The 288,358-nt window shown below is 43.0% G+C and overlaps 4 protein-coding genes across 6 annotated transcripts; 2 read left to right on the forward strand and 2 right to left on the reverse strand.

The window, feature by feature from the left end:
* The first annotated feature begins 26,752 nt into the window (after positions 1-26,752).
* On the forward strand, positions 26,753-97,441 carry TIPE3 (TNF alpha induced protein 8 like 3). 2 transcript variants are annotated; one of them, XM_090029115.1, is made up of 3 exons: positions 26,759-26,904; positions 59,708-59,809; positions 95,173-97,441. In XM_090029115.1, the coding sequence occupies exons 1-3, from the start codon at positions 26,853-26,855 to the stop codon at positions 95,733-95,735; spliced, it is 717 nt and encodes a 238-aa protein (XP_089885241.1). In that variant the 5' UTR covers positions 26,759-26,852; the 3' UTR covers positions 95,736-97,441. The 2 variants fall into 2 exon arrangements, with proteins under 2 accessions (XP_089885242.1, XP_089885241.1); XM_090029116.1 differs by lacking the exon at positions 59,708-59,809 and having other exon boundaries at positions 26,753-26,904.
* Positions 97,442-105,953: 8,512 nt separating this feature from the next.
* Positions 105,954-142,338, reverse strand: AP4E1 (adaptor related protein complex 4 subunit epsilon 1). Its single transcript, XM_090028882.1, has 21 exons — positions 142,056-142,338; positions 140,652-140,723; positions 138,550-138,673; positions 131,912-131,985; positions 126,546-126,667; positions 125,640-125,799; positions 124,963-125,129; positions 124,214-124,287; positions 121,435-121,557; positions 121,228-121,337; positions 120,776-120,919; positions 119,066-119,174; positions 118,808-118,926; positions 116,833-117,138; positions 116,189-116,303; positions 115,704-115,839; positions 114,747-115,005; positions 113,396-113,971; positions 111,534-111,718; positions 109,749-109,906; positions 105,954-108,827 (listed from the first exon to the last, which is right to left on the reverse strand). The coding sequence occupies exons 1-21, from the start codon at positions 142,206-142,208 to the stop codon at positions 108,667-108,669; spliced, it is 3,447 nt and encodes a 1,148-aa protein (XP_089885008.1). The 5' UTR covers positions 142,209-142,338; the 3' UTR covers positions 105,954-108,666.
* A 7,271-nt stretch (positions 142,339-149,609) lies between these two features.
* On the forward strand, positions 149,610-203,875 carry SCG3 (secretogranin III). The gene is made up of 12 exons (XM_090029236.1): positions 149,610-149,958; positions 150,646-150,698; positions 151,299-151,344; positions 151,439-151,654; positions 152,768-152,910; positions 153,874-154,035; positions 154,844-155,021; positions 162,905-163,021; positions 182,665-182,748; positions 183,573-183,701; positions 188,604-188,684; positions 203,296-203,875. The coding sequence occupies exons 1-12, from the start codon at positions 149,871-149,873 to the stop codon at positions 203,412-203,414; spliced, it is 1,416 nt and encodes a 471-aa protein (XP_089885362.1). The 5' UTR covers positions 149,610-149,870; the 3' UTR covers positions 203,415-203,875.
* Positions 203,876-213,274: 9,399 nt separating this feature from the next.
* On the reverse strand, positions 213,275-252,825 carry LYSMD2 (LysM domain containing 2). Of its 2 annotated transcripts, none has more exons than XM_090029062.1 (3): positions 252,482-252,816; positions 239,621-239,958; positions 213,275-214,102 (listed from the first exon to the last, which is right to left on the reverse strand). In XM_090029062.1, exons 1-3 carry the CDS (start codon positions 252,689-252,691, stop codon positions 214,054-214,056), a joined length of 597 nt encoding a protein of 198 aa, XP_089885188.1. In that variant the 5' UTR covers positions 252,692-252,816; the 3' UTR covers positions 213,275-214,053. The 2 variants fall into 2 exon arrangements, with proteins under 2 accessions (XP_089885188.1, XP_089885187.1); XM_090029061.1 differs by lacking the exon at positions 213,275-214,102 and adding an exon at positions 232,924-233,935 and having other exon boundaries at positions 252,482-252,825.
* Between the last annotated feature and the right edge of the window lie 35,533 nt (positions 252,826-288,358).

The raw sequence follows: 288,358 nt of genomic DNA on the forward strand, positions 1-288,358 counted from the left end.
TCTGCACTGGTCCAGTCCTGCAGGGAGCAAACCAGGAAAGCCAAGGCTGCAACTGAACTCCAACTAGCTTCAAGCATCAAGGACAACAAAAAGTCCTTTTTCAGATATGTGGGGAGCCAGAGAAAAAGCAAGGGCAACGTTGGACCCCTGCTGAACCAGATGGGGCAACTGACAACTGACGCCCAGGAAAAAGCCAACCTATTAAATAGGTACTTTGCGACAGTCTTTCATCAGTCCCATGGGACGCCCATGCCTGCTATGGGACAGGGAGATCCGGGTGATGGGGATCCCCTACCCTCCATAAATGCTGACCTCGTGAAGGAACATCTTGAGAAGCTGGATACCTTCAAGTCAGCCGGCCCTGACAATCTGCACCCCAGGGTACTCAAGGAGCTGGCGAGCGTCATAGCCCAGCCCCTGGCACGGATCTTTGAAAACTCCTGGCGCTCTGGTGTAGTGCCCGAAGACTGGAAGAAGGCCAATGTGGTGCCGATCTTCAAGAAAGGGAGGAGAGTGGATCCGGCTAACTACAGGCCCATTAGCCTGACTTCTATCCTGGGGAAGATCTTAGAAAAGTTTATTAAGGAGGCCATCCTTGAGGGACTGGCCCAGGCTAACATTCTAAGGGACAGCCAGCACGGGTTTGTTGCGGGTAGGTCTTGTTTGACCAATCTCATTTCCTTCTATGACCGGGTGACCTATCACCTGGATGAGGGAGAAGAGATTGATGTCATATATCTTGACTTCAAAAAAGCTTTTGATCTGGTATCCCATGATCACCTCTTGGCCAAACTGGCCAGTTGCAGCCTTGGCTCCACCACAATCTGATGGCTGGGAAATTGGCTCCGTGGTCGGACGCAGAGGGTTGTAATTGATGGCAGTCACTCATCGTGGTGCCCTGTGACCAGTGGGGTCCCTCAAGGCTCTGTCCTGGGACCCATCCTGTTCAACATCTTCATTAATGATGTGGACATTGGAGTCAGGAGTGGACTGGCCAAGTTCACCGATGACACCAAACTTTGGGGCAAAGCATCCACGATAGAAGATAGGCGGATGATCCAGGCTGACCTGGACAAGCTCAGCAAATGGGCAGACGAGAACCTGATGGTGTTTAATACCAAAAAATGCAAGGTTCTCCACCTTGGGAGGAAAAACCTGCAGCATCCTTATAGGCTCGGCAGTGCTACGTTGGATAGCACTACAGAAGAAAGAGACTTGGGGGTCATCACTGACCACAAGATGAACATGAGCCTGCAATGCGATGTTGTGGCTAATAAAGCGACCAAAATGCTGGCTTGCATCCATAGATGCTTCTCGAGCAAATCCCGGGACGTCATTCTCCCCTTGTACTCGGCCTTGGTGAGGCCGCAGCTGGAGTACTGCGTCCAGTTTTGGGCTCCACAATTCAAAAAGAGAGAGTCCAGAGGAGAGCCTGATCAGAGGTCAGGAAAACAGATCTTATGATGATAGGCTGAGAGACATGGGACTCTTTAGCATGGAAAAGCACAGGCTCAGGGGTGATCTGATGGCCACCTATAAGGTTATCAGGGGTGACCACCAGGATCTGGGGGAACGTTTTTTCACCAGAGTGCCCCAAGGGATGACTAGGTCGAACGGTCACAAACTCCTGCAAGACCGTTTCAGGCTGGACATAAGGAAGAATTTCTTTACTGTCCGAACCCCCAAGGTCTGGAACAGTCTGCCAGCGGAGGTGGTTCAAGCACCTACACTGAAAACCTTCAAGAGTAAATTGGATACTTATCTTGCTGGGATCCTATGACCCCAGCTGACTTCCTGCCCTTTGGGCAGGGGGCTGGACTCGATGATCTCCCGAGGTCCCTTCCAGCCCTGTCTATGAAATCTATGAAATTTGTTAATCCTGCTAATCCCTGCTTAGACCTATATATAAAAGAAGTGCTGAGCAGCTCAGCACTATGAAGACTCAGGTACTTTTGTGCATGCCTGTTTGCAGAAATTTAGACACTTGGGAATCTCAGTGGCAAAAATTTCCTAGGTGCCAGAATACAGATGCCTCCAGACTTAGTGGGTTTTTAGAGAGTTGACTTTCAAACTTGCACAGTTAGGTCCCCCTTGTAAATCTAGATGAAGTAACTGTAAATTAGTGCTGTGTGAAATGGCACTGTTCCATTTTGACTTGAGTTTCGAGGTTTGTATGGAACAGTGTTTTGTTTCGAATTTCATTTTCAGTCAAAACAGCTGTTCTGTTTCACTTCATCAAAATAGTAAGGCTGTTTCAATGTTTTGCCCATTGGCTATAATGGGGATGCTCGAAACAGCCTCTCTCATCAGGCAAATCGGGCCCAACCCTGGGAGGGCTGCCAGGACTGTGCCAGTCCTCCTGGGGCTGAGGGCCCCTGACCTACCTGCCAAATGAGGGAGGGAAGCCAGTGCTGTCGCCTGGGACTGGGGAAGGGTACTGAGCCTGATTGCTCAGTTTCCCTCCCCAGCCCTATGATCGGGCTGAGGAAAGGAAGTCAGCCCAGCTGAACTGAGTTCCCATCTCCAGTGCAATGGTCATGCTGGGGTTGGGAGTTCAGCCCAGCTGGACTGAGTTGCCTTTCCCAGCCTGGTCATAGGGCTGGGGAGGGAAACAGTGATCCAACTTAGTTCCCTTCTCCAGCCTGATTGCAGTGCTGGGGAGGGGAACCAAGCCAGGGCTCAGTTCCCTTTCCCTGCACTGTGATCAGCTTCTCCCATGGTATGTGGGGAGAGCCAGGGCTATGGTCCCCGCCTGGATGAACCTGGAGCTGCTGGGAGTGCAGCCGTGGTTCTCCCGTCTCCCACCACCTGGCTGCTGGCTGCTTCAAAACTTGAAACATTTTGACACTTTCAAAATGTTTCAACTAGCCTCATTTTGTTTCAAGGCCGTTTTTGAAGCCCTTCTTTCATTTCGATTTCACTGTTTCAAGCTCAAAGTGAGTTAAAACAGTGTCATAATGAAACAGGCAGAAAATTTTCGCACAGCCCTACTGTACATATAACTAACCAGAAATACAACTGAAATCCTACAATACTTAAGCTCAGTGAATTTTCTATAATTATAGGATACATTCCTCCATAGTAATCAACATAAGCTACATAAAACAGAACCCCATATGCATCTCTCATCTGGTCTTCAGTTGTGTTTAACCAGTGTGATATAGCTAGACCAAAAAGTGGTGAAGTCATCATTGACACCTTTGGATAACCACAAGAATTTCACCCAAATGAAAAGCATATGTTAGAACTATGTCTGAATGCTAACGTCTTTTCTTATCCAAGCCCTAAGTTTGATATAAATACAATGATTTTCTTATGAGACTGTGTGCATACTTTTCAGTGCTAGCTTTGTACCACACATCTTTCATTAAAAGATGAAAAGCACAAAAATAGACATGTTGAGTTAGACTTTTGCTAGACAAAAGAAACCTTGGTAATCCAAAAATTCATGCCAAACAAGTAAAACTTCCCAACCATTCTGGGTTTTTTCAGACTAGAGCACACAGGTGTACAGCTTGCATCATTTGAAAATTCTCATTAACCACTACAACACCTTTCAGTAAATACACATACTACTGCAGAATCTATGTTTGAATATAAACTAATTATCAAACTTTGAACAGTGAAGTCATTGAAAGGACTGCATCTAGGAGAGGAAAGTCTAACTAGTGCAACTGCTTTAAAGAGAAGATCACTCTTTTGGTAATCTAATCTAATTTTGTAAAAAAATGGAAGAGCTAATGCATAAGGTTTAATTGAAGAAGTAGCTATCCCATCCCTTACTTCTGGATAAGGAAAAACAATTATCATTTGACTTTCACAAATGGAATGCTTATCTTTTTTAATCTGAACCATTAGATTCCTATAAATGTTACTGCAGAACCAATAGAAATGCCGATCTCTCTTCTTCTTAGTATGGCAGTTTATTTCCTCATTTATAGACTCACCAAGCATTAGAAATTTACTGGGAGGCTTTCTATTTGTTAATAAAATCTTAAAGAACTGCCATCAGAACAAACCAGTCCTTCCATGTCCCACCAGACTTAAAGAGTAAAAGTTCCTGAGATATATACTGGTACAAGCAACCCCCACTTAACACTGTTTTGGTTAGCGCACTTTCGCTATAGCGCTTATTTAAAATTCATACCCAGTTCCACTGAGCGCCCAGCCAGTTTCGCTATAGTGCTCAGTGGAATCAGCGACTTTTGGCAGGCAAGCAGGGAGAAGTGAGGAGAGGTGATGGTGGCAAGAACCAATTATCTCTATTTACATTCATTCCTATGGGGAAATAGGTTTCGCTTAGAGTCATTCTGTTTAACTCTCAGTTTTTCTGGAACCAATTAAGCGCGCTAAGCGGGGTTACCTGTATACCATTCAATCAATTCTGATTAACAGTAGTAGCCATACAACTCTTGGTATTCTCCAAGTAGTAGAAAAGTCAGTCCATCTAGAGAAATTTGGCGGTGTAGATATTCTATTTCTGAAATAGCCCACAACATGATTTCCCACTTTCCATTCTTCCGCTCTATTTTTGAACATATATATCAGTTAACGGACTTACTTCTTTGGTGAGACCTATTGTAATACTAATTGTAAGGGTAAGGATGCCAATGAGAAGAACCTAGATGAGGTCTTGTGCTAAAAACGTGCCCAGGATCAAAGCAGTTCAAGGAAACAGGATCTAGTTTTTCCACAAGTGATTAAGAATTCTTCAACTTTGTGAATGCCAAATGTGAGGTATCCATGCGGTTCTAAAATAGAAAAGTGCTGATTCCCTTCCCAGAATTAATTCAAGGTACAAGATGTGCCTGCAAACACTGAGCCTGCTCTTCAAAACCAGGTCCTTCTTCAACAAACATTTGATATTTTAAAATGTTGTTCTGAACATCAGTGCATAAGTTAAAATGGTTGCCTACCTTTAAAAGGCATCCTCCCCTTTCAGTGGTCATCAGAGTCATAGTTTCTCTTCACTAACACAAAACACTAAGGAGAAAGTTATGGCAAATTGTAAAAATCTTACCCTACAAGAAAGAAGCCTCGGTGTGGTATCTTATGGGATCCTCAACAACTATGACCTTTTTCCTCCTTTTATAATCCTGGGGTAATGACTTTGATGGAGTTATTAGTACTTCCAAATTGCATGACTAAGTCGGAAAATATATACATGTATTTAACTTTGAATTACATGTGGATGGAAGTATACCCCATAAGCTTAGAGAGCTGTGAGTTGCAATGTGCGCCCAGCTTCTGGAATATCAGATAAACAGGACCTAATTCCAATTAATCAGGGGAAAGTAGGCATTTAAGAACCAGCCCTGCATTTGAAACAGTGTTTCTGTGCATTAAAAAGCTGGACAAGTGTTAATTTTTTCCAATTTTATTTAAAACTTTGCCATGGAACATCTGTGCTTGTGTGCATGATGCTGCATTAGATTATTAACACTTTCTGTGCACTTTGTATAGGAACATGGTCAATTATTTGCAATACTGTTCCCCCATTTGAACTAATGTATTCTCAAATGTACTTTTTAAAAATTAAAATGCCAGCACAGCCCTCTCCTTTCATTATGGTAACAGCTGGATTTCTATTTCTGAAATTAGGAGCAACAAGATTTAGCACAATAAGGATCAGAGTGACAAACCAGATGCTAGAATGGAGTCATATCTTCAGCCACTTGCCTCTGCAAAATAGCTTGGGATGTTCTTCAGAATAAATGGAAGCTAAACCCAATTCAGTTCTAGTTTTGGTTTGCAAAACTGAAACCAAATTGCACTATTCCAAGCAAAATTTTCCATAAACTAAACTCTATAGTGGAGAAAGAGCAGAAATGCTCTGATAAATGATTGTGCTAGGTCTTGGGAATATATTCTGTAAAGGTACACTGGTCAGGGAGATAATCTAGGGTTCATTCTGAAAAGCAGTTTAGCATCTCAGCCTTGTATACACAAAGGAGCTGTTGACCTTCACTGCTGTGAGTCTAGGCTGGTCAGTAACTTTGGTGAAGACGTGGGCAAGGTAAGCAGCTTCCTAAATCTAATACAGGACTTCAGGGTTTGGACCATGTAATACCCAGAAGGACCTCCCCAGCTATATCTTGCAGCACATCAGCAATAGTTTTCTAATGATACAGACCTGACAAACACTGTGATTTTTAGAACCTGTTCTAATCCAAGGATGCTTTATAACTACTGAAATTCAATTACACTTTGAAGGAGCACTTTGTTCTACTCCGCTTAAGAAATTGAGCTTTATTTTACTGGAGGGTACTATAACAAAGGTGCCTAATACTTAGAGACAGACTTTGATTTGATTACTGGGGTCTTCTGCTCTAGGAATAAGAGACTAAACAAAGGGCCCATTTGTGACCTTGCAAGACTTTTGGAAGAATACAAGAAACTGTCACACAAAAAATACTGTCACACCTGACTTAACTTTATGCTCCCTGTCACAGGAAATAGGCACAGTGCAAGTGCAAAGAGTTAATGTTTCCCTTGAGATGCCTTCATTTGGACCACAAACTAATCAGCCACATTTTCAAACTTGCTAGCCTGCCAGCAAACCAGCTGTGTTACCACGACAGATACAATGGACCACAAGTGACATCTCCATCACAATAAACAGCTAAAATAGAGACAATTTCATTACAAACCAAAATGAACACTTTGTCAGCTGCTAATATAATACACAACTGCTGGAAATAGGGTCCCACAAATAATGATAAATATTCATTGGGCCATCATTATGAGGCTATGAAAAACAAGGCTCAAACTGAGCCAGCATTGCTAGCATGGCCTTATAATAATCAATTATCAGTTCCCTATAGAGGCCATATCTTGCCTGATACTGAGCACTCCCCTCTCAAGAGCATCAGGGGGAATCATCAATGCCAAGCACCTCTGAGGACATCCTTAGCTCCTCACAGGATTGGAAACTTGAAGAATTCCTAAGGAAAGAGGAGAGAGAGGCCTGCAAGCTGAAGCAGCAGGCAGCCAGGAAGAAGCCATGCTGTGTTGGCTGGCGGAAAAGAGGAACCCTTGCCAGGGATGAGGCAGCCAGGAGAGTGGAAAAAAGAAAAGGAAACCTTGGGGGCAGGAGGGTAGAACTGGTTTCTATTGCTGCTACCACTAGACCCAGAAATACCAGGGGTGAACAGTAGAGGAAGGAAAAGTTGGCAGCTCTACAATGCCTGCAGTATTTGGCAATAAACTAGTCTTCTCTGCTGCTGCTGCCATTGATTTCACTTCGCCAGTAAAAGGTTTTGATTGTTTTTGATACTCAGGGAGTAACTAAGTGTAGAGCTAAAATGAGGTTGCACAGAGGATACTAGTACCCAAGTCTCTACACTGGCTATGTCTCATCAGGGATATGGTTAGTGAACCTAAAAGGAAGTGTGTTTAATGAGAGAGAGAGACTGAGAAAGAGAGAGAGAATCCCTGCTGTGAATACGGATAGAAATGTTCTTGGGAAATTCCTTCTGTTCACAGACATGGCTGCAGTCACCTGGCTTAAGTTAACCCATCACTTCAGGAGGACTGTCCCCTTTCTTTGGCACTATACCGTAAAATATTGATATAATGCTATTCACCTTGCAAACCCCACAAACTCCACTACGTATTCCTGAGTAATAACTATTTCCACATATGCAGTTCTACAATGTATTTGGGACATTAGATCTGATACTCTCTTGGAACTGCTAAACACGTAAATAAATAAATTACACTGTTCTCAACTTTAGGAAACCTCATTCAACCTGGCAAGATAAATGAACCAGTGACCCACCCCCACTTCCCCCACTCGCCAATAAAAAGCAAAAACAAAGCCTTTAAGCTTATCTTTGCACTAGCAAGATCCTTTTAGCAGAGAGAACATTATGTAGTCATTTATAAAGTAGGCTTTGCTCCAGATTTTTCAAAGCTACATATAATTTGTGCATGTAATTAAAGTGACAGCATGCACAAAGGGTTAATTATATGTGGACTGTAAGTGGTTGTTTGCACAATTACTGCAATTATTCTTACAATCGTGGTAACTGAGTGCACAAAATTATGTATGCATATTGACATGCAGCGCACACTGCTCTTAAAATACAGACCCAGGAGTTCTCCTGAGTTAAAAAAAAAACTGCATGTGCAGATGTGTGTGCATGCACGTACACGCACACACACCTCTTCAAGGATGTGCAAATACTTGAACTTCTTTACAACTAAAGTATGATTTTTAAACAGCAAGCCCCTGCTATCCATAGAGTTGGAAAGCACAGGACTGAAATAATTCTTAATAATATAAAAAGTAAGTCGTGGTAAAGAAAATATGTTTTAAATTATTTATAAAAGAGTTTCCTTCTTAAATGCCTACATTCTTAGTCTGTATATCTCTGAAAGAGCCAGAATAAAGATTCTTTGAGCCAGTAGGTTGTGTACCCAACAAACAGTGACCAAGAACAAGTATGAATTTAAGCACCTAGCAGTCCACCATCCGGTGATTGAACTTAGTGTTTGTGGCCTGCATATTACTAACCCCAAATTCAGAATAGGAAGTGTTATATTCCAATTACGGACCCCATTACAAGAGGACTCACACTTTTCACCCCCTGCTCTCAGAGACTTCTCAAAGGAAAGGAAAAATGTCCTTTGACAAAAGAAAAATGTTTAGAAAACAGATGGATATTGCTACCAGTATGGAAAAAAGTCAAGAGAGAGACAGACAGATGGATAATCACTCTGATATTAAAAGTCAGGGCCTATGGCATAGTGAAAAAGAGCTTGCTCCTAGTTTCAGTATTGTATACATGAAAATTGAGTGGTTTATGGAGGGGGTCTTTGGCTTTTAGTGTAGCCTGAAAATGGGAACTGTATGTGAAACAGGTAAAATGTACTGTATCTGCATTAGGATTTTATAACTTCATGTAAAATCTGATTGAAAACAGGGGAAGCAGTGCTTCCCCTAAAAAAAAAAAAAATACTGTTGATTAAAGGTTATTGTCAACAATGGAATGAGAAAATAAAATCTGAACAAACACTTCTAAATCATCCATGAAAGGATGCTGAATTTGTATCACCTACCAAACAGTTAAGACATAAGTAGTAATGAAAGGAATTAAGGAGAATACATATATTACATTCTTCAGTGGAACTGCACCAATATCTGAATGCAAAGGAAAGGAAAGAATGTCTTCATAAATCAAAATATAGAAAGGCCAGTGAATAAAGACTGCTTCATCACAGCCTAAGACTTCAGTTGCCACCTACACCTTTTGCACATACACAATGGAAGCAGAGCTTAGTCAGGTGGATAGTGCTGAATAAGAAACTTAGTAAATATTTGATTTGGGGTATCATGAGAAAAAAAATTATAAAACTGATGTAAAATTAACATCAGACATGTGACTTGTGCCCTCTGACTTTGAACTCATTCCGTATTGGTTTTAGAATCTCATTAGTCTCACCAATCTATGATCTCTCGCTTTCAGTGCTCCTTCAGCTAATGGCTGTTCCTGATCAGAGAGTTCAATGTATGTTGTGGGACTCTGACATTGTTAACACAGCTCTCCAGCTACAACTTCTTAAATATATGTAATGGTCCAGCAGTTTTCCAAAGGTCCATATCTATTCTGTGGCCTGGTCCACTCCAAAACTATAGACCTCCGATTCTTGGCTTGCTTTGCAACTATGATAAAGTTCGTCATATAAAAGCAAAGGAATAGCATACATATTCAGCTTCCTAGAGAAGATTAAGTAAAAAAAAACAGCCTAACCCAGGACAACAGAAACAATGTCCAAAACAGTCGATAGACAATGCCATTATGGAGGTATCAATATACGTTAGAAGAGACGTGTATACTTCCATGATGGTATTGTCCATAGATTTTGGATCTGGTTTCTGCAGCACATAGCACCGCTAGTCCACTGTACCCATATGGCTATTTGGGGTCCACAGTGGCCTCCTGTTGCATGTCAACTCACAGAGTGGGGTATGTCTGCTCATCACCTTTTTTTTCATTATAAACACCAGGTGCAGTGTTTGCATCTGCACAGTGGATCTCTGAAGTGACTCAGTCTGCTGTTCACTGTGGCTGTTAATATAAACTTATAAAGTAGTGGCATTATGTAACTAGCTGATAGATAACTGCCTGTAGTCTGCTGTTTTGTTCTGTTCTCAGTAAAAAGCTGTGATGCTTCATAATCAAAGAGAGATGACGGAGACCGGATTCTCACATGCTGAAACACTGTACAGTCTCTTGATGCGTCCTTCAAGTTTTGCTCCACAAAGCTCCTTATCAATACCAATCCCACTCGAGTATCCATCACATCAGCAGTCTGCCTTCCCTTTTAAAGTCCAATCCCCCCAAAGGTGCCAAGTGCTTTCTGTGTAATACTGAATCAGCTTCTGCTTCTACATTTGCTTCCCTCAGCACCTCAAAAAAAATCACTCATTGGTCTCCAGAAACTGGGCCCATTCTTAGCACACATCTCAGATTCCTCAGATACCATGATTGTAATCTGACATCATGCATGGTAGAAATGGTTGTTATAGTAATGGCTGGTTTATCATCTTTGGATGGGATGTTAGTGCTATTCTTTGATTCGCAATAAGTCTTGCAGGCAGTGGGCCAAATTCTACCCTGCTAACACCTTGCATCTGCAAAATGCTACTGTCCTATATTCCCCTTAGACAGGTGCACAAAGGGGAAGCCGCAGGAGAACTTGTGATTGGCAAGAAAATCATTGTTTTTGATGTCTTTAGCATGGTACCTTCCTTATCACTGCCAGCTCAGACTGCTGGGCAATCCATAAACATTATGCCAGATAAATGCAGTATTACATTGACAACCCATATAATCTGCTTGTAGTTCCTGTTCTCTTTCATTGTAGGTCATTTGTAATTTAAACAGTGAAATTTATACCCTGGGTGCAAGGTAGACCTAATATACTCCAGGGCACAACACAACATCAGGTTCCCTCAAGTCCTACCTCTCTTCTGGAGTTAGGCCTCTTGCTTGGAGTGGTGACAGCTAAGGAGGCGCCACATCCACTAAGGAAAGGTGTCACAAGCAGGTTCTGTGATATGGGTTGTGGCCAGGCCCTCAGTACCAATTACAGTAGTGGTGCCTGCCACCTTGTGCTCCATCAAAATTAGTGCCAAGGTCTGGTGCCCAGGTCACCCATGTCTAGTTATGCTGCTAGGTTGAAATTCCCTCTGCTTTCCTTGGGAGAAGTATTAGGGTTCCCCTGACCTTAGAAATAGCAAGGATAGTTGCAGAGTCCCCTCTTGCTTCTCCCCACTCGGACTGAGTACTGGTAACAATAGGGTCCTTCTCCATTCCCTCCAAAAAAGGAGACTCATTACTTAACCCAATTGTCAGAGTTCATTTAAATTGGTGAATGGGACTAAACCCTCTGCACCTTCTTCTCCCACTACAGGGTGTCTAACAGGGCCCAACACAGCACTGAGCTTTGGCCTTAATTTGACACAGAAAATTGCTAGAACAGGTCCTCTTCTCCCCATCATCCACAGACCTGCTGCAGATGCAGACAGAAGCCACTGCATTAGTTGCACTCGCATTGTATTTTCAAGCTTTCTTCACAAATCTCAGAACATGAAAGTTATGTTTTTAAAGTGACATTTAAGAGTCTAGCCAAAACATGCAACTCCAGTGGTTAGAGTGCTTGTGATGGGTCTGTGGCTCATATGCCCCATTTTGGCTGGATCAAGGCTCAGATCCCAAGATGCTGGGGGTAGAATTTTTCCCTGGCACAGCTTAGATGAGCAGATCTCTGTCCCTAGGGGCTAAGTCCACCAGCTTGGATTTCAACAATGCATTGAACTGTGGCCAGGTCCCATCCACATGCTCTGTTGCACTTTTTTTATTTCTGTAATCCAAACCCCAAATAACCCATGAAGTACGGCTATGTGAGGGGGAGAAAGGGAGAGAGATAAAAGTTATGCCAATCCTATGCTTGCCTAGAGGAACTTTAAATCCCCTTCACACCTCTGGGATGAAAGCCTAGCCTTACTGAAATCTCCCAGTGGTAAAGCTCCCATCGACTTCACTGGAGCCAGGATTTCACCCCTGAAATGGTGTCAAGTGTCCTTGGAAAGGATTCAAGGTTCTGGCCCTTTTAAAATCAGTACAATTTTTCTTCTTATTTAATCCAATGTTGTGGAGCAGCTGCTTGATCTGTCATTGGAAATCTTTATATTTTCAGAATTCAGTGATTTGAAAATAAGACACAGACCTGGCAGGAATGCTCCCAGTAAATTCACAAGCACTGTTTTTTCTAAACTATATAATACTTATTTAGATTAAAAACAGAAGCAACGTGTCCTCCTCAGGCAGAGGGGAAAAAACACATGGGATTTAAAATCTTGTGTGGTAAAACTAGGAACTTGTTCCCCTAATTACTAAGCCTCTACCTTCTGACAACAATATTTCTCATTCTCTACCATATTCATAAAGACTTATGATTACACATCCTCATGCTATCCTTTTATTCTGACTCACCACACCACCTACACGGGAAACATACCAGCTGATTTTGGGCGCTCTGACAGAGGACTCTTTCTAGTCTGAATTTGCACCGTGAGGAGTCGTAAGTCAGTAATTTCCCTGCTATCACATTATTGTACCTTTCCTTAAGCCTCAAGATATTTAATTCTACATTTTAGTTCTGCTTGATCATCTTTCATTTTACCTCTCTTACCATCAAAGTATATTCCAATTATCTCTCATTAAAAATTCTTATGGCTGCTGATGTCTTTTGATATGTTTTTAGCAACCAACTGCTCCATGCTCAAGACAAAAAGATTGGGTCACACTAAGCTATAAACTGATTTTCTGTATCAATAGAGCCATGATTTCATCATCTAAAGGAAACAGGGTACTATGGGGCATTCCTGAGAATAGTATCCCAGAGTGTCTCTGATGGTCTTATAATCTATATTTTAGCACTAGAAATACAAAGATTTTTTCCAAGACTCCTTGGCTACTGACACATCTGCCTGAGAAAAGCATGTGCCTTACCACAATGTACTAACCCACACTACACCTTTGACTAAAAGCACTTTTATACTTGTGGAGACAATTCTAGCTGTGATAACATAAAAATGTCATTAAGCACATGTTCTCTTACCCATAGCTTATACGGAAGTGGAGATATGGAAAGAGTGAAAGAAATATTGCACACAGGTCCTAAACCCACATAAAAGCCAATTAGTCTTAAGTTGGGTTTTATGGTCAGCTGGTATTCCACAATACCTGGGAATTTAGAGCTGGATAAAATCATTACTAGCTATCAGGAGGAGAATAGATTTAATTAAAATAGCCCTACTTGAACCTCTGCTGTTGGAATTGCTCCACTTTGTATAAATACAGACAGCATTTATTGTACCAGGTAGACTGATTTGGGTAGGGCATTTGCTTAGGATATAGAACCACCCCCTCCCCCCAGCAAGCACACTATGGCCTTGGACCTCAACTCCCTGCATCCCGGAGAAAGGGCTGACCACCGGAATGTGTCTGTGGTGACGGCTTGCTGCCAATCCTGGACCTGGAGAAATCTTATTGAAATTATGGCATTTCCATTCTCCACATCCCCAGTCAGAAAGCTCGCATTCAAAATTGTTTGACCTGCTCCAAGGATCAGCACTGCTATATTTCAGGTGCAGAGGTCTGCCCTGTAGTGAAGAAAGACTGGCAACATTCATCTCAAAGTTTTACTTCATGGTCTTCTGCCAGTGGGAAAAGAAAATGATCCCATAAGGAAACAAACACCCTGAGCCCACAAATTTTGGAAAATATAGAGATAATGAAAGGTCTGCCTGGAAAGAGGCTGCAATCATATATATGCCCCAATCTACAGTCTTAATTTCAGTGCTCCCTCAGCTAGGGGCTGCTCCTGGTCGGAGAGTTCGACAGTATATTGTGGGGCTGTGACACTGTTAAAACAGCTCTCCAGCTACATCCACATAATATATTTAATGACCCAGCAGTTTGCAAGGGTTCATGTCCAGAGTGTGGCTCTGCCCACTCCAAAGCTATAGGATACACAAAAGCAGAATTCAGTGAAGTCAAGGCATTCTTGTCCATGGATCTGAGGGCAGTGGGACCGCCATGCATGGAGCTATGGAAACAATTCAACTGCCAGTTGTCTGGACACCAAGTTTCAAGGTCAATGTCTTCTCTGTACTGGGAATGTTGTAGGAGTCCATGTAATCTAACCGTCTATGTTGCATGTTCTTAGGCCTACATGTAAAATGGAACGATACGTCTGGGAGGTTATTTAGTTATAGAACAAGTCGACTTGGGGAGTGTAGTTTGAATGGTCAGAATTATAGTTTAACAGCAACAAATAATATTAGTCTCTATTTAAAAATGTTTCTTTCACTCAGGAGATCCCACCCATTGTGAAAGCGTCTTTCTCCTTCACATTCATACCACTCTGTATACCATCTTGGATGTCCTCAATTCCCAGGAAAGCAATGTGTATTGCAGAATATGTACCTCAACTTTGCTGTTTGACCAATAGCAGAAACCATGTTAGCTCATCTGTGGTGTTCTGTAGGCAGGGTAGTCCCTGGGGGAGGGGAGGGGGGCGCACATCAGAGCAAATACCCCGGGCCCCGCACTTCGGGGGGCCCTACAGAGCCATGCAGAGTGGCCAAAGCCCCTCCTGCAGGGCCCACCTAGTGCTTGTGACTCTGCGCCACCACCACCAGCTTCTTCGCATCCAGGCCCTGCACAGGTTGATTTGCCCTGGGCCCCGCATCCTGCTAGGATCATCTCTGTCTCTAAGGCAGGTTCTGTGTGGTTTTAATTATGCATGTGTGTGGTGCTCAGCTTAAGGGCCTTGTTACATCTTACACTGTGAGTCATGCAAATGTTGATTCATATTAGTACTAGCTCATGTTTGGAGCACCCCACACACCTGTACCCCCAACCGCCCCCCCGGCTGCTAATCATCTTGGCTAGAACAGACATTCAAAAATCCTGAACCTGAATTGATTCAATCTTTGCAGGTTAGTCTAACCTAGCTAGGCTAAATCAGTTTTGTAACCAGACAGACATCCCAGACATGCAAACACATGCCTGCAGTGGTTCAGGCTAGAAGCCAGGGGGCACTAGAGCAGCCCTCTCTTCCCTTCTACAGGGCTGAGCTGAGGGGGGTGCAGCCAAGCCCGGCAGGACATTCTGATTAGGGAGGGTTCCCCCTCTCCTGAACAGCTCAGCAGGGAATGTTTATCAACCCTAACTCAGTTCTTATCACCCCATTAAGAAAATAGAGGGACATTATCAGCTATCTGTTGATTCTGCCTTTGTCCCATGTGCCACAGCTCAGCGGTAGCCAGCATGTCATCTACTAGCTAATGCTGAGGTGTCTGTTAGAGACGGGGAATCCCTGCTTAGCTGAGATGGGGGTGGGGCATGACAGAAGTCAGGCAGATGCCTGCAGAGACTGTGGGAGCTGCAGCCAGGGAGCAGAGGCCAGCCCTGCTGCAGAGAGCCCCGTCCAGCCCAGAAAGCATGCTGGGATGCTGAAGGATTCTGATTTAATTTAAGTCATCAAGAGGTCTGGGGCAGACATTGCATAAACTGGTTTGAGCCAAATCAGTTAAGTCTGATACTACATTCAACCAGGTTTGGCTGAAACCAGTTTGAGATATTGTCAAACTGGTTTATGTCCACTGAACATCTGTTCTGTTACAGGTGAGCCCGTTCCAAAGAGAACAGCAGCAGTGGCAGCAGCTGGGCAAGCAGGTTAACGTGTTCCTGCCTGCTCCCCTAGGACAGACTGCATGGGCAGCCACAAGTAAGGGAGCGGGGAGGAAAGAGAGAGAGGATCTAGGGTGCTGGGACCTGGGGGGGTGGTCAGTGGGCCCAGCTGAACCAACAGGTGGGGGGTAGTATTTACACTTAGAGTGGCTATACCTTAGCAAAAATACAAACTGGCATGAATGCCATATGCTCCCAGAGGCTGGGGGGGGCACAACAAGCTCCTTCAGGTGGTGGCAACTCTGTTAGCAGTGGCAAGCAGTGAGCTCCCACAGGCATGGGGGGACTACTGCCACTGCTGGCCCGCTGAGCAACCCTTGCAAAGCCAGCAGGCCAAGGCACTTAAGGGAGCCCACCCCACCCCAGCCCCAGCCCTGAAACAAATGTAGGCAAGGCAAGGGCCCCCACGGGGACACTTGTATGCCTATACACGAATGCCAGACTTAACTGATTTGGGTCAAACCAGTTTATGCAATGTCTTCCCCAGACTCCTTGCTGGTTTAAGATTAATCTGACTTCCCCAGCATCCTGGCATGCTCTCTGGCTGAGTAAGGCTGTCTGCTCCACAGCAGGCCTGGCCCCTTCCCTCTGCTGCCTTGCTGGAGCTCGGCAGTCTGTGCCTGGAAATAAGCACCTACACTCTCTGTACAAAGCTGGAATTTACAATAGCCAGCATGGGCTTGTGTGGCAAGCTGCCTAAGTTAGTCAACTGAGACCACTGAAAAAGGGATACAACTTAAACCCTGAAATTTCCAGGACCTATATGTGCCCAGAGAATGTAGCACTCATATTTAGTTATGGGGGGAGTGACATGGGCATGTATTGATTTGCTAGTCTGACTTGAATAGTATATAAAGAGTTGTACAATACTTTTTTGAAGGAAAGAATAATTAAAGGACATGGAGGCAAATGGAAAATGGGAGAAAATTAAATAGTTTTACCAAAAGTCAATGATATCAGCCTAAGCCAATATCTTTCTTAGATAAAATAACTGATTTCTAGACAAATAACATGTCACTGAGATTATTTCGGTACATTTATGCAATGCATTTGTTATGGAGTCATATGGGAAATAAGCTGTGAAGTTGAAAAAGATAGCATTAACGAAAGAAACAGCTAAGGGGAAGACAGCAATGGGAAGAAGTGAAAAAGGAAACCTCAGGTTAGAGGGAGACTACTTGTTGAGGTCTTCAAAGATCACTCTTGGGACTCAACTTCTATACATTTTTCCATTGACAGCCTTGATCTCAAAAAAGTTAGACTATAATGGCAATATTTGTTTATGAACAAAAAACTAGAAGGCATTGCTAATGCAGAGAAACAGCAAGATATCACACAGAAAGAACGGGATGACTTTGGCAACTGGACAAATAGAAATTAAATGGAATGCAATAATATAAAATACAAAGGCATGCTCTTGGGGAACAACAAGAATGCCTGTTTCTCTGGGAGCTCATCAGATGGAAGTGACTGAGCAGGAGAAAGATCTTCCTCATCCATCACAAGGTGATTATGAGCCACCAACATAATATATTTGTAAAAAAGATAAATGTGATCGAAGGGTTGAGGTATTTCTAGTAAGATAGCCAAGTACTAAAGCTATTGTATCACAGCCCTGCAAAACCTGACCTGGAATACTGTATACAATTCTGGTCACGCATACTCAAGAAAGATTAATTCAAACTGGAACAGGTACCAAAGTAGGGGGGCTATAATGACAGCTTGACTTGCTTAACCAAGCAAAACAAACTGAGTGGGATATGGCTGCTGTCTTCCCTGACATCAGGGAAGTAAACATGAGGGAGAAGAGTAATTTAAGCTAATGGACAATGTTGGTACAGAGACAAATAGGCCATGAATACATTTTGTAGGAAATAAAAGAATGTTTCTACCCATTAAAAGAGACTGAGGAACAGCCTGCCAATCAGAACAGTGGGGACACAAAACCTAACTGCTTTTATGATGGTACTCGATAATTTTATGAAAGGGGTTATATATCACATGGTGTCTGCATGAGGCACTCACTCGGAAGAGGGGAAATCTGGGTTCTGAGCCCAGCTCCAGTGCCTGCATTTCACATTAAACAGACTTTTGATAAAATACATAAACAGTCCTTGCAGCAAGGATCCAAAGGGATCTCTTCTCCCAGGCAAGTGTCCTAATTGCTGAACTCGAGTCATCCTCCCTCTTGCTGCTTATCTCCAGCTCAGCTCCTCTTCACTGCAGCAATTTAAGTGGGAGGAGCACAAAATAGTTGGCCCCAGTAGCCAAGCAGCTAGACCACTCTCTCCTGCATGGTGTGGCTGAGTCCGATCTCTCACCACATGCCCTAACCACTGAGCTACTATACCAAAGGGCTGACAGGCATAGGGCTGGGCATGAGACAAGTGTTGAGCTGCTTAACTTCGTCAATGTGGAATCAGTCCTGAGCTCATATACAAGCAGAACTTTACTCAGGTCTGCCCAGGGAACTTAACTGCTGAAAACTTAATGGGTTCACAGACTTCAGGTGCTTAGCCAATGGGGTTGGGAGTTTAATAATTGGACTCAGATTTAGTAGGTGGCATGTGGGTCTCAGCCATTGTCCCTTCAGAGCAAGAACTGTCTTTTAGTATGTGTGTGGTAATACCCAAAGGGCCCCCATTTCTTTGGGAACTTCAAGACAGTATGTAATATAAATTAATAAAATTGCATTAACAATCATAAATACAGCAGAATCCAAAACTGGCCTGCCATTGACAAATAAAATGAACATCATGTAAAGCTAATATTTAAATCCACAGCACATTTAATCTTGTGACAAGTACATAGTTACAGAACTCAGGGATGTTTTGCATGAAGAATAGCATTATGCCAATTGAAAAAAAAAAAAAATCACTGATAGCAACTAAAGAACTGCTCTGTAGACAAAGTAAGATACAGGACCTCCATAGTTTCCTAGCAACCAAACATCCTCTGCTTTCTTAGGGTAAGATGCAGTTGTGGAATCCACTTCCTACACACAATTTGAAAATCAAGGATAAAAAAACAAGGATGACCGATAACCAGACTATGTGCGGCAAAATGCATGATGAAACACAACCCAACAACAAGCAGCATCTGTTGCTGGTTCAACTGTATTTTACTTGCATTTTTGCCATGGTTATACTGTTAACTCCTTGAATGACTGCAAAATGTAACTGTGGAGAAAAACCAGAGGAATGAAGTGCCAGGATTCAGCAAAGGCACTGGGAGAAAAGAATGCAACATTCTAGTGTCATTTTAATAGATCTACTATGAGAATTAAAGCCAGGAATCCCTCCAGCACTGCCCGTTTTTAACTGGCAGCTTAACATTAACAGCTCTCTGCTTACTTTCTGCATCTGGCAGCCAAACAGGGAGTAGATTAAGGCACTCAAGGAATTTTCATTGTAGTTCCCTCTGTATTCCAGTGCTCATGACATTACAAAATTTAAATTTTTAGATGTGGGAAGGTTTGTTTTTGTATTTGGAGGAGGGGTAGGATTCTTCCTCAGTTGCCTGCACTTGTGGAAATGAGAAACTGGTAAGAAAAAATCCATTTTGTGCTAATTACTCTCACAGCTTTTGTAATGTTATCAGCCACCTGTGGTGAAATGACAAGTTGCAGGTGAAATCACAAGTTTCTAAATTGCTCATGGCTTTAAAAATAATTATAATAAACCCCCTGATTATAAAGCTGGAGAGATGATCATGGCTCAGGTTAATACAAATTTAGGTGAAAGCCAGCAGCACATATATGTTTTCAATATGGAGAAAAAGCCTTCCTAAGGCAAGTTTCTGTTCACTCAACAGACAAAAAATGAACCTAAAACCCCAGAAGAAAACAAAAATGTTACTAAGAGGCACATTTTAAAAGTAAGGTTAAGAAAGAGTAGCATGGTAGCTAAAATATATGTATTCAATTATTTTTCCAGTGTCCCAAGGTGTACTCTTTGCATCAAAACTAGATTCCAAAACCATTTGTCCTGACTGTTCACAGAACCATTTTTTACCCCCACGATAACCTCCCATTCACTTATGCAAACAATTTTAGACACTGAGACAACCTAGACCCTGACCTCAAAGTTGGTCAATGTGAACCCAGGAGTCTACCTACAAGGAGCAGCTTGCAAGATCAAGGCCCTATTCAGTAGCTTTGTCTATCTACCCACAAATGATTCAACCAACAGCATAAGGTCCCAACAGTACAATACATCTACTTGGAAGAAACAGATAAGAAAGACAAATTGAGCCATATTCTGTGCCACACACAGTGTACAGCTTAAGCTACATTTAATAAAGGCTTCTTCTAGAAAAAACCTGACCATCTGACTCATAAAATGATGTCTGCATATTGAGATCTGTAAAGTGATGCTTCACGTCAACTGGTTTGTTTCCACCACTGAGGAGGAGACAGGGTAGCATAACTGCCTAGTCAGTACATAGTAGTGGGCATGTGAAAGGTGAACTCGGGGAAAACTAGCTGGATTTCACTGAAAAATTTAAGTAGAAATTCAAAATGTCTCAGGGTCTCTTCTCTATTAGAGATGCATAAAATATTTTCCTCCCAAAGAATTTCCATCACTTAACTAAAACAAACAAGCCACCTTAACAGAAAAGAGGTACTTTGATTTGGTTACTAATTTGTAATATTGGTATCAGGGCTGTGTGAAGCTTCGGTTTCCGATTCAATTCAGCCTGATTTGGTAACTGAACCTCCAAATCCAAATTGAATCAGAGGATCCTTTAATCTCTCCAAATTGAATTGAACCCTCCAAATCAATTTGGAGAGATTTGGAGACTCAGACAAAGACACACCTTTATTCTACTTGTTTTTTTTACATGCCTCTAAGTAGCAGGCGGCTCATGAATGCCGAGATGCTGGGGTGCATGGAGCGTCTCATAGAAGCGTGGGGGGCTCCCAAGCACGCTCAGCAGCAGATCCAGAAGTGCTTCCAGTCCACTTCTGGGGCCTCCAGGGAGTGAGCTGCCCCCACCCCCCGTGTCCCCAGCACAGCGACTGGTGCCTCCTGGGTCTGGGAGGAGCACCCAGGGTCCCCCAAAGGCTGATCACTGAGCTAGGGGCTTGGGGGGGCTCCCTGGCATACTCCCTAGCAGACCCAGAAGTGGACCAGAAATACCTCCAGTCCACTTCTGGGTTCGCTGCCAAGCACATGGCAGATGCTCTCCCCAGCCCATGCACCCCAGCATCACAGTGATCACGAGCTTTGTCTGTGGCTGAATCGATTCTCTGAATCAGCATTGAATCTTCAGATTTGGCCAAATCGAATCAGGGATAGTGATCTGAATCAACACATCAAATCATTGCACCTGATTCAGGCCAAATCCAATCAAATAGGGCCAAGTTCGCATACCCCTAGTATCTATACTAACGTTTCTCAGAACTATGAGTACCCTGGCTGAGTCTGGTGGGCCAAATCCCAAGCATCTTACAGAAAGCCTGACATTTCAGTGCCTCCAGGCCAGATCTTAATGCTAGCCCTAACCCTGGCTCACTGCAAACTTCACACCAGTTTTAGAACTAATACAGACCCAAAGCTATTCCTGGCTCCTCAGCCCTCTTGTAAGTAAAACTAATAGAAAGGAAATAAAAGGCAGAACACAACTCAGTAGTTAGACTGCTCATTTGAAATTAGGATTTCTGACCAGATACTATATATAGACATTTCATAGATTTCATAGACATTAGGGCTGGAAGGGACCTCGGAAGATCATTGAGTCCAGCCCCCCGCCCAAAGGGCAGGAAGTCAGCTGGGAATATATATATATGCGCCCCATACTAGCTAAGGAAATGACAATTCTGCATATTTATTTACACAATGTGGGTCATATACATTGCCTAAACTAGAAACAAAACAGGAAAAACACAGATTTTGGAAGAATTATTGATATATATGTAGGACTTAAACAAAACAGGTACTTCACAGAGAATTCTAATACAAGTGGGAAATTCATTCTCTTTTTCTACCATTAAGGTGCAAGTACAATAGCATAAGTACATTTTATTAATGACTTTATAAAGGCACCAGGCTTCAGGGCATCAGTAAAAAGTTCTGACAATTAATAGTGACAAAGTTGTTGACACAGCAGCTAAAGCTTGATGTCAGCCATTCAGTCTGCCAATGTGAATATATATCCTTCCCAAACTATCTGTGTACAGGCAACCTTCTCTTAACATTGTTTTGCTTAGTGCTATTTCATTATAACGCTCGTTTTACATTGATACCCAATGCCACATAGTGCTCAGGGAGTTTCATTAAAATGCTCACGGGCATCATACACCTGGCAGCAAGTTTCACTTAATGCTATTCTGCTTAACGCTCATTTTTGGGGGGAACCAATTAAGAGTGCTTAGTAGGGGTTGTCTGTACACTGACATCAAAAACAGACTGAACAGCATTATAGCAAAGATGCTAAGGAAATTTAGAAGCCGTTAAAGCTGTGATTCTCAACCTTTTTACACTCAAGGCAGTCCTTATTAGATCGGAGGCACCCCTCAGAAAACATGAGCTCTTAATTTTCACTCATTTTTTTACTACAGAAAAATAGTAGAGCAAAGAATGAAGAAAGACCACAAAGGGTCAGACTTTTTTAACACTATGGATTCTTATATGAAATCTCTTTAATCCTGTGAATCGTGTTTGTACATCTAACAGTGCTAACATAATGTGGCACCCTGGCACCCTTGACAGGATCTCAAGGCACCTCAGGGTGCTGTGGCACCCTGGTTGAGAAGTACTGAGTTAAAGGAGGCTGATATACTCAGGAGAGATCCTCTAAGGGTGTTACATACCACCTATGTAGGGACATAACAATGGGACTTGGATGCAAAAGAGAGAATTTCAGAAAATGGAGGCAAAATATAAAGAATATCAAAAACAGCTGATTGTGGAGCAGTGTATGAAATGGGTTTTGTATTTTTATTACAAGTAATGTGAATGGAACCTTACATTTACACAGCCAGTAGAGACAGAAGGCTTCATTCCTGCCTAAAGACTTACAGTCTAAATCAAGCAACTCAACAACAATGCAGTACACCTCAGGAAAAAGAGTCTGGGCAGCAAGAATGAAAGAAAGAGAGGGGATATTGAGTCAAGCGATTAGTTTTGAGGAGAAAATTTAAAGAGGGGAAAAAAGCACTTAGTCACTAAAGACTGCACCCATTAAGGTAGGAAGACAGAATGTCTGACAATGAGAGAGAGGTAAAAGACAACAAAAAGCGCCAGGTGGAGGCCTGGGGAAGAGTCTATGAAGCAAAAATAGGTATAAGGAGAAATGACAGCGGGGGTGTTGGTGAGGTCCATAAAATGCCCAGCCTTATATATGAGAACAAAGACCATGATCTAACATGTTAAAAGGTAAATCAATAGAGAAAAAATGACAGGACTTGGTAAGAGACAAAAGATAAAAAGAAAGGAGTCCAAGACTACACAGAAAATATGGATGTAGGCAGCAGAAAGGACAAAGCGCTGTCAGACAAGATTGATTTAGTTGTTTCATGGCTTTTTCAGAATGGTTGTCTGCTTTCACTGCATGTCTGCTAATTTGCGTTTAGTCTTTGGCTCATCCATTCCACCAAGCCTAACCTGATCAAAGTCACCGAAGTCTCAAGTTTGCTTCCCTGTCAATTCCCTCCTTCCTTCTTGCAGATTGTCCCAACACATCATTCCTGCGTCCAGAGCATCTAATGACTCTTTCCTCTGGTTCTGGTTCAGTTAGATCTTTTCCCACATTCCTCCAACATCTCTTGCTGTAATCTACCACTCTACTAGTTATTTGGATGCTCTTCTCTATATCCACTCTGGTGAGCCCGTCATACAGCTTCATCAACCACCCTTAACTAACAACTCACAGAGCTCTCCCACCACCTCCAGCTTCTCCTATTGGCATTTCCATCTCCAAATACGTTGGGGTCCCACTGAACAGCCAGAGAAGAGAAACGTTGCAGAGGGACAGCCTAGCATTCAAGAGGTTCTGGTTCATTCCCGTGCTCTAACAAAGGCTTCCTGTGGGACTTCTGACAAGTCACAGACTCTGTGCTTCAATTCTGCATTTGTAAAATAGGGATAACGGTACTTTTCCCTTCCTCACAACTGTGCCATGAGGATAAAAGCTTTAAAGGTTATAAAGTACCCAAATTCCAAGACAATGGAAACCATGTAAATACTCAAGATAAAACATTGTTAGTGTGTGTATATGCAGCTATATTGACTGAACACTGATTGAGTGAAGATGGGTCTTCCCCTGGAAAATCTCCAATACCCAGATAATAATGCAAAGGCAGTAACGATTTCAAATAATATCCACATGCAGTGAGAGAGACTAATACAATCATATGGGTGTTTGGGCTTTTAAAAGCAACATGCTAGTTTCTAAACAGACAAGTCACTGCCATGCCTCCTCCAGAACCATCAACGAGTCTCATGTCTGGCTTCTAATAAAAGGAAACATGAAACACGGTGCTGGGATCAAAACAGTGTAATATGAAGCTACACAGAGCATTTGATGCTGAATATAATAAGCAAAAATAAAAATCAGGCAGCAGCTACTTTCGTTTTGTGGTCTGTTACTTCAGTTGCATCTATATGGAACATATTTCCATTAATAATGATTTTTGGGTTTTCTCTGCACTCTGTGTAATAGGTGGAAACGATGATGTTCTGAGCTCCACGCATATGGAATTTTCCAGGTCACATGTTAAGCCAAGTGCTGGACTCTGCTGGGCAAGAAACATTTAGAGGGGAAAAATGAATTCTAACCATATGTTTTGAAATGAAACAAGATGCTTATTCTGTTTCAACTGAAAACTTTGGTGGTGACCGGTTTACAGTTAACAGGAAAGTGAGTTTGAAAGAATTTAGTATGGAATAGGAAGCAACTACAGCACAGTAATGAAAATAACCAATACATCTCAAGTTGAATGAAGTATGATATTGATTAAATCATTAATTACCACCATATTTATTAGCAAGTTATATAAGGGTAAAAAACCTGACAAAGAATTAAACACACACAAAGTTCAGTTTAACTACAGTATTCCTAAAACAAGGTTCCCCCCCACACACACATGCCTTTTAGTGGCCTGTGAAAAACAAATCTGATCCATTAGCAGTTGAACAATGATCAGTCAGTGATAAAGACTTCTGTTTGCAGTGGTTCTCTATGATTATAGCGCAGGTTGTGCCCTCAAAAAATGCCACCCTTGAAAATTAGAGAATTAATTTTATTAAGGCCAGATTGTGTGGCAATGTTGACCTGGCTGCCTCTTAGGTAAAGACATACAACACTTTCAACTGGACTTCACACTAAGGTGAACTTTGGTTCTGTTCCAGAAATGTAATCCTGCTACTTCTGATGAAGCACCTTGGGGTTTTCTTTTTGGCCAATGACAATAATCAGAGGGCAAAAAATGTGTCTAATAAGAGGCAGGGCATGAAGGAACAGTAACACTTGAGATGCTCCTAACTGGGGCCAAATAGCTGGTTCACAAGCTGGATCAGGCTCACTCGATGAATTTATACAGCTGCAATGCTTATGTGGTTTCTCTAGAAGCTTAACACCTTTAAAAGCTCTTGGTTAAAAAAGCATCTTCCCAAGCATGACCTTATAATATGCAGTGTTGTCTTCCTGCATCTGCTGTCTGAAAAAATGACTGGAGAGGAGATGGCAAAGAAATTCACTCCTCCCTACATTACAGTCATTTCTTGGGAATGTTGGCTCCGGGCGGTGCCCAGTTATGACACTTCCATTAGGTTTACACTGCATGATGCAGTCCTGTGTAGTGATACCCCAGCTAGCTCTGGACAAGGCTGCCTCTGGTGCCTACCAGCACGCGGCACAGACATGCCCAGCACGCTAAAGGACCACCATTATTCTATTGCTTAGTCTGAGCACACCAAACAGGGGCTGCCAACCTGCACCACGAGCGCACCAAGTGTGCAGCATGCAACAGAGCGAGAAGGGGACAGGCAGCCCAGAGGCAGACAGGGCAGGGAGCAGAAGGCAGGGAAGGAGATCAGTGCAGGGAGCAGAGGAACAGATGGGGCAGAGCAAAGGGATTGGAGCAGCACTCCAGGGAGGGTGCAGGGCTGCCCAAAAGCTTGGCTCCAGGGACAGGAAACATGGGAGAGGTCATCACCAGGGATCCTGGTTTTCACTGATTTAAAAAAAATCCCAATTTTCAGTTACAAAAAAAGAAGCCTCAATCCGTATGTTTCATTTTAATCACAGAAACATGTGGATTGGGGCTTCTTTTTTTGTAACTGAAAATTGGGGATTTTTTTTAAATCACTGAAAACCAGGATCCCCCGTGATGACCTCCCCCATGTTTCCGCTTCCTGGAGCCAAGCTTTTGGGCAGGCCTGCACGCTCCCCAAAGTGCCGCTCCAACCCCTTGGCTCTGCACCATCTGCTGCTCTGCTCCCTGCCCGAGCTTCCTGCTCCTGCACTGATCTCCTTCTCTGCCATCTGCTCCCTGCCCTGTCTGCCTCTGGACTGCCTGTCCCCTTCCCTCTCCCGTGCATGCCGCACACGTGGTGCGCCCAAGGTGCAGGTCGGCCGCCCCTGTTCAGGGTGGCATAGATATTAGCGGTAATTCATTTTAATCACGGAAACATGCGGATTGGGGGGGTCTTTTTTTTTTTTTACTGAAAATTGGGGGGGGGGGGTTAAGCGGAGAAAGCCAGGATGCCATGGTGATCCCTGAGCTGAAGGGCGGGCCAAAAAGGCAGGAGGTGCAGAAGCACGGAGGGGAGAGCTGCGAGGCGATGCCAGCAGAAGGGAGCCCGCAGCAGGCTGCGGGCCCGAGTGCGGGACGGAGGCAGGCGGGGGCTCTGCAAGACCGGGCAAAGGCTGCGGGGCGCCGCGCAGGTGCCGCCCGGCGAGCGAGGAGCGCGGGCGCCGCGCAACAGGCTGCGGGAAGAGCAGCGAGGAGGCCCCGCCCCGTCCCCCGCAGCCAATGGGAGGGCGCGGGCGGAGCCGTGCGGCGCAGGGAGCAGCCGGCTCGGGCGCGTCTCCCGCTCCGGGCCCCGCTCCCGCCTGAGCTGCCGCCCGCGCCGCGCCATGGACTCGGACTCCGGGGAGCTGAGCGAGGGGGAGCTGCTCTCCGCGGCGGGTAAGGCAGGCGGGCGGGGGGGCACGCTCTGCAGGGGTGCGGGGTCCCCTCCTCCCCCCGGGCAGGGAGCCCACCTGCCTGGCTTGAAACCCGCCGGGCGGTTCCGCGAATCGGGCTCGTTTGGCAGCCGGGGTTCAAACGCAGCCATGAGGCGGGAGCCCCTGACAGGAGCAGGGATGAAGCCCCCGTGCTTTGGATGCGGAGACTGCAGAAAGTTTTGGCGCTTTCTTTCTGTCAGGACTTGAGCTAGTGGCTGGAAAGGAAGTCTGTCCCCTCTCCCTCCCCCCACGCCAGACGTGCGGCAGGCTCAGGCTTTTGGTGGTAACTTCTACCTGTCACCGAGACACAGAGCAGCTGTTTTCCAGCGGCTGGGGCTTGGGTGGTTTTCAGCTAAGACTGAAAAACAACTGATGGAAAAAACACGGCTGCTCGCCGTCCCCAGATCACGCGCAGAGGACATGAGTAACAGATGACATGTCCAGTAATTAAAGGGTGGCCAGCGAAGGAAGTGAATAAAGACTTCCCTCTAATGCTGGATTTTACACAGCTTTGAAGTAGAGTCTGCCAGCACTGCATGCAGTCCAGTTTCAGTCTAAAGGGAACAGCGTACCATTGAAAGGCTTCACATACCTCAGGTTTTAACTTTTCCTGTAGGGGCCAGGGAGCATAATCCTGGCACCAGTGAAGCCGCCTGTAGCAGCATCACAGAAAAGACCTGGAAATACAACAGTGAGGGATGGATGCATGCTCTGACACCTGTAAGCCAAAGATGGTGGATGCCAGGGAGGGCAGGACAGGCATGGATCGCTCTAGACATGCCCCATTCCTGTACCGTCCTTCTAAAGCATCTACTACTTGCCACTGCTGCAGACTGGTTTGGCCCAGTATGCCACTTCTTAAATCACAGCAGCTATGGGATGCAAAGAAAGGGCCTAACTGATCTCTGACTTAAACTAGCATGTCAGGAATAGCTTTTCAAGAGTCAGCAGAGTTGCCTCAACATAAGACACACAAGCAAGATCAGACTCATGCTCACACTGCATATAGTAAATACAACATTAGGATCACAGGAGACAAAGATGGAAGATTATTAGGATGTATTACAAATGTGTTCCTCCTTATGAGCACCTTTATACCACAAGTGATGCTCACAATTCAGACATCCATTCTGAATCCACCGTCTGCCAAAAGCAGCAACAACAAAAGTGACAAGTGCCAGGTACTTTCTGAAACCCACTAGAGCTTCACCATTTAATTTTACGCAGAAGACTCGCACATGCTCTACTGAGCACCTTAGCTAGGCATTCTCGATTTAGTCTTCAGCTTTGTTGAGTCCAGTTTTGATAAGGAGATAGATTTGCAGACAATGCCCTGTTGTACACTCCGTTATTTAATAATTAAGTTAAAATAGACAAGCATCAGATTGTACGGCTCTTCAGGCCTCCTACGTAAGTTGTACTTTAAGTTCAGACCAAGAGGCCAGTACAAGAGAGAGAGAAAGCTACATGGTATTAGGCAGCACCTTGCAGAGGTACTGGAGTTATCTCTGTGCATGCTAGCTCCTTCGTCAGGTGGAAGCAGCCTTGCTGCGTTTGCATGGCACTGTGCCAGGACTAATTAGCTCAGGTATCTCTGCTGAGTGCCAGGCAGCACAGTGTAGACATACCTATTGTTTCTTCTAAATACTTATAGCTTACCCATTATTTGAATTTCAGAGAAAAGGCAGAAGTAAAGAAATTGCTAATGCAGCCTCTAAAACCTGCTTATTGAGATGATTTTTTTTTAAATGGATAATTAAAGTTTAGAGAGTCGCCCCTTGTCATAACTTCCTAATTTCCAATGGCTGATGCTTAGCCTGGCAAATTCCTTTCATCAGCACTCTCTCTTCTTTGTACAGCATAAGGGGAAAAAACTGGCATCAGTAGGCATGTTTGGCAAATATTCTAGAAACGTATAGTGCTTTTCTCTAATCACTTACAATGATCCCCCAACCCTCACACACATATGCATGCTAAAAAATATATATATTACTGGCTATTTTTTATTTCTTTAGATCCACTTATGTTCCTCTGAGAAAGGTGGGTTTTCTTTGGTCTCCTTTGCCTGCTGTTGTATATATACAGTGCAGCAGATGTATGTATATGTGGGTGTGATTGTCATACCATCACTCACTGCTGCAGCACAGCAATCTAAGGCTTCTACTTCAGTTCACAATCAGATCCTTTCCAGGAGAGAGAGACAAATGCTGATATAGAAACTCCAGTTGGCACTGATTAGAGGCACTGTACCTGAAAAGGGCAGACAAAAAACCCTTCAGGTTGGCCAGGAACAGTCCCCTCACAGCAAAATCTTGGGATTTCTGTTATCATTTCACTCTCAACACTTATAGCACAGCACACTCATCAATACCAATCTTAGTTTGACATATAGAGAAAAAGGGCACTGGCCACTCGCAGACAAATTGGGCCAGAGCCATCTTTTCCTTCTGTTTGTACATTGCCAAGCACAATGGGATCCTGGTGCGTGACTCTGCCTCTTGGGCAGTACTGAAACAAGCAGCAGCAGCAATGTTGTTGAGGACTGGAATTCCTCCAGCCATACGAGCCTGGCCCCCCACGTTACACTTAGGAGTTCGAACTCCAGCACTCCCCTGCACAGATGCAAACAGGACAGAAGTGTTCTTTGTCCTTCACCGCCCTCTTGTACCACAAATGCACACACCTAGAAAGCCAGCCAGAGTCTAATCCCAGCAGTGTTGTTTTCTTCAATGAGCCAATTCAGACGGTCTACAAGGGGGTTGAAACACTTTTTCCAGGTTTGTTTTGAATATGGTGTCATGTTGGCAACTTCATGTTTCTGTTGTATAAATAAGCAGCTCACTGTTTTTAATTGTATTGCACATAAAAAAAATAAAAAAAAATTACTTGGGGAGGGTGGAATTCAGCTGTAGACCAGAACAGCCAACCATCCCAGACCTGTATTCCATCACAGTCCCTCACCCTCCTCTACCACACTCCTAGAAGTCAAGCTGAGGGTTTGTGGGGGTTGAGGGTGGGAGGGTTGTTGTGTTTGTTTAACTATAAATGATTGAAGAAACTTATTCCCATTTAAAAGTACCAGGCATGTCTTCAGGTCTTTTGAAACACACACATTTGGACTGCAGCTCTCTTTAAAAGGGACAGAAAAACACTGTACAACCTGATTGTGTCCCATGTTCTAATAATGTTTCTCAACTCTTTTTTCTTACTCATTAGTTACAGTAGTACTAACTCCATCAAATATGATCCTCTTATAGAAACTTTCTTGGTACCCAAGTAAGTAATGTTGAGAGTATAATATGGCCATAAAAACAGAGAGATATCTGTGGGTTTTTAAAGGTCATATTTTCAGAAGAATGGATTTTTTTTTAAACCTCATAACAACAAGTAGCTGAAGAAATGAAGACTAATTACTAGTGTAGCTCCGAGTCTTCATAGATTTTTAAAGCCGTTGTGACAGCTTCACTTGTCCTCCTGCAGGCACAGGACATAGAATTTCAAGTCATCTTACAAAGTTGTGATAAATGCAATCCATAAGAAGAAAGTCAGAGCCTCAGCTGATGTGACATAACTCTATCCTAGAGAATATTTTCTAGTACCGTGTCAGTTTTAGCCTTAATATATGCTTAACTCAAAATAAAAATTTCTGGGTTTTTAGCATAGAAATAGTATCCCTTAGTTATCATAAAAGATGACAAGAGCTGTACTTTGGGCTGCAGGTACAATTCTCAACTGGTGATAGACTTCTATAAAAGCATTAGCTCTTTGAGGTGCAGGATTTTGTATGTTGCCATGAATTTCATGCCACATTGAAGTTTGTGCGATTGTTGCTATTGAAGTCAATAGCATCAGGATTTTTTCCTGTCACTCTGAGCACAGAAATTAATGTATAAGTTATTAAATAAATTTTCTAGACTCTGCCATGGGAAAAATATGTACTTGGAAAACAAAGTGTCAGATTTAAACATTATTTATTGCTGTAAATAGGTCTCTAAGGACAGTCATAATTTATCTGGAGCTGTCCAGTTATGTTATTTGATTTGCAGTGCTTAGCAAATCATTTTTTCTGCAAACCATTTATCATGCCGTAGGATCTGAATACATATTTTTTGTGTGATCAGAATTAGTCCATTTTAATGTGGTCTGTCTTCTGCTTAAACAAAGCTAAATGTCATTCTGGCATCAAAATAATTTTGAAAATATAGAAATATTTAGAAACAGGAAAAAAGTTACAATGTCCTGAGAGAATTCAAGTTTCAAAAAAGTTAGGTTACACAGCATGAAAAGCATAAATGCACTCTTTGTAAATTAATTTTCTTAATGGTGTGGCGATAATTATTATAGTTTATGCAGACGTAACATAGGGTGCACTTTGCCAGGAGAAATAACTGTCTTTATGCATACCTTACTTTGCTTTTTTGCATAACCAAGGTCTGAATAAACTGGCAGTGGCAATGGGTTTGGCAAGGAAGAGTCTGGCATAACATTTATATAAAACAGATAAAAGTATGAAAACTAGGGAAAGTAACTGAAGTAAACGTTACATAAGGTAGAGAGGGCTGTACTACCTAACCACAGACCCAGCTACGAGGACTCCCGTTTGCCCTGTTTCTGGAAGTCATGCAGAGGAAATGGGGAAAAGCAAAGCAAATGGAGCACACCTGCCTTTCCATGCTCTTGTTGCCTAAGTTTTTAGAGGGTTTTATGCCAAGAGAGTCTAGTGGTTACCTCAAGGTGCATTTCCTTGAGACCCTGGGACAAAATTGACTAAGACTTGAGGGGCATAGTAGAGCAGAGGCATGGCGGGCTGGTAGCCAGCTGTCTCCTGGCTTTTGAGGAAGCCATGTTGGTACAGAAAAGATGACCCTCTTGGGATGTGGCCTAGGGTCTGCTTACCCCAGTGATCTCAACCAGGGTGTCCCCAGATCCTCTGAAGTGTACTGCAAAGTGTGAAGAGATAAGCAAATAAGCAAAGTAGATAAATGTTGGCTTAGGCTGGTCTGCCCAAACGATCTCACCCCCACTGCCTAGCCCCTCTGGCAGGAGGTAAACACTATGGTATATAAGATAGTTTTTGAAATTGAGTGCCTCACAGGAGTTAAGGAGGAGTGCCTCGAGTCCAGTGGAGGGTGCCTTGCGTCCAAAAAGGTTGAGAACCACTTGACATGTCTGGGTTTATGGGTAACTTCCTTATCCCCTTCTAGGATGTCATTAATCTTCAACCAATGGAAACTCTAGCTTGACTCCACACGAGCAGGGGCATGCCCTCAAATAGATGCGGCACAAATTTGTGCTGCTACTTTGTGCTGCAGTGCATGCCCCTGCCTGTGTGCTTTGTAGTGGGACACATTGCTGTAGAGGGGGTGGCTAGGGCACAGGGTGGCTCAGCAGGAACTAGCCAACTCCTGAGGCACCCTGCATCCCAGCCAGCTCCTTCCCGCCTGGCTGGGGCACAGTGTGCCGAGACAGGGGAGTAAACAGCTTTGGGCTGCTCCCCTGTTTCTGTGTGCCTCAACCTGGGGCTTTCACTGAGGAACCCCCATGCCGAGGCACGTGGAGCCTCCTTGTGTCAGGGAAATGGACAGCCAGTCGGAGAAATGGCTGGCTGGGGCACAGTGTGCTGAGCCCCCATGCTGAGGCTTGTGGAGACCGGGAAGCAGCCAGCCCATGGCTGCCCACTCCCCTGTCATGAGGCATCCTGCGTCCCAGGCAGCCCAGAAGCAGCTGGCTGGGGCGCTGTGTGCCATAGCACAGGGGCTTTGCAGTGCAGAGACAGGGGAGCAGGCTGCCTGCTCCCCCGTCTCTGCATTTGTCCTGGTGCTCACCACTTTTTTTTTTCCCCCCAGGGATTTTTTTTTTTTTTGGCTACTGAGAAATCCTGGTAGCAAATGTTGCCCCAGCGCTGCAAATTATCAGTGCCATACGCTGATTAATGTGCAACTCGTGTGGTTTGTGGCACTGCAAAGAGGTTTGCAGCATCACAAGCCACATGGCTGGATCCAGCCTCTCTGTTCTAAAGCAGAGCTGTCAGCCCAGAAGCTGTTGATCTGTGGTACTTGGGCTCCCACCTGGCTGCCATTTCCCCATTGTTCCAGCTGCAGCAACAGCCACGAGCTCCAGGCTTCCCCTCTGGCTTCCACTTTGTGTCTACCTAACAGGGTGGTGCAGTACACCCTGAAGTGCCAAGGAGGCCTGCGGCATAGAGCGACAGGAGACACTGGGCCAGTACGCTGGGGGAGAGTGTGGCTGCCTGCCTGCACACATTATGGGATTGTGGCTTGCACCACATACCACAAGGGGCTACCGCAGGGTGTGCTGGTGCAGCCTATGCAGGTTGTAGCCCCCAGCCACCCAAAAATTGGACAGCCCTGCTCTGTTAGGGGTCTATTGGTTGGTTTTCATACAAGAGAACTGGTCAGAATCAGCAATGGTATTACCCCATCATAGCAGTTGCTGTATCACATGCCCCTTTGTTACTATCCTAGAGAAAATCATTCCCCTAATTTCACCCCCAAGCTGATGTTTTGCTTCTTCCTCAGGTCCTAAGATGCAGCTTTGTTTTCTGTTGGGGATGTGTGAAACTGCCTTAGTCACTTATCTCATAGCAGTTGCTGAAAATTAGAAGTGCATCTTTCTACCTCTCTGCCTCCTATTATATTAAGGGGTTTCTTCCACATACTCCATCCTCATTCTGACTTTTGGTCATTCACACTGAACAATGCAAATTATGTATTTACCAGTAATATTACTCCTTAGTTGCGAGAGGCAAGTTCTTCCACACTGCGTAGTCCCTGCCCTAGTCTTTCCTCCTTTGCATCAAAAGCAAGGATTGTCTTGCTCCTTAAATTATTTCCCTCCTGCTGCTGTACTTAAAGATTCAGTTACCTTTCCTATAGCAAACACAATATATCCTGTGGTTCCAAGTGGACACAGTATTCTTCTGTACCCCCTTGCCATATTAAAATGGATGTAAGCTCTTTGAACAGACTGTTGTATTCTGCCTCAGAGGTGAACTCTTCATACCCAAGGTTTGGATGATTTTGTTGTCTGTAAAAGCTATGCTCTTCTCAGGGAAGTACTATAGTAAGTGTAATTTACCATTATAATCTGCTTGAGTAAAATTCCCATATCTAAAAACTTTTAAAGATTTGGGAGTTCAAAATTTTGATCTGGATTTCAAGTTTGCCAGATTCTGATGGGGGAAGTTCCTTCAGTTTAGTGGGGCTAGTTTAGTAGGACTGGCATGCTTTTGAAACTTAAGAGTATGAAAACTGGAAATCTCAGCCTTCATACCCACCATAGAATTTTCTTCATAAAAAAAACCCAACATATAATAATTCAATACTTATTTAAATAATTTGTTTTGATTAACCTTACCACAAGCCATTATAATCTGATATTCTTCCCTTTGTCTGCTATTCCTAATCCTTTGTTTTAATTAGCCTCCCCGCAAGCCATTCCTCCCCCAGTACTTCGGGCTTTTAAAAACAAAAAACAAAACAACACAATAAAATATTTTTCCATTACTTTTCCAAACAGTTTTGAGCTTAAAGCAAACTGTTGACATTATTTGATCTGCATCTGCCAGTGATTTGGCAAACATATGAAAGTCTTTCATGTTTTATTTTAATTAAGCATTTTTTTGGATAACCTCTTTCCTTTCAAATGATCATGCCAGTAAAAACTTGACCTTTGCCAGACATTTCAGGAAAGGATGCAAAGTTTTAACCCTGAATGTTCATATTATTTCCATAAAATAAGTATTGGGCATGAAAGTCTGGAAGTACCAAAAACTTCATGGTAAAACAGGTAGTTTTTTTTTTGTTTTTTTTTTTTAACTCTAATGTTGATATAAAGTCAAAGAGATGCTATTCATCTCATAATGTCCCTAAAAAGCCTACATTTTTATGATTCAAAATTATTGTATTGCTTAAAATTGACAGAGCTGAGGGTCATGAGACAACCATAGCCATTTTTTGCCATGGATTATAGATTTAGGGCCAGATTTTAAAGTTACATAGACACCTAAAGATGTATAGAGAAAGAAACTGGGATTTTGAAAGGTGCATGGGTTCTAAGCTACTATCAATTTAATTGAACTAACAGGTGTTTCTTAGGTTTCTCAAGCTGGGTGTGTGACCAAGAAACAGTACCATATTTACTAGGGGTGTGCGAAGCGAGCCATATTTAGTTCAGATTTGGCCCAGTTTGGGGGACAGCAATTTGATTTGTTGATTTGGATCACTGTCCCGATTAGATTTGGCTGCATCCGAATCTGAAGATTCAGTTCCAATTTGCAGAATCAGCAGTTCAACCACAGCCACAGCTTTAAATGCGTTTTTTCTACATACCTCGGGGTACCAGGTGGGGCTTGTGAACGCTGCAATGCTGGGGCAGATGGAGCATACCACAGGAGTGCACGGGTCCCCTGCATGCTCAGGAGCAGATCCCCCTCTGGCTTGGTGATTTGCTGCACGTGGCACCAATTGCCAAGCTGTGGGGTCAGAAGGGGTCCCCCGCACGCTCCATGGCAGACCCAGAAGTGCTTCCGATTCACTTCCAGGTCCACTGCTGAGTGCACTGGGGACTTGCCCACGCTCCTGTGGGACGCTCAATTTGCTGCAGCATCAGTGTTCGCGAGCCGCCTGGTACCTTGAGGTATGTAGAAAAAACATACAAAGCTGTGCCTATGTCCAAATCATCAAATCTCTCCGAATCAATTCGGAGGCTTCCAAGTCAATTTGGAGAGGTTAATGGGTCTCCTGATTAGCTCCAGATTTGGAGATTCGGCCATCAAAAAAAAATTGGGCCAAATCTCCACCAAATTGAATCAGCAACCGAAGCTTTGCACAGCTCTTGTATTTACCCAAATATAAGACTATTAAATATAGCAAATTTTTTTTTTTGGGGGGGGGGGGGAGTGTTGGCTCTGGCCTTGCTGGTGCCAGACAGTTTAATGATAGACAGTGTTTAATGAGGTTTCCTTGTATGTGAATATAAAATGAAGGGCCTTCCCCCACTGCTGATTGGGAGGATAGGGGACAACTCAACATATTTACTTGAATACAAGATATTTCATTGATTATTAAAATATTTTTATGCCAAAAATGGCTGTGAACCTTTTTGAATCTAACCTGCAGGGGCCTAAGTCTTGTCCAGCATGTCTCTTCATACCTGCACCTGTTTTTAATAGGTACCTGTACTTGCATATCTGTCATTACACCTTAGTCATCGCCTTAGACATCCTTACTAAAAAGGACACAGATAGTATTTGCATCATCAGAAGAGAGATGAGAGATTTCTCATCTAAACCCCTAAAATGATATTATGTATGCAAATATGACAGCCACTTACATTCCTCAGAGCATGGATCTCTCAGAGATCATACTGAACAGATGGAAAGCTAGAAACAAGGCAGTTTCCTAGCATAGATGAATACTAATAACCACCACAATCCCACGATACAGACTTTAAAAATGTATTAAATCAGATGTCTGAGGGTTGAGAGAAACCTCAGGAGTTAGTGTTCATCTGTCGGCGTTCACTTTTCCTCCAAACAAGGATGCCTTCTGTGATTTTGATGGCTTATCTAGAAAACATGCATTACATTTCATCTCAACTAAATAGAACCATGCACTTCAAAGAGGCTTAAGAGAAGAAGTCACACTGATGTATGCCCAGTGAGGCCCTACCAGCACTGAACATAGTGGAAGAATCTCTGCTATGACCTGGATATGATGGTCTTCCGTGTATGCTATTGTTGCAAGAAGCTAATATTACAGTGCAATGCACTATAAATTCCCTGATTCTTTTCTGTCACCAGTCTAGTTGCTCCCAATTTTGTCTTTGCACATAGACCGTTCCTTCTTAGAACTTTGCCTATTTCCTTATCCAACATCATCTTTATTTCAGACCCTTTTTCCAATTTATGAAGGCAGTTTTGAAACCTAATCCCCTATATCATCCCTCATGCAAACGTATTGAGCTTACACTGAATTCCATCCTTCAAGTAATTAAGGAAGATTTCGAAGTGTACCCGACCCAGGACAGACCCTTACTTGATACGTTCTTCCAGTTTGACATTGAACCATTGATGATTGGGTATAAATTTTCCAACCAGTTATGAACACTCCTTATTTTCGTTCCATTTAGACCATATTTACTTAGGTAATTTATTCTGCAACATACTTTAAAAATGCGTAACACATGCTCCCTTACTTGTGTAGAAGGGAGGAGGAGACCAGGAACATAACTCTGCCCCACCTATCAGGTACCAAGTGCCCAGCGAAGGTGCATAATTCTTGCATGCAAAAGGTGTAAACTCCAAGATTTTGGTTATACCTTCTTACTTCTAACCCAGTGGTTTTCAACTTTTTTTTTCAGAAATTTAACATGATCAGATTTGAGGCAACCCTCCGTAACTTGTTAGTTGAGTAGTATACCATCTTGAAAGCTAATGTTTATTACAGTACTTACCTCATTGCAGAAGGAGCAGGCAGTGGGGCTAGGAGAGCAGCTAGGCAGGGAGAGCCTGAGCTTCTCTCCTCACACTTCTTGCAGCACCCTTCAAAAAGATCTCACAGCACCCCAAGGTACCCCAACACCCTGGTTTAGAATCACTGCTGTAACCTCTTCACAGTTACTCCTGCACAGCTGAGCAGTGGAAGATCCCATTTTGGCTTCATTTCTTAAAGCATCTCCAAACCTCACCCTTTCTTACCTGTCCCTGCTGGTAACAGTAGCATCATCTTTCCTCTTATTTTAACTTTTTTCTCACTGCTTCATCTGCTGTTTCTAAAGCTGTTTTCATTACTTCTTGCTTTAGGCCAGGGGCGGGCAGTTATTTTTGGCAGAGGGCCGCTTACCCAGTTTTGGTAGGCTGTCGAGGGCCATACGGATAGCCCTGCCCCTCGACAAGTGCCCCACCCTCTAGTCACCATCTTGGGACCAGTGTCCCAGGGCCATCACCGGTGGGACCCAAAGCAGGGCACAGGCTGGCAGTGGTCTGTGGAGCTGGGCTGGGCTGCACTAGCAGGAAGAGGGGGGAGCTGGCCCGGCTCCATAGAGCCCCTGCCGGCTGAGACCCTGCGCTGGGCCCCACTGGCACTGACCCTGGGGCACTGGTGTGGGCCCTGTGCTCCTGCTGGTTCCCCACCCACTCGCACCCAGTGCCGCCCAGCCCCGCAGTACAGGCGGGGGGAAGTGCACAGCCCCAAACCTCTGCTTGCTGGCAGGGAAGAAGCTGGTGCTGAGCGCAGAGAAAAGCAGCCCCTTGCTCACCCCATGGCCAGCACTCGCAGCCCACTGGGGCTGTCTGGAGCAGGTACAGGCAGTCCCAGGTGGGCTGCAAGCAGCTGCAACGCATGGCGAGCAAGGGGCCGCTCTTCCCTACACTTGGCACCAGCTTGTAACCCACCCCCACTGCCAGCCTGGCAGTGGGGCCAGGTTACAAGGCGGTGCTGAGCGCGGGGGGGGGGGAGGGGAAAAGCAGCCCCTCTCCTGCCCCATGCCTCACACTGCAGCTGCTTGCACCCTACCTGGGGCTGCCTGTGCCTGCTCCAGGACAGCCCCGCACAGGCTGCGAGCACCTGAAGCAGGAGTGCCAGCCACGGGGTGGGGGAGGGGCCACTTTTCTCCATGCAGGGAAGGAGCCCAGGGAAAAGCGGCCCCTCCCCCACCCCATGGCCGATGCTCCCTGCTGCAGCCACTTGCAGCCTGCAGGGCTGTCCAGAGCAGGCACAAGCAGCCACACACGGGCTGCGAGCAGCTGCAGCATGGGGCACTGGCCATGGGGTGAGGCAGGGGCTGCTTCCCCGCACTCCTTCCCTGCCCAGGGTCCCTCCCCCCCTTACCTGCTGGGGGGGCCCTGCTGTTGTGGGAACCCACTGGACTTCCCCTGAGTCCTACTGCCCTTGGTTTGTGTCATTTTTGACAGGAACCAAGGGCAGAGAAATATTAAATTTTCTACTTTTTTTTAGGGGCCCCGCGAGCTGGATAGAATGGCCTTGTGGGCTGGATGCAGCCCACAAGCTGTATTTTGCCCACCCCTGCTCTAGGCCAAGCACCCTCACCCTCCAGCCTGTGGGCCAAAAGCAGCCCATGGAGGCCTGGAATCTGACCCATGGGGCTCCATGTGGGTCAGGAAATTTGGCAGCAGGAGTAGTGGCAATACTGCTACACCATCCCACTGCCAAAATTTTGGGGTGGGTTGGAGCCAGGCCACAACTCCCCTCCACATGATCAGATGAGGGGGGTGGTGCCTTTTCCCCCAGTCCCCACAGGGCTGGATTGTGGCCGAGTTGTACACCTGCCCCCCTGCAGAGCCAGATGGGGCTCTGCTGCAGGCACTGGATTGGGTCCGTGAGCCGAATATGGCCAGCAAAGAGATTGGGCACTGCCCATCTGCCCTGCCAGATAAAAAGGTTGAATAATCACTGCTCTAAGCACATCACTCCCTTTCATTTTGAAATCCCCCAGTGACAAGCCATGTTTTACCAAATAAAATTGAAGTTCTTCATCTTGTTCCTTAGGCCTTGAATAATCCTCCTCCCATTACAGTCATGTGGCATTTCCTCATACAAAAGTTAATTCTTCTTATATTTTTCCCCACACCTCTTTCCTGATTCTTATATCTGTCCACCCATTCTTGGCATTATGCTTTCTGCACTGCAGCATGCAGGCTGGATCTGTTTGTTTATATTTCGTGTCATGCCTTTATAAACAGAGATAAAAACCATATTGTTTCCTCCTGTGAGGTAAATCTCACTCATATATCAATGAGCAAGATATTTGCAAATCAAATGGTTACCTGAATCATCAGTGATGATAGAAAGAGGAGACTAAACGTAACTTCCAAATGCTAGACTTGGAGGCAGGCAGGTATGGAAATCTGCCAGAGAATGAGAGAATAATCATTTTCATAATCAGTAAAAATTTGTTTCTTCTGAATAAAAGGCACATTTGGGAAAAAGATATAAACTTAACCGTAATACAGGCTCATATGACTGGAACTTGATCAACACATCAGGTGAGGGAGAGATGCAGTTTTGTGTGGATACAGCTGAATGAAGCTGTCACTCAGCCAAGTTGAGAAATGAAACTGCTTTAGGGAATGCAAGTATGGTAAGGGTTGCCAGCCTCTCTAGCCTTTAGCAGAGGGCTCACAGTTAAGTTTCCACTAGACAGGTTATTTTTTATTTACCAACATTATTTTTACTAAATCTTTGTTTTAAGAAAGTTACTATCATATGGGTAGTTTGGCTTTTTTTGGTTTTTTACATGAACCGCCCCCAAAGACAACCTCTCAGAAGAAATGATTAAAGCAAAAGATGTGCCTAGAGCCTAACACTTGATTCAGTTTTGGCAAAAAAGATGATATGCAGAGGCATATTACAATAAACAGGCACACCTGAAGGGAGGAGACAGACTAGGGGACACATGGGCAACAGTCACGCTACCATCTATGCCCTGTTCTCATCTACCTCTAGCACCCAGATGGTATCAATTTGGAGCAAGGAAACTAGTTTTCCATGTGCGGTGGATTTTGCGAGGTTCCATGCCCATTTACAACAAAGTTAGACACTAAATACATAGTTGTTGCCTTTTTACCTGGAGCAGAGTTTATGCACTTCTCACAATTCACCTATGCGCAACTTGGCTTAGTCCAGCCATAAAGGGAAGAAAAGTAACATGCAACAGGTGGTCTTTTCTATTAATACCATCATTCCACATACTTATTTTAGCAGAAGCAGATGGAGTTAGATTTTATTTAAATTACCATAGTCAGCTGCGTGGAGGTGGGAACATACAACAACACCACCTCTGTCCGTAGGCTGAAGTACAGAACATGACTAGACATACCAAATAACCCAAAGAAGTAATCCCAACTGCAAAATATTTGATTGAGACCCAAAATGTTTTTGTCCCTGAGGCGGCATTTTTATAAATACGGGTTAAAATTTTCCCATCACCCCATTTAAAGGAAATTCATGTAAAGTATGTGCCATTATGATAAACCAATAATTGTGGTATAGCTTATTTTCAGAAGTCTGAAGAAGTGAGGGAAGAGATAGTTATGCTTCTTCCTGGCAAATTAGAGGACAGCTTATGGTTGTGTTTATTGACTGCATCCAAAGCAATAATACAAATTCTTTTTTGTTGTAAACCACATGGTTATTAATAGATTAAGAAATAGCTTCACAACAAAATCCTTTAACAAGCATGTTAGGAGTTAGCTTCTATGCATCTTCATTAGTGGCACACAGAAGTACCACTAGAAGAAAAGACTTGTCCACGGTTTCATCAATCTCCTGACCTGATTGCCTTCTGTGATGAATTAACTGGCTCTGTGGATTTCAGGAAAAACAGTGGTTTAAAAGACTTTAGCAAGACTTTTGTTATCATCTCCCACAGCATCCTTGCAAGCAAGCTGAGGAAATATGGGTTGGATAAATGGACTGTGAGGTGGATTGTTGGGTTCAATGGGTAATAATCAATGGCTCAATGTCTAGTTGGCAGCTGGTATCAAGTGGAGTGCCCCAGGTTGCCAGCAGATCAAGGGAAGTGATTATTCTGCTCTATTCTGTGCTGGTGATGCCACAACTGGAGCACTATGTGTAGCTTCGCCCCCCCCCCCCCCGCCCCCCACTATAGAAAGGATGTGGACAAGTTGGAAAAAGTTCAGTGGATGGCAGCAAAAATGGTTCAGGGGTTGGGATACATGACTTAAGGACTGGTTGAGGAAACTGGGATTATTTAGTCTGCAGAAGAGAAGACAGAAGGGATTTGATAGCTACCTTTAACTACCTGAAGGGTCATTTCAAGGAGGATGGAGCTGGACTGTTCTCACTGCTGGCAGATGACAGAACAAGGAGCAACGGTCTCAAGTTGCAGCAAGAGAAGTTTAGGTTGGATATTAGGAAAAAGTCTCTCATGGAGGGTGGTGAAGCACCAGAACAGGTTACCTAGAGGGGTAGTGGAATCTCCATCCTTGGAGGTTTTCAAGGCCCATTTCAACAAAGCTTTGGCTGGGATGATCTAGTTGGGGATGGTCCTGCTTTGAGCAGGGGTTCGGACTAGACGACCTCCTGAAGTCCCTTCCAACCCAGTAATTTTCTAAGATTCTATAACCGTCCCACCAACTCCCCTTTTTAAACAGGTTTATAATTCAGTGTTTGAATCCAGATTTGCCTTAAGTTTAGCATTTTAGATTTTGCAAAGTATATGATTAATTGAAACCGGACCAAGCCATTCTGTTTAATCATATTTTGTTAAATAAGTGCTTTAAATAATATTTTAGAAGCTTTGCTTGTGAAACTGATTGTTGGAGGCTTCTGGTTTCTAAGGAGGAGAAAGCCTTTTGGTATCAAAGCTGTAAGCTCAGAGGAAAACATCGCCAAAAGCTGTGTGCTTGATAAAAAGACTGCATACAACCATACAACTATTCACACAATGAGACAATAGTTTCACAGGTTAGGAATCATCATATTGCTTGGTTCCTTTGTTTAACTCCATCAACATTCACTTCTCATTACCTTTAATGGGAAGTATATGCAAAACAAAGGGAGTTCAGACATTTTACACATATTTTAACCAAGTCTGAAAGTCTAAAACTAAGAATAGCAGAGGCAGATTCTGTCCCGTCTCTCCTGAGGAACAGAACAGAAAGCGCAGCCGAGAAGAAAGGTAGTAAGTCATTTTTGCATCATCCATCTGGATTCTGGACTGCTGTCCAAGCAAAACCAGCCCCAAGATCAGTGTGGGAAGGTTCCTCCCCACCCGGTAATTGAAATCACAGCCAAGAAAATTTGTGGCATGGAGTTGGCAACCAGGGGGCAGCATTAGGTAACATACATCAGCCACATACTGCTCCTTGACTCAAGGAATTCCCTCTTTCCTAACCCACCCTGACTCCCTTGCAGTCCTGAAACACTATATGTGCAAACCAGACTAGGCCGTGTTGATTTTATTAAAGCTTTTTCAAAAACTATGAAGGATAGTTTATGTGAAATTCACTTAAAAACGTGTGCACAGATCTGTTGGGAGGGTGTGGAGGAAAGTGGGAAACAAAGCTTTTTCTAATACAGTTTTAAAATATAAAATCCAGAGAATGAGATTTAAAACACAAAACCAAAAGAAAACCCAGCTTTTTTTTTTTTTTTTTTACTCAGAAGCTGAGAACACACTGAAGAGTCAGTAGTTCTGGAGCCAAGACTGAAAGCTATTTCCTCTGCCTCCTTCAGTCTATCAGATAGAGATTCCTTTTTATGCATTGTATGGGGGATGATCCTGAAAGACGCAAAACGGAATAGGCTACCCAGTGGACATTTAAACATCTCCCCTTAAATTTTAATATAATGATGCATGAGAATTTCTTCTTAGGGGAATATCTTTTATTGGACCAACTACACAGTTGGTACAGAGTTAGAACAGCAGTCACCAACCAGTGGATCTCGATCCACCGGTAGATCTCAGAGCCTCTTGGAGTCAATCCGAGACTGGGGTGTGGGGCTGAGTGCCCATGTGTATGCATGTGCTCACCCCAGCCCAGCAGGTTAGTCCATGGTGGAGGGAAGGGGAGGGGGGTCTAGATGGAGGCCCCCACAGTGACAGACAGTGCTGCAGAGGCAGGAGTAGGGGTAAATTGAGTGGGGCCCTGGCTGGGTGGGACTTGCTTGCTGGGGAGGCACACCCCCAAATTTTCTCTCCCTCTGCCTCAATCTGCCCCCCTCTTCCCTCCCCACAGACTTATCTGCTGGGTGTTGGGGGTGGCAGTGGTGGCGGACAGTAGATCTTGGGTTGCTTTTAAAATGCCAAAAGTGATCTACTTAGAAAAGTTGGAGACCACCGAGTTAGAATTTCTTGAAAGCTTGTCTTCAAGTCAGACTACCCCCAACCCCATGGTCAGATTGGTACAGACTGTGGGGTATTTTACCTTCTTCCTCAGTGGGAAGTGCTACCCAAAGCCTCTTGAGCATGTGACAACAACATTTTATAGAAGCAGGACATTAACTGCCATGGTCCCCCCACTTTACCTGTGACAGATTAGGGTGTTAGGTCCGTGTTGCGTCAGGGTTGACGGTAGTTTTATATGGAGTTTGGATTATGATTTGTATAAGATTGTTTGGATAGGGATGATCCTGCCTCAGCTAGGGGGTTGGACTAGATGACCTCCAGAGGTCCTTTTCATCCCTACTTCTCTATGATTTTGTGACCCTGTGGGTATAAATAGACATCACCAAATGAAGCCAATGTGAGGACACGGTCAGGAAGGCTAACCACACCTTGTCATGCATCCACAGATGCATCACGAACTGGTCCAAGGAGGTGATCCTCCCCCTCTATGCAACATTGGTCAGGCCACAGCTGGAGTACTGTGTCCAGTTCTGGGCACCACACTTCAGGAGGGACATGGACAGCATGGAGAGGGTCCAGAGGAGAGCCACCCACATGATCGGGGGCAGCAGGGCAAGCCCTATGAGGAGAGGCTTCGGGACCTGAACCTGGTCAGCTTCCACAAGAGAAGGCTGAGGGGGGGGGAAATCTGGTGGCCAGCTACAAAATTGACCAAGGGGGACCAGCAGGCAATGGGAAAGTCCCTGTTCCCCAAGCACTACTGGGAATAACAAGGAATAATGGCCATAAGTTGACAGAGAGCATGGTCAGGTTAGATATCAGGAGGCACTACTTCACAGTCAGGGCAGCTAGGATCTGAAATCGACTTCCAAGCGAAGTGGTGCTGGCTCCTACCCTGGGGGTCTTCAAAAGGAGGCTAGATAATCACCCAGCCGGGGTCATTTGACCGCTGCATTCTTTCTGCTCATGGCAGGGGTCAGACTTGATGATCTGCTCAGCTCCCTTCCAACCCTACCAGCTATGAAACAGTTGGCAGTACGGGGATGTGTCTGATCTGCTTCATTAGGCAAAAATACACATCACGTGTTGTCCCACCCGTTGATCATGTGGGACAACAAGCAATGTGATCCCTGCTTACAAAGAAATACCCCCTGGAATCTTTAGGAGCAAGTCTCTAAGCAGGAAAAGCCAGGGCTCCCCAGTTACAGAGATGCACCCCCAGAAATCTCTCAGGGTGCATCTCTGTAAAATGGGAAAGTCAGGGAGGCAATCCTGGGGCTCAAAGGACCCTGTCCTGCATGGGAGTTCCCAAGGCAAGTAAAATCAGTCCCCTTAAGCCCTGGGAGTGCCTACCCAGGGCAGTTGGAGAGCATAGGCAGGTCCAGGCTGCCCATGCTCTCCCACCATAATGCAAACAGACATCTTCTGTGAAGAAGTGGCACAAATTACTACTTTGTGTTGCAGCTGCAAACAAAGACATTTGTGACGTGACAAACAGCATCTATTTGCTTTGGGCCACCATAAAAAATGTGGCAGCATAAAGGTGAAATCTGTTTCCAGCCTGTGAGGTTAAAATTGATAGCACTTGGAATTTAGAAGTGACAGAGAGAATAAATATTCCTGGTCTAGAGCATGGGCACCGATTTAATTTAAGAAATAGTTCAGGAGGCAGCATGATCTACTGGACAAAGCACCAGACAGAGTTGGGACAGCAGGATTCTAATTACAGCCTAAAGCAACTATTTTGGCACATTGCTTCCCCTCCCACCTTTTGTCTGCTTAGTCTATTTTAGAGGCTAAGCTCTTTGGGACAGAAGCAATTTCTCATTCCGTCTCTGTGTACTGCACAGCAGTCAGGCCCCCAACCTTCGTTATTTTACACACAAATAAATAGCTAATAGTGTAATGCAGTGACCGTCATTCCAATTCATTTAATTGACACAGATATTATAGGTCAACTCTGACAACATTACAGGAGTTAACAACTTGGGACTGTAAGAGAAGCAGTACATCCACATTTGCTCTTAAATACCAGGGAACTTTGTGCTGGGCAAGGTACCTACTGTACTAGAAACTTCTCAGAGAAGATTGCTGTATGAAAACCAGTTTCTCAACCACACTTGACAACATAAACGACTAGATAATTCTTTGACAAGCATTGCCACTACAAATTATACAACAGTATGGGAACACTGCATAGGAAAGGAAATTCCTGTTCTCCCTTTTAAACAACGGATTTCAAGAAAAATCAGTAACATATTTCTTTTCTTTCATTTGCTTCCGATTCAGCCCGTCTAGGCTCTTTGGCAGTGAATGCATGTTTGAAATAAAAATAGAATCCACAAACTGAAACTATAGGGTTTTTTTTAATACATTGTTCTTTTACTGAACTGAAGAAAGATTCCCTTTCACTGAAAGGGAAGTCAAAGGAAAAAAAGTTTGCCCGAGTTAGTATGCTTATGACAGTTAATAGGTCTTTAACAAACTGGCGTATCTTTCAGGACTTATCCAAATTAGGAACGGGCTGAGACTGTAAAGATCAGATCTGAATTAAAAACTGTAAAGGTCAGCAGTAACTGGATACATCATTTAGGTTTGGGTCATTTCTGCTGGCAATATGATGCACATGTCCCTGCTTGAAAACTCAGAATTTCTAAACACACAGCGAGTTGTCAACAGCATTAACAGTCACTCCCCACAGCACAGGATTTTAGTTTCTCTCTTTTGGAGCCTTATTTTTAGTTCTTCCAAACAAAACAGTGTCATGTATATTATACATGAAACCTCATCCTGATCCATGATCGCCTGTAGGAGCTAACCACTTCCTGCAGAACTTGCTCCCTAGGCCCTCAGCTAGGCAGCCATGGAGATCTTCCCCTATGAGCTAGGTCCTAACAAACTGCAAGCATCATAAGTGTTGGTGACAAGAAGTCGGCAGTTTGTCATAGACACCAAAGTTTATTTTTGAAGTCTTTAAAAACTTTCCTGCATTTAATTAAAAAGGTGGTTTCTGCCAAGCCCTTAGGGCATAGCTTGATGCTTTGCGACCCTTGCAAAGCCAGCAGACCAAGGCACTTAAGGGAGTCCTCCCCTAGCACAATCTGTAGGCAAGGCAAGAGCCCCTAAGGGCACACTTGCCTGCCTGTACACTAATACCAGGAGCCTGGGCAACAAGCAGGAGGAGCTTGTCCTCCTGCTCAGTGCAAAGAATTATGACATCATTGGGATAACGGAGACCTGGTGGGACTGGACCATGGGTATAGAGGGTTATACCCTGTACAGGAGACATCGTGTTGACAAAAGGAGCAGGGGTGTAGCTCTCTATGTGAAGGAAAGCTACATGTCCCTGCAAGCTGATGTTGGCGACCGGCATAGACAGCTAGAGACCCTCTGGGTAAAAATTCATGGGAAAAACGGCACAGGGGACACAACGGTGGGAGTCTACTACAGACCTCCCACTCAAAGTCCTCAGCTTGACCAGGAGTTCACCCGGGAACTGACTGAGGCCGCTTGCTCCAGGACCTTGGTTGTCATGGGGGACTTCAATTACCCAGACATCTCCTGGGAAGATCACTCAGCAAAATCCGAGCGGTCGCAAAGCTCTCTCTCATGCATGGATGACCTCTACCTGACTCAAGAAGTCTATGGGCCAACAAGAGGCAAAGCGCTGCTCGACCTGGTACTGGCTACGGGGGACAACCTAATCGGCAACCTAGTGATGGATGGGAAGCTGGGTGACAGCGACCACGAGCCGATCACCTTCACCATCCACCGTAAAGCTGGCAAGTCAGTCAGCAACACAGAAGTCCTTGACTTCAGAAAAGCCGACTTTGACAAGCTCAAGAGGCTTGTCGGTCAGGCCCTCAGGGACCATGACCCCAGGGACATGGGAGTTCAAGAAGAGTGGTTGCTTCTCAAGGAAGCGATCCTCAGTGCACAAGCTAAATCTATTCCAACACGGAGGAAAGGCAGCAAGAAGGCACAGCAGCCCCCCTGGCTCTCTAGGGACCTAGCGGACCTCCTGCAGCTAAAAAGGAAAGCCTACAAAGGATGGAAGATGGGATTCACCTCCAAGGAGGATTATTCTGCACTGGTCCAGTCCTGCAAGGAGCAAATGAGGAAAGCCAAGGCTGCAACTGAACTCCAACTAGCTTCAAGCATCAAGGACAACAAAAAGTCCTTTTTCAGATATGTGGGGAGCCGGAGAAAAAGCAAGGGCAACGTTGGACCCCTGCTGAACCAGATGGGGCAACTGACAACTGACGCCCAGGAAGAAGCCAACCTATTAAATAGATACTTTGCGTCAGTCTTTCATCAGTCCCATGGGGCGCCCATACCTGCTATAGGACAGGGAGATCCGGGTGATGGGGATCCCCTACCCTCCATAAATGCTGACCTCGTGAAGGAACACCTTGAGAAGCTGGATACCTTCAAGTCAGCCGGCCCTGACAGTCTGCACCCCAGGGTACTCAAGGAGCTGGCGAGCGTCATAGCCCAGCCCCTGGCATGGATCTTTGAAAACTCCTGGCGCTCTGGTGTAGTGCCCGAAGACTGGAAGACGGCCAATGTGGTGCCGATCTTCAAGAAAGGGAGGAGAGTGGATCCGGCTAACTACAGGCCCATTAGCCTGACTTCTATCCTGGGGAAGATCTTAGAAAAGTTTATTAAGGAGGCCATCCTTGAGGGACTGGCCCAGGCTAACATTCTAAGGGACAGCCAGCACGGGTTTGTTGCGGGTAGGTCTTGTTTGACCAATCTCATTTCCTTCTATGACCAGGTGACCTATCACCTGGACAAGGGAGAAGAGATAGAAGTCATATATCTTGACTTCAAAAAAGCCTTTGATCTGGTATCCCATGATCACCTCTTGGCCAAACTGCCCAGTTGTGGCCTTGGCTCCACCACGATCCGCTGGCTGGGAAATTGGCTCCGTGGTTGGACCCAGAGGGTTGTAATTGATGGCAGTCACTCATTGTGGTGCCCTGTGACCAGTGGGGTCCCTCAAGGCTCTGTCCTGGGACCCATCCTGTTCAACATCTTCATTAATGATGTGGACATTGGAGTCAGGAGTGGACTGGCCAAGTTCGCCAATGACACCAAACTTTGGGGCAAAGCATCCACAATAGAAGATAGGCGGGTGATCCAGGCTGACCTGGACAAGCTCAGCAAATGGGCAGACGAGAACCTGATGGTGTTTAACACCGAAAAATGCAAGGTTCTCCACCTTGGGAGGAAAAACCTGCAGCTTCCTTATAGGCTCGGCAGTGCTACGTTGGATAGCACTACAGAAGAAAGAGACTTGGGGGTCATCACTACCACAAGATGAACATGAGCCTCCAATGCGATGCTGCGGCTAGTAAAGTGACCAAAACACTGGCTTGCATCCATAGATGCTTCTCGAGCAAGTCCCAGGACGTCATTCTCCCCTTGTACTCGGCCTTGGTGAGGCCGCAGCTGGAGTACTGCATCCAGTTTTGGGCTCCACAATTCAAAAAGGATGTGGAGAAGCTTGAGAGAGTCCAGAGGAGAGCCATGCGCATGATCAGAAGTCAGGAAAACAGATCTTACGATGACAGGATGAGAGCCATGGGACTCTTTAGCCTGGAAAAGCGTAGGCTCAGGGGTGATCTGATGGCCACCTATAAGTTTATCAGGGGTGACCACCAGGATCTGGGGGAACGTTTGTTCACCAGAGCGCCCCAAGGGATGACGAGGTCGAACGGTCACAAACTCCTGCAAGACCGTTTCAGGCTGGACATAAGGAAGAATTTCTTTACTGTCCAACCCCCCAAGGTCTGGAACAGTCTGCCAGCAGAGGTGGTTCAAATACCTACATTGAACACCTTCAAGAGTAAATTGGATGCTTATCTTGCTGGGATCCTATGACCCCAGCTGACTTCCTGCCCTTTGGGCAGGGAGCTGGACTCAATCTCCTGAGGTCCCTTCCAGCCCTAATGTCTATGAAATCTATTAGGTTTACGGGCAGTATCTGAAATATCTGAAACTAGCCAGCATCTCCATCCCAATATGAAATTATTTCAAAGAATAGTACAGTATATCAATCAGGTTGTGTCATGTTTTGGGCAGCTTAAGATTTCAGTGTCAGAAACAATTAGGGACCATTGCACACAGCAAGGACTCTCAAATTCTCCATCTTATTTTCATTGTCTAAGCAAAAACAGCTAAGACTGGACCTTCTGGTCATACTCCGCTCTCTTGGATGGCCCCTTTAGCATTTTGGTGAAATCTCTGGGTCACGGACTATGTTTTTACAGTATGAAGCATTATTAGCTCAGCTCATTCTTAATACTCCTAGGCATTACCAGAAAAATAAATAATCCATAGTTCTCTTTTCAGGCATAAACCCATGGCATTGTATAATTCCTCTCCCCTCTCCCTCCCCGCAGAAGGTTTTTAGATGTTGGTGAACACTTACACAAGATTGTTGTTTAAACATAGGTGATCCACATTTATTCTTTTAGTTCTTGCTTTAATTTTCATCCTAAATTTGGGTTGAAATTCCAGAAGGCTTTAAAGCTAGTAAGTGTCTTCTGTTCTGGTCCTCTGTACAGGAGATGAACTGGGGTAGCTAACAACAAATAGAGTCAAAATGCCCCTGCAGGAGTGCCTGTTACATCACAAGGATTAAATGCTTTAATGGTGGAAAAGGTCAGTCTTCAATAAAACCTTTAATCATCTCAAATATACATTAACACCAATGTTCTCCTATAAGGGCAAATTTTGTAAGAAAAGCCTCCTTTTTGCACCCTCTCCTTGCAGAACTGTAACTGTTCTTGCCTCTGTAATTGAACTATGAATGCAAGTTCTGTTATTTGTCCCAGAGACGTTTTGAGAGTGTAAATTACATCCCGACAGAAGGAACAGTGGATCTCAGCCTTATTAAAAAATACCCAGAGAGATAAATCTAAGATGGATTACAGAGTACTTTCTAGCTGCTAGTGGGAACAAGTGAATTAAAGGAATAAGCAAGAAGATTTACTGGGTAATAGATACACTACTCGGCAAACCTGAAAATGTCATTTTATACTTTAAACATGTTTTGTTGATTTTCATCTTGCTGTAACAATGCCTTATATGGCAGGAGTAAATCTTATAAGAGTAGAAATGTTCCTAACATGACCTAAGATAGACTAAACAGATAGTCTGTCCTGGGAGTCTGCACTTGCTCCCCCACCCCCCGTATCTAAGAATGTTAGAACCTATGAACATTATTCTCTCCACATAGGATTAGGACTTTACCCTGAAATTGTCTGAGAAGGTAGAAATTTTTGAGACTAGGAAAGGGAAGACACTTCCAGTGGGACTAGTGAATAGAAGAGACCCTCAAGGATCATCAGGACAGACTGCTGTACATCTCCGACAGCCCCAGAGAGGGAAATTCTTGAACACATCCTGTTCCTCCTCTCCACCCCAGCCAAACCCATAGAAGCTCCATGGTAAGGCCACTTCAGAGATTCCCCCTGGGATTGGTCTTGCCATCTCCCTTCAAGATGGGCATCCTCCGTACGACTTTGCTGCAGCATTTCCAAGTTTGGCTCAGGTGAGCAGGAACAGGTGGGTGAGGCATACCTGAAATCATGGTTCCTTGATGTGAAGACATGCAATTAATTACATAAAGAAAGGAAGCCTAGAGCTGGTAACTACAAATACCAGGGGGCAAGTGTTTAACACCAGGGCCCACTGAATACTCAAATCTAACAAGTGGGATTTATCCCATTCGAGTCACATGGGGCAAAAAGGATGGAATTGTCATATGAAATTTATAAGCACCTCAAGAGAATAAACTGCCATTTGTGCCTTGCAGAAAGGCTAGTATGGAGTGACAGGGTGATAGGTTATTTAACATTTGCCCAAGTGGCTACTTGGGGAGCAGCTAATCTTTACTTCCTGTCCTCAGGGTGAGAAAAAGGAGATGGGATGGGGCTGCTATGATTGAAATATTGGCTAAAACCAAAGGATAAAATGTTTCAGGTGCACCTTCCGTGTACCTGCAAATCAGTCTCTCTGGGAGAAGAGGTTGATAATTTCACACACAAAGGTTTGCTTAATGAGGGTTTCTCTAAATGTATTTTATTAGTCATGTAACTTTGTCCCATTGAAGTCCTTAACCAGCCAAAGCTTCCACTGAAACTAGGTCAAGCCCACAGTTTGGAGCAAACTATTAGAAAAAGTGAGAGATTCATGAAGAAATAAACTGGTACATAAAGTGACTGGATCTGGTGTCTACAAATCAGTTTGCCAGGAATTGTCTGTGCCCCGATGATATTTACTTCCAGTTGTTAGAATATTCATAAGACCTCTTAAGGAAAAAGAGAAAACACAGACACACTGAAAAAAAAATAAACAAACCCTGGACATCTCATCAGAAAGCATCCACAACTTGAAGTACATTTCAAGGAAATACTCAGGTTTACACTACAAAAGATATTTATTTCAACTAACTTCATTTTAGCCTGGAGCATTTCTTTGTACTGGTTAGTCTGACTCATTTCCTCTAGGTTCCTTCATGGTACTGGACAGCGTTCTTTGGTAAAAGCAAGGTTACATCATGACTCCAGCATTAAAGTTAATGGGGAATTTGGCAGCAAAAGAAATAGAATGAAGTAATGCGTTTTAAAGCCTCTAACCAAAATATCCCCTGAGCCCCTCAATCAAATGTGGAGGACAAGAGCTATAACCATAAAGACTTCTGTATTTGTACTTTGTAAATGCTGATTTCTCATCACATCTTAGAGAAGCAAGTGTGAATGCTTAGCGAGACTATTCAGGAGAACTTCTGGGAACAATATCAGAAAGTGGTAGGAGCCCATATGCACGGAAGAAACAGCCAGCCTTCCATTCCCCCCAAACACTAGGGTCTCTGCAGCTTCCACACTTGTGAGTGGAAAAACAAGCTGAACAAACTAGCCAAGCTAGTTTAGTTTATTTTTAACTGCAAGTGTGCAGAAGAAGGAACTATCCCACATCCTGTCCTTTTGGGACCACTTTGACAGGATTCAAAAATAAAAGATTCCTTGGGTTTTTAAGGTTCCTGTTTGTCCAAGACTTAAATAAAAAGAAATATAGTTCAATTATGCAATAGCATAATCTCCCAGCTGTAAAGAGGCTGGAGAAGACGACCAGTCACTTTAATATTTCACTCATATTTTAAAATCAGAGTTTACACATCTGATATATTTAAGGACTTCCTTGCCTCTCTCATTAAGAGCTGTTTAGGCAGTGTGGAGTCCTGTAAAGCATAGCTGAGCTTTCATTTGAATCTGAAGAAATAGATATAAGAACTTTCAGCCTTTAAGCTAATGCTGAAAAGAAAGAAGTGGGAGCCCTCAGAAAGACATAAGTGCACACGGGAAAGACTGAGTGGTCAGGCTGCCAAATTCAACTTCAAGAAAGATCGAGGGGAGGAAAAGAGAAGTAGTTATCTTTGCTCCCAAACCTTTCACTTTCCTCTCCCTATTCCATCACCCTACATATCTCCACTTTCCCCTCCAAGCCCATGGCCTTTCTACCTTCCTTGTCTAGTCTCCAGGGCTAGGGACAGACATTCAAAAGGCCTGAGCCTGAATTGATTCAGTCTTTGTAGGTTAGTCTAACCCAGCTAGGTTGAATTGGTTTCCAACTGAACAGACATTCATTCTCTCTAGGCTGAGGAAATGCAGGCACATGCCTACAGTGGCTCAGGCTAGAGTTGGGGGGGGGCATTAGAGCAGCCCTCCCTCCCCTTGTTTGGTGCTGAGCTCAGGGGGGCATGGCCAGACCCCAGCAGGATGCTTTGATTAGAGAGGGGTCATGCCCCCCCAAGCAGCCCAGCAGGGAATTGATCACAGTATTTATCACCCCTAACTCATTGTTTATCACCCCATTACGAAAACAAAGGGTCATTACCAACTACCTGTTGATTCTGCCTTTGTCCTGCCACAGCAGGGACCAGAGCCAGCATGTGGTCTGCTGTGGTGTTAATGCTGAGGTGTCAGTAAGGCAGAGGGGACGTGGGGGAGCAGGCAAATGCCTGCAGTCTCCATCAGAGCTCTGGCCAGGAAGCAGAGAGGAGGGGCCAGCTCTGCCGTAGAACAGAGAGCCCTGTCCAGCCCAGAGAGCATGCTGGGATGCTGGGGGTGTCTGATTCATTTTAAACCAGCAAGGGGTCTGGGACAGACATTGCATAAACCAATTTGACCCAAATCAGTTATGTCTAATACTACATTCAACCAGATTTCTCTCAAACTGGTTTCAGCCATTTTTAAACTGGTTTATGTGCAATGAACTTCTGTTCTGTTACAGGTTTAAACCAGTTTCTGATCACTTAAACCGGTTTGTGTGTAATGTCTGTGAAGACAGCTGCTGAGCCCTGTCAATTTAATACACCTGACGTCTGCATTCTCACTTAAAAATTTGGACTGGCTCTCCTGCCATCTAGTTTTCAGGTCCCAAAAAGTAAGGATTCTCCCATTCTTTTCCAACCAAAGAATTAGAAAGAGAAACTGTTTTTCACTCTGTCTAATAGAAAATAAAATGTAGACTCCGTGGCAGAGTAATAGGCCACATATGAATGGTGGTTGTATAGCAAAGTGATTTTGAAGTTTCAGCAGTAACTAAATTACCTTAACAGGGAAAAAACCCAAAACACTGTTTTGGAGAGCCAGCAACATGGGTATTACCACTTCTCTAGTATATTAACTAAAATACTTTAATATGAAGTAAATATCCTCAAATTATGATATATTTTAAGTGCTTAGAAGTAAAATAAAGCTATTTAGCCTTATAGAAAAAGAAATGGTAGTCTATTTAATAAGCCACTGGAACTTTTAAAGGCCATAACATTTGAAAGAAGTTTTTTTCTGTTGTCCCATAAACTATTTCAGTAGTTAGCTACAAGTTACACTAAAACAAATAAGCCTAACCTTGCATCCTTATTCAGGCAAACCTCACATCAAACAAGAGGCCTCAAGGAGTAGGTGTTATATGCACCAGTCTTCGTGCCAGCATGGCAGTATTTTTCCCCACTAAGTTTGACAAGGATATTTTTTAAAGGCGCTAATAGCAGTTAATTTTTACCGAATTGGTTAGGCACTACAGCCCTAGCTGTGGCTGTGAAAAATCTTACCCTTGTACCTTAATTGTTTAAGCTGTAGCTTTGAAGCAGCAAGCAGAAAGAAATAACTAGCTGGCAAGCAAGCCACAAGTGAGATGCTTCTCAGTGTCTGGAAATCATGTTATTTGGGTCCCTCTTTCACAGATTCCAACTGACCTCTCCTGGTTGCTAAGATACCACTGTATTGCAGTACAGTAATCATTTCTAGTCTCTTCTAAAATAGTTAATTAGTTCATGTCAAGTTCACTTTGCAATAAATAAGAGAACATATAGAAGTAATTCAGAATTAATGGTCTTGTTTTGAATATTTTAAATAGAATGATTTGTGCCAAATCTGCATAGACTGAGAGAATAGAGGGTTTTTTGAAGGCTTGTTCTTGGTTTTCACATACTATACGATTCCAGGATTAGATCTGCAACAGAGTAAGGGAATGCCAACTAGCTCTGCCCCAAACAATGATACCGAATCTTTTGCAAACAGTAATAACAATTCTCACATGCAGTTTATATTGCTGAGAAAGGTCTGGGTGTATGTATTAGGGGAAAAAAAGGCCTGCTTTCTGACACCCTTCCCCTGTGTCCTTTAGCACATTAGTTTATCAGTCCACTGAAAGAATGGCCTGTCCAAGTAGACAGACCACAATCTAGGATCATGTCTGTAGGAAGGGAAGGGGGCCAAAAAACCAAAAAAACTCACAAAACAACTCCTTCCCCCACACCCCAAAAAAACCAACCCAAACAAACCAAACAACCCCACCACACAGAGCAGGGAAGAGGGTTACAATAAAGGAGAGAACAGAAGGAAAAAGAAGAGCAGTAAAGGCTGCTACTGTGACTTCTTTAGAGAAAAAAGATATTTTTTTTCCTCCAAAGAAAAAAGAGACCAAAAAAATCCACTAAGTGGTATGTGAATACAAAGGCTTAGGGTATATCCACATATATCAGTTGCTTGTTACCCTTTTACTCATCCTTTATTTACCTTAACAAGTTTAAACATTATGCCCTTTTACAGAAATAACCCCAGTCTTGTCATTTGCTGGGCAGATCTCTAATTAGCGTCTCTGCGGTACATAGCTTAGAGCAAAAGGCTCCATGTAATTTGATTTCCAAACATGCATGAAAAAAAATAATATTGCATTAAAGAACAAATGAACCAGTCCTTACTGCTTGCTATTTGACGCTCATAACTGGTCTGTCAATACCTCCCTAACAAGTTCTTGGGAGGAATAATACTGCTAAATATTAATGACACTTAATATCTTAGAAGCCAATTCAGTTAAAGCCTTTGAAAATACAACATATTCACTATGGGAGGGGAGTACATAAATGAACTTATCAATATAAACAGGTAGCTACTATTAAATGTAGGTGACTATTTATTTCAAGTAAAATTGACAGTCAAAACCGTCACACATTTAGAATACACTCAAGTTAAGCTGTGTGTGCTCATTGACCAAGGCCTCAGATTCAGTCCTCCTCTTGCTATAATAGTCCAAAAGCTTTCTATACTACGTGGGCTGAATCCTGCAAAGTGAAAAATAACTGCTGTTCTCGTTACAGGAGCAGCTGGAAGCTCCACCTGAGAGCAGAGTCCTATTACACTAGATGCTGGACAAATATAGCAAGAGTCTTTATCCCAAAAAGCTTACTGTCCAGCCAAACAAGATATTTTTATTTTATTCTTTTTTTTTCAACAGATGGCAAAATGAGGCACCAAGACATTAATCTAACATTACACTCAAGATCTTTGGCAGAAGCAGGAACTAAATCTGAATCTCCCTTTAAGTGCTCTACTTTGTATCTTATCTAATTTGCTTCCATGTTGGGCATCAGTTGACATGGCACCAGGTTCTTCTTGGCCAAAATTCCAGTAAGAAAATTATGCTGTCCATAAATTATGAAGCAAAAATCAGCTCCATGAAAGCAAAGAGCTGACTGAAGCTTCATGGTTGAAAAACAAGGTGGATGCACTGTTGAGGCAGACAGACCACACCTGGTGTCTGAGCAGGAGCACAGGACGCCAAAGCTCTTCTAAGGTCTTTGTGGTTCCTTCCCCATGCTGGTGCTGCTGGTCCTGCCTCCCATCTTCCTATAACACTACTGTGTAGCACATAGCCAGAAGTCCTTTGAAGGTCCATTCTGGGTTGGGGGAGGGGATGCTGGTGGAAGTAAAGCTGGGGAATTGAATTAGGGAACAGCATGTTGTGTGGTGCTGTTGGGAATACCAAAGTGTGGAGGTGAGTAGGGACCCCTGGGGTGGAGGCAGCATGGTGTAAAACCATTGCTGCAGTCAAGTTATATTACTTATCCAAGAAAGTGGTTTTATTGACAATTTCCAAACATTTTTAGTATGGTTTCAACTTGGCCATTGTCCAGGATCTAACAGAAGGGTTTTATTTAGGGGTGCACCAATAAAGATTTTCTTTACCAACACTGACAGCTGATTATTCACAGGCGTATTGGCCAAAACCAATCTGATAACCAATTTACAGGAGCACAGCCAGGCAGTGTGGAGAGCAGTTCCCTGCAGGTAAGTCTGTGGAGGGGAAGGGAAGGGAAGGGATGGGGGGGCAGCTCTAGGCTCCCCAACAGTGAAGGAGGGAGTAGGGCTACGGGGGCTGCACAGCTGAGGCAGCAAATGGCACCCCAGGGCCAGGACAGAGTGGGATAGGGCTGCAGGTGGCTCATCCAATGGATTAGCGTTCCAGTGCTTAAAAATGGCAGCAGGAGTTAAAAAATGGTGGCTCAAATGAGCTTTAGTTCAAGTACTACCGCCATTTTTAAGCGCAGGGACACTTTTAGGGCAAGGGTGGAGGCAGGCTGCCTGCTGTGGGCTTGGGGCTATCCACCCTGCTGCCTTTGCCCCAAGAGCAGTGTGCTGGCTGCATATCCCCTGCCTGGCTGACAGCGGGAGGCACAACTAGCATTCAGCTCCTGAGGCAAAAGCAGCAGGGCAGAGAGCCCTGAGCCCACAGTGGGCAGCCACCTCCCCCCCATGCACAAATCTGGGGGACATGCTCCCCCCATGCCTCCCCCAGGGATGGCACAGTGGCAGGGAGCCACCTCCCATCCTCAGTCCCTCCTGGATGAGCTGCCTGTGGCTCTGTCCCACTCCCTGCCCCAGCCCCATGATCCCATTCACCACCCCAGCTAGGCAGCAACCCCAGCCCTAGCTCTACTCCCTCAATGTGGGAACCTCGATCTACCTGTCCCCTACCCCATTGCCCCTTCCCCTCCACAGACTTACCAACAGGGTGCTACCCTCCACGCTGCCTGACTGCATTCCTGGCCATGTGCATGCTGCAGCTGTGCACATGGCATCTGGGAACCCTGGCCAGAAGTCATATTGTATGCATCAGTGACATTATCAACTACACCAGCCCAAAAAAAGCCGATAATGTTAATTTTCCTTTTACTGGTGCTGATCCCATATGGCACTGAAATCTTAGTGCACCACTAGTTATGTTTTACATAATGAAAATGTATGTCAGTAAAAAAAGTTTGGCTGTCACTTAAACACTTTTAGTAGTCAGTAAAAGCTTTGCAGGTTATCATTAAAAAACCCCACAAAACACTTGTCTTGTGTTGGTAACTGACCCTATTCCTATGATTTCTCTTTTTTTCTTTGAGAAACTAAAATATTTGTTTGATTCTGCCTGCCCATTCCCAATCTCTGTCTTCATAAAAAAATCTGTAGTCTTAAACACACCAGTGTTCTTGTACAGCATTGTTTTCCAGATCTCTGTACATACTGTTCATTCATCTATCCATCCATCCAGGGTGATTAGACACAACAGGTGATATGGTCAAAAGAGGGCTTTGAATGCATCTTATTGGAAAGTCTTAACAACTCCTGACTTTTCCCTATGGGTTTTCCATTTTAGCCATCACTGCTCAGATCCCAAGGGGACCAAAACATACAGTGGAAGACTGGCAAGTGAAAGGAATATTGTCACCGTCTACCATTCACAGGAATTTGTCTCAGCTGGGAGAGGACATGGGGTGCCACTGAAAAAGGAATAAGCATTTTTTGTGAAAGAAGCAGTTTGAAAATGAACAGATACAATATTCTTTTAAGGATGCCTGCTCTACCAAGAACTTTTCTGGCTACAACTACCCCAGAGAGATAATACAACATATAATATGGTATATGTTGATATGGATATCTGCATGGGGTTGAGGCAGAGAAGCATGTGTTCCCTTCCCAAATCAGATTTGGCTTGCTTTTAGGGTTTGGTTTTGTAGGTTTTTTAAAGACAGGAATCAGTTCCTGGAGAGTACTATTTTAAAGACATCAATATCTAATGTATTTTTAAAGGCAAAAAAACTGGACAGCGATGACAGGCAGTTCTTATTCCACATACTTAAATCAACTAAGAAACTCGATCCTGCAGTACATTTAAAAGTTGGGAGGATTTTCATAACATCTTCTTGGAGGGGGAAGGAAATCTGTATGTATACTGAATATCCATTTTGTTTTCATTTACCAGATAAGAATACTGTAGAAGAATATGCACTTACACTGAGAAATTCACTAGATCAGTAGTGTTTCCTGAATAGAGATAGTCAGAGACTATCTTCAGGAAAAGCTGGAAATTCTGCATTAACACTGGTGCCTTGATTCTGTATTTAGTAAGTCTGCCTTTCTCCTGTGAGTTATTAGTAATTTACATATCAATGTACAGACTGACTGTGGTTGATCAAACTGGATATTTTGCACTTATACAAGTATGTTTGTATACTGCAAACTTTTATAATATGCCATCTTAAATTCTTAAAAATATTTATATATCCACAGGGGCAGATCCAGAGGAGGTGCAATGGCATGGATCCACCCCGCTTTCAGTCAGTGACACCGCGGGACCAGCAGCCAGGGACTTTTTTAAAGTCCCTAAATCGGGTAAGAATTCCCACCCCCCTTCCACTTCATGCTCAGCAGCATCTCCCCCCCATCCCCTTCCCACTCCACCACTTTCCTTGCCCACAGCTGCCACTGTCTCCAGCTGCCCCAGGGGCAAGGGCTGGGGAGGCAATAGAGCCACTCATGCCCACTCCAGCCATGCTCCATGGGGAGCTGGGCTCAGCCGGAGACAGCGGCAGCAGCGGGCAGGTTCCTCTTTCCTGCCAGCCAGGACTAGGCACAGGGAAAGGGAACCTGTCCGCTGCTGTCTCTGGCCAAGCATGGCTCCACATACAGCCTGGCTGGAACAGGGCAGGAGCAGCTCTGGAGCTTCACCCCTACCCCTAGTCCCCAGGTCAGCTGGGGACAGCAGCAGGCAGGGGAGGGAGATGAAGGTGGGGGGACAGCGAGGGGATGTGCCGCTGAGCACAGAGGGGAGGGAAGGGAAGATTCTTACCTGATTGGAGGACTTAAAAAAAAAAAAAAAAAAAAAAAAGACCCTGACTGCTGTTCCCACAGCATAATCTGTCTACCCTAGTGTGGGGTGAGGAGAAGCTGGGAACGGGGTACAGCCACCCCTACAGCACCAGTCAGTGATCCTCCATCTCCCTTTACAAAATCCTGGATCCACTCAAGTATATCCATTACATAAACACAGTTTCATAATCAGTGACCACTTCATTTCATTTTACTACTGCTTGCTTGGAATAGATCTTTAAGCTTTCTGATATCACAATTTGAGCTGGGGCAGACGGCTCCAGAAAAGTTTTTGCAGTTCCTCTTCTGAAAATCGCAGCCATGGGTCCAACCAAAGGGATCACGAAAGGCTCTTTTCACGACTTTAGGTCCACTTAGCTGTCAACAATTCACATTGGGCTTAAGCAATAAAAGGCTTTGTATGGATCATCTGTACAGGTTTCAGAGCAAATAATTTTTGTTAAATCATGAAAGTCTTAAGCTTAGGCCTATAGTTACTTCACATGTCATCTCTGTTAATATTCAGTGTCATACAGAAGTTTTCTGGCCTCTTAGAAAGCAGAGGAACCATAGCACTGGGTCAATTTGTGTAGTTAGAAAAATCCATTAAGGACTTGCTCTTCCTAAATAGCTTTTTAGTGGGTGTAATGTGTTGTTGACTTTTGACCAGCATCATGTGAGTGTGTAAAGGCAGGTGGTTCTTGTTGTGAACCTGCAAACATGATGCATTGCTTCACCATGGGAGTTTAATTTTCTGTGATACAACACAAGTTTCTGATTTTGAGGAATGTTCTCTGAGATATCAATTAGGCCAACCCAAGCCAGACAGCGTGATACTTGTATCTTCTTTAAATTAACTTGTATTTTGTTTAATACAGAGATAAGTTGTAGTAGTGAAACATTTGCCCCACTTCTTTCTAGGAATAAATTACTAAACACCTCTTCTCTTACTGGTTGCTAGGCTCAATTACTAAAAACATCCAATTTGCAGTCCCTGAATTCAGTTGGAGTAGTCACAGCTTCTACCCAGCTGTATACAATACAGAGGAATTATAGAAGTGTTCCATATTCTGCCACTCATTACACATAATAGCACTGTGATACCCCGTTCAGAGTCCTCAGTTTTATACATGCACAGCAACGCCTACCTCTCCAGTATCCCCTCCATGAACACACAAAGGAGTAGCGTGCACAGAAAGCTACTTCAGTCTGTATAGTAAGGGGATTGGACCAGACATGGAGCAAACACATTTGACCCTGCAGGCTGAATAAATGACCGGGTCAGTGGGCTGGATTGCTCCTGCAAAGTGGCCAGAATGGGCACCACATGCAGCACCCAGGGCCAATCCAGCACACAGCATGCGGATCCACCCAGAGATGAATGGGCAGGCTGGTTGATAGGGCTCCATATCCCAGCCTGTAGGCCATATCTTTGACACCTCTGGACTAGATGACACCTGAGGTCTCTTCCGACCCTATAATTCTATAGAAAGCTTCAGTGAAAGCAGGAAGGTATTTTGCTGTGGAGGTATCAGATCTTGAACATGTGACTGTACATGAAAAACCAGTGGAATGGTCCAGGGATGAGGGAAGGGGCAGTGCATGAAAACCTATGGAGGATGGCCATCAGCTTGGAGCAGCATGCAGATTTAGAGCAAAGGAAACAAACAATGGCCACTACCGCAGCACATACAGGCTGTAACGGGAATCAGGAAAGGCTTGCAGCGGATAGTGAGAATGAGGAAAAGCTTAGCCGAACTTTCCTGCAGAACTCTAAGCCTTCTGTGGTGTTGTTTTTTTAGCTCTGGAACTTGAGGGAAATTCCTGTGGAATATGTACCCCAACAAAATGGAAACAGACGCTCAAACCCAACAACATTTCACTTCTGATCTTGCAAAAAACTACTAACAAAAAAGTCAGCAACAGACAGAACACAAAACAAGCTCCTATTTCAGTCAGTGACTGAAATAAGCTTCTGCTGTGCTATTTCTGTCTTCCTTGGGCCAAAATCATTTCCATCCTTGTAAATCATTTTTCCATGTAACAATCTGGTTTCATTTTGCTGGCCTTGATATAAGAGAAATCTCTATTTAAACCTTGTAAATGTCCCTTGGAAACCAGATTAATACCAGTGAAGTAGCCAATAAATAAAATAAGCTTAGTAAATGGGAACTACCAAGTATTCCCTCCAGCATGCTGGAAAGTAGCAATAGCACTGGTTGGTTCCCCCTTAGTGTTCCCTTAGATTTCCCAACACTGGAAAGAGAGAAAGACTTTGTGCCAAATGAAGGAAAGCACCTCAGTTTGTAGCTGCAACTGTTCTATTCCTTTCATGTAGAACAATGAAATGTCCTCACTTTTACTGCAGTCCTATGAGGAAAAGCTGATCCTTTAGATGACGTGCATCTGTCAGTAATCTAGTCTCTTATTCCACCTACCCCACAACAGCTAGTTTCAGGGCTAGGTTCTACTTGTACACCAACACATATCCAAGGATTCATGTCAATGATCCTCTCCAGATGTAAACCATTCCATGATCATACACATTAAGCTTAGATCAGTAACATTTTCTGTAATGTTATGCCAAAGGTAACAGAACTGAGAGCAATTAGAAAAGGGTGAAAGTCATCCCTGTGCAGAGGTCCAATACAAGGCCCTCTCTTCAAGCAACACTACAGAAGTCTTGTAGTACTACCCTCTGTACAGGTCTGAATCTTAGGGGTAGAATGAAGATTGGTTAAGGTCCTGGAATTGCATGCCTAGTTTAAATACTCTAGGAATTACTGAAGACAAGGAGGAATTTGGTTGGTTTAAATAAGTTTTCATTATCAGAGAAACAAAAAGGACATATTAACTAAAGTACTGATTTAGTTTACCAAGATGATATTATCTAATCCTGTATCAGAACTCATCTTTACTTTAAAATTTAGCTTTAAAAAAAAAAAAAAACACCTACACAAAATGTATGAATAAAACAGGGAGGAAAAAAATCCTCAGAGGCCAAATACCAATTTGAAAATTCTTACCCATCAAACAATATGATAAGATACAGAAGAGGAGAAGTGCAAGGCCCTTGTTGGGAGAAAGTTGATGCATTTTTCACTTCAATCTTAAAAACTATATAGGCTGAGAGAACACAGGATACAAAGACAACATAAAGATAATGCCAGTCTGAACTACATGAAAATCATTCTTGTTTGGCTTCTTTAGGCATAATTTGAAGTCATCCCACACTTGAGCCATAAATAGTTTCTTTCAAAGCAGCATATTCTATCAGTGTGTAAACTAATCCTGCAGAGTTGGTAGCACATATTAGGGCAATAATAATATCGTAATTTAGAATTATTTTGTATCCTGCTTAAGTAATAACAGACTTTAGAGTATATATAAGCCCAAGAAAAGGATTATGATGGACCTTCTCATGCTGCACAATTGAAATTAGTAGGGAGAGCTACATAAAAATGGTAGCAAGATTAGAGCTGTTTAAAAGTCAGAGTTTTTGTTCTGCAGGAAAATCCAAAGTGCTATCTTATTCCATCTTAGAATGAAGAAATAGAACTAAGTTTCCCATGGAAAGGAAAACCCTCCTTCACCAAAATTATTTTGAAATAATCAAACTGGTTTTGTTCATAGGCGATGCATAGCAGGGGCACATCTACCCCACCCCGAGAGGTCTGGTGCACCCCCTGTCAGCAAGCGCTCCGGCTGGTAGGGGAGCACGGAGAGCGCTTGTGCCCTCCCTGAATTTGGCTCAGCTGGTAGCACATTGATGGCAGAAGCGACCAGCAGGGGGCCAGGGGGCAGCGATGGGTTGCTGAGTATGCCAGCAGGACAGCTGGCACTTCTACATGCGGCACAGTGGCGGTGGAAGTGCCAGCACGCTCAGCAACCGACTGCTGGGGACCCCCCTGGTCGTGCCCCACTGGTGCCCCCCCCAGACTCCAGAGGCACCAGTTGACCATGGTTTTACTCCACCCAAAAAATGTCAGAAGGAAAACTGTGCCTGGGACCCCATGCTCAGAGGCTTCCATCGGACCCCATGCTCAGAGGCTTCCATCTTAGGCTAGTGGACTAAGACCAGTGACCTTGCAACTGGGGAAAGCTTCCTGCCCTATGACAAGAGCCCTGGAAAACCTAGGGTCTCCAAGCCTCACGGTTTTATAGCCTGCCATGTGAATTACTTTATCCATATGGCAGGCCTATACAAGCCACAGACCCAGGAAGCCAAGCTTGCCACACAAGTTGTCAGGAAGTTTACTGAAATGCATGGAGATTTCCATAATACTTTTTAATTTCAATGAAGGAAAAATTGTTTAGTAAGAAAATTCTCAACCAACTTTAGGCAAATAGTAATGCCAAATGATGAATTTGTGTCTCCTAAGATTGAATTTGTAGATATGACCAAAATATATATTCTTAGTACCGTAAGAAAATCCCTGTATGTCTGTAGTGGCAATTTGCTCTTCTTTACTTCATTTTAAAATAAAGTAAAGGACTGGTCCCTCAATTGGTGCATATCAGTACAGCCTAACTCACTCTAGTTCTGCTAGATCAGTTTGCATCAACTGCTGATCTTGCTGCATTGTTCCCAAAAGATTAAAAGCTAGGTCTTAGCTAAGATTACATGGCAAGGGAGGTGGGGAATGCCTGAAATTTCTCTGGAATGTTCTCATTACATTTATGGGGTGCCTGGAAGAGTGATACCCAGACTCCTCTTTGAGATCATTGGGTGCTGCTGTGGTAGACATACTATTTAACAATTTTGTAATAAAATGGTTACCATAACGCAGACAAATTTTGGAAGAAATTAATAAAAAATTCTGGTATTTTTTTTCTATATAGTCGCACAAAATTCAGATTATTTGATTCACTCAAGTAGCATTATGCAAGGCAAGAGGGCTTTTCATATGTGTAAGCTGAGCAAGATTCGACTCTGGTGCCTGTAGTTATTAAAGAAGAGTGGTTTGATTAGTTTCAACTTGCTTTCAGTTTTAGTTTTAAAAAGGAACAAATACTGCTGGGGGGTGGGGGAATCAACGAGGTGCCAGAGCTGGCAACTGCAGGTCCCCTGAGTTGCCAGCTATTCTAGTCAGGGTACCACTGAAAAGCCTGGTTGAGAGCTGTTTTCTGGCAGTTGTGAAGCAAATGGCTGCTCCTTCATTTTCTCCCCCAACAGTGGGCTTGCACAGGAGTATCAGAGCAGAACAGGTTCTTTATTCTAAAAGGCAAGAAAATATGTATTTAAAAAAAAAAATGCAGATGTCCCCGCCTCTCTTCTTAACCATTAGCTCTTTGCTAACAGTCAGAACACTTCATAAACAATAATCTGTAATTGCTCGTCTCGCCACTTCCCGTTTGGTTCACACATGCCAATTAAAAACAGGGAAAACAGCCTAGTCCATTTCATTTTGTGGATCTTGTGCATTAGCACAATGCTAGAGTGTTGCAGGTTTCACCAGGGAATCGAAGCATGTTTTTACATTGACTTCTTAGGTTTCTGTGCACACATTTCTCTTACCATGACTTTTTTTCACTAAGCACCTCTGCCTTCCCCATCCAAATGTAAACATTAAGCCTGAAACATATAGCCTAACAGTGGCTAGACTACAACTCAGGAAAGAAGAAAATACAGTAAAATGTAACAGGGATAGATGCTTTGGAAATTATTGTAATTAAAAAAAACCCTGCTTTTTTGAAACGCCCCATGCTGTGTTGCCAATATGCTGCATGCAAGAGAAAACAATCATGAAGGGAGAGGCCACAGTTCTGAATTTCTCCCTTGCTTCCTTGTCATTCAAGGGTGAATGCTGCAACTGTATATCAGGGGCCCTTCGTTGCTCACTGTGATGCTGTAATGTTGATCTCCCCTTCCATGTGGTAGCTTTGAGAAGTTAACTGCAGCTTTCATCAGCATATCGCACCCCAGAGTTTCTAGTCCTAATCCCAGCTCTGCTGGGGCAGGAAACTGCGAAAGAACTCAAAGAAAAGCCAGCCAAACAACAAAGGAGCCTGAACAGCAACCAGTACCAACCATGCTGCTTGGTCAGGACAAAGCTACAAAAGCAACATGTGCCAGGCCCAGATATGCAGTAAATGTAAAGCAGGGCTCAGCAACACAGCTAGGCCAAGATAATAGTAAAACAGTAAAAGGGGTGATTTGGGCCTGTCCTACATCAGGGCCTGAACATACAACAAAAGAGTGCCAGGCGTATTTGGCCGCAGCCTGGACATTTGATCTCAGCTACACTGTTAATGCTGAGACCTAACAGCTACAAAACTACAAAAAAAGGGGGCCAGGCCTATCTTGGCTTGGACCTGAACTACAACTAGCACCCAATCACACTGCTTGGTTGGGACATAAACTGTAAAAGGGACAAAAGGAGGCCCAGGCCCATTTCATTGGGACTGGACTGGGTGGCAAAAGGCCAGCTAGACCTATGCTGCACTGAGGCCTGGATACACAACAAGAAGTGCCAGGGCTCTGCTCAAATCTGCCAGCCAAACTTATGGCTGGTGTTCAGCCTCATGAGTGGACTGAAATGCAAGAGCTGTGAAATAGCAAAGAAGACCTAGGCTTATGGCTGCAGCCTGGATATCCAGTCTCAGCTATACCACCACGCTTAGACACTGCAATCCCCAATATGAGGAGGGCAATAACTGCTGGGGCCTTGTTCCTGGTCAGTCTGTACATTCATGACATCATCCCACTCAAGGCTTACATGGCCAAAACTGCCAGCAAGACATACAGCTAAGGTTCAGCAACACAGCTATGCTGAACCCAAAAGTTACAATAACTAAAACATGCCAGGCTCTCAGTCCTGGCCTAGAGCATGCCAGCATGAGTGCCAGGCTCCAACCTTGGCTAGTTTGCTCTTGGGATTGATTCCCGCCCCCCTCCCCCCCTTGCTTCATCCCACTCAAAATCCAGAAAACACAAAAGGGGAAAGAAGGAGAGAACAGGGGTCTCAAGCCCCGAGGCAGACTTTCTCTCCCTGTGCTTGAGGCTTTCCCGTCGCATAGCTTTTGCTTGCCTCTCCAGTAAAGAGGGGAGACCACCCCCCCACACTGAGAGCAGGTTTGCTGGTTCCCAATTCAGCAGTGCAGCTCTCAGCAGCCCCAGAAGAAAAGAGCCCCCAGCCCAGGTGGTCTGAACTTTAAATAACTTTTCTGATGTCATTACGGGGTCTCAATCAAGAAACAGCATCATTTGAACACTGCTAATGCAGACCAAACAATTCAAAAGTGGTCAGTGCTCCTGGTTTTGCAGGTTCCTTTAAGAAATCTTAAGACAATGGTCTGGACACAATGAGGGGAGAGGGGAGTGGTCCTCTTCCAGTCCCAAAACCCCTCATAATATACAACAAGCAAAAGCACACGCTTTGCCCCACACAACCCCAAGTGTGTGCGAGTGTTACAGATTTCTTACAGTAGGCTAAATAACAGAGACACTAGTTTATGCACTTCCCGTATTTTGTCTGAAACAAGCCAAGCTGGCAACAGATTAGGAACCAATTCCTTCTCTTGAGCACTGAATTTATGATAGTGGTTTTGCTGACAAATCTGATGTTGCTCTGGTTTAACAGGTATAATCCAAATAGTGGCAAAGTACATTTCTCCACTGGTTCTCCTCACCAAATAACCATGTTCTCAACCTCTAGGAGTGAGAAAATAGCTCTTTCTACCCTTTGCCACAAAGAGTTCCAGTTGCAAAGGTGCATATTGTCCATTGGAAATGAGACAAAAGCTTGGTAACTGCACGACTACTAGTGCACTGAGGGGATTTCTAAGGGCCATCCACAACAGGAGATGAGAAATGAATTGTCAGAGTTATTTTGGCAGGGGCACAGGCTGAGTGTTCCACTTTAAGTGCCCTTACCTACATGTATACATGAAAGTAAACTGAAGTATTCAGAGAGAGGAATGTACAAACAGGAAATGCCTCTTCAATTAGCAACATCAAGTGCCTATAGAACAGCAAGTCACTTGACCACATCAGTCTCTGACTACTAGTTCTTATTGCCCAACTTTCCCCACTCAAGAAAATACAGCCCAAATAGGATTCTTCTGTGGGTTTTCCAGTTGTCATGAGGAGTAACTATCTGGTTAGAGTTCTACAAACAACCAGGAGAATAAATGCAAGCAACATTTCACTATCAGTGAGATAATCAGAGTTACAGCTTAAACATTCTTACTATTCTAATTGGATAAGGAAACATTTTCTGCATTAGTTTTCTTAATAAGAGGTGTTGCATTTGTTTTCCTGAAGAGCTATGTAGAAATATATAATATAAAATACTGTTAGCTGATCACAATTAACCACCATGCACCTGATCTGCATGATGAAAAATAAACAAGCAATGACTTGAAACGAGAGAACAATGACATAGAAAAAGAGATTCTAGGATTTATAAACCATAAGAGGAGAGCTCAACAGGTGCTGACAGATGTGCAGGCCCCTGCTGTAACTCATAGCACATTACATAGAGTGCCAGGAGTTAGTGTCTCCCAACCCAGAAGAGGTTTGCCTGTTGGGTCAGGGCGGGGAGCTCCATTTTGGAGCTGATGGAGCCAGAGGATCCTGCCTGCAGCCTCTTTCCCCAACTCTACCCAACTCTAGTTCTGTCTGCAGGAAGAAAGGGGTTAGAATGGAGGGGAAGGGAATGCAGGCGGACCTGAGCTTGAGGGTGGGCAAGTAGATTGGAGCCCCCTCCCGCTTCATGCCACCCCCTCCAACTCAGGCCAGGCAAACTCCAGCATGCAGCTTCCTCCCCCTCCCTTCCTGTAGGCAGTATCAGGGGCAGGGTTGGGCTGATTCAAGTTCCCCAAGGAGCTCCAAGGTGGAGTGCCTTCATCTGACCTCTCATTTGATAAGGATGAATTTGTCACATGATTGGCTACACGTTTGATGCACGTCACAGCACAGCTGTAGAGCAATTTCAGGGGTCAAGACGACAACAAATATCACGTCTGCGTGTGCCCAATAAAATGATCTAATTGTTATTGCAGTTTATCATCATGAAATGTATAGGTACTTCCTTATCTCCATCTACTCAACCGTGTCTTTTGCTTTTCCTAAAGCCAGTTTTCTGCCTGCTCCTTTAGTGGCCTAGACCTTCTGCCACTTCATTTTTTAAGCTGACCTAGGATTTTGATTTAAAAAGGTCATTCATAATACAAAGAGTCTAACATTAGTGATTTACATTCCATTGTCCCAAACAAGTCATAGCATCATCTTATAATGGAAATAAAGAGTAGGAAAGGGACACAAGCAGACACAATAAAACATCAGAGAACTCTGCTGGAGAATTCATTGTAATGAAACATAAGCTGAAGAAAAGAGCAATTAGGCAAATGAGTCCCTCTTTACACTAGCTAATCCAGTCACTAGCCTTGAAGATTACAACTTGAATACCACAGGGATATCCTTTCTGAATTCATTTTAGGCTGTGTCCCCTGTGCTGTGCAGGCTTATCCTCTGATAGCTTATGAGAAATTGGAAAAATAATGCCAGACATCATACTCAGAGACAACAGTCTGAGAAACATGTCACGTTATGCAATATGAATCTCTTACAACGTATATTAGATTGGGACAGTCTCCTTAAATAGAAAGCTCCCTCTAAAAGGGAAAGGAAGGAGCATCTGGTAAATATTAATTACCCTTGATTGAGAAACTGTTGAGAAGAGACCTAAAAGCAGTTTGGAAAGATAGGAAGGAGAAGCATCTTCTTTATCATACATAACATCAGCATCTTCTGGAGTCAGATTCTGTCACCTTTGTGAACACTGAAACACCTTCCTCTATGAAACACTACAGTTAATTAAGACTTGCATTACATTACACTGGGGTTGGCTCATGACCCAAATCCCTTTACTCTGTATATACGTTTTAGAATCTATAGATAGGAGTGGTTATGAAGGGAATACTAGTTCTAGGTGATGCAATGAACTTTGCAAAGAAAATAAGAGGCAAAATGTTTCTCCCTAAGCATTTTACTCCTAGTATCTGCTCAAAGAAACTAACGTGTTTGCAGTAAGAAAGGTTTATTATATAATTAGTGCAAGGAGTTGTTTTAGTACAGCTGAGAGTGCAAATAATTAAAAAACCCACAAGTCTAAATTCACCATTTCGTTAATTATTAGCGAAGAAATAAATATTAAGCATCACAATTATGACTAAGTTATGGCTACAGGTGTATCTAATGGTTTCCAAATTCAAACCAATTTTTTATTTGGTAAAAATAGGTGAATAAATGCAAGGAGAATTTGCCTGAGCCTTGTCCATTCCACCACTAATAAGGCTTCTTAGTTCATCTGGCACTGGCATACAAAAAGCATAATTCTTATAGCTACCTGGATTAAAAAGAAAAAAGAAGGGGCGGGGGGGAAGCGCTGTTCTGAATCACCGTTTACAGAATTGTGTTTCTAGCATCAGTGTTGCCAGTTACTGAAAAAGCTGGCAGATGATCATAATAGATTAACTTAAAAGTGATTTATGTTCTGTGCATAAGTTTCTGAAGTCCAGATAAGCAAAAACTGCTCTTCTGCATTTTCTCCTAAGCTGCTCTGTGTTTGGATGTTGGACCAAAACTTAGCAAGCAATAGCTTGCTTATTATCCATTTGACCTCAGTCTCCCTTCAGCAACTTTGGAGAAGGATGAGACATGCCATCTGATTTTCAAGCATTCTCTGACGTGCAAAAGAAAGAGTGGTTTTTGGCCTCCTTTAGTCCCATGTCTTTGTGGGATGGGTCCTCTTCACAAGTCATTTCTTTGTGCATTACAGTCAAATAAGTGTCATCTGTTCTAATGTTATCTGTTAGCTCGGTGGGATAGGCTGCTGTTAATGAGTGCACATAATAGTGAGAAGCCAGTCTCAGAAGCTCATTGCTGCAAGAAGCATAGCTATTGATATGCTGGATGGATTAAGGAGGCTTGGAAAGTTCTCACATTTGTTCCTGCAGCAAGTGCAATACTATTTAAAAATGTAGGGAAAAGACCATTGAAAAACAGTTAATTGTAAATCGTCTTCATGCTCAAAGCCTGAAGAAAATACAGACAAGCAGCTGGCCGATGGGAAGACTCTGGCAGAGTCACTTCTAAAACAAACTTTGGAAAAAGACAGACAAATAACCAAGGAAGGCCCAATGCTGCAAGATACTGCGGGGTCACGGGGAACCCTGAGTTCAGTCCATTGGCAACAGCCAGTCTACAGTATCCAGCACCATCAAATGATGCCCTCAGCAACCGGCAGTTTCAGGCCTAGAGGAGAGGAAACAGATCTCTTCAAAAGAATCTCTCTGAATAGCTTGGGGGAAAAAGATGAAGCAGGCCAGCACTTGAATTTGGCAACAAGTATAGCTCCATTAATGTCAGGTCAGCTCAGTTTAAGTTCTTCCCAATGCTGTGCCAAATGAAACATCAAAAGCAGTACAGAATAGAGCTCAATGGCAGAAAATTAGCAACTCAAATAAGTGAAAATAAAACTAGACAAAAAGGATAAACAAAAACCTCCTTTTCCAGGCATGAATATGGTCCATTAAATATTTAACAAGAAAGGTTAAAGTTGCACTGTGTCATTACAGGCAAACTGCAGATCTTCTCTCATATTGCCTAAACAGTGTCAGGATGTTTCATTAAAGGAATAAATGATTCTTAGCAAAAGTCAAATCAGTTAACAGTGTTTAAGAACATCAGTCAGCTGGCTTATTAGCTGGCAGAGTCAAACTGAATGTTTATACCTTATATAGCAACAATGCATGCACCACACATAGGTTAAATTTCAGCTCTTCTTTTTCCAAGCCTTGTGGAAAATCTTAGGATGTCCTAGAACATTAATTAGTATTAGCTAGGATGAATGAGTATATTCCTTTCAAAAGCATCAAGAGGGATCCTGTCATCACACTTCAAATTACTTTAATTGTAAGCTTTTTGGGACAGGGCCCATCTTCTTCCTGTGCGCTTTGTGTTGCCTAGAACAGTGGGGTCCTAAAAGTGTTTGTCAGTGTGCTTATAATGAATAAAAGTATAGTCTGTTTTATGAAACTCTCTCTACCACCCAGGATAATAACTACCTCATTTCATTATATAAGTATTTCAGAGAAGAATGGAATCTTGTACTTGAAAGAATCAAATAGATCGTCAGAATTGGGACTTGAATAAAATGGTCCACAATTCTCAAAAAGACATCTTTAATGGGCCCACTGGAGACCCGCAGAACAGGATTTAGCAATTTCTGACCATCTCTTCCTTGACTGGGAATTGGGAGGTAGAGGTTTGTAACAACAACCCTCTCTAACTTCTACTGGAAAAGAGAGATCTGAATAGAAAGCAAATCCAACCACCATTACTCAGACCAAATTCACATTAAATTCAGGGTGAGCTGTGTACAAGCAAGAACAGCAGGATTAGTCCCTCAGGATGGAAGTTCTTATTGCAGAGCCCTTCCCAGAGCAACTGCTAGAATTTCTGAAGCAGCTCCAGTAAGGGTTCATTTTATGAATACTGCATTAAATGGATGGAAGTATGGCAACATGAAGAGATTGGTTGTTTCCAGCGTCTTCAGAAATATTCCCGCTTCCTTTGAGGATATGTTCATTTCTACATCTGTACTGGAAGGAGAACAGTGTCTAGTCAGTGTCCATCAGGCTCTCAATAATCTATGCTCAAGACTGCAGTCACAGGAGATACTGCTGAGTTACTTTCTGTACAAGTGATAGTCCTGGTGAGCTGTCACATTATTTTAGCAGGTAAAAATATACAGTGTACCCTCTAACCCATCACTCACGTTCAGTGAAATACAGGGACTTTGTGGTTGTACCTGAAGCAGCAGGGGCATGACTACATTGACTGTACTAGTTGTTTCCCCTCTCAATTTTATTTCTAATAGATTTCATAGACATTAGGGCTGGAAGGGACCTCGGGAGATCGAGTCCAGCCCCCTGCCCAAAGGGCAGGAAGTCAGCTGGGGTCATAGGATCCCAGCAAGATAAGCATCCAATTTACTCTTGAAGGTGTTCAGTGTAGGTGCTTGAACCACCTCCACTGGCAGACTGTTCCAGACCTTGGGGGCTCGGACAGTAAAGAAATTCTTCCTTATGTCCAGCCTGAAACGGTCTTGCAGGAGTTTGTGACCGTTCGACCTTGTCATCCCTTGGGGCGCTCTGGTGAACAAACATTCCCCCAGATCCTGGTGGTCACCCCTGATAAACTTATAGGTGGCCATCAGATCACCCCTGAGCCTACGCTTTTCCAGGCTAAAGAGTCCCATGGCCCTCATCCTGTCATCGTAAGATCTGTTTTCCTGACCTCTGATCATGTGCGTGGCTCTCCTCTGGACTCTCTCAAGCTTCTCCACATCCTTTTTGAATTGTGGAGCCCAAAACTGACCTCACCAAGACCAAGTGCAGGGGGAGAATGACGTCCCGGGATTTGCTCGAGAAGCATCTATGGATGCAAGCCAGTGTTTTGGTCGCTTTACTAGCCGCAGAATCGCATTGGAGGCTCATGTTCATCTTATGGTCAATGATGACCCCCAAGTCTCTTTCTTCTGTAGTGCTATCCAACGTAGCACTGCCGAGCCTATAAGGAAGCTGCAGGTTTTTCCTCCCAAGGTGGAGAACCTTGCATTTTTCGGTGTTAAACACCATCAGGTTCTTGTCTGCCCATTTGCTGAGCTTGTCCAGGTCAGCCTGGATCACCCGCCTATCTTCTATTGTGGATGCTTTGCCCCAAAGTTTGGTGTCATTGGCGAACTTGGCCAGTCCACTCCCGACTCCAATGTCCACATCATTAATGAAGATGTTGAACAGGATGGGCCCCAGGACAGAGCCTTGAGGGACCCCACTGGTCGCAGGGCACCACAATGAGTGACTGCCATCAATTACAACCCTCTGGGTCCGACCACGGAGCCAATTTCCCAGCCAGCGGATCGTGGTGGAGCCAAGGCCACAACTGGGCAGTTTGGCCAAGAGGTGATCGTGGGATACCAGATCAAAAGCTTTTTTGAAGTCAAGATATATGACATCAATCTCTTCTCCCTGGTCCAGGTGATAGGTCACCTGGTCATAGAAGGAAATGAGATTGGTCAAACAAGACCTACCCGCAACAAACCTGTGCTAGCTATCCCTTAGAATGTTAGCCTGGGCCAGTCCCACAAGGATGGCCTCCTTAATAAACTTTTCTAAAATCTTCCCCAGGATAGAAGTCAGGCTAATGGGTCTGTAGTTAGCCGGATCCACTCTCCTCCCTTTCTTGAAGATCGGCACTAGGGAGCTAAATTCCACTCCTAATAAAGTCAACCTGTATATAAAGCCTGAGTAGTCCAGGACATGTGTTCTCAAGCACCTTGCTGAATTGAGGCCCAATGTAAACAACTGCTTTATAAATCTAAGGACAGTGGTCAGCAAACATTTACCATGAAGACATGTTATCTGCTACAGAACTCAGTAAAGGGGATTTTCTTCTGCTCATACACAACCAATGGCTTATGGATTTTTTTCCCCTTCTGTCAATGAAAAATTTGATCCTGAGTCAATGGGCTTATGTGACTACATAGCAGGGATGCATAAAAAAGGAAGGTACATCCATATAAGTGAAAAACTGAGGGCCAACAAAACAATTCACCGTTGCAACAAATAACGGCCGCAGTGATGAAGTAGACCTCAAAAACAAGCTGTTCAGTATTTTTCCAAGATCATTTTCATTTCACCTTTCCTGCAGTAAAAGGCTGCATTTGGAGTGAATTTCCACAGTGCAGGCATTTGCAGCCAGTGCTGTTTAACTTAATAGGGACTCCTTGATGAGAGAGAAAATGTTTCCATTATCAGGATGTTCCTTGTGATAAGTCATGTTTTGTAATACTCTCAGTGAACAAGTATAAAAACCAGATTATCCTCATTAGCATGCATTTTTTAAAGGAATATTGCCTGTATCTTATTTATGCCACTTTGGGGTAGATGCATCATTATCCAAGCATTTACACTGTGCTTATCACTTTAATCCGAACCCCTAACAAAACAAAAGTGACATTTATGATCTAGTTTCCTCTCCCCTTCTCCTAATGCAGCACACAGATCTTTCTTTCATTAGTGTTAAGCAAATAATGGCTTATAACGCCACATAGAGAATATGCTGTAACATTTAGACATTCATCTTGGTTTAGAAGCTAAGGAGGGAAAGAATACAGATGTACTTTTGTCAGAAAGGCAGACTCACAATTCCAGTAGGAATAATTCTACTTCAGTCACTTTGCTGTGGGACGTGACTTACAGCTTCGTTAGCATTTATTAAGTTTTCAACTTATAAAAAAAACAAACAAACAAAAAAACCAAACCTATCCCTCTTTTTTATTAAAAATAACTCAATATGAATATTAAGACTTTATGGAAGAGTTTCAGAGACCTAGTACAGAGAATGTATCTAGACCATACATTGTTTTAAGTCCTCCTATGCAGATATGGAAGCCCTCAGGCGTCTTATCCTAAATTTTGGATCATACTTAAAGGACACCTTAGTATACAACAGACATGCTGCAGGTGAATGAAATAGATGACCATGACAAGACCCATATATTGGGCTGTAGATCTCAGATGGTAGCTCAAAGGAACTTGCGGGTTGCATGCCACACAACTGTAACAGGTGAAGAAGGCTTTTCTTCTACCAGTAAGTCCCCAGTCAGACAAGCTAGCTGTTCCGAGACAACAACTGAAGGTAGCTCGGATTCTTCCTACATATGAAATTGAAGCAATTTTTCCTCCTTGTCAATTTTCTACTTCAAAGAACAAGAGAGGGAAGATTTAGACTGGGCTGGCCAGATCTCTGCTAGTTAATCCTTCTCAGAAGGAAAAGGAAACATGTATGTACAGTTGCATACCCTGTAATTGAGGGGTTTTGTTACCTAAATGTAAGCAGCCTCTGAAACACCCTAGCAAAAAGCACGCACTCCTGGTTTGTTTAATATCTTTCTAAAAACATAGTGCAGTGGTTTGGGGCTCTTGTGGGAATGTCCAAAAGCAACATAAAATATGCTTGTAAGCCTATGCAGCTTCTTTCTGTTCTCCTTGCACATGCAGGCCTGCTGTCTCTAACTGTGGCTGATGAATACCTTTCTAGTACTCCTAATCTGAAAATAAGGGGTTGATTGAAGCTTGATTTGCCAGCACGTTGGACAATGCTGATAAATTTAGTTTAGATTTCACATTGAACAACACAGAGACATGGAAACTTTGGCATGGTCATATTATGTAACAATTTCAGTTAGATGCTTGTTTATTTTCCTGGTCAAGTTATACTAAAAATACACTGAAATAACTGTGCACACATTACGGGTTGTAAATGCATATTTATCCTAATATAGTTTATTCCCTTTCCTATATAGAAATAATCTACACCGGGGTGTCAATCATATAGCTCATGGGCTGGATCTGGCCTGCAGAACCACACCATCTGGCCCCCTGGTAGTCTGGGGGGCTACTAGAAGTTGAGGGGCAAGGCCTGCCATGAAGTCTGGGGTTCTTGGGCCCCTACACACATGGCCATTGGTGATAGCCCTCCAGTTCCACGTTGCCACGTGCCTCTGGTTCCATGCTCTTGCCTGGCCAGCGCTTCACACTGTCACTGGCTCTGAACGCAGCCCTATGTCACTGCCTCCCCCCAGACCTGTGCTGCTGCCCAAAACACAGCCCCACTGCAGTTGCTGCTGGCCTGATAGATTGATCCAGCCCAGGAGGAGCCCTTGTGATCAGGATCTGGCTTGCAGGTCAGGGCAAGTTTGACACCCCTAAGCTACACCAATATAAGCACATGTAGAACATGTCACCCAATTAACACAATCCACGCTGTGCGCTTAGACATTGCCATATTAGATCCTTTATGCACATAATTCTAAAGGGATCTCAAAATGTATAGTGAAATAATGCTTTGTCTTGAGATTGTTGGCAAGTCCTTTTCTCAAATGGCATAGCAAATATTTTATGTGGAGACCAGTTTTAGATCAGTGCTTCTAGGTTTGTGTCTTCAACAGTTGACTCAATGCAAACAGACAGGTACCTGCAGGTTCTCTCCCACCCTCATATGCAAGTCAGGGAATTGGATGCAGTTTTCCATGTTGTCACGGTCACAAAATGAGCTCTTTTTACACCCCTCAAGTGCTCACTTCAAGGACACCCTTTGGGTGTCTTAATGCAGTCCCATTACTCAGAGAATGTTTCTGACCTGCAGTCCCCCTGAGCCTCATCCATGACCAGTGCCTGAGTAAAGGGATTCACTAACAACTTCTTAAGAAGAAAAGCATTGCTTTATTCATTCCCACCAAAATACATAACAAGCGGTGGAAAGGAAAACAACAATGAAAGGCTTGTACAACCGTCTCACCTAAGCCACCTCCTTCCCTTGCAAGTTCTGATTCTGTTCTGTTCAGCAGGCCCTGGGCCTCGGAGTCGGACAGCTGCCCACCCCAACCACATTCTCGCACTGACTGCCAAGAATACAGCGTTATCTTTAACCACTGCCCCCTATTTGTCCTCCCTTTTCTCAGCTGTTCTTTGTAGCCACTTAGGATTATCTGATTCTAGGCTTAAGCTTTGGAAAAAGAAACCTTGATGATTTGCTAGACAGAAAACAGCATAATGGCACCTTATAAACTAATGCCAAGAGGCATATGCTTTCATAAGCAACAGTTTGCACACCTGATTACTTACTTGTAAAAGCTCATGCCTCTCTAAATTAGTCCAGGGACTGGCAACCTTCCAACTCATAGGCCCCGTCTCCCATAGAGCCAGGCCTTTGACAGCTGAGGGCTCTCCTTGTGCTTGCACTGTGGTCAGCCACCAGGGGCTCTGGCCGGGAAGAGCTCCGCTACAGCCTGGCAGCATAGGTTCTGGCTGAGAGGGGCTTTCACCGTGCCATGCTGCTGCTGAGCACTGGTGGTAGCAATGGCATCCTAAATGTCTGCCCACTGCTGACTCGCTGCCAACCCCCAAGTTAGTCTCTAAGGACATTTATAGATGTGCTCCGGGAGGTGGGGAATGCTTTAATTAGTGTGGCTCCAAGAGCTAATTAAAACCACCCTGAGCATCATGTGCTTCAGCATCCCCACGCTGAAAAATAACCGTGGGGCACTTTGAAATAGAGCTCAAATAAGTTTTAAAAAGCACCCCACTGCGCTTTTTCAGCACAGGGACACATGATGCTAGAGCACAGTAATTATCATGCTCCAGCAGACTTGATTAATTGAGTAATTACAGCACAGAGCAGCCTCCCTGCACGTGTATAGGAGCTTTAAGGTGCCACTCTGCCCTGCCTTCTGACTGACTTCAGAATAATGTGCCTAACTACCTATTTTGGTCATGGATGGTCTAGCTGAAGTCAAACAAGAGGACAGATCCCCAGTAGCACCTCCCCCATTATTGTATTAAAGACGTATGCCATTTTGGCTAGTGTTTTAGTTCCTATTTGTTTCCTACAAGCTGGCCACCTGTAATTTTAATACCCTGCCATCAAACACGCTAGGCTCAAGGAGATAAAATGAAGTGCATAAAATATCTGCATGTTCATGAATATTTCCCTCATTAGCCACATAAATGAAAACAGAAGCCATTTCAGTTCTAGTCAGGAGCAGCTTTTTTTAAGTTTATGCTTCTGCACAAATCATTAGTGATACCCCTTACATATGTACAGGTCTTCCCCACTCCCCCTCCCCCACAAAAGAAAAAAAAATCAAACAGGATTATGCAATACTTTGAGTCATAACTGGATTTGTTTTAATTTTAAGGATTCCAGATTTTATACTTGTTTTAGCATTAGCTTCAGCCATTTATCAAGTTATATTACTCTGAGATCTAATCACCTTGACCATGTATAGCAGACAAACCATGGACTACTCACTTTCCCCTTTACTTCTAAGCATCACGTTAAGTAACAAAGCAATATTTTTCTACACATCACAGTATCTCCTAAACTCTTCATTCTGTGCCGTAGATATTCCCAGTCCTTGGTCTCATTTGCTTCTCATGGAATTTTATGCATCTCTATATAATTTAAAAGCAAAGAGATTTTATGCGCTTTTCCTAGCATCTCAAATGTAAAAATATATTCTTGGTACTCTATATAGCAGGTAATGGGCAGCAGGAAGAGACACAGTTTGACAAACCTCAAAGAACAAGAACTGTATTCTTAAAACAACACACACAAACATAGCAAAGAAATAAATATCCAGAAGGGAACCTTCCTCTCCAAGCAGCGTAGGCTCCCCATCCAAGGGCCTGTTCCTATCCTTATCAGGTAGCAGTTCATTTTCAGCAACCAGATTACACATGAGGCTTTGTTTAATATCAATACCAAGCATTCCAGACAGCCTTATTTTATCAAAGACATGCTGTTTCATTTTCACTGCAAACCATTGGCTTCCTGCATAGTAGTGTGACCAAGAGACTTCTCACCCCACAGGGAGAGAAGTGGTGGGTTCTGCTCACCTGTGTGCACTTACACAATTAACCAACACAACCCTGTGAGTGTCCTGGCTTCCAGACCATTGCAGAGCCCCAGGTGGGCCCAGGCTCAAATTCCCACTTCAAATTAAATAGATTAAGGATTTGAACCTGGTCTTCTAAACACACAGCAAGTTCTCTGGTTAGTGAGCTATTGGAGAAAAGGGTGTGGGTGGAAAGCAGCAAAACCAGTATCTTCTGAATGGAAGTAGGGTGGGAGGGTGATAAATACATTTTCAAGGACTAACCTGGTTAAAGCTACTAACCTCCAGAGAAGTTTTATGGCATTAAATCACAAATTTTGGGATGCAAATCTCTCCAGCCTATAAACTGGCATCTAGAGTGTATGCAAAGGGCAAAACTCTTATCTCACTCTTTTGTGGCTCCTCCTCTTAAATGCCTAGCCCTAATCAGTTTAGTTAACTAGGCTGCAAATTCCACTAAGCGGGAGAGTTAAGCTCTGCCTCAGAATCTGACCCCTCTTGGTGAATCTTACCTTAAATGTCTAAGTCCCTAAGAATTCCCTTTCCTTCACCCTGTTTTACATCTTTATGGAAGGGAAGTTTGCCTTGTCACTTCATGACTCATACTAACTAGGACTTAGAGTTAACTAACTGGAAAAAGTACTTTTATTGCATTTCTTGTGCAAGAAACAACAGTATATGCTAATGGAAACTGGGAAGAAAAAATGTTTTAATAACAAATGTCAGAGTGGCTTCCAGTCATATCATTCTAGTACTTTGTTCTTATGAGTTCCTGGAAATGTAGCTCAACAGTGAGGCAATAAAAACTATGTTTGCAAGAGCTCAGGACCTGAAGTTTTGTTCAGATGATCTAAAGAGCTGGGTCTTCATTCCGTCCAGCACTTTGGAAAAATATGCATATAAATATTCCTGAACAACACTTAATAACAAACTTTTATTATTTATGCAAATGATTGTCTAGAAAGAACAATGCTTTATTTGAAAAGCAATATAGTTACATAATTTTGAAAGGTTTATCACCATTTATCATATTCTCGGTAGCAAATACCAGTTTGACATGAAGATAAGTTCTCCCCCAGATAATTTCTGCTTGTTGGGGAAGAATGTCTGGAATAAGATTAAATGGCTTTTCTTTTGGAGAAATTAATGAGATGTTTCTGCTGTCAAAACTGCTGGCCTCCTTAAATCCTTGAGGTTTAATACATCCTAGAAGAATAAATATTTGTCATGACCATCAAGAATGTATTGTTATCTGGTCACATAATTTTCACAGGAAGACATGACAGCAACAAGTGTAATTTTCCTGTAATGAAGATAACAATTATCCTTATAATTAAGTATCCTTGTTACACAGTTAGCACAATAACCTCTTTTTGAATGTTTATAAGATCAGAAGATAAATGTTTCTTAGAAGAAAGCAAATGTCTAAAAAAAGTCATGATTGTGAAGTGGGGGAGGGAGGAGGAAAAGAAATTAGCCCAATATTTTAATAAGAGAGAATTAAAGTCTTTACCAGTTAATGCCCAGAATGTAGTTGCATAGTATAATACATGCTGCAATTTTTTTGTCAATTATTTAGCATCTAGAAACCTGATTCAGGGTGCAGACTAATGTTTTATATGTTCTGTCTGTGAGCCAGATGTATTAATCCAAAATGTGATGTAGCATTTCACTGATTTCACACTAAAAAGTCCCAGTTTACCCTAAGTTCTCATTCACTGCTGAAATATAAATTACTCTTTATCTCAAAGTATAGAAAATGCTGGACTATCAAAAATAGCAGGAAATTGCCACATCATCTACTCTGCCAGCAGTGCCAGAAATGCATAGACGCATCTGGATTTGCCATGCCCGTATCTACACATCCTACACATGCAGGCCTGCTAGTGTGCAAAGCAAGAGTAGATCCTCTTACAGCTGCTTTTCCAGGAGCCATTGCAAGCAAGCTATGTCACTGGCTTCCCTGAATTAGAGTGCAAAGCACCCAATTTACAACTTCTTGTACATGCATTTGGACACAAATATCTTCTGCTCTCAGCAGTGCCTTTCTCCTGGAGGAGCCCTAATCTGTCCTTACTATCCCACAAGAGAGGCTCCAGGAGAGTGTTATATTTTTAGTTGGGTGTCACTCCTACTTATCCCGGTGCAGAAGCGAAGCACTAGAACAGATTTCACAGAGGTGGTTAAGCGCAGGTCAGATAAACATTTGTCTGCAGCGGTTGAGACAGGTATGATCCTGCCTTGAATGTAGGGTTGGACTAAATGACCTCCTGAGGGCCCTTCCAGCCCTACTTTTCTGTGACTACTTGGGGTTGTGAAATTTTTAGGAACCACAAGGTTGGAGGGTGAGGTTGCCCAAGTACTACAGAAAAGCTAGCCTCTGGCAAGAGTATGTTGTTTTGTCTATTACTGTTTAGCCCTAATGAAGACGCTTTCCTGTTTTTATTCTTGCCCTTGGGAAGCAGGTCCCTGTTCTTAGCATGTATTTACTCTCCTTAAAATGATTGCGCATTCTTCATTGGGGGCATTTATTGTGATGACATTTGTTTGTACTTGGTATCAACATAATGTTGCAATAGCACTGGAAGTATTTAAATATTTGTGTAGAGTGCAGTATTCAGCACATTGCGTGGTGTTTTCTTAAAATGTATAGTAAATAAGATATGCACCATTGTAATTTATTATCACACTAAACAGGCATGCACATTGGTTCTTAAAGTAACTCAACATTTCTACTTAAGGGACTAGAATGGCTCACTTTATTCTGTTTTTCTGGATGTATTATATGAATTTAAATAATCACTGCCAAAACAACCAATATATGCAAAGGTACAAAATTGTAAGAGGGAACATCTACAAGTCAGACTTCAAAGAGAGAATTTCCTCTTTTTCAAGGCTTCAGCCGATATCACTGTTGACTGTGTGAAATTAATTGGTAGTCCCAGTTTAATTCCAACCCATGTGTTCTCATCTCATAAAACAACTGGTACAGCTAGCCCTTTTATTGGCATTTGTAACAAAACAGGCAAGGACAATAATATGGATTTGCTTTCAGTGTTGAGATTCATAGGAAGTAAAGGCAGCAGCCACTACCAGTGTTGTACCTGTAGTTTATAAATGCAGTTTCTCTGCCTCCAGAGCTCTCTGACCTGGCAAAAGATGCATTGTTATATATGAGCCAAGCTCACTCTTACTAATAAAATAACTTATATAGAACAAATCAAGTCACCATGGTAAGTCTACCCTTACTAGGGTAACAGCCAGTGTCCCAGAAAGTACTTATTTATAGAGTGACTCTTGCTATTAGAAAAGATTGAAGGGAAAGAGATTTATTTTTGCGTTTAGGCATTTTACCCACAAATAATACTGTTCCTAAGTTTAGAATGCCCAAATTGGTGTATTCATGTGCTTAGATGGCATTAGCATTTCTGTGTTTGGACACTGTGAAGTTCTCCCATGGTTGTACAGCATAATTGTGCTTGTTGGCCCTCACTCTCAACCCTGCCCCTTTTCAGTTATTACAGCAAATAACCTTTTTATACATGGGCGCGTGTTCATAGCAGCAGTCTGGGAACTTGAGAAGTTTGAGTACAGGATCCTGTCTGCTTGTGTGTATTTAAATTAGCCTTCTTTAAAAATTGCTGAGATATTCCATCTGCTCTGCTGATTTAAAGTTGCCAGATGCTGAATATTTCTTCTGTCTTGTAATAAAATACACACTTACAGTGAAGACCCTGGCAGTACCATGCATTCAAGTGTGTTCCCAAAAATACAGTAAAGATGGCAGTGGATTGCTTTTGAGAGGAAGTACATAACCAAGAGACAGATAAAGCTGCTTGGTAAGTTTGCTAATTGTAGGAGACATTTATTATAATCAAAGTCATTTATGACACAGATGACGTGCTAAGAACATGATGGAACACTGGAAAACTCATGTTCATCGTGTCCTTTAGCTGCTCTTAGGTCCAGTTACTTGTATATTGCAGTAGGTTTTTAATTATTAAAAAAAAACCACTTAGATTCACAAGTAAAAAAGATCCATTTCAATAGGAAAGGATTTTTACTGGTCTGTAACAGCTCAAAAACACAAGATGTGGTTTGTCCACTGAAGGACATCTTTGTTGTAACAAGGTCTCTCACTGTGGTTACCTACACAGTATAGATGGGAGCGGATTCACACAACTGCTACTGTGAGTGGGAGATATATTAATCAACGTTCTTTAACTGCATAGGCGTTATCTAAGCTGAAAGCCATAAGCAGTCATAGCAGTCCTTGCACTGCACACCTCCCACTCTCAGACATGCAAAGGATTCAGCTATACCTCCTCAGTTATAGGACAAAGCAAAGAAATTACCATATGTCATAGCCATTCTCTAGTAAGAGTCTGCTACTGCAATTAAAGCAAATGCAAACAAATGACTCCACAGCACGTCTGCACTATAATAAATGGGTAATTGTTACATAGAACGGTTTTCCTGTCTATGAAGAGGGATTTTCATTTGTGTACTAAACAATCCTTATTACCATCTCCTTAAACATACTCTTCAGCATTTCCTTAGGGGGAAAGAATTTCATTCACACTCATCAGCGAAGCTTTGTTAGAGTTATGCTTAATATCTGCCTAATTGATAACATGGTTTCAGATGTCACATGGGCAGAGTGCAACTCTGTTTGAATGTGCAACTCTTTGCTGCTTAAATAATCAGCCAGGAAGTGCCAGGAAAATAGATATAATAAAGGGTCTTCATAGCTTTGGCCTAGAATTACCAAACTTTTGCAGCAGCATACTATGTACTTCTAAAATTGTGTGGCCTCAAGCCTGAATTCAGCTTAGTGGCAGTATGCAGGCCATTTTTATCACCAAGTGCCAACAGGTGTGTACTCATCAGTACTACACCTAGTGAGGATTCCTCAACTTCAAATTCTGCTTGGAGCTTTCCAAAAGACCTCCCCAGCTTCATGTCTTTGGCCACACTCCTCCCTTTTCTACCCTGATCGCTTGTTGTTAACGTGATTAGTTCCCACCAGCCTCTGCCTGTCCTCAGGAAGCTCATCTTGACTGAACAAGTCCAAAGCAATCTTCCTGTTTATTTCCCCTATAGATATAACATAGTCATTTATGGTTACATGAGAAACAATTAGGGGAGTTAATGATCTACTGGACATCTGTACAGCCAGTGGACAACCACTTGTCTTCTCCTGTTGTTAATTCAAAATATATGTACAAAGCCAGACAAGAAAATAGCTGTTACATATTTGTATATGCCATTTCCATGTCCCCTTATAAACAGGGTTGTGAGACAATACAGTGAAAAAAATTATCCACATATAAGCCAATTTCTCTGCTTCTCCAGATCCACACAGCTCCATTGATTTCAATGAAGTGTTGCCATTTATGCAAAGTTTAGCCAATGAATAAAAATATGTATAAACATTACTGTAATTCACTAATTGGCTGGTAAACCAAAAAATCTTCCAAGGCCCTCCATGGCTCAGTTTTACTTTGAAGAATGAATTTAAATGAAAAATATGTGGTATCTTAGGTAGCTCTCCAGTGACTCCTCTAAGGATGCTCTTAGTTATGCCTCAGTAACTTGGCTTCCAATATCAATTTGAGACAACACTAACACCACCTTAAATTCTGCCCCCTCAATTTATGCCAGACTTTTCCTGCTGCTGCTATTCAGATATCACAGCCAAGGGCCACACTTCTGGAAGACGGCAGATTCCTGTGAGACCAGTGTCCAGCATTTCTGATGCGTACGTCATTTGAGGTTTTATAGCTCTGCGCTGCAGATCTGAAGACAGAATTGATCTCTATTGCAGTAATTGCCAAAATGAGAATATTTTTAAATGAAATTGAAATATTTTTAGACAAAGAAGTACCAGCTGTTTTCCATATGCCCATAATAACGTAACAGTTATTAATGTTCCGGATGGTTAACAACATTTATAGAATTGTTTCTACTCTGATGTATTACATGGAAAATAAATAGGAAATAGAGCGTATCTATGTAGAAGGGGAGAAGCTCGTATTTTTGGAGGAAAAAACACACTACATCAGGCAGCAACTGCAAGAGAGAACTCTGAGACAGACATCTCTACTGCCTACATCTAATCAGACTGTCTGCTGTCTTTGAAAGGCACCCATCACTTTGGTGTCTAAGAATCAAGTAATACACAGGAGGAAGCTGAAGCAAATACCTCTTTCTTTCTAGCCAGGTACAAACATTACACAACCCAGTACAAGCAGTCAAAAACCAGTCTAAACCTAAAACAGAACAAAAGTTCAGGGCACACAGACTGGTTTAATAATGGGGGAACCCAGTCTAAGATAGACCTGGATGGTTGTAGTATTAGACTTAATTGGTTTAAATTAGACTGATTTATCAAACTTATATGCCAAATATCCTACCAATCCACGTTAGGTTGCTGTGCGCCTGTATCCCAGGGGCCTTGTGGGCCCCCTCCCCACATGGAGGCAGGGAACTCGGCTGGGCTCCCCAGTCCTGTGTCCTCGCTGTGCCTGCCAGCAGCAGTGGGAGCAAGGGGGTGGGGGAGCAGAGCCCCCACGGGCCCTCCCCCCCTTATGTTTGCTCAGGTCTGGGATGGCTGTAGCCAGGCTGCAGGGTGGGGGCCTGTGCTCGCCCCCATGCACGGCTCTAAGCCCCAGCTTCTGCCTGTCCCGTGGCAGCTGAGCCTAGCAGCGCCAGGTGAGGGTGGAGGGAAAGTGAAGGGTCCTCCCAGCTGCATGTGCTCAGGTCTGGGGGGCCAGGACTAGGCTGCAGGCTTGTGCTCCCCCAGCACTGCCCAGTTCAACTGACTGCCTCGTGTGGCTCTCATCACCAGCTCCTGGCTATCCCTGTCAGTCGCGCCGCACAGGGGATGGGGGAATGGAGGATCCTGCTGCACAGCCCCAGCCCCAGCCCCCCCAGGCATGAGCAAGCACAGTGGAGGGACTTCTGCTCTCTCACTCACACCCCACCCCTGCGTGGCTCCACTGACACCGGCAAGCAGGAGCTGGGGCAGAGCCATGCAGGGCTCTCAGCCAAGCCAGGCAGCGCTGGGTGTGGCATGGGGGGAGCTCAGGTTCCCTGCAGCCTGGCTGCAGCCCTAGCTCCCCCCAGACCCAAGCAAGCACAGCTGGGCAGTCCCCCCTGCCCTCTCACCGACAGCTGCTGTTGGCAGAGGTGCAGAGCTGGGGAGAAAGGCCACGCTGGGAAGACTGCAGGAGCCACCCCCAGCTTTTGGCCTCAGCCAGTCCAGGAATTTGCATGCTCTCCCCCTACCCCTCAAAGCTGCTCAGGCTTTTACATTTAAGAGTCCTGGGTTTATTCCCTGCAGACTGTCTGCCTAGGTGTGGTTCTCTGTATTCAAATACTTGGCCTGATCTTTCAGAGCTCTGCAGGTGGGGTCCTGGGGCTGAAACTGCCGTTTGATTAAACTAAACTAGGTTCTCCCTAGCTGCATTGTTCCTATGAAAAGAACCCATCTTATGAGTTTATAGAGAGCCCTCTCTGAGGGTGTTTATATATGTGCTCTGGGAGTTTGTGGGGGTCGGAGGAGCGCTTTAATTAGAGTGGCTCCAAGAGCTGCTCTAAATAAAGTGCCCAGAACATCACATGCATCACGTTGAAAAATAGTGGTGGGGGCACTTTAACTAAAGCTTATTGAATGAGCTTTAATTAAAGCAAGCCCTGCCACCTTTTTTCAGCGTGGGGATGCTGATACACTTGACACTAGAGTCTTCTGGAGCATGGTAATTAGCACGCTCCAGCAAACTCAATTAATCAAATGTGCTCCAACACACTGTAATTACAGTGCATCAGAGCAGCCTCGCTGCACGTGTACAGGCGCCCTTAGTGTCTAGGCATCAGGCTTCAGAGTGTCATGAAGGGAGAGAAAGGCTATTTCTGAAGTACCCTGCTTACAGTCTGTTCGCAGGTTTGTAGATTAGGGCCAGGTCTTTGAATTCTGTTTAGAATCAAGCACACGGGTGATGGATTTAAAAAAGGGAGCTGGGTTGTCATTGATGAAGCTAGACTATGGTGCATCAAATTTAGCCTGCTGTGTGTCAGTTGTTGCATGTAGCCCTAAATAAAGTGTTTCAGGTGCATCTAAGCCAGAGAAGTTAAAAGTGGTGCAAGTCCTCATCTCAGATGAAACTATCAATTGGCTAAAAAGACCTCTCATTCAATGAAATACACAATGCTGAGACAAACCCAAGGGTGCCTGAAGTCCCCACAGCCTTTATTATCAATGCCGGTCTCAATGCAAGATATAAATCTTATTAAATTGCCATCTTGTTGACATAAAGTGTTATTTCTAAAGTAGTGGATAGGATATTTCTTACTTTATAGACTCCTGAAATTATCAAATCAGCATCCAACGAAACTGTCCCCACACAGGAGAGAGAGAAAAGGAAACTATTTTCTTTTAAGAAAGATGTTTAATTAACTTCAAACCATTACACTGATATGCAATAAAACTGGAATTTTACTACTTCAGTCTGCTATTAGGACACAATATTGTCAGCCAAATATCCAACCAGCTTTGATCTAACCTGTAATATCACATGTTTTTCTGTGCACATCTGAAGTTACAAAGTAATATGCAAATGCCAAGCTTGGAGGTGGCTGCCCAGCACAAGCTGCATATACACGCTGAAGCTTGCATGCATAGAATAAGGTACGCAGTTTTGTCAGTCATCTTTATGGAAGTTGGATTAAGTCTTAAATGAAAACCAGGTACAAGAATATGCGTGTATAAAATTTAGATGTGGTGGAAAAAACTCAGGAAAATTAATCCACAATAATGATTTTGTCCACATAACTGAGGTGCACCATTTTGTCAAATGGAAACCATTTGTTTCTATGATTTCTTTCATTAAATCTTTCCCTGCTCATTTTAGATCTTTTAAAAGATAGTATAAAATGTAGGGTTTTAGGAACAGTTATGAAACGATCCTTTTAAAAACCCTCTTAATTCAGCATTTATACAGTATTAATAAGGTACTCTATATTACATTTAACTCCAAATTTATATTCTAAAAGAAAAACAACAACCACCAAAGCATTCAAAAGCATCTTTTTTACAATTACATTACATGTTTTTACAATAAGACAGGCAGGAGAGTTGTTCTGGAAGCACTCAGTGTCTATAGATCCAGAGTAGGATCCATTTTACTGCATGGAGCAGAACTCTGGGGTGCTCACCCTACAGTCCAACCAAAAACCAAAACAATATCTGATTACTTTTTAAGGTGGCTTTTTTCTCTACCTAATTCTATGATAGGGAGGCTCATGCTTTCTGAAACTGGGCTGATAAATGTGAGCATTTTAGCTCAGTTAAGAACCCCAAACTACTGGATGAAAAAGGATCTTTTACATCTACCAGATACCTTAAGAAATGCATTGTAGAAGTCTTTCCTTTGCCAAATAAAATCTGGTTTGGATGGTTGAATAACATTTATATTGTACAAACTGTCTGGGAAGTGTACTAAGTGACCCAGTATTTCCTCTATTTAAAATAAGATAAATTTAAGTATTAAAGATGCCAGCCTAGAGACAGATTTTCTAGCAGTGAGACAGACTCGAACTTCCTCTTTTTTAAGATTAATAAAACATTCCTTTGGCCCAGAAACTTATCAGTCTATGGTGCAAAACTACAAAAAAAATGAGGCTATTACTAGATTGAGATTTGCTCTAATGAGATCTGCAGCTGTCATGGACAGGTGGTGTCGGACTCTATATTGGTACAGAATATGCGCTTGTGGGAAGATGAGATAGACGACTTAAATCCTTATTTGTAGTCTTTCTTGTTTATTTGTTGAATAAATAAGAGGGAAATGAGTCTCTCCATTATTGGAAAGTATTAAATACTGGGATAATGAACTGGCTTCTTTCTAATACTTTGGAGCCTATCTTATACCCCTAAAGTATATTTGTACTATTTGCACAAAGAATAAGTGCCAGCATCAAATACAATTCTCCTGTTTTGTTTTATCATTCACTGCTTCATTTTACCTTTTCTTTTATATCATCATACATTATGATGATATAATGTATATGTTTTGTTTTATTTTTGTGTGAATCATATTACACATCATATTACTGTATGCTTTTTCTAACAATTATATTTTATATAAATGCTGTTATTTTATTTAATATATTTGTTATTGCTTGTTTTATTGTACTGTTTTGTTGAAAGGTATAAATAAACTAAAACTAATTACAAATCTGTGTAACAGAACCAGAAAGTTCAAAATGTCAGCACATGCAATTTTTTAACCAGCAAGAAGTAAAAAAGACAACTGAATGGCAAAGTTTAGGATAACCAATGGTGCACCTATACTGTGGGCTTTGTGTCAGGATTAGTTGAAAAGAAATTCTTCTAGAAAGTAACTTCTAATTCAGTTCAATACTAGGAACAGGTTCTGAGACTCCATCAGTGCAATGCAAGTCATGACTGGGACAGCTCTTGTAGGAGGATCTTCCCAATGGAAAGGCAGAACTGCGAGGGATATAGGGTTGATGAATATATTTCTTTACCACCATCCCTCCCTTTTGACTGTCCTAGGGAGCATGGCCAGGGTTACTCTTGAAACCACTCCAGCTAATATCATTTAGAATTATCTTCAGTCCCATTGTTGAACAAATGCTAAAGTGATTTCAAGCCAACTACGTACATCCTAAACTGAGCTGTGTAATCTTTGGCCAGACCTCAGGATCATGGTCAAATAATACTCTTCAGTATTATTCAATGAATACTCTTTGTGGGGTAATATTGCATAAAATCTTCAGTTCATTGTGTTCTGAACCTTGACAATCAGTATTCAAAATAAGTCAAATGCAAACGAACCCTCAACTATAAATAGCGCTCTTTGCGGAAATGTCTTACTGTATCCAGAACTCCTTATCAGAACTATTTTGGCCTTTGCTCTTTAGTAATTTGTGAAATATAGTAGATTATATTAACTGTAGAATAAAGTATGATGGGATTATTAAACCCAGATGCTACCACTAGCTTTGGGAAAATGAAGTGTAGTGGCATTGTGGGAAACCACTGTGGTTTCCTATAATTAATTGTAGTGGCTGATACCATAGTACATCATTTAGCCAACATCACAGGTTTAACTATGATTATCTTCCTGGAAGCTAAATTATATTTCCTCTAAAAGCCCCATGATAAAACAAGACATAAAAAAAAAAATATCTAATGCTGTTCTAGGCCTTCCTCCCAAATCCTTCTCTTTTTGTGTACATTAAACACCTCCTAACACAAAAAGAAATAACTATGAAATCAGAGGAGAAGAATGCGGTTCCCATTCAAAGGTCTGAATTTGGACCAGTCATAACATTTAAGGTAGAAAAGAAAAAAATTTTAAAAGGTAATGTGACATTACCTCATTGAGTTCATCAGAGAAGATTTCAACAGCACCATCTGTTCATGACAACAGCTTGTCACAAAAATTTTGACACAGTAGGTTTTCTTGGCTAGGGGCATTGGAATGTTGCATCGGGGGTGTACTTGAGTACTGAGGATTAACACCTTAGATCATGGCTTTGCACATTTATCACAAAATGTTCATAGTCTTCTCCTCCCCGTAGAAACATTGGGCTTGAGGTTCTATAACAACACTAATGGCAGCTCTGCACCTCTGACAGTTCAGGTTCTTTAGAGCATCCCAGGCTTATTTTGCTGCTATTTGGGTTCTTAGGGAATTGCCCAGTAGGGTGACTGCCTTCCTCTATACTGGAGTATGTTTTCAGAAGGGAACCCAGACAACAACCTCTGAGAAATTGTACCGTTCCAACTGGTGATGTCCCGAGACGTTCTTGCTATCAGATTATTTGACTGTGTTGCAAGACTGCATTTGCATCTAAGTGGCAAAACTCACTCATGTTGTGACTGCAGAATAAAAAAAAAAGTGTGACCTCCTGGGTAGGCAAAAGGTCTTCTGCAATTTTACTATGTCTGTACTGCAGGCCACATAACATGGTAGAGATGCCTGAATGCTCCAAAAAAGCTAGCTTGAATACCAGAAGCAAAAAGCTCCATACTGGATATTGTACCCTAGTAAGAACCACAACTCAGTATATAATTAGTATTTATCAAACATCATTGCATTTTATTAACAACCTAAAAATATAGGGCATAACAATAAATTATTTAAAATCAGCAAGCACTCCTTGGCTTGATGTACATAGATTAGATAAGAAAACAGAGGAAGGATGGTCTTGAGGTTAAGCCACTGAACTGGATTCAGGAGACCAGACATCTAATTCCTGACTGTGCTACGGACGTGAGCTAGTCACTTAAGACATTCCACATAGCATAATGCAGTAGTAACTAGCATAATGCAGTATAGCCCTCTAAAAACTTGGGATCCTTAGTCTTGTTTCTAGTCTTTACTTTTACATCTCACAACTACTGCTTCCCATGCTAGCTAAATTAAAACTAGCATGGGCACACAAACCTGGAATACAAAACATACCTTCATTTATTGTGTAGACACGCTCTTAGAATACAGCTTTCAAGGCTGCCATGGCAACGTAGAGCCTAGGTACTACTGAAAATCTGAAGTTACTAAATCAAGTTTGCACTTACTTTAATCGCTCAATGCCTCTCTTCGTCCTCTATAAAACAAAGACAGGACATAGCCAATCAAGGATTATGTTGTCTACATAGATTATGCATTCTATTTCTATGTGGTCTGTTTCTTAGTTGGCATCGGTATGATACTAGTAAAATGAGATCCCAGTTTTTACTAAACTAACTAGCCACTACTGTACTATGAACAAACTCAGTAAGAAAGTAAGCAGCTGAGAAGGAGAGAAAACACTGTTACTAGATCAGGCCACTTTACTGGCTACCTTGATTTTAAATTCATTTCACATATTGATTTATTGCTACTTTCCTACAAAGACCAAATTCCTTGCATCTCATATGCAAACAAACAAAAATGCTGCTTGACGTTACCAAGCTGTGCTCAGCTACTTGATTATGACATACAAAACTATTTAATTGCATCTTTATTTTTTTTCTAAATCAAGCCAGCTAAAAATGTTTTAGTAAAAGCAGGAGGTATGTAAAACACTGCAGCAATCGCAAGCTCTCAGTCAACAGGATACTTCAGTGGCAATATTCCCTCTAACGTGTAGCGATCCATAAGTGCACCTCTTCAGTCCATGAGCCCACCACTTTGGTCCCGCCTCCCCCTTTCGCTAAGCCAGGATCCAGACTATACTAAGCCTAATAAACTAAGAGCCCTCATGTAATGGATCTTCCTGCAATGGATTTTACAATAACCCTCCAAACACAAGACTGGGGGCTGGGGAGCAGAGCAGTTCCCCAGAGCCAGTAATGGGGACTCCCCATTCATGATGCAGAAATCCTTTGTCATGGTTAGACAAAGTGCTTTGGGTAAATGTGATATAATTTAGTCTAAGCACATAGGCAGACATGGTGCTTTGAGTAATGCAGCTGTAACCAGCACCGCCAAACTACATCGTGGTTAGGAATGATTTCTTGTGCCTGCTCCTTTTCCTTGAAGCAGACCCAGGTTCTGGCACCATCCTGAATCAGTGGGACTCCTCACATTCTTAAAGTTAAGAATAAGATTAAGTAACCTGTTGAATAAGCAAGCACTATAAATTAATCTAACTTCTAAATTATTAAATCCAACCTACACAGATGTGTATTGCTGGAGAATCTAACTGATTTGATATTTTCTTTCTGCAGGAAAAATAGCAACAAAAACCCTAATACAAACTCATCTATAAAAATATGATTCTACAATTAGGCACATGGGCAACTAAGCCAAAGGGTATTATTATTAGAGATTAAAGCAATGTAAGCCTACATTTATGGATCTATGCTGTCAGCTTGTGTAACAGTGCTGCTTAGTACAGCCGTGGAGCAACAGCGACTCCCAGTGACTAGAACAGGAATTCTACACAAGCTTTTTATTTCTCTACAGTGTTCAATCTTCAAAAGGGAGCCTTTGACAGCTGATTTCCTTTTCCACGTATAACATCTCAATGAAAGCCTTCTGCTGGGAAAATGTTCATTTTAAGCCCCTTTTCTATATTTTAAAATTAAGATAAAAGCACAGAAAAAGAACATACTTGGAATTTTAGTGTTTTCAAAGAGCAAATCATATTTGTATCTTGAATATTCAGATGTTAGCATCTCAACAATGTATTTTAGCATCAAAGGCTTTGAGGACAAATGGAAAAGAACACTATTGGAAAACATGACCTACCTATGGATCTATAAAGTTGCTGGAATCTGGACTAAATGAGGCGTCATTAGCTGTGTTCATCTGAAGTCACGTGAAAGACAAGGTAGATTTGCACCATATAGACTGTTAAACAAAGTAAAAATACATAGCACAAGCTTTCATGGGCTGAATGAAGCTCATTTCACCTAGTGCTGATGAAGTGTGCTTCAGCCCATGAAAGCTAATCTATACTAAGTAGGGCTGTGCGAAGCTTCAGTCCCCGATTCAATTCGGCAGAGATTCGGCCCGATTCAGTGGCCAAATCTCCAAATCCGAATCAAATCAGGAGACCCTTTAATCTCTCCAAATCGAATCAGAACCCTGTAAATCAATTTGGAAAGATTCGTCAATTCGAACCTAGACACAGCTTTAAATGTTTTTTTCTACATACCTCAAGGTAGCAGGAGGCTCGTGAATGCTGAGATGCTGGGGCAAATGGAGTGTCCCACAAAGTGCAGGGGGCTCCCCAGTGTGCTTGGCAGCAGACCCAAAAGTGGACCAGAAGCACATACAGTCCACTTCTGGGCCTGCCCGAGGGCACGTGGGGTGCCCCCTGCGCCCCCTCCTGGCTCAGTGACTGGTGCCCGGACTCCCCTGCAGACTCCCCTGCAGCAGATGGCTGAGCCGGGGTGGGGGACATGCAAGGGGTGCCCCTTGCACGCTCCCCGGCGAACCCAGAAGTACTTGCAGCCTACTTCCGGGTTCACCATTGAGCACACGGAGGGGCCCCCTGCACTCTTGTGGGACACTATCTACCCCAGCATTGTGGCATTCATGAGCCATGCCTTGTACCTTGAGGTATGTAGAAAAACTATTTAAAGCTGTGTCTATGGCCGAATCGCCGATTCTCCAAATCAGCATTGAATCTTCAGACTCGGATTAGGCCAAATCAAAATCGGGGACAGTGATCTGAATCAATGAATAAATCATTGTCCCCGATTCGGACCAAATCCAAATCAAATATGGCCCATTTGGCACACCCCTAATACCAAGCATCAACCATAGGGATCTAACAGGAATGTGGCTAGCAAGCTACCTATGCTGCGTACTTTTCAAGTAATGGTGAATTTAAATTAATATTTAATATAAATTAACATTAATATTGCTTTACTATTTTCCTCTCCTGAAACAGGTCCTGATCATTTCAGCTCCAAGAACCTTGCACTGCAAGCACAGAAAAAGATCCTGAGTAAAATGGCTACCAAAACAATGGCTAACCTGCTTATTGATGATACCAGCAGTGAAATCTTTGATGAGTTATATAAAGTAACAAAAGAACATACAAGAAACAAGAAGGAAGCTCACAAAATAATGAAGGACTTGATTAAAGTAGCAATAAAAATTGGAATCCTTTATCGAAACAATCAGTTCAACCAAGAGGAGCTGGAAATTGTAGATAAATTCAGAAAGAAGTTGAATCAAACAGCCATGACAATTGTCAGTTTCTACGAGGTGGAATACACCTTTGATAGGAATGTTCTTGCAGAACTTCTCAATGAGTGTAAAGACCTGGTGCATGAACTAGTAGATCGACACCTGACACCCAGGTCCCATGGGCGTATCAACCATGTCTTCAATCATTTTGCGGATGTGGAATTCCTCACTGCCCTGTACAGCCTTGATGGGGATTGCAGGCCATACCTCAAAAAGATTTGTGATGGGATCAACAAATTACTGGATGAGAAGGTCCTTTGAAATTTTGCCTTTGAAAAAACAACAACAAAACACTCAGACCTAGACCTGCAGCAAACTGGCCACCCTTAATAAGTGATGGCAGAGGTTATGAGCTTCCTTCCTACCACCTTCCAAGTACACACAGTCTTAAAGGGAACCAGAACGTGCCCACTTTGCTCATGGTGAAGAGAAACACTTTAATTAGAGAGCTCTAAATTATAACTTTTTTCACAGAGAATTCAGCCTTTTTCAAGGAGGAGAGTCAATAATGCATTATTCAAACAAGCTGACAGTATGTCATGACCTCATTGGTGTTATGTTGGAAGTTTGATTTGTAAAATGCGTCTAAACCCAGGCACAGAGCTAATGTCAAAGATAAAAGGTAGAAAGAGCAATGCATCTAACTGCCTCCTGAACTGCCAGCATTGTATGTTTTCATTATTTCAGAAAGGATTACAGAAACTAAAATGGCAAGTGGCGTTCTGATGGGAATAAGTTCTCTCCTTTCAAAAGTGTCAGCAACTGATCTGAGAATGCACCTCTCCAATTTTGCATGTTTTCTAGGACCATTAATCAATAGCCAACATAAATAAGCTGGGGACAAATGGGAAGAGAGTAGAAGAAGTTTCTTTAAGAAGCATGTTCTCAATGGAGATTTTTGTTTTTGTATACGAGAAGAAACATCCTTGTAAATTTGTTTCTGGAAAACAAATCTCTGACTCTGAACTCAAATATAATGAAAATGAACATAAGGAAGTACAGTGCTGAGTCCCACATATACTGGCTGTGCCACGCTACTTTCTTTGCTCAACTTTTTCAGTGCCAGAGCAAAAGATCTCCTGAAAGACACCAGATTATCACAGCTGAAACGCCTAAGAGAAGGAAAAATATTAGGGAGGAAAGTCATCATCTTCCACTTCTTTCTCCACTGAAGGACAGCTTACCTCTACAAATAATCAGAAGCCTTCAAAAGGCAGTATATAACTTATGGCACAACTTTTCATTCCTAACTTAGTATGAGTCTATAATTATTTCTGTGGATAGTAAAATAATGAACTTATATGTGACAAATAGGGAACTCAAGCTGTTGTTTTTACATTGCTATGTAAGTGTCATGTATCCAGAGCTATGTAAAAATGACTTGTTCATGTAAGAGAACAGCAGTGAAATTAGTAATATCAAGGACCTATTTGTTTCTTATTTGGATATATATTAAAATAAAGAGAGAGAAAAATTAACTATTGAATTTAGAGGCACTGAAGAAATTGCACACAGAATTACAATGATTGCAGCAAGATAACAGTCCTGGAGTAAATCCAGATTTTATAATCTGTAATTTACAGAGCATCACAAAAAGAGACAAGGTGACCTAGTGCTTAGAGCACCAGTCTCAACTCTCCTGCTGATCTGTAGTAAATCACTTGAATACTTAGTCATTTAGTGAGTGCATTGATCTGTAAATTCTCCCCTTCGAAAATACTCCGAAATTACTGGATAAGAAGTCAGTGGGTAATAGAGTGCATCTTTGCTGTTGGGGAACTAAGACTGAGAATATACCAGTAAGAGATCATGTTGGTAGAAAACGAATTTGCTCAGCCTTGAATTGTGGAGGTGTTTTTTTTTTATTTTATAGGAAGGGGAATATGCTATTGATTCATCTGAAGGCAGACTTATGAAAAAAATATCTAAAAGTCAATTTTTATCATGTTTCCCACATACAGCATACATATCAATCTGCAACAGAAAAAAGAATTATAAAGAATCATAGGATAGGATCCATAATGATGGGACACCTTCACACACACAGCTGCTGGTATCAAAATATCCACTGAAATATGTTAAATTGTCAGATTGGGAAAACTCATTCTCCACTAAAAACAAGTTGAAGTCAGTGACAGAACAGGGACAGTTTTAAACTGCAGCTGCCTGGAACATTTTCAGCGAAGACATACTGGTTTCTATGAAGCTTTCTGTTAGGAATGAGGGGGGAAAAGAGAACAAGACAGATCATTTAGGCTGCTGCTCTCAACGTTGGCCTGAGAAATGAGACACCCTGGTCCAACTCACTGCTTCGAATCAGTCAGGTTTACAGAAACAACCTCTATTTTGAATCAGGCTAAATAGTTACTTAAATCTAGGTCTGTGACATTCCTGACAAATGCCATAACCTTCAGGCTAGCCATCCCCTTCCCAAACCAAGAAGTGCTGGCTTTAGTCCAAAAATAGTTACTGCAAAATGGAATGGTCCTTCAGTCCACCCTATTGAAATCCAGCTAGAACTATTTATCCACAACTTGGCAGAGCTGAAAAGTATATGGAAAAATATTACAAGTCCTAGACAGAGATTTAAATGATAAACCAAATTCTGTTTTCCACCTTACTTACCTATAATCATAACTTTATTACAGTACATTTGTGAAGGCTGCTGACATTCATTTAAAGGTGTGATGGCTCTGATCCCCAATACCAAGAATTGTGTGTTGTGCAATTTTGGCATTAGGGATCAGATCCCATTTGGTATTAGGGATCGGGTGTCCTACTTGCCAATGCAGGGGTGGGGCTGGAAGCATAATCCTGGACTTCCTGTGCACCAGCAAATTGAAAGCTGGGTGCCTGAGAGCCAGTTGTTGTCTGGCTCTGGAACGGCATCAGGAGTCCAACCAGCTCCCCATGTAGTCCCCAAAGCTGCTAACAATTCAGCCGCTAACACCAGAGCTAGTTGGAGCCCAGTATGGTCCTGCTCTGGCTGATTGTCAGCTGGTAGGGATCCCAGTGTGGTCCTAACCTGGCTACACATTCAGAATACCCCAAAAATATTACACTTTGTGTGTGTAATATTTGTGTAGGTGATTTCTTTTTTTGTGGCACCATTTGTTTTTTTTAACATGTGGCCAAGTTATTTAAGATAAATTAACAGGTCTTAAGTGTAACGTGTTCCAGGGGCCCAAGAAAACAACTTAGCACTGCAGTTCCTTAACCAATGGATATGGACAACCATCAAATGTCTTTAATATAGCAGAAAGATCTTCTGAAAACATGAACATACAATTAAGCAAAATATCACTTAACTTACTCGGGGCTAGGTCATACTGTTACCAAGGAGTGAATCAGTCAGAATGCGATAGGTTGTTCCTTGGTGCTTGAAGGAAGAGAAGGGGGCATCTCTACCAGCTGAAGTTGGCATAATTTATTTTTTTGTCCATGTGGGCTGACAGGCTCAGATGCAGGCAGAGTCAAGAAGCTGCTGTTCTTCCTATGCAAGAGTAGCTTGTGCAGTGGAGTAACCTGGCCCCTTACACATCCTTATGTCTCTGTACAAATACAGGTCAAAACTTGAAACTTTGAGAAGGTGCAAAAAGGAAGGCATCCACAAGCAAGAAACTCCGTAGCAGTATCAAGTATGTGTACATCTTTCTGCCTTATATATCTATACATCCTCTGCTTGCAGATGTAGTTAGAGTACATTTAAAACTCTTCCCTCTGTTAGCCTCTCTAGAACTTACTTTTACTCCTGATTCTAATGACACTTCTGTTGATATAACACCTCCTTTTAGCTGGTGCACAACCAGTAGTTAACCTTACCAGCAAGCAAGATGTCAAACACCATTATCATGTAGTATGCTACAATAAGAAGATATAACTAATTAGTAGATGCAGCTAACCCTTCAGTATTACAGGAAGTTTCACACACTTAAACATTTCTCACTCAACATGGAATACTTTTATGTATACTTTTGACATTCCTTCTCATAAAACTAATGTTTAGTAACTGTTGAAAGAACGATCACATTTTTTTTAACTATCGTCATTGCCCCTATACAGCTGTGTGCCCTAAAGCCCAATTTTCATGCTACATAGGGACAAATCAGTTGCATATGCAAAATTAGAGGTGATCTATTTCATCTTGCCAGAGTGCATTACAGAAACAGGGAGACAAGATGGCATCAGATTTATTATCCCAGGCTGCCCAAATTGATTTTCCCACCTATTTCTATTGAATTTCTGAAAAGTCTGGTCAGATGGGCAGAAAGTCTAGCCTGATTTGCCTTACATGATTAAAATATAAGCATTCAATCCTATTTATGTGCACCTATGGCCAAGTTTTGCTCCAGACAGTGGATTTCTCAGTATTAGATTTTTTTAATAGTAAAATGCATCCAAGAGACATGTTCCTGTGCACCAGACATGTCAGATTTCATAATGTATTTTCTTCTATTTGGAAAAAAAATATGTAAAAGTATATACATGTGCCAGAATAAAACCACCATACAAAGAGCAAGACAGTTGAAAGAAAAAGGATACTGTGTGTATGTGAGGTTGTGTGTATGTGTGTGCGTGTTGCATATCAGTATTCAGATTCTGGTTTTTTAGGAAAAAAACAGCCACATGGCTGTCATTTTATTTATAAATCTGAGTAGCCTTAAAGTGCAGAAAAATGTTTTCAAGTATTTCTCATACTTGTATATCCTGTATATTCATTGTTTACTTTTATACTGGTGGCTCAGTATGTGATAACATTTCCAAACTATTGGTAATGTTCAGGTCACCCATAAAGTATATGATGTATTATCATAATATTGTGAATTAAATGATTTGTGATTACTACAATATTTTGTTTCCAATTTATTTTTTTTAATTTTACTAATGTTTTAAATTTTTACCAAAATTAGATATCCAAGTATAAAACTTCTAAAGCAGTTTTGTGCATGTTTCAATATGTAGGGTGTGTGTTGAAATACCTTTGTTCATTTGTTGCATCTTAGAAGGTATTTAAAGTTGAGAACCTCACCCAATTTAAAAATAGCCCACTGTTTGGCCTAGAACAATTGTCACCAATATTAATTGGTGACAAAAGCTCTCATTATCAAGCTGTTAACTTTCAAAAAATATTAAAGTTCTGAAGTTATTCAAAAATTAGCAACTGTCCTAATGAAAGTTTCCAGTATAATCTGAATCCAGTCCTCCTTGTTCATATGCATGTTGATGCAGTCCTTAATTCCATGATTACATACTTGTTTTTCCATGAGGTTTCAGTCAGTGCATAGGGTGGACAATATTGACTCAACATACAGCCATTCAATATTTTGCTGTCTCCTGTTATTTATCCCCAGGCCTTATTTGCTGCATATAACACAAGCCCTACTATGAAAACAGAACTGTTCGTTTCCTTGTGGTTTTTTCAATGCTACTCCTTATGATATCACATGAGCATTTCAGAAACATGCGTGAATTTATTTTCACAAGCCTGTGAAATGGAAGTGACATCTATTTTACAGAGAACTGACACAGAGATGAAGGTCAAATTATCCTTTAATTTCAGCTTCCCAATACCAGAGGCATAGGATCTGATTTTGCAGACTGTTTAGCATTATACAGTTCTCTAAGTTCAAAGCACAACTTTGATTGTCTTCAGTTACAACTAAGTGCTCAGCACTTCTGCAAATCAGATTTCAGGGGTTCAAGTCAGTACTCTGAAGATGAGAAACATCAGCAATCATTTGTCAGATCAGTTCAAGTGACTGGCCTGGCATCAGACAGCAAATCGGGTTCTCAAGGGCAGCATTTGACTACCGTACCCACCTGGCCTTGTGTAGGTGCTCCCTTGCTGCCTTCGAGCTTGTGCCCAGGGTCAGCCACAGAGGTTGTTCCTGTGGCCTAGACATTAGGTCACGCTCACCCCGAGGGAAACCCCAATACTCGCCTGCCACGACTTCCTTTCAGTGGTGGGGCTCCCTCCTGTGTCTTCATGTGTTGGGCACTATTCCTAACAGGTATTCTTAGGGCTCCTCTTTCCCTCCACCCCAACCATGCTCCAGCCTTTACAACAGCCAATTGATAGTTGGTCAGTTCACCCTCCTGGGCCCTCCCCATCTGCTTGGCTCCAGGTTGTTTCACCCTGCCCAAGATAACTTTGGGACGTCAGACTGTTCCTGACACTATGCTATGCCGAGTCTCCCTTGCTGCACCGCTGCCCGCAGCCCTGCTCCGGCTCCTTCTGTTCTACAAGTATCTTCCGTGGTCCTAATCCCTGCCTCAGGGCTCCAGATAAATAAGAACAAATTAACACAGAAGAGGAATGGGATCTCAGCCCACCCCACTCACGACTCTGGCGTCTATGGCTCCGCAGTCTCTCGACACCGATGTTCTCAGCCTGGCTTCCCCACCATCCAATATCATGGCTCCTTAGTCGCCTCCGGACCCTTCTGATGGGTCCTCCCCTCAGGTCCTCTTGTTGCTGCCGGTGCAACCTTCCTCGGCTCAGGGGACAATTCTGCAGCTTGTTCCCTGCAGCATGCCCCCCCCCAGCTGTTTCCCTGCCACCAACTTTTATTTCTGCTGGATGGTGCTCTTCTATGATGTCATCTGCTTGCGCCGTCCTCAGCCGCAGATAAAAGCAGCTGACAAATCACGTAGGAGTTCTGCCCCGGTGTGGCTGATCCAGTCCATCTCCTCCTGAAAAAAGTAAGCTCACCCTGTCTTCACAGCTTTTCTCTTTCTTGTGTTGGCAGGTTGTCTCTGACCTGGGTTCTGCCATGGAAGGGGTCTCCCATCCCTTTACCTTCAGTCCCCCTGGAACAACTACCTTAACAATAGTACCATCCTTTCCCCTCCAGCAATTCCATCTCATTCTCTCCACACCTGCCAACTTTTAAAATGTGAGGGAGGGAGCCTGCAGACAACTGTCTCCCTCACCAGATTCCCAGAGTACTGATCATCCTATACACAAAGTAGCAGGGGGCTTGTAGGGAAAAAGAGAGTGTGAACTTGTAATGCAAGAATTTTTATCACACTGCATACTAGCAGGGGAGGCAAACTAAAGTTTTCAACTAAAGCTATTAAGTATGTAAGTAGGGCTCAGTTTGACCATGCACTCTCCTGCACTCAGATTTCCTCCGGTGGAAGATGATGACACAAATCTGTGCAGCAGGCAGCTGAAGCCCAAATCCAAGCGGGGGGGGGGGGGGGGGGGGGGGGGGTCCTAAGAAGTGACTCCAGAACCTGTAATGCTTCCTTTGTCCAGAAATTGCCTTTGTCCCCAGTACAGCTATATCTGCTGTACCTCTCAATGAATGAGGATTAATTCAGAGCACAGGTGGATCCCAGACATCCTTTTAAAATATGATTTTCCTCATTCCACCAGCTGCAAATTCAGTTTTGGTGCCTACAGCAGGGGGAAGGAAGGGAGAATCAACAGGTAGAAAGGAGATTTGTTCCCAGATAATTTCCCCTTTCAGCTTCATTTATCCATTAGCAGTTCTCACAATGAGGTGCCCTTTTCTTCTGCACATGTGATAGCAGTATCCAAGTTGGTCACCAGTTTTTTAGACCCCAAAGTTTTTTAATTCTAACCCAGAGCTCCCAAAGATAAATGTTAAAAAGTTTTAGTAAGTATAGGATGTACTGCTAAAACATAGGCAGCTGGTATTTAAAATGAAGAGCTTTCTAAGTAGTGGTTATTGAGATTTGTCCGTGCATTCCCAGTTATGAAATACAGCATCTCCAACAGCAACATGCCAAACTGTATTGAAAAGAAATTGTATCTGCTAGGGTAGTCGGATGGTTGGGAAAGGAGCATTCGCACGCTAGGGTGATGTTATCAGCTCTATCCACATAAGGGAATATAGTCCTGACCCCTCTGCAGTTTCTTCTAACTCACTTGCAGTGAAGTCAGAGACAGAGAAAAACAGGTAGGTAGTGTAAATGGAGTGAGACAACTGTCAAAGAACAGGTCACCAGTTAATAACCCATTGCTCTTCTATGGATAAACAACATTTACATGTGTCCATGCTGGCCTCTGGTGCAGAGATTCTACGTCTCCATCTGCACTAGGAAGCAGAATTCTTGTCGCAGCCTCTTGGCGCACGTTCTTTGTTTCAAGTCTAGTTATGACCCTAGGAATGTTCTGCCTCCCTGGGCTGGTAGCTGTTAAAAGTTAATGTGCGGTCGTCGGCCTGCATCTCTAAGTTAACCCCCCATTCAATGTCTTCATAATTCACTCTCACCAACTCAGAGATGCCTATGTGACTAAACACATACCACCTTCCATTTCCCACCCTCGAAAAAAACTTAACACCTTTCAGTCCTAACAGGTCATGGTGCAAAAGTGAATGGGCAGAAATCAGTTTATGTATATTGCTCATAAAAAATAAAAATGGAGTGTCCTTGCTATATAACAACAGATTTCAGGCTTGTTAGACCAGAAGAATGCCTTGCACTTGGAAGCTTGTCTAACTTTATCCCAACCATGCAGCTGGTCCAATAAAAGATATCACCCACAATCCTTGCCTTTCAAAAAAAACAAAAACAAAAACACCTCCAAAAAAAAAAAAAACTACAACTCCCCCCCGCCCCAGCAAACAAACAAAAAAGCCCATAAAATTTCTTGTGTCTGCACAATGGCTCAAATGGCCTATAGGACTGCTTTTCTAAACAGAGCACTGGAGTATAACGTAAAGTTCAATAAGTGATACTTAATGAAATATTAGGACATCACATTACTGATTTACAGTGCACACTTGTCACAGACAAGCTACAGAGGCTGCTGTGGTCTTAGTAATGCATCTTTAAGCCAGTTACAGGCCTTTTGTCTCATAAGAAACACTACTCAAAACACTTAATTATTCTGTGCGAGTCTGTTGATTAAAAAGTTCAATTTTACAACCTCTCCTCATAGGCAACCAAATCCATGTAATAATTCTGAAAGTGTCATTCCTCTCTATGTTTTTGGATAGGGCTCTCTGAATATTAAGTGATGGGTGAACATTCCTCAGTGAATGCAGGTTTACAGAAGAAAAACAGGAAGAGAAATCTACTGTGACAGGCAAAATTAGAGACCTTAACTATAAAGCCTGGGTGAGGCCTTGTAACTTACTTTATGTAATACTGCACAGAAGAGACTGTCAAGGTTCCACGTTCAGTATTCTCTTGACAGAGGTAAGGATTATCAAATGTGGCATCTTCATACAGAAGTGAATTGTTAAGTTCAGACAAAAAAGTCCCAGGCTAAGAGAGATCCTCTCACAGGATCTTGTATAAACTAACTTCAAGGGCTTATCTACAAAGAGGAGTTATTGCAAAAGTAAGTTAGAGTGTGAATTTATAGTGCACTAGCTACTACTAATTCCCCATGTGGACAATTCTAGTGTACACTCAGCTCAAAGTAGCACAAGCTATTTCACAGTGTTCACTAAACAACTGGGGAAAACTTGCTTCAAATTTCAGGTAAGAGAGAGCAAATGACAATATAAAATATGAACAACAAAAGAAAAATGTACTGGACTGGAACTGCATGATATTTAAAACTTACATAGGTAGCTTTTTGGTGTTCTACAAAAGCAAAATAATATATGAGCACAAAATGATTATTTATTCTACAAGTCACCTGTTTGCTGAAAGCTCAATAACTGCAACACCTATTAAAGAACTTTCAGTATGAAGTTAGAGTAAAAATAATACACATCAAATTACCTAAATCACCTATAATCATTTTACAGGAAATTGTGTTAGCAAAGTGTGCGTGACTTGGCAAAACCACAGGGATTCAGAATTTATTACACTCCTAGAATTCCTAGTTCCTGCCCAGAACACGAGCACCAGTGTCACCCGAACAGCATGATCAAAGCAGAGCAACTCAAACCAAGATTGCACTGTACCAATCATTTCTAAAACTGATGAGAGCAGGAACTTAATAAATCTAAAGACTTCCTCTGGTGGCTAGAACAAGTCTAGCAATATTCCAGGAAGGACAATAGACAGCAGGCGCTAGGATAAAGTGCTGCCCAACAAATCTATCAGTGTGCCATGTATATATCTGATATTCTTCGATTAAACATTTGGGTAGAACAAGCAAACCTGGGGCTGTGTAAAATGTGACAGTTGGTTACTATTTTGTTGCAACAAGGAGAAGTAAAAGTAATCAAATTAGGGTTAGGACTCCACTAATTTGCTAAGAAGTTATGTACTTTTTTAGGTTTGTATGCTTGCTAACGTATCTAATTTAAAGTCATCTGCAATGGTTAATGCCAGTAAAAAAAGAACTGGGTTTTGGGTTTTTTTTGGTACTTTATGCAACTTCTTCTCAGTGTTAATCCAGCCATGCAGTTATTAAATATAAAATACCTAGCCTGGGGTAAAACTATTTTTAAATTTTTATACAATGCCAGAGTTGTTAATAGAGCCAATATTAAAAGTTACACCTGGCATGAACAAATGTCCAATGAGAACAGCTGTAAAACTGAATTGGAGATTTTATTAAACTATTTTATTAAATCACATGACAACAGAAGCACCATAGAAGTTTAAGACACAATAGTTTTGACGGACAGTCTAAAAATACTGTACCACAGGTGAAAGAAAGCCACCACCTTCATGTTACAGTAGCTAAAGGCCTTCAATTGTTCTCTCAAACTCCACATATTAACCATACAACATATATTAACAATATGGTGAACACAAATAATAGAAAGGGAGGGAAGGAGCATCACGTGACTAAATGTACAAAAGGCATTATTTGTTTCATATCATAAGACACTCAACAACCCATTGCTAAAATGGTGAAAAATGCATAGGCCAGCAGACAGATGCTACTGTAACTTTTTTCAGTTCTTAAAAAAGACTGAAGTTAATTATAGCACCCAACTCTGATTTATATACTGTGCTAACAGGGATTTAAGTTTCCAGGAAACTATAAAAGTTTTAATTCATATAAATCTCAAGCTATTAAGTACATGCTACATTTGTGCAGAATATTTAAACATATTTATAGATTCAGTGCATTTTTTGCCCTCCACCTAGGGTACAGAAACAGCAGCATCAAAAGGAGTTTTAATTCTGCAACAATACCTGTGGATATTAAGACAAGACAATTGGCTTATCCTCTAAAGGAAGTTTAAAAAACATTGTTTTAATCATCAGCGTACTGAAATTACATTCATAAGTGTGAACACTTAACAAAACAAGGCAAAATAATAGCAAAAACAGAATATTTGCTTCCTGATATTTGCTAAGTGAGAGAGATGGCAACTGAAACACCTTGTAAAAGGTTTTTGCTCTCAATATAAAAAAAAAACAGAATAAGTGCACAGTTCCATTTGCTTTTCATGCCATGCCCATAGAGCTGTTTGTGCAAAATGTGGGTAGCTGTAAATAACTAAAATAAAGAAAGGACTTGTACTTTATTACTGTCTAAATAAACGAAGGGTTTAGAAGTCTCAAGGCCAGGATGCAGTCTGCGCACTGGTCATGACAAATGACTATGAGAGAAACAATCCAGACAGACACATCATCAGCATACATGCTGGGCTCATTGGATCCATTAAGATTTAGAAAGATATACAGCAACACAAGTCATGTCCAAAGCCTGCGCAAGCCAACAGTTCACACAGTTCAGTAAACAGATAAAACAGATTATAAAGAGAAAAATCAAAATACTCAAAATTCTTCCCTAAAATTCTTTCAGGGACAGATATATAAACCAAAATCAAATACATAATCCAGAACCACAGGGCTAAGAATACATCCAGGACTATCGTGACTATTATAAATTCAGCTTTAACTGTTTTCTCTACTGTCCATTTGCAAAGTAATTCAGCTACTATTACAGGCCTCTTGCAAAGGAGGATAAGAGGGCTAAACAAAACAGAGCTGCAGACATCCTACAGGTGACCTGGATGAGCTCAACTGTACAACAGTTTTACCTACCTCTACCCTTGCCCTATTTCCCTCCCTCTCCCCCCTCCAAAATAATTGGATGTCATTACTTAACACTTACTTGGCAAATGACTGAAAGAACAAAAGCAGTGCTTTTGACTACCAAAACCATACGTCAACACACACGTATATCCTGTACAGAAAGATAATGCACCATGAGCAACAGCAAGAAAGGGTCTTGTTTCAAATAGTGTTAAAAACAGCTTTAAAAGAGGCTCTTCAATGAAGTATTGGGTAATGATAAAGACAAACATTGGTATTTTTGCACAGTATAAAGCTGACTTTATAGTGGCAATAAGTTTTCCTCCCATATACTTAACTACTAAGTAGCTGCTATTATAAACAAACTGTTGCTGCATATAAAATGTACATAGAAAATAAATACTTTCAGACATTTGCAATAAACTAAGACAGACACATTTAACTGAACAGTTAGCAATACTTTACAGAACACTTTTCAGTGATTGTACAATCCTGAGCATGTTTCTGCAGGCATACTTTAGATCTTCCTACCAATCCACATAGCAGATGCCTGTCAAAAAAAAAAAACCAAACCAACTTCAAGCTGCTTTTGAGGAGCAGTACAGGCAGTCCTCGGACTTACGACACAACTGGTTCCTGAAAACCGTGTCTTAAGTCAAAACGTTGTAACTTGGAACCAATTTTCTCAGAAGAAACAATGTTATAAATGGGGGATTGGTTCCTGTACCAAGGCCCAATACACTATTTTCACTAAAAATACCCCAGAATTTTGTCCTCAAGCAATTATAGATGAGTAATATAGCTACATTAATGTATTTATAGTGTAAATAGCAATCATATTGATTTGGAAGGACTTCTTTGAGGTGATTCTGCTGGACTTTTTGAAGGGCTCTTGGCTAGAGTCATCTCAGGAGTCTTCGCTGCAGGTTTTTCTGGACGCTTGTCTGCTTTCTTAAAGAAAGTATCCAAGGAACTTTGGACAGATGTTCTCCAGGGAGATGAGCGACACAGTCAATTTGTTCACTGGCATAGCGTTGCATTGGATCGAGTGTTGTAAGTTGAAACTGATGTCATAAAGTTGACACACGGTGTCAATTTATAAACGTTCTAAGTGCAAAACGCTGTAAGTTGAGGACTGCCTGTATCCTAATTTCACTTTGGTAATTATTTGCATAACCATGTAAACCTTTTACATTTGCTTTCTATGTACAAAAATTCGTTGTGTTTACTTTCTCCGTTACAAAAGCAGGCACTGTGGCAGTTAGGATTCCTCTATCACCTTTTGACACTGATAGAGCAAACTATCTGGAAGAGCAGAACAAGGTGATCTGAGCCACAAGGCCAACATCCCTGCATGAGTACGACAATGCAGCAGGCAGGGCACAGATGGAAGCAGCTGGCAGGCCACTAGTCCCTCATTACCTTCAAATGACAACACAGACAACAACAACAGAGTTACAAGTGAGATAAATCACTGCAGTTCATGTTAAATATGCTTCATAATATACAGCTCTTTCAAATACAACATTTTGCTTCCTTCCTGCACAAACATCTTTCCTAACTAGACCTTTCACCTCTCATTCACTCTTAATTTCATCCCTCACTTCACAAACTCCTTTAAAGCTTGTCTCCCAATTCCTTTTCACTTCTCAAAACATGCATCTGTTGGATGACTCAGTAAAGGTGCAATGAGAACATCCGACACTGTATAATTTGCTTCATTATACTGTACCCACTCACACATGTACAAATCAACCTCAACTTCATCGCTCAATATACCCATTAGGTGCGTCCCCATGAGCAGGAAGGTGCATATTTTCCTGAGGAAAAACAGCAGTGGCACAATATGTGCTGCTGCTACTTGCCCCCAGGGTATGCCTGTGCATGCATGCGCTGGCGCATTGCCCCAGGTGTGGTAGAGGGGGCTGGGGCCAGCAATTAAACTGGCCCCAGCAGCCTCACCTGGCGGTCTGGGGGCCTCCCACAGCAGAGAACCTGGCCGGAAGCCAGAGTGTGGCTCCAGCTGGCCAGGCTCCAGTTTCGGGCAGCACATGGTGGTGCTACATGTACTGCCCTGCCCCCCCCCTTCTTTTTAACACCAGGATCTCCCGGTGTCAAACACCCACCCCCACCCTGCAAATTAGCAGCACAGCGAACACGTGATGCCACATACCGCATATGCGCATTCATCTGGAGATGTCCATTAATGTCACTGCATTAAATGAATTTGTATGAAGTTACCTGCACTCACACGCGTTCCAGAATTGAGATTATAAACATTTTGGGAGCAGACACTATTTGCCTGGCACATCTTACATGTCATACAAAACTATGGACACTCACCTACAATATCAACAACATGGAGCTTTAGTTTCTGCTGCAGGGTATTCAGAGTTATTGACAGTGATCCCTGAGAAGGTGACATTTTTACATTTTGTTTCACATCATTAGAAAAGGACAGCCATAATTTCCCAAAGTCCTCAGTGGTAATTTTCATTGGCCTGAAACCAATTTTAATACAAAACTGAGTAAAATAACAAACAAACTTCAATATTATTGTGCATGCTTTTGATTGTCCAGAAGCCACTATATCCAAAGGGCATTAAAACAATAAAGCAAACAATATCAGAATACAGCTCTGTCTTAATACAACCCTCCCAGCCACAATATAGAGAACATGAATTGCTTTTTTACAGCTCTATAAATAAATAAAAGAAGTTAATGCTGACCATCTCAAAAAGCTGAAACTGTCAGGTTATAAGCCTCCAGAAAGTCATTTTACAATGAAAACTCCAGCATTTGCCATTACAAAAGTAGAACCTAAAGTGATTGCTTTAAAGAAAAAAAAAAAGGGGAGAGGGATTTCTGTTACTGCTAACTTAAAAGCTTTGTCAGTTGACAAGTATGTAGAATGAGCTCTTTTACTGTAAAAGTTGTTAGCTCTTTCACACCATTTGGATTGCTGTATTTAAAATAAGCTCGCTCAGTTTTAAGCATGTATAATTTATCTTATACTGAAGCAGCATGCCTTTATCACCCTTTGTCTCTACAGTTCCATTAACTACACTGAAAATGCATGCTGCATTTGTCAAGAGAACATTCCAAAATGGAAAGGCATTCAGTGATCTTAGGGGATTTGTACTTAACTCTACTTCACAATTTACTTGCAACTAAATATTTGGAATAATCCAGTAGTTAAACTCTTTTAAAAAGACAAACATTAGGGCACATCCTTAAAATATGCAAATAATCTTCTGCTTTCAAAAATACTAATATTCCTTTACTATCCAAAATGCTTGAGGCTACATCTCTAGCCTTATTTAGCCCTAGAATTCCATACTTTCCATGATGCATAGAAGAAAGACTAAATGCAAGTGTCAGTATAGAATAAAACAGGGTCAATCTTTTACAGTAAGACTTTTAAGACAAATATCTTTCTCTCTGTTTAGTATAAAAAGCTGGAGTTCAAGGAGATGATGAAAAAAGGGTAATAGGAAAAGTAAGATTTATGCCTAAATAACTAATCTTTGCCACCCTTGTAAAAGAATAGCAGGAATTTAAAATTCTACTCACTTTGCTAACGATAGGAAAGAAAACCTTCTCACTGTGTCAAGGACACATTTAAAAAGCAAAAGGGATAACAATATAGAAACCTAGGGAAACATTTGTGTGTATAATTTTTAACACACTAAAAAGTTTTAGTGCTCACTGAAGCTATCTAATTGTTCTGAAGACTGAAGTCCTAAAGTCCCAGAAAGAATACACTGTTGTACAAACTTTTTTACACTGTCCCGGTGGTAAAGGCCAACATCTTAATTTCAACAGATAACTGCTAGAGATGATTGACAGCTTAGTCCTAGTCAATCCTTGTACTTTCCACTGAGACTCCCAATAAAAGAACCACTTGTGGTGGTGGGGCCAAGCTGTCAGGAGACAGTGGCATTCTTGATCACTGGGATCCACACATTAGGATGCTGACCAGTGACAAGTTAGTGTTCATTAGCTATCTGAATTAAATGAAAAAAAAGCAACCACCTGAAGGTAGAAGCCAGTATTTAAGAGTCCATCACTGAGCCAACCATTACTTGAAAACAACACAACGACATTCCAAAAATGCAGCTTATTTACCTGATAAAATCTATCAGTGACAAAGTCACTGAAAATTCAAGGCCAGTCTCCATCTCTAAATGGTAATTAAGAGAGCCCACGAGAATCTCCTGCATACAATTTTTTTCCATTTGCACAGACTTCTGGCAGCTTTCCAGACTTCGAGCTTTTATTACAGGAAAATGGTAGCTAAGGCCTTCAACAATCTACAAATAAAAACAAAATTCAGAGTTATGGAAAATATTAATCTTGCTAAATATCCATTTACTAGAAAAGGGAAACAATACCTGAAACCGATTATCTTCCATCTAGATGACCACATCAACTTTCATGGCACTGAGGATCCTGACATCAGGCATTAGCTTAGGAGCACAAAAGACAATTCCACCCAAATACACTCCCAAAATTCCTTTAAATTCTGCAGAAATATATTTTGCTAACAAAACAATATTTCCATGTAACCATAAGACAACACCACAAAATACTTGTTTTCTCTATGAGCATTTTATTATAAAATATCTAGTTCCCTTAACAGAGAGTAAAGGCACAGGTGATCATATAAACAAAGCCTATCTTGTAAAGTGCTTTCTCAATGATATCCTTCATTGCCTGGTACTGTTGCACATTGGTGCACCACATATTTTTCATACTATTGGTTAAGATTTAGCTGTAAATTATAAACAAATATTTACTCTTCTTGGATTTGGCTAGTGACAGAGCACCCTACTCTGTTTTAAGCTTTCTTATTAAGCTTTAGTAAAGCCTTGTCAGAGTTAAAATAGAAATGCAACTGGCTCCTTTAACCAACAGCATTTTTAAGTTAATTTAATTTTTGAGAAGGTATTGACCCGACTGCCTGAGACACTGTAGTCTTTAAGTTATCTTCAGCATACTCACTGCAGATTGTAACAGTGCAAGATTTCCCCCACTGCCCTGATGCATGCTAAATCAGGGAACGGAAACCTCCACACGTAATAAGGATACTGTTGTTTCCGTGACTATTCAGCCCTCGGTTACTCTGATGGAACTGCCTATACTAGTGGCCTGCACCCTTTTAAGGCTAAGGACCAGACCAACCCGGTTCCAGTCAGAGGTGGGTGGGTAGGCAGGTGCTACGACCTAGCCGCCACTGGCACTTGTTCCTATGGTGGCAGGGGAATATGCCCCGATGACAAATGCTTCTGAAGCCCCATGTCTGCAAGCCAGATCAAACAGCTCCACAGGCCAGATCCAGTCCAGTCACAGGCTGCCACCCCCAGCCTATCAGTGCCAATCAGTGAAATACTGACTCATCTTAACTTCAGAACAAGTCCAGACAAATCAGATGTGTTACGTTACTGGCCGAGTGCTGGGCTTGATATAAACCAAAAACCAGCAGGAGGAAGATTCCAGAACAATTAAGTTCCATGATGAAGCTTCTTCTAACATCAGCCCTGATTTTGAAGAGGAGATAATTTATGTAAATAAGTCAGCACAGAGTATCCAGGACTTGATACGGCCATGCGCTGCTCTTAGGTCATCTATCCACAGTTCACACATAAGTGAAGTAATCAAATGTTTGAAATACTGATAGAAAGGCCAATCACTGATGTGTACCCACAACCAAAAGATACCCTTTAAAAACATGCAACATGTGGGAAGGTTCAATTAAGTTTTTCAGTCACCTCTTATACCAACCAATAAATAACCCCATACATAGTTGACGTTGCAGAAAAAAAATACCTCTGATACATTCTGACTATACATGCTTTGTAGTTAATCCTTGAAGTAAAACTTGTTTTGTCCAAGTTATCTGACAGGAAGAACTCAGTATATGTCGGTATAAGTGAAAAGCAGAGTAAAAGCATGCATCTCTTCTACTACACTAGTTACAATTTTCTTACCTTAAAATGTTCTGAATTTTCAAATACTAGATTCACATTCTTAAGTGCTGAGGAACTTCTGTTGGCAACAAACAAGACAAGCAGTAAACAATCATCTGTCCAAACTTTACACAAGTTCACAGCAAGGATGTCACTGCTACAAAGCTCTACTGCTTCTGAATGAGGGTTGCTGGCTAATTCTTCTGATAAGGAGGGAATCAAGGAGGCTTTACTGGCAGCTACAGATGGAATGACTTGGGTAGGCTGAAAAACTTCCATGTTATTATCAGCAAACAACGATGATGGTGACAGTCTACAATCTGGAAGTTTTACATCCAGTCCAGCTTCCGTTAGGGACTGAGGTCTCTTAAATGAGATGCTAGCTTCCAAAACTTCTGAAGAACTCAGTGAGGTTTTCCTTAATCTTACATGTTCAGTACTCTGAATGTTTTCATTGTTGTTTGATTGTGCTTCAGGCAAAGGACTGGAAGATAAGGTAGCATCATGTTGGATACTTGGGACTTCTTCACTATTCTGGGTTTCACTTATTTTTGATTTTCTTTTGAATTTTTGAGTGGTGGTGTCTGCTTTACCCATCTGCAAAAGAAACAAAAGATGTTTTGATCTATTTTCCTCTTAGTGATTGGCCAGGTAGCTTAGTCAACAGAACAGACTATGTTCTTGAGAATCAAGAATACAAATCAAATACCCCAAGAGAGGTAATCTTTAAATACAAAAATGTATATAAAATGTTTTTATTGGACAGTACATAAGCTACTTTTAAGTTACTTATAAGATATCAGAGATGGTTCATAGGGGAGAATTCAGTCTGATATCAATAAAACCCAAATTAGAAGATCTTCATGGCCATTGTGCAACAAATGCATAGCCAAAGGTTTTACAAAACAGCAGAGATAAAATACAAGGATTAAACAAGAAGTGCTGACTTGGGGTCAGTATTAAAAAATAAATCAGCCATTTTACCACTTACCTGCAAAAGGACATGTCAGTCTTAACCCTTACTGCCGGGAATGTGAAGTTTGCAATTTCTAGTAGATAGGGCAAAGACAGCTAACACCCGGTAAAGCCTGGCAGAACAGAACTAAGGGCAAAGCACAGAGCAGCGGCAGTATTCGTAGGACCCATAGAGGTTGGTTAAACTATCTGTTTTAGGGATTTCTTCTTTCCTTTTCAGTAGCCTAAATAACTAGTTCTTACCAGACAATGTGAATGTCTTCTCCTCCAATGCAAGTTGCGCCTTAAATGTTATTACCATATTGATTCAAATATCATTACAAATAAATATCCTTACCTTAATTACAGCTATTTTATAAATATTATAAAACTCATAGCTTATGGAAAAATCACATACCAGACTGACAGCATTGTTTGATGCTAGCCCAACAAACAATGTTGATGCTAGCTGCTGCTTCTCTTTTTCCTCCTCTGAGGGGCTGACAACTTCTTGATCAGCTTCTGACAAAGGATGATCAACCATGTTTCCCCCTAATGTGCTGCCTGGAGGTACAGCCTCCAGTTTATCTTCTTTTCCTGTTTTGCTATCTTTTTTGGGAAGGTAGCCATCTTTCCCCCATAATTTCTTCACACCATCAAGTTTCAGACTACTCATCCTAAAAACATACATAATGAAAGCAAGAACAAACCTGTGAAAGTGCTATTGAGAAAAGCAATAGCATTCTTAAGAGTAAGAACTCTGACCACCTGGGCTACACTTTGCTTTGTAACATGCGTAACAGCAACACGAAAACACCTAGGCTGTTTCTCATTTCCTGCATAGAAATTACTTGTGAATAGCTACCTGGGGGAAGCACAGCGCTCAGCAAATGCACTCTGAGCCAATGTTATGAAACCAGAACAGGAGATTCTAGTGAGTAGTACGTCCTATTTGCTCTCCCTCGATCTGGGTTTTTTAACTGGCACATCATTAGTGAACATAACAACTTTACTCCTTTCCCCCATTCTGCATAAAGTCCTGGGTGTTTAAATATTTTTTGGTGCTTGTGGGTTTTTCGTTTGTTTGCTTTTTAAAGAATAAGTCATTTAAGCAGCACCACCAAGAGAAAGATATATCCAGAGAAATGCTAGGATTCCAGTCTCCTTTGTAATTAAATAAATATGGAGCCAGTTATTGAGAGAGCTCCAACTCTTGCATACACAGCCAACTGAGGGTAACAGTCAACTGTTTTCATGCTCAAGTATTTAAGATTATTCCCCCATTATTATGTAGTAAAAAGTTATAACAATGACAAGAACATAGGACTTAAACCACATTTTTCTTCATTTGATTTTTTAAGATAAAGTAACTCACTCTTTTTGTCCCATCTCAGTGCTATTACCAGATATGTCAGAACCAAAAGAGAGACCAGTGGGAGACTGCCTGCCAGTGAAGCCAGAAGTTGACATGCTTGAAGAAAGTGACAGTCCATAAGGTTCAAAATTCAAAGCTACAAGAAAGCCAGAATTGTATTCATCAAAATGAATCAGAAAATATACAGCAAAATCGAAGTTATATGAGAAAAGGGAAGTTACACTACCTAAAAACTGTCATTTCTCACTTTTAACATTCAGGATCCCATCATTATTAAAACCAGTTGTTGAACTATGTATTTTAGACATACAAGTGTCCCCTCCCTCCCCCAACTACAAACATGCAAACCTATGTTTCTAGCCTAATTTTTTTTTTAGCAAGCCAAGTTTCTCAGGACACCAGATTATACAAATTAATCAAGTTCTTGCTATTTTTTAATTAAGGTATTCTATCAGACATTTAAGAAATACAGTGAAATTAGCTACCTTTTTCCTGGGAAAGCTTCTCCTCCTGTCTCTGATGATGAGGTTTATATGGTGCTGCACCACGACTCAGTCCCTCAGCCACAAAGCCATCTAGGAAAGATAAGGAAGCATCTACCTACATTGAATCCAAAAAGGACAATGACATTAGAATCTTTTCACAATGGCAGGTTATTAATTCCACTATAAGAATGTTCCAGTCAGTTTACAGCTCTCACACTTGAATCAGCTACCTTTAGTATATTCTAGGCTTAAGCCATTACCCATAGAAGCATTCTGCACATAGAAGACAATATTTCTGTGTAGTAACATCTATTTAAACAATAAATCTTAAATAATGGATAACTATGGAAACTCATTCAATATCACTGATTTGTCTGGAAAAGAAAACTTGACCAAAAAAAATCCTGCATCCCAATATGATCTATTCTATTCTATGTTCAGAGCTATACACTAACTCAATTGTAAAGCCAATCACATTAGCTCCCCTTCTGAATAATGGAATCCCAGTGCAACCAATCATAAAAACATCGTAGTAAGTAAACTGATAGATCTGGATCTTCCAACTCCTAACTTCCAAGATGCACATTATTCATGGGACCACAAAAATGTCAGCCTTGTCAGAACACAGGCTGAAGTTACCTTACCACCATATCATCACAGCTAGCATCAAGTGGAAGCAAGTTTTTCATCAAATCTTTGTCTTCACAGAGATGTTTTAATTCAAAGGCATATTGCCTCATGCAAGTATCCAGAGAGGTGCTGAATTCCTGGATTAGTTTATCAACTGTTTTAGAGCCAGGGTTAAGGGATGCTATTTTGGTGATGGCAGCCATAATCCAGGCTTTAGTTTCAGAAGTAACAAAGGTCTTCTTCAGTAATTTGTGCAGTCTGGTCATAATGACTTCTGGATCACCCTCATCATTTATAAGATAGGAATACTCCCCCAAAACCTATAAGTAACAGATATAGTGAACACTTGGTTACACAAGCATGATTTACCTATCTGAAAATTAATATGCAATACCAACATAGTTAAATATATCTTACATTCAAAAAAAAAATTATAGGCATGTAACTATTTATAAATTTGGAACTTTTCAAGGTATTTTCACATTATATATCCACCTAAAAGAACCCAAAATATATGCAGTGAAAAGGGACATGATGTCTGCTGGTTTTTAAGTACTTACATTAAGCATATGGGCAGATGAATGAACTGTATCAGGGTAAATGAAGATAAGGGAAAATGAATGAACACACAAGTGAAGCTGCCTTGGTTTATTTCCTACTTAGAATCATAGGATCAAAGGACCGGAAGGGACCTGCAAGATCAAGTCCAATCCTCTGCCATGGACAGGAAGTTATTGGGCTCAAACAAGCTCAGCAAAGTGCTTATCCAACCTCATCTTGAACACCTCCAAGGACGGCAACTGCACCACTTCTGGCTGGGAGCATGTTCCAGATCCTGGTAACCCTAACAGAAAAAAGTTTTTTTCTTATGTTCAGCCTAAATTTTCCCTCTATTAGCTTGTGTCCATTGGTCCCCATCCTCCCGTGAGATGCCTTCCTGAAGAGTTGCTCCCCTAGATCTTGATGTTCATCCCTTGTAGGCAGCTATCATGTCACCTCTCAGTTTTCTCTTACTCAGACTGAACAGGCCCAATTCCTGGAGTCTCTCCTTGTAGGGCCCATCCTCCAGGCCCCTAATCATATGCATGGCCCTTCTTTGTACCCTTCTCAAGCTTATCCTTCCTGAAGTGTGGTGCCTAGAACTAGACACAGTACTCCAGCTGTAGCCTCACCAATGCCAAATAGAGTGGGCACCTCCCTGGTATTGGCAACGTATCAGCTGATGCACACCAGAGTTTTAATTTGCCCTGCTGGCAACTTCAGCAAACTTAGCAGAGGGTAGAAGCAAAAGCACAATGCAGATACTGTGGAACTGCTGATATGTGGGAAGTTTGCCTCCACACACCCTAAAATGATCAACTTCAGTATGTGCTAAAAAACTAACTCATTGCCCTGGAGATCTTCAAGAGGAGACTGGATGGTCACCTTGCTGGGGTCACCTGACCCCAGTTGTCTTTCCTGCCTGGTGCAGGGAGCTGGACCCGATGATCTTCCAAGGACCCTTCTGGCCTTACAATCTATGAATAAGAGAAGTCAACAAAGTCAGAAACAATTCCCTCAAGCCAATGGAAAGTCTGCTAGCTGAGAAGAAAAAACACTTTCAGTCCTTCCAAAAAAAGTAAAATCAGCGCTTTTGTAAGTAAGTGGCTGATTGAAAACAGTTACCCAATAACTATGCAAGCACAATTAATCAGGTGCTTGTTTTCCATTTCAAGTAGAGCCTGGTTGTTTTCTTCTTTGTGAGAGAGAATACTAGGGCAGCAGCTTGGCAGGTCACCATAAGACTGAACATGCATTTTCACAACTACTTATGGTCTTACTATGGAGAAATTAGAAAGTGACAGGCACCAAAGCAGACAGCTGGCTGAACAGGTTTCAGTGTAATACATGCCTTTTGGAAGATAGAGACTAAAATGTTCAAAACGTTAAAACGGACTTCCACACATAGTAATTTTATATATATAGAAAAAACAATCATAGGTAGCTTACCCAACTCATAACCTGAAGAAATTTCTGAGGATAAATGGCATCTTCCTCCTCCAATAAACCAAGATACGATTGAACAGCATAAAGCCGTAGCTGCTTATCTTCCTTTTCTTCATCAAACCCTGAAAACAAAATGACAACCATTATTTGAAATGTATACTGCATGTACAATGGAATTCAAAATCAACTTAGAAAAATCAAACTAAATAATTAACTAGGAACATAGAGTTGTTTCTTTACAGGGCCCAGGAAGTTCCTCACCTTCAGCCAGAAGCCTCAGAAAGTTATTTGGAATATCAGGGTGCATCACATCTCCTCCTATCGAAAACACAGCATTCATAGTCTGGATGAACCACTCATTGGCAGGTGCATATGTGCCCAGAATGTTAAGGGAAGAAATGCTAAAGCATACTGGTTTTATTAATTTTTGTATTTAATTTACTTTTACTTACAATCTTAACAGATACAATTTTGAGAATATGGCATTTGTGCAAACAAAGGCTTACCATGTAAAGGATTGCCAAGCTAAGGAAAGGTTTGGCACACTTCTCCGAAAGGGTTTCAATATGGAGCTATGAAGAAACTTTGTGGCACGTGTTCTACAACTCTTGAGTATCTCTCACAGCTGTCCTTCCATATCCTAATGTAATCTGCAAATTCCTTGGAATACTGTGGGGTTTCTTTTAAAACAAGTATCCAATGGTCCAAAGCTGTCTATTTTACTGGGAAAGCTAAGATGCTGTTACAGGATATAGTACTGGACTGCCAGAGGGAAGTGAATTAATCTCTCACGAGGTCCCTTTCAGCCCTAAACTTCTGTGAATTTGTGTAAACTTAAACCACAATGGCACAGTTAATGCAGAAGTATCAACAGAGGGCGATAGTGTGGAATGCTTTAAATTCACAATAAAGATTATTCCACATTTAATTTCCGAGGGGAGTTAGAATACCAGTACGTTTTACGTACAACACTGAGCGTGTGGGGTTTTGCCTACATGTATCTGCTCTTCTTTTAAAACTGAAAAAGAAGAAGTCTAAGTGACTTATTACCTATAAACAAGTACTACTCTACTATTCAGAATCAGAAGTATAGGAAAAGCTGTGTTAACCAGCATTTAAGTAACCGACACTCTACTAACCAGAATTTCCAGCCAGCCGGCCAGACACAGGGATGGGGAAAGCTCGCATGTGGGGGCAGCTGCTGCCAGCCACCACCTTGTGCTGCCACTACTCCACATGGCCACCACTACCCCTCCCATGTGTGTAACCACTACCACCCCTGCCCCAGTCCAGCCAAAAACCCCTGCCTAGGTAACCAGCATTTTTATATTACTGGCACCCTCCACCCCTCACTCATGCCAGGTAACAGAGCTTTTACCGTAAATAGCTTTTCGTAGTGTTCAAGTTGCTAACTTCTGGACATTTACTGAGGAATAACAGTCTCCCACACCTAACAGAAGCCTCAGCAATACCAAATAAAGCGTTAGCCAGAATTTATTTGTACTGCAAGTAGATTTATTGTTGCACTGCAACAAACCAGGAACTTTATTTCAGAGAGAGACAGAAAGAGAGAGACAGGGAGGTTACTGTAGGTTGGAATTTTTGCAATATCTTACCCGGTGCCTTTCCCACGTACGCCGTTAGGAAAATCATTTCTTAAAAGCAAGAGTGCTGGAGCCTGCACTTAGAGTACTGGAGTCTCCCTTTCCCATACTAAAGAGGACTTTTTCTTTGGAGTTTTAAGCTCAGGTTTTAATATTAACTTAAAAGATTAACTGCAAAGAAAAAACATTCTTAACTTTTCATTTACGGTTCAAATAATGTCAAGACCATTTCTGCAAGTGTTCACTTCTGCTTACCTTTTTCCCCTCATTTTAGTATGGCCTTGATGCCCTGTCTTGAAAGGCCACAAAATGTTCTTGGTTATTAATGTGAGTCAGCTACATGAGTCAGCTTCAGCAAAACAAAAGGATATTTCTCAGCTAATTCAGCGATTTTACTCACTAAGTTGATGATGGTATATTCTTCTTTGCTTTGTTTTAAATAGTCAAGCATCTTCTGAACTATGACAGTTACATTCTGCCCATTGGTAATTCTATAAAGAAGTTCCAGTGTCTAAAGAAAAAAAAAACCCCTAATCACACATCAAGAGAGAGTCATAGATGAAAAGTAAATAAAGTGCCAAACTGGATAAAAAGTAAATACTGGCATATCCTAAATATACGTTTTAACAAGGAAATAAGGATGAAAAATGAGAAGAGTTAAAAACGGAAGTTACACAGGTAACTGCATGCTCTGTGTACTTTTACCTTTAGCATTTGTAACATCAATATGACTTTTATGCCACCGTGTTATAACACTAAGAATTCCTAACTATAGCACAGACATTAGGCCTATTTTGTGGAATTCAAAAATTAACTTACTTCCCTTTTAATAATGGGATCAGGATGGTCTAGACATTCAATTATTGTCATTTGGTGCTGAAGTGCCAGATTTGGATCCTGCTGGATAACATAGGTAAGAGCCTTTAATCCTAGAAAGTAAGTTATTACAAAGGGATATGAAAAAAAAGCGCAGACACAATTAGATTCAATTCAAAACGTCTTGTTCAGGTGACCAAGTATCCTTACCTAAATATTTCAAGTTAATTTTTGGTGACAAAACAAACTTCCCAATGCATTTGGCAGCCTTCTCAAGCAGATCAGGTTTGGGGTAAATGGTATAAATTGTTTGGACACATTCAAACAAGATGGCTGGGGAAACAACAAAAAGCAAGTAAATGGCAGTAATTTATAAATGCGTAACAAGCATTTTTACAAAACAAGCAGCATACAAGTAACAACGTTTCAAGGTTGAAAGCTTTCCCTAACAGGGGTGCATTCAATGTGTTAAAGCAATCATATATGCAATCTCTATGTAGATTTCTGAGATCTTTAAATCACACTGAAGTTTTTTGAACAGGTGTTACTCTTTGTACATAAATAAATTTCCTTCCTGCAGGCAAGGAATATCTATACTGCTTCTGCCATGAAGGCAACTGCACCAAAATAAATAGGTGAAAATTATGACTGAATGCAGGCTAGGCAGGGATATGCAGCCACAACTACAGAGTGGAGTTTCAGTTAGGGCTTGAAATATGTTCTGTGCTTTGCCACCCAAAAAAGGGAAAATGACATCAGAACAAGATGAATTTTTGTTGCGTCTAAAAAAGAACTGCTGAAAATTTAGCAGATAGTTCCTGTCAATAATACTTAGACGAACAGAGGGCGTCTGACAGGGAGCCAAGTACAGTTTATACAGTTGCGTGGATAGATTAGTACAGAATGGCATAGGCAGCAGAGACTCGATTTCTTACTTAGGAACAGGCAGTTCTGTCAACAAACTAGCAAGTCTTTGAAGTCTATCAATGGATTATTAAGCCTTTAGACAGAGCAATGAAGTAAAAACTGATCTGGCCATCTATTTTTAGTGCATGTAAACGTGTAAATGGTCTGTGTTGAATAAAGGTCTCCCCGTCCAGCATTGTAGCAAACTTACAAGTACAGTGCATTCACTCTAACAAGGACTTGGAGCCTAATTATCTTCCTCCCACTGAAGTTAATAGTTCAGTTCCCATGGACTTGAATGAAACCAGGACTGAAATCCTGGCTACCTTCTTTTAGAAATATTTTTATTATAAATTCTCAGTTTTTACACAACTTTCCAACCTCGAAGTCTGCTGTAAAACTAACCAACCAAGAGACTGGCCAAGACTAGACTGTGGCCAAGACTAGACTGTGGAGGTCTATAACAAAAGCAAAAGGGTAATTTACTCATTTTCAGGAAGACTCAAAATCATCATATAGGCATCAATAGCAGTTAAGAAGTCATGATGAATTACTGAGGTTAGCCACTATTACAGTATGGACAAAGGGAGAAAAGATCAGACACATAATTCAGGGATTTCAAACCATCTCAACAATTTGCATGTTTCTGCAAAATCTCATTTAGTCTAAAATTTATTGGATGGGTGATAGATAGACCTGAATCTATTGATTTTTAGCCACTGAAAAGCTACGCCTGAGAAAGGTATGTGTGCTAACTTGTCTGCAACAAGCCAAGAATGTCCAAAAAGTATGGATTTTAGCATTTAATAGAACTGGCTATTTTCCAAAAACATAACTGAACAAATTTACATTTTTGCATAGGGAGCATCATCAATTCTTCAGCACTTTACAAAACAAATTGACAAACATGAATGGAAGAATGCACGTAAAACTGTTTCTCTGCATACATTTCATTGAGTACTAATAGAACCTTTTCAGATACGGTCATCCACTTTGATCCCCACAGTATTTAACACTCAACATTGGGAATCCAACTTCCTCTCACTGTACAAAGGATTTATGCACATTTATAGTCTTGGGAACTCCATTTAGAAATTCTACATATATTTTAAGACAGCAAACCTATTTAGCCATTTTCATAATCAACTCTTCAATTTACCTATTTAACTAATGTGTGTATGCTAGTACTTTTAATAGTTTAGTTTCAAAACCATGAAACACTATATCATTTACAATGAGAGATGCCATTCCATTTTTAATTCAGTGTTCTAAAACCTTAGATATTTATACTTAAAAAAATAGTGAAAAACCCCAAAGACGCACGTTTTAAAATAATACTTTCAGTCTTGTTAAAGTATCTCTTTGTTCTGCTCTATTGTCAGATGTCTTCTGCCCTCCCCCACACACTGGAAAAGACATTATCATGGCTGTTTGAAAGAGTTATAAAGTCAACAGCAGTGCCATATGGCAACACATCTTTCCACACGTGTTAATACCAATGAACTCTGGAAATACATTAACTGGTGCTACAGGGTAAGTCAAAGAATCACAAATGAATCTGGAAAAGAAGCAGATGTCTCGCATCCTCCCTTTTTTTGCTATATGTCTCAACAACAAATTATGCAGACAACTTAAAAAAAAAAAGAAACTGAAGAAGTCCAGTATTGTTCTTCTTTCTGACAAAGGAAAGCATCACCATTTCTATTTTTAAATTAGGCACTATAATCACTGTACAGTAGGTTATCACACCAAGCATACAACCTTGCATATTTGAAGGCAAGATGAAGCCTACTATAACTTGGAGGACTTCCATGTTACACTCATCTATTTGAAAATTAGCCAAGTTTGAGCCCAATTTCAGATGTTCCCTATTAACATAAATGTTTACTTCAATAGATTTCTGTATACATTTTGAAATGCTGTACTTTGCATGCTTTGCAGGTCACCAGTCACAACAGTCAAATTCAGTCGTTTATCAGATTATTTAACCACAGAACACTGCATTTGTTTGTGTCAACAGTACTGTGTATATATCTTCTTATAATTTTAATTTCGCTCTTAAGTATAAGATATTCTCACTCACCATATGTAATGTTATGATTTATTTCTGCTCTTCTCAAAGATTCATCCAGAACATCATGCATCAATTCACTTGTCCTGTTACAAAATATTTTTTTTCCATTAAAAATATGTAATTTGATTTGAAGCACAGTACACTAATTGTATAAATATACCTGCGGGGCCTGGTCTGGGAAGCAAAACCAAACACCACACATGCAAGTGCTCCATAGGACTCCAACAAAAATATTTACATGAAGAAATTCTCATAAGACCAAGGGCTCAATAACCTGGACTGAAATGGCTTCTCAACACATATTTTCTCTTCCAATTTGAAAGTATCTACTATATTAAGATGGTAAAAACACTGCCTTGACTGCTCAGAACAGAAGTTTATTTTACTTACCAAGTGGAAAAGAAAGCACACACAAACTAAACTGTCACTATCTTTACTCTGGATTTTCCCTTTGGTCTTTTGCTAACCTAATAAACAGAAGTTCTGACTAAATGTCTTTCAGTGCACCCCTTCACAAATCAGTTGCCTAGCTCACAGAGAAATAGGGAAATAAACTAAGCACAGCCAGTTTTCAGTAAATCTGAAACCTGAGCTCAGCATTTGTTACAAGAGAAAAAATGTTAAGCCTGTCATACTTCACCGTTTCTTTCACTTTTCTTCATGAAAAAAAGTAAAATTTGTCATGAGTCATCACATAATGATTCACAATGTATTCTTACCACTTTCAAAGACTTAGTTACATACAAAAACCTGGTTACCTTGGATCATCTTTTCCTAGCAGCCCCAGTATTCTTAAGAGCTGAATCTGTAACCATGGTGCCGGTACACTGTGGTAATTGAAGTCTATGGGAAGCTTTCCTCCCACCACCTGCTTTAGAATGGTTACAAAGCTCTCTGTTAAGTCCTTATATCCAGATGAGTTTTCCTAGACAAGGAAAAAAAACATGCAACTATTCTAAATATAGCACCTCAAACACAATATAAACACAGCCTAAGCGAATACAAATTTCCTAGCCAAATTACTCAACTTGGTCTATTACCCAACTCATCTCTTCTTCCTCTCATATTCTAATGTGAAGTTTTGTAAAGCCATGGCTGAAGGCGCTGCTCTTGTGGGGGAAAATATGCATGAAAGACATACCTCAGTGTAAACTGTTAATATATTAAAAATATAAACATTTAACTTAAGAGCAAAAGCCAGGAATAGAAAGATACTGAGGACCAGTGTTAGGCAGTGCACCTAGCAGGACTGTCAGAAAAATTTAAAACAGAGCCAGTTTTTGGAATTTACATAAATGATAAATGTTTCATCAACTCTGCTCTTATTTTTCTGGAAGATTTTAAGTAAGATTTTTCTACTGATCAGTTTTACAGCTGACAACACATTTTTTAAAACAGCTTACAAGTTAAGTTGGACTTCTATTTTTTAGTTTACCTTAATCATTTGAAGGTAAATGTGCAAAGAGGCAGCCATAACTCCAACATCTCTGTCACACAAGGCTTTCCGGAACTTGTCATGGATGTGCTGGACTTGGTTGGGAGCAATGAGATAGAACTTATACAGAGCTTGCACAGCTTTCCTTCGGATAATTTCCCTATGAAGAAAAACACATGTTATTTTATGATCAACCAACTCAAACTTTTATTTAACCTTTAATTTTGTCTCTATATTTAAGTATTTTAGGTACTTGACTCCTATGAAAAACACCAATATTGTACCGTTTTCCATTTCTGCAGCTAATAAAATAAAATTGCTCTCATAACATATTTCAGGTAGACAAGTTTTACAGCTAAGGAACAGAAAGAGAGATTAAGTGACTTGGCAAAGCCCACCTGGTCAATCTGTGGCAGAGCGAGTTTAGCGGTTAGACAGTCTGATAGTTCAGCATATCCACTATGCTGGCATTCTGTTTTCACATATATGGAATGTTATAAACTAGCTGGTTTGATAATCAAAGTGGCTGCATTAGCTGCTCAGCATCTTCGAATGGGACATGTGCATTCTCAGCTTATCTAAAATCAGGCACTGATGCAATGAATACCCAGGGTCCAATTTGTTACTCCATTTTACAGCAAGCACTTTTCAGTCCCATACATTTCCTAGCAGTATCTCCACACATACAAATTACATGATATTTAATCATCAACAATAGTTATGCAAAATTGTAGACTTATCATCATGCACTCAACAGTGTGTAAACTAAAGAGAGAAAAGACGTACAACAGCAAAATTAGGAAAGGCGCAGAAACTTGTGATTAGCTGCTGGAGAAGCAGTCACTCGCAAGAGAAAGCCTTGCTGAGATCACAGCACAGTCTGAAATCCTATAAGCAACCACCTACTTGGAATGCTGAAGCTTATCTTCTATGAGGGGAAGGACAGCTGGAATCATTTCCCGTGGAAAGATCTGGCTGACAACAGTTAGCGCCATGCACACCTCAACCAAGTTAGTGCTCTGCAAGTCCTGTCACAGAAAGCAAAACAACAAAACGCTGATTTCTAAAGTTAAATAATGGGAAATTTACACTTCACTCTAAGATTAAAGGAGAAAAAGTTTCCATAGTTATGCTAAACTCTGCAGCAACCATCCCTGAGGTCTTGTCAGGGGTTTTTTCATTTTTCCTATCAATCTTCATTTATTTAGGAATAATTATGTAAAACAACTAGTGTCAGGGAGTTCAAGCAGCTCCAGAACAATGGTGGCAATGGGCATGTATAGGTCTTTCACTTTTAATCTGACTGGCCACAGGCACTGAAAATTAGTTACTGGTTCTCTTCACTGGACTACTACCTCACTGACCAAACAGGCCAAGTAAGACTTGGGTCAGTGAAGCAAAGAAATATTTTAATAAGCTAGGAGTTTTGAAAATACATCTTAGAATCAAAACACTTAAATATAAACCTGCGCCAGTTCTTTAAGAGAAAATCAGAATATTCTGTTCTGGGTTTTTGGTTGTAGCCATGTTGGTCTAAGGACATTGGCAGGCAAGGTTCTGTGAGTAGATGTGGTATCTTTTATTAGACCAACTGAGTAGCTGGAAAAAAGTTCTTAGCAAGCTTTTGGGCACAGTCACCCTTCTCCAGGCATAGGAAGTCTCTGCTGTTCTGAGACTCCAAGGAATGAGAGGCGCTAAAGAGTGACAGAACGTAAATAGGTAGAAATTAGGAAAACAAAAGGTAAAGCAGGGAAGGGTGGGCTGAGGGGAGGCAAGGGAAAAAAAGCCAAAGGTGAGTAAGGGAGGCTCTATAGTACTGGTAATTCAAGGCAGAAAAGAGGCTGCCTGTGAAAAAGGAAATGGCTGGAATTAGGAAGACAAAGGGCAGAAAAGGAGGGTGGGAGGCAGGGAAAGAAAAGTGTAGGAGGTCAGGTCTGGCAGATATCTGGTGAATCAGATGGAAGGCAGGTTGTGATGTGTCATAAATCCAATGTCTATACTGGATCCATGATTTTTGTGTCCAGTAAATTTATGAAGTGAAGTTCATAGGCTCATCTACTAAAGGTGTTTTGTAAGTTCCCTTTGAGGATCAGAACTGAGAGAAGGGAGAGGGCGTGATTGTCTTGTGAGAAATCTGCCCCCACAGGTAACTGGGTATTCTTGTCTTTGACAGATTTTTGGTGTGTGTTCGTTCTCGTGCACAATTGTTGTTTGGTTTTTCCTACATATTTTCCATCGAGGCACTTGATGCACTGGATGAGTTGTAGAACATTTCTGGAGGTGCAGGTGTAAGATGCAGGAATGGTGATGGATCCGTTGTGGGGTATAGTTGTTGTGGGGTGTTGATGTGTTGGCAGGTTTTGCATGTCTTGTCCTGGCAGTCTGGATCCACTGGGTGTGGTTTGGGTCATAGGGAGTTTGCTTCTGGTGATGAGGTTAGCGAGGTTCAGTGCTTGTTTAAAGTCTAAGGTGGGTGGTTCTGGAAAGATCTCTCTAAGAATTGGGTCGTCTTCTAGTATGGGCTGCAATTGTTTAAGGATTTTCCGTGTAGGCTCCAGGGAAGGGTGATATGTTATAACTAGTGGTGCAAGATTTGTGGGGATTTTCTTTTTGTACTGCTGCAAATTTTCACATGGTATACGGGTGGCTCTTTCAAAAGTGCAATCTCTCTCTCTGAAGGAATGTCCTTGTTGGCTGAAGGCCCTTTTGAGATTTGTGAGGTGGCAATCACAGGTATTCTCCGTGGTGCAAATTCAGTGGTATCGGAGAGCTTGCCTGTAGCATTTTTGGTGTGCTTAGGGTGGTTGCTGGTTCTGTGCAGATATGAATGTTGGCCCATGGGTTTCTTATATATGGTGGTTTGAATTTAACCCTCTTGGATATTGATCATGGTGTCCAAAAAGGAAATGCTGTTAGAGTATTCAAGCAATGGTCAGATGGAAGGGCGATGATTGTTGAATTTTTGGTGGAAATCAGAGACTGCAGGGTTTTGGTCCAAACGATGAAGACGTCATTGGTGTATCTCAGGTATACTAAAGGTTTGAAGGCGTAGTTCTTGAGGAATTATTCTTGATGGGCCATAAAAAGACTGACATATTGTGGGGCCATTTTGGTGCCCACAGCTGTGCCCGTGGTCTGGAGGAAGCGTTGGTTGTTGAAATTGAAGTTGTTGTGTGTATGGATAAAGTATGTGCGTTTAGTGATAGCCTGAGATCTGGACTCAGAGTTATAATCTTGTTCTTGTAGGTATGTGAGGTAGGCTTGGATGCCATCCTGGTGTGGGATGTTGGTGTATAAGCTAGTGACAGCCATGGTGGCTAGGAGGGTATTGCTGGGAAAGTAGTCTATGTTTTTGAGTTTTCGCAGGTAGTCTATTGAGTCTTGGATGAAACTTGGTCTCTGGGTGATGAGCAGTTTTAAGATGGATTCAACAAAACTTGATACTTCTTTAATTAGCTTTATATGTTTTGAAATGGTAGCTCTGTCAGGGTTTCCTTCTTTGTGGATTTTAGGGAGTAAGTGAAAAGACCCTGGATTAGGTAGTGGAGAGATTAGGGTGTGAAGCTTTTTGTGTAGTTCCGACAGAAATGATGTGATGGTTTTGAGCAAAAGAGGGGAGGTGGATTTTCCTCTAGTTTTTTATAGTACGTAGTGTCAGAGAGTTGTCTGTTGGCTTCTTTTATGTAGTCTTCACGGTTAAGAATAACTATAGCTCCTCCTTTATCTGCTGGTTTTATTATTGTTGGTGGTTGGATCTTAGACATTCTATGGCCCCTATTTCTGAGAGGGAGAGGTTCCTATAGTGGTGTTCCTTGCTAAGTATTTTGTTGTTCATTCTTTCTCTAAAGCAGTCAATGTAGCGATTGAGGTTTAAATTCTGTCCACTGTTAGGTGTCCTATCTGAGGAGTTTGGGGATTTTTTGGCATAGATTTTTTTAATCAATGTTGTCACCAGATGAATTAGTGTTGAAAGTGGATTCCTTTTGGTTGTGGCAATATTCCTTTAGATGGACACGTTGAAAAAAAATCTTCTAGCTCTCCACATTGCAGTATCTTCTTCGGTTGTTTTTCTGGACAGAAATTAAGACCTTTGGAGAGGACAGATTTTTCAGCTTTGGTAAGTGTGTGCGTATCCTCTCCAAAGGCCTTAATTTAAGGAGAAACCAAACAACAATTGTGCACAATGAACACACACCAAAAATCTGTCAAATACCCAGTTACCTGTGGGGGCAGATTTCTCACAAGACAATCACGCCCTCTCCCTTCTCTCAGTTCTGATCCTCAAAGGGAACTTACAAAACACCTTTAGTAGATGAGCCTATGAACTTCACTTCATAAATTTACTGGACACAAAAATCATGGATCCAGTATAGACATTGGATTTATGACACATCACAACCTGCCTTCCATCTGATTCACCAGATATCTGCCAGACCTGACCTCCTACACTTTTCTTTCCCTGCCTCCCACCCTCCTTTTCTGCCCTTTGTCTTCCTAATTCCAGCCATTTCCTTTTTCACAGGCAGCCTCTTTTCTGCCTTGAATTACCAGTACTATAGAGCCTCCCTTACTCACCTTTGGCTTTTTTTCCCCTGCCTCCCCTCAGCCCACCCTTCCCTAATTTACCTTATGTTTTCCTAATTTCTACCTATTTACATTCTCACTGAGGTCCTGTCACTCTTTAGCGCCTCTCATTCCTTGGAGTCTCAGAACAGCAGAGACTTCCTATGCCTGGAGAAGGGTGACTGTGCCCAAAAGCTTACTAAGAACTTTTTTCCAACTAGTCAGTTGGTCTAATAAAAGATACCACATCTACTCAAAGAACCTTGCCTGCCAATATTCTGTTCTGGCATTTTGCTCATGCTTTCCACGCTGCATTAGTGACAAAAATAGGTCTCCTGACAGCCCTCTCCTAGAATGGTACTGACATTTTAAAGGCTGCATCCAGATGTTCAATTCTATCAGGAAAATATTGTTCCGGTAGAAAAAAGAGCCTGCAAGCTGGACTTTACACAGGCTGTCCAGCAAGGGAGCACCAGACTGCTGCTCCCTTGGCTACTCCTACCCTCCTGGGAGCCCATTAATTAACAGTCTGTCCTCTCCCCTGCCTGGGAAGCAGGTAGGCTGCCAAGTAGTAGCTGGCAGCTGCTAAAAAGAAGCAGTTGCCACAGCCAGCCACAGAGGGCTCCATGTCCTGGTTTACCCAGAGGAGAACAGCCCCACCCCTTGCACTCCTTTGACCCAAAGGAGTGCATGGAGGAGGGGCCTTGCTGCAGGGGCACAGAGCCTGTCTCACCCTGTGCTGCCCCAGAGCAGTGCGGGCAGCAAGTTAAAAGCCAGAGGGGCAAGATATAACCATGCAGAGACTTTCCCCAGCAAGCTGTTGACTACCCCTTGCTGCCCTATCAAACAGGCAGGGCAGCAATTTAAAAGCCCGAGCCCGACCCAGCTGCTGCTCGCTTTTATATCACTGCCCCACCACTCAGCTGGGCAAGGAGGCAGCAAAGGGAAGCCAATGGGAGCAGGAAAAGCCGCCTGTCTCATACTGAAACTGGGGACTTCCCAGGTTGGGAAAAGGTGAATAGTGGCTGCTGCTCCCCACACCTCTTCATCTACAGCAGAGAGAAGAGGGCAGAGCAGCTACCCCCATACCTTCTCAAGACCAAGGTGGCCCCAGCAGCTGCATTTGCTTCAGGAAAAAAGCCTGAACATCTGTACATTTCTGATGTCTACCAGTAAAAAAAAAAAACAATTCTCCCCAACTGAAACTGAACATCTGTACCTAGCCAAAGTAACCAAAAGGTGTAACTGCATAGTGACCATAACCTAATTTTTGTGATGAAAAAAGGTTGACTAATGCAAAATATTTTGAGTCCTCAACAACAGAGTTAAGAACCTGATGCATCTCCCACTGGAGTCAAAGTTCTTGTATTGCCTTCAACAGGAACTGGATAGCACCCAAAATGAGGAATTGAAAATCTTTTCAGCACGAAAACAATGAATTAAAGAAACAATTACCCACTGCAAGGCACGATAACTATGCAGTTCTTACAGAAGAATGAAAGAATACAAGAGCAAGTAAACTCAAATACAGAACAGTCAACAGTGTATATAAAAATACCTGTTTCAGCAAAATAAAAATTTGACATATTTTGCCATCTCCATTTTTTAACTTTTTTATAGTCATTTTCCTTATTCCATTGCTAAATGACAAAGGAACACATGAGACTCACCAGCTTTAATATTTACCTCCAACCACTTCAGAAACCTACCTTCACAACTGTGTTAACAAGCAGAAGCAACAATTCATGATTTTCATGGAGAAACAAAGAAACAGCCAAGTAACCTACAACAGAAAACAGTCATCAACACTCCCATGTAATAAATAACTAAAAAAAGACTTTTACTAGAAAACACCACAGGAATCAACTCAAATCATGGGCAAAAATATAGTTGCATTAACTTCCCCTTAATCCCAATGGTAAAAATAGCTGTTTTTGCAACCTGGTTGCTTCGAGATATTCAGGTTGTTATTCTATGTTCAATAAAAGACAGAAGTGAAACCAACTAGCTATATGTCCACAGTTAAGAGGAATCTATAAACTTAAACTTAAAACTCATGGCAACTTGGGCAGCAGCGACCAGATGATTGAATTTAGGATCCCAAGGAAAGGAAGGAGATCAGCTGAGTAAGGGCTTCAGAAAAGCACACTTCGACTCACTCAGGGAACTGATGGACATGAGCCCATGGGAGGTCAGTCTGAGTCCAGAGACCTGGTTGTATTTTAAAGAAACCTTCCTGAGGGTGCAGGAATTAATCATCCCAATGCACATGGAAACTAGCAACCATAGCAGAAAACCAACTTGGCTTAGCAGGGAACTCTTCAGTCAGCTACAACACACAATGGAAGCTTACAACAGTGGAAACTTGGACAAACAACTAGGAAGAAGCACAAGAGTACTGCTCAGGCATCCAGGGATAAATCAGGAAGGCCGAAGTGCAGTTGGAGTTGCTGCTAGCAAGGGATGTGAAGGGCAACGAGAAGGATTTCTACAAGAGTATCAGCAATAAGAGGAAGATCAGGGAAAATGTGGGCTCCTCACTGAATGTGAGAGGCAACCTAGGGACAGATGAGAAAGAAAAGACTAAAGTACTCAATGCCTTGTTTACCTCAATCTTCTCAGGCAAAGTCAGCTCCCAGACAACTGCACCAGGCAGAACAGTTCGGGGAGAAGGTGAGCAACCAAAAGTGGAGAAAGAACAGGTTAAGGACTACTTAGAAAAGCTGGACATGTACAAGACCATGGGGCTAGACAGGGTGCATCCAAGGGTGCTGAGGGAGTTGGCTGATGTGATTGCAGAGCTGCTGGCCATCATCTTTGAAAACTTATAATGATCAGGGGAGGTCCCAGAGGGCAAATATAGTGCCCATCTTTAACAAAAGGGAGGATCCAGGGAACTACAGACCAGTCAACCTCACCTCAGTCCCTAGAAAAATCATGGAGCAGGTCCTCAAGGAGTCCATTTCTAATCAACTGGAGGAGAAGATTGTTAGGAACAGGCAGCATGAATTCAAGTTATGTCTGGCCAACCTGACTGCCTTCTATGATGCAGTAACTGGCTCTGTGGATGCAGGGACAGCAGTGGATGTGATATACAAGTGCAAGGCTTTTAATATGGTCTCCTACAATACTCTTGCAAGAAGGTGAGGTACAGGTTGGATGAGAAGACTACAAGGTGGATAGAAAACTGGCTAGATCATCAGCCTCAAAGGGTAGTAATCAATGCGTTGATATCTAATCGGTAACCAGTATCAAGCAGATACCCCATGGGTCAGTCCTGGGCAGAGAAGCGGGGCAGAAAATTTTTCAATGCTTTATTTTTCCGTGGGAAATATTCCGTTTTTTTAAATTTGTTTCAGAAAATTCATTAGTAACAATTAATGGATGCCAATACAATATTAGGCAAGCTTGGCAGTTTCAAAGTCATAATTAATGTTTTTCAGCCGATTATCCCAAGGAAGTATGAGAGTGTTTTACTGATTTGTAAATAAGAGGGTAAATCCAATGACATTCTAATCCAGACCAAAAATCAAGGTATTAATTTATCTAATTGGCTGTGCGGGTCAAATCAAAACCAAAGCACAGCATATCATGCACAGTTCTTTGGGTGTGCTAAAATTAGTGTGTCAACAGTTTTCAGTGCCTTCATTTTTTTCCTTAAATTTAAACAAACAATATAAGGGAAGTACACACTATTGTGTACTGTCTTTACATTTTTACAAGTATTCCAATAAAAATAATTTATTTCCACATAAAGCTTTGAATTTGTTTGAATATAACATTTAAACTACATTAAGCGTGCTGTATTAATTTTTTTTTCCTAAACAAATATTTCAGTTCAAATACTTGTGGCTATTGGGACATAAAATTAACATGGGGTACTTTTTTAGTTTTGTTTACTAAATGTAAGTCAAGTAAACACGCTAAATCAGATCGCGCTCTATTTAGGGCATTGGAAAATTTTCCCATTGAAAATTATCCAGAAAACCCACATCTCTGGTCCTGGGGCTGATTTTGTTCAAGATCTTCATCACCAACCTGGAAAATGGGATGAAGAGCACCCTCAGCAAGTCTGCAGACAACACCAAGCTGGGGGGAGTAGTAGATACACTGGAGGGCAGGGCCAGGATTCAGAGTGACCTAGACAAATTGGAGGACTGAACAATAGAAATTGCATGAGGTTCAGTAAGTTCAAGTATAAAGTCCTGCACTTAGGATGGAACAATCCCACATTCCAGGCTGGGAACCAACTGGCTAAGCAGCAGCTCTGCAGAAAAGGACCTGAGGGTTACAGTGGGCCGTAAGCTGAATATAAGCCAACAGCATGCCCTTGTTGTGAAGAAGCCTAACAGTATATTGGGCTGCATTAGTAGGAGTGTTGCCAGAAGACCAAGCGAAGTGATTCTTCCCCTCTATTTTACACTGGCGTAGTGTGTGTAAATCTGGACACAGTCCACATCTGTGTCGACATCTGGAGTACAGTTTTCATCCTCTCACTACAGAAAGGATGTAGTCATATTGAAGAGTCCAGAGGGCAATGGAAGTGGTTAGGAGGCTGGGGCACATGTCTTCTGAGGAGAGGCTGAGGGAGCCGGGCTTATTTAGTCTGGAGAAGAGAAGACAGAGGGGATTTAATAACAGCCTTCAACTACCTGAAGGGTGGTTCCAAAGATAATGGAGATAAACTGTCCTTAGCAGTGGCAGATAACAGAACAAGGAGCAACAAGTTGCAGCAAGGGAAATTTAAGTTAGGTATTAGGAAAAACCTTTCTTACTAGAAGACTAGTAAAGCACTAGACCAGGCTACCCAGAGAGGTTGTAGAATCTACATCCTTGGAGGTTTTTAAACAAAGCCTTGGCTGGGATGATCTAGTTAGCAATGGTCCTGGTTTGGGCAGGGAGTTGGACTAGATGACCTCCTGAGGTCCATACCAGCCCTAATTTTCTATGATTCCAGATCTAAGTACTTTGATGGCTTCAGATAAGAGACCATTTCCTGGAAAGTGAATGCTTCTCTAAGTACTAATGAAAATGTACTCTTCCTAGGCCAGACAACTGACTGTAAAAAGGCAGAATTCCATCATCTAAGGAAAGAGACAAACATAGCAAAAGTGAATTACTGTGTTCTAACTTATTTACCAAATTATATCATTCAACAATTTTAGTGTTGCTCAGATATTTATATTTATTTTAGATGGCAATTACAAATCGTATAGATTTATAGTTGTTCTAGCTAACACAACAACTCAATAAAATGAATAAATCCAAAAGGGTAGTCAAATCAGATTAGCCCAGTCCTATAACATACAATTAAAAAGGGCAAATAAATCCTCTGTAACACCTCAAACTTCCATTTCTCTCTCTGCCATGACCCTTCTCAAATACAGTAAAATCTGTACTATCCGGCATTTAACTAACTGGAAATTCCATTCACCAGAATTTCTGGCTGGCTGGCCATACACAGAGTGGGGGGGCGACGGAAAGCACGCATGTGGCAACGGTAGCTGCTGCCACCACCCACCACCCTCTGCTGCCGCCACCCTCTCCCCCCACCCATGTGCAGCTGCAGCCCCCGCGCCCCCGCATTATCTGCTGTGGTATGTCAGATAACCAGAATTTTTACATAACCAGCAATCCCCTTACCCCGGGGATGTCAGATAAGAGATTTTACTGTACCTAGAAGCCATCTGCTCTGCTAGAAGCTATCTTGAAGGTCAGTATTCAACCCATTTGGAAATAAAGAGGACATCAGATTCCACAATCCAAGATCCTGGCAGAAGAGAACCTGCCAGCAGCCCCTTTCCTTCTACAGGAAAACACTTCTGTAAAGATTACAATGGTGGTACTATCACACTGGGAAGGAGCTGGATCCCACAGAGGTAAGGTTCATGCCAGTTTAGGACTCAGAGATCAAACCCAGCAATCTGGATTCTGTCTGGGCATCAAAAGGCAGGTACTGAATGCTTCAGACCACTGGACTCAGCACTGAACAAGCATTCTGAATTACCTTCAATGTCTAAATAAATTTTACGTGTAGTCCATGAGTACACTGCAGCAGGCTGATCAGAAAAAAAAAAACTATAAACACATATTGGTAGAGTGCACAGATTTCTGGCCAGCTGCACATTTTTAAAAAGTATGCATCTGATAATAAAGTAGCACTTATTATCATAAGAGCAGCTGTTTTAACTAGACTCCCAAAGGCAAACTTACGAAGTGAAATGAAATTGCCTCCTAGTCATGGAAGCTGATATTATTACCTACCATTCTAGAGGTTCCTTATCCTATCACTGTTGCCTTTGTCTCATCTAGATTTAGTCTCAATCAACTTGCTGTCATTTGTGCCCTAACTGCCTAACACTGGGTAAAACACTAAGCTGCATTGGCAGGATCAACAGAGAGAAGATGAAAGTGGGATCACCAACATTTTGAAGGCATCAGAGCCCACGCCTCCAAGCTATTCCTCCTAAAAGCTCCAGATACATAAAGACAAGATTGAAGGAATATACAGAGCTTTCCTGAAACAAATGAACAATTCCCTAAAATAACACTTTTAGCATTCAAACCCAGGAAATAATGGAGATACAAGAACACAGCAACTGTCCACTAGGTACACATGCAGGGCAAGCAGCAAAGACAATTGATCATCCTAATAACATCAACACAGACATTCCTGATTACTGTAAGACCCTCAACAAGAGCAATAAGTACTATTTTTGTGTCAAAGATCTGAAGCACTGACACTCCACCTCACAACTGTCTCACCACACCCTCAACAGCATCACTTAAAGGGGAAAGCCTGGTTGATAGCCAAATTTTCTTGACACCCATAAGCCACACTTTCTTGACACCCATAAAATCTTGATCAAAGATTAAAAGAGATAGCAGCCTGCTTTCCACAAGAGAGGTGTTACAAATTCTTTCCAGTACCAAACTTAGCACCTCTGTGCTGGACTTTACCCTTCAAGGACACCTCTTGAGGCTCAGCCAGAGTACAAAGAGACCTCCAAGTCCTGCTCCCAGCCACCACCCTATGGCTCAGCTGGGCAGCAAAAGGAAGCCAGCAGGAGCTGGCAGTTGGGTTGGGGAGACTTTCCCAGAGCCCCATTCCTGGCCAATGTCTTTTAAATTGCTATCCTGCAGCTCAGATGTTCAGCAGAGACACCAAGGGGAAGTCAGCAAGGGGAAGTTGAAAAGGTGCCAGTGACACTCCCTACCTCTTCCCAAAACTGCCCAACTTGGGAAACAAGGAAACATAGCTGCTGCTTCCCTCATCTCCCCATCTATGGGACAGGGAGAAGCAACTGCTCCACACATCTTTTCAACACAGGGGTGACCTTTTGTCCCTGGAAGGCAGGGACCCTCTTCCCCAGCACCACTGCTCTTGGTCCCTACAAGGAGTTAAGCCAGGGGAAAGCGTATAGACATGTTGTCTCCCAGGAGAAATTCTTGTAGGAGTGATTTATCCCTAGCTGTCCTCAGGTTATTTTGCTCCCAGAGCAGCCATTTTCACTCCAGAAGAAAAAGCCTAAACGTTTGTACATTTGCTTTCTACCAAAAGAACATCTGCATCTGGCCCATATTTACATATCTGAATTAGCCACGAAATGGAAATACTTCAGACTAGTGAGACAATTAACTCCTGGAAACAAACCAGCTGATAAAAAGATTTCACAGATGCAAGAGGGGAAGTCTTTATGAGATTATCAGGTTCCTTCACACACTTCTGCACTTGTGCTCTAGTCTTTGCTGTCTCATCATCACTTTTGTTACAAGCCAGCCTTAATAGAGGAGACCTGCGAGTAGAAAGGCAGGAGAGAAGATGGCCACTTTATAAAGATCTGTTCAGCTTTTGGTACAATCCTATGAAACTATTAATACGGTTAAATATTAGAAGAACAACATTCAGCTTTTGGAAGTCCTCTGGCTGAATAATGAATAATAATGAATGAATAATTTTACATTTGATCTTCCAGTTACACTGGGTTATTTATGGAAACTGGAATCAATGTTTCCAGACTGAAATTAATTTTCAAGCTGATGCCTCTAAAATCTCTTCTAAATGAAAATACTTGTGTATACCTAGTGTTTACTAAAGAAAAAAATTAAAAAGCAGAAAAATATTCATTACATTTCCCCCCACCCCTGCAATTAGCATAAAGTTCAAATAAATTTGTCTTTTCAGTTTTTAAATCTGGGTTTGTCTTTCAATAAGGGAAAATTTTAAAAATTGGGAGAAAACGTTTAGTCAGCTCCAGTATTTATCATGATTTTCACTCTACTCATAGGGATATTTGTAATGATTTGAGAAAAGTATTAAGACATAACAGATACGGTATATACATACCAACTCTTTTTTCTAGCAGGTTTCCTTGCTGCGCTAACTTAATAGCATGAATATAGCCAAAGGAGGACTCATATCCCAGCATTTCACAATAAATGAGTCTCACCATACATTCTTTCATCAGTCTCTGAAATACCAAAAATGAAATGTTAAGAATATTAGACTAGCTGTGAGTGTTGTTTTCCATTTCACTCCTCTAATGAACTCAAGTAACAGGTTTTGACATGACAGATAAAAAACAGTATCTATCCTATAATAAAAATTTAACCTTTCTGAACTCTCTTCTTTCAAAATAAGGTGAACTAATACTGCTAATGTTTCACAATAACTGAAAATCAAATTACAGAACTCCATCAAATTGCATACAAAAAGATCACATTATCTGATTACAACTAGCATCTGTTCAATCAATAACAAATTAATTATGACCATAATGGATATTAAAAAACATACCGGGGAACTGTCCAAAGATGGGGCAACCACACCCACAAAACCACAAAATATTTTAAAATCACTTATTTCATTATCAGTGAGAGGGAAGGGGTCAGTGCAACCACAAGTGGTAGAGGCCCATTATTATTATTTTATTACTATTATTTAGGATTTAGATACCTCCCTTTCATCTAAAGGGCTAAGTGGCTTATAGTAAGAGAAAACAAACCACAGACAGGAAACAAAATTAGACTCCCCAAATAAAATCATGCCTCCATCATAAGCTTTACAAAATAGTGGTTAACACTATGTAAAAGGCAGTAAGAAATGACAAATTAAATTTTGTAACATGAAACAGTACTAAAATGCCTCATGCTAAAACATACATACAGTGGCAGTGCATGCTACTGTAAAGAGAGAACTGTTTTAAGTGCAGCAGCTTCACAGACTTGCATTTGAGAGCAATTGATTTACTACGCTACTATACTAATCTATAGCCAATGGCAGACAACCTGACAGATGAGACCCCCAATACTTTGAGGTGACATAAATAAGCATGAACAAGGCAAGATGACAATATGCATCTTTACTGATCTGCAATACAAAGCCCAATTTTCCTGTCTATGCTAAGGGTATGAACAAAAGTACATCTGAAGCTGTTTCAAAAGGGCAGCAGCTATTATGTTCTAATTGTTATGTGGGGACAAGCTGGGAATAATACAAATGTAGCAAAGCCACCTCAGCTTCAACACTACTTTTCCTCCAACTGCTGCCGCCTTGTTGAAACATTCCTGTTTTGAAACAGCTTCAGATGTGTGAATCCATATTCTAAAAGTGCAATACAGGCAATCCCCACTTAGCGTGCCTAACTGGTTCCCAACAACCCTTAAGCAGAACAGTGTTAAGTGAAACCCACTTTCCCACAGGAATTAATGTAAATAAATATAATTTACCAGGGTGCCCAGCAGCAGTGACTTGACCACCTGGTCGCACAGGACCAGCTTGGCTGGCACTGTGCCACTGCCACCTGCTGGGGCCACAGAGTCAGTGTTGTTGGTCCCCCTCCATACCAGGAAGTGGGGTAGGGGCAGGGGGACAGTAACAGCCACAACCACGACCACTCCAGCTGGCAGGAGCAGGGCGCAGGGTCCAGGGCTCCCCCCAGAGCGAGTCACAGCACGAGTCATAGCCCTGCTGCACCTGGCCTGGGTGCGGGCAGGCTAAATTGCACAAAGAGGTTGCATGCCACCAATGTGCTGTGGTGCCAGTGTATGCTCCCTGCCTGCAAGTGTTATAAAGAAACTCGCCAAGTGGAATCAGGTATGAATTTAAAATGAGTGTTATGGCAAAACAGTGCTAAGCAGGGATTGCCTATGTAGAATGATCACATTCAGGGGACAATGGTAGTAAAACTGCCAAACAAGAACAATTCTAGACGAGCACAACCACACCAACGGTGCTCTCACTGGTTCAACACCAGAACAAAAACTTGCATGTGGACACAGAGCTGCATAACAAGTACAGAAGGTTCTTTCAGTGGTGCTCATAATACAAAATCTTTCTGGCATAGACCATGCTCAGAAGTGCACACTGCCTGGCAAACTGTGCACGCTGCCATTCTCATATTCAGTTTACAGTTAAGAAAACCTCTTACGACCTCTTATGAAACTTACAAGTGTTGTAGTGGGAGCAGAAACTGTTGCTTTCAAGTTGGTTAGCTCCTGCTGGATTAATTTTTCTTCTTCCTATAAAAGATTAAACATTTTTAAAGTTTACATAATTACTATGGTGAGAGAAAGGATAAACAAAACTCAGCAATGCAAAGGAAAACCTGTTCAAATTCTCTCAAAATGTTTTACATCAATGGTTCCCAAACTCCGGCAGATTGTATACCACCAAATTAAAATGATACAACCTTTATTACTGCCAGTAATAAATTCTGCTAAATTCTTGTCATATAAAAGTAATTATAATAAATCTGCTAATGCATAGCATGGGTGGTACCCATACCACAGACTGGGAACCTCTGGTTTACACTACAGAACTTTCCAGTCTCCTTGTTCCCTGTATTAATATTCCTGCCATAAAGCTCTGACATTTCCAGACAACTTTGCTGGCCATGACAGAGGCTTGGGCCTCACTACATTGATTGGAAACGATTAACAGCTAACACTCCCTGACAACTTATCAGCAGCAAAAGTAGCTCATCCTGGTATGGTCAGTTCCACTTGATGTAATGAAACAGAGCCACACCAGGCTTTGACGGGGATTGGGAACCTCTTGCTTCAAGAATGAAATAAACAAAGTAACCAGCTACCTGGAAGGATCAGGAGTTGCCCAACGGCACAAAAGGAACAGAACGCAAGGTTCTGTGCTTGGGGCAGAACAAGATAATATCCCTGCAGAATCAACATTTGACTAGATAACCCTAAAAATGTTTTACGCCTGGCTTTATGGATCATGTTAGAGGTGATAAAAAAGGACAAGATGCAGAAAAGCTGGTGATTTAAAGAACTTTGGAATTAAGATACAGCTATTAATCCCTACTGCTACATGGCTGATCCGCTGCCTGACCTTACCCACGTTTCTCTAGCTTTCCACGTAACGTTTGCTGAGCTGTGCACAGAGCTTCTATTTTCAACCATCCCTACACAACTCCACTGCCCCTGGAAAGCGCCGCGCCTTTTCCTCGACATCCGGGGACGTGTGTTGGGGCACCGCCAGCCAGCCAGCCCATGGAAATGGGCCATGCCGAGCTGGGCGAGCGCAGCACCAGGCAGGGCTTGGCCGAGCCACCTCAGCAATTTGCCAAGAAACGTCTCCCCTGCACCGCCCGCCCATCCACAACTGTTCGGACCAGAGGCAAAGCCCGAGGAAGAGTGTGGGCCCATGAAACCTTCCCAAGAGCCCCATGCCCCGTCCTGAGCTGGCCTCCCCCGCCCCCAGGACACCCCGTGGGCCGCCCCTCCTGCCAAGCCGGGTGCCAGGCGCTGGGCCCGCTCGCAGGCCGGGGAAGGCCTCCGCGGGCCCCGAGGCGGGAACAGGGCAGGGCGGACAGCGGCGAGGGAGGCCCGTACGTGCTTGGAGGACAGCGCCGTGATGCTCCGGATGAGGCCGCCCAGGCGGGAGGTGGCCGAGGCCCTGCCCGGGCCGCCGGGCCCGGCCCCCGGCTCGTGCTGCCCCAGCAGGCCGGGCAGCGCGCTCAGCGTCCGCTCCACCACGTCGCTCATGCCCGGCCCCGGCGCTCAGGCCCGCGAGAGCCGGCAGGGCCGGGCCGGCCGCCCAACTCCAGCCAGGCCCCGGCGCCGCCTTCCCGTGCCCGCGCCGCCGGGCGGCAGGTGGAGCCCGCGCCCCGCGCTCCAGCCCGAGCGGCCCCGCCCCTGCGGCGCGGCGCCGGTCACGTGTCGCGGGGCGGGCGGAAGGTCCGGGTGCGGGGAGGAGTCTCTCGGTTGCAGCCGAGCCCCAGGTGAGGCTGTGTGCAGGCGTGTGCCTTGGCGTACTGCGGCGCAGCTAATCGCGCTCCGCCCAAGACGTTTGCCGCCTTCTCCAGTGAATTATATTCTAGAAACGTGACCAAAAGGCTGAACCTTGATTAACTCAGTGGTTCTCAACCTTTTCAGACTCAAGGCACCCCCTTGGAAAATGCTGTTACTTCACAGAAAGATGACAGCAATTCAGCTGTTGAAAGAACGCGGGACGACCGCAGCAGGCCTGGACGCTTTTCACACTGTGGAGTCCTGTTTGAAATCTCTGGGCACCCATACATGTGCTCCAGGGTGCAGGGGTGGAGAGCACCTCTGGAAAGCCGCTCTAATTAAAACACCCCCAGCGTCTCGGGTATTCGGTGTCCCGTGTTTCCAGATGGCAGAAGAGCTTTAACTAAAGGTCGTTTTGTGAGTTTTAAAGCGCCCCTGCTGCCGTTGAGAAGCGCCAGGATGCTGAATGCACGGGGCGCTGCAGTGCGCTGGGGCGTTTGAGAAGAGCACTCCCGCAGACTCGCCTGCGTCTCATCAGAACGTGTCGGAGCACGTGTAGAAGCGCCCTCTGGGTTTATCTTGTGAATCGTGTTTGTACACCTAACAGTACTAACCTTGCATGGCTCCCTGTGGCACTCTTGAAAGGATCTCACAGCACCCCAGAGTGCCATGACACCCAGGTTGAGAATCACCGGATTAACCAAAGGAGAGCTTCTTTCTTTAAACTCATCTCCCATCTTTTTTTTTAAACTAATTGATGCTTTTTGTCAGTACAAGTACATACAGAATAAGCAAGGAGTAGAACACTTTATACTACTGGATCCTTGCTGTCACTGTTGTCAAGCAGTCAACTTTAACTTTTAACCCTCCAATAATCACTTCCCTGTAAGAAGGAACCTCCACTATCATGAAACTGGAGACTTGTGTGCCACCTGCCTCCAGCTGACCTAAGGAGAATAAAGGGATTGACTAGCACAAGGCTGGCTAACATGTGGCACGTGTGCCGTAAGTGGCACGGGCGATCTCTCTTGTGGTATGGACAGGTTGGAGAGAAGGCAGGGAACAGAAAACAACAGCAGATTAGACAGGGGAAGAGGATCAGTGACACTCAAGTAAGGTGCAGGGTTTATTTTGTGTCCAGCAGTGCCAGTCCCTCAATGGGAGGATGACACTCTTCCAGTAAATAGGAAAATCATCAATGAGCCCATAGATGACTGAGGAAACTGATCCAAAATCTATGCGTTTGACTGCAGATGTGAATTTGTGGCACACCTTTTAGTGAAGTTAAGGCTTCTCCCTGTTCTCTCCTATGCAAGGGGATTGACCCTTCTTGCCGGTGAAGCGCCCCAGGTTCCAGAGAGTTCAAAGGTTATGCCAACAATGCACTGTGCCATCCTCCTAATGTATGCAGGATCTGACTCAACATCCACAAGAGTGATAGCTGCCATGCTTTCTATTTAACTAGTGTCTGGCTTTGAACCTGCAAACATTTATTAAAATGATTATTTGTGCTGTTGTAGTACTTTGGGATCCTTGTAATGGACCAAGAGCTGATTGTGCTGGGCTGTGTCATGGGAGTCCCGGGCTGTGCCACAAGAGTCCTCACCTTTAATGCCTTACAGTGTAAGTATAAGAAAAGAAATAGATGATTAGACATGAACAGATGTGGAGAAAATGAGAAAACCATGAGACCAATATTGGTCTGTTAGAAAGAGGTGAAGAGTTTGGTACTATAACAGCATAACCAGTTTCAGATGGTTTGTGGGCATCGTGAAAAAAGAGAGTTCTAAGGGGGATTTTGAAGGAAGGCAATAGGATAGATTTGTTGAAGTTAATGGAGAATTCTTTCCAAGCATGGGAGGCACCATGGGACAGAGGGGAAAGGTGCTTGTTTGTAAGTTCAACAAGTAGGCAATGAGGCTGGCATCACCTGATGGCTGGAGAGAGTCAAAATCTCTGTAATCAAGAAGAGATAATAGGTGCATTAATGGTCTCAACAAGTTGCTTATGATATGAAAACTGCCAAGAAAAGGGTGACATGGTCCCAAGTTTGGAAAAATTATCTCTGCAGCAGCATTCTGGGTGGATAAGAATGAGGCAGGATTGTAATTTTTAGCCAAAATCTGGAAGAAAGAGAAAGATCTAAGCCACAAGTGATGTCCAGGAGTTCTTACTATTCCAAGGAACTATTTATGTTCCTTGAAATAGTCCTAGTCATACAAGAAATTATTACTCATATGAATAAAAAAAGTATGATATACCTTTTGCATTGCTGCCAGTTGTTATTCCTCTCTTTAATTGAACCTAGGATTTCTCAACCATGAAAAGTAACATTTGTGACAATAAAGAGAAACCCCCAAAACTCCTAAGTCTGGCTGTCTTCAGATACCATTTTTCCACGCAGCACAGTATTGATTTTTTCCCCCAAAATTGAATCTATTTATATGATTACACTAAGGGACAATTTAACAGGAGTTAAATGACAATAGGTGCTAGGTAAGCAGAAACTTCATTGTCATCAGTACCCTCACACTTACAGGATTTCATCCTGATTTCTGTTGCCAAAACTCTCTCTTCCTTTCTCTGTGAGGCTTTGGCTGTGCCCCAGATCTGCCTTGAAATACAACTGTAATGACTTCCTGTGCCTATATATGGACAAAGGCTGCCACGGAAGCCGCTAAGGGTGGAACTGAGCATGCACCAAGACAGCAATGACATTCAGACATGCAGGAAGTAATCACAATGCTTGACTGGCAACCTCAGTATAAATTTCATCCCTTTAAGGAAAAGGGACTTTTTGTTTAGTCACCCCTATCTTATCTTAGAGACCAGGCCTTTCTAGGTCTTGCATAAAAAGCCCTGATAGAAGTGACATTTGTTACACAAAAGCACTCTACAGTCATGCCCATGACACATATGCATGGCTGCAAAGTGCTTTAAAAGTGGCCGATTGCATGACAAATTAACCCTCATCTAATGAGGGTTCAGATGAAGGTGCTCCAATGTGGAGTGCCTTAAGGAACTTCTGGTCCTTAAGGCCAGTTGTCAGTGTGATTGGAGCTGAGCCCTGCCCCCAGTACTGTCTGCAAGAAGGAAGAGGGGAGAAGGGAGAAGGAAGAAGCTATAAGCTGGGGTTTGCCCAACCTGAGCTGGAAGGGGGAGGTGTATTGGAGCCCCCCACCATCTTGTGCCTCCCCAGACCCCTTCCCCTCTAGCTCAGATCAGGAAAACCCCAGCCTGCAGCTCCCTCCCCCTCTCTCCATGCAGACAGCACCACAGCTGGGGGTGGCGAGTTAGGGGAGAGAGGCTGCAGGCAGACTCTTCTGCTGGATTGGCTCCAAAAGGGAGCTCGATTTCTCCTCCCCGCACCTCAACAGACTAGGGAGGGTCTCTTTACTCATGGCACTTTATGTGAAGTGCCATGAGTTAGAGCAGGGACTTGCATATCTGTCAGCACCTAAAAAGACAGTTGTGACAAGAGATGTTCACATTTTCCTTGATACATTTTTGCACACAAATTTGAAAGCTCTTTCTCTTGATGAACTGCAAAGAAGGGAAAAGTATGGCCCTATTGAAATCCATGAGAGTTAATCATTTTGCTTAAGATAGCAGGTGTGGGCAGGGCTACATTTGTCAAGGTTTAAATTTTGAGCATGTACCCACACATACCCTTTTAAATAAATTATTTTCTCAAATGCCTCTTGGACTGAAGTTGCAAATGCTCTCTCTCAGCCCAAAAGGTTTTTTTTCTCCTAGAAAATGTGAGCAAAACTTGCGGTGGTAAATCTAAAAGTTTAAAACTGGTTAGTTGTATTACTGCCAAAGAATGATTAATTTTACTACTGTGAGCTGGTTCACGGAAGTCAGTTGGAGCACTCAGAGAACACAAAGTTAAACATAGGCATAAGTATTGGCAGGATCAGTAACTTACTTGTGATGTCCAAGCTTCCTGAAAGATGAGCTGGTTATAAATCTTCTATTAACAATGCCTCAGATAAAGATGGCTAGTAACACTTTCCAACAATGCATTTCTTTCCCTTTAAGTGACAAGAATGTGCAGTGCACAAATATAGTGTTAGTAAAGCCTTAACACACACAGGTCAAAAATTTTCAAAATCTAAAACAGCTGATGTTGCCTGCAAGGTATGTTCTCCCATTAATGCTTTTCTTGTTAAATGTAAAAGCTGGAAGTATGATTATATCAGAACAAGCTGCTCCAAAAATACAAGCAAACCATTCCATGAATTTGTATCAACAATACTGATTTTACATGTAAAATGTTTGAATTGTTAAATTACTGTTTCTTTAAATTTGTTCCAACATCTGACAGTCAAGTTGTATTCTTTCTGGCTTATGCATTGTTTTTAGAAATAAATAGGTCTGCAATAAGAACTTTGATAATGCACAAACCAAAACAGAATCCAGTTCGTGCCCCTGGGTGTATCAGCTCCACAGTGTGAGGAGGAGGAGGGAGAAGTAATTAAAAAAAAAGAACTTATTTTTATCTGCAAAACAAACAGCTGAGACCAAGTAAAGTCAAAGATGTATTGAAAAATAAGGTGGTAATTTCATGTAGTGCACTCCTCACTCTGATGCTTAAATATGTTTTTTATAGTTATTTAGTGGACCATTGTAGGTATGTTGTCAGGTGTGTTTATTATTCTCATGTTAGCATAGAACATTGGGCCAAATGTTCAGAAGCAGTCTCCAGTACTGCAGGCAGTTAACAACTGGTTCAATTATTTGTGCCCACACAGCATACATTTTCAAGCCTCACTGCCTGATTGAGTTTATGCATTATTTGCACCTGAAGTTTTATGCCAGGCTTTAATTGGGAGCTGTTCATGCACGCACACACGTATCAGGAGTAAAACTTCAGGAATAGTAATAACTACTGCAGCCTCAAGGGCTCCAAGAGGAGCTGTATAACAAACTCACTGTCACTCCACAGTTGCTGGGTGAGGGTTTCTTTCACATCCAGCTACTCGGCCTTGGCACAGAGGGAGATAGTTTAGCCCTGCAGAAATAACAACATCCGTCATCTGTGAGACTTGTTTTTAAAAGGCTATTTCATTACAGCTGCATTGTATTTCATTGTAGGATAATTGCCATTTACAGTCTCTTTTCTGACCTCACTATTTCAGGAATTTTGTAGTAAGTTTTGTAGTACACATTGAAAGCAAATGAGTCCCCTTTACAGCATCTGGTGGTTTTTCCATTTGAATGACTAATTCAGTTTGACGCATGTCTTGTCCAGGGTATTGTTGCATAGCGTGGATATGAAATTGGGGGAAGGCAAAAAGGTGGAGAAGTTAAAAGGGGAAAGGGAAATACTGCCTTTTCAGACAGCTGCATTTTTAGAACTGTTAGAAAAAGTGGGTACAGAAGGGAAAGAATTGATGCATAATCACTAGCTCAATCCTTAGAGAGAAACTGAAGATGCATTGACTTTGGAATTGATCTCAATTCTCAATCTCACTAACACTAGGCATTTAGCTCAGGCATAATTCAGTGATTCCTAGTGATATATATGCTAAAGATGGCAGTGGAAAGTACTAGAGAGAATATCTACTACTGAAGTGCCATTTAGGTGCAATTTAATTAAATGGTGAGAGGCTTTTTTAATGTAAAAGCTTCTCTGCAGGCTGCATGGCATTGGTGTATGTTTCTATGGTCTAACTTAAGGTATTTGGGGAAAAATTACCTATCATTCCTAACACTGGAGCAGTTCCTAAAATGGTATTAACAGTGGGAGCTGTAGTACAGGGGAGATCTCTTGCAGAACAAGTGTATTTAACAGTGTTCAGTCCTTTTCACTTGTTCTGAGCAGGGAATTTTATGTACCTCAAGGTTTCTGCCATGATTACCACTGTTCTGTTAAAACTGAATGAAAACATTGTTTATTATAAAGGGCCATTCCAATAGAGAAGGAACAGTTACATTACAGATTGGATTATTACTATTTTTATACTTTTGCATATTCCCTAGGTATTTCTATATTAATGACTAGTACAAACTGACTGGAGATTGAACAATTCAACTGCCTTCTCTGTTCTCACATTTCAGAACTGAAGGCACATATTCGTTAGTAGATCTACCTACGCTGTGTTTCTAAAATAAGGTTCTTTAGCCAGAAATTCTGTCTGCTATCACCCTGTGAACTATTGAAATTCAATCAGGTAGTTATTGTTGAAATTCTTTCAAGTATACCTGCAATTTTGCATCCACAGTTAATTGCAGGTACAAAATGTGAGGCCTTTTATTAAAATGGCATCATAATTAATCTTCCATTTTTCAGGCAGACCCAATGGTGTCATTTAAGATTCTCATTAGTACTGAAATAGAGCTGCTGTACACACACCTCACACTGACCTTTTGTTCCAACTTAAAAATGAAGAGAGAAAATCAGAGGGGACTCAGAGTCGTTCTGTATGTGTCATGGCTTAGTTTAATTTTACATTTATAATAATGCGTCTGACGATTCATAATTATTCTTTAGATTTGTTTTCTTTTCATTAGCATTCCTAGCTTGTTATGATAACTATTATTGCTATTGTTGTTGTTCTAAACACCAAGGGCAAGACATGCTGTCCTTAAACTTTTGGCGATGCCCTGCCCACTAACAGGAGTCACTGATCTCTATACCTTCATTGCTGTTCAGATGGTTTCAGCGGGATTTAAGGGGGCTATAAGCTACTACACGGCAGTGACTGTCTCCTTTAAAGAGTAAAAATCCTATCTAACATCCCGCTTCTGTGCTGACCCCGAACCAAGCAGTCAGGGGTGGAGGTGGAATAGCATGCCCTGATTGCCCCTCGGGCCCTCTCCTACAGATCGCCCTACAATCAGACCGTGATATTTAACCTCTCTCCATGCTTCCTGGAAAGAAAGCAGTCCCACGTTGCCCCTGAATCACATGCCTTGTGCATCGGATCGACCTTCTCCCACAGGGCTCGAGCAATGGCAGCGGCGCCTCTGCAGGAGCTGGGGGGGGGAGGGGGCGATGCTCTTGTTTCCGACAGGACGGGAGGGGAAGCCGGGAGCCTGCAGCGCCTTCCCCGGCCCCAGCCCAGGCAGAGCGCCGGCTCCGGCGGGGCTGTGGGGCTGGGTGGTGTACGCATGCTCCTCCAGCCGCAATCTCCCGCCCCGGCTCCTCCCCTCCCGTTCCCGTCCGAAGATATCAACAGGGGCAGGCTCATCCCTCCCTGCTCGGGAAGGAGACCAGGGGCTGAGCAGCCGCGCAGCCCGCGGCGCCGCTCCTGGGACTTCAGCACCACCGGGGCGGACAGCTCCGGCGGCGCGCGGGGCGGCTCGGGCAGCGCTCGCCGGCCCGGCCCGGCCCAGCCCGCTGCTGCGGGAGCCGCAGAGCCCGAGCGCCCGGCCGGGCCCCGCCCCGGCCTGCTGCACGGCGCCAGGATGGTCCTCAAACTGGCCGTTGTGATCCAGGTGCTGGCACTGACCGTGGGCCGCGTTCACGGCTTCCCTAAGCCCGAGGGGGCCAGAGGTAGGTGGCTTCTCAGCCCATTGGCACTGGGATGGGACAACTTTTACGTGGAAACAGGAAGGAAAAGCAAAAACTTCTCTGTCTCCCTCTCAGTTCTTTTCTTTCTCCCTTTCTCTCTCTCTCTCAATTGGAGCTCAAGGGGTATTTCTCCACCCCTTGAGGAATGATCTGATCTTTTACTTTGAGCTAGGAGGTGAAAGAAGAGGGAGAGGCTCTTTATTTCACAGTTGCTTCTCTTCTGACCGCCCGGGTATCTGTTCTACAGCAATTTTCAAGTCTCTCTGACTATGGTCCTATTGTGGATGTAACAGATCTTTTAATCTCCTGGTTACAACAATCTGATTACCCTCTGGCTATTTTAGTCAAGCTCTTACACACGTTTTTAAAATGCATGTGTGGGTTTTCAGATCAGAGAGCACAGGGGAAGTCCAGCATGTGGTACCTTTCTGGCACATTTCTTCCCTGGGGGAAAAAAGGACAAACTATTTTTGTCCTCCTAATTTAAAGGGTTAGCCTTGTTTTTTTCCCCATGCCAGAGGTATTGGATTTGTTTTGTATGGATGTATAACGGACATCACTTTAAATGCAAGTGTTTAGGAAGAAGATGGTGATTTGTTTTAAATATTCTGCCCCTGTGTATGTGTGTATGTCTCCACAACTGAATGTATATATATCTATTTATTCTAGATAAAGCTATTCACAACAGACAATTAAGTGTAGAGAGACCTTTGGAGGAACAGGTAGGTAAAATGAAAATGATCAAAATATTCACTGAATTTATAAGTTAGTAAATGTTATTTTCTAAGCTTTCACTTCTCACACTGATGAGAATGTTAGTAGTTTAACAACCAGATTAACAAAGGGTATGTAAGGAAAATAAACATTGATGGGCTTTGGGCATGAAATGTCTTAGAGCTTCAATAATATCTAAGAAACAACATGTAGTTTTACCAACCTAAAAATATAGGTTGTTCTGTTGCCTCCAAAACAACACAAAGAAGCTTTTCCCACAGAATGTAATTGAAATCAGTGGAAGTTTGGGTTGAAGAAGGGAAGAAAAATCAACCTCCTACAATAAGTAGTGCTACAATAAATTGTAATTTTGCCAAGCCTGTCTGTGACTCCAGGATGGAATACCACCAAACCAAACAAAAAAGCCCAAGAGCTTGATCCTGCACATCTTAATAAGGCAAATATCACCCAACTCCTAAATAAAGAGTGCGGTAAAACTTTTCCTAAAATAGTATGAAGAAAATACATTCTATTGTGTGAAGGTGAATAAAGAACATGTGATAAAATGCACTCATTCTTCCCGTTTTGGATTTGTTCTCATATACCAGATTGCTGAAGCTGAGACAGACAAGATCAGAAAAACAGTCTCAACAGGTAAACCATTTTCCCGCTAATTCTTCAAGTCTATACAGTAGCATACTGAGAGGTCTGAGACTACATGTCATGTGTGTGTTAATACATTTTCCAGAAAATAAGCCAGAATTCAGAAATTATTCCTTTGCTGATGATTTGAACCTGCTACAGTCAGCAGCAGAAAAAGAAAGAAATGAAAAGGAGAGGGCATCAATTAGAAGCTCCCTATATGAGCAGCAACTGGCCCTTGATGATGCAGACTCCACCAAGAACCGCAGGCTCGTGGATGACTATGATTCCACTAAAAGTGGGCTGGATTATAAATTTCAAGGTATTTCAACTTTTCAGTAACATTTAGGTTGGATTTTTCATGCAAGGTATTGCAGTCATGAATCGTTCAATCACCTACCTAAAAATGGACCATTCTCATCACTGGACTGTAATTTTAATAACTGGTTTTTAGTTTAGAAACCTATTACCTAACATCTACTGCAACTTGGCACACAAGTATAGAGAAGCTTATGGTCAATGACACTTTTCACAGTCCACTTCCATGGATCCACTCTGAATGTGTAATCTGTATATGTTTAGTAGAGCTGTCAGATTCAGGGGCAGGATGATACCATATCTTGTAAGCTACATTTTCAAATAAAAATACGTACATTTCAGTTACTGAAAAGAAAGTACACTCTAAATATTATTTTTATAGAATTAGCTAATATACAGGGATTTTCCCATATATTGTCTTACTAGCACATTTGTTATTTATCACATAGTGCAAAATGAAAAATATTCAGATCCAAATTATGCTGGCTTTAATCACAGGCAAAATTCATTGCCTTCAGTGGGTATAGTGAGTCCCTGGAGTAAGGTGAGCTGGATTTGCCTTAAGGTATTATTTAATTATACCAAAGTATGCTGATCATGGTCATAATCAAAGTCTGCTTATCTTATTTACCTTCAGATTGATATAACTTGAGTGGACAAAGATTGCAAGATTAAATATTTAATTTGCTGAAATCCAAAGAGGAAAAAAAAACAATATTTCCTATGTTCTCACCTGTTTTGTTCTAAGTCGTATGGTTAATATAAGCATCAGTAAGATGCATGTAAGCAGATTGAGGAGCAATGTAGCAGTATGACATTTAAATAATCTTTTATAAACAGCAAATGATTGTGCTTTGTCATTTTTGTTGTGTTTACAAGGAGAGACTTTTTTCAGAACAACCAGATGTATATTTAGCACGTTGCACTGTTATTGGTATGATGTTTTACAAACATACAATATCAATGCACCCAATATTTGGGGGAAAATGTACCCAAATGTTTGGGGGGAAAATGAGTGGCTGAGCTGAAAGAAGATACATACAGGTTTTTCTTAAAAGATATCTAAATCCAATGAAATAGAGATGGTCCTTATCCAGTTAAACTGTAATTCTTTTAGATGATCCAGATGGTCTCCATCAACTAGATGGCACTCCCTTAACTGCTGAAGATATTGTCCAGAAGATTGCCACAAGAATTTATGAAGAAAATGATAGAGGAGTATTTGATAAAATTGTCTCAAAGCTGCTAAATTTGGGTCTAGTAAGTTTCCTATTATCATTTAATTTAACTGTTCTGTTGTTTTGTTTTTTCTCCTTTATTCACTGGGATAAATGCAATACACCTAAAATTGACAAGTGAATGATACTGACTTGAAGCACAAAGAGTGAGAGTCAGGCTCTAGGTAACTTTCTCAACTCATTTGGGCCATTGCACATTGATCTTAACCTGCAATAACCTTGCTATTTGCATCCTGGGTTTTGCAACCAGAGATGGCAAGTAATAGTATTTTCTGATGTGGCAAAAGTCCACTGAGGATGAGAATGAAAGTGTCACACTCATATTTTTTTTTATTTCCCTTTTTGTTTTCAATTACTTCCTTTGTTTTATCAACTATCTTGTCACTGTCATGACAACACTCTGGGCCACGACCCTCTAATGTGTAAGTCAACATAGCACCTTTGATTTCACTGGAAGCACAATGGCATACACCAGCAGAACCTAGCCTAAGTGTTTCTTAATGTTACCCATCAAAAAACTCAGTTTGATTCCAAATCTCCAGATATCACAGACTAGCGTATACACTGCAATACCTACTTTTTTTTCCCCTCTTTTTTGCTTTTTCTTAAATATGATCTTGCATGATGAACTCTTACAGATTTCAAAGGGAGATCTGTGTACAGCACCAACAAAATTGAGCCTACATTCAAGTAACAGAATTAACATAAGAATGAAAATGCATTGTCGTGAAGTTGTAAAAATTTAACTGTATTTTCAGTTTATATATGACTATATTCCACCACATGTAACCTATATAGGCCACAACCAGAGCCCATGGTTTTAGGAACTACACAGAAAAAGAAATCAAATCTAATTTGGCTGTATTCAACCATGAAGCAATTAAACAGGTTAGATAGCTGACTAACTAACTAATGGAAGACTGGTTTAAAAAATTCAGTATGTTTACAATTCAGAGTACATAGAGAAAATAATGTATATCAACAGATTACAGAGAGCCAGGCCTATACTCTGGAAGATGAAGTGGCTGAAGTTCTACAACAGTTAATTGCTAACGAAGCAAATGATGGTGAGAAGGAGTCAGAAGCTCTTGATTACCCTCCAAGCAGAACAGACAGTGATACAGAAGAAAAACAGGAGGAAAACATGGTAATTGTTCTTAGCTAATCATTTTGACTCACTAAATAGTATGAATAGCCCAATGCACTGTTCTGTGCTTCAGGGAATAATTAGTTCAGTCTGGAAACTGTAAGAATGTTTTTAAAGAAATGCCATCAAATAGAAATATGAGCAATATCGTACATAAAAGTTTATGCCAAGATTGCATATTGAAATAATGCTGTGAGAGACACTGATCTCCTTCCAATTTAGAGAAGTATTGGCTCAAGCCAGTACACAGCATAAGGTTATGATAATGTTTGCTGCTCTTCTAATCATGTCACCTGAAACAGAGGTATCAAACTCATCTTCTGCCCTGGGCTGGGTATGTACTGTGGGGCTTCTTGGAGGCCGGATCCATCTCAGGGCATGGAGTGGTGGTGGTGGCAGCAGCTTCAGTTCCAACCCAATACATGAGATAGCAGTGGCATCAGCTCCAGCACCCACCACTGTTGGCACTGACGTATGTTTCATGCCAGGGCAGCAGCAACGGCTCTGGCATAGAGCATATGGCAGCAACAGCTGTGGCTCTGGGTCAAGCACAGGTCCTGGGGTAGTGGCAGCAGTGGGACCAATGGTCAAGGATCTAGGTCCCCAACAGTGGCAATGGGCAAAGCAGCTAGAGGCTGACCAGGGCTTTGTCAGTCCTTACTCCCCACCCTCCCCACTTTTCCACACCCACAAACTTCCGGTTGCCTGGTGAACCAGATACATTAGCTACATGGGCTGGAGCCAGCCCTTGGGCCATATGTTTGACCCCTGATGTAAAGCAATGTTTTTCTAATCTCTTTCTATGAAGACCCCCAGCAATGCTGATCAAGATGGTTTTATTAATGGAGAATCTGATGATACTTTGGATAACGCATGGTCTTCCTCTAATGCCTTGGAAAGAAGAAATGAACTCCCTTCAGACAATAATTTTGAAGACCTTCAATATTTCCCAAACTTTTATGCACTGCTGAAAAGTCTTAATTCAGGTGAGCTCTATGTTTTCTCAGTAATGTGTTTTAGAGCAGTATTTAGCAAGGAAAGTAGAATCTAGTTGTGTGTTGAGGTTTTTCCATTTTTCTTTCTCAGCCTGAAATCTCTCCCACCTACTTCAAGGCCCCAAGTCTCAGGGACTTTTCCCTTAAGATAAGAAAGACTGGATGGAGCTCCTTTTGGATCCCATCCAGATCACCCCTAGTTCAGCTACAGTGCCTGCTGCAGAATGATGTCACAAACTCCACTCCCCAGGGACAAGGTGTATTACCTCTACAGACTTAACAGTTTGGGGCTATTAACCCAGGAGTCTCGAAATCTCTTTCTCTTTATCATTTCTCTAAGACGTAGAAAGAAAAATATGGCAAATTGTTTTCCCCAGAGATGTTGCCAGTAAGAGCCTTTTCTCCTGAGTTAAGGGAAATATGAAAGTGAATCAGGTCATATTGTCATCATCTGCACAGTGATGGTGCCAGTAAATTATACTTAGCATTCCTATCCTTTTCTCAAACCACAGACTCCTTTCTATATTGTGATGAAGGCCCTGAATCACATCTTCCTTCTCTGGTGTTATGCATTATTCTGTCCCAGTGAATTATCACCTAGATTGTGGCACCTACCCACAGCTGCTCTGTCAGTGCACATTGTCTCACGCCCACTCTCACACTCCTCAGCCAGCAACCATTCTTTCACTGTCACCAAAAAAGCCAACAACTTGGCAGATTCTTTCTTCTGAAGAAGTCTGGGTCCTTCCACCACCCATCCCCACAGGCAATGAGTAGGGACAGGAGCAGGAGTCAGAACCAAAGGTGATTTTTTTTTTTCCCCTTGTCCTTTCCAGAAGGCTTGCATTCTCCTATTTTGTCCTCCCCTTCCTCTTAGAAGCTTGGGCTGGGGGTTCTTCCTTCTCCCCTCTCTGTATTCACAAAGCAGAGAGTTCAACAGGTAAGCAAGCAAGTAGAACTGCGAATCAGTCTTTAGACATGTCTTAGTCTTGTCTCCTATTTCAGGCTCCTTCCCTGCCAACTAAGGATGAGAAGATTCAAGTGACCCCTACCAATATGTGTGTAGATTTTCTGAGAGGCAGCTCCTCAGTTGTGCTGGCCTTTGAGCTAAGGCCAGAATAGTGTTGTCACCTTTCCTTGCCTACCAGTATGCCAATAATTAAATTTCTCATGTATCTCAGTGGTGGTGGATGAATTCTGTGCTCATGATGCAGAAAGACAGACAAGTTTATTGCAAAAACATGAGTGAATGAAGCAAAGAACAATGAGGAGAAGGTGGTGAGAAAAGTCAGGGCAGGAGAAGGGGATTTTTCGTGCCATACTGAATTTAACTCAAGGCAAGTACTTTTTTACCATGAAAATTGCAAGCATGATCTGAGAGAATGAGGAACCATTCCAGTACTGAAAGTGTAGACACCTCTCCAGTAGCTGAATCATATTTCTGTGGAAATCAATAAGCTTCATGACAAATTTTAAATGTCTTTATAAGAACCCATGGAGCTTATATGAGTTCCCATATACAAAGTGGCATTGCCATGTTGAATCTCTTTCTATAAAGTCTGCTTTTGAAAGCATATTCTTTTTCCTTATTATTCTGCCATGGCCAGTCCTGAAGCAGTCAGCACTCTGTCCCTCTACTTTTTCAAGTATTGACAAAAAAATTAGATACCTGGAGGCCAGACCTGTTTTCAGAAGTCAAGTAACAATTCCAGTGTATTAAATGTGTTAATACTGTGGCCACAACTTGTTGATTTTTAGCTTCCAGAACAGCTATTATTCTAAATATTTTAGTTAAGGCGTAATGAATGTCCTCCAAAATCTCTTTCTATTATGAGGTGTTCTGGCCACCAGATCTGCTATCCAGTTGTAGATAAAAGGTAGATAAAAGGTCCTCAGTGCAATTGCTACATGATTGCTTTTTAAGACCAGTAACAGATAGAAGTCTTCTGGACAGTTCAGACATAAGTATAATAAATTCTGCGTGCAACTTCAGCTGATTGTTCCTAGGCCAGAGTCCTGCAGCCAGGGCCCACCAGCAGTGCACATTGCAGACATTCAAAAGCTTCCACTGCTACTCTCCATCTTGAAGAAAGATTCCCCTTATTCCATCTTCACCCTCCACTTGGAGTAGGATTTTCCATTAGAAAGGACTGCATGGCCATATTAGCCTTGGGCCACTGCCACATGGCTGGATTGAGCCATGGCCAGACCTGCCCTGCACAGCTGGATCAAAGCCAGGTGATTGCTGTGCAGCTGGATTAAGTCCCAGATGCGCTCACCTCTCATAGCCAGGTCAGGGCCATGCTGTTGCCATGTGGCTGGCTCAGGTCCCTGCTGGGTTGACCCTGCATGCCAGATCAGATCAACAAGCTGGATCCAGTCCACAGATAGACCTGGCACTACCCATCTGACCTGCAGGGTGAAAAGGTTGTGGTCTATAGTACTGCTTCTGTGAATGTGCTTGTTTGTGAACATGCAAGAATGACCGTTGGAATAAGAAGCCTATTGCTCACGTTGCTTTTTTTATTTTCATAGTTTCATAGCTGTTAGGGGCTGGAAGGGACCTTACAGATCATCAGATCCAGCCCCCTTGCATATAGGCAGGAAAAACTGCTAGGATCAAATGATCCCAGCAAGATGGGAATCAAAACATTTTTTTAAAGCTGGCCAGGGTGGATGATTGTACCAGTTCTTGGGGAAGCTTGTTCCAAATCCTCAACACTCGGCTTGTAAAGAAGTTTTTCCTTATGTCTAGCCTGAAGCGATCTTCAACCAACTTGTGCCCAATATTTCTTGTCTTTCCCTGGGAGGGCCTTGGTGAATAGATGCTCCCCCGATGTACACCTCAGATATACTTATAGGCTGCAACCAAGTCCCCTGTGAGTCTTCTCTTCTCCAGGCTGAACAATCCCAAGTCCCTCAGCTTCTCCTGATACATCTTGGTCTCCAGGCCTCTAATCATGCAGTGGCCCTCCTTGGACTCTCCTGAGCTTCTCTACATCCTTCCTGAAATGTGCTGCCTAGAACTGGATTCAGAACTCCAGCTGTGGCCTCACTAGGGCTGAGTAGAGAGGAAGAATGATATCCTTAGCCTTGCTCAAGATGCGTCAGTAGATGCATGCCAATGTTTGATTAGCTCTGCCAGCTTCAGCATTGCATTGGTGGTTCATGTTCATTTTAGTGTCTGTCATGATACCCAAGTCTTGTTCAGATGTGGTGCTGGCAAACGTAGCACTGCCAAGCCTGTAAGCATGTTGTGGATTATTTCTCCCCAGATGGAGCACTTTGCATTTCTCTTTATTAATGACATCTGGTTGAGGTCTGCCCATCTTGCAAGCCTGTCCAGGTCAGCCTGTATTGCCAGCCTGTCTTTAAGTGTGACCACACTCCCCCATAGTTTGTTGTTGTCAGTGAACTTTGCTAGGTCACTTTTAATACCTGGATCCAAATTGTTGATGGACGTGTCGAAAAGCACTGGTCTGAATACTAAAACTTGAGGGATACCACTGGTTACCCTCCACCATGATGACTCAGTTCCATCAATCAATACTCTCTGGGTCCTACCACAGAGCCAGTTGCTTAGCTACCAAACCATAAAGTAGTCAAGGCCACATTTTCTCAATTTTTTCACGAGGGCTTTGTGGGAGACCAGGTCAAAGGCCTTTTTGAAGTCCAGGTATATGACATCAACCTCATTTCCCCCATCCAGGTGGCAAGTAACCTGATCATAGAAGGAAATCTGGGGCTGATCTGGTATGACCTGCCCATAACAAAGCCATGTTGGCTATCCTTCAGAATACTGCCTTCTGCTAGCCTGTCTGTAATAGATTCTTTGATTATTTTCTCCAGGATTTTACCAGGGATTGAGGTCAAACTGATTGGCCTGTAAGTTCCCAGATCTTCCTTTTACTCCCCCATAGCTTGTTGTCATCAGCGAACTTTGCTACTTCGCTTTTAATACCTGGATTCAAATGCTAATGAACATATTGAAAAGCACTGATCTGAGTACTGACCCTTGGGGGATGCCACTGGTTACCCTCTGCCATGATGACTCAGTTCTGTCAATCAGTATCCTTTGGGTCCTACCACGGAGCCAGTTACCTAGCCACCAGAGCGTGAAGTAGTCGAGGCCACGTTTTCCCAATTTGTCCATGAGGACATCATGGGAGACCAGGTCAAAGGCCTTTTTTCATCCTCTCTGGAATATAATTGTGGTTAAAAAGTTAAATATGGTGGATATGAGATCAGTAAACAAACTGAAATATATGCATTATTGACACTGAAGGTCTTAAAGGTAAGATGTTATGGTAAAAAATGTTCAGTCCTTGGTTATCAGAATCCTCCATTTTTTAAAAGGTGTTACAGTAGCGTAGAGATGAGGGGGGTGGAGGAGAGCCGGCCTATGGGGGGCACCAGCCAGGCTCTCCAGGGATATTCAGTCCCCCACAGCACTTCCAGTTTCACTGCCAGCACTTCTGGTTTTGCCAACAACGTTTGCTACACCACTGTGGTGTTATTAAGTTGAGATACTTTATGGGCAGAACTAGAGCATTTGCTTCCCCATTAAAATTGAGTATTTTGAATGATGCAAGTTGTTGAAGATCTGTGTGTCCATACTAGATCAGTGACATCTCCCTCTAAACTGCCTGGCTGGTATGTAGAGTTCTAGTCAGTTGTTCACTACCAAATCTCAACGGAAGTCATTCAGGTAACAGACTGCCGAGTGACTGTTTGAGTGGTAAGAGTGATATGGATTGAGCTACAAGTACTTAGTGGGATTAAATTATAGAGTTTTAATGATAGGTTTTCATTTCAGTTAAAGTATCTAGACGCTATTGCATGTAGTGCCATAAACTCTGTGCAACACCTCCTAGATTTTGGACTTCCTTTTGATCTGTTTGGTTTAAAGAATAATAATAAAAAAATTGTAGAGTAGATGTAAAGACCAGTGGCTCAAGTTCTTAGTAATATCTGGGTGTAACAGGAGTGCCACTTTCGAAGCCTCTCCGGATGCACGGCTCCGTCCTCCTGCAATGGGCCAATCGCCCGCCCACTCTCGCCTGCCATGACTTGATCTTACTTATAATTAATGATTACTTGGAATTAGCAGGAGGCTGCCCATTTTTGTGCACCTCGATGGCAGGGGGCACTGCCTGTGGCTCCTTTTCCTCCCCTGCACCGCAGCCCAAGCCTCGCAGATGGTGTCTGTATGATCTAACTTGGGCCATGTTATTATGTCTCCGCCCTTCGTTTGTCCTTGGGGCTCCTCACCATCCCGTCTCACTCTCGGGGCCCTCGCCGCCCCGTCTCACTCTCGGGGCTCGTCGCTGCCCCCCAGCTCCGGGGCTCGTCGCTGCCCCCCAGCTCCGGGGCTGGGCCAATGCACCCTGCCCCTTCCTGGGGCTTCTCTCCATGCAGCCGCCCCACAGGGCTGGGGTCAATACCCCTCAACACCGCGCCACACCGGCACAAACAGCTATGCCTACCCGGCACCACTCACTGTGCCCCACAGGGCACCAGGAACCCCCAGATTACTGGGGTGTTCCCGTGAGGCCTCCTCTCACCCCTACAGCCTCACCCAGTCCTCCGGTACCATACAAACAAACACAAACCATAAGCCAACCGGCTATAACACAAAACACAAAACCCCGAGCCACAACATAGCAGCTTGACCGTTCTGGTCAGGGTATACATCTCACCCTAGCAGAAAGCCCAGGGCTATTCCGGCCATCAGAGTTCTCCCCTTTGTTCTGGCTGAGTTCCTCCTCCCTCGGCAGCAGCCGGAGGGGAACTGCCCTCCTAGCCTTCTGCTTGGGCTTAAGAAGAGCTAAGCTCCGCCCCTTCCTGTTCCTAGATTTCCCCGGTTGCTAGGGCAACCAGCACCTGCGCAGTCCTGATGACTGGCAGCTGCGCTTCCCTCTCCCCAACACTAGGGGTCTCTCCCGAGCCGCTTCTGCTCCCAGTCACAGAGCGCCTGAGTGGCCTGCGACACCGGGCAATTGATTTTAGTCTCTGCTTGAGAAAAACATAGAGTAGATATATCAATAAATGATAATATATGTATATCTAAACTGACATCAGTTCTCAGAGCTACTCACCGATGTTGAAATTCATCCATGCATAGGTGACTATTCCTATTTCAAGGGCCTAAGTGTTGCATAGTTCTTGTGTTAAACTGTTCCCTCAGGATACAAGTATGATTATCCCTGAAGATCCATCTTGAAGGAGTGGATCAATACCAGTAAATGTAACTAAACTAATAGACTATGAAGTGTTAAAATCATTTAACTCACTCTTTCCCAGGCTGACTATTTAGGGTCTTAACATGCAAGGTCAAGGAGAGCAGAGAATTGATGCCTAGCCAGGTGTCTGAGCTATCTTGCCAGTGCAGGCAGAGTGTCATATCCGTAATGCAACAGATGCTTTAATGACAAATAAGAAGACAGAGGTCAGAGGAGAGGGAAGTACGGTAATCTGGAAGTCAGGAATCCTGGTCTCTATTCCCAGCTCTGCCACTGGTCTGCTGTTGGACCATTGGGAAGTCACTTCATTACTGTGTCTAAGTCATGATCCTAATGCTCCTAGGGGACTTTGTTCTGAAGAACATCCCACTTGCTGCCCCTGCCACTGATACATGCTAAACCTGGAAATGAGGCTGTGGGACTGCCACTGGGGGCTTTCCCTGCCACCACTCATAAGCACTCCAGAGACCAAGATCTTACAAGAAGCAGCAGGGAAAGCTTCCCCTGAGCAGCTTCACTGCCTCATTTGGCACAAGTGAATGAGCAGGGACACGCTACAGAGCACTGGGCACAGGGTATAAAACCCTCATGCATAAATGGAGGAAATTATTCTTGCTCTACTTTGTAAAGTGTTTTGAGATCCTGATAAAAAGTTTTAGATAACAGTTTAGGCTCACATTTTTAAGGTGTTTGGGTATCAAAATCCTGATAAAATCAATGGAAATTAGGTACCTAAATATCTTAATTAAAAGAAGGCTGTTCTAAATGTCAAATATTATTACCATGTCAGTCCAAACCAAGAGTTTAATCCATGCTGCAGAGTCCACTGTGTCTCCTGGCAAGAGTACCTCATCCTTCCAAGTTGAATGTTGGGGAGGTGTGTTTGTTGAGCCCTCAGTTAAAAGCAAGGGTGTTTTGGTGATATCAGGTACTTTGTGCCTGAAACATTGTCTAACATCTCTCCCAGCTATACAGTACAGTTGGTCCAATAAAAGATACCATAAAAAAAACATTGCTTCTCATATATCCTGGACCACCGTTGCTACAAAAACACTCCAGCCTTACCTAAATTAAAACACAGATTGGGGCTTTAAAAGGTAATAAGGATAAGATATAGAGATAATGACATCTTTTAAGTGTGAGTATCTCTTCAGAAAAACCTCTAAGCTATGTGGCTCAAAGGTTTGTAAAGCCAGCAGCAGATAGGCCTGAATAGATTTCCTGAATATTTATGTCCACAATATCTATTTATTATTATTTGATTTATATGGTACTTTTCCCAACAAAGACTTGGGTCAGCTTACAATAATAAAAACAGAATAACTTAAAAACAAGAGAGTGACACAAGGTCCCAAATGGTTTAAAGGGGAAGTAGAATATCAAGAGAGAGAAACCGCTAAACAACATCTCATCCTGGTTTTGTTTGGTGAATGCGTACCCAAATAGGAAGCTTCTTAAAATGAAGGAGCACAGCAGCTTTGAAAGTGCCATTCTCAGGGGAACAAACAACAGCTTCCTTCTCCACTAAGCCACCAACAACCTGTGACTTTATACATGAATTTAACACAAAGGGTTTTGTGGGACACAATCTCTTGGAGTTCTGAGTGTAATTTGTTTTGTACCTTGATGCAGAGACAGAGGCAAAAGAAAAAGAAACCCTGATAACTATCATGAAGACACTGATTGATTTTGTGAAGATGATGGTTAAGTACGGAACAATCACACCAGAAGAAGGTGTTTCCTACCTTGGTGAGAGCACACACTTTATATGATAATATTATTCATCCTATGTTCTTCATCTACTAACAGTGATAATTATAATGTCATCTTGCTTGATTTTTTTTCAATCCTGTTTTAGGTTTGATCAATCAAAATGACAAAGCAGCATTCCATGATTGGTCTTTTTAATAATGTGGAATTCCCTAATGTTTCATTATTTATGTCTTTTGAAATGAAGAGTTCCCTATCAGATGTATGTTTAGAGGATAATTCACCACTCTTTTAGTCCATTTTATAGTTCTGTTATTTCAATGGCCTTAAAACAGAATAAAACGAGTGATTTACTCCAGTAATAAACTGACAGATCAGCCCCATGCATTTTCCCACATACCAGCATGATTAGTCTGCCATTTACAAACACCTATAACAGAGATGGCCTAATATCTATCAAGTAAGACTACCAGCAGCTGTAGAGATTGTTGCATGGTGACATTAGGTCTTGCCTCAGAGGCTGTTAGCTCTTAGAGTCCCTTTCTGCTTGTCATGCAAACTTAATCATTGTTGTTATTTTCTTAAGTGAAAGCTTTAAATAAGCTAAACTTCCCTGCATACACTTCCCTTCTTTCACAATAAATAATCAAATTTACTGTAGCTGAGCAGCCGTGGCTAAAGGGGGGTCACTCCTCTGCATAAGCTCTCTGCAACTCTGTCATTTACTCAGCTATTCCTGACATGGTTTTATATATCAGGATGACCATTTGGTTTTAAAAAGCTGCTTGTTATTGTTGGCTGGAAGGTATTGTTGGCTGGGCAGGACCCACCCTGCCCAGGACCCACCCTCAGACCAACCACAACCTTTCCATTCGATAATAGGCAAATGTATTGATACACAGTGATAACAGAAAAGAAACAATGCATACAATCAAGCAATTCTATATATCTACCAAATCCTAGGGCTGTCATTAAAGTACGTCTGGCCAGGACACCATCTCTACTCTGAGGCTCTTTCTTAAGTGTCAGATGTTCCAGGGCTGTCAGCAATCTGGAGGTTGTGGGATGTAGGAGACGGTCATGTGCCCTCCATGGTGGCTTCAGGGACCCTTCCCAAGGAACAGGGAGGAAGAAAGGGACAAGACAAAGAGAGGGACCAATGAGGAGGGACAGGACAAAGGGAGGGACCCTTTGTTACTCTCAAGTCTCTGCTTTTGGTTTCTCCTTTCTTCCTGATGACTCCTGATAACTCTTCATCTTGTGGTCACATGTCCATGTAGCCTTCCAGGCCTTCTCCTAATTTGGTCTGTTTCCCCAAAAGTGGGACTTGGGGATGGGCCACTCTCGGGCTTTGTTCCTGCTGTCACTTTATCTCGTGTTATGGAACACTATGGTACCTATCTTCCTCTTTCCCAGGGTGTGTGTTCATTCATTGGCCTTGTTGTGTTAGACAATCTGTCTGCTTCCAGAGCCAGAGAAATTGTATGACTGAGAGACCTAAGCTCTTTAGAAATTAATTAACCCCTGCTGCCCATCTTGAACCCTTATAATGTGTATATATATACCTATAAGCCAATTCGCAGAATGCAAACCTTTAAATACCCTTTCTAAGCCAACAGTTATGGTGCCAGAACTGGTAATGACCTTTCATGGAGTCCGCAGCTGTAGAGGCCTGATAAATTGATCCTACCGTGAATGCACAATTTCATTATTCATACCCTGGCTACAGAAGGTTCCATAACTCATGATGTAAATACAAAACAGTTACTTTTCCACTCTAATTAATTTATATCCTTGGAAAAGCCTGGCCCTCCATTCTGTTGGTTTTTATGAGAGTCACGTTTTTGGACAACTTGGTTTGTTACTGTGTCTGTTAGTACACTGTCTCTGTGCATGTGTGAAAAGTGCTACATATAGTGATTGATTGTAAGCCTCAGGTTTCACTATTGTTCTCCCAAGTAGATATATTATGGGTAGAGCAGGCATTGCTTTTCTAAACAGTGTCATGACAAAATATGATGGGCTAAATATATCTCCTGATGGAACAACCATGAAGTCAGTGAAATTACGCTAGGGATGCATTTAGCCTATTAATATTTTGGACGTTTGTTCAAATTGGCTTTACTTTGTGTAAATAAATACTTCAGTCCTGGAAACAAATTGCCATGATGACACAGTGCAGAGAGAACAGGAATTAAGTGAAGAATTTTTGCTTTTGATTTTGGCTTTTGATTTGGCTAGGATTTAAAATACATCTTGCAACTGATGATGTAGCCAGATTATGCTTTGCAAACCTGTGATTTATAGGAGAGAAATTTTTAGACTTGATTTTTGTAATCCATCAAAGCAACTTACTGTAGTGGAAAAGGCTCTTTCATAGGTCTCAAGTTGCTTCTGTGGTAATCTTTTTTTAGATATACTGTTGAGAAATGACTTTAAATCTGACCTCCATATATTGAGCTAATAGTCTCAAGAGTTCAAGGATAGAAAACATATGAGTATATCAGCTCAATATAGTATCAGTAAACAAGGTAGCTTATTCATTGTTATTCTAAATGTTACAAATGCTTTTATTTTGATATATAAATGGATATCTGTATATCTGTGTGTGTGTAGGTGTATGTATATATACAAAGCCAGAAAAAAGAAAAATTGCCTTTATTTTTTTAAAAGAGCCAACATTAGCAAACAGCATGGAATTCCCTTGTTGCTTGGCGCAAGAGGAAAATACTTAGAGTATCTGGGCACACAGAACTAGGTTTGCCCTGTGTTACCAGAGCGTTAAGCTGCATACATTCTTTTTGTCTGCTTTCTGATCGAAGCCATGTGGAAGCTGTATCCTTGAATTATATATTCAAAATAATAAATCATTTATTAAATCAGTCACAAGCTTTTGTGCCTCTCACATGGACATAGAGGCAGTACATTTGACTGCATATACTAGTAACAGCTGGTTTGGGATTTGAAACCACAGCATTATGTCATCATCACTGTATCCTACTTCAAGGGAAAATGTCTTGCTGCTGCAGTGAATGATGTTATTAGGTTTAGCCCTACGTGCACAGGGTCTGTCTAAAACACAGTGCAGGGAAAACGCATATGTGTAAAATGAAAAGCAAAACTGATTGTTAAAAACATAAAACTATTAGTATATATTAAAAGACTCATAATGTGACAAATATAATCCATAGCATAGAAGCCAAGTAGCTAGAAACTGTATACGTATAAAAGCAGGAATGCACGCTGCACGTATAGAACATGTTTCAAAAAGCACAATTTTGGAAGCATTAAAGAGAGCCTGGAACAAACTGAGGTTAAATGTGCATTCATCCAAAACACATCCTACTAGGCAACTGCTGTTGGCAGAATACCAACTATCTCCCATCATTCTCTGCTCTTTAACTATTGATGCCCTCTTTTGACATGTTGGGGGGAAATTCTTGAGCAGAATGGAAGAGCTGTAATATGTTTCCAGAGAGACTCCTAGGAAACATTAGCATTTCCTTTTGGTGATTCCCCCTGACCTGTGAATATTGGAAGTTGTTTTAACAGAAATTTCTACAACCAAAAATGGGTATAAATGGCATCAGGAGAAAAGGGTCAATTTGGTTCTATGTACGGCTTTGATGCCTAGGCTTAGTAAAATTCCTGGAAGCGTGCATATGTTTCTAATAGTAATCTCTGGCCCTTACAGGAGATCCACTTTCATTGGTTGGGGGAGAGAGTTTCTAAGTAGACAGATCTAGAATTTGGGATGAAAGGGGTGCATGGTTGCAAGGGAGCAAACAGCTATTCTGCACACTTGATATCCCTCAGCAGCTAATGAGCAAAAAAAATAGGGAGATAACTGCCCATCCCTGTACAAATACACCTTGTGAGAATTTAAGAGTAGTCTTTAGCTTTTGGACCTATGGTTTTCTATGAAAATGAACGGCAGATAAGTATCTAAACTCTGTTTTGAAAATTGCAGTCATAGAATCCATCCAGTTCTGAACAGCACAAAAGTAGCAAGAGCCCTTCAAATTGGGGAAGCTGAGATATTTTGCACTGAATCAGACACATTGTTGATGATGTTCCTGCTTTGAACTTAAGTTTTCTAGTTAACACCTAGCAAATTGTGGATGTTCTGTGGAGATTAAAAGCCCAAATCCTGCAAGATGTGGAATGTGTCTGTGGGGGTGGGTGTATGCTTATCTTTTCAAGTCAGGGATAAAATTGGCACAAACTTAAGCAGAGGATCAGGAAAACACTGGAGTGTGTACATATTAACTGTGTAGTCATTTTGCTAGAGGTGTTTGAACAGCATCATTTACATTTCCTTTCTCCTTCTTGTCCATTGAATAGACCTATGATGGAGTTTCTCTTTCTCTTTGGCAGCCTGTTGTCTCACGTGTGACGCATCTCTATATAATGACAGGCTAAATATATAGGAACATTTGGGCTGAACTATAGAAGCAAGGAGTTTAGTTGTCTGCTGAGCCAGTCTCCTCTCCAGTGTGCAGAACATGGGGTTTTCCCCTGATTATCACTCCAGCTAACTGTAAGGAGAAAGGGTATTTTCATATAGGAGACCTGTTGTGTTTTAAAGGGTTGCATTGATCTTTGGGTCCAAAGCTGATACAGATTTATTGGAGTTGGCTGTGAGGCTGGGATTTCCTTTCTTTTTGGTTGCCTGAGTGAGGATTTCTTTAGCATCCCACTGTCTCCCTAATTAAATTCTATTTGTATTTAGTGTACAAAAATCAGTGTTTTAATAAATACCGAGTGAAGAATCCACTTTGGAGCCTGAAATAGAGTGGTTCTCAAACATCTAGTTGTTTATGAATTATAATGATTTACCACACTGCAAATAAAATGCCTCAAATAATTAGAACCTTTATATTATACTGGAAAATATTTGAATTAATATTGCATCTTGGTGATATGTAGCACAGACAGTGTTTTAGGAGCAAATGGACAAGTTCTTAAAAGGTACCAGGACATATAGGATTTCCTGGTGGTGCTAAATGCTTAACTTGCACTCTTTGCAATATGAGTTGCATTTTACCTGCTGACATAGCTTTAGTTGGGATAGGACAATAGCAAGAATATCCTCTCTGTCCTACTCTGGAGGGTAAATTACCCTGTGTGCCCAAAAGTGTAGGTTGAGTGTTGTGCTGTTTTCATGTATCATATTCCCTTCTAGTGGCTACTGTACAGCAAATAAGAGCATACTACTGCAACCAATAATGGAGTTACTCCTTTAGCTCAAGAGATAGTGGTCCACAATTTGATGCTGGAGGTTTTGTGTTTCATTGCCGGTGATGATCTGGGTGGATCATTGCTTCTTCATGTACAAATTAAAACCCTCGTTATCTCTTTTTATGTACAATATGGCGGGGAGGATGGCACCAAAATGATGGATGATGGGAACAGAGAGCTACATGAAACATTTCCTTCCACCCCATAGTCACCTGTTGCCCACCTGCACCAACAGTTTGTTGTGCATTGGACATGACCAAAGGAGTTGAATTGGCTGATGGAAAAAAAGTCAAGGACCCTATTACTCTAGGCCACAAAATCCTGAATTGGTCAAATTATGCTCCGTGGTCCTGGTCCAGAGAATGGGAAATGTCAGGGTGTGTAAGGTAGAGACTGATAAAAGACAAAGGAAAAATTAGAAGGAGAGAGAGACTGAGAATGGGGATCCAAGAGGAGAATAGGAAAACAAGGTCTTATGTTTGGGCAGGTTGCCTCTTCTGTAATTCCATATATTTGGCTAGGGCCTGGGTGGCCAACTGGCTTTGACCAAACGCTTTGTCATCAGCGTGCTGCACAGTTACTCAAGCTTCAAAGAGGGAAAATAGAAATGTGACAAGGAAAAGAGATGAAAGCCATGCAGTGAGAAGGAAAATCTATTTGAATCTTTTCTGGATTAGCAGTCTCTGGTGAATTCACCTCCGAAACTGCTCTGACTTATGCAAGTAGCATACCATGGCGATTTAGGAGTGATCATATTGAACTGTAACGTGCTCGGCCAGTTTGCATTCAAAGATTTCTTCAGTAGTTGGCCAGAGAGAGATAATAAATAATAAAGACAAACCCATGTCTTCACTGTGCAGAGCACTTGAGTCAGAGCCACCTCCTTCCTTTGACTGTAAGCCAGAGCCACCTCTCACACCTCCTTCTTTTGAGTCTGAATCACTATCCAATTCTCTAGCTCTTCCACAGCTGAGTAGGAGATTGGTTGGAACTGGACATGAACAGATGTCTCCATGCATCTCTTCTTCCCCTTGTCACATGGGCACTTCAGAGACGGGTTCTAAACAAAGTGAGATGCCAGCAGTGGGTAGGTGGCTTGTAGGGAGGCATGTACCTTTCCTACAAGCCACTATCTGGAGGAATGCACCAAAAAGTTTTTTAATTAGTTTGGCCTTCCCTGCAACTATTACTTGTACCACAGTTTCACTGTAATGCCACCTTTGAGCCCAACTGCATTCCCTGCAGAAAATCTCATGGATAAAGGGAAGTTTCATTGAGTTTCACCTTCAAACAGGTGAAGGGTTGTGGAGCTGTCAAGCCCACAGCCCCTGGGGGAAGTGCCCAGTGATCCCACAGACTTTCTCTGTGCTGGTCTCAGCAACTTCCCAAATTCTTAGTCGTTGTGGTAGGTGTTTGTATCTGGATCTCCTGCTGGGAGCATAATATCCCCCCTAGCTCACTTTTGGTGGAGAACAGCTCCACATTGCCCAAATTCAGGCCAGAGCCCAGAAGATATGGCTGAGCAATGCATAGCCCATACAGAGCTCATAAGACAGCCATGTTAAGCACTGGGCACAAATTTTTTCCCATTGAATCAATAGCAATAGTTCCATCAACTGCAATGGAAGAAGGATTGGCCCAAATGCAGAAACCAGGCTATTGTACAGACAAAGCAGCATCATGCTCTTTGCCATTAACTATGGCCTCTCACTTGCCAAGTGAATCTCCCCGATACAAGCTTCTTGATCTAGGAAGAGCAAGTGAAAGCATCATTCAGCCCATGCTGGTGGCTCCAGGAGATGACAGTGCCATGTGGAGCTTTTCCTTGCTCTTGGATACCCTTTTAGGGACTGACAGGTGCTAAAAAGGATGAGTGCAGAAGGCCATTAATGTACTGTGCTTCTATCTGGCACATGACTTTTTTTCTAGGAACTTTTTCCTGCTGCTACAGACTTGATTCATATACATTAAAATCTTTAATCATTTTTCCTGTTTACATTTCCTTTTGATGATTTCACTCGTTACACAATATTTTACCTGTCAACTGATGCACACTGCTACTAGTGGTAGTTATTTAATTTCAGATGGCTTTATACACCTTTACCGCTCACCTTTTTACATGAACCAGTGTGGCATTGATACCCTGCACTTTCTGAGGAGGATCTGGTTTGTAAGGCTCTCACAATACCAGTGCCTCAGGCCAGTGGAAATCAGGAGCACTGCAGACGTGATGGACCACATATAGAGGAGATATATGGGGTAGAGTAAGATGCATTTTGGTAGGTGAGTGCAAGTTCTGTGCAGACAGGAGGGATGTGGCAGCAAGGCATAAGAAGGTATGAAATAAGGCAGGCGACCTTGAGAAAACCATTCTCTTGCACCTTGTTACACCCTCCTGCCAGTTATTTCTTTTCCTACAACTTTCACACTTCTGCCCTCATAAGTGTTTATGTTACATGAGCTCTTCCCATCACATTCACTAGTCTTTAACTCATGCCGCCAATTCAGAGTTGATTAGATCTGATTCAAAAGAAAGGCAGTGGCAGTCACAGAAAAATAAGGAAGGCCCTTTGCAGCCAGCCAAATAATAGTGGTTACATTTAAAAAAGAGATTTGCCATTTATTATAGTGGATATAATGGGGTGCTCTAGGGTGATAGCGTAGAGAGGCCCAGGAAGGATGCAAGTCCCCCGACCGTTAGTTCAGACCTAGTTAAGGATTAGCTGGAGGGCTTAGATGTACCCAAGTCAGCGGGCCCGGATGACCTTCATCCGCGGGTGCTGAGGGAATTGGCTGGTGTCATTGCAGAGCCATTAGCACGGCTGTTCAAGGACTCCTGGTGCTCAGGCCAAGTCCCTGAGGACTGGAAAAGGGCCAATGTGGTCCCTATTTTCAAGAAGGAGAGGAAGGAAGAGCCTGGCAACTACAGGCCAGTCAGCCTCACTTCTATCCTGGGGAAGGTCTTTGAAAAAATTATCAAGGGCCACATTTGTGAGAGCCCTGCAGGGGAAGTGATGTTGAGGGGTAACCAACACGAGTTTGTGCCAGGCTGATCCTGCCTGACTAACCTGGTCTCTTTCTATGACCAGCTAACAAAGAGCTTAGATGGGAAGGAGGAAGTCGATGTCATCTTCTTGGACTTCCAGAAGGCCTTCGACATAGTGTCCCACCCAATTCTGGTGGGAAAGCTGAGGGACTGCAGCACTGACGAATGCACAGTCACATGGGTGGCAAAGTGGCTCCAGGGGTGCACCCAGAGGGTGGTGGTGGACGGGTCAATGTCGACCTGGGAGGGTATGGGCAGCGGAGTCCCCCGGGGCTTGGTCCTTGGGCTGGTGCTGTTCAACATCTTCATTAGCGACCTGGACAAGGGTGTGGAGAGCACCCTGTTCAAGTTTGCTGATGACACCAAGCTGTGGGGTAAAGGGAATACACCGGCAGGCAGGGACCGCATCCAGGCAGACCTGGATAGGTTGGAGAAGTGGGCGGATCTGAACAGGATGCGGTTCAACAAGGACAAGTGCAGGGTGCTGCACCTGGGGAGAGGGAACCAGCATTATGGTTATAGGTTAGGGGCTGACCCTCTCAGCAGCACAGAGGCAGAGAGGGATCTTGGAGTCAGGATTGACTCCAGGATGAATGAGAGTCGCCAATGTAATGAAGCAATAGGCAGAGCCAACCGCACCCTGTCCTGCATCAACAGGGGCATCACTAACAGGTCCAGAGGGGTCTTGCTCCCCCTCTATGTGGCACTGGTCAGGCCGCAGCTGGAGTACTGAGTCCAGTTTTGGGCACCGCACTTCAAGAGGGATGTGGAGAGCCTGGAGAGGGTCCAGAGGAGGCCACTCGTATGGTTGGGGGCCTCTGTGGCCAGCCCTATGAGGAGAGGCTGAGGGACCTGAATCTCTTCAGTCTCTGCAAGAGGAGACTGAGGGGGGATCTTATCAGTGGCCAGCAGCAGGGACTCGGGGAAAGTCTGTTCACCAGGGCCCCCAGATCAACGGCCACAAGCTGAGGGAGGATAGGTTTAGGTTAGATATTAGGAAGAACCACTTCATTGTCAGGGTGGCCAGAGCCTGGAATAGGCTTCCCAGAGAGGTGGTGCTCTCGCCTTCCCTGGAAGTCTTCAAGAGGAGACTAGACGGGCACCTGGCTGGGGTCTTATGACCCCTCCACCCCCAGTGCTCCTTCCTGCCCATGCCAGGGGGTTGGACTCAATGATCTGTCTAGGTCCCTTCCCACTCATTGATTCTGTGATTCTATGGATGTATATGGGCATTTGGGGTAGAAAATGAGATCTGAGTAGCATGCAAGGGTCCAGGCTGTGAGAGATCATGGCATATTCATAAGAGCTGGAATACATCAGCTAAATTACTGGGAAAAGATGTATAGTTGCAATGTCATCTCTCCGACCACTCCCTCCTCTCCCAACTCCTGCATCTCTCCAAATCTCAGATGAAGTCTAAACTAAAAGGAGCATACTACATTCCTTTGTCTTAGAGAGGCCTCCTATTGAATTTGTAGTTTCCCTAGTTCCTTTCATTTTCCATTGTTGTCTCCTTTCTGCTCTCCCTACTGGATCTGTTTTTAGACATTTCAGACCTCCTCATTCATTTTCTTCCAACACAAAAATTTGTTTTTCCAATTCCTGAAAGCCCAGGCTTTGCAGCCTGTCCTCTGTGGCATCCTATCATCTGGCTTTTCTTTGCTTATAGGGAAGGCAATCTTAGCCATTCGGTTTTATTTAATAGCTAAGTATAAAAGCTTTCCTTATGAGTCTACTTATTCATAGTTGAATGTTGAGGCTGTAATTGTTGGTTCAGGACTAGGGTGGCCACTTACCTAAAGTTTGAAAATGAAGTTTGTTCACTGCCCTGAGCTGGGAGAGTTTGGATGGCTGCTGCCATGTTCAGTGTACTTTACAAGATACATGTTATCAAAATGTTAATTAATATGGTGCACAAGTATCCTGAATAGTACCTGGGAAGGAGCTGGGTAGGGAAAGGAGGAAAAATCACATCGCACTGCCCTGGCAAGGTTTTCCATCTGGCAAACCCCAGTGATGGTTTTAAAATACTCTGGGAGGAGCAGCATCTAGCTACTTAGGAGGGGTTAGCCTGATTTGGAACAAAAGGAGAAACAGAAACCTGGCCACATCCTCTCCCTCCACAGATCAAAGCTTTAACTGTGCTGTTCCTCTGAAAGCATCCTCTCCTTCCAATTCCTAAAGCAGCAAGGTGTGAGGCTGCAGCTGAGGCCTGCCAGATCCGCTTGCCTCCCTCCTCCACTGATGCCACCAAACCTTGGGGAGTGATAAAACAACATCCATTGTGGCTGGAAGCACTCAGCTGTAACACCACTCAGTCCACAAGGAAGCTCCTATAGGAGAACACTGCACCTGCACACACACAATACCCTGCTGGGGAATAGGTAGGGAAGAATACACAGCTCACAGAGTTTAAGCACTAAGTAGACTTTTTTTTTCTTTTTCTTTTTTTTTTTTTACTTTGCTTGAGATTCTCAATACTTCTTTAGTGATGTGTCTTCATATTTTATTTATGGGCTTTAGCCAGTAACTAACATGACTTATGTGCATATTTTGACGGATTAGTTCAATACAGTTTAAAACCAGAGACATTGAAATGGACATGGGAACTATAGGAAGATAGGACTCCTCAGTCATCAAGTGTGGCCCTCTGGAGCAGTCACCACCACATATAATCCCTGTCAGAAACCAATTATTTTAGAAGCAGCTAGACTTTTGTCCTCACTACACTAATTAGAAGGCTATTTACAGAACCTCACCGTTTTGCTTAATGGAAACCTACCTGTAAATTCCACCTGAAATTCACAGCCAATTTGTACCCACTTCTTTTTTTACCATCAATACCCATTAGCTTAAATAGCTCATCTCTTACTCAGGCATCTATTCTCTTGATGTATTTTTAGAGAGAAGTCTTCTCAGCCTTCACTTTGCTAGGCTAAGCAAGCCAAGGTCTTGCAGTCTTGCACAGATCACCCTAACAAGCCTTTTGTGCACCTGTTCCAGTTTGAATTGATCGTTCTTGAACACGGATTACCAGGATGATATAGTATTTCAGATGAAGTCGCACCATTGTTTCAGACAATGGCAATGTACTTCCCAAGCACTGCCTTGACTGACATATTAGGACCACATTTTTCTTGGTGGCTTCTTTTGATAAACTAGTAAACCTTCATCCTTCTTCAGTCATTTCTAACTGGAAATGAGTTTCAGCTAAGAGCAGAAGCTTTTGATACTAGTTCCTAAATGCATATACTCTGTGTTACTGAATCTTATCATGTCTGTTATCTGAGTCCTCAAACTCATGCAGTAACTCTTGTATGATTTCATGAACTTCCCTATAGTGACAATGCTTCTCAAAGTCCTCAGAAACGATCATCATTAGCACACTTTGTGCCAGTTTTTACAGCAAACACAAAATTAAATCAGTCCCAAATTCAATCCTTAAGAAACTGCGCTTATAACTTCCTTGCAGCCCAATACTTTCACTTTCAACATGGTTACTAGGGGTGTACAAAGTGGGCCGTATTCAGTTCGGATTCAGCCCAATTCGGGGGACAGTGATTCAATTTGCTGATTCATTTCACTGTCCCAGTTCGATTCAGCCAAATCCAAATCTGAAGATTCAATTCTGATCCAAAGAATCAGCGATTTGGTACCTTAAGGTACCAAGTGTGGCTCTGAATTCTGCGATGCTGAGGTGGATGGAGCATCCCACAGGAGCGCAGGGGGTGGGTGCCCCCCACATGCTCAGCAGTGGATCTCCCCACACCCTCCCCCCGGCTCAGCAATCAGCTGTGGGAGGACACTGGGTGCCCCCCACAGACCAAGGAGGAGCCAGTCACCGAGCCAGGGGGCAGGGGAAGAGGGTCCCACGCATGCTCCATGGCAGACCTGGAAGTGGATCTGAAGTACTTCTGGTCCATTTCCGGCTCCACCAGCAAGCATACTGGGGACCCCCCACCCCTCCCAGCACTCCTCTGGGATGCTCCATCCGCCCACCAACTCAGCATTCGCAAGCCACCTGGTACCTTGAGGTATGTAGACAAAAACTTAAACCTGTGCCTATCCAAATCCAAATTTTGCCTGTCCAAATCGTCGAATCAGAGGCTTCCAGTTTGATTTGGAGAGATTAATGGGTGTCCTGATTCAATTCAAATTTGGAGATTCAGATGCTGAATTGGGCAAAATCTCCGAATTGAATCAGCAACCAAAGCTTTGCATAGCCTTAATGGTTACCCATTGCCATCTTCCTTTTAACTAGCTCATTACTCATCCTGTGTTTTTTCTCTTAATCTCCATCTTAATCAATATATATTGTATATAATTAACTTGTGAAACTTGCTGCAATAGAAAATCATTGAAGCCAAAAAGTTAGTGGGATTCAGAAAAGGATATAATATTTGTAAGATAAATGGGGACTTTATATAGCTAAGTAAAAAAATTCTAAGGAATATAAAATTTCAGACTCCAGGCTATAAGCCAACTATACTAATTGCTTAGGGACAGCAGTTCCTAGGTTCCTGTATTTCTGACACATCTTTAGCAGTAAGAAGGATTAAGACTTACCCATTCACCAGCCTGTGGGTTGAATTTTGCTGGCCATGTAATTTACGGATTTTAGGTATTGGCATATGTTTTTTTAGGAAGTCCTGTCTCCTGCTCTTACAAGCATCTGTCTTGAGATTGACAGCTCCATAGCTCTTGTAGAATGGACCTGCCAGAGGAGGTTATCATCTTGAAAAGACAGGCATTCTCCTTGCTACTTGTGGCCAATTCTACGAGTGTCTATATGCACATACCCTGGAAGTCACAAAGACATGACACTCCTTTGTTATATCTTCACACAAAAATGTCGGTCTTCTGGCCAGTGAGATAAAAGCAACACCAAAATAGGCTCTTTTCCCCGCTTCTCCTAAATAGCTGTAACAATTTGAAGGTCAGGCAGCACTGGGGAGTCTAGAAGACTCTTAGTACTGTGGATTTAGTCAGTGACCAGGGAGAGCACCAGCCAAGCTACATCAAGGTGCTGATCATGATGAACAGGGTAGTTGGCAAATGTGCTGTGTAGTAGAAATGAAGAAGATGTAGGCTGCTGCCTGTGTTGGCAGCAGGAGATAATAGTGCCTCCACTGACTGGGTGACAGGGACAGAATTGGCACCCAACAGGTGAGTGCTGCAGAGCACAGGAGACGTTACCTCTCACAGCTGTGTGAGAGTATCCTGAACAAAGATGCGAGCCATTCTGGTGCTGCTACCTTGGGTAGGAGAGCAGAGTGCCATGGTCAGTAGGATCAAATGACACGAACGGGCCCAGGAGCATCAGTGTTGATATCTTTCTTCTGGCTGTGAGCTAGAATGAATCATCTCTCAGCAAAGCTAGTGTGCTCCATTCTACGACTGAGCCTTATTTCCATGTTGAAAGGCTTTTACTGTTCTTAGCAGTACATGATGTTCAGCTAACCTCTTTTAATCCATATAGGCTTAGAAATATCTGAAGGCTGACTAAGATCCAAACTCTGCTTTCAGCTCCATTGGTGAAAATCTATTGCTGTCAACACTTTCTTGAGCTTGTAACAGAGAGCAGAATTTGGCCCAAAGAATTAGGCAGGTCTAAAATTCCATGCTGGAAAGAACAATGAATCATATATACACAAGGCAATACACAAGCAAATGCTGAACAGAATCACACTCTTATGACAGATGAAAAGACTATGAAAGATCTCTGGGATCACTTGCAGGAAGTAGAAAGCCCTGGCTGAGCTATGCTTTTTAGGGTGCCTTTGACATATACATCAATGTACAGGGAACCAGCAGAACAAAGCTCTTAGTTTGATGCATGCAGTAGGATGCAAAACCAGTGTTGGTAGCTGTAGCTATGATTGATTTCAAGCATCATAATCAGCACTGTTTTGGTTTTAATAAACTCAGCCTGTATAGGAAACAAAAGATTGAACAAGTCTTTTGCAGAAGTGTTATTTAGTGCCACAAATTAGTGGCTTCAGTCAACTTGACAAGTGAACAAGGAGAGAATGCAAAAGTGCTTCTTAGGCACTCATTGATTATGCAGAGAAAACACATCTTTCCAGGAAGTGATACAGGAATCCAGAAACCAGCATGTAGAAGGATTACGGGTTTGCACTTCCTTATATGGTTAGCTAAATATTAGTATGGGCAGATCACTCACTGCCCTTCTAATAAGCCTGCAGCCATTTAATTACTAGTAATTTATTCTCATGCTACACTGTCTACCCAAGTATTTAAAGGACTTCACAAAACTTGATTAGTATTATTAGCACTTATGCAGCTGAGAAACTGGGAAGAGGTAAAGCTAGTATTTTTAAAGCTGCTTCTGATCTTATGTGCCTCAGTTTTAGATGTCCAACACAAGAAATTTTGGTCCTGATTTTCTGAAATGCTGAATCTTCACATCTTTGAAGAACTGACTTCTTGAATCACAGTCAAATGGGTCACCAACTGGGTGGAAGGTCGCACCAGAGAGTGGTAGTGGATGGGTCATTTTCGACCTGGAGAGATGTGGGCAGTGGGGTCCTGCAGGGCTCAGTCCTCTGGCCCGCCCTGAACATCTTCATCAGTGACTTGGACGAGGAGGTAAAAAGTACCCTGTTCCAATTTGCTGATGACACTAAGATGTGGGAGGGATGTGGGCACTCTAGAAGGGAGGAATTGGTTGCAATTGGACCTAGACAGGTTACAGAGGTGGGCGGATGAGAATAGGATGGGATTCAACACTGAGAAGTGCAAGGTGATACACCTGATGGGAAGAGCCAGCACCAGATTTAGGCTAGATATCAGGAAGTGCTACTTCACGGTCAGGGCGGCTAGGATCTGGAACCAGCTTCCAAGAAAAGTGGTGCTGGCTTCTGCCCTGGGGGTCTTTAAGAGGAGGCTAGATGAACACCTTGCTGGGGTCATTTGACCCCAGTACTCTTTCCTGCCATGGCAGGGGGTTGGACTAGATGATCTGCTCAGGTCCCTTCCAACCCTACAAACTATGAACTATACCCCAAATCAGAGGCAAATCTGAAAAGCAAAGGGCTGACGCACCCAAGCTCAAGAAGCAAGTTACTAGGGAAAGATGAAACAGTCAAAGTGTCTCAGATGTGGATCTAACCATAAGACAACACCACCACTGGGACAGGTAAAAGTCTTCTGAAAGTCTTCAGCCAGTGGGATGGCCTGTTTACCACCATGGGTCACTTCCATCAGCTCTTATTTTCTTATTCTGATTAATACCCTTACAAATAAGTGGCCAGGCTGATAAAAGATCCTAACCTTTATGAATTCTTCCCATGACAAAGTTAGGTTGCTAAGGAAACCAGACCAGATAATCAGATCTTGTTAACCCACCAAATAGGACATTCAGTTGCTTAGCTACTGGCCATGCGCATCTCAACTCCAGAGATGACTCACTCCATTAGTATAACTCAAAGCAAACATTGTTCAACCATGGCCCAGCCACATCTAGTGGAAGCACTAGTACAAACATGCTTTAAAATTGTGTCAGCTGTTAGGGGGTTTTAATCTGACAATTAGTAGGTTCTAAATCAGATTTAAAAAAACAATCTGGACTCTCAGCATAACTTTATTGCTGCTGTGTGCAAAGGGGTGCCAACGCAATCTCCACTAACATTAATGGGTTTGCATAGCTAGAGTGCAATAGCTTGCTAAATCTTTATATTACTGTGCATACAGTTAACTATGCTTTTTATGTTTGTTCCTATAACAAGCATTCCCTGTTGAAAGGGTTTGCGTATACCATTGTCAACATTTACTTCTGAGATCTCACAGATTACACATCAGTTTTTATCCATCATCATATCCTGTTGTTTGGCTTCAGTGAGGAACCCTGATTTGTTACTGCGAAACACTGCTATTTTATGCATAATGTATAAATAAATATGGGTATTGTACATATACCACTAATAAGCTAGACAACTGCTGTCTATTAGGGACGTGCAAAATTTTGCCAACAGTTTCATTTTGACACTGTTTCGACTCACTTTGAGCTCAAAACAGCAAAATCAAAATGAAACAGAGAGCTTTGAAAGAGCCTCAAAATGAAACGAGGCAAGTCGAAAAGTTTTGAAAAGTTTCGAATTTCAAAGCTCAAGCTGGGGTTGCCTGCAGGGAAACTGAAGTGAGGAGAGGCGGGGGAGAAGGGAGGGGAAGGAGTGCTCTCATTATTGACTGTGTAGCTGGCCAGTGACTGTCACCCTTTCCTGAGGTCCCTTCCAGTCCCAGTGCTCTGGGGGAGGGATGGAAAAACTGCATAAAAAGCAGCATTGTTTTGCCTGTCAGCAGGTAGAGGTGCAGGGCCCCAGAACCCAGACTTCCCCTGCACCTACCTCCTTGACAGCTGGCAGGCTTTGTGGCCACAGCACGAGCTAGCAGGCCTGCAGCTTTCACCCTGCTGCGCCTTAACACGCAGTGTCACCCATGTCATGAGTTTTGCTTGTCTGCAGCTTGAGGTGCAGTTTTCCCAGAACCCCTACACCTATCTCCTTGAAACTTGGCAGGCTTTGTGGCTTTAGCAGGGGCTAACAAGCCCGCAGTTTTGACCCCACTGTGGCTTAACACATACATGTGACATGAGTTTTGCTTTCAAGACTTTGAGGTGCAGTTTGTCCAAAAGCCCTGCACCTATCTCCTTGACACTTGGCAGACGTGATGCCCTCAGAATGGGCTACCATTTCTGCAGGTTTCATCCAAATCAAGCTAGTTTATAGGCTGTTCTGAGCTTCCCCATTATAGCCTATGGGTGAAAGATCAAAACAGTGTTGAAACAGTGAAACAAAATGGAACAGCAGTTTTGAATCAAAATGAAATTTAAAACGAAACGCTGTTCCATCAAAACGTCAAAACACAAGTCAGAATGGAATGGCGCCCTTTCGCACAGCCCTACTCTCCATGTCCAGCATGTTTAACAAGACTGTGTCCTAATCATAAGATATATATGAATTAAAGTTATATTGCATTAGCACACAAAAACATTACGTTTTAATGTGGGGTTTTCAGGAGCACCTCAGTGACTTAGGAGTACTTTCAGCAGGGCCTGCGCTCCTAAATCACTTAGGTGATTTGAAAATTAAAAGTTCTATACTCTGTCAGTGTTTCAAGAAGAATTTGTACTTTTAATTTTTCTTTGTTGCGTTTCCAAGCCATTCAGATTTGGAAACAATCATTTTTAACATGATTTATACAAAGGTTGAAAACCAGCCTCTTAATGGAGCCTAGTTTTAACTTTAACCAAGGAAGATTCTTGGTCTTTCCATAGTACAAGGAATAGAATTTCATCTGCCTCTGAAATGCAGCCACTTCAGAGAGCGAGTACAGAAGGCACTGGAGGCCTTAATCAATCAATACACTTAAGCACATGCCTGATTTTAAATATTTGAATAATTCTTTTTATTTCAGTAGAACTTGTGCTTAAAATTAAGCATGCTCTTTTTAATACTTAAACCAACAAAGCTCTTAAGAGATCAGAATGCTTCACAACATCGTAATTCAGGAAATAAGGGAGAATACATTATCCCATTTACTGCCAGGGAATTTAAAAATATTATATTTACGTGGTTAGATTTTATGAAAAGAAACAAGGTAAATATACTTTTCTTTTCTTTTTTAAATGTCTAGGCTGTTTTTAAGGAATACAAGCTAAAGACCTCACATTTGTATCTTATCTAAAAGATCCTAATGTCTATAGCACAGCAGTCCCTGCACCCAAACTGAAGTCCTGGTGCAGTGCAGACTCAAGAGCGGAAAACAGCACTTGACTCATAGCCTATTGACGTAAAAAGAGTCTCTGCACTGACCTCAGTGAGCTCTGGGTCAGGTGATTACTGAGGCATCAATCAATACCACTTCGAACAACACCAGGTTGTTTCTTTTTTTCCCCTCTGTGTGTTTCTGATCCAGCAACTCACTAAACCCAACCCTGCTTAGTGTAGGGCAGGTGGCAAGATAACAGTATCATATTAGAGAAAGGTATAAATGAAAATGTATTTACAAAGGAAATTAGAAATTGTATTAATTATAATTTCATGTAATAGGTTTACAATGGGATAAACCTTTTTTTTAATCAGCAAACATCCAAAATCCACCATAGAAAAGCTGCTTTCATTTTTAATTTTATGTCAGTGAATATATAAATGGCTCTGTCCATCATACAGGATTATGTTATTTTTCATCAGATGAAGGGCAGAAGTGCGGTTGGTAATTTGCTGTGAAATATGATTGTTTAAATTCTAACCTTTTAGTTGCAGTTCTAGAGATCTATCCCTTGGAAAAAGATGCTTTTAGCTGATGGGTAAAATGATCAGCTTTGTTTTTCTCACTACCTCATAAGTAAAACATGATGGAAAATATTTAAGGCTCTTACTGGTCCAATAAAACTCCTTTCAGCCCACAGCCACCATTCCTGATACTGAATGGTTTGTCTGTTTCCGCGCAGGAAAGATGAACATCTCCGAATCAAACTAGATGCAGAATTTCGGATTTATGTTTAATTATATTTTTAAAAGCACAGCAAAAGAACAGGCAAAGTCTGCACAAATTCCACAATATAGATGAGAATATAGGTGGTTACATTATCATCTATGTTTGTAGCTGTGCCAGTGAGTGCAGTGTCAGAAAAAGGGCTGTTTTTCTTCACTAGTGTGTCCTGCTTACATAGAAACTGTGCATGCTGATGAAATTCTGCTTTGACTTTTCTGTGAGGCAGGAGTTCAGCCCAACAGATTTTCAGGTACTAGAAAGAATTGTTATTCAGTTCCCAAGAGGTGCCACCATTATCTACTTAATTTGTTTTCTGTCAACCTTTTCTTTAAAAAAAAATCTATTCTACTTTAAATGCTGCGTAAAACCTTTTTAACTGGACTTAATTAGCCAATAACTCTATAAAAGCATTTGCTACAGAATATTCTCCTTCCAGGAAAAAGCAGCATTTGAATCAGATATATCTTTAATTACATACATCCATTGTTTTCAGCAGAAGAAGCTGCCTGATGCAGTGTGACTTCATTCATTGAATCAAAAATGAGAAAGATTTGTGTTTTAAATTAAGCTCAGTTTTGAATAAATCTTCCTCCACTCCCTGTCTTTTATGTATATTGGCCTCATTTGGTATCATGTAGTATCATACTTTCTTTTTACTTGAAGATATTCAAGATTTTCTATTTAAAGTTAATCATGTATCCATTCTATAGCTTGGTAATCATTTGCCTTTACATTTGTTTTTTTCAGAAACAAGAATTTTTAACTCCTTCCTTAACAATTTTCTTCTCAACAGGCAATTGAGCCTTGTCTTGCCTGACTGTATAATGTGGGTACTCTCATTTTCTTTTGGAGAATAACTGGAAATTGTTTTGTTTTCCAGAAAACTTGGATGAAATGATTGCTCTGCAGACAAAGAATAAGCTTGAGAAACCTTCTACTGATACCAAAAACAAGCTGCTAGCAGGTACTTAGCCTATTACTCTCTCCCCCTGTATTCCCTAGGGCTAAGTACAGACAGTCAAAAATCCCAAGGCTGAATTGATTAAAACGTCACAAGTTAGTCTAAACTGTGTCGATTAAACTGATAAACAAGTGAACAGACATTCACTTCTGATTTAAAAAATGCAGCCACGTGCCTGCAGTGGCTCAGACCAAAACCTGGGGGGCGCTAGAGCACACCTCCCTGCTCAGCTGAAGCAGACAGCTTGGGCCAAAGCTAGCCCACCCATTCTGTGAGGGGAGGGGTTGTGAGAAATGTGCAAAGCATCCTGGGATGCTGGGAGACTGAGTTGACTTGAATCTGGAAGGGATCTGGAACAGACTGTATAATGTGCAGATAGCTCATGCCATGTGTAAAGACAATTGAAGCACTTTATAGTACCTGGCTCTCTGCTATTATGAGGTTGATTTCTTTGTGCTTAGTACAGAATAAGACCAAAATAGATAGTCATTGGTTTGTGAATTTTAGGACCTGATCCAATGCTCGTTGAAAGCAATGGCCAAACACCTATCATTTTCCTTCAGCCATTGAAACCAGACCTGAAAGGATGTGTATATTAAATTTTAATTGACTGACTTGGATTATCTTTTGTAAGAGAAGATGCAGGCATTTTCAGCGATCCAGGCCGGAGATGACATTTAGAAACACATCCTACTCAACCTATTAATTTCTTCCTATATCATCACTCAAAATCATTACCCTACCCAAAGAATATCCTAATGTGATTTACAAATATTGGCAATTACAGTGCAAAAATAAGGGATGGCTATGTTTGCAATGCCTTTTAGACAAGAGTAATGAAGAGACTGACAGCACAAAGGAAGAAGCAGCTAAAATGGAAAAAGAATATGAGACTTTGAAGGATTCCACAAAAATTGAAGAGCAGAATACAGCAGGAAACAGTAACCAGCCAAAAGGTACATGATTGTTATGGGTTTCGCTGTAAATCTGTGATCTAAATGATTTGCTGTTTTTCCCCCCTTTTGGTAGCATAGTGACCTGTTTCTATAGCAGTGTCACAGATGCAATATGGCAACTGGACTCATTTTGTAAAGGAACAAGCCCATTGGTTGTATAGTTAGGATGGCTCTGATTTGTCTAGCTTAAACTCATACCTAGTGACCTGCCAGAGCTTTTTGATATTGGGAGAAGGGTGATTAATAATAAGAATCTTCTATGGCTAGTGATATCCTTCAGGAAAAATGTTATTTAATCAAAAACTAATCAAATAATTTTGATGGAAAATTTTCAACCAGCAGTTGAAAATACCGCTTAGTTCATACATACATGACCTGCTGGTCCCAAAAACACCTACCATTTCTGGGAGGCATATCTTCACACGTCTCAAATTCAAATTAATGTATTCACTTTTATTTAATTCAGCAGCAGATTCAAATGCTCTCCTCTGCACCATTAAGCTCTTGCTTTATGTATATTCTTTGTCCCCTGAATTCTTTGGGACAATTCATGCATTTCAGGTCAGCTGATGCTGAGTAATAAGAATTCTAATGTAGAGTTTTGACTGAAATCCAGCTGTCTGAATTCCCTGCCACCAGTCCTATAAACAGAATTGTATTTTCCCTGGAAGGCTGATTAGTGTTCTTAAATTACTCCAGTGTTTGGGAAAGAACTTTACCAGCCCTTTGGTACATGCATCCTGCTCTGCATAATCTAAATGAGGCACACATTCATATTCAGGGCAGAACAGACCTCCTTAACTTGTGTGCAGTATATACACGGTTGTCACATTATTTGTTAAGCACATGTTTAGTTCCACATGAAGCAAAGGAAGTCACAGTCCTTCCCTTGGAAAATATCTCTGTGAAAACTTATGCATGAAAGATTTATTTTAAAGAGGATGAATAGTGCAGCTGTGGGCAGGATGTCATTTATCTATGCAATATTAATATTCAAAGACCTAATATTGCTCTCAGTGATGTCATTGAGAGTTATGTATTTAAGTCCAGTGGGAGTTGGATTGAACTGAAGATCTGTTTTGAATCCAAAGGTGCTGAGAACAAAAACCATATATTTTTTAATTGAAATGAACCAAAATATGTTTTTATCATCATTTTTGCCACACCAAGACTTTTAGCAATAGCACCCCAGGCTGTGTCCACACGAGCAGGAGCATACATTTGCAGCAGCACAAATAGTAGCATCACAAATTTGTGCCACTACTTTGTGCTGCCCTACTTGTGTGGTTTGCAGTGAAACACATTGTCCTGCTGCTCCATGTGCTGCAGGGGGTGGAGGCTGGGACACAGGGGGTGCCTCAGCGTGAAGCTAGCCACAGACGGTCGCTACACTGAGGCACTCTGTGCCCCAGCCAGCTGGGTACTGGCACGTGGAGATGGGGAAGCAGACAGCCCAGGGTCTTCGCCTTTGTTCTGGCACATGGAGCTATGATGTGTTCTGTGCCACTTTCTTTTCACAGGATTTTTTGCTACCAGGAAATCCCAGTAGCTAATTTTACCCCAGTGCTGCAACACGTGCGGTTTGTGGTGCTGCAAAGAGGTTTTCAGTGCCACAGACCACATATGCCTGCACATCTCGATCCGGCCTCAGAATTTATCAGAACAAATAAAAGCAGCTCCTTTTGGACTTACCAACAGTCACTCCTCGACACATGCTTCCTTCCTCACATCTGTATCATTAAAGCCTCAATAATTTAGTCCCTTATCTGTAAAGGAAAGTTAGAACTTGCAAAGCAGTTTATAAATTAATTATTAATCAAGTAATTGATTATTATTTTTTTTAATATGTTGTAGTTCTGAATATATTGTAGTTCCTTCAAATGATTCTCTAGTAAAGACTGTTATTTATGACAGCTACAAATGACTTCTCTCTATACATGTAACAAACTATTATATAGTGAGCATGAACCTACCACACAGGATGCCTGTAGCAGCACTCTCACTGGTACCAGGGTTTGTACTGTTTTCCTACTTTATCAGCTTACACATATTTTATTTTGTTTCTTCCCATCCCTATACCTCTGCACACAAGCCTTGATTCAGAAAGGGGCTTAAGCATAGGCTTAATTTTATACAAAGGGATCTACCTGCCTTGCTGAATTGTGTCATAATATTACAGTATTTATATACTATTTTAGGAACCAAATCAAATGCTTGTTAATACAGTAGTGTGGTGAGATATTGCCTTTCTGCATCTGTGGATTTTGAGCAAAATAGGATCATCAGCACGTTCAATATTCTGGGTTGAGCATATCGATTTCTCCAGTCTGTGTTAGGAGATGCTGATATTGAGAGGCTGAGTCATCTGTTCTATAGAATGAAACAATTTGCAGGTCCCACTGCTAGACAGCCAAGGTGCTTTTAACAACTATTGTCCACATGAGCAATTAACATGTTCTACATAACTGGAAACCTCTGACAGCAAGTTAGCAGCTCAAGGAGGAAACAGAGCAGTGATACCTATTATCTTACTAGCTGCCTCAAAGCAGCATTTGATGTTGCATGCCATATCAAGTTAGCCTGTTGTAACTCTAAGCCACTCTTTTTCACATAATGCTACAGCAAGAGGAAAAGCCAAGTTGGCTGCATGCTACGAAGCAAATGCACAGGAAATAACATAATCCATCACTACCTATTTCAAAGCCTGAGTGGCCCAAAATGCAAAGACAATCACAGATGTACTTGAGCTATTTTCTGTGTCCAGCATCATAGGTGTTTCAGCACCTGTCAAGAATTTAAAAAGAAAGAATAGTACAAGTTGCAGTTGCTCTCTCTCCATTTCTTCCTTCCTGGCTTTGATTTCTTCATATATTCTATCAAATACCTTTGATTTCTTCATAGAATTTCTTTAACAGTAATTGGTTGTATGTGCATGAAAGAGTTATGAAGAGAAAAAGCAAGGTTAAAAAATAAGATTTCTGGTTGTTTATGAGGGGCACGTTCCATAGTTATTCGTATCATTGATGAGGGAGAGTTTCATAAGCTAGGTACATCTGCCTTGTAAGTCTGATCTCCTGCACTCACAGGACTCTTCCTTGGTCAGTAATTCTGTTATTCTGGCTGCTGTGGGGTGTCATGTTTGCAAAAAAAGTGTGAGGAAATCAATTCCACGGAGGATTTGAATTCAATGTAGACTCCATGAAGTTAATTCTGTGTGCATTGAGGAAGTAGGGCAGACAGTGGTAGGCTGGGATAAAATGTTTATGATAGCTGTGGGTTGCTAAGCTGGTAGGTGCTAGTAGGTGCTTTCTGTCACTTGGAACTTCTTGGAGTGTGTGCATCTTCAGCCCTAGATAAAATAAACTGCAGTTGAAATCAGGCCTAGAGTTCATAGTTCACTGGTAACTGTGCCTCGTATGGACCCAAGAGGATGGAGTGTAATCTGCTACCCAGTCATTTTTTGTGGCTGTAGCTATTGGAGAATCCCATAACGACAATGGGTGTCTATATACCCTTCTGTAGGGTAGTGGGGAGGAACATTTTAATTAGAGTGGCTAGCAGGAGCCACTTTAATTAAAATGCCCATAGTATTTCATGTATTCAGCATCCCATTTTTAAAAATGGCAGTGGGGGCACTTTAGCTAAAGCTCATATGACAAGCTTTAGTTAAAGCACCCCCACTGCCATTTTGAAATGTGGGATACTGAATACACAAGACGCTGCAGCACGCTGGGGATTCAAGCACTTCAGCAGACTCGATTGATCAAGTCTGCTCCGGCGTGTTCTGATCACAAGGCATTGGAGCGCGTGTAAGAGTCCAAAAGAGCCCAAGCCTACAGACTGATTTAACAATCTGCTCACTGTTAAATTCTACAGGAAGCACTTCCATTTTCTGTTTGTGATGTTCCCAGTTTGGGCTAATGTCTGTCTTATACCTTCCTACAACTGGCTTACAGGGGTATGAATTCAAGCAGAATTTCAGCTTGTTCCTCTTCATACAAGATGCTCTGCTGGTTTATTGACCGACTCCCTACCATGCTACTTGTGCATTCTCAGCTCAAAAGTTCCAGTCTATTTAGTATTGCATTCATATACTGATGGGACTAAACTTGCAGAATTGGCAATGGAAGCTTTCTGCAAGGTAATTGCACAATTGTTTTCTTGACGAATATAAACACATTACGTCAATAAACCTCTAGCCACGTTAAGAATTCAGAATCCATTAGCTGTAATATTCCCTTAGGGACCTTATTAGGTATCCTTGAACTAATTCTGTCCTACCTGCTTTTGAGGCCAAAAATAGTCGCCATTTTAAAATTCATAGTCTAAAGGACAAGGTGTAACAGGAAATGATAAACAAAATGCTAATGCTTTCCTTTCCTTAGCAAATACAGCTGTCTGCAGTTCAGGTCATGGCTTTTTTCTGATGTCTTTTCAAAACATCACAACCTTACTTTTGATGTATGCTGGTTTATCAGCAAATGGAAGAGGTTTCTGATGTTTTTCAGATGTGAGCTGATGCTGAAAGCTTTCAGTGTCATTAAAATTGTACCCTGCTGTCTTAACAGCTTCATCTTTGCTTAACAATGATTGTGATCTAAAAGCCACCAACTGCCCTCAGTCCAAATGCACAGTGTCTGTGCATATCAGCAGGAATTATGCACATGAATCAAAGGAAAAGATATTGCCCTAAATGTGTGTCACATCTGGCTAACCTTTTACAGACAGGACCTGTTAGCCATTGATGGGAACTGTCTGAGCAAGGAGGACAGGTTGGACTCTTCAGCAGAAACTATGAATAATTTTAACCTGTCTTTAATTGTAATCAAGATCTTGCAGTTAAACAAGCTGCATCAATCATTGATGGTTAGCATTTGATTTCTCTCTCATCTGTATCTCCAGGGAAAGCTGAAGCATATTTGGAGGCAATCAGGAAGAACATTGAATGGCTAAAGAAGCACAGCAAGCAGGGACCTAAAGAAGGTATGAAGTAACAAACTTGTAGCTTGGAGTGGATGCTCTTCTAATTAGGAAGCACCTTGAAAACACATGATTAATATTAGCCTGATAAAATGCATTGAACAACTAAAACATAGAATGTGAAGTGCACTTCTGGGTTACTGCATAATAAATAGTGACACTTAGGGTCATTGTTAAGTAGTCTAGGACCAAACATAAGGTTATCTTTAAAAATTATATGGGCATATATTATAGAGATGTTTAAAATCACTGCATAATGATTAACTTAATATAGCAACACACTGCAGATTACAACATACTAGCATAATAATTATCCTGCCCAGGCTGGTCTTCAAACCCAAAACATGCTAGTAAGTGAGCTGGAAACAACCCTGCCACCTTCCAGATCTTCCCATCCCTTCACAAACACCAGGGAATAATAACGAAGTTTTGCTGTGTGTAAAGGCACTTTACACTTGTTGCATGTAAAGCCATGTGTAAAGCTGAACCAACTCCACCAGCCTGTTTGGCCTGTTGCTCCAAAACATTATCACTGAAGGGAAGTGGAGCGGCCAAGAGTGTAGAAAAGCTGAGGGGGAAAGGATGCAAGATGCAATGGAAAGAATTGCAGAATCTACAGGAGTCGTTTTCTGCAGATCCTGGCTTGTTCAAGTCATCTCCACACTCAAGGTGTTGCACTGAACCAGGATCCTAGCTTGTCTCTGCCCTGTCCTGGAACTGTTAGTTAGAGAGCTGTAATAGGGGTTAGGACAATCCACAGGTTTTGGGAGGGAGGATGAGGCAGGAGGAGTGGCTAAAGCCCCTTGAAAAGGAAAGAAAGCTCTCTTTGCACAGCCAAGAAGGGGAGGGGAGACTGTGTTCCCTCCACATTATCTAGCTGGCTCTTGTGTGTGATAAAGTCTAAGGTGGGCATATTTCCCCAGTAAGGATGTGTCTGCTGCTTCACAAGTTTTTCTTCAGAGAAACTCAGTGACGGGAGATTGAACTGAACACCATGCCCTTCCATTCCCAGCTTTCCTACGCTCTATAGCTCCTCCTTTCATCCTCACGTCCTATCCCCCCCAACTCATAACAACAGCTGCAGTTGATGACAGGCTTACATATTGCTACAGTCTTTTCCTGCCAATTCTAATAAATATTTCTATTTATCAGTGTGTTCATTATAGTAATTAGTGCTCAGTCACATATGATTATTCCCTCTGTTTCCCATATTCTCTACAAGCCCCCTCTCCTCTTCAAAGTAACCTTTTCCTCAGCATTACCAAAGACTGAAAATGACTGTAACTACAAATACAATAGCATTTCATCTGTTTTTGCTGTGAAAGCAATGAGACGTGATGTTAATTCCCTAAGTAAATGGATTCCCTGTGGAGTCTTGAACATCATGATACTTGATACTACAAGGGCCTGATTCTCTTTAATATTAATGTCTCTCTCCTTGCCTCTAGCACAGTGAGGTGGCCTTCAAGTGGGTGTAAATTATAAGTAAATGAGAATAAAAGTTTAACCCCTTTATGCTTTTATAACCTTTGTCCTTCCCCTGCTATACATTTTATTCTTGCAAGCATTTATTTGGCAGCCTGGCAGTATTGTGAAAAGTGGTACAACCGTATTACGTTTACTCTATCCTTCACTTCAGGATTATGCTCTACTTCATGTGTTTGGCAATCACTTTCCTACTGGAAGCTGGTGGAAAAATAAGAAAAGTGATTCCCATACATGTGGCTGTTTCTCTCCAAACTGTATTACTCATTGGCTGTATTTGAGTGAGCTCTGGTTTCTTTAGGAAATCTCTTTGCAAATCCTGAATGTATAACTTTTAACAGAAATAGTGCTTCATCCAAAACTCTGCACTGGGAGAGCTTATTTGCCATTGTTATCTCCTTTTTAAAAAAATCTGCTGTCCTGTCAGACAGCAGAAACAATCTTACATGAACCAGGTGGCCATTAGACCCCAAAATATAAATTATTTAAAAATCTGCATTTCAGCCTGATTCTCTTCTGTGCCCAAAGTTTAGTCAGCATAAGAAAATGGCAAGAATATCTCCTCTCCTCTGTGGGGCCATTCATGCTGTACCAAATCCTGGCATGAGTTCACAAATCAATGGAGTTACACCAGCTTGGAACACAAGTAATGTACTGATGAATCAAGCCTTTATTTGAATGACCCATCCTTTTTTGAAATCAATACTCTGAAAAAACAGCTTATCTGCTGATATAAATTGGCATACTTCCCAGCCCTTAGGGATGTGTTGCCATGTTTCATATTCTGTATTTTCAGTCTCTAGAGAACAAAATTGTGAGGTACCTAATTAACACTTGTAAAACCACAAATTTGGAATTGCTCTCAAAAATACTTAGGTAGTGATATACCCATCAAGTTTCATAGCACCCACACTCACCATTCGTGACTGAAAAGAAATTTTAGGATTACTTTTACTTTTTTCAGGTTTTACTGGCAACTGGGTTGATTTGAATATGCAAATATGCCTCATTTTAAATATAATACAGCTATTTTGTAGTTCAGTGTAATGTGTCATATGACGTAGGTGAATATAAATGAAAGCAGATTTTTTTATTTACTTATTTTGGCCAACTTGCCCTAAACAAGGGTGACAGGGTAGCTGGCAGTGACCTAGCCCAGGGGTTTTGAAAGGGCAAAAGATGGTTGGAGGACTTGGGAATCCCTTTCCTCACCAATCTAGTAATGATTTGGCCCAGGGGTTTTGAAGGGCTAAAAGATGATTGGAGGACTTGAGATTCCCCTTCTGCACCAATCAGGCACCAGAGACTCCCCCTCCCCCCCCGTGTCTCTATTGCCCCTTGGGTCACCTGCAGGGGGATAAAAGGGTCAGCGTGGGCTGACTCAGGAGAGAACAAGGAAGGACAACAAGGAAGGAGCTTCACAGAGCTGGCAAGAGCTGAGCCAGCAGGTCAGGAGCAGTGCCCCAGAAGAGCCTGAAAGAGCAGGGCCTGCAGGCAGCAGTGGGACCCCCAGCAGCGCGGTGTGCAGCTGGCAGGAGAGGCTCCCCACTGGGCTCCAGGATCCCCTACGAGAGGCTGCAGCCAGCAGGAGAGGCTCCCCCGCTCCAGGAAGGATCTGAGCAGCGACCTGAGAGGTTCCCAGCTCTGCTTCCAGCTCCTCCAGTCAGAGGCTGGGCAGCTCGACATGAGGCCCGGGCTCCAGGAAGGTCAAGACCCCCAGCAGGTTGGAGCAGAGCCACCAGTGGTGGCTGTGTGGCAGTGTTCCTGCCTACCATGTGGGAGGTCTGGGTTCAAGTTCCTGCTGAGGTGAATTGGGGTGAGTGAGATAACAAGAAACAAATCTTTTTTGCAGTGGAAAGGGGCCATTGTGTTTTCTCCCCCTCCAGGTACCAAGTCCCTATATTTCCTTGTCATTTAACACTTTGCATTTTGTGCCTTTTTATATTTCACCAACCCAGATTGTTTGTTCTGCTGTTTGTGTTTTATGTTTTGTTAACCCTGTTTTTTGTTAATGCTTTTAAGTGTCTAACCTTTGTTGAATCCTCCCTCCTTGGGGCACTGTAGTGTCCCCTATACCCTCTGATTTATGCCTGTTATGTTCCCAGTATTAAAAGGTATATGGTTAAGTTCCCATTGGTGGTCTGGCTCTGCTCTATAGGGGGAGGAGAGTCCCTACACCTCCCACAGCGCTTGTGCACCTGTTTTGATCCCTTTAATTGGAGAGGGGGCACCTCTTGGAATACCGCCTGGGTTACATTTTGTGGGGTTGTCCGGGATTCCCACGTAGCAGGTGCTAGAATATTATTCAAGCGCTGTGTACCCTGTAGAGAGAGAGAGAGAGAGCCACCATGAGACATGTCCAATGCCGACCAGTCTGCCGTACCTTCCGGGAGTGATGGGACTGTGCAGGGGGCAGGGGGGCAAACTGCTGGTACTGAAGGTACCCCGGAGTGGGTGGGGGTTTTCCAGCAGATTCTGCGGGAGATGGCCCATTCCTCCGGTGACCAGGCAGCCTATAAGAGACTCTGGAGTTCCTCTGGAACCCTGCCAGTCTCTGCAGGGGAGGAAGGATTTGACTCTTGGCTCTCCCATATTCAAGAGACTTTACTGACTTGGTAAATACCTGATGAGGATAAGCAACACCGTCTGCTGGAGGTCCTGAGGGAGCCTGCCTTCGTAGTTGTGAGGACTGCCAAACACCGGAACCCTGCTATCACCACCCAGCAATTCGTGCAGGTCCTTCAGGATGCTTTTGACCAACCCACAGGGAGTGGGGGGGCGTACTACGAATTGCTGGAAACTTTCCAGTGCAAGGGCAAGACTCTTTCAGCATATATCCTTCACTTACAGCCCATGCTACAACACCTGGTGACCCAAGGAGCACTTAGTGTCACTGATGCCAATCAGATATGGCTCCGGCAAATTCGTATTGGGGCACAGTATAGCTCAGACTTACTCCGGAACCTCAACTTAGCGGGGAGCAGGAGCAGCCCACCTGACTTCAGTCACCTCCTCCGGGAGATTCGTGAAGAGGAAGAGATATCCAGACTCCAACAGACTATGTGGGTCCCAGAGGATGTTTCCCCCCCAGAGAGGACCCATGGGTCGGGTACTAATGGTGGCTCTCCATGAGGACACCTTGTTGGGAGTGGAGGAGGAGCCTGTGGCTCCAGCAGTAGCAGCTGCCGTGTCCAGAACCCCCCCAGGGGTCAGCCCTTGCCCCGTCCTCATGCCTCGGGAGGACCTCGACCCCATAACCACTCTAGGGCTCCAGGGTTCTGCTATAGATGTGGGGAGCCAGGGCACATGGCTCAGGAGTGCACCCAGCCTGAGAACCCTGAATTGGTATTTGAAAGGTTAAAAGGGCGCTGGGCAGTAGGAAACGGGGAAGGGGCAGAGCAATGGAGTCAGCTCTGCTCCGGACCCAGACAGACTCCCACACATTACCCTCAGTAAATTCACTGCCAAAGGGGCTAGTGGGACCCTGTGCAGAGCTCCTCGTGGTAGTGAATGGTCACCTGTGCCGGGCCATTCTAGACAGCAGGTCCCAGGTTACCAGCCTATTTGAATCCTTCTATGAGGAACATCTGAGACACCTGCCTTTGCTTCCCCTTATGGGGTTGTAACTTTGTGACTTCAGCCAGGAACAGTATCCTTACAGGGGTTATGTGAACGTGAGGCTACAATTCCCTGCTGAAATAGCTGGGGTAGAGGAAGAAGTGTCAACCATCACTCTAGTGTGCCCTGATCTGGGGTGGATGAAAGGGGCCACTCTCATTGTAGGGACCAACTCCAGCCTTTTCCAGGTTCTTGCTTGCTACTGTAAACAACAGGCTGGCCCAGATTACTAACAACAGTTAACATTGCATGCCTTGTGCTCAGAGGCATATGACTTACGGGAGCATAGAGAGATGGGTCACCTTGAGGTTTTGGGGACCCTGCACTTCTCTGGAGCAAAGCCCCAGCGAGTCCCTGCATAGGGCCAATGGGCTTTGTCTACTGTATGCAATTGGTTTGAGAGGGATGAAAAAAATAAGCTGCTGGTGGTGGTGGAGACCCCCATCGGGAGAGAGAAACTGGGTACGCTGAGGGTCCCTAATGGCATGATCGAGACAAAAGGGCTCAACCAAGACCTGGTTACAGTGATAGTGATTAACCCAACCTTGAAAGATATTGTGGTCCACCCGGGACAGAAGGTGGCCTTAATAAAGGAAGCTGAAGTGGTGAACCCTGAGCAAGAGGAAAACCCCCCTCCAATTGACCCTTCGAGGTTCTTTTTCGGGAACTCTCCAGTGCCTGAAGCCTGTAAAGCTCATCTCAGGGACAAACTCGGGGCTCGAGCCCATGTGTTCTCCCTGCATGACTGGAGTGTGGGGGAGGCTAAGGGGGTGGAGCATCACATTCATCTGAGCAACCCACGACCCTTTTGCAAAAGGTCTCAGTGCATTCCCCTCGCTAAGATGGGGGAAGTAAGACGTCATCTGCAGGAGCTCATGGACCACCGCATCATCACAGAATCTAAGAGCCCTTACGCCTCTCCCATTATGAGTGTGCAGAAGAAGAACGGCCAACTCCATATATGTATTGATTACCGGACTTTGAATGCCCGGACCATCACTGATCAATACACTGTCCCATGGGTGCAGGAGGCTTTGGACTGTTTAGTAGGGAGCAAATGGTTTTCAGTACTAGACCTCCACAGTGGCTACTACCAGATACCTCTGTGGGAAGAGGACAAAGAGAAGACTGCTTTTATTTGCCCCTTGGGATTCTATCAGTTTGAATGAATGCCTCGAGGGATACCTGGGGCTCCTGCCACCTTCCAGCAGCTAATGGAGAAGGTGGTTGGGGATATGCATATGACCCAAATACTGGTTTATTTAGATTATATTGTTGTTTTCGGAAAGACCCTGGAGGAACACAAAGAATGGCTACTCTGGGTACTCGATTGGCTGGAAACCGCTGGACTTAAGTTGGCCATTGATAAATGTAAGTTCTGCCAGGCTTCTGTGAAGTACGTAGGACACATTGTATCACAGGAAGGGGTCAGCACTGATCCAGAGAAAGTAAGTGCTATGACCACCTGGTCTCGACCCAGGAACTTTAGGTTCCTGGGCTTTGCTGGTTTCTATCGGCGATTCGTTAAAGACTATGCTACAATAACCGGACCTTTAAATGCCCTAACTCACGGACACCAGGTAGGAAGGTCGCTCCACAAGAAGGGGCAAAACAATGGCTTAAATGGTCTTCCTGCGACACGAAGCCCCACAGAGCCTTTTGGTCCACGGTAAGACTTATGGTGTGAAGATGCCTTACAGGAGGTGATCCGGCGGTTGACTTGGGCACCTGTGCTGGCATATGCTGATCCCAACTGCCCTTTTATTTTGCACACAGATGCTAGCCTGTCAGTACTGGGGGCTGTACTGTACCAGGAACATGAAGGACACTGGCAACCAGTGGCTTTTGCCAGCAGGGGATTGTCACCCAGTGAGACGCACTACCCGGTACATAAGCTTGAATTCCTGGCCCTCAAGTGGGCTGTCACTGAGAAATTCTGGGACTATCTGTAGGGGACTACCTTCCAGGTGTAGACAGACAATAATCCCCTTACCTATGTACTCACCAGCGCCAAGTTGGATGCGACCAGCCAAAGCTGGATTGCAGCACTAGCCAACTACACCTTCAGCCTGCGCTATTGAGCGGGACGAAAGAACATGGATGCTGATGCCCTGTCTCGACAACTCCCCAGCAACCCCGGAAGTGTTTGGAGCTCTGAGACAGTGAAGACCATTTGTGACCTGCAGATACAAGACACTGTGGGGATGAGGAAAAGTACTGTTTGCATGGTTGAGGTGTGGGGGTTGCCCCCTGAGGGGATCCCATAGGCCTGGGTTCAATACACCACGCTGACTCCCTCTTCATTGCCCCAAGTCACAGCCACAGAATGGTGGATGGTGCAAGAACAGGACCCAGATGTGCGAGAGGTGCTGTGTGCCTGGAGATCAAGGAATACCTGCCCCGTGACCCTTAATAATGCTACCTGAGCAGCCCACCTCCTGTTGAGGGAGTGGGAAAGGCTTCGCTTGTTTGATGGAGTGATACATCAGGAGGTGCAGGACCCAGAAGGATGGAAATATTGGCATCTGGTCCTCTCTCGGAAGTATAAAGCCCTTGCGTTATGGGCCTTACATGATAACTTCGGGCACATGGGGGTGGAGCGCACTCTGGTTCTAGCCCATGAGCGGTTCTTTTGGCCCAAAATGGCTGAAGACGTAAGGACTAAATGCTCAAACTGTGATTGGTGTGTATAGAGAAAGACCCTGCCCACTCGAACTGCCTATCTACACACCATCCAGAGCTCAAAACCCATGGATCTCATATGCATGGATTTCCTAACCATAGAAGGGGAGGGGCACCAAAAGGGGAATGTGCTGGTTGTGACAGACCACTTCACACGATATGCCCAGGCCTTCCCTACATGAGATCAAACAGCAAGAACAGTTGCCAAAGTACTGTGGGAAAAGTACTTCATGTTTGGGCTGCCCGCAAGAATCCACTCCAGTCAAGGGCAAAATTTTGAGAGCTGGTTGTTGCGTGAAGTACTGACAGTGGCTGTCATACAGAAATCAAAGTTTACACCCTACCACCCCCAAGGGGATCCCCAACCTGAGCGCTTCAATCGCACTGTCTTGAATATGCTGGGTACCCTCAAACAGGAACAGAAGGCCGCATGGAGCCAGCACATCGCATACCTGGTGCATGCCTACAACTCCACTAGGAATGATGCAACAGGGGTCAGTCCATATTTACTCATGTTCAGAAGGGAGCCCTGGTTACCCATAGATTTGTGCTTTGAGGTAGAACGAGTCTACCAACAACATTTGACTCGTGGTCAATATGCACAACAGCTTCAGAACCGTCTCTGTCATGTGCACCGACTGGCAGCCGAAACTGCTGGAAGAAACCAGCAACGCCATAAGCAGCTTTATGATGCTCGCATGTGTGAGCAGGGGTTACAAGAAGGAAAACAGGTGCTGCTGCGAAACCTGGGGCTAACTGGGAGACACAAAATCGCTGATCAGTGGCTGGCTAAACCCTATACAGTGATGCGACAACTGGGAGACCTCCCAGTATATGAAATCTCCCCTGAGTCCAGACTGGGTCGAAGTCGCATGGTCCACTGGAACTTCCTGCTGCCTATTGGCGAATTGGTGGGGCCCCCTCCACCCGAGAGAGAGCCACGAGAAGAGAGACCTAGGTCTCCCCATAGAAGGAGGCCTCATACCACCCAGATGGCAGTTGTACCTGCAACTCCCCCGGAGGACTTGGACTCTGGTGGTACCCTGCTGACTTTTACCCAAGCTTAGGACCTGCCATTCCTCAGGGCAAAGGGGAGACAGGGACTGCTGCTGGTGGGGCCCTGCCTGGCAAGACCAAAGGAGAAAGCATCCCCACGCCTTTACATGCCAGTGGGGCAGACTCCTCCAGTGAGAGGGAACCTGAGCCACTGGAGCCCTCATGGAGTCCTGCCCCAGACCGCACCCCACGACCAAGGCAGGAGCTTCGACCAGTCTGTCGCTTCACCTGCAATGCCCCAGACGTGCCGGGGGGTGGTCCACATAGCTGCGCCTTGGGTCCATAGTCCCCCAGGCTGAGGCCTGTGCTTCACCAGGGATGGTGAAGGGTTCCGCCGGGGAGGATGTGACGGGCTAGCTGGCAGTAACCTAGCCCAGGGGTTTTGAAAGGGCAAAAGATGATTGGAGGACTTGGGATTCCCTTTCCGCACCAATCACCCCCCCCCGTGTCCCCTGATTGGCCCCTTGGGTCACCTGGAGGGAGATAAAAGGGGCAGCATGGGCTGACTCAGGAGAGACCAGCGAGGGACAACAAGGAAGGAGCTTCACAGAGCTGGCAAGAGCTGAGCCAGTGGGGCAGAAGCAGTGCCCCAGAAGAGCCTGAAAGAGCAGGACCTGCAGGCAGCAGTGGGACCCCCAGCAGCGCGGCATGCAGTCAGCAGGAGAGGCTCCCCACTGGGCTCCAAGATCCCCTACGAGAGGCTGCAGCCAGCAGGAGAGGCCTTCCCTGCTCCAGGAAGGCTCTGAGCAGTGACCTGAGAGGTTCCCAGCTCTGTTTCCAACAAGACCCCTAGCAAGCTAGCATAATGCTACCAGTGGTGGCTGTGTGGTGGTGTTCCTGCTTATCACATGGGAGATCTGGGTTCAAGTCCTAGCTGAAGTGATTTGGGGTGAGTGAGATAACAAGAAACAAATCTTTTTTGCAGTGGAAAGGGGCCATTGTGTTTTTCTCCCCCTCCAGGTATCAAGGCCCTATATTTCCTTGTCATTTGACATTTTGCATTTTGCGCCTTTTTATATTTCACCAACCCAGATTGTTTGTTCTGCTGTTTGTGTTTTATATTTTGTTAACCCTGTTTTTTGTCAGTGATTGTAAGTGTCTAACCTTTGTTGAATCCTCCCCCCTTGGGGCATTGTAGTGTCCACTGTACCATCTGATTTATGCCTGTTATGTTCCCAGTATTGAAAGGTATATGGTTAAGTCCCCATTGGTGGTCTGGCTCTGCTCTACAGGGGGAGGAGAGTCCCTACACCTCCCACAGCATTTGTGCACCTGCTTTGATCCCTTCAATTGGAGAAGGGGTACCTCTTGGAGTACCGCCTGGGTTACACAAGTAATAGAATATTACTGTAATTAGACATATCACATAACAGACTTTTTTCTTAGAGAAAAATGCAACAATATGCAAATTAGTCAAAGTAGGATAACATCTTAAAGTAGTAATTTCAATTAGCATTTATTCCCTAGTAATTGAAAACACAGTCTATGCAAGTGATCCTGCAGTTGCAAATACTAATGTAAAAGTGAGTGCAGATTTTGGAGACATATATTGTTCTAATCAAATTAGTGCCTGGTGCCTTTAGTCAAGCAAACTTCCCACTCAAATCAGTCAGTGGCTCATAAAGCTGAAGTGTGTGGCCCCTTAAGGATATGTTCATAGTTTCATAGTTGGTAGGGTCAGAAGGCACCTGAGCAGATCATCAAGTCCAACCCCCTGCCATGGGCAGGAAAGAGTGCTGGGGTCCAACAACCTCACCTAGGTGATTGTCTAGCTTCCTCTTGAAGACCTCCAGGGTAGGAGCGAGCACCACTTTCCTTGGAAGTTGGTTCCAGATCCTAGCTGCCCTGACTGTGAAGTAGTGCTTCCTGATATCTAGCCTGAATCTAGTCTCCATCAACTTATGGCCATTATTCCTTGTTTCTCCCAGTAGTGCTCAGGGGAACATTGCCTGCTGTTCCCCCTTGGCCAGTTTATAGATGGCCACCAGATCCCCTCTCAGCCTTCTCTTGTGGAGGCTAACCAGGTTCAGGTTCCGTAGCCTCCCCTCATAGGGTCTGCCTTGCTGCATCAGTACTCCAACTGCGCCCTGACCAATGTCACATAGAGGGGGAGGATCACATTCTTGGACCTACTCGGGATGCTTCTGTGGATGCATGACAAGGTGCGGTTAGCCTTGCTGACCGCATCCTCACACTGGCAGCCTATATTTATCTTGGAATCAATAATGACTCCAAGATCCTTTTCTGTCTCTGCACTGATGAGAAGAGAGCTCCCCAGCTTGTAGGTATGCTGCTGGTTCTTCCTCCACAGGTGCATCACCTTGCACTTGTCAGTATTGAAACCCATCCTGTTCTCATCCGCCCACCCCTGTAACCTGTCCAGATCTAGTTGCAGCCTGTCCCTCTCCTCTAACATGCCCACTTCTCCCCACATCTTAGTGTCATCTGTGAATTTGGACACAGTGAATTTGAAAAGCACCTGTGAATTTGGACACTGTGAATTTGAAAAGCACCTGCACCTGCTTTTCACCCCCTTGTCCAAGTCACTGATGAAGATGTTGAACAGTGCAGGCCTGAGGACTGAGCCCTGCAGAACCCCACTGCCCACATCCCTCCAGATCAAAAATTACCCATCCACCACCACTCTCTGGGTGCAGCCTTCCAGCCAATTTGCCACCCATCTGACCGTGTAGGCATCAACACCACAGTTGCCTATTTTTTTAATGAGAATGGGGTGAGAAACAGTGTTGAAGGCCTTCCTAAGGTCCAGAAAGACCATGTCTACCGCAACACCTGCATCCAAGTATTTTGTGACCTGATTGTAGAATGCAACCAGGTTAGTCTGTTCAGCTCTCTCGTACTGGGAACTAAATAGTTCCTGCAAGGCCCCATGAGCAGGAGAACCTGGAGACTGGTTTCAAACCACCTTTTCTGGTGGTTTGAAACCCCTTCCACTCACCACTCCCTGATAAGCAGGGATTTCCCAGTCCCCTCTGCCTTACACAGACACACAGCATTAGGTAGCAGACCACATGCTGGCTACAGTCAATGCAGAATCAATAGATAGCTCGTAATGTCCTTCTATTGTTTTCTTACTTGGATGATAAATACTGAGTTTGGGGAAAGATACTGTGTTATCAATTCCCTGCTGGGCTGGTCAGAAGTGGGGGAACCCTCCCTAATGAGAGCATCCTGCCCCAGCCAGGCCACGCCCCCCACCCAGCTTAGCCCTGTGCAAGGGAAGGAAGGGTTGCTCTAGCGCCCCCTGGCTTCTAGCTTGAGCCACTGCAGGCATGTGCCTGCATTTCTAGGATGTCTATGTGGTTACAAAGCTGATTTAGCCTAGCCAGGTTAGACTAACCTGCAAAGATTGAAACAATTCGAGCTCAGGCTTTTTGAATGTCTGTCCCTAGCCTTGGAGAATATAGTACTCAAATGCCTAATTCCACTGCCTTTTACATGCACAGTGATTCTACTGACCTCGCTGGAGATTATGCGAAAGTAATGACTGATTTCATAGATCATATCTTTAATTTTATGCTATATTTTCCAAAAATATGACACACATTTTTTCTTAAATTCAGGCTTTTTCCTCTGGTACATTTCAATTTGTAGCTATAAATATATGCAAAGTAGTCCACTCTTCTTTGACCTCGTTAAATGTTTTATGGTAATCAAGTGCTGTTTCTGAGAAGATGGATGTGGAATTTAGCATTGAAACCCAATACAGATGTGAAATTCATGCTACCTGGGCACCAGTTCCTTTTATATTTATTCAGTTACTACCAGTAACTGTTCCACATAAAAGGAGAATATGTCCTACCTCTGGCCTCCCATGTTAACTGATATCTGTTGGTCTCATTCAGCTCTGGTGAAACTTCATCACAGTCATGCTACTTTTAAATGAAGGCTGCCTTTGGCCCTTTGATCTAAGCATTGGGGCTTCACCAGACATCTTCAAATTCACTTCTTTTGATACTTTACTTTTATTTCTCCAGAAAATTCTCTGTAACTGTGTCCTTTCTGTATTCTCACTTTACTGCAAGCCAAGGTTATGAAGTATTCATCCATCTGATTTAGTTAAGTGCCAGGGTGGTCACAGGTAGAGTGCAACTCAGAGGCACACTAATAAGTTCATGATGAAAAAGGAAAGGCTTGTAGCAAGCTGGTTATTCATAAATTATAATATATATATAACATGCTTATAATTTGCACTGTCTTGATACTTTTATCTGAGAATCTAAAAACATTTTCCAAACTTTAATAAAACCTCACAGTACTTCTTTTAACTAGGTAAATATTACCATCCTGTTATTTAGATGGGTTCATTGAGGGGGCAGATAAATTAGTTTATTGACCTACCGAAAAGTCACTAACAGACCAGGAGTGAAACCTTGACTACATTAAAGTGAATGGCAAAACTCCTATCGACTTCCATGGGGCCAGAATATCAGTCTAGGAGTCCAAAAGGCTAGTCCCTTCTTTTTGGCAGCCAACAGGAGGCTAGTCCCTTCTTTTTGGCCCTGTTCACTTGTAATTCCCATGGCTTCTATTATTTTTACAAAATCTATTGAATAAATCAGTCTGCTTTATAATGCCTCTCTGCACATTGTCCATCCTTGTGCATTCAGCCATACCAAGATAGAAAAAGCTATTATGGTCTATTGTGTAAATAGCGTACAGTTTGAGGAAGAAATCTTTAATTCATATTTATATGATAATACATATTTAAACAAATCACAATTTTTTCTTGTGGTCCTGTCTATGGAATAAATCATTCACAAAGTAAAATCCAAACACGAACGCGTTTATATGAAAAAATTAAGATTACCCTAAACATTTTAAACTTTGGGATTCTCAAGGCTGCTCCTCCATGCTGGGTAGGGAGGATTGTTCCAAATCTAGCATTGAAGTTTATGCAGAAATTACATAAATGAAAGCTTGTATGCATGTATGCATTAGTATATTAAAGCTATTGTCAGAGTTAAATTTGTCCATTGGTTCTCCAGGGCAAGCTTTTTACCTTCCTTTGTAGGATTAGTGCCTTTTCATGGAAAACAATGACATTATTCCCCATAGGAAAGTTTTGTTCAGTTGAGTTCAGGCTATATTATGTTTTACAATTGCATATTCACTGGTTTTATGCACCTGCATTTATCATTTAACAGTGCAGCATAACATTAAAAGGATCATTCAATGCTTGTACTAGCGATTGACATGTAAGGACAACTCATTGCAATATTTTTTAAATCAGGAAAATATTCTGCTCTAGCCTGTCAAAGATGAATAATTATACCTTCCAGACAATTGCAGTGAGCTCATTTCTTGAATTTCTTGTCAGTTCTCAGTAAGGGATGTTGGTAGGAAATGAAAAAGTGGCAGAGAGTTGAACTTCACAAATTCTGTGAGGTTTTTTTTTTTTTTTTTACAAATAGGAGATGGTCAATTTAGCTTTTTCTGTGAAAACCATAAAACTATGAAAATAATAGGGTGTTAAGGGCTTCTGGATACAGTCTTCCAGCACACTAAATCTCTGCCCTTGGGGGGAAAAAACAATTACTAAGCATGAAAGGCAGATGAATAATACTAGCTGCACTCTCAGGGCTTTGGGCAGAGGCAGCTTTTATTGTTGTGACAAGTCTTACTTGTAGTGAATCCCATTTTTTTCTTGGACTGGATAGGTAATATTTACAGAGTAAATATTTATAGTCTTTCATAGCTGAATTTTTTTTGTGGCAAAGGCTCATTGTGTTAATGAATTTGTGTTTTCCAGATTATGATCTTTCCAAACTGCGAGACTTCATCGATGAGCAAGCAGATGCTTATGTGGACAAAGGCATCCTGGACAAAGAAGAGGCAGATGTGATCAAGCGCATTTATAGCAGCCTGTAAAAACACAGGAAGAATGGTGTCTGCTGAACACTTAGGAAACTATAGGATAGCTTCACCCACTCCTAGCTCAGTGACCTAAAATCTGTTATTTTGAAGGTATCATTAGAAAGTGCTCTGTTTGCATCATACTGAATCTTTTCTACACACAAATGTACACTGACTGCACACTGTACTTTCCTACATAAAAAACATCCCCATGGCCAAATTCTGATATCCAATTTATATTTAACAGGGTAAATATTCACATAATGTTCCCTTAACTTACAGTTTGCATTGATTTGCCCCAGTAGATAAACTAGTAGATTTTGTAGGAAAACTGTTTTAATGCGACTGTTTGTTCCCAGTACATTAGTTTTCCATAGATGCTACTATAAGTACTTGTAAAGGGCATTATTAGACAATGAATTCCAGTTATTAGTTCTCCAAATAAATATTTGAAATAATTTACATATTAAACTTTTCATTAGTCTTAATATTTCATGCCTAGAATGTTTTGGTCTTAAGTCACTGGTCTAGCATTACTTTTGATGTCTGTTTGTATTTGTGCATTCAGTATTGCCCCTCCTTTCATATATGGTTATTAACTAGCTAATGCTCCTCTGACACTGCAATTCCCTCTGACATAGGTGATAAAGGGAAAGTTGTTTTCTCAGTGTTTCCACAGTTAACTACAGCAGAGGCACTGACACCATTCGTAGGTCTTTTGTGCACCCTTTTGACACTATTTGTTTTTTGTGCATGTATAAACAGCTGAATTCATGACTAACTAGCCTGTAAATAGCTGTTAATTTCTAAGAAAAAAAATATAAAGCAAATCAAATGATGATGGGAGGAACTTGCAGTTAGAGGTGTGATGTGCTGAGGAGCATGCGGCCTAATTTTCAAATGGACTTGAGTGGGAGTTGTAGGACTACTTGCTGACCTCTGACCTGCACTGGGCAGTATCCTATACTTCGGCACTATGGGGGAGTATGTCTCTGGCCACCAACAGCATAATGTTTTAGAGGCTCTCAAGGATTCCAATATAGAAAATACAAGAAAGCAGAGTTTCTATTCCTCTTCTCAGCTTATAGGATTTATAAGGATTAGGTTTTAAGGACATTTTGTGTTTCAGTACGAGTGGGTGAGTTGTGCGCGTGAAGAATTTGTGGAGGGAAAGCTGAGGCAAAGAAGTTAGATTTGCCTTGGGTCTGGAAGTTGGGAGTGGTGGTGAATCTTACCTTGAGCAGGACTGAGTTCTGGCTCCTGAAGAAGTCCAGTTCCCTGCCCTCCTCTTTACTGCTTGAGCTTATCACCCATTTGACATTACTGCTGAAATCCAGGGTGTGCTGTGATTGCTTAGGTCAGATAACCTGACTACAGGTAAATCCTAGCCTTGTTGTGGACAGAACATACTTCGGCCCAGCCCAAAATTGTGATCCTGTCACAAAAGAGACTACTTATCTCCTTATTTTCCTACCTCTCTTGTGAATAAGGACAAAAGGTTTTCATCCCACAAAACATTACCACCTACAAACATCAATTGGACATGACAGCAATAAGCTTTAACAGTGTTTACGATCAAAGGCTAAGTAGTATGTGGGTGGGCAAGTGCCTTCAGGGATATAAGCAGCACAGCGGAGCCTGCTTCCACACACCTGGACATGAGTAATTAGGAAGTAATAGGGGTCACTAGTGGAAACAGAGTAAAACCACTTAAAAAAAATGTTGGGAAACATAGGCGATGTAACCTTTGGCCACAGAATACATTTTCTTGTAGAAGCATATGATCTTTGTCTTCTTCTCATCCTTTCTCTAAGTTTCCCTAGACAATTTAGCCCCTTCTCCCTCTGTATGGGCTTCAAAAGCCATTACCGTCTCATCAGTAGTTTGGGGGTCAATTCATTGTCTTATTTGAAAAATAAACTGGAAATATTACATTCCATTTGGTTTTCTGAGACATCAGGGCTGTCAGTTTTGATCTGGGAGGTGTAAGCATTTTATCTTCTAATGTCAGAGCCTCTGTCTTCTTTTCCCCAACTGCTACTTATTTTTCCTTTTTCCTTCCTTCTTTTTAAATTTTGCTACCTCCATTAATATATTGAGTTATAGATTCTTTTTAATGCTTTTTTTTTTCAAGGGTTGAGGTCCTGTCAGGAGTCTGTACAGGGGTCTGATTGGTCTGATATTATAAAAAAGGCTAAATCACTCAGCCAACATGAGATTGGTGTCTTCAGTAGAGCTGCTCTAAAATGGTTACACGTCACAGTTCCAAAAAAATCAGTGAACTTTTGCAAAATTTCAATTAAAAACAGTGACTTTTTTTCAGGAATTTTTTCCAAAAATGTAAGTCTTGCCTTCAACCAGCTCCAGTGCAGATTATTTTGCATTTGAGCCAATTCTGCAGCTGTTACTTCTGCTCAGTATTGGTCACTCACAGATGTAGTCCTATTTAAGTCACCACAAGTAAAACCCGAAGAACAGGGTAAGCACTTTGGTGAGTATAAAAGCATTTTAAGGCAGTGGTTTTTCAAGCTGAATTTGTTTCTCACTCTGACTGAAGTCAGCCAAGCTTATTATTTGAATGTTTTGAGTGCTGGTTTGATTGGTGGAACATAAAGTCAAGTTCTATCAGTTATATCACCTCTCATAAAATGACATGACAAGAAAGACAGGGCCAACTTGATGCACCTTCCTGCACTGCAGAAACACTGTGGCTTGTATTAAATGAAGGTCAACGTGAGTAATCAGAGCTACATGTAGCACTGTGGCTTCGTATCTATTTGGGAAAGGCAACACAGTAAATTGCCAATTGGAAGTTGGCTACTAATGCTTGGTGGTGATCAGCAGGCCATACTCTGACAGCATTTTATCTACCAACAAATAGGGAAAATCTTTTCCATCCCTAAACGTCACTAGTTTTCCTATCACAGACAATTCTTTTCTATGTTGTTGTTTGTATTTCTGCTAGATACAGCAAATGTCTTTCACATTCTGAAGGATCACAGATAGGTGTAACAAGTACAAAATATACAGAATTCACATTACAAGTTTTTCTATTAGAATATTGTTTCTGATACTGTACTTTATTAAACACTTTGCTACAAGCCACAGTAGTTCAAGGTTGTCTTTTTGCTTTTGAAATGAACTAAATCCTTTAGTCCCATTCACTGACATTTGAAGGATCCACTCCTGCACCAGTGACATCAACAGTTATCAAGTTGGAGTAAGGCAAGCCTCACTGAAGCAAAATGGTAGAGGGAACTATGGGGCTCAGTGTAATGTCTGTGTTAAGACATCCATGGTCTCATCTCATGTTGGTTTAATATCCTCCTTCCATTCATTCACACTGCAGATGAGACCCCAGACCAAAAGCTTTATATTATACCCATTCAGCTCATTGCTGAACAGAGGGGAACCCAGTCTTAACTGAAGAAGGTTTACAAAGCAGAATTTAAAAATACCTTGATTCCCACAAGTGGCATGTTTATCTGTACTTCCTCTCACCCCATTCATCACCACCACAGCTTAACTTTGGTCCTTTAGACCCTGAACCAGCCTCTGTTTTCCAAATAGGACAAGGTTTTGTAAAACAAAAATGGAGCTTCCTTCCCCAAGCTCTGATCCAAACAAGTTTTCACTTGTTCCTCCTTGACACTCCATTTGGTCGATGTCATTGGAACTCTCTTGCATGCAAACCATACATGAAAACCATTTTTCGCCCTGTATAATTGAGATAAATACAGGAACAAAACAGGGTCCCCTCAAGAGAATCAAGTCGTCTGTGCAGTAATGACAGGCAGAGTGAAAAGCAACAAGGATTAAACAAGAGGGAACTGTCCCCTTAAGACTGTTAAAGAGGATATTTTATCACTCATTGCATTGACTGACAAAATGACAGGGAGAGTTAAAATCCTGATGCATAAAATATTTCAGGACCTCAAGAAACCCTTACTTACTACCTGCAGAAGTTTCCATTACTGCACCATTAAGGAGATGGTACTTAGGAGCAGTAGTTTCTTTGTTTTCAGTCTCCTGGGCTTCAACACAGTTAAGAGATATTTTTAATGTGTGTCTATAAGAGTGTGCTCTAAAATAGTTGCTTTCTGTGCAAGTTGCTGAAGGTTCAATACTACAAAGAAACCACATAGAAATATGCAATAGCTGCTGAACATTTCCACTGGAGGCCTTTATTTCAAAAGCACAGGAAATGAGTTGACAGTACTTCCAAAGGGCAAGCTTAAATTGAATTCATTTTGTGGGAGCCTTCAATCTCCCTGGTAGAAGCCTTTGTTTCACATGAATAAAAGGACATGTAAAAATTACTGAGGAATGCAGTCAGGCCATTTTCAATGTTTTATTTTAAAAACCTCCTCTCCCAATCTCTTGCATTTGCCTTTTAAATTTGAATCAGAAAAATAACAGCTGAGAACCAGAAATGGACTCAAAATGGTGACTTCTTCATTGCTGAACACCCTTAATATTAGCAAAGGTTGGCTGACAAAGTGACAGTTAAATACTATAATTGTGAGCAAGCTAATTGTATTATGCAAAAAAGGACCCAAGCCTGAGTTAGCATTATTTCAATAGACATAGCTCTGGTAAAGTTAATAGGGTCACACACATTCACACCTGCTCAGAATATGTTCCCTAAAGGTCACACCTGTGGTAATTTTACAGTGCCTGCTGCCCCTTAAGGGGGCAAGTGGCTAAGCCTGTCTTGGCCTTGGCTCATTAGAGAACAAGGGGATTCTGGGAGGATTAATTCTCAGAAGGAAGAGTTCCTGAGAGGGTTTCAATGGTTGAGTAGTCTTCATTCAAAGCAAGGGAGCAAGCAAGTCTGTAGCATACTGTGCACTGGGAGAGCTGAGGGACAGCCCGGGAAGGGTAATGGAAAAGAGTTGGCAAAGGGGTGTAGAGGTAGATAAGGAAAGGAACAGGGCCCAGGACCAGGACCAGGACCAGGACCTTAGAAGTGAGAGAAAGTCATACAACAACACAGTAGGGGCCTGAGCCTGAGCCTGAGCCTTGAGTAGGCTCAAGGCAGAACTGTCTAGAAGCAGGAGTATTCTTCCCTGCATCCCCCTAGTATAGAGAGGAGGGTATGGGTTTGTTTGGGACACCTGCTCCTTTCACCCAAAAAACTACGGATTTCATAGACATCAGGGCTGGAAGGGACCACAGAAAATCAAGTCCAGCCCCCCGCCCAAAGGGCAGGAAGTCAGCTGGGGTCATAGGATCCCAGCAAGATAAGCATCCGATTTGCTCTTGAAGGTGTTCAAGTAGGTGCTTGAACCACCTCCGCTGGCAGACTGTTCCAGACCTTGGGGGCTCGGACAGTAAAGAAATTCTTCCTTATGTCCAGCCTGAAACGGTCTTGTAGGAGTTTATAACCATTCAACCTCATCATCCCCTGGGGTGCTCTGGTGAACAAACGTTCCCCCAGATACTGGTGGTCACCCCTGATAAACTTATAGGTGGCCATCGGATCATCCCTGAGCCTGCGCTTTTCCAGGCTAAAGAGCCCCATGGCTCTCAGCCTGTCGTCATAAGATCTGTTTTCCTGACCTCTGATCCTGTGTGTGGCTCTCCTCTGGACTCTCTCAAGCTTCTCCACATCCTTTTTGAATTGTGTGGCCTGAAAGTGGACTCAGTACTCCAGCTGCGGCCTCACCAAGGCCGAGTACAAGGGGAGAATGACGTCCCGGGATTTGCTTGAGAAGCATCTATGGATGCAAGCCAGCATTTTGGTCACTTTACTAGCCACAGCATCGCATTGCAGGCTCTGGCCAGAAAACCAGGAAAACCCTGCAACTGGAGACACCACTCAAGAGGGAGAATGGAGGCAGGACTATACCAGATGCCAAAGAGGTAGGAGCCTGCTCCAGGCAGACTTTACTTTGAGTAGTTCTGGGTGCTAAAAATACTGGCAGAAAAGCTTTGGTCTGTACCCTGGGTGGTTGAAATACTTCTTCTGTGCTATGCTGTTTTTTGAACGCTTATGTCAGGCTCTGTGGTCCGTATAGGGATGAAAAATTCAGGACATGCCTATACATGCACTTTAATACTCAGTAGACTATTTTACTGCACATCATAGTGTCACGTAAAAAAAATGACGCTGCACTAATGCACAGTAAGTCTATTGCACACTGTCACTAAAAAGTGTGCAAACGTGCTATTGTGCATCAGCACATCCTAATGTGCATTAATTTAGTACCTCTCATGGGAGGTACTAAATCTAATGTGCATTAAAAAAGGTGCATTAATGCATGTGTAGATGTGCTGTCTATCCTTGTCAGCAACATTCCTGTCCAAGGGCTGTAAAATCAGACCCTACATGGGGTAACCATAGCTGTATTCGCACCATCATGCTGGTAGCTGTGATTTGATCCTGTTGGTCACAATGGTGGAAGATGCAACATATTTGGGACTGAAGGACACTGAATAGAAATGCCTGAACTCTATCTGCAGTATGGATTTTAGAAATGTCTTGGGCTGTGGTCAGAGTTCTAGGTACCAACGATATACTTGGCAAATAGGGGCCTAGTTCCTTGATACTTTGCCTATGGCATCGAGCAGTAGAAAATTCAAATTAAATGAGCTTGTGGGGACAGATGGCAAGAGTGCAGCTGGAGTTCTAGGATCACTTGCTTCTCTCTAAGTAACTGTAAGAGCTGTAGATGTTCTATTAATTGAAACAGAGCTGCTGTGGATTTAGGCTGGCTTAGCTAAAAATGAAGTTGGGATGTAGGTGTTGTGAGTGGTTTTCCATAGCAAAATGTTCAGCCTCTTAATAACTGTTTACTGTGTTTAAGAGAGGAAAAATAAGTAACTGAATAAATATAACTCCAATTTTTGTTTGGTCAAATAAAATACAGCCTTACCTGAGTGATGCGAAGAACAGAGCATCTCAGGAAATGTACTTGTCTGTTTGCTGTGAAGCCCTTCGTGGATCTGACACAGGGTTGGTGTGTCAGAAACAGTATTTCAAAGATGTACTTCTTTATCTCTTTGAACTGAAACAGTCCATTTGGCAAGTTAAAATTCCTGTATTCGTATCTGTATTCTCACTGGGGACAAGAGCACTCCCAATGATTGAAAACCACTGACTTTTTTCTGCAAGCTGGATTTTGTTTGTATCTATGTTGTTCCTATTTCTTTTTTTTCCCTGACTTGCAAATTCTTATTCCCACAAACTTTTTACTTTCTGAGTTGGAGCTCCTGCAGCTTCTGAAAGTCATTTTGAGAAATGAGGAATGTAAGGGACTTTGCTTGGTGTGTTTTTTGTTCTTTGGGTGGGTGGGAAATCCATGCCAGTGATTTCTGCCTCCCCTCAACACTGAGAAAACAATTACCTATGCACTTCAATAGCAGCACTATGTATTTATTGCACTGATACAGATGAGAATTTTAGAGTTAAATTCTCATTTCTCATCTTGAAAATGCAATGCCTGAAGTTGTGCTGGTATCTGAAACTACTACATATTAGGAGCAGTAGAACAAAGTTCAGAGAGGTTTTTGTTTTTTACAAGTCCTTGTTAAAATACTAAGAACAAACAAAAAAGAACTTGGATGTCTCTTGTTGTCTTTTATTTTTATTTTATTCTTTTATTTTAAATAGGTTTTCGCTGAATGTTTGGGATTGGTTACATTGGATTTTGTAGTCTTGGCCTTGGCCCTGCTGCCTGCCCACTGTAGGCTTGGGTAGTTCAGGCCTGCTCCCTGCCACAGTTTGCACTTCTGGGGGACAAACAGGGGACACCCATGCCCCCCAGATCTGCGCACGGGGCAGGGATTGCGAGCTGCCTGCTTCAAGCTTGGGCTCCTGCCCTGCTGCCCTCCCCCAGGGCCTCCGCAGCCCAGCATGTGCAACCCGGCACTCCAAAGAACATGGCCTGTAGAGAGCTCTTTGCAAAAGTGCAAAATCCACAGATTTCTCTGGTAAAACGAGAAATCCACATTTGCCTCTGCTAAAAGATGAAACCCACGGTTTACTCCGTTTTTCCGTGGGGAATGGAAAACCCAGATCCCTGCTAATCATCAGTCACAAAAGAAAACATCCTTCAAGCTGTGAACTGTATTACTGCTTAGACTAGACTTGGAGCTGTGGGCAGCGTTAAAAGCTGGATCAATTCTAGCACTGTCTTTAGGGAGTTATGTGCTCAGACATCTGAAACCCTTTTACTGTGGGGAAAACAATGCAATCATCACCTTTCCTGGAACCTGACAGTTTGGTTGCTGTTTCTATTCTTGCTGTTCATTTATCCACCTAATTTTCTTTTAACCACATGTTGAGTAGTGACTGCATCCTTGCTCCTGATGATCCTATTATCAAGTAAGTCTGTCTTACGCAGAGATCTTTTTAAAAAGAAAACTCAAGCTTGCTCTCTGCCTGGTACTAACATAAATATGCCCATAATTTACATACTGACTCGCACAAGTCCAGCTAGTTTTCCTAGCTTGCGTGTTTGCCTATTTGGAATACAGCTTTGCCAAGCTGAAAAGCAAAGTGCTTAGAGGGAGTAGTGAAGGCATGTTTGGTCTTATTGCAGGCTCCATTTCTGCATGCAACACTGATATTATTAACCGCCTCCTCCCAGCAGTTGCCTGGTACTTTGATTTTGAATTGTGTGGTAAACCAATATTGACAACACGTCCTCTCTTTCCAGCACTATTTGAAACTTCTTTAAAACTGAAAGTTACCCAGCATCTACTTAAATGATTTAGATCAGGGGTGGGCACGATGCGGCCCGGGGGCCAGATCCAGCCCATCAGGCCATTCTACCAGCCTGCAGGGCCCCTAAAAAATTTAGAGAATTATATTAATCTGCCCTGGGCTGCCTATCATGCAGCCCTTGATGGCTTGCCAAAACTCAGTAAGCGGCCCTCTGCCCAAAATAATTGCCTGCCCCTGATTTAGATATTCAAGTCATTCTCTAGCATAGCTCCTGGTCCTCATTCACATCAACTCCTAACCTTTGATTTCTACAGTCTTCTGAAAGTGTCCAAAATGTCCCTATTGCCCATATCTTTGGTGTTTCACACTTCTCAAGTCTCAGCCCTTTTTTCCTACTTGTTTAACTCTATTGCCTAATGGCTCTTTCCCCATCCCCAGTGAGCAAAAGTGACTCCTATATGTGGTGTCATAACAGTTCTGTACTGGACAAGGTGAGCAGGCAAAGGGGAGGTAGAAGACCCCCAACTCTTGCTCATTATAGATCAGTGCTTTGTGGTAGCAAAAGGGGTATTTAAAGACAGGAAAAAATGGCAGGAGGAAGCCTCTTGCATATGGCAGGAGGTTGAGTAGGCAGCACTTGAAGGTATTCTGGGAGGCTGTGTTCTTGGTATAGGGAAAGAACTGTCTCTGTACAGTTCTGTGAACAAACATAAAGTTTAAGGAAATGGACTTTGGGCAAACGTCCAGAACTTGCCCTGTGAGATTAAAAATGTTGGTATGGTGACTAGCTTGCTTAGAATGTGGATTTCCTAGCTAACCCATCCAGAGTGGGGAAAGAACAGGGACAATCTAGTTCTCAGTACAAAAAAAGTCCTAAAATAGATCAATTAAAATGAAGTAGTTTACAGGCTTTCACTCTCTTCTGTTTTGTTCACAGGTCTCCAAAGAATACAAAAGTCCCCAGGAAATTGAGATGTAGGAGTCTGCTTATCTTCACTTCCTGTGCAAAATGAAAATAATTCAGGGGAAAACCTGTGTGGTTTTTCTGGCAGATGATTTTATACTTTATAGTGCAATAACAGGCACTTGTTCTTTGCTTTGTACTAACATTCAAAGTTGATGTGCATCTGCAAATGGCTTTGCTCAGCACGATCTCTAGTAGAAATCAGACAGGTTGCAATATGAATAACAGGCAATATTTATATGAGCTTTTTGTATTTATTAAACTAAAATTACACAATTTATAATTGCACACAACACACATTCATATGCCAAATCACTATCGCACAAAGAAAAATACTTTTTTTTTTAATATAACTGTTTCCCTTTTATTTCCAAAAAGTCAAGATTGCAAACTTAAATAGTTTATTTGCTGATAAAGGCTTTCTCACCCATTCAACATGGGTCAAACTCATCATTTCTGAAACGGATGGATGCTGTTTATATACACACATGCATCCATACAGACACAATTCAAGGACAGCTTTGGGAGCCCCTGGCATGGCAAGGGGCAAGACCTTCCATAGCAAACATCTGCACTAAGACTGCTGAATCGAGACTGTGACATCTCAGTCACTTTTACATGGTTTCCACCAACGAGCAGAACTTACAATTAATTCAATATCCCACACTTTATCTGAGGAAGTATTTACAAAATATGTACTAAAGATTGATATGTCCTGTGTAAAGGTGACCTTAAGGATATATTGTTGCTACCATGCTACAATTTGCACAGAAGGGATACAAAGGCAATTGCTAGTTTTGAAAGGCTTAAAATCCTTTTTTGATATAGTATAAGGACATTTACCTATGGAAGGCAGAGGTCAAATTTTCAGTGCAATTACAGTCAGTGAAATGACCCAATTGAGACTTGTAAAAAGCACATGGCAATGCTCAGTCTAAACAACTTGCTTCAGAGTAATCAGCTGCTTAGTTTAAGAACTGTCTTCATTCCAGGTTTCTAGGTCATCATGTGTCTGTCTTCTACTGCTGATAGGAAGAAGTTGCATAGGGGCTTTCCTCATCTTCCTCTCTGAGAAGGGAAAAATAGTATGGTCAGATAAGGAGGGAGGATAACTGAAAGACAAGAGAATTGGTCTCAAAACCAATAAAACATATCCATATTTGTTCAAGATGAAAGGCACTGATCTCAACTGCTCTCTACAGCTACAATATTACATCAGCAGAATCATTAGGCTAATTGATGATTTCAAGAACATGAAGCTGAAAGTAGGAAAAGCAGTACTAACTGAATACCATGAGGCCCTGCGGTTAGGAACCAGAGCCTGAATTCTATGCTTACTACAATCCCTGTCCTGAAGGCAGCCCGAGGGACCAGCAAGTGCAGTGTTTCAGTCTGTCACGTCCCACTCCTGCTGCCTTGGAAGAGGAATTTGTGCATCATGATTCCATGGGGCCTTGTGTGTTAGGTGATGTACAGACTCTCCCTGTGTGAAAGGGTTCACATAGATATCCTAAACTGGAAAAAAACACCCTGGCTGAGTAGCGTGAGTGAAGAGGACAAGGTGTTTGTCCTCTTCAATCTGCCCAAATGAAAAATTTGGAAGGCAGGGCAGGGAATAAGAGAAAACTAAATTTGCTTAACTGTTCTGGGTTACAAACTTGTCCTCTTCTTCTCTGGTTAACTCATTCCTTTACATTCCTAGCAACAAGGGAGATAGATGATGAAGCCATACCTATGTTTCTGGCTCAACCCCACATATAGACTCAGGAAAAATCTCGGCAAGTGATCAGAACAGGTGCAAAACATCTACCACAGGGGCAGGCAATTACTTTGGCTAGAGGGCTGCTTAATGAGTTCTGGTGAGCTGTCCAGGGCCACAAGGGTAGCCATGCCCCCTGTTGGGTGCCCCACTTCCTGATTGCCACCGTGGGACCAGAAGTCCCATCTCTAACCCCTAACCTTTGTCACGAGAAGTCCCTCCCCTTGCCCTGGAAGTACTCCTTTTGAGAGGGAGGGTGCTGCCATCTTGCCACAGGAAATAAAAAAAGCAAATCGTATACTAAAAAAAATCAAACATTTACTAGAACTTATTTTAATTTTATTTAAAATTATTTTTGTACTGATCTATGTTTTTGCATAGTTTATCTGAAGGCAATTGCATAAGAGCTCAAAATACGGTCTTACTCTTGTATATTGTGTGTGGGTATGTGGCTGAGATGGGAATGTGTGTACGCGGGGTCCCCAGTCCCTGGAATGTCCTAGCCCCTGGAGCTGCACATGGTGGCAGTGTGCAGGTCCAGCCCCACCAAGACCTGCACAATGAAGCTGGCAATGCAGGTCATGGGGCTCAGCCAAGGTGGCAGGGAGAGGGGTGGGGCCAGTCCAGCCCCATAACGCAGAGCTCCCCGCCATCTCCCATGGCCTGCACATAGCAGCAAGCAGGGCCAGGCCACCAGCTCTATCGCGCAGAGATCTCCCTAGAGGTGCATAGCTTGGGTGGACTGCATGTGAAATTCACACTATGGAGCCAGGTTGACCCTGGGCCCGGGCTCCATGGTCCTGCTGCCCCACTCTGGTTCCCTGCTGGCCCAGCTCCAGGGCACTGGCATGGGGCCTGTGCTCCTGTCCAGCTGCCGCTTTGCTCCCACCCACCGCTACCACTTCACCACTGCTGCCACCCTTCCTCTGCTGTTTCCCTACTTTCCATCCTGTGCACCTACCTATGCTGCAGCCACCTCCCCCCACCCTGCAGGCTGCCAGTCCTACTGCCACTGCTGCCAGTTCCCCCCTCCCCCACCACTTCTCTACCTGCAGGGCTGGAGTCAAGGCCATCCCACAAGCAAAAATGGGAGCACAACACATGCTGCCCCTGCCCCATGTAAGCACAGCAGGGGCAGCCTGGGGCCAAGCCAGATGGAGTGAATTAGTAGACACCCATCCACAGGTTGGGTGAAACCATTTGGCTGGCCAGATGCAGCCAGTGTGCCATATTTTTGCCCATCCCTGCTCTACCATGGTCCACACTAAGCATCCTTGGCTTGGCCAGCTCCTCCTGCAACCATTATCTGAAGAAGCTTATAAAAATCAAATTTCATTCTGAAGATTATAATAAAGAGAATGGCAACTGTAACAATGAGTTCTAAATCCTAACACCTATTATGAATCTGACTCAAAGAGGAAGGAGGAAATCATTAAAATTCTGACCCACTTGATTTTGTTGAGAAACCAACAAATACTATTGTTTGCAAATTTTGAAGTGCTGCAGTGAACTGAATGACAAGGAGTCAGGAGAAGAGCAAAATCCTTTTTTTCTTTAACTGTTCTGTGCTGCTTAAAAGAAAGAATCTTTCTTTCTTACTAGTGGGACACTAGTATCTTTTTTTAGTCAATCTGTATCATAACTGTCACCTGTGGATCACATGAAACTGCCTGCATGTCCAAAGGAAGCATTTCACATTAGGCAAGATGTCCCTACAATGATAACTTCATCACCCACTGAAAAAGCCTTAGACCATATTAAAGAATGAAGGAAATTGGGAAGGACAAGTGTAAAAGCAAACTGCAACCTTGCAAGGCCAAGGAATCAGCATGGTTGTCATCACTTGTACTTCTGTGGTGATCTGAGGGTATAAAAAGCATTTGTATGGAAATCTGACGAACAAAAAGGCAATGAAAAAGAGGGTGGGGGGGACCTGGCAGAGAGTCCAGAATCCATTTTATTCAAGAATGCATTGCTAATAAACTTGTTCTTGCAGGAAGTCCAATCATATACTCATTAAAAGACTATTACAATCTTTAAAAAGCTAGTAATCATTAGGGTATGCTTATCCAACATCAGTTTAGCAAAAGCAGGAGGAGACATGGCATGTAATATGCCCATTACATATATGGGTGTGTGTTTGTGAAATCCTAATGAAACTTAATTTCTTGCTTCTAAAGCAGATATGAAGAACATACAAGAAGCATGCCTGCATCCCACAGTGACAATGTGTACCCTGGAAGCATGTGTTTATGTGGTATATGCATGCATGTGTAATCTAGCCCTGCCTAGTAACAAAGAAAGTCCTTGGTCTAAAGTTTTATTATTTTGAAATTGAAGTATCCAGAAAAAAGCATTTGAACCAAATGGTTAAATATTTTAATTTCTTTGGAACTATTATTTATAGAGCAGGACTGTCCAACTTCTAAGTGGCGGGGGCTGCATGCCATGCCATGCCTCCCCGCCTCCCCCCGTGGGTCATGCACGCAGGTGCCCCCAACATGCTACACTGTGCTGCATGCAGCACCCCCAACCCCATCCTCTGAGCATTGTACACAGTCACCTACCTACCCCTGACAGCTTCCTGGGCTGAGAGAGAGCAGCCTGGAGACCCTAACTGTGGCTGCAGCTGTGGCTGCAGGCAGCATGTTGGACAGCCCTATTGTAAAGCATCATACATGAAGCAAAGTAACACTGTTAGCAGGTTGGACACAGGGATAACTGGTCAGAATTAATGAACTATGATATAAAGGACACCCGAAGATTAACTGGCCCCTTCTAACCAGACATGCTATGGACATTTAGAGAGATCTCTGGACTGCACAGCACTTGACACAGTAGGGGCCTGGTCTATGGCAAGGACTCCTAGGCACTACTGCAGTACAACCAATGTATAGTAAGATGGGGTCTCTACCTCAAGGTGCATACAAGGCAGTTCTAGCAGCAGTGGAAACGCATGTAAGTTGTGTATGCCTTCAGGTATGTTGCATGAGGTGATACAAACATAGTCCACTCTTGAGACCTCCGTGCCTGTCCCTGCAGGCTCTTCTCCTTAGTAGGCTGGGGATTGGGGAGCCTGCCTTTGAGTGTGAATTGCTCAGTGCTCTGACTAAGAACAGTGGCACACAGCCCTCTCTCTTTAGATGGCAGTGATTATACTTGGTTCATGTGCAGACAGTCAACTCTGCAACCATAAGTGTTGTACTTTTAAATCAAAGCTTGAATTCTATAATTGCTGGTAATACTTGCTACAAGCCTCAACATCACTGTAACAGGACCCCTGTTACTAAAACAGGAAAGCCCAGAGAGAGACGCTGTACCTTCAAGGGCACGCCACAGGGGACATAAGCCTTCAGACTACGGAGAGGCCACTGCCAGGCCCAGAGCTGTGGGAGAAGTGGCAGTCAAGTCTCCAGTAAGTTGAGAGGCACTACCCAAGCCCTGCAAGAGGATGGCATCAAGCAGCAGAATTGAGGGAGCTGCAGTAACCAAAGGGTTAAATTGACAAGCTGCAGGAGCCAAGCCCTGAGCAGTTCACTACAGGAAGAATAGCAGCTGGCCTGTTAATTAGGCTAATAGGGAGCCACTGACTGCTGTTTAAGGAACCTTGGGTCAGATGGCCAGGAAGGGATGGAACAGAGACTCCTATAAGCCAGGCCTGGGGGTTGGAGCCTCAGGTTTTGGGCTGGCTTTAACAGAAGCAGGACTTGATATATCCTGAGGAGCAAGCACTTCAGAGTGTTGAGTTTGTGGACTTGGGATGCCAGGCAGTACATCAGCCCTGGCTGAAAGGACCTACTATGAGGGACTGCCTAAAGATAAGTGGGGAAAGTTTATTTTGTTTGTTGTGGACTGGTTGCAAGGCCAGGAGGCATGGGAGTGGCTGAAGGGGAGAAAAGTAGGCCACTGAAGACTCCCCACAGTGGGGCTTAGATCCCACTACTGGGCAGGCTGTTGGAAGCCTGTGAGCTAGTGCAGATGGTGCAGGCCCTGAGTGCCGTACAAAGGACAAAAAGAGCTTGTGGGCTAAGACGAGGAGAGGGGGGAGCCCAGTGTATAGCGCAGAGTGGAGCTGGACACTTTAAGCCACACTCCAATTATTGGAAGGTATCTTCCCAAACACACCTAGTAACAGAAAAGTTGTGGCAGGCAAGAGTGAGGGAGGTGACTGGTGGGGTGTTTAAGGTGCTTAAACAAGTCTCAGCAGGCTACTAGAGGGCTCCAATTGACTTGAGGAAACTGAGACCACACTAAGTGAGTAATAAAACTCATATTAAACATGCCTTCAATTGTACCTCAACTAAAACACTATTAAAAGGAATCTGGATAATGCTAAATTTGCATGCATCTGTCCAAATTTGGAAAAATGTGCTTATCAAATACATAGTAGTATGTATGTGGCTAGCATAATAACTTATGCATGCTCATTACAGAAAATATTCCAAATAAGTGGAAATGCATTTTAGATAAAAAATGCAAGCCTAAAAAATGCCAACCAATGACCAAATCATGCCATTTAGCTTCTGCAAGCTGACAGGAATCAAACTTGCCCTGAGAAATTCTGTTTCTTTAGATTCTGCTAAATATGCCAGTATGAGCTAAAGATTTACTATAAATGGAAATCCCTAGGATGTGAATACCACAGTAGAGTCCTGATCTGTCTGGGACTCCAAAGACTTACTGGTCTGGCTTGGAGAAAGACTTGCTTTATATAGCAAAAGGAACTACCCTTTCCTGTAGGCCCTGCTATCCATGTGGCTCTTAATGGAAGCACTAAAAATGTGTTCTACACCTTAAATGCTGTATGAACATATCTGGTTCAAAGCCCTTGAGAAGGCTGAAGTGGATGTTAAGTATCCTCACTGCAAGTAGCAGCAATAGTAGTATTGTTTTTTAAAAAAAAAAAAAGACTTTCAAGTAACTTCCTTCATAATTAAAATCTGTGGCCCCAGAACCGTGAAGGTATTTATGAGCCTAAATGGGGCCCTATCTGAAAATGCTTACCGTGTGCTGTAGTGCACTGGGATCCCTGTACCAAAAAGAGAGCTTCACTCAATGTTCTGTGGTGTCCAGGTGTGAGCAGTTACTCTGATAATGGTGTAACTCCTGCTTGTGTGGCTGAGACTTTGGGATCCTATCCTATTGTTCTTGATGCAATACGTTAAACACTTCAGATTTCTGTCTGTGTTTTATGGGATAACATGTCTGTCTTCCCGGGCACAGGAGGTCAGGGAAATAATATGACACTGCAAGTGTCAATGCTCAGGTGGCTTTGCCTGCATCTCCTCACTACAGAGCATGGACTACCAATCCGAATGGAACCGAAGCCCTGAGTTTGTCCTATGCCTTGGGACAGACCAGCAAGCACCTCTAAACTCCAGTGAGAGAATGGGTTGGAAACAGGACAGGATTGGAGATGGCATCCAAGTAAACTTTTCAGTGAATACCTACGCTTGGTTATTTGCAGGACAGAGAATGTAGTCTGAATTACTGGTGCAGACTGTTCTTTTGAGATCTGGCCAGGGCTGATAGTGTAGTTCTAGGGAGGCAGCTGCTTAAGTCCTCTGCACTGTTTGGATGGTCTGATGTCAAATGCAAACTGTAGGAACCATATGGTTTCCTGAAGGATCTGTTATGTGGCTGGAGAAGAACTGATGGAGGTATGTGTTACATGCACCCTAATTCAAGGAAGTGGAGGCACCCTTTGTGAAGGATTCTTCCCCCTCTAGCTTGTTAATGCCTCAGTCCATGTGACTTCATCTTGTTTAGAGAAAGTATTTGGATCTGTGTGCAAGTAGTAATTCTACTAACCTTGATGTTAATATAGAAACCCGTGGTGCTTTACTCCAGAGTCTTTGGGATTTTCTTTGTTTACCCATAATTAAATAAAGATTAGGAATTTGCTTAAGTAATTGTTTATCCAGAATTCATACTTGTATATGGACTCCATCAATAGCAGCTAGCACAAAACTTTATAATTAATTTCTTATGCAGACAGAATTTAGATCCAGTAAATGGAAAATGATTTTTAAATTGTGTTCTGGTCCCTATGCTTCATCTCCTTGAATGACATTGCCAATTATGTAAAATATACTCCCTCAGTAAAAATGCCACTGAACTATTGCTGATGGGAATAAATGTGTTCACCCCCATCACCTTTTAACACTTTTTTTTCCTCAGTAGACCTAAAATTTCACTTGAAGGATTTAAAGTTTATGGGTATGAAACAGAATACTTCCTGTCGAGTCATCCCATTGCTTAGTAGCTAATGAAAAGTAAATAACATGATTTTCCAGGTTATAAACAGAATTTTACAAGGTAGTGATAACAGCCAGCTTCTCAACACCTTCATCTTTGCCTTTTGGGTTGCAATAAATTATTTTGTCTCTTCATTTATAATCATGTGCATGACTTATTACATTCCCATGCTTTGACTACATTTAGCAATAGCATGACTTTCAAGAATTCTGACAACTATATGTGCTGCCTTAACTATACCAACATGGACTCCTAAAGCTGTTTTGTTGCACTTGGTCTCTGTTATGTTCCAGCCAGCACAATGGTAAGGGATGACATTACAAAAACATCAAATATGACTTCTCTGATTATTCTTTTAGAAGCATTTTAGACACGGTGGCTATTTCTGAAGAAAGGTGCTTCTCAAATGAATAAAGGCAAACAAATTTTGGCCTCTGCTTATCAAAAAGTAATAAATGCGTATTACAGTTGCACGGTGAACCCTTAACAAATGCAACATTAAGTAATAAATCAGGCACTGTGTATGTGGGCATTGTCAAACTAATCATACTTCTACTCTTTTCCATTGGTAATAGATACAAAGCATCTTCTTATGCTAGTCAAGTGGGGAAGCCTGCCATGAAAGAATATTTATATAATCGCATATTACCTGACCATGTGGCCAGCTGTGCCCATTGCTAACAGGGCTCCCAGCCAGGGGGAACACCATGAGCCCCTGAGCCTGGGAGCCAGCAGCTGACCTGGGCTTTCTTACTGTAGGGATGTATGGTGTGCCCAGCAACTATCAGTCCATCTGCTGAGGTTCCCAGGTGTAGGAACTTGCTATTTGCCAAAGCAATAAAACACAATGGGATCTGTGCTCAGTTCCCACAATCACACCACCTACCATGCATATGTGATCTGTACAGTCACTCTTCCTGCCATGCCACATCAGATCCCACTGCATCTTTACCTGCATGTCTGGCAGGGGCCTTATTCAGTCATCCATTGTGATTAGCAGCTCCCTGATTAGCAATAGTAAAATGATAGCTGAGTTCTTTTAGACATTGCTAAAAATAGTCGTGCTTTGTTACTAACAACCACATCACTTACGTGAGCTGAATATTTATTAATGGAGGAGGGAAATCTTAACAAGAGGATCATCTTTTCCCGAGAGAATGCATTTTAAAATATCTAGGGCAACGTCTGTGCTTTGAACCTTTCCTAAGAAGGGCTGTTCTGCCTTAAACCTAGCTCTCGTGTAGGCTCATGGATTCATAGATGCTAGGGTTGGAAGGGACCTCAACAGATCAGAGTCCAACCTCCTGTCCTGGGCGGGAAAGAGCGATGAGCCAAGCCAGGTGCTTATCCAGCTTTTTCTTTAAAACCCCTAAGGTAGAGGAGAGTACCACCTGCCTTAAGCCCATTTTCTCCTGTCAATAAGCTTGTTTGCTTCACTAATACTAATTCTCACAGCTGCTCTAGTACGGAAGTAAACTAGTTTGCAGAAGATTCAATTACATATCCAAGGTCCCACTCTTCTTTGGAAAAACTGAATCTTGACTCTCCTGTTCTATGTACTAGACAAACTACTGACTTCCTAGAATGCCAAAATATTCATCCAAATGCAAGTTTGCACCATGGCCTAACTAAATGTTGTAGTAGATGCTCCCTATTCCAATAATTATGTCATTCAGGCAAAAGCACTGGATCCTAATTGTAATCTAAGTGTTAGATTTTATCTCTACAGAAGATGCCTAAGTAGGAAGGAATTTAAAAAAAAAAAAAAAATCTTAACTACACCTCAAATGACTGCATATGGGCTATCCAGACAAGACCCACAGCTCCCAGCCACCCGCAATGGCCTACAGGATTTTGCAAGACATGAAAAGTTGCAAACTACTGATGCAAGGTGGGGAAAAGATGCTCTGTATGTCCTGGTGGTTTCTCTGAGATGGTATATTTTTAAAACAAATTGCACCTAGCTTGAGAATTGGAGCGCTGCTGCCATGAGTGGCACAGGCAGCCTGTGTATGCCATGCAACAGACTGGGGAAGGGATAGGCCAGGGAGCACAAAACACGAGATTGGTCAGGAAGCAGAAGCAGATCAGGTAGGGAGCAGAAGGCGGAGTAGCTAATTGGACAGGGAAAGGAGACTGGAGTGGCACTCAAAGGTGGCGCTAATTTGTGCCTACCATGAAAGCTGGCCCCCACTAGTGTAGACAGTGGAACAATAGGCAAATGCCAAGCTCCAAGGCTTAGCCACACTACTTAACCAGGGATTAATGTGCACAGATCAGAATCACAGTGGGGCTCTGCAAATGAGGGACAATCTGTAAAGGCAAATGGCAGTACTAAATTGGAATGAAAAAATATAAAGCCAATTTACAAGAAGTTTTTAATTTTACTATAACTTAAGAGGGGAAAAATATATACTTTTTCCATGTTGTTGTTAATAGAAAGGCTGTTAAACTAAGACTATCCAGCATCTTGAAATGGGGTTTAGGCTGGTTACTGACTTGAAAACAGTTGCCAGAGCCTTTTCAAACTGCTTGTACATGGTTTGCCTTATGAGGCACAACTGAGTAACAGAAGAGCAGGACTGCTGTTAGCGCAGTTTGTTCAGCCCACAATAATCACTGGACACGGTGAAGATATTTCTAAAAACTATTTGAAGAGGCATATGCTAAGAATTTCTTTTTTTCCCAAAGAATGGATGCAAACACAACTCGCACATACTAAATCTGATTTAGTAGATGCTTTTTCAGAAAAATGATGAAGTCCTTGTGGTGACTACCATATTTATTTGAATCTAAAGAGAGTGTGCGTGTGTGTGTGCACACGCCTCCATTAATATGGAGGGGAGAAGTGCCTCCCTCATCTTGAAAGAGAGTATGAGGTGGTAGGGGCAGGCAACTGCTACCTGTCCCCCCCCCACACACACCTGTTTATCCCTTCTACTGCCCCTTGCTCCAGTCTTGGGCATGGAACACAGCCCACTAGTGGCAGTGGTGTGGCAACGCCAGCTGGGTTAGGGCTGGGGCCAGAGCTGCCATGTCACCACTGCTGCTACTGGGCCAGGCTGGAGCAGGGATGAAGCCTGCCAGAGCAAGAAGAGGGGGTGGGTGGGGCAGAGACTACAGAGAGGGAGTGGGGGAGACAAAGGAACAAGAAGGCAAAGGATATGGGGGAGGGAGGGGACCATCAGCAGCTGCTTGATACCCCCCACCACTTTCCCTGCAGCAGTAGTGAGGGGGATGAATTTAAGAGGGTCCACCAATTATTTGATTCTTTACATGGAAAACTCTAAGAAACGTATCGATTCCACCCCCCTCCCCCACAATGTACAGAACGTAATTACTGGGGGTGTGGAGGGGTTCCTCTTAAATTCACAGTTGTCTTTGGATTTGGGTAAATATGGTATGGCAATTTCAAAGAGCCATTTCCAGCTTTTATACAGATAGCTGCCCTGAATCTGGATGAATGTAACATGAAGGCATATTCTCTGCACAAAAGAGATCTTTCCAAAACACTGCTCTCTCCCAAGTAATAAAGCTCTTATGCACCATCTGTTTTTAAAGTAGGGAGAAAATATGCAAATCAAAGATGCATCGACCAGATTTTTAAGCTGACTGCTGTTTGTTCAGGTTCTGTAATAAACAGCACTTCTGGTTACAAATGTTTCTTTGTAAGAAGCATAAATGCCTGCAACATCACTTTCTTGAGAATATGCTGTAGGCTAAATAGCATCCCTTGAAATGAGTGTCTGATGCAATCTACCATCCAAGGGGAATAAGGATCTAATTTAAAGCCCATTAAAGCTGGGGGAGAAGGGGGAAACCTATTTAATCTCTTGGGGTCTGGATCAGGTTCTAACTCCTGGCTCATCTTTCTCTTACATGTAGGCCTGCTGACATTTAAACTTTACTTAGATGAGTCAGGCAGGCAGAATTTGGCCCCAAAAGTCGATCGCTCTTTTCTTTTTTTCCCACAAGTAAAACAGTGTGCAGTTCTATAAGAACTTTGGCAGCTTCATTGTTTTCTTGGACCAAAAAGCCCTGATGCTGCTTATCTGTGGTAAATGAAAAAGCAAACAAGTGAGGCACTAACAAAGTTATACTGCATGTCTGCTGTCCAAAACACAACACCACACAATAAAAACAGCTTGAGGCATGTTTTTTCCTGAGGGGAAAAAAAAAATCCTTCTTTGCAACTTAAACTAGGAAATTTTTAGCCATGCTAAGGCTATGTGACAAAGCCAGGTACACCTGCTTACTCTACCATGCTTGAACATATAAGAGAGGCTGAAATGCTCTAAGGCATGCTGGAGGTCCAAGATGCATAGCAAAGCTCCTTTTATGGAAAAATTGGTCGAACTCACCTGGCCCTGTGGAAGCATGGCATGGGACTAGTCCATGAGTAAGATGAATGGCACTGGGCCAGCCCTGCATGTTGGACTGGACCCTCAAACCTCCCCTGTCCGTCTGCCTATGTGCCCCCCTCCTCCCCCCAAATGCCAGATCCATAGCACCTACTCTGGCCAGTCTGCAGCTCGGGTCCTGAACTGGCCAGAGCGAACACTGCATGCAGTGCAGATACCAGAGCAGGCGCTGCATTTCAGCCCTGTCCTGGACTTGCTAGGGCAGGTACCATTTATGGCTCAGGTGTTGGGCCAATCTGGCACACACTGCTTAAGTCAACTCAAGAGACAGCGGCAGCACTGGGGTTCAGATCCAGCCTGTAGGCCATGCCTTTTTACACCCCTGTGAAGAGGGAAGGCAGGGGGGGTTGAGCCAGTGAGAGGGGTTATTTTTTTGCAGCAGACTTTTTAAAGCATTAGAAAAAGTTTCTGTCTACCACTTGTTGAGAAAGTAAAGTTAGGCTTTCTGCAGTTCTTCAATGTCTGTCCATTCTCTCTGCCCCTGCTACGTGCAGACCCACATCTCACATAGTCCACAGTGGCTCCTTTTAGAGAGAGTGAAGATCACAGAATGCCTGTCAGTGTTTCTTAACAGGAATGCAGGTTCTAGGAGTAATCTTGTTTGTTCTTGAGCACGAGGACAGCTTCATTATGTATCATAAGGCTTGGAACCTAACTAGAGCTTTTTGGCTGTACTGCAGTATTTCTCAATTTTCAGACCATGGGAATCTTATTTTTTCACCATTTTAAAACTATTCCATAATCAATCCTTAATCTGGAACAGACGGTGACCATAATGTTTGTGATGTATACCACATACACAGGAGAAGAAATCCACTGCTATTACTATATCACAACTCCTTCACAACTACAAATCCCATAAAAAAGAAGAAACTGTACAGTATCTAGATTCTTCTACCACACTTACCTAGCTCATGATGTTATTTTCTGTATACCTGCCAGCAATGCATTAAGGGGGGGTGTTCTGTTTCATTTTAATTGGAGGGAAGTTCCTGTTAGCATTAGTGATCACTTAATTTCCTTTGGCAACATTAAAAGATTAAGCCAGATCCAACAGCTTGATAGTGGTTTAATTTAAAAAAAAAATACTGACCCTTTCACATTGTACAGGGGAATACTGGAGTACAAAACTAACGCTCACCAATCTGTAAAGAAATTTCCATGCTAACTTTAAGGAACACACTAAACAACTTCAAGGGAAGACCCAAAAAGCTCTGGGTAAATTACAACCTTGAAGGGAATGAAAAAGCCATGGGAAATATGACCTAGGATCATGCCCTAGGAGGGGATATTGAGAATAAAGTTTTGAATAATGTAAATTGTGATGGCAAGACTGCTTTGGTATCTGCAGAATAAAAAACTGTTTCCAAATTCATATTGCTACATACTTCATATGCCTTTTTCCCCTGCATTAAGTCCAGAATCTGGCACTACGTAAAGCAAGTTGGCCAGGCTTCTATACAGATCTGTGGAAAGTATCACAAAACAGTAGTTTTTTAGGAAAAAACCTGGCACTTAGCAGGTTTGAACAAGTACACCTTATATACTCCCCTCCAGGATTGTATATAATTTATTTCAAATAGCTTGTCCTGTTTATAGATTAAAGAAAATGATGCAAATAGAGAGAAGGTCAGAGGGGATCAATGAAAATAATTATCTTGGCCCTTCTCTACTTGAATGCATTTGACCAGTTTCCCAAACCAGCCCATATACATATCTTATAAACACGCAGATACTGAACACAAAACATATGCATTGAAAATGGAAGCATTAGAGTTCAAATGCAAAATCTTTCTGTAGCACTAGTGAGCAGTTATTTATACGAGTTGTTTCTTTGCTTTCAATGGGAAACTTATGAGCAGTTTTTCACAAATATAAAGATTTGGCTTTTCCACTTGATCGCTCCACTGCCACCCTTCCCAAGTGCCTTTCTATATCCACTCTCTCTTACATACCAGCATAATGTGGGAACATCTGTATTGTAAAAATTCTAGAAGAACAGTTAAAAATAGGATACTGAATTGAGCATTCTCCTTACACAAACAACCAAACACATGATTACATCCTGAAAGAGTCACTTGCTTTCTATAATGGAAATGCTCACACATGTCCATGGAGTACCTCCATCCCTCATAAACTATCCAGGCTGTGGTGGCCCATCCATCCTTTCTAAGACCCTCCCCCACCCCGGCCTCTTTATGCAGCTTCTACAGCAGAGCTAGGATGGAGACGGTGGGAAAGAGGGTGAGGAAATATGTTGCCATCCTCCCCGCAACATACAAAGACCCGGCTTCAGGTGGCAGGGCAAGGTGGAGGGAAGGTCAGTTACAAGGTGGGTTTGTTTTTAAGGCTGGTATGAGGTATGATGTTTAATACTTTGACAACATACAGAGGATCAGACAGCTCCGATTATTGCTGTCTATCCTGGAAATGCAGAACAGTCCTATACCAGAGCACTTTTTCTTTATGACATCTTAACTGGACCCAAGTTATGGGATTTTAAGGCAGTATGCGAATAGCTACTGCACTACGCCAAAACCACCTGAAATGATCTTTAGTAAACAGACCAATCATGTGTTATAACTTTTTTACCACAGTAAAACTGCACCACAGAAAATGTTATCCACAACTTTATGAACCATATATCACCAACGCAATGCCTAACAGCTGAAAGAGTTGCATAAATATTAAAATATCTGAAGAAAATCAGTCCACCTACTGTGTCTGCTTGATGAGAATGAGTCACGAAAACATATGTAGGGAGTATAACAGAATGACATAACAAAAGAGCAGTCATGTAAATAGACTGTAGCACAGCAACACAGCACTAGTTCAGAGCCAGATACTCCAAAGACTATTGGTTCTTTTCAAAATTTCTAATTTTAGAATTTACACATCATGATGATCCGAGATAATATCCTTTTAAAAGTAAAAATGCTAAAATGAGCAACAGCTGCATTGTAGTAAGTGCTGGAAGGTTTAACCATGCTAAAAATGTTATTTTAGTGTGAGATTTAAATGATACAGTCAAATGCATTTATACAATGGCACAATCATTCCAATATGCTAATAAAAGCAAGTAATAAGCGATCATTTTAAATAGAGACAGCTGCATGTGTTTCAGTGAACAGTCTGAGCTACATAAACATGTCAGGAGAGCTCTCAACTTCATGTTACAAAATTAACAGAAAACATGGCTTTTTCCTAATTGGTATTTAAACTTTATGTACATTCCTCACTAAAGAGAACCATTTTGAGGAACCATTTCAAAGAATCTACTGCAGCTGTGTCCCACTTTTACCTGAAAGAAGAGAGTTAGCATTTCCATATAAGATTCTGAAAGGGATATATATACTTTGTCTTGAAGAACAATGTAACATATCCTTAAAATATCAAAGCTTCTATTTAGGTTATCTATGACTTATTACATTTGGTTGAAGCATTTTTTTTCCCTGAAATCTGTGAATCTACAAAAAGCAGAAAATAGGGATGGATACTAAAAATCTTTGGGAGAGGGGCTATTGTTTTACATCTTTATGGCATGCAGCGCTATAGGGGGCACAACTGAAGCATAAATATTATGGGAACTATACAAGACATTAATCTGTTTTCCTTGACAGTAGATACAGGTCTCTGAGTATCTCAGATATTCCCGTATCTTATCATTGCTGTAATGAATACCTCTGATATTCAAGTCTTGTATCAACTGCTAAATGTAGGTATGTAAAGCAATGGAAAAGTTCCTCAAAGTCACCATTGTAAATGAGGGCAGAAAGACATGTCAAACTGGGGATGAAGCCTTAATATTCTAAAACCAACACTGTATGTTCTAAGGTAGCCTTTTTTCTTTTTTTAAAAGGCCTTTTTATGTTACCCAGTTTTCAGGCAGCACACCTGCTCCACTCTCTACTCATTCTATATACTAAGGTAGCGTTAGGCTGATAGGAGAAGTATCAGACTTATTATAAGAGATATTTACTTACCCTTCCAGGAAGCTACAACTAAAAAATCCTTCTTGGGAACAAGGGATGCAACACTGAGTGTCTGTCACTATTTTTCAGTGTATGCAATTATATAAGAATTCACTATAAATAAAATTATTAGTTTACTTACCAAGATCTCTCTATTTTACTGAATAACAGAGCCATACCATATACTGAAGAAGTCCTTTTGCTTTTTAAACACCACAGTATTAATAATGTAAGCTTCATGCTGTATTACTTGGTTTTAATACTGGGTGGAATGCATTTACAAACACCAGAGCAGACTGTTATCAACAGGAATCCTTTTTTAGTGACTGGTGAGATCTAATATAACTCTTATGCTCAATTTCTGTTCAAGCAATGAGAGCTTTTGGGTGTTGTTGTTTTTAACTTCAGTAAGAGGTTCTCTACTCTACGTCAAACAGAACCTAACACAGTTATATATTGTGTGTCAACTTTCCTTCAAGCGAGCCTACCCTGCCTTCATTACTATTCTCAATGATTTTGCACTATATGCATCTGGGAATACACTGCAGGGTTTTGTGCTAAGACACCAGGGTTAATTCTTCTATAGCTGTAGAACTGGTTTGTCATGGGAGGGACTTGGAGAATTGTGAGCATATGTATGATCTGCCCGTATCCTCCCTATAAATTTAGGCTGATTTTAGCCCAAGCTAAAATCTATACTAGCAGCCGTAAAGCAAGCATGCACATGCTTCAGAATTTTCTGTGTAGATACCAGATAGTAGTTAGCTGGGACAAAACTAGTGGTAGGTGCCAATACTAAAATGTAGACAAATTCCACTAAGGCTGCCACATGAAACATGAAACAGCCTTTACATCTCCAGAACTATTCTAGGAAGGAAATTGGAACAATCAGGTGCCTCCATGAACTACGGGAGCTGGGTGTAGCCATAATTCTTGCACTTTTGAAAAGACAGACCCAAACTGTGATCTGGCCTTGCTTAAAGGCCAAACAGCCAAGCAAACAGAGCTGGGCCTTGGGAGAGAGGATGCAAACAGACATGAGGTAGCACACTCCTTGCCCTTGCTGTTATTGGATAGTAGCTTGCATATGCAACAGTATGGGGTATTGAGCTAATCAGACTCCCATTTTCACAATTAACTTGTGGCAGAAAAGTGCCACAGGGTGAACCAGACACTGTAACTGAAGGGCACTAGGAATGAATTCTGTCTGTTGCCCATTACGATATGGCACGGTACTGCATACTAGGGCTGTGCAAAATTTCAGCAGCTGTTTCGTTTCGGTGGTGTTTCAGGCTATTTCGGTGCCCTAAACACGGAATCCAAATCAAAACGGAAGGCTCAGAGATCTGTGCTGGGGGTCTTCTTGTCAGCACTGCCCCGGGGCTGCGCGGGGAGGGCAGCAGTGGTGAGGAAACCCTGGCGCAGGTCTCTGCTCCCTGCAGAGCCAGGTCACACGGCAGGGCAGTGCTGGTCCCTGCTGCACGACCTGGCTCCACAGGGAGCAGAAATCTGGGGCTGCATGGGGAGGGCAGTGGTGGCGTGGAGACCCCAGCGTAGATCTCTGCTCCCTGTGGAGCCAGGTTATGCAGCAGGGCAGTGCTGGTCCCTGCCGCACGACTTGGCTCTGTAGGAAGCAGAGATCCATGCCAGGGTCTCTTTGCCACTGCTGCCTGCCCCATGCAGTCCCACGTCACTTTGCACTGCCTGACGTGACAGGGATCAGAGATCTGTGTGGGAGTCTCCTCATTTGCACAGAGGGGGGCAGCCCTCCCCTGGACGAGCCACCCCTGGTCTCATCCTGCTCCCCAACTGGGGCCCCGAGCCCCACCCAGTTGGGTAGGGCTCTGTGAAGCTTCCCTTGCAGGCCAAAACTAAACAGGACAGTGATCCAAAACACCGAAACTAATCACTGTCCTCTAAAACAGCTAAATCCGAAACGGAATTGAAACACAGCTGTTTCACACAGCCCTATTGCATACTTCATTCTTTCAGGATGCCTCCATGCAAAATTTTGTCTGAGTTGCAATGAGGCTAATATTTTAAACCTAACACCCCAGAAAACATCCCATCTAGGTTTTAGTAATAGGTACTTTTTGCTGTGTATTTGCAGTAACATTAATTGCTCTGCTGTCAAAAGCTAAAAGCTTCTGGATGTATTGTGTGGATGGGCTTACAGAATGGAGTGTCATATCTCCATTACAAGAAATGATATTCATAATAGCTGAATATCATAGAGGATCTTCAGGGAGGCTGCTGGAACCAAACTGATCTAGTAATTCTCGTGGTGGTTTTTGTTTTGAATGTCTGACCTATCATCATCTGAGCTAACTTCTCATCAAAACTGTCCTTAAGTTCTGATCTAAGTTAAGCAGCCCTGAACTGACCACAATATAAGGAGATGTAACAGATGCCAGCATATCTTCAAATAGTTCTCTAGGCTCTGCTGTGTTCCAGCTGGAGTGAAAGTAGTTTCTTAATTCAGTGTCTACTCTGTATGTTGGGTCTTCCTCTCTCTCAAAAGCCTATAAGCCAGGAGTGCTTAACCTTCAGCCTGCAGGGCTCCCCATGGTTTCAGAAATTTGGTGGTAGGGGATTTAGTGCTATCATTAATTGCCTCAACTTCCAGAGCCAATACCACCACACCACAATGCTTAACTTCTGGGCAGCAAGTTAGATGACAAAGCACCATGCACAAAGTTGTTGCGCCCCTTAACCAGGTCTGGTGTGTGGGGCCACGCTGGACCATATCTGTGAACAGGAGCTGGAAGTTTGAGCACCATGGCTATTGTTTTTCTACCTAACTGATCCTTCTTTAAGTGTGTGTGTGTGTATTTATGTATATGTGTATACACACACACTCTCAATGATTTTGCACTATATGCATCTGGGAATACACTGCAGGGTTTTGTGCTAAGACACCAGGGTTAATTCTTCTATAGCTGTAGAAAAATTCCACTAAGGCTGCCACAAGAAACATGAAATAGCCTTTACATCTCCAGAGCCATTCTAGGAAGGAAATCAGAACAATCAAGTGCCACCATGAACTATGGGAGCTGGGTGTAGCCATAATTCTTGCATTTTTGAAAATATTTTTTAATAGATTTTATATATAAAAGGATCCTGGTGTTATCTCTAGCAATCTGGCTGAGTCTGGTTTTGAGCTGAATCTCTTTGAGCCCTTTCCACCATGACAGAAACTTAGAGGTTTCTGAAGAATTAAAGTTGTCTACAGCAGCAAGTTCAACAAGTCTTGGTTGGCCACAGTATTTTGGAAGGGTTGATAAAAGAACTGGAAAGGAGAAATTACATTTGGCTTGAGTGAGCAGAGTTGCTCATGTTTTTTGAAGGTTGGATACTCAAATGCAAAATGGAAATCCTTTAGTCCAACAGACTTTTTCTCCACATCCATTAATTATTTAGGATCTGTATTTCTGTTGTACATACAAGTGTGTTCTAAATCTCTCTAGTAGCTGTCAATATAGAGGAAAATGAACTGGTACCAGATATAAAGGTTGGTTTGTTGCCAAGCTTTAAAGTAATTTTTATTTCACACAGTAAGAACATAAGGAAGATACAGTGACAGTGTTACTAGACTTGAATCTAGCACAGCTGTTCCTTTTGCTTGTGCTACAAAAGAGCTTAAAATACTTGTTTTTAGTCATTCCAAGAAGGATTTGATGCATCAATTACAAACAAAGGTTTTGCAAAAATTTTGTATGCAGACAGGTTTTTTCAACATGAGTTTTGCATTGCTTATTAGCGCTGTCTACTGAGGACCTGTGTGCTGATTAGCTTATTCTCTACATTCAACTACATATCAGGAAAGCTTAAGCACAGGTTTTTAGAATTGTGATTTGGCTGTAAAGATGACCGATCTTAAGATAAGAGTTACTTTCCCCCTTTAGTAAAAAAAAAAACAAAACATTTTGCATATAGTAGCCATTGGGGCGGGGCGTGCCCCACGTAAACATTTAACATGGTAGTATATATAAGTGTTTACTGCAGTTTTATTTAGCGATTAAACAGGGTTCTGATGATAAAGTTATTTCATATTTTGTTTTTAAAGAGTCTCAAATAGCAAAATGACTGGTCACTCTTCTACTTCCCCCTTCAGGCAAAGGGAATTGAAAGAAGGCATTACAACTCATTACAGTACTACCCCTCCCTCCCTTCACAGCTGCAGTTCCCAGGAAATTTCAGGTGCAGAAATTCAGTACTCTTCAAGTCTCTGTACTTGCACTCATCTGTTTCACTCACTAAAAACCGATTGCTTACAGAACGGGGACAGCACACGCAACAATGAACAGTTGACATTTAACCCTACTTTTATCAACACTCATAGTGCTAAGCTGTCAAAAGAGCATTAATCTAAGCTCTTGAGTTAATAGCTCTTGGGATCTTGGAAGAAGCACTGCAGCTCCAAAGGCTTCTTCAGTTCATAGTTTTCTCTACATTTCTCTCTTTGCTGATGGCTGGCAATGGTAAGTGAGCACTGTAAATTAAACACAAATTCATTAGCAATTTTTATCTTGGATGTCAAAAACTATACTTTCAAGGCCCCATCTGCTCTCCTCTTGAATACACTTAGTACTAGACAATTCAGCAGAACAAGTTTACAGTTCTGTTCCTCATGCTGGCAATTAACCAGCACTACGGGGTCTGCTTATGTATGCAGTCAAGTATTCTTACGGTGGCTTGGTTCAAAGTCATTGTCATTCCAAACTGCGACCTAAAGAAAATCTTTGAAAGATCTGACTTGTCCCCCAACCCAAGGGCAAGCTACACGTCACTCAAATTTTACCCTAACCTCCACATTTGAAGGAACGCAGAATACCTTATAAACAATTTGCAAACAACAGAATCGAGTACCCTTGCATCTGGGAGGATGGCTGTACCCAAATGTTGTGCAACAACAGCAGCAGTGATGAAGTTTTGCTTAAACTTTAACATTTGTGCTACACAAATAGAACCTTTGGGATTAAGGTTTAGTGTCTCATTCAAAAGAGTCCTTTATCTTCCCACCACCTCCCCACTCTTCTGTTTTCATTCTGCAAAAGGGAAATGGCTGCATTGGTAGCAGATATGGACGTATTTTAAAAACTCAATCCACTTACTAAGTTTATTCCACTTACATTAGGACTGACTCTGCAACACCTCTAAACTGGGAACCTCTGCTAACTGAACAGGCTTAATATGAATAACAAGGTATGAAACTCCCCATGTGCTTTTACATAGCAAATAAAAAAAATCCTTAAGAGAAGGACTATTAAATGAGCAACTTACCACATGCTGCCATGCCCCATTGCCTGCAAGCCACGATTGCAGAGAGGAGATCGATGACTGAGTGTTTAGAATTTGAGTCAATCCTCTGCTACTGGTATCCTGCTCCTCAGATGGGAGACCCGTCTACTCCCTTGATCAAGGTGTGACAGTATATTACCGTTTTGCTTCTGTCTCTCCAAAATGACATTTGCTACAGTCCCATGCTGGTGCAAATTGAATAAGCTTAGATTTCAGCTGTGTGCCAAGACCATTGCAGATGGAAAGCATGGGGGCAGCTGGGGCAGCCTGAAAACACAGCATTTCTACTTGGTTCATTTTTTTTAACCCTTCCACAAGAATCTGCTGTGACCATAGCATAGACACCAATATCCCGTAGCACAATGGGTACAGTTGGATGATACTATAGTGCATTTATTAAAGTAGAATCTTTCATACAAACTAAATTACTTTACAGAACTGAATACAAATTAGAGAAGGAGAAAACATATAGCAAATGGATTGGAACATGACAAGATCTACAAAGGGATTAGCCGTTTTCAGTTGTGGCTCGAGAGAGAGCTGATGAAATGGGAGAAAACAGAGAGACTTTGCCAGATGTCAGACACTGCCAAAAAGCAGGCTCCTTGAACAACAGCAAGATGACATAGAAAGACACAGAAGAGAGATGCTAGAGAAAATGAGGTAAGAATAAATGCAGGGTTTGAGAGATAGGAATCTTAATCCGGGTACTGAGATATGCAGGAAGCCAGAAGAATTGTTTGGGGCACATGAAAAGGCAAGCAGCACCAGAGTAAACATAATGGAGTCTGAAAAGCTAGCACTTGGTCAGCGAGAAGAAGTTACGTAATTATAAGAGTACACAGCCATAAAGACAGACTTGGGATAGCATATTCTAGATGTGTGTGTACACATACTCTCCCTACATATAGGCAAAGAAAGCATCCAAACCTGAAGTCTGTCATGCTGTTATAAATGCTAGGCAACTCTAATAAATTCAAAAAAGTTACTTTAGCTTGCATCAGTGTGACGACATATTAAAGTCCTTTGTAAGTGCTTTCAGGAAAAATATTATATTTTCTTCAAGCAGTGCTGTGTATGTGCATGCGCACACATGTCCTATCTACAACATTGACAGAGGTCTAAACTATACACATACACGCACACATTACACTTGCACATTACATATTTATACATTATATATAGAGCCGTGTGTGTCTGTGTCATTTATAACACTGACAGAGGTCTAGATTACAGACGTGTGACTATATATATTGCATTCACAGGAGTGGAAGTCTTTGTCTCATCTATAACACTGACAGAGGTCTACATTACTTGGCTCAAGTGATAATATCATATGCAAGTAAACAGCTGCATGGTGATCCTGTAGAAAAAGAACACTGAAGATTCTCAGTGTTTGACATCATAGCAGCTAAATCCCTTAGTTAGTACAATCCACCTGTGTACATGTCACCAAGTACTCATTATATTTAAGGCATAAACTTAGAAAAGACACTAAAAAGATACCAAGTGGGTCCATCTGTATGCCTGCTTTACTGCAGAGTAGGCTAATTAGCTCTACAGTAAGTCATCACCATCTGTGCATGCACCTGTATTTGGGCTTAGTAATAAACTAATTAAGTCCACCATAGGATAGTACTTTTGGGGACAGTACTATCTTATGGTGGAGTACTTTACTATGCCCAGGCAGCTCATCCAACCAGGGCCCTGCTCTGCATCACTCAAACTGCTGCCGTCCCAGGCACATATGTAGACACTGTGCTGGGAGCAGTTAACCCTGGCTCAAAGTGCTCCGGAGTTTGTGTCGCATTAATTGCACATGTAGATACACCAAGAGCTTGTTTTTTCTCTGTTGTGGATGGTGCTTTACTACTGCGTTCCCATGTTATCAATGAAAGTTATGTGCAAGATTTTATCTTCCTACAACTCTATAGTGCTGCCCATTAGAGTTCCATATTTTTTTCCTTACTCTGTCTTTTTTGCTTTTTTCCCTCATAAATTATAAATGCAAACCTGTTTCTGTGCAGGCTCAAGCTGTGCTCTTTGTGTAACAGCAACACAACCAATAAAAATCTGCACCTCAGATTTAGAATGGTAATTTTGTTAATGATGCACAGAGAACAGAGTTTACCCTTCTACAGCTATAATCACTACAGAGAAAATGCAGCAATAAAAATGGGTTTTCCAAGCTATAATTCGAGACACAGGAAGCTGATATGAGCAGTAGTAATGGTGCCATTTTTATGAAGTCACTCTGACCACATCAGCTCTTTCTGTATGGAGCTTGTCAAGGTCCCAAAATGAATTCCCTCCTACACATTAAAATCTCATTTTGCAAAAGATCTGTTAAAATAAGTTAAAAGCTTGTAGAGGACCTGTGGTCTCGGTCAACCCAGCTTAATCGCCAAGTCAACAACACCTACTCGTATGCTAATGTCGCCTTTCTGCCAGGCTTATCATGAGAAATATCAGGAGCAGCTGTTAAGAGTGGTGCCCTGCACACAGTATTCTCAGTGTTAAGGATGACGCAAGTTCGCCGATGGCTACAGATGAAAACAATCCATGAAATGGACAGGAATCCAGAACTAAATTTCCCAAGCATGAGAGGGAAGATGGAAATCCAAATCCTAAATCTGAATGCCTGTATAAATAGATACACCAAAACAGAATACTAGAGCAAAACTGTGACTCCTGCATTCTGAAGTGTGGAAATGGAAGTGAATTACAAATTTGGACTTCATGGCATAACTTCTTGAGAAATTCAACTCCTTGAGAAATTCATAACTACACTGCAATGATTTAAAGTTCTGTCAACTGCTAACAGAAGAAGTTAGAGAGATCAGAATTTTCACAAAGAAATACATTTTAAATGGCTTGTTAAACTATAATGTTTGCTTGTTAGGTATCCAATGCTGCTTTTACTTTCTGAAGGTGTTTCCCCATCACCAAACCCAGCAATTGGTTTCCTGGCAATTGCTTTGTGATGAAGCTCTACAAGCATTAGATGCATTTTTGTTTTTTAGGGAAGGAAGAAGAAACTTACATTCCCTTTTTAATTGTGTATTTACATAAAGTGAGTGGTGGGGCAGTGGGAAGGAAAGCTCTTTACTTTCTGAGTGATTCAAGTCTGTCTGGATCCAAGAGCAACTTTTATAAAACCAGTGCCAGGGGGAAATGCAGCATCAATACACAACCCAAGTCAAGCAGTCAAGTATAGAGCCATAGCAAAAAAGTCAGGATAGAACATGCTTTTACATTATCAGTTCAGAAAGTAAACCTTATAAACAAATGTGCTTTCTAGATGAGATGCTGAACTCAGAACATCCACAACTTTCCATGTGAAAGTTACCCTGAGAATGCATATTTAAGTTTACTGAGTGACAAGAAAAATGAAATTGACTCTTGATATGACAAGTTTATCCAAGCACTGAATTGCCAAATGCCCCCCCATAAATATTCTACTTACCAGATACTGTCATTTGAAATCATTACTACATGGGGTTCCTGAATTAAGATTGCATAGACATGCATTAAAGTAATACCCTGAATCTGACTACAATAAAATACTTATGTGAATAGACTTTTATATTTAATTCTCTGGAGAGAGAGGAAGTTGGTTCATACAGCACTGAGCAGGGACAGTGGAAATGCCACCCTTGGCGCACTTGAGGCCAGCACTCTGGAAAATCCCTGCAAGAGCTAATTCCCGTTGAAGGGAATTGATAAGAGATGAGGTGAAGCCACAAGGACCTGGCCTTCACTAGAGCCAGTGTTAACACTTTTTTCCTAATGAGGACAACGTACATGTGTTAGGAATGCTACCAAGGGAAAGGAAGGAATTGCTTCTGTGAAAGGAAAACCTGTGCAAAATGGGACATACTATATCTTTATAGTACTGGTGCCCTAACTGCAGATTTTTCCTTGGGAATGCAGGTAATGTCTCATTATAAACCTTTATCTTGCACATGGTCTTTGCAGTACTTCACTAAATCAGGGCTTATATAGATGAACATCTAAATCAGAAATCCAGCTCTTAAACAATATAGCAATGCCTGGATGATATTAGCGCCTGTCTGATTCATACACTGCTCATTTCCAACCGTTTTCTTTACAGGTTCTTACACTATTCTTACTGATGTGGATGCTACATATCAGGGGTGTCAAACTCAGCTGCCTCCATGGGCCAGATGAATGGTATAGGGCTGGTCTGTGGGATAGACTTGAGCCAACAGACTGACCCTGCATGCCAGACCCAGCACCTGTCATGGAGCAGCTGAACTGGATACTGCATGTGATGCACACCCCAGACAGACTGTTCTAGTACCTCACTGAATGTGGCACCCACTCTAGCATGCATCTACTCCATGCCAGATTCAGTGCACATCCTGGAGCAGCCAAAGTGGACACCGTGTGCTACATGGTCCCAGACAAGTCACTCTGGGACTGCACTGCACACAGCCCAATCCAGGGCCATGTTGCATGTGATGTCTGCTCTTGGTGTTCCAGAATGTATCATCCTGCACATAGCAGGTGTGTGCTGAAACAAGTACTGGGTATAGTGCAGTGCACTCCCAGAGCAGCTTGAGTGGGTACCACATACGGTGCACAAGGCCATCTGGTGCATTCTGCATGCTGCCCATGTGTCTACTCAAGACCCACAGGCAGCACTGGGGGCTAGACAATAAGGTTCCATGTGCCAGATCCAGTCCACAGACCATATCTTTGACACTTCTGCTATAGTTAATCTAATCTGTCATCTGTAGATTGATTAGAGCTGTTTAACCACATACTACAAAAATTGATTCAGAACTCAGATTTAAAGAGAGAACTTTTAGTCTGAAATTTAAGATGCTTGGTGTTTTAGACCACTGTTTACCTGATATCATCTTCTTTTAGTTTCCTGGCTGCCTGTTTGGACAGCTTAATCTGCAAGTCCAGTCTCTGTAGAAAGTCTTTGGCAGACAGTTCTTCAGGTGCAGCAGGCTGACTGTCAGATTCTTGAGGACTGGGAGAAGAACTACTGTCTTCCTGAACTGTCACTGGTCCTTCATCACATGAAGGGGAACTGTCAATAGTTTCATTTTCAGGTGATTCCAGTGAATTGAGTCCATTAAACAGTAACGGCTTCTCTGATATAACTGGAATATTCAAGGTTTTCCTCAGAAATATACAGTCATTGGTAAATAGTTTATTTGCCCTTTTTATCTGTTCCATCTGAAAAAGATAAAGGAAAAGGAATTAAATTGAAATACCACTGATTTCTGTAAAATACAAAATATGCCACCATCCTAAGTAGTACACCATACTAGTCTAACTTTGTCAATCAAAGACTTATTTTCTTGCAACAATTATTTTCTCCCTTAAGAAAGAAGCTGGTGAATTTAGAACATCCATTTTCAAATTATATTGTCTTGTCCTTGTAAAAATCAGCCTTTTAGCTTTTGCTCCTTCCTCTTTATGTGTTTCTAGGCTTTATGATATCAGAAGTCTCCCTAAGGGTACACACTTTGCACTACATAAAGAAGCTTTTGCTTGACTTTAGTCTTCCTTTCCCTTCGTGGGTCAGAATTCCTTTATTTAGTAGGAAATAACAAATATTGCTGCAAAGCAGAGTTGTTTTGTGTTTCTACTGCAAGCAGGCTGGGAGAGAAACTTGCAGTTGGCTGCCCAAGCAAATTACTTTGAACTAAAGTGCAATTAATCCCAGCATATGAAGGTCCGTAGAGTTTCACTAAGATGAGCTCTGTAATCAAGCGCATGGTCCGATATGACTCACGAACAGTAAACCCCACAGGCTTTGTGGGAGCCAGATTAAGTTAGGTTGTGTTACTTCCCATTGTGGGGTCCTAAATTTGGCTGCCTATGTTGTGAACAATGTTACTGATAGCTTGGCAGGCCAAAAGGAGCAAAAGCAGTTTTACAGCCTCATCAGCAGCTATATTCTTTAATTTTAAATAACAAGCATATATGAGCAAAGATAAAGTGAGTGCCAGTTTTTAAGTGTTTTTAATAAGAGGCATAGCCTGAAGGTGCTTCATCTCGATTCAAGAAACCCAGTCGTTAGATGGAACTTTGAGTGACAGCCCACCTTCCTCTCTAGGTATTACTGGTTGTGTCCCATGTATTCTGCAACAGTTGAATCTGCCATGACCATGCAAATAAGAATTCGACCTGGTTGGGCTAACAGAAACTTGGTGGGATCCTACCCACGAATGGGCAGTGGACATTGAGGGCTACAGGCTGTACAGACAGCACAAGAGTGGGGAAAAAAGGAAGGAGGCGTTCCTCTCTATGTTAATTACGGAGCAATATACATCTTCCGTAGTTAAACTGGGCCAGGAAGAAGGACAAATTGAGATACTACAGGTCAGGTTACAGGGGAGGCGGGGTGAAAGGGACTTGGTAGCTGGTGTCTAGAGACGGCTCTCAGAAGCAGCACACTCAAAGGACCTCGTCATCATGGGTGATGTTAACTTCTCAGACATCTGCTGCAAGAAACAGGCACGAAAGTTTCTAACCTCCTTACAGGACCTTTACCTATCACAGGAGGTACATGTCCCACCAGGGGAAATGCCTTATTAAACTTAGTACTGGCCACAGGGGACAACTTGGTGGGGGAACTGCAGGTGCAAGGTAACCTAGAAGATAGTGACCACCTATTAATAGGGTTCACTATCTGGAGAAAGGTGGGGAAAATAACTAGTAGGGCAGAAGTGCTAGACTTTAGGAAGGCCAACTTCAATAAGCTCAGGAGATTAGTTAGGGAGGGACTGACTGGTAAAAGCCATGGACAGATGGGAGTCCAGGAAGGGTGGGCATTTCTGAAAGGACTAATCCTGCAGGCACAGAAAAGGACCATCCCAGTACACATAAAAGAGGGCAAAAAAAGCAAGGAAACCCTCTTGGTGGAGCAGGGAAATACAGGAGAGCCTGGAGGGGGGAAAAAAAAAAAAAAAAAAGAGGCCTACAGGCTCTGAAAGCAGGGGGCTGCACCAAGGAGGAGTATACTTGCTTGGCTCGAGTTTGCAGGAAAACAGGGAGGAGAGCCAAAGTGGAAATGGAGCTTAGGCTGGCAGCAAAAGTTAAAGATAACAAAAAGTCATTCTTTAAGTACACAGGAAGCAAAAATAAGGTGCAGGGTAACTTAGGGCCCCTTCAGGATGAACTAGGGCAACTGATAACAGATAGGACAGCCAAAGTGGAACTTCTAAATGATTTCTTTGCTTCCATGTTCCTAGGCATAAATACAAATACGTATCCCACTGGGACTTTTGGTAAGCCCAGGATAGATACCAACCCACCAAATGTTTGTGCTCACCTAGTAAAAGGGCAGCTGGAGGGGTTGAATGTATTTAAGTTAACAGGCCCTGATGATCTTCATCTTAGGGCACATAGGTAATTAGCTAGAGTCACAGCAGAACCACTGGCACAACTGTTTGAGCACTCGTGGCACTCAGGACAGGTTCCAGAGGATTGGAAAAGGGCCAATGTGGTCCCTATTTTCAAGAAGGGGAGGATGAAGGAATAAATAAAGCTAACTGCACCCCTTCTTGCATAAGTAGGTGCATCACAAATAGATCCAGGGAGGTATCTTTCCTTCTATGCAGCACTGGTGAGGCTACAGCTGAAGGACTGCATCCAGTTTTGGGTGCTGCACTTCAGGAGGGATGTGGATGGCCTGGACAGGATTTAGAGGAGGGCCACTCATCTGGTTAAAGGCCTACAGGAAAAACCCTATGTCGACTGACTGGGAGACCTGAACCACCACTCAGCCTCTTGCAGAGGCTGAAGAGCTCTCGTGACCACCTACAAATTCATCAGCAGGGGCCAGCAAGAAAAAGGGGATACAACTTGACGGTGTAACTAGAAATAATGGCCACAAACTGGAAGGAGCAAATTCAGATTGGACATCAAGAGAAAATTCTTTACAGTGAGGGTTGCCAAAATATGGAATACGCTTCCAAGGGAGGTGGTGCTGTCTTCTTCTTCGGAGGCGTTTAAAAGGAGATTGGACAAACACCTGGCTGGGAACATCTGACTCCAACACTCATTCCTGCCCCAGGCAGGGGGTTGGACTCGATGATCTAATAGGTCCCTTCCAACCCTAACGTCTATGAAACTATCACTCTTACCCCCAGTGCATTCAGGCTTCATAACCTGAGCATTCATATTTTTCATTTAACCCTAGAACCTTGCACATAAACAAAGAGCAAGCCACCACAATGATGTCTATAGGGAGCTTGAAATGATAGTTCCGAGAGTGGTGAACTGCCTCAGTTGGATCCCCATGATTCCACGGCTGTGAAAATACTGGGAAATGAGCACTTCTGCAATGGGATATGATAGTCCACTGCAGCCAGACATGTGACATTTAGTTTTACTCCCTTGCCCCGTCAGGACCTGCCTGCATCTGCCCCTTGTTCTCCTCATGTAGACAGGCAAATGGATTATAGCAGACCTCCTCCACTGTTCTGTACAGCCAGGCAGTGGGAATTAAGGAGACAGAGCTGGAGTTAAGAGAACATGGCAGCAGCTGAAGCCCTAGACTGTGTACGATTCAGACAAATGTGATGCAGTATGTGAAATGGCCTATGGTTGTTTTATGCTGGAAGCTTTTACAGTCACTCTTCAAGCAAGTAGAAACTCTAGTCTCAGACTAATAAGCATGCTTGCAGAGGGTACTTATATATTCATTCACCCACACAAGTTATAGCCTGTAAAATTCAGTTTTCCTTCAATTTATTTGTTGAAATCCTAAAGGAATTGAGAGGACCCAGACTTGCAATATTGTGAAGTCCCAATGCTCCAATTAGATTACTGCAATAATTTATATAAAACCCTCACATTTCTGATAGTGCTAAGAAAATGTCCTAATTTACTGCAAAGAAAGACAGATTCCCGATGACTGGAATGAGCAACGTATGTTCCCATAGCTACATAACTAAAATAACAAGCACATACTATAAAAATATACTTGAAAACAAGTATGCGGGGAAGTGGGAAGATACTGTTTGTAACAACATACCATCCTATTTTAAGAAAAATAGAGAAAGCAAGCTAAATTGGATATGAATAAATTATTCTTGCAAATTCTATAATAATGGCATGCATTTAATCTAACTGCCCAGAGTGAATCAAAAACTCTCCCTGGCAACTGCTATTTACTTCTGTAGAATTTCAGGTTTTGTTTAATTTTTTTTTTTTTCTAGCCCTTCTGGTCATATAGAAAGCTTACAAAAAGTAATCTGAATCTTAACTGCTGCATCAGTCTGCTCATAGCACTGATGCTTCTGTTGCTCTGGTTTTTCTAAGGTGCAGAAGAATGCCTCAGGCTCTTGTTTCAGGGGTGTAGGTTGTAACTGTATTGATCTAAGGCAGGGGTTTTCAACCTTTTTAAAATCAAAGGATCCCTGGTGGCTGGATGCGGAAAGCAGGGAGGCGGGAGGGGAAGGCACCACTGCCTCCCAGGAGCAGGGCCAGTAAGCTCACCAGGCTGGGGGAGGGCAGTGGCACCCCTCTGCAGGGCAGGGAAGATCACTGGGCTGGTGGGTGGCAGCAGTGGCCACAGTGTGCGAGCTTCCCCACCTCACAGTGGGGCATGGCTGCCCCCCACCCTGCCCCAGACCTGCTCCTAGCTGGCAGTGGTGCTCCATCCCTGCCCGCCCACCCACATATCTGCAGATGGTCTTTACTACTGCAGATGTTTCCTCAGCCTGACAAAAAGGGTTTCTGCTGGAAAGCTTGCTAAGACAAATTTTTCCAACTATTTGAGCTGGTTTAATAAAAGATATTGGATTTACCCAAAGAACCTTGTAGAATTTCCATGGCCTTCAAATGGAAATTGTTGTGCGTAGGTACTTGTGGGACCTAGGAATTAAGGAGAGCCTGATGAGGCATGTTTTAAAAAAAATAAAAAAGGACTTTCTAGAGTGGGAAGGTAAAGCACAGTAGAAAAATTAAAAAGTACAACGGGAAAGAGCAAAAGAAAAAAGGGGAAGATAGAGATATTGAATACAATGTAGGGAATATTCCTGGTTAAAGATGACTCTAAAAGAGATGTGTTAAGTCATGTTAGTCTGAAGTCAAACAGAAAGTAGGGTAGATTTGCTCCTTAGAGATCCTTTTATAGATCTCTCTTACTCTGGTTAGTTTTTAAGGCTGCCTATACACGTGCTTGGAGGAGGGCATTTAAATTAGAAGGGTTTCCAGGCAGCCACTCTTACTAAAACATCTCACCGTGATGCATATTAAGCCCCTGAGCACTTAAAAATGGCTGCAGGACACTTTATCTAAACCTCATTCGATGAGGTTTAAAACACCCTGTGGTCACTTAAAAATGCACAGGGCCTTAATACACATGATGCTGAAGTGTTCTAACGGGAGCACTAACAAGCAGGTATACAGGCAGCCTAAAGGGCAAATCTACCCTGCCTCCTGCTTGACTTCAGACTAATGTGGCACACTATGGCACAGAGTCCTCTTTAACCAAAATTATTCCTTGTATCTCTCCTACAGATACCTCTTACTTTTGATTAGTCTGTAAGGGGCAAATCTACTCCGCCCTGTAAATGATACTTAACCAATGAATACTTTGTTACACCACATTCTTCAACCTGAAGCAGCTGACTAGCTCCATAGTTCTGTATCTTGATCATACTAACAGAAAAAAGTATTTCTCTGCTTGCCGCTGCAAGTGAGTTGCATTTAAATAAAAAGTTGATCAACAAAATTTACAATTAGATGCAACAAACATGAAGCAACTGTATTCTTAAATAGCAGGAAATCTCTTCCAGAGACCTAGTCTTGGGTGTATGGCATGTTGGATTTTTCAGACAAAGTAATGGACTTAGCTGCTGGGCTAGCAGCTGTAGGGTAGATTGTGTTAATTTCAGCTCATAACCTGTGATGAAGTTTTAAATTTTGTTTGTTTGTTTTTTTTCAATCCTACATCCTGTATTTAATGGCTGTTTGTAACTTAATAAACAAACTCTGGGAAGTCAGGAGAATACTGCATAAAGCTTGCGAATATTAAGATAACCCTATTTCTATATTTTCATTGGTCACTAAGATGAATACATAGCATCTGTCTTGTTCTGCAACCTTTTAAATTACAAACTTAATTTACGTATTGGCATTAAACAAGTCACTGTTTCACAACCTAAGCGATATATCAAGCATCTACTTTTTTCCCCCCAGACTCAAGAAAGGGCAATTTGTGCTTGAAGGCTTGTCTACATCTCTCCCAATTATAAAGTTGGTACAATGAAATATTACTAAACACACCTTGTTCCCTCAACAAGTCAACCCTGACCAATAATAAGACAAAGTCAGACTTCTACTAGTGGCGGTGGAGCAGAATACAGAGTTCTTAAGACAGCAGAAGCTGAGGGCTGACAATAGTTAAGTTCCATCAGTAACTGCCAAATAGGTGGATTTTTGCTTTTGGACAACCTGTAGAAGCACGCGGTGCTCACTCTTTTCTAAAATTCTGGGGAAAGAAGGACTCACAAATATTCAGCACACATTACAGGCTCTATATTGAAATCTTCACTCAAGCAAAACTCACTAAAGTCAATTGGGAAAAAAGCAAGGCTGAGGTGCACCTTACAGATTACCTGTTTGTGAAGTCCGTGGGACGTTTGCCCAGTTGAACAGTCCCTATAACTGACAGTAATAAATAAAGGACCCTAACCACAGCTGAGTTCCCAAAAGGTACTAAATATTTTCAGTTACTTGTTGGTTACCAAAATTCTAATTACAACAGTACCTGGAAGATGTAACTTTCTCTAAAGAGCTCCATATACAGAATGCCGCAGAAGTTGGAATCTAATACTTCTACCATAGCTTGCTTTTGTAAAGGGGACTAGCAAGATGATGCATCACTAACTAATAAATAATTTACTCTAGAGCTATTTTCTGTGCTACACTGTAACTCTGTCCCTGGTATATTGTTCTTCCATCTTGAAATACTTTTTCATGGATTTGTTAGATACTAGGAATTTAGGATACTGAACAGAGGTAGAAACTGAGGGACCATCAAGTTTTTAATTCCTGTTTCAAGGCCAACTCCTTGCATGGCCTTAAGCAAGTTGCACAGTATGTGAGCTAAATTCTGTCCCTGGTTCCACTCAACTCCCCTGACTTTAGTAAGGATTCACAGTGATAACCAAGGACAGAACTGATCACTGACCTTGTCTATGCTCGGGAAAATTGGTAAGCATTTTTCTAATACAAATATAGAGTGGTAGCATGAGTCAAAGCTGTACAAGTATGTAACGAGCACAGCTATGACCTCCATGGTGGTCAACTCTGCAACTGGACTGTAAGTAGCATAAAAACCTATGCCACTAGTACTGCCATCAGTGGAGCTGCGCTATGACAAACTGATCATAAAACTTTCTTATTGTAAAGGTACCTTGTGTTTGGGGATGGGAAATGGTACTTGCACATTTCTCTTTCCAATTGGGTGCTGAAGGGATTAGCATCTCCATTATAAAGCAAACATCTTCCTAGCTTTGAGAACAATATGAAATATTGCAGCCATCACTCTTAATTCTTACCGCTATATATTCAGCTACTTGCTCACCGTATTTCAACTGAAGACTTTAGTTGATACAGCTTCACATTCTCTGCCCCACCACATACACACATGCACATGCATTTAAATGATCCATGTCTTCGGCTACATATATATTGTGTTACCCCTGCTCAGAAAAGGTGTAAATAACAGTGGCTAAGACAGTAGCAGTTGGCAGCGTCTTGTCTTGCACTAGAACTCCAAATGATGGAAATCAGAGTGGGAAACTTTTAAAAGCAACTATTGTGTAGGCAAAGGCAGCCTTAGACTGCATGGAAGTCATTTTGTAGGAAACCATAGCCCTTCACTCCCCTCACTACTCTCTCCTACGGAAAAGTGTGTGTGGCCTGCAGAGCACTTCTAAGCCCCAGGAACCTAAAACCCACCAAAATCCCATCAAAATTAATGTGACAATTGACTTTAATGGGACTTAAGTTGAGCCCTATGAAATGGAACTCATTGTCTTCAGGACTTTTGCTCAGTCCCCTTTCATTCTGTCCATTTTATTTATACAAAGAGATTTTTCAACAAAAGCTAGTCCTAAGTTTCCATTTAAGTTCTTTGGTTTACATTATAAGGCTTTACCTGTAACCCAATCCATCTCATATCAGATAGCAAATGGGAGTGAACAAAAAGCAGAACGTACTATTCATTCTGTCATGAGGATATATTTAACATGGGGAGAACTTTAAAAAAAGTATCTGAAATTTGAAGGTTAGAATACTGTTTTGTTTCAGAGTATATTCTTTGATTGATATGACTTTAAAGTATGTTAAATCAGTTAATCAAAACAAAAAATTGAGAGGTTTAAAGGTTAAAGTCCAGATGGCAATTCCACTCTGGAAGACTGAAGCAAAATGTTTATACAAATGACTTGTCTAGAGTACAACTTATATGTTAGTCCCAATTCTAAAGGAAATTTAAACCTACCAAAACAATTTACACCACTAAAAGCAAGAAATACTGGCAGAAAATCAAAATTGTAATAATGAACAAAAATTTAGACAAGGGCAAATTCAGTTTTGCCTTGATTAGGCAAGCCTCTACAGAGCCAGACTTTGCTTACATTTTGCATCAGCATGTATCAGCAACCCAGAACAATGTCACTGAACTCAGTGATGGGTTTGAGTCCAAACTGGGGGTTTTTTAATTTATTTCTGGGAGGATGTACAGACTTTGACCTTTTTCAGTAAAGGAGATTAAGAGAACTTTATGGAAATATTGCTGCTAGGAGTTTTAGAATGCTTTGCATGGCCAGAGTGTTTAGGTAAGTGTTTGTTTAAACAATGTATGATGCTGTTTTGTACTGGTGTGTCAGGATAAGATGTAGCTCTACTTGTATGTTGGAGCAAAAGATATATAGCTGTCTGTGTAGGCTATTCCTGTATATGCTGATGTGAGACAGCATATTAGAAATAATGTGTGGCATGCACAATTCTAATCCTATGTAGACAGCTAAAAGGTGTACTTTTTAAATGATGGTTGAGAGGGAACAGGGAAATATGGATGTATGAGAGCTCATGCAAGCTGCTAGACCACTGCCTGATAGAACTGTCAGCTTCATCAGGGGGTAAAGTAAGGGGAAATAGGGGCCCACATAGAACGCAGCTCCTCTTTGCCCTCTATGGCAGACAAGCAGTGAGCCCACAGCTTGCCTTTCTTCTCTAGTCCTACTTCAATCTACTTTAAAAACCAGTGAAGGGCAAATTATTTAACAATGCATCAAGGAGTAAGACAAAACCCTATACTGATGAAACTTTGGAGCACGGGGAGTCTTTCTGGGCTGAAAAATTCTGTCCAGGAAGAAACATTTGAGACAGTATTCGGGGGGGGGGGGTGTTAAATAAAAAAAGCAGTTTCATGAAAGTCTCCAGCTTTTGGCCTTCAGAGATGAAATTTAAGATCAGTACAATCTCTACAGACTTGATCTTAATCTGAGTTATGTCTTAGTTGAAGGGTGATCACAAAATGTGCATATTACACAATGGGAAAGAGGAAAAAATTAACAAAAAGGGAAAGTATCAAAGATCTTAAATAATAAATATAGATTTGCTTAATACATACACCAAGTAGATAAAAACCTTGGTGTTAAGGTCTCCTGCAAAAGACCTAACAGGAAATCACATTGGCACTATCTACTTTGGTACAATGAAAGTCTGAGTCATTCCTAAGGTTCCAGGCACTTCCTGTATTCAGAAATGAATGTCTCTCTTCTGGTTATTGACTATATTTGTTCTGACTACTTAGCAAATACAATAAATAAAAATATTGAATTAAGAAGGAAAACCTCAAAAAGTTGCCCTGAAGTTGGAATAAATTATCTCATGGCAAGTATTTAGCTACTAACCTTGTTATGAGCCTACTAAACATACAACACAATGTGAATGCAGAGAAATTGCTAGTTAGTGGTGGCACAGGCAACAGTTTGTTTTGTATGTCTGGGGTCGCTTTAAATGCTATTCTTAGTAAATGCTGCACAGCCACAAAATCTTTCTTAACATCACTGTTTCCACTCCCTCTATTCACTCTGATATCTTTGTATTTTAAAACACAATGAGAATGCTGTATGGGACTTATATACTGTATCTGTTGCACTTATTGAAGAGAGAGTAGCTCACTCCTCCTTTGTAAAGATCTGGGAGACTTGGGCTCTTTGCAGGAGGTGGAATGGAAAACTACCACTAGTCCAATGAGGAGGCTGATACATGATCCCATAACTTTCATATGGTGTATAACAACTAGTGAAGGCATCTAGAGAGAGGTCCATGGCTGACTTTCCCCTTATGGCTGTCTGCACCCGACTACAGAGGGCTGACTGAGAGACCTTTCCTCATCTATTGTGGGGCTCTTCAGTAAATTCTCCCTGCTCTGCTCTTTAATTCTGGTCCTGCCCCAAGGAATGGTTGAAGCAGAAAAAGCCTTGCATTGGCCCTTTATGCAATAGAGATATTTCACAGTAAGAAAGCAAAGAAAGTCTGTTGCCATGATTTATAACTGACATATCTGGGTAGGTGGGCAGCAAGCTGCCTAAATTAGCATATGCAGAGTAAAAATTGCTAGTTGTAATGCTGTTGGAAGAATTTTTCAGTTGTTCACAGTAGCTATCTGTTCATGCCAGTACATTTCAGATTGACCCCGAAAAGATGGCATTTCATAATAAGAGTCTTGCTTGCTCTCTTGCTCATTCATTTACAGTTAGAAAACCTGCTACATAGACACCAATTCATTCTATAAGTCTGACACCTTTTCTGATCCTAGATTCACTTATTTTTTAATTTTAAAAATTCACTTATTTTTAATGTGAATTCCAGATAGTTAATGGTCTGATGATTTACCATCCCAGATGGGCAGTGAACCATCTAAACCAGTTGCTTGACTACAATCCTAACTCCCAGCTGATGCTTCACAGGAAGGACAGAAAATAAAATTCACAAAGCATCTGGCTAACTGTCCTACTCTATAACAACAAGATGCATTCCACCCTGGTATTGGCCAGCAATTATAATTTGCACAAAAGTAGGAGAACTGCTTTCTCTTGAATATTTTTCATCAACAGTAGCAAATTCTGCTCACTATCAGAGAACTCTCCAAAGCTTTCTGGAATTTGAATGAGCAATTTTTTATCTCTGTAATAAAATTCACTGACTCTTGTTAGATGAGTTGGGGTAGGAATACTTGGCCTGAGAAGACTAGATGGGGAGACCCCATCTCACCCCTTCATTAGCACCACCACACCCCTCTGCACCTTGAGATTCAACACCCCAGAGCAGGCATTCCTCTGCCATCATCAACCACCGGCTCACAGAGGTCCAGCTATTCAGTTCCTGAGGCTCAAATCTCCCCAAGATTTCTCATTCACACTAACCAGGAATTTGTACTGCACCTCATTTGTTTTAGGACTGGCATTGTAACTAAAGATTCCTAATCACAACCTCCACATCTCTCAGAGCAGCTAGCTGAGGATTTCCCACAGTGCACAGCCCAGTTGCCCTAGGACCTAACTGGCTCAGGAGCCATTTCATCAGTGCCCACTGAAGACCTACACCACATACAGCTGAAGCAAACTGTGGCAAACGCACCACACCTCAGAAGAGAAAACTACACTATATGCCCCTTTTGTGCAGAGGGCAGTTATTCTCAGGCAAGGTGCCTCATTCTCCTTTCAAGGGTGACGGGAGTGTTGAACACCATTGGTGCTGTTAAGTGTTCAACTATGATTTGCCCTGATAAATGGAAAAAATTTAAGTAGGACATGGTAGCGTTAAAACCACTTTACCCTGCTGGGGTGGGAGTTCTCAGCAGCAGAAGAATGTTAAACTACAAGAGGAAGTTTGTTTTCACACCGTGTGGGACTCGCAGCCACCGGATGTTGTGGAAGCTGACAGTTTAGCCAGGCTCAGAGAGGGGCTGGATACACTCTTGGAGGAAAGGCACAGGATCCCCTCTGAACACAGCAGTGTAGTCTCTTTCGCAGAACTCCCTAGACCTTAAATACTGGAGGCTACAATTGAGGGGAACTGGGTTGGGAGGAACCCTAGTCAGACCCAGGTCACTCCCCGTTCAGAATCTGCTCACTGCCACTGCATGACATGATGCCCACAGTCCTTCTGGCCTGTGCCCACAAGAAATGGTAGCCCCTATCCCAGGGGTCAGCAATGACACCCACAAGCTCAACTTGTAGGATGCTGGGGGGGGGAGCCATGAGGGACCTGCCCCTTGTGGCAGCACTGCTCTGGCCACTCCCCTGCCATCCAACCTGAGGTGCGTGTGCCAAGCAAAATGCCTTCATGTGCCCTGCTCTGGCACCCGTGGCAGGGGCTGCTTCTCCTGTTGCTCAAGGGGTGCTATTAGGTGTGGGCCAATGTAAAACGATAACAGGGACAGCAGCAAGGGTTGACAACACACGCTCTAAGGGAGGGAAGCCGAGCCTACCGAGACCAGGGAGCCCGTAGACGGAGAAAACAACCCCGGTCTCCTTGCTGCTCAGAAAGGGGGGGGCTTAGCTTGGTCCCGGGACCCGGTGGGGCAAGAGGGTCTGAGGCCTGGCCCGGCCCTGGCCATTCTCTGGCCTCTTCTGACGCTCCAAAAACTGAGCGAGAGACGGCACGCGGCGGACAAGGCCTCGCGGCCCCAACGGGGCGGGGGGCGACCGAGCCTTACCGTGACGCCGTACTTGAGCGCGATGCCCTGCAGCGTGTCGCCCGCGCGCAGCCGGTGCTCCACGTAGCGCTCGGCCAGCGGCGCCGCCACGCAGGCCGTGCTACCGTACGAGCGCGTCTTGGTGCGAGCCAGGCTCTGCGACAGCTCGGCCTCCGACTCGCCTGGCGGCTCCTCCCGCAGCGACAGCGACGCCGGCACGAACTCGGCCATGGCCGCGCTCAGCTCCGGCCCGAGCGCATGGCTGCAGCGGCCGTAGGCCCTGACCGGCCTAGGGGTGGGGGCAGGGGCGGGGATGCCCTGGTGCAGGCCGTGCCCCCGCCGCGCTACTCACGCGCATGCGCCGAGGGTTGCGCATGCGCCGTGGGGGGATAGGAAGCCTCTGCCCTTCCGCTGTCCGGTGCTCGCACGCGGGATGTGGCTTGTATGGCAGCTTCGCAGAACTAGACTATTGGCCACAAAACGATGGGCTTTCATATTTCCGCTCCCCCCACCCCTGGTCCGCCTGTCTCCCCATTCCCCTCCCTTCCTCCCTCCTACCACTCCCTGCCGGCTGTTCTGGGGCACACCCCCACCGTGATTCCCCCCGCCCCTTTGCCCTCAGGCAGGGAGGCGAGGGGGAAATCCCACTGCTCTGATGGCTGGGGTGCACTCCCAGCCACCAAACTTCCCTGGGCAGCCGCGCAAACTTGGGCCAGGGCAGCACAGGCCACCCAACCAATCGCCACCCGCCTTCTCGGCAGCACATGCGCAGTTGGTCAGAAGCGTTACAGACAGACGGACAGACACGCTTTTATTATATTAGAATTCTAATATAAAAAGGGCTCAGTCCGCCTGTCCGTAACGGTCTCGGAACAGCCCAGTACTGGAACAGCCAATCCGCGTCGTCCAAGAGCGTTAGGGACAGGAGGCGGTGGCAGTGGCACAGAAAAGTGCTGCCATGACGGAGCAGGGTGGCAGGCCAGCGGCCCTCTTGGAGGCAGCGGTGGCACAGGGTGCTGGCAGGCGGGGCGGAGGGGATGACGGGGCAATCTTCCCCCGCCCCCCCACCCGCTCCTGGGAGGCGACAGCGGCATTGTGTGTGTGTGTGTGTGTGTGTGTGTGTGGATCAGGTTAGGATTAGCAAGATTTCCCCCCTCTGTTCCCACCCACCCTGCCCCTCGTCATTCTTGACGGGCAATTTGCTAGTGTGTGTGTCTATATATATATATCTATATCTCTATATGGATAGATAATGACTAACCTGTGTGTGTACACACATACACACATGGGTTAGTTGTGTGTGTGTATATATGTGTGTCTATGTTCTAGGACTTATTTAGGACAAACTTTCCTGAGGTGAAACTCCCATTGTAAGCATCTCATAAAGTGAAGTTCAGCTCACAAAAGCTTGTGCTATAAATTATAGCATCCTCAGCAGTCCCTCAATCGGAGAATGATCTCTACCACGGCTCATCAATGGATCTTGAAGTGATTTAAGAGTCCAGTCCTTGAGCCACAGAGCTGTCTGCAGAAGCTGCAGGTCTTTCTACCAGGGAGAGTAGGCTGCAGGCTGGGCTACCTCTCCTTTTCCTTCCTCCATTCTCTCTTATCTGCTTTGAGGGCATGACACGTTACCTGGAAACAGTCTGTCACTTGCCTGAGGTTGTGGCACCTTTGGAGTCCATTGGCAGCTGACTTGTCCCAGCTCTTGATGTCAGCATCCATTTTCTTGAGCTAGTCTATATACAGAGCAAATCTTCCCAGCCTCTGTTAGGCTAAAAACAGGTGACCAGTTTAATCCAGAGTTGATTGCCCCAGATTTTGACTTGCATGGAAAATAGGCTGGGACAGTCATTTACACACTCAGTTTCAATGCTTTCCTCAAATTATCCTTTATTATCTGGAGCAAAGTGTTAATCCAGCTACTTCACAGGTGCATGAAGTGGGATGAGTGTGTACGTCTGCAAGATTCCAGGATAAAATTCTTTATCCTGAAGTAAACCAATTGTCTGTTACCAGCCTCAGATGGTGATGGAAATGAATGGAGGAACATGATCTGTCCTAGCTAAAAGGACAACTCATAGCACTTTGACAGCACAGGGGAATGTTTTATGTCATCAAATATTCTCATCTGCATTGTATACATAAACAGCAACTTGATTTCCCTTTAGGATTAAGTTTATAATCTCTTAATGCTATGGGCTACAAACATGGACAAAATTGACTTTATATGCTACATCTCATGGTTCCGTGGCCAATAATTTAGTCCTGTGAGGGCACAAATGCCTGCAGCACAAGAAGCTTCATTTACCCATAGGAGAGAAATGCTGAATCAGGTAGACGGTGTTTATGGAAACCATAAAGTGCATAGTGCAGTTCCTTGTGGTATGGGGAGAAGGCAATAGTTAGCTTTTTAAATGCCTTCCATCCTTTGAAATAAGTGTTTTTCATGAGATTATGCAATCTGTGTTATTTCCCTGAATCCTAGGAGTCAAACCAAAATCAATTCTTTCTCGACAGCTTTTAATTGTGCTGACACTGATATATTCAGCACTTCTGTCTGGCAGTAATATGGATTGCCAGTGACACAGGCATGATAAAAATTTGAAATATGGATTTTGATCATGGCAGTGATCAGATTATTGTGTCTAGATTAGGAGGTGCTTTTTAAATCCTCTTCACTGCAGCCCACATTGAAAAGAAGAGAGCCCTTTTTGAGAGCAGTGGTTCTCACACTATTTGCTATCAGCCTCCTCTTTCTGTCAAAGCAAATGTTTCATTTTCCATCTTTCCATGTGTAAGAGATTATATTCATAGATATATCTGTCTGTGACTGAAATAGTAGAAGACAAAAGAATGTGCAGTCATAACCTTGTTGTAATAGGGCGTGTGTAGATGAAACAGCCCTAAATTGAAGCAGTGGGGTTTTAAAAACACCACTTCAATTTAGGGCCCTTTAAACCCCCATGTTGTACACACACCCAAACTTACCTGCCTCTCCAGTGGTGGGGAGGGGAGGGCAAGCTGCCAGGGGGCAGAGCAGCCCCAGGGGGAGGGCTGGTGCTTCCCTCCATGGCAGTGGCGCCCCTCCCCACCCCAGGCAGCACCCAGCTGCAGGTACCTGGCTCAGGCAGTCCTGTGGGGCACCACAGCCATGGAGGGAAGCACTGGGCCCCCGCGCAGCTCAGGAAGGCAGGCAGGCTCCTGGGGGGCGTGAAAAAAAAACTTGGGCAAAGCCTACCTTCCCAGGCTGCTGCCAGGCTGCCTGCATGGGCTTCCAGCAGAGCCCCTGAGTGGCATGAAGCCTGGCGCTTCACTCCACATCTGTAGAGCAGCAAACTAAAACTCCTCGCAGGAGCTTTAGTTTGCTGCATCCCAAGGTATTTAAAGCGCATTATGCCACCAAATTTGCTACAGCAGCTGGAATTACTACACAATACGACACTGATGCATGCAAACACCAACACCATTAAAGCAGTGCAAAAGCATTTAACCCACTTTAAAGTGTTGTGCACACATTCCCCTCCTTTCGTCTGCACATGGCCATAGTTCTCAGTGACAAAGTGGTTTCACTGAGAAAGCTGGCTGGAGAAAACTTGGCCCATACTGGAGAGGTCCTGTATACCTTCCTGAGGAACCTGGAAGGCTAAATGTGCATATGATACTAAAGGGGAGACATCATCCCCCAGCCTTAACCTCCAAATTCTCCCCCTCTCCATTCATGTTTGTCTTCCTTTAAGCTGCTGTTTGCTATGTTCATCCCTCTCCTCCCTGCTGGTAGGACCTTAAAGTGACCAACTCCAAATACCTCTCCCCTAACTGTTCCGGGATTGAGTGGATGCCTGCAGGAGGGAGGAGAGAAATCTCCACTAGACTATAGTGCGGGGACTACAGCAGCCTCAATGGCCAGGAGTCCTTGCTGAGCAGTCACTTGCCAGGGCCTGCAGCCCTGCTGAGTGCTCTACAGATCTATTTTAGAACTGAAATAAGCACACCAGGGTTCTCTCGGAAAGCCCCAGGCAGCAGACCGCATTTCCTTATTTTCGAGACTGAAAACAAAAACATAAAATGTTATGTCAGGTGCCAGCCATCCAGGCCAGGCCTCAGCTGGGCCCTACTTTGAGAGCTTTCTGAAAGAGCTAACTAGCAACCTCTAAGCTAATCTCATTTTGTTCTGACAGTTAAAAAATGACTGAAGAGAACAGCCTTTTTTTTTTGGCATGTACAATGCTTTGACCTATATCAGCTGATGATCTCACTTGAGTTTAGTTACTATCTTCTAAAAATAAAAATGCTCTTTTTCTGCATCTGATTTCCCTGTGTACAAGAAAGATGTACACTGCTGCACATAAGCTTTTACTGTGCAATGTGATTCCATGACATAGACTTGCCCTTGTACCTCTGTATTTCCAGTTGCATACAGTTCACCAGTTGCTTAGCAATAACTTGCTGCAAGCATACATGTCTTTAAATCTGTACAGAAATACCTGCAAAACACAGTTTAGGAAGTTTCTTGTGTTGGTTCTCTACTGATCACAACAAGAGTAAATTAGGGCCTTGGTTGAACTTTTATACATTTCTAGGTGAGTGCAGTATTCACCTTATACACATCCTCTTATTGTCTTCATTCCAACAAAAATTCTCTGTAGTAAGTTTCATGATTCACTCCTAGCACATTGTAAGAATGTGGTTTCATCTCGCTCTGTCTCTCACCTTTCACACACAAGTATTCTAATCCAAAGCATTTCAAAGCAGCGAATAGGCCTGGGAAATGCAATGACAAGGTAAAGTAAGAGAGTAGCTATTTCAAGCACTGCTTTAGTTCACCCAGAACCTTAGGACTAGATTCAGAGCCCAAGCTTATCCTGGCTTTCAGTGCTGTGGGCTCATATCCTAAACCAGAAACTCACTGGTAGGTGAGGTTGTTGCAGCTGAACAGAGGGTAGTGGGAAAGGTGAGTTCAGTGATGGCCTCTGAGGGCTGGCTGCAGCAATGGACATTCATATAAAATAGATCTGTTCGTTTGTTTTATACTCAGCCTTTGGCTTTGCTGGGCCCAATGGAAATTAAAGAAGCTAGAAAGGAGACATAGATTTTAATTTGCTTTTTGCATCTGTGTACAAGACAGAGAAGGGAACTCAGCAAAACAGGTCCAGAAATGTGATGTGCTGTTTCTGAAGCTGTAGAGGAAAATTTTGTTCTGGGCAAGCCACCCTTTGCAGGCTAAGCCAATAAGAGTACCTTGGGGCAGTTATAAACACAGTGAGTTAAAGCCATCATCGTGGCCAATAGATGCTGAAAATGAGGGTTGTGTCCCCCAAACCCATACTGCTTAGGTTTTTTTGTTCACCAGCAGCTGAGGATGGGCCAACCTCAGCCCTAGGGCTGGAGTGCTGCTCTCTGTTGAAATCCCTTCTGAGTGTTCTGAAAAGACAGATGCTGCCTTTTACTCCCGCTTGAATAGTCAAGATGACACAGACACTGCATATCAGGAGACTGAGAAAAGATCTCTGACCAAATATCAGAGGGGAGAGTTACAGTGTAGAAGGTACGCTGAAACTTGTATCTGAATACATAAAATAGTAACAAAGTGATGAAGTCTGTATAAGGAACACCAATAGATTTGCAATCTCATTGTAATTTATGGGTCAGAGTTATTCTGTGGTATTCAAAATCCTATTTATCCTATTTTCCTTACAGTGTATTCTGGGTGCATGAAATGTCTGTTTTATTGTGTGCATGGCACTCCCTGTCTGCAATGTGACTGGCAACTTTCAAGATCAGTGATGGGTGATATTTCCTATAAAGTTCTGAAAAGAGAGATCTTTGGCCTGACCTTCCACAAAGTGGGGAAGTAGGGCAGTGTAGCCTCAACCAAATTACATATTCATATAAATGCATTGATTAGAAATACAAAAAAAGTCCATCATGACATCATATCCTATTTGGGGTTTTAAATGCATCGCAGTTATTCATCACATAGGCATCCACAGTGTCAAAACCATTCTGACAGTTGTCATCTGAGTTCTGTGACAAAAGAATTGCATTATTATTTTTTCATAGTCAAAAATGAGTGAAAGCTCAGAGCTGGCATTTTCTGAGAGGTGTCCTGAGTCTAAAATAGGCTGAAAACCACTGCTCTAAGGTGCCACCCTGCCTTGCCTTTTGTCAGTTCTTCAGTTGCATCTTTATATATGCCAAGGAACACTGTGCATAGATCAGGATTGAGATGGGGAAAAAACCTGCTTAAAGTGACCTCTGCACCCCAGCACTAATCCTGGGATTGGCACACACCATTCCAAACCCAAAGAACAGGATGGAGGGAATTTAAAACACTGCTCTGCTAATCTGCAGTGGCTCTGGGGAGAGAGTAAGACAAGAATCACTTCACCAGTGGCTGAATAAGGCAGCTTTAGGCAAGCCATGCAGCATCTAAGCAACACAAAATGCCAGATTAAGCATTTCCTGCAATCACACTTTTAATATCTCAGTCACAGTATGGATTTTGGAAGGCTGAGAAAGCATGAGAATTCCCTTGTGCAGTAAATGTGCCAGCCAAACAAAGATATGGAGACCAATTCACACTAATGCAGCCTGTACTATTTTAACCACCACCTTTTGTAGGAAAATTCAGTTTGACAGCCTCTGCAGCTGAACTGCATCTGCAACTCAACCACATCCCACCTAGTGAATGAACACTGCAGCTCAGGATTTACTAAAATGCCTTCTATGTATGTTGCTCCACACCTCTTATTTTAACTTCAGCCTTTTAGGGTTGATCAGTGGATACTACAAATTTCTGGACATTTACCTAGAGATAGAATTATTATTTAAACTAATGAGTTCAGCTAAAATAGCTTTTAGCAAAGGGAAACTACAGTATTATAAAATGGAAATGTTGTTTAATATTGCTAATGTAGAGACCTGAACATACAATATCAATTAGTGTTAAAAGGTGTTTGACAAGCAAACTGAAATCTGTCTTCAGCAGAGTCCAGCTCAGTCATGCCCCCTTCTGGCCATTTCTTTAGTTAGTTAGCTATTTAATTTAACCTACAGCCCTTAGGCATCACTGGTTAAAGTGGGCCATGGAATAGGCTCCTTGTCCTGTGTAATGATGCCATGGAAGGCTTGTTAGCCTCCTGCATGTGAGCTCTTAGGTTCAAGATCCTGGTCTGTCTCAGCTATGTCCCCCTCCTGGGTTTCCTGAGTGCAAGGTCTTGAGTCTGAGACCACCATCTAGGTTGATATCTGACCTTCTTTCCTGTGTCTTGCCAGAATAAGGCACAGGGTTGGCTGCTTGGCTAGATTGCTTATTTTTCTCCCCAGCCCTGGTCAATACGGTGCTTGGCTTCCAAGTCCACCTCACTACTGCCATTGGAGTGGGGTGCAGAGCTGCAGTGTGGGAAGAGAGGAGAATGAGCCTATGGGTTGGTCAGCGCATCATGACTGGGCTGGCCTGTCCCATGGAAGGTGCACCAGTGGGAGGGCATGGCAAGAGAACGCCTGAGCAGAGTGCTGCCAGCCTCCCAAGCCTGTCAGACTACTGCCTGGGGCCTGGCTCTAGTCCAGATCCCTCAAAGGTGTGGCTTGGGACCCAGAGCCAGACCCCCATGTGGCTTCTCACTTTATGCCACAAAATTGCAGTGGCTGTATTGTGGGGGAAAAAAGGTGCAAGAGGCCAGGAATGCACTAGTACCTCAAGGCTGGGTTCTGGCCTAGTCTCCTGGAAGACCAACAGCCCAAATGAGGAGCATTAGTGCAAAGGCAGAGCAAGACCCCTGGTCTGTGGTGCTGGATTCAAGACCTGGCTCTGGCTCTGGCCTCTGGCTCTGCCTCTGGCTCTGGCTTGGCTGCATCACTCCCCTTGCTGGCATTTACTTTTTTTTTTTTTTTTAATTTCCCCATCTCCCTCAGTCATCATTGATCAAAGAGTGCCATGGAGCAGGTTTTAAGCTCCGTGTAGGACAGGGGTGGGCAAAATGTGGCCCGGGGGCCAGATGCAGCCCACCAGGCTGTTCTATCTTGCCCACAGGGCCCCTAAACAATTTAGAAAATGAATATTTATCTGCCCCTGGCTGCCTATCATACGGCCCTCAATGGCTTGCCAAAATTCAGTAGACAGCCCTCTGCCCAAAATAATTGCCCGCCCTGGTGTAGAAGCACAGTGGCAGGTGTGTTGGCCTCTGGAGTTCAAGATCTTGGTCTGCCTTTGTTGTGTCCCCCTCCCAGCTGTGGCAGCCCTTCCCCCAGATCCCATGGGCAACACCCATTATGAATGATTAAGGAATAAAAATGCCTGGAATGTGCTGTAAGGAGAAATAGTTCAAAGTTCAAGAGACCTTGGAATTTATTCCTTCACCTATGGTATACCCTTACACTATATACTTCCCTGCTCATTTTTCCCATCCATAAAATGGAGAAATCTGTTTCATTTGTAAAGTCCTTTTACTTCTGTACATACAAAGGAAGCATATGAATTTGCTAGTACTGCTAGCAGTAGAACAAGAAGCAGCAGAATCAGGCCTTAAAATACAAGTGCTTCAATATTTAATGAGGGCTGAATGTTGTTTGCAGGCCTGAAGCTTTGCTAGGGAAAATATAAAGGAAGTTTCCTGTCCTTTGATCGCAGATGACTGACAATTAACTGTCATACTTAAATTAAGGCATGCAGGACTGACCTAGGCAAAAGCCTTATAAAGCCAAGCAGCCAGGGAAGCTGGTAGAAGGCGAGCAGGGAAGATTTTGTGGGACTTCTCCTTGGATAGTCGTGTAAGTCTTTGGTCCTTTGGGTTGAGTAAATGCATTTGCTGCTTAGTAGTTTATTTGGCCATAGTTTATGGGGTATGTATTTTAGCTGCAGTTCACAAAGACTGTTTAGGAATTGTTTCTTGTGAGTAGGATGATGTGTAAGGGAGATTTCCTATTTTTTATGACTACTGACAAGTAGTGGGATAATACACCAGTTAAGAGGCCCTACAGGTACTATCAGGATGTGATTACAGCCATAACTAAAGTTCAGTATCAGACATTTCTAAAGGTTTCTGGGCAACCCCTCTATACAAATTTGCCTTCTTTACTGTTTAACCTTAGAGGGAATTGGACTCAAGTCCCTTAAGGGTTTTCATAACACTCTATGCATTTTTTCAATGCATAAAAGTATAATACTAGAAAAACTGCAGTGCAAAAACAAGAAATTGTTCATGTAGATGATCTCTTAATTAGTACACTACACTGAGACAGCCATTTACTAGCACTTAAAACAGTAATGCAAACATTGCTAAAGTAGCTGGGCCTTTTTGCCATTTACTTGAAGGCCAGCTGTCAGCAAACCGTGCACTTTTTAGGAATAACAGATAATGGACAAGGCAGATCAGCCATGTGTGCAGTTAGTCTGCCAGCTGCCCCTGCCTACTGATGTCAGAACCTTCAGTCCTTTCTGGGGCTAACTGGTTTTTGTCAAGACTCACAATGATTAATGCCACCATCGCCAGCCCTCTGTATGGTTTGTTAAATAATGGAGTACCCTTGAAATGGATGCTGCAGTGTACACAAGCAGTAAAACTCTTAAACAAGCCTTAATGCAGGCACCAGTCCTATCACACCCAGATCTCAATGCCCCTTTTATTTTAGAGTTGGGAGCTGCAGACAGACCCAGGAGTGGGGCTTAGCTGAAAATTCCTGGTAAAACAAAAACCCATGGCTTATGCCTCCAGGGTCCTAACAAGGGCTATGCTTGAGCATAATTCATATGAATAAAACAAATCTTAGCACTGTATTGGGCAGTGGAACATTTTAGCTGCATTACAGAGTTCAATACAGTCATTTACAATATTCCACATACCCCTCTAAAATTCATAGTAACTGGAAAAAATCAGAAAGGCTTGTGTCTAAGCCTTCCTGGATAGCACAGCGAATACTAATGTTAATAGACAGACACCTACAAATAGAAACATCTAGGGGACCCTCTCCTTTATCAAATGGCTTGTTGTATAAGAAGGAACCACATAAATGTCCTCTACCACAGGCATTCAGAAAAACCTATTTAGTGGAAGGAAGCCTCCCTGGAAAAAACCTTCACAAGTGAAAACACACAGATGTGATTTACAGATAAGTCCAGTTATTATGAAAATTTCTGCTTCCACACAGGTTATGACTTAATTGCCCACCCTGTACAAGAAAAAACTATCTTGGGAAAATGTACAGTCCATTCTGCTCAATATGCAGAGGTTGTGGCCAAAATTGCAGCTTAATGAAGGACTGCCCTTACAAAGCCTTACAAAGAACTGCCCCAGAACAATTGCTCACAATTTACTCAGATAGTGATAGGCTCTGGGTCAGGGCTCCAGGCAGGAACTTCCATTGCACCAGGAAGGTGACGGCATCAGCTGTGGACACCAATGGCCGGTTCTGCATCCGGGCTTCTGAACCTACCAACAGCATCCACAGCTGATGTCGTTACCCTCCTGCTGCAGTGAGCGACAGCTCAGGTAGGTTCTTGGGGGAGAGAAGCAGAGACAAGGGAGGTTCTTAACCTTCTTAGATTCAAGGCATCCCTCAGAAAATGCCAGCTCTTTGTCTCCACTCTTTTACTATGGAAAACTAATAGAACAATTTTTCTGCTGAAAAGAACTAAAAAAGATGACAATGGGGCAAAATGTTTTTAATACCATGGATTCCTATTTGAAATATCTGAGTTTATCTTGTGAATCAGGTTTTAAAAACTTAACAGTGCTACTCTCTCATGGCACCCCACAACACTCATGAAATGATCTTGAGGTATCCTAGGGTACTGCAACATCCTGGTTGAGAATCCCTGCCTTTGGAACAAGAGTCCTGTAGATCCAAATGGTTTGGGGGGGGAGGAGGAAATGCATGCTACTTCTGGCCATATCTGCAACCTTCCATAAATTTGTTGGTGTAATAAACTAAATAGAGGAAAAAGATGAAAGAAGCAAATCCTTTATTGTGTCTTTGTTTCAAATGTAATAGCACTAAGTACTGAATGTGTAGCAAAGATAGAGGGTCCTGCAAGTATTTCAAAAGGACTTAAGCCCTGAACATGTTTTCCTACCAAAATAAGTAATTTTCTAGCAGTAACAGATGTGGGTCATCATTAAGAATTAATGCCCCTGGCTATAGTTGCTATGGGTTCAGTAATAAGGTTTCAAGGAAGTGTTATCCATGGGAGATGTTATCTGCTCTTGGGTCCATTCCCTGCTATAAGTTTCGGCTCACAAGACCCCTTTAGTATTATTCTGTGGGAGTTTGTGGAGTTACACCCCTACATCCCTTTCTCTTCTGCTATCTACATTGGCAAAGATCAGCCCTAGGTTGCTATCAGTATCCCAAGCTACCTGGAGGCCCTTTGTTTTCCCATGTATCTTCTGCCACTTGGTATCATGACTTCTATAAGCCAAAGAATAGGAGTTCTCTCCAGGAGGTGGTGACACCAAAACCATCCTCAAGGGGAAAAAAAAGGGGGGTCAGGATCCCAGTCAGCAGTTTAGGAAAATTATTTGGATAGGTACTGATACTGTGTTTGCTGGCATCATGGAATTCTCCATGTAATGTGGTGGGGAAGGGGCTAAAGACATCATCCAAACCTGTGGGGGTCAATCCTCCCTCCCGATGGCTGAGTCTACTGAAGTATTGCTGCACTTATGAATGCTAAAATAGAACAGGACCCCTAATTATTCTGTGCCTACTCTTCCTTTCCTGCACTATTGGAGACTACTCCTCAGAAGGTTATCCCTTTCTTCTGTGATCTGCCTGGATGTCACCCACATGACCATGTGAATACATGCAATAGGGTGCTGTTCCTGAGAAGATATGTAAATATGTTAAAAGGATGGAGAATTTTAAATCAGTCTTCTTAGGCCTTTTGCAACAGTAGATCACATGTTATGTCTTATTTAAAGGGCAGGCCCATGTAGTTTGGATCAACCTGTAAAGACTAAAGGTTTGATCCTCCTTCCCAAAGCTAAATACAAACATTCAGGGGCATTAGGGGGAGGTGAAATCAATTCAAAATGGCTGCCCAATAGCAGGTAAGTCAGGATGTGCAGGCTAACCAAGGGGTTGGGGGTTCACCAGGGGATGTGGGCAGGCATGACCCATAAGTGGAGCGGGGTAGGAGGGTAGACATGACCTGCAGGTGGGGTGGGGTGGGGTATCCCCCCCCAGCAAATCTACACCCCCATCATTCCTGCCCTTCCCCCTTCCTCCCCTCAAGGATTTACTTGCTTGGCTTTGGCAGCAGTGAACACTGATAAAAGTAACTGCACCCAGAGCAGTTTGTGGGATGGGGGTTGATAGTGCTGGCTGAGAGTGGGGTGGAAGCAAGGGGCCAGGGCGGTGGAAAAAATAGACCAGTGAAAAGAGCATTCCCAGGGCTGGGGCCAGTGACTGTGTTTTCCCAGCCCCGGGGCTGGGCAAGAGAAGTTCCAGGCAGCAGTTTGACTTAAATCGAATGAGTCTGATACTACATAGATCCACATTTATCTTAAACTGGGTTCTGCAATTTTTAAACCAGTTTATGTGCATGGAACTTATATATAGATACAGGTTCATACTAAGTGCCGATCACCGAGACCAGGTCTGTAAGTGTAAGGTTGGCACCGGAATAAGCTAAATTTTAATTGGGCAGCCATATTGAACCTCATTTAACTGAATGTCTCTACTTAGCCTTGCTGGAGGTAATGGAGTTTGGCCATTGACTTCATTAAAAACAGGATCTAGGCCCACAGGACAAAAATAATAAAAAGAAATGCTTTTTTAGTGACAGTCAAATTGCTCTACTGAGGGCCATGCTGGCAGCTATCAAGGAGCTTGGGGGCTCAATCTCCATTTGCTTAAGAATGGAGTAGATACCATTTGCTTTCATGTCAAATATGGGATGCGCAACTCACTTAGATCACATGAATAACACCCACTCTTGATGAAAACAGGCTAGCTGATCCAAGTAAGCTGGACCCTGCCATCTGCACCTTTCTGTTGGCAAAGAAACCAGTCACTTTCCTCACTGGAGAATTTAATGGGCCAGGTTGGGCCTACATGCCACACTGCTCTGATGTAACTTGGGAGGTGAAGGAATCGCAGCTGGCACTGTAGTGAGTAGGACTCACAGTGATAGTTTCTGGTCTGTTTGCTCATGGTTCTTGTTGGGCAAGGGATAAAATGGCTAAAAACAGTAAATCTGTCACTAAGTCAGAAACTCAGAAAATTAGACCATTTACAGCTTTACTTAGTTAATAAGTGCCCAAATGACAAAGTCAACAGAGCAGAAGGAAGAAGCATTTGGAGAGAGAACATATGCTCATTAGCCTCATAAACCATGTAAAGTGTTATTCTACTCAGAGAAGTGATTTTTTAAAATGGCATCCTGGGATTCTGTGTTTATTGTCTCTCAGTGACTTCTAAATTAAATGTTCTCAGTTCACAGCTAAAAAGTCAAGTTGTGATCTTTCCAGAATTCATGCCTCATCATCAGTGGGCTATGTATTTATCAAATAACATGTATGAGAGGGGCACACAGTAAACTAACTCTTCCATACACCAGTCTTGAAACTTCACTGCTACTGGGGGTGGGAGACATATAGGCTTTCATCACCCTATTTTGAGTTTGCAGACTTGCTATAAGAAAACTGCACCTTTCCTTGCCACCAGAGTCTATTTTGATTTGAAGTAACTTAGAGAAAACACCCTTGATTCTTCAGTACCTTACACTTATGTTGTTGTTCACACTTGGCCCAAGCAGATGTAAAGAGCTGCTATCTTCGGCTGGTGCGGTTCCAAACCAATTTGGACAGTGATAAGACTATTGCAGGTATATGTGGGAGTGCAGAGACCAGCAAAGTAAATAGAACAGATTGGCTAGAGACAGACATTCAAAAAGCCTGAACCTGAATTCTTTGCAAGTTAGTCTAACCTTCACTTACTCTAACCTGCAAAGCTTGAACCGATTTGGAGGTGGATAGACATTCCCTTTTCATTCCAGAAATGCAGGTACATGCGTGCAGTGGCTCAGGCTAGAAGCCAGGGGGCACTAGACCAGCCCTCCGTTCCCTTCTACAGTACTGAGTGGAGGTGGGGCATGGCCAGTATGCTCTGATTAGGAAGGGGTTCCCCCCGCCCATAACAGAGCATTTATCAGCTCTGTTATCAGCATTTAACACCCCATCCAAAAACAAAGCCCTTCTCATAAGTTCAAGCTCTTCTTAAATAACCTTTTTTTCCAAAGAAGGGAACATCCAAAGAGGAACATTACCAGCTACCTGTTGATTAGCTTCAGAAAGGACACAGTCCTGTCTGCTTTTGTCCCATCTGCTATACCACAGACTGTAGCCAGCATGCCGTCTGCTAGCTAATGCTAAGAGGTGCCTGTGTAGAGGCACCTCTACAGAGGGGAGGGGGGGATCCCTGCTTAGCGGGGAGTGGGGGGAGCAGAGGAAAGCCAGGCAGCCTACAGTCACTGCCAGAGCTCCAACCAGGGAGCAGAGGGGAGGGGCCAGGTCTGCTGTGGAGCAGAAAGCCCAGTCCAGAGAGCATGCTGGGATGCTGGGGGAGTCTGGTTTAACTTAAACCAGGAAGGGGTCTGGCACAGACATTACAGAAATTGGTTGACCCAAATCGGTTAAGTCTGATACTACATTCAACCAAGTTTATCTCAAACCAGTTTCAGCCATTTTCAGACTGGTTTATGTGCACTGAACATCTGTTCTGCTACAGGTTTAAACTAGTTTCTGATCACTTAAACCAGTTTATGTGTAACATCTGTCCCTAGTCATTGAAAAATTTGCAGTAAAACTTTCTTTGATGAAAAAATAGAAGCGTGGTAAATTTTTCTTTTTTTCCTAAAATATATTCTTGCAAACACTTGTAAAACCCAGGATACCATTTCACAAGTTTCATCCCTAGAAAAGAACTTCTCTGAGGGGGGCACAGTAGCACTGAGCACTTGTGTTTACAGTGCAGCAGAGTAATGGTTAAAATCATCCTTAACTGAGCTGATAGATCTTCACCTTCCCACTACCCCATTCTTCACCTAACTGCCTCCCCCGACATGTTCTCTGTGCTCAGCTGCACCTGCCTCCCAACCAAGCCATGAACCCTAGCTCCTAACCCAACAGCCACTAATCCTTTTTTAGAATACTGTACCTTTGCTTTAAGTTAACATAGTATTTTTGTCTTGCAGAATATTAAGTGGGCACAAAGTTTCGTATTCAGTGAAACAGCTTGCTTTTGGCCTCATTGAAGTGTTTTAAATTAGAGAAATATAAAAACTCTGGCTGTAACTAGATATTCAGCAATATTGTCATTGACATGTAAACTAATAATAGATATAATTGAGGCAATTTATGGGAAAGGGCTCATGTAAAATAGGCAGAGAGAAAAGAATAAAATACTTCCCCTCCTTACCTCCGTTCATTCTCTACTGTACATAATGAGGGATTTCTCAGCCTTTTTGGTGACAGCATAGCCTATCTGACAATATGGCAGCTAAATGATTCACTACAAGCAATGGTTTATTCATGTAGCTATAACAACTTTTTCTGCATCCACTTGTCTGAGTGGGTGTTCTTAAAGTGTCATTATGCATCTTATTTACTAAACTAGCTCCCATCTCAGCTCTGCCAAGAGTCAGTGGGCTAAAGAAAATGTTCTTAATTAGATTTAAAAAAAACACAGAAGAGGAGAAAGCCCTGTCTATCTTCCTGGTTTGTTATGGTTGGCTGTTTCTAATACAGAAAAAAATATTTTCATACAAACTGTTTATTAGAGGTACTTTTCAATAGGAGACACTTGGGACAGAGAGAGATCTGTATATTTTTGAAGAATTCATTTATATTTATGATATATGGTATTTACATGGTCCCTAATATCATACTAGTTGAGTGTCTTGACCTTTTAAGTATTCTTTAGAATAACTCCCAGAGAAGCAGACAGCACGGTTAGCTCCTTTCTGTAAAATGGTATTAAGAGACTTATTGGTTCAAGATCATGCAGTTTTTAGAGAAGCAGAGAACTGAACTCTAATCTCCTAAACTTGTGCTGTAACGCCCAGACCCTCCTTTCTCCCGATGACAGTAACTTAGCTTTTGACTCTTGCCACATTAAGAGCGTGTTTGGCTTTTGAATTGAAACCAGATCTTCCACTCAGGAAAACCCTAGCTGACTTCAGTGGAACTCCTGGGCACAGCGGGGTTGTCTGCTTGGGTCTAATCACAGAACTATGGCCTGCCTGGCTTAACTGATGTTCTGGAGCTGGTTTGCGTTCTTAGGTACTGTGCATATGTTGCTTCCTTGAAAAATACTAGGGATCGAGGGGATAAGTCTCCTGTTTCATAATGTGGGTGTATTTAATATATAATTATATGTATAACTCAGGCATTTTCCTTCACTTTTTCCTACCACTCCATTATCTCTATTGGCAGCTTTTGTTTTTGCTTTGGTGCTGTTAGCAGTCTCCTACTAAAACTTGTATGAAATTTGTACAGACACATTAATAACCTCTGTTTCTTCAGGCTGCCATCTAAAGTCAGGAACTCCTTCCCCAAGCCATTATAAGCCAGTTCTTTTATTTTTTTTCTGCAATGAAAGCTACATCTAACAGATTTTGATGTGGGCACTAAGGCTTACAGTTGACAACCCAGAGTTTGCAAGTTTGAGGCTACAGCAGAAGTGCTCATGGCATGGCCCTTTCAGATTCCAATTCTGCAAATTCTGCTAAATACCTTGTCACAAGGAAGAAGGAAGGAAGTAGATCTCTGGGTTGTAGGGGACCCTAGGAGAGCAAAGCAACTAATCCGAATGTTCTTGTTGACTTCTGGTCATTCCCATGCCATTAATTGACTTCAAAGAAACTGCTCAAATGAGTATGATGGGTAGTCAGCTATATGTTTAATTCACAACCCAAAGCAAAGCACAGATGATGAAAGTCTAGTCCTGTCTACTTGCTTTAAAGAAAGATGCTAAATTTAATGAGGAGAGTATAGCATGAGAAATCTCCTTTAGCAACAGTTGCTGGTAGTTCCTGAAGAAAAACTTCAGGGAAAGAAAGGAAATGCAGAGGTCTCCCTGAACTTTCCCTCCACAGGGGTCCAGGCATTCCCATTGGCTGTGTGCACTTGCAAGAGTTGGAGAGAATTCATGAAAAAGGAAAGACAGGGCAGAGAGGAGCTTCATTTGCTTGCTGTAGGCCAGTTGTAAATAGGGGGACTCTTATTGGAAGATGGCATGCATTGCACCCTCAGCAAGTTCGAAGATGACACCAAGCTGAGGGGTGTAGTAGGTACACTGGAGGGTAGGGCTAGGAATCATAGTGACCTCGACAAATTGGAAGACTGGGCCAAACATGAGGTTCAACAAGGACAAGTGCAAAGAAAGTCCTGCACTTCGGATGGAACAATCCCACGCACCAGTACAGGCTGGGGGCTGACTGGCTGGGAAGCAGCTCTGCAGAAAAGGACCTGGGGGTTACAGTGGACAATAAGATGGTTATAAGTCATCGGTGTGCCCTTGTTGCCAAGAAGGCTAATAACATACTGGGCTACATTAGTAGGAATGTTGCCAGCAGATTGAGGGAAGTGATTATTCCACTCTATTTTGCACTGGTGAGGCTACATCTGGAGCACTGTGTCCAGTTTTACGCGCCCCACTATAGAAAGGATGTGGACAAGTTGGAAAGAGTCCAGTGGAAGACAAACTGAATAGAGCAAAGCCCTGCAGAGCCACCCTTCCAAAAATGCCCAGGAAGTCAACAGGCAGTCAGGATTTCAAACTCATGGTCTCATGCACCAAGTACTAGACTATGTTTATCCACTCCAATACCCCTTCATGGGCACCTTCCATCTACTTTCCCTTCATCACCAGTCCCTATCCTCATCCTCCAATCTCATCCTTTACTTTTCCTTTCACCACTGTACTTTCCCTTTTTTCACCTGTTATCATAGACACTGGCCCTGTCTCTGGTCACATTGTCTGTGACACCAAATCAAATAGGTCCAATGGAGTGGCCTGGCATAAGAGCTGTGCCAGAACAGAGTCAGTGCTCTCATTTGCACTCGGGCTCCATTTTGCTTCCCCTCAGCAGATTACATAAATGATCAAAAACAAACACTTTACCTAATGTTCAAACTGTGTATATTGTCTGCCACGTGCTTCTTTGCTGCAGTACCCAGAGCTCTTGAGCCTGCTAATTTTACCATCTACTGCCTGCCCATCTATACCAGAGCTAATGCCCCCTGGGGGCTTTGCTCTTGTCAATCACTAGCTGGATTTTCTAGACTATCTAAAGGCCCTTATGCATTGGCTTTCAGTAAAAAACACACAGCCTCAAAAGTACCAGGAACTCATAACCACGTGTTTCCTTTCATTCTAATAGGCCTGATTCTGCACTGCACATGCCCAGCCATTCACCACTGTGCAAAAGCAGCGTGCAGTAGTTTCAATCTGATACTATCTTGTATTTAGATAACAGAGATGAAAACTCCATGCAAGGGTTTGACCAGTGCTCCAGCATGTTTAATGGTGTTGAATGAGGTAGAGTTTCTGAGGGATGGATCCATGCTGGGAGTTTCTGGTTTTTGTTCACAGATCCAAGATGCCTTTCAGTTACCTGGTGTTGCTCTTTTATTGCTGTCTTCAGTTCTCTACCAGTTATTTCCATTCTGGTCCTTTAGTAACACTCTTTCCCCAGAGACTCATCTCCCCAGACATCCCTTAATCATCTTAGAAGGGGATGAGAGGTTTTCAAGGGATGTGAGCACAGAGACCAGTTACCAGCTCAATGGCATCCTCCTTCTTTTCTCTCTTCCCATTTGAAGTCACATTAAAATAAAACTCTCAGTAGATGTTCTGATACCAGCAGTTAGTCCATCCCAACTTCTTCTTTGCAGAGCACCTACTGCCTTTTTCACTTACTTCAGAGTTACAACTGCTCTGCATGGCTGGCACCCCAGGACACATCTGAGATATATATGTTCTTAATATCTACAACTGGAAATCTTCTCTTTGGTGTATCAAGGCTCATAAATCACTGCTAAGCTGGAGTCATCTGCATCCAACCTGCTTGTGTAGTAATTAATCCACAGTTTCCACATAGTGTGCCAAGCCCATTTGTTATCTTATAACACATCACCTTTTAATTTCCTTTGGAGTGACAGTTTACTGAACTCTTGCCAGAGGAGAGAAAACACAAGTTCTGAAGAAAGAGCATGCATTCAAGATTCTGCTCCTATTTTTAGCTTGTTTTTAATGGTATCAAATAATAAATTCAATCTGTTGCTCTATTTGTTTTTTGATTAACCACATTTAATTTTTAATCTGGAAAATTTATAACTTTGAAGAGGATTATTTCTCTGTGATTCTGTAATGCCCCCACTTTCCCCTGCCCCCAACATCTTGCACCACTACGGTGCTCAGTATCTGCTTTTTAATTCATCCACGACTTTCTGCCCATTCTCTCTCTAACTTTGGCAAGAGCTGGAGCTAAAATTCCTCTGAGGACGTGTGAGACTCCTAAGTGGATGTCACCTTGTTGGGAATTATAAGCAAACTCCCCTGTAAATGAGCATGTTTTCCAAGCCAAAAACAAACTCTGATGCTGGATATATAGCAGCAAAAGCACAGAATAGGGTTCTCCATCTAGAGTAAAGGACTAGTGCTGTCATTGTACCAATGAAAGCACTTCCTTGCCCATAAGTGTTTCAGAAAAGGCAAGGGAAGGGGAGCAGTGTGTAACACATAGGAAGCAATGTCCTCTCCTAGGATACCTAGTAAATACCAAGTATCGAGATTCTACAGCTATTTTCTATGCCCCAATTCTATGGTACAACATAATCAAGTGATGTTGGTAAACTGTTTTGATGCTTGGCCAAGGAAATGCTGTGTATATCCAGTAAGGGAGAGACTGCTGCCTTCCTGTTCATACTTCCACAAAGTAGTGTCATGCTATTACATGATGTGGAAAGACTGCTTGACTTTTGAAATAACCTATTAGTAATTGGGCATGGATATAAACAGAACCCCACCCCAGTGTATGGGTAAGTTTGAGGCCAGATCTGAATATTGGCACCCTGGCCTTTCTCTAATTGCACTCTCTTCCTCGCTCATTGGCGTGATGCATGTCTGACAGCTACCAAAAATATACTGTAGGCCTGAGTGCCTGCGCCTGGCACTCACCTTCTGATTTTCCATCATGCCCCACACATGCTCTGGGTTTGATTCCCCACTGTCTTGCACCTTTCTGTAGTCACTTTTACCTAGTTTGAATGTGACAGGTGCGCATGGGCATAGAGAAATAGAGAATGAGGCCCAGAGTGGAGGAAAAGGTTTTGCTTTAGGAGTCTCAAGGGGAACTCAAACACGCAGGTAGGAGCACTGACTTCACAAGAGCCTATTTATTTGTCCTGGTGAGGCTCCCCTGACTAGTCTTTCCCTTCTCCAGCACAGTGCTCTAATCACCATGCATATTTAGGTATTATCCAGTCCCTTCTTCAGTGCACCTTTTGAAGCAGAGCCAGTGCAGCTTCCATTTAGTATTCATTGGATTAAGTGTGGTGAGGAGGTTTGTTTTTACTGCCCCTTGGCCCCTGCCAAGGCTAGAATGCAGGACCTGCTCTCTTATAGGGCAGACTCCATCTTGCTGGGCTGAACACCCGCTGATTTGCTTTCTTCCTCCTGGCCCCACATCTTCTGACTGCTTAATGGAGGTTAGAGTGGAGGGGAAAGGGGGGCTTCAAAAGCTAATACCTAATCTGTACTGGCAAGTCAGAAAGGTGGAAATTAAAACCCTCTTTGGGTAAGAGAAGCCTAGAGCCTGGGTCTCCTGTTCCTTCTTCCACCTTTGGGGCCTATGGCAGGACCCTCCCATGAAATCCAATGCCTGCTAGGCATAGGCTTTTTAGTGAGGCAGAATTTTGTGACTTCTATGTGTATGTAGCCGTGGAGCTGCTTGGCCAGTGTGGTGTATACTGAACAGGCCTAGTAGCCATATGGACACTTCTGCATTCATACTTAGGGTGGCCATCATAGAGGTTGTCCGGTTGTCTTCTGCCTTCTATTGCTACAAAACCGGATGCCTTTGTGTCATCTCTTCTTGAAGAGAAAAATAGAGAACATAAAGGCATCGGGTTTTGTATCAATAGTGGACAGAGTAGCAGAAAACTGGAATGTCCTCTATGATGGCCACCCTACCCATACTGCACATGTAACAGAACTGCAAATTGTGCACGTGTCAATCATGCTAATTATATGGCTGGAAAAGTGCCATTTAGGTACATAAAGGTTTATAGGATCTAGACTTTAATCTTTACCCTGAAGCAACAAGCAGACATGAACTGTGAAACATATCATAGCAGAACCTAATAAATAGTGTCATAGGGCAACAAAGCTACCTAGAAGGCCTGAACAGCCATTAGAAACATGAGTCTCCAGTCCCTGTAATAAAGGGCATCAAATGATCACCTGGAACTTCTGAGTAAGGGTGGGACCAAGGGAACAATAAAGTGTATCATTCTGTGGATGGGCCATGTCATGAAATAGCTTCACAACTGAGGGAATGGGAACAGTGTTGGCAGAGGGGAGGAAATAACACCAGAAGGGGTGCTGCCCTTGCTTGTCTTAAAAAAGGAAGTAAGTTTATCATCCAGGAAAAAGCAACTGCTTATTACTGTTTAGCTCTTACTGTATTGCTTAATCTATTTTAGGGGTTTTCTATAGTTCTCAGTGTACCTAAGCTCTGTGTCGTAAGTCAGGAGGGAGGTAGTGGTGGTAGACATCTGCTGGTGAGACTTGAGTCAAATTGCTGCTTACTGTTTGTGACAAGCAACTTTTAATTTCCCCTGAATTTCAAACACTGACATATTGACAGGGTTGTTTGCCCTGGCATCCAATGTCCTTAGGAGGATGACTTGGAAAAAAGTGAGAAGAAGTTAAATACAGCACATGAATAAGGTATGAATGCTGATTCTCTGAGAGTCATGGCTGAAAGCCAGCTTTTCCCTTTCTTTGCTGAAATCCTCACTATCTTCTTAGGCTTTAATTTCTGCACTGAATCCAACATCCCTTTGTTACTGCCATGTCTGGTTAATATCATATGCAGATTTACTACACAGTAACACTGTAAAACAAGATTGCTCCAATCTGCCTGCTTCATTCTTTGGCACTAAGAGTTTGCATTTTCCTGCTATGAATTCCACTGCTGGCAGGAACCTGAGGAAATGGAAGAATTACCTTCCTATGATAAGTCTGTGTCACATAAATAAATTAGTGACTGCAAAAAGGTGCCTTCCATTTTCCATGTTAATCCTCTGCTGTTTCTTGATAGACTGACTTTATAGATTAATTTCATAGAATAGGAAGCAATCACTGCACTCATTGCAAAATTGTATGGCAAAGACAGACCAGCTTGCTTAAAAGACCTCTGCTACCAGGTAGAATTGCCAGTGTGGTTTTCTTTATTTAAAAATGTATTGCAGTTGTTAATCCTGGAAGCACTGGAAATCACTGACTCATTGTCTGCCTGTAATAAGGGCTATGATGTGGTAGGGCCTTGGCATAGGATTCTCTCTCCCTGATGGTAGAAATAGACATCTCCAAATGAACTGGATCAGGTGTGCTGGGACACATCCTGACACAGCTGATTCACTTTTCTTGGCAAAAAAGCACATTGCCCATTGTCCTACGCAGACAAAGTATTCTCCTGGGGCTTGAGGGGCAGGATCCTATGCAGGATAGGGCCCTTCAAGATCTGGGAGGTCCTGCCTGGCTTTCCCAGTGACATGTCTCAGTAAGTGCAGAAAGCTGGACAGATAAAATGTCCTTGATGCTGCAGGAGAGCGGGAGCTTGGGACTCTGGTCCGGAGTTGGAATTTGAGGAGTGCGTGCATGCAGTCCCTGTCCTGAGAAGGGGGAAGAGGGGAGTATCCATAGCTCCTGCCTTGGGGAGGGAATTGCTGGTGAAGGATGCATAAAGCCCCTGGCCTGGAGAGTGTATTTACTAGAGGACCTGGCCACAGCAACATTTGCATTCATATTTTGATTCCTAAACCAAGGGCATGTGGACACATATGCACAGTACATTGTTTAGTGACCAGGCTGAGGGGCAGTGGTGTAGGTCATACTGTGCTGGAAGTCTGTGGGGAGAGGAGGAGAAGGGCCTGAGCTTATCTGTTTGGCAGCTGTTTCGGCTTGCCAGAATTTGGATGAGATCTCTTCCCACAGCATTCCTAATAATGTCTGCTCATCCCCAGCTGCTCTCCCTTTCTGAGAAAGCTGTTGCTTACAGAGAGCCTTACACAAAAGATGCCCAGGGCTATATAATTTGTCTCTAGTGAGAGTATTTGTTTCTTCTGTTACAAGTAGGGTTTTGCACAGTCAATGCATTTCAGCTAGTGGCTCACAGAACTGATCAATACTGAATTAGGAGTTTAATTCTGAACATGGAGTAATCAAGGAAGGAGAAAAGGCATTTTAAAATACAGGCTTTCATGTTTAAGTTACTTTTCCAGTTTAAGGTAGACTTTTTTTCTTGTGATGAGAATAAGATCTGATGAGGCATGCATTTAATAACCTCCTTTCTAATCTAGAATAAAAACCTGTTGAGAGCACTATTCCCACTGAAAGCTAGAATTGCTCTGGGAATAAAATGGGTATGATGAGGAAGTCATTCTGAAATGTTTTGTATTTACTAAATGCACTTAGTTTCATGAGGAAAAGAAATTTTTATAAACATGTGTCAGAACAATTGAAAAAACTTTACTCGAGCCTGGAATATGACGATTAGCCCCTAGACATTGCAGTCATGAGTGCATTAAAAATGAGTGGTTAGGTGAAATGCAATGGTTCAGAGATGCTGCATCTGGATTTTTAATAGAAGCTCAAAAAGAAAATTGCTGGGGGGAAGGGATTGTATGGGGGTTGTTTGTTTGTTGTTGTTGGGGGGGTTGGTTTTTTGTTTGTTTGTTTTGTTTTGGGGGGGGTTGAATAACCAGAAGTTCCTTGTTTCACATAGGAAGTAAAATTTCCTGAAGGAAACAGTTGCACTGCAGACTATTGAAATAAATTCCACAGAGGTCTTTCAGTAATGCTCAGGACAAAGTGAAGTAACCTTAGTAAATATGTTTTACTGATTGCTTAAGTACATTTGAGAAATATATTTGTGAAATGAACTATAAATGTACAGGATATGCCCAAACACCCCAGCAAGAACATTGAGAAACTGGAAAATTTCAGTGCTTATTTGTAAAATTATCACACTTTTTCTCATATAATTTTTAATGAGTCCAAGGCATTTTGGGATATTCAAAACACATCAGGAACTTTAAGTAAATAGGATGACAGGCATCTTAAAAAAGAAATTCTATTTCCCTCCAAATATTGGCACAGCTTCCTCCTTGTATATTTGAGGCCTACTGCCACAACTGTGGCATGACCTAGAAAGTCACTTGTAGCAGGTCTTGATGAGAGGCGTCAGACAGAGCAAGCATGGGCTTGTGCATGAGGTATGTGACTGGGGCTCCGGAGTTCACTTCCTAGCTCTGCCATAGATTTCCTGTGGACAAGTCACTAAATGGCTCATTTCCCAGATGCATGTCCATAGGGATGATAATACTGCTCACTTTGGGCAGGCGTGAGATCTTGCTATGTACCAGTGCACTGCCTATCACAGCGCATCTCCATCTCACAACCTAGTCTCTGTAGCTATGGGCTGTGAATTGATCTGAGCAATTATTTAGATATTGAACCCTACTGGGGTTGCACTAGTTCAAGAGTTGGGTTCATCTCCTTCAAACCTGTGTATAAATCAGAGCTGCCTCTGCCCCCGGACACTTTTAAATGTAACATTGTGAATCTTGATCAGCAGTTAAAGCCTCTTAACAGTTGGTTTTCACACACACCTGAAAGTTTTCATCATTACTTTAAGCAGAATCTCTGCATCAATAACTCCTTTACCTGGCAGCATAAAGGGAGAAGTTTCTGTTTAATGTTAATCCTCAAAGGTGTGCTAAATCAAGTAGACTGTGTTTATGGCTGTGACTTCAGGATTTTAAAGTAAAAGACTGGTGGGAGTAAAACTAGAAACCCATTGGCTAGGGACATAAATTACACACAAACTGGTTTAAGTCTTCAGAAACTGGTTTAAACCTGTAACAGAACAGAAGCTCAGTGCACATAAACCAGTTTCAACATGGCTAAAACTGGTTTAAGATAGACCTGGTTGAATGCAGTATCAGACTAAACTGATTTAGGTCAAACCAATTTATGAAACTTCTATCCCAGACCCCTTCCTGGTTCATAGTAAATCAGAGGCCCCCCCCAGCATGTGTTTACTTCATCTTCCTGCTGCCTCCAAGGTCTCCAGGATTTGTAGTCCAGACTCACAGCAGTAGGACTCTGCAGGGTTGCTCATTACTTCATGTTCCTGCTTCCAGGTGCCTCTGGGATTTGTAGTCCATGATCACTGCCAGCAGGAATCCACAGGGTTGTTCCCTTCTGTTCAATACATGCTCACTTCAGAGAAAGGACTATTCTTGTTCAAGCTGTTATGAATTCAATGCCACTACCTTTTTCCTGACCCACCCTCTCCTCAGCCTGGCAGGTGCTGACCCTCCAGCTAGCTGTGGGCTGGAGCTTGGCCATACCCACTCTGCTAGAACAAGGGGGAAAAGCTTTGGAGCTGGCAGGCTGGGAGGTCTGCTCTAGCGCCCCCCTCCTTCTGCCATGAGCTACTGAAGGTATGTGTCTGCATTTCCTGAAACAAAATTAAATGTCTGTTTGTTTGTTTGCCGATTCAATCTCCACAGCTTCGATTAACCTGCAAAGACTGAATTGATTCAGCCTTGGGATTTTCAACTGTCTGTACTTAGCCATTGAATTTAGTCTCCCAAGAAGTGATTAGGCTGAAATAGGTTTTTACTGAATGGACAGTAATCAAATCCTACCTGTCCCTTAGTCACCTTTCTAACTGTATGCGGTGAACAAGAACAGGAAGGTAGCAAGCTCTTTCATTTGTGAGTATGATTTCTTTTTTCCAAGCTTTTGTGCTTGAAACTTTACGTTTCCATTTCTACATGCAGAAACCCCTTTGGCCTTCAATTCATTCAGCCTGAATGCATAGTCAAAGTCTGAATGGTTGTTAGGAAGAGATGAATGATAGTGTTAAAGAACATAGTGTGCTGTTTCTCTGGACACAGAAGGAATCAAATGGAAGAATATTTCTTTGCTCAAGGCTACAAACCTCTTCCAACCAGTAGTAGGCCCAACTACTCTTTCTCACCAGACTTTTTTTCCCCGCTAAGTACTAATATTTCAACAAGGGGAGCTGAAAGTGTGCTGCAATTTGATAGAATAGATCCACTCTGACATGTAATCTTTGATTACCGGTTTGGCCAGAGGCTGCATCAGGATCACATGTCAGCTTCCTTGAACCATAAAGCACTTACTGATTTACTGTGTTTCTTAAACATTGATAGCCACCATAAGAAGCTGCAAATGCAGCAATTATTTGACAGCTGTCTCTGGGAAGGGACATCCCAGCAAGGGAAAAATAAATGGATAATAATTCATCCTCTGTAAAGAGAGAGCTTGACCTTGACTGGGAATACAGCTTCTTTTGAAAACTTGTTTGATCTTTTTACTATCTTCCAAGCTGCATGGCTGTAAACTGGTTTATCTTTATCTTGCTGAATGTGCTTTGCCTGGCTCTCTAGGCCTCTTGGAGACAAAGGGAAGTTTACCCAAAGGGCAGGGTAACGGGGATGCACTAGATGTTAGTTTGTGAAATTCTGGCAGTGCCCAGTTAAAGCAGGCAGCCTGTGAGGAAATAGATGACTGTGCAGCACCTAAAGCCTTTGGTCTTATTGTAGACGAGACCTTTTCTTTAGTAATTGTGCAAAAAGGGAGAATTACATTTTTCCCTTTATAATCTGTGAACCCTCAAATCTGAGAGAGAAGTCTTGGAAATGAGTCTGTATTGCTGTTGGGCCATCTTGGTCCACTCTGCCAAGTTAGGCAAAGCCTATACAGGATAAATCCTCCCTAATCTCTATGCTTTAGAAGCTTAAGGGAAAAATATACTGTGCGTGTGTCAGGTTGTGGAAGAGGGAGACTTGCCTATTTATAGCAGTGGTGATTATTATTATTACTATTAATGTTCATAACCTAGATGTAGGTACAAAGCAGTGCTAGGAAGGGGAAACTTAAAATTACAATTAAAGGTTCAAACTGGATCATGGTATTTTGGAGCGCTGTTCGTTGTTTCTGGCAGACCAGCAGCACATTCTGGGAAGCGTGAGAGCAGAAAACTTAAGTCCGGTCAGGAGAAGAATCTAGGGTAGAGGGAAGTGGAGATATTGGGGGGCAACAGGGTTATTCAGTGTGAGTGAGAGACTCTTCCTATATGGTTACCTGGATGACTTGACCTGGAGCACAGGAGATGAGAATCAAGGAGGGGAAGAGGGGTGTGCAAATGCACATATACTTAATGTGAGCATGAAAACAGGTGCTTAAAAACCAAGTGTTCAATTTTGAACAAAATTGTTCAATTTCTAAAAATAAAATGAAATCTTCCCTCAGAAACCAATTCTAGAAAATATTAGATTGATTATAGATCAAAACTGTAACATTGGTAGGGTCTTGTATACAATGATCCTTGTACTGTGACAAAATTCTTGATAGCATTACTGTCTCATTCAGTATCACTGGGGGAATATGGTGGAGTTGGAAGATTTTCAAGTGTATCCCTGCCACTTGATTTGGGATGATCAGGGTTCTAGGCAGTGATTCTGAGACATAGACAATAGACATGTCAGAAATAACTTGTGTGATTACACTACTAGGAAAGCAAGCAAATAAATAGTTTCAGGCATTAATCATTTTACCAAAAAGGTTTTTTTTTTCTTTTTTCCTCTTCCCTCCCCTGGAGATGGACTGTTTACCACAGCTGTTACCTGTCTGGTAGGAGCTCGTTCTGTAAGAGCTCAGAAAAAATTGTTGACCTGTGGTTTTATTAAAGTAGCTAATTGCACTATCATCTTTAATAAGAGTTTCTTTTAGTCGTTATTACATATCTTCTTCTCTGGCTGGCTGTTTTCCTTCCTGAAATACTTTGTCACCATCTGTTCCACTTTCATCTTCAGACCTACAAGATGTTTCCATGGTCCATATGAATAACCAATATTTCCTTTGCTATGCAACATTTCAAGACTAATTATCCTGGTTGTCCTCATTCCCTCTGCTTAAATCACATTTTGCATTTCCTTTCTCAAATTACCATTTCTCAAGGTTTCACAACCTATTCAGTCAAAAATCTCTTGGATCTAAACACTCTGGCTAAGGACAGAAGTTGCACACAAACTGGTTTAAATGATCAGAAACTGGTTTAAACTGGTTCAAAAGGGCCAAAACTGGTTTAAGATAAACTTGGTTGAATGCAGTATCAGACTTAACTGATTTGGGTCAAACCAGTTTACGGATTGCAGATTGGCTGAAGGGTCGCACTCAGAGGGTGGTGGTGGATGGGTCATATTCGACCTGGGGGGAAGTGGACAGCAGAGTCCCCCAGGGCTTGGTCCTGGGGCCTGTGCTGTTCAATCTCTTTATCAGCGATTTGGACAATGGGGTGAAAAGCAACCTGTTTAAATTTGCTGATGATACCAAAATGTGGCGGGAGGTGAGCACGATAGTAGGGAGGGAAAGACTGCAGCAAGACCTGGATAGGTTACAGGGGTGGGCTAACAAAAACAGGATGCCCTTCAATACTGACAAGTGCAGGGTGCTGCACTTGGGCAGTAGTAACCAGCAGCACACTTATAAGATGGGGAAACTCCCTTCTTGAGAGCATGGAGGCAGAAAGGGATCTTGGAGTCATTACTGACTCCAAGATGAACATGGGCCGACAATGTGAGGTCCTGGTTGGCAGGGCTAACCGAACCTTGTCGTGCATCCACAGGTGCATCTCAAGTAGGGCCAGGGAGGTGATCCTCCCCCTCTACATGACACTGGTCAGGCCACAGCTGGAGTACTGTGTCCAGTTCTGTGCGCCCCATTTCAGGAGGGATGTGGACAACATTGAGAGGGTCCAGAGGAGGGCCACTCGCGTGATCTGGGGACAACAGGGCATACCCTACAATGAGAGACTGCGGGACCTGAACCTGTTCAGCCTTCACAAGAGAAGGCTGAGGGGGGACCTGGTGACCATCTATAAACTTACTAGGGGGGACCAGAAGGGTTTGGGAGACGCACTGTTTCCTCTAGCACCCCCTGGCATAACAAGGAATAACGGCGACAAGTTGTTGGAGAGTAGGTTTAGATTAGACATCCGCAAGAACTACTTCACAGTTAGGGCGGCTAGGAGCTGGAACCAACTTCCAAGGGAAGTGGTGCTGGTTCCTACCCTGGGGGTCTTTAAGAAGAGGCTTGATGCCTACCTGGCTGGACTCGTTTGAGCCCAGTTTTTCTCCTGCCCAGGCAGGGGTTCGGACTTGAAGATCTACAAGGTCCCTTCTGACCCCGCTTCTATGATTCTATGAACTTCTATCCCAGAACCCTTCCTGGTTTAAGTGAAACTAGAGTCCCCCAGTATCCCAGCATGCTTCTCAGCCCTGGGCTGGGCTGTGCTGTCTCCTCCAGACAGCAGGGTTGGCCTTGCCCCTCTGTTCTCTAACCAGAGCAGGGGCGGGTACGTGGCCAGAGGTGGCCCTGGCATGGCCCCCTGAGGCAAGTGAGCAGGCAGGGCGTTTATTCCTTCCTCCCTCCCTTCTCCCACTGGGGGACCACAGCCAGGGTCTACCTGGCCAGGCCAAGCAGCCCCTGTCAACCATTCCCCACTCCAGACACAGGGGAGGGAGCATGGCCCTGCCATCTGCCTGCCTTGCTAGTGTCTGAGGCTGAGCCAAGCCAGCCTGCGGGTGCTGCTAAAGGTGGATATGGAGAGGCCAGCCTGGGTTGAGCCCTTCCCAGCAGGCTGGGGCCACAAGGGCTGTGAAGCCAGATTGCTCCCAGCTCCCTGTGTCCAGGCCAGGTAGGACTGTCATACAGCCACAGCCAGCTAGAAGGGCCCTTCCCAGCTGCGGCTCTATGACAGGCCGACCCGGCAGCATGAGCAGGGGCTGGCCAGGTAGCAGGCTGCCTGGGTCACCTTGGAGATGCCAGCAGGCCCTGAGCCCAGCAGCCGCTGCCATGCCCCCTATCCTGTGCAGCATCCAGCAGCTGCAGCTGTATCACAAGCCATAGGCTGTATGGAGCTGGTTGGGCTGTTCTTTCTCCCCCACTTGCAGCTGCCTCTACTGTGGCCGCTGCTGCAGCTGGCCCTGGCCCTGCCCTTGCCCCTGCTCCTGCCCCTGCTGTGCCGTGCCGCTCTGGTGGGCAGGTGGGAAGCTTCAGCCCCACAGCTTTTGCCCAGTGCATGGGGCTCTGGCTCCAGCTCCATTGGGCCAGGTGGGTAGAGCAGATGGAAGGCAGCTGGAGCTGGAGCCGGAGCTCCATGTACTGGGCTGAAGCTCCCCCACACTCATGGCACTGCAGCAAGAGCAGGAGCCACAGCTGGAGGTAAGGAGAGCCAAACAGCCCTGCCAGCCCAAACCAGCTTCCCCTCAACTCCGGCAGCTGCAGCTCTCAGCCACTTTCCACCTGCTCTGCCCGCCCAGCACAATGAGCAGCGCCACTGGATGGGCTGAGGGGGTGGAAGGCCGGAGCTCCGTGCCCTGGGCAGAAGCTGCCAGACTGAAGCTCCCCTTGCTCCCCCTGCCTCTCAGAACAGTGCAGCGGGGGCAGGAGTGGGAGGGGGAGGGGGAGGGGGAGTAGTCGCTGGAGGTGAAGGGAAGCTGGCTTGGCCCATCAGACCTGTTCTGCTCCCCTCACCTCCAGCTGTGGCTCCTCCTGCCACCCTGAGCAGTGCCGCTCAGTGCAAGGAGAGCTTCAGCCCTGCAGCTTCAGCTCTGGCTCCAGCTCTGGCTGCCTTCCATCTGCTCTGCCCACCCGGCGCAATAAGCAGCCCCTGCAGGTGGAGCAGGTGGAAGGCATCTGGGAACTGGAGCTGGAGCCTCATGTGCAGAAAACACAGGGATGAAGCTTCCCACCTGCCCACCCAGAATAGCATGGGATGGCAGGGGCAGGTATGGCAGCGGTAGCTGGAGGCGATGGGGGCAGAATAACCTGCCCAGCCCTGGCCAGCCCGCAGTTTGTGATTCCAGCTGTAGCTGCTGGATGCTGCACAGGACAGTGGGCATGGCAGCAGCTGCCAGGCTCAGGGCCTGCTGGCACCTTCGAGTCAGCCTGGGCAGCCCACTACCTGGCCAGCCCTCACCTGTGCTGCTGGGTCGGGCTGTCACAGAGCGGCAGCCTCTGAGAAGGGCCCTTCCCAGCTGGCTGCAGCTTCATGACAGCCCCACCCAGCCTGGGCGCAGGGAGCTGGGAGCAATCTCAGTTTCATATCAGGTAAACCTTACTCTCGGAGCTAGGCACTGCCACTCAACTGACCTGGGTCTGGAGTTACTAGTGTTTAGTGAAGTGCAGACGGTAAAATTTCTAGTGTTATTTCCTTGTCATTCAGTGTCTCTGAAAATTATTTAAGCTTCAGAAAGAATAGATTTTCCGCGTGCTTCAAGGCATTTGCACAAGTTTCTCCCCCAGCATCCTGCAGCTACAAGTGAAAATGCTGTCATAAGGGCAACCGGCCCATAAAGAGCCTGACCTGAACTCCACATCTCCCACTACTGCTAAGGGGCCCTCAGCACCTTAAGGTACTGTGCTGAAGCTCTAGCCTTGGGCATATCCCTTAATTGTTCCCAACCTTATTTTCTCCACACACTAAATTAGACCAGTCTCTGACTGAATGCTCTTCGATGCTCTCGATTTATTACAGCTTTTTAATAAAAAGAGTGAAAGAGAAACCCACCAGTTTCGCCTGCCATTTGTGAGAGCTGATGATGTGGTTTCTTAACAAACTTTGGGTTTCCTCTTACCCTGTTTAGGGCAGATGAGTGGCTGTGCCCACCAGGGGTGTCTCCAGGACACGTTCTGCTCTTATCTGCCCCAAGCCCTGCGAGCTGAAACAAACTCCCACGCCCCTCAGCGGGCAGAGCTTGGGCTGTTCAGTGGCAGGATCCTGGCAAAGTGAAACAGCTTACATGGCTCATAGGGAAAGTTACCAGAGGAAGGAGTGTCTGTTTAAAGAATCCTGAAAAAGCAGGGAAGGGGGAGAGAGGACGAGAGCAAAAAGGGAGGATTTGTGTCGCAGTGTATCTGCCTGGATCAGCACTGAGTAAAGAACATGTGCTGTATCACAGATGTTCCCATCTGTAAACTGTATGCAGAGTGACGCCCACACTTGTGACTCCCTGGTGACTTCTAGTGAATGGCCAACTGCATCACCAAGGGGCCTTGGGGATTGTTCCTGAGAGCCAGGTGAGAAGGGGACACACCAGACCAAGATGTCTTCTGACCTGCATTACTCCTCCTCCCTTGCATCACCAGACCCTCCAGAGGACCTCTTGGGGCAGTTTTCTCTGTATCCGTCCAAGGGGAAGTGAAAGTGCCAGCACTGAATGGTGAATGCACATCGCTTTCTGCCCCCCTATCCCTTCATCCCCATCAACCCTTCAGGGCATGGCTAGGGGCAGTGGGTTTCCACTCAGTACAGCCTCTATTTAAAGGGTTTCTAAGAGCAATGACTAGAAGACAAAGCCCCACCAGCCTGATATCAGAGGCAGAAAAAGTCAAAAGAGGTCTGGAGGGGACACAGACACCGGATCCTAGAGGATCAGCTGAGCTTGGGGCCAGACTCCCTGCCTGTTCTGAAACGCTGTCCCCTACCAGAGGAACCGTACAGGGAAAGCTCTTCCTTGATGAGCTTCCTTCTTCCTCTGCTGGGTCCCAGGGACCTTTCACGATAGTGTGAGTCCTCCTTCTCAACCCCCTTGAGAGCATAAGTGATGCTCCTGTTGCCAGAGATATGAGCCAGTGCCAAGCAGGTCTGAGATCTTGGATGTTCCTGGCTTCCGCATGGGGGCTCGGGCCAGTAGAGCCTGTATCCTCTCTGCAAAGCACCATGCCCTTTAATAGGAAGCGCGGTCAGACTGGCTTTCTCTTACAGGAACCCCTGCCTGTGCCCTCCCTTGTTCCCAGTCCAGCCCATCTGTAAATAAACTCTGGACCTTTTGATTGGTGGTTTGATTCCTCTCCCTTCATTTCCCGGAGTCTGAATAAGGCAATAGTTACAAGCACTGTTGTCATGACAACGCTGCCCCTAGATGCTCTGGGATGAGTCACATGTTTCATGCTCCCTTTACTGTTCTGTGCACGCTCCAAAGCTGCTTGCATGTGTGTGTGACAGCAGCAAATCCTGCAATTCTGCCATCTACAGTGAGTAAAGGAACAAGCAAGAGGAAATATTATTGGGGTCTGGATTAATTAGCTTGGAAAATATGTGGGTGGCTGGGAAATATGTCAGTGATGGTACAGTCCAGTGGCTAGAACACAGGATGGTATCAGAAGTCCAAAAATCTGGCAAGAAAAGCCACCTCTCTGACCCTGTCTCAGCAGGTGAATTCAGGATATTACTAAAGCTTACTGTGCCATAGCTCCCCAATCTGTAACATAAGAATACCAAGGCGCACTCATATCTTGGATGAAAATGCTTGACTGAACGAAGTGTTATTCTTTATTAATGATCTGGAAGACCACCACTGTAGTCAAATAGGCAGTCTTGCGCAGCCACCTTCCAGCCCTAGATGGAAGGCAATTAGAGGCAGGAGTCACTTCTTGAGGGCTTTATATTGACTTAAAAAAAAAAAAAAGTATCTAACATATAGGGGTCAAAATGTCATCCCTAAGGGCTGTCCTTGGGATCAGGAACCAAAAGGATTTCAAGGCTCCATCCTTTCCTCCAAACCTGTTGTAAACCTCTGGAAAATGTACTGCCCTCTACTTATTAAGGATATTGGCCCAATGTAGGATAAATCAGAGGGAACAGATGCACCCTATAGTGCTTGCATTGTCTGTTGTACTGGCTGGGGAAAAAAGTGCCATTTACCAAGGAGAATTTCAGTCTAAATTGGTTCCTTCCTCCATTTATGTCCCCTCCTCCCCTTCAGTTAACCATGTATATGATGCATCTGGGATCCTGTTGTTCTTTTGTTACATGAAGCATACTTCGGTGGCTTTGTCCCTCAGAAAGTAGTGGCCAAAGCCTACCTGCCCAATTCCACTCTGATTCCAGAGAGCTGTAAATGCTTAGGAGCAGCCTGGATACCAACACCATTGTTGTTACAAAGCTGGGGTTTTTCTTTTCCCCCTCACTCTTGCCACTCACTACATTTGAGCTGTGCTTCTACAGTAAGTAAATGTTAATTAAAGGTAGGTGACGGTGAAATTCCAAGGGGATTACATGTGCATCACACTTCAAAACCGGTTGAGTTCATTGTGAGCTGTTCTTTGACAATGAACAGCAAAGAATGAGAAGTAATTTGCTGCTCACTTGGCTTTCCCTTGGCAATTTATGTACATTGTGCAGGACATGCGTAGCCTAATAATAAAGGAATTCTGTACCCAAAACTCAGTGCTGGCAAAGTACTTGGGGAGAGGCTGTAGCAGGTAAGGGCACTATTAAGATCCACAGCTCTGGGGTCCCACCGGGATCCTGGTTCTCTCTGTTTAAAAAATCAGCAATTCTCTGATAAAAATTGCAAAATCTCTAATTAAAACCCCAAAATCTGTGATTAAAATTAAATGTCACCTATATATATATGGGCATCAATTAAACACAATGTTTTATTGATATATTTACAATTTTAAAGTAACTTAGAAGTCTACCAGTACCTCAATAACTAATAAATCATGGGGTTTTTATCATGGAAAATCAGAGCTCCCCCTGCCCCCTTAGCTCACCAGGACGCAGGTCCAGGCCCCTCACTTCCAAGCCACAGCCCCCTGCCCCCTGCAGCCCTGCCAGAGGGGGCCCCCAGCTGCCAGAGCTACAGTGCTAGGGACCCGGGTCCACAGCCCCCTCCCCCTGCTGCAGCACCCAAGCCCCAGGTACCATCACTAGGACGTGGTGGCTGCGGAGCCTGGCTCCCCCTTCCTCACAGGTGGCACAGCCTGAGCAGGGCCCATCTGGAGGAAGGGGCAGGATGCCCACTGTGGGCTCGGGGGTGGGTGGGGCAGCTCCCTGCTGCTGCGTGCACTCCTGCAGTGGGGCATGGCAGGCATGTGCCCCCCAGATTTGTGTACTGTGGGCACAAGCTCCCCACCCTGATGCCCTTGCCCCAGGGCTTCTGCGGCCCAGCAGCCAGGACCTGGCACAATGGGCAGAGTGAGGCTGGGCCAAGAAGTTTGGTGCTGTTGCTGGGAGCCACAAAACACCCTGGTGAGATGCCTCCTGGCCTCCCAGCAGCAGCAAGAGGCATAACTCGATACTGCCATCCCACTGCTGCCGGGTGGTAGGGGGTGCTTCGCCAGGACAGCACAGGGCTTGCAGTGGCAAGGAACTTCCCTGCCTGGGCCTGTTGTGCCCTACTGTGCCAGGTCCTGCCTCCTGGGCTGCAGAGGCCCTGGGGGGAAGGCAGTAGGGCAGAGAGCCTGAGCCTGCACTGGGTAGCCCGTCCCCTGCCCCATGTGCAGATTTGTGGGGCGTATGCCTCCCATGCATTTCCCAAACGTGTACACAGGGTCAGGGAGCTAGCCCCCCCGCCCCCAGATGAGCCACCTTTGGCTCCATCCTGCTCCCCACTGAGGCCCTGTGGCTGCACACTCCGGGCCCAGGCCCCAAGCCCCATGCACAGCCCCAGCTGGGCACCAGCCCCAGCACTGCCCAACTCCCTCCCTCCCTCCCTATGGGGGCCTCAATCCCCATGCCCCCCTCCCACTTACCTGTGGGAGCTGCTCTCCAGGCTGCCT

The sequence above is a fragment of the Crocodylus siamensis genome, chromosome 15 (assembly GCF_052110815.1).
Source record: "Crocodylus siamensis isolate JL-2025a chromosome 15, ASM5211081v1, whole genome shotgun sequence".
NCBI lineage: Eukaryota > Metazoa > Chordata > Crocodylia > Crocodylidae > Crocodylus > Crocodylus siamensis.

Excerpts from the sequence above, each read along its gene's own strand:
- TIPE3 (XM_090029115.1), top strand. The coding sequence starts at position 26,853 with ATGGACTCGGACTCCGGGGAGCTGAGCGAGGGGGAGCTGCTCTCCGCG. Across the intron at positions 26,905-59,707 it reads GGAGCTGCTCTCCGCGGCGG|GGGCAGATCCAGAGGAGGTG; the intron begins GTAAGGCAGGCG and ends ATATATCCACAG. Across the intron at positions 59,810-95,172 it reads TTTTAAAGTCCCTAAATCGG|GTCCTGATCATTTCAGCTCC; the intron begins GTAAGAATTCCC and ends CTCCTGAAACAG.
- AP4E1 (XM_090028882.1), bottom strand. The coding sequence starts at position 142,208 with ATGAGCGACGTGGTGGAGCGGACGCTGAGCGCGCTGCCCGGCCTGCTG. Across the intron at positions 138,674-140,651 it reads CTGCTCCCACTACAACACTT|AGACTGATGAAAGAATGTAT; the intron begins GTAAGTTTCATA and ends TTGGTATTTCAG. Across the intron at positions 120,920-121,227 it reads ATCCCATTATTAAAAGGGAA|ACACTGGAACTTCTTTATAG; the intron begins GTAAGTTAATTT and ends TTTTTTCTTTAG.
- SCG3 (XM_090029236.1), top strand. The coding sequence starts at position 149,871 with ATGGTCCTCAAACTGGCCGTTGTGATCCAGGTGCTGGCACTGACCGTG. Across the intron at positions 150,699-151,298 it reads AGAGACCTTTGGAGGAACAG|ATTGCTGAAGCTGAGACAGA; the intron begins GTAGGTAAAATG and ends CTCATATACCAG. Across the intron at positions 151,655-152,767 it reads GCTGGATTATAAATTTCAAG|ATGATCCAGATGGTCTCCAT; the intron begins GTATTTCAACTT and ends TAATTCTTTTAG.
- LYSMD2 (XM_090029061.1), bottom strand. The coding sequence starts at position 252,691 with ATGGCCGAGTTCGTGCCGGCGTCGCTGTCGCTGCGGGAGGAGCCGCCA. Across the intron at positions 239,959-252,481 it reads CGCTCAAGTACGGCGTCACG|ATGGAACAGATAAAAAGGGC; the intron begins GTAAGGCTCGGT and ends TATCTTTTTCAG. Across the intron at positions 233,936-239,620 it reads CTAAAAGAAGATGATATCAG|TGCTCACTTACCATTGCCAG; the intron begins GTAAACAGTGGT and ends TTTAATTTACAG.